Here is a 288358-nt window from a genome sequence, read left to right on the forward strand (position 1 = left end):
AGAAGTGAAGTCCTCGTCGGCACATGTGGGGACGAGCAACACCTCGGTCATTAAAGCTGCTGAGTGATGGGATCTCCAGCGTTACTGAACCCGGCTAGCCGCATACCTGCAGGGCGTGGCCTGTGATCAGCCCCCCCAAAAAAAGAAGAAGAGGCAATGGGGAAGCACGCTGCCGAGGGACGGCGAAGATGGGAGCGAGAAGCATTCATCAGAGAGGCGGCGGTGATTCCCTCGCGGCTCTTTATTACCTTCGCATTGAAAATGCGGAAGGTTATGTTTTGATCGCTGTGTATTTGTATGCGTGCGTGCGTGTTATTCGCATAAGTCAAAAAGTGTTTAACGGAATCGCATGAAATTTGGTGGGATGATCGGTTATTATCCGGGGACCATTTCATTAGATTTTGGGATCGATTGGGTCAAAGGTCAAGGTTAAGGTCATGAAAAGGTCAACATCTTATTTTTACCATATTTGTATCCAATTGGCATGCAACTAAGAACAACTGATTAGATTGTGGGACTGATCAGGTCAAAGGTCAAGGTCATGAAAAGGTCAAACTCTTCTTTTTACCATCAATTTTTATCCAATTGGCATGCAACTAATGCCAAAATGTTCATAATTAGGTATGCGCTCTACCGAGTGCCCGTTCTAGTTATTATCTATAAATGTGTCTTTTTACCTTCGCATTGAAAATGCCAGAAGGTTATGTTTTGATCGCCGTGTATTTATTTATTTATTTATTTGTATGCGTGTTATTCGCAAAACTCAAAAAGTATTGAACCGAATCGCATGAAATTTGGTGGGATGATTGTTTATTATCCGGGGACCAGTTGATTAGATTTTAGGATCGATCGGGTCAAAGGTCAAAGGTCATGAACAGGTCAAATCTTCTTGAATCACATGGAATTTGGTGGGATGATTGGTTATTATCCGGGGACCATTTGATTAGATTTTGGGATCAATCGGGTCAAAGGTCAAGGTCAAGGTCATGGAAAGGTCAAAATCTTTTTTTTACCATAGCACAATACATTTTTGTCCAATTGGCATGCAACTAATGCCAAAATGTTCATAATTCAATGCCCAATCTTGTGATATGCGAAGGTATGCGCTCTACCGAGTGCCCGTTCTAGTTGTTGTTTGTTTTTGGTGCGGTCACAAATTCACAATAAGTTATGTGCATGTGACGGGAGTATTTTTGTCCTGTTGTGATCACACAAGAAGACGGGAAGCAGAGGCTCACATAGTGCTTACTCAGCACAACCGAGGAAGCAGATGTGTGCAGGAGACTGACGGGATTTCAGCTTTGTGGTGGGCTGGTGTGTGTGTGTGTGTGTGTGTGTGTCTCACACACGCTGCAGTTATGAGAGCATGTTTAGCACGACTGCATGACTGACAACAATTTCACAGCTGCTTCTGCCTCTGATGCACAATTCCCGGAGCTCATGTACTCGCCCACGCCCGAATAAAGACGAGGGCCAACTCGCCTCGGTAGAATTAAGGCGCGTTGAGTCTCTCCGTGTATTAATAGTCCTGGAAGAGCCATCACAGATGAATGTGTGGGATCGAACGGCCTCATCTTCATCCTTCTAATCTCTGACATCACGGCTCCCCGAAGAGGCGGCGGTGACATCACGGAGGACGCCGTCTGGTTCGAGCGAGGACACCCGGGAGACGGGAACGCGGACACATCGGATCCCTTTCTAAGGCCGGTACACGGCGTCTCGGGCTTGCACTGAAACGCAGACGTTCCCTTTTAGCCCGTGGCGTCTGCGTTTAAACCGCGCCAGGAATGCCACGCGGGCATATCGCCCCGCCGTCGGATTTCCAAGAAGCCGTGAGTCACATCGAAAGCCATTTTTGCAACGCTTCCCACTTCCCCATATCGGCAAACGGAAGAGACCCGAGGCTCTCGTACGGGCTCTGGAGAGGAAGCGCGCGTTCAGAGGGCGGGAAACGACTGCGTGTCGCCATTCTGGAAACTTCGACATTCCCGCAGCTCGTTATTTATCCGCGCGATCGTATTTGGCGGTGCCGTCACCAGCGACGATTTTCAGTCACGCGACGTTAACGGGAAGCGTCTTATCGCTCTACGGACGCGCCGTCTTCACCGACGAGGCCTCACGACCCCTCGGGGCTCGCTCTAGCGGGGCTCGGATCCTTCCCGGAGAGGCGTGTCCATCTCCTCGAACTGGGGGGGGGGGGCGAGCGTGGGTTCTGGCCACGAGGATACCGGGTCGTGTGCGTAAAGCGCCGGCCCACATGGAACACTAGCGGCGGAGCGAAGTCGGCCATCTGTCGACGCCAGAGAAGTCTCTCTCGTCGTGTCGCAGCCAATCTCACCATCCGGTGATGTACGGCCCCCCCCCCCCCCCCTCCGAGTGCAAGAAGAACAAGGTGATGTTTGTTTTTTCCCCGGGGCTTTCGAAAAGCCGTGGCAAAGTGAATGAAAAGGGAGGACATTCCTCCGAGTGTTGCTAGACCCAACACAAAGTAAAGGTCATCCGTCTATCATGTGCTCCGGCTTTGGGAAGAAAAAAACTAAACGGAGGAGGAGGAGGAGGAGGCGGCGCTGGGCAACTTGTCTTGCCGTCTGGCGCGTCCAGTCACACGGGGCCATGTGTTGCTCGCAGCGCGGCGCCGAGCGAGCCAAAGATCCCGTCTGGGCCTCGACTGCATCGGTGACCCGTGTAGTGATGTCATGGTGCACTGATGGGGGGAGGGAAGGGGGGGGGGGGGTCCAAGAATCTGTCGCTCAAGACGAACATGTTACGGCTCGGGACATCTCTTATTTCTCAGCAATAAAATGCTTTAATTGGCTATAATAAATATTATAATGACACATCACTGGGTGAACGGGGTCGCGTGTTGGGACAGAACCAACGAGGATTTCAGCTCAGTACAATCTAAATACTTATTTGACCACTTTACACACCCACACACACACACACACACACACACAGACACACACATTGGTTTCAATGCACACCTTCTACTTGTGTTTTGTAGTTTCAACATTGTAGTATATTGCTACTCAGTACAATCTACATACTTCTTTGACCACTTTACACACACACACACACACACACACCACACACCACTCATGCGTTTCTACTTGTTGTGTTTTGTAGTTTCAACATTGTAGTATATTGCTACTTTTAAGTATCTAAATACTTCGTTGACCACTTTACACACACACACACACACTAGTTTCCTTTTTTAAAAAGTGATTAAAAATAGGTAAACCCTCCAGTGGTACATTAAAAGGAAACAATCGCTGTTATTCATTGGAATCAATGGATGTTCATTGTGGAATCTGAGAACCGTGCGTCTTGTCGTCTCGCCGTGGGCCGTCATGGCCGAGCGGTCCGGAGACAGAGCCTCAGTGTTCCCGGCTCCGGGAGTGGGCCGGAGCATCGTGATGCTTCTGTTGGAGTTTCATCTGCAGCCCTTCCACTCTCTCCTTGTGCCAAGTCTTCCACTTCCTCAACTAAAAACAATCTGCCATCACGCTCTCCAGAATGCATTTTTTCAGAGTGAGATTATTTTTTCCAACAAATTCACAATTTATTTTGTTGTCTTTTTATTTTTTTAAAGAAGGCATGCTCGTCATAGACAGCAGCACAAAATAATGTGTTTATCCTTAAAACGTCAATCAGAAAAGTGGATGACAGTGAATCTTGAGATTTGTGGGAGCATATTTATATATATATATGTATATATATATATATACATATATATATCCATATATACATATATATATGGATATATACAGTATACATATACATATATTTACATATATATATATACATATATATATACATACAGTATATATATACATATATACATATATATACATATACACATATATATACATATATATATATTCATTTATTTTTTACACAAGTGTGAAAGGTGAAGGAGACATTTCCAGAGATCAGGCTGTGATATCCGGCGCTGGACAACTTCCAACACCGTGTGACGTGGAGAAGCCAGAAAAACAGGAATCCTTCAGACTGATGGTACGAGCAGTCCACGCCTTGCAGACCGTGTTCGGGGTATTGCTCTCGCTCTCCCGGGGGGTTTTATTTTTGTATTTTTACGTCTATAAATCTTACTGTGCGGGCAAACAAGGTCATGAAGACATCCCACTGTTGTGGAGGGCGTGACTTACTAACACAGTTTTGGGCATAATTTCATGGCGCATCATGACTCTAATGGATTATTTTTAAATCAATAAACCAGTGTGTGTGTGTGTGTGTGTGTAGGTGGGTGTGCGCATATTTTTGTGTATGCATGCTTTATATCTTATCTGCCTGACTCACTCTCAGCCAATGGAATAACCCGTTTTACCAAGCATAAACACACACACACAGACACACACATATACAGTTAGAATAAAACTGAATGAAGCTAGTTACATAATATTGATAGCTTACTATTGCCTATGCAAAACACCTCTATCTCAGTCACTTTCAGGGGTCACAGGGTCGCGAGTGTCACACACAGAGGAAATGGGTTTCATGGAGGCTTGTGTGTGTGTTAATAACAGCAGGCATGAGTCATCAGGCCCATTTTACATAACCGCGTCACTTCCCCACCCGACTGGCTGCTGGAGGGCCACACCCCAGATCCATTCACACACACTGGGCTGCCCAGCCTCCCATTGATGGCGGGGAAAGCACCACTCAGCTCGGCCGATTAAGAACCAGGGGCAGGCTAATCTGTGCGAGAGAAAGAAACACGTCACATTTTTCACATGTTTTCACCTCATTAGTATCATTTATTATGGACTGCAGATGGCGCAGTCGACGGCGGTGTGTTATATTTGTCGGTGTGGCAGAGCAGAGCTGAGCTAGAGTAAACCAGAACATGAGGACCAGATGGAGCTAACAGGACCTTCAGGGGGGAGGCCTTTGGACGGTGTCAACAGTCATATATATATTTATTTATCTTATTTTTCTTAATTTTCTTTATTTCATTTATTCATTTTATTTCTTTATATATATATATATATATATTATTTTATTATTATTATTATTATTATTTATCTGTATTTAAATATATAAATATTTATTTATATTCATTTTGGAAATGGACACAAATGATCGCTCTGAATCATTTAATCTAGATTTTAAAGAGTGGGTTTGGATTGTTAATGGTCTATTTATGGTTATTAATACAATATTATGAGAATAAAATTGAATGAAGCCAGTTACATTATATTGTTAGCTTACCTATGCAAATCCCCTCTATCTCAGTCACTTTCAGGGGTCATGAGGTCGCGAGTGTCTCACACAAAGAGGAAACGGGTGTCATGGCGACGCGTGTGTTCCTAATATTATTCCATCAACTCCTTTTCATCCCTCTGTCCATATGTTTTTGTTAAACACTATTAATCTGTGCCATGAAACCTCCTCGTCCTCCTCCGGGTCCACCGAGCCAAACAAACGGAGAACAACTGTGTTTTCCTGCTGACACCCAGTGGCCACAGTGGTAACTGCAGCCTGTTCACCTGGGAATTCAAATTAAAGACGAATATGAATATATTTGTGCACGTTTTTTTTCTTCCGGTGAGCAATTCCTCCGAACACTCACGTCACTAAAATGCACAAATATTAATTCTGGAATATGATATTAATCCGTCTACTCTTCCAGATATTTCATATGTACCCAACACGTGTCAGAATTAAAGCTCTCGTTTTAACAATAGAACTGTTGACCCCTTTGCAGTTAAATAGCATTCTTAATATGGACAAAGGCATCTGATTGTCAACTGGTGTCGGTGGACCCAGAATCCCCTAACATGGGCACTAACACGATTAGACGTAAATAGCTCCTGTCTCAATAGACTGTGTAACCCAACACGTGCACACGCCGAACCGTGTGAATAGTTCACATGCCGCAGACGAGAGCTACTATGGAATATACGAATTACACAGACGCGTCAGCATTTTAGGGCGGACAGAGCAACAACAAAAATGTTTTTGTTTTTTTGGGATGGCACATCAGGCCTCATGTTCAGGCCTCCTCTGTGTGTTAATTTGCCGTGTGAGCAGCAGAAGGGGGGAAAGGGCAGAGAGGCGAGCGTGTGGTGATAAATATTCCAAAGAGCAGCGAGACGAATCGGGAACGCGATTGTGAACTAAGTGTTGTTTGCTTCTCGATAACAACTGATGAAAAGGACAGAGGAACATGTCTGCAACAAGCCAACTCTCTGTTCTTAAAGGGACAGTTCACAGTCAACAGGTATCTTTCCTCTCACCTGGAGTGCTTTTCATCCAATTTAGGTTGTTTTGGTGCGGGTTGCCTTGGAGATGTGTCTTCCTTCTTTCCGATGTAATGGGACTAGATGGGACTCGATGGGGCTAGATGGGAATAGATGGGACTAGATTGGACTTGATTGGACTCGATGGGGCTAGATGGGACTTGATGGGACTAGATGGGACTAGATTGGACTCAATGGGGCTAGATGGGACTAGATTGGACTAGATGGGACTCGATGGGGCTAGATGGGACTTGATGGGACTAGATTGGACTAGATTGGACTCAATGGGGCTAGATGGGACTAGATTGGACTAGATGGGATTAGATTGGACTAGATGGGACTTGATGGGACTAGGTGGGATTCAATGGGGCTAGATGGGCTAGATGTGACTCGATGGGACTAGATTGGCCTCAATGGGGCTAGATGGGACTAGATTGGACTCAATGGGGCTAGATTGGACTAGATTGGACTCAATGGGGCTAGATGGGACTAGATTGGACTAGATGGGACTAGATTGGACTCAATGGGGCTAGATGGGACTAGATTGGACTAGATGGGGCTAGATGGGACTAGATTGGACTCGATGGGGCTAGATGGGACTAGATTGGACTCAATGGGGCTAGATGGGACTAGATTGGATTTGATGGGACTAGATGGGACTAGATTGGACTTGATGGGACTAGATGGGACTTGATGGGACTAGATGGGACTAGATTGGACTTGATGGGACTAGATGGGACTAGATTGGACTCAATGGGGCTAGATGGGACTAGATGGGACTAGATTGGACTCAGTGGGGCTAGATGGGACTTGATGGGACTAGATTGGACTAGATGGGACTAGATTGGACTCAATGGGGCTAGATGGGACTAGATTGGACTCAATGGGGCTAGATTGGACTAGATGGGACTCAATGGGGCTAGATGGGACTAGATTGGACTAGATTGGACTAGATTGGACTCAATGGGGCTAGATGGGACTAGATTGGACTCAATGGGGCTAGATGGGACTAGATTGGACTAGATGGGACTCAATGGGACTAGATGGGACTCAATGGGGCTAGATGGGACTAGATTGGACTCAATGGGGCTAGATGGGACTTGATGGGACTAGATTGGACTCGATGGCATGCGGCTTGGTGGTGCTCAAAAGGGATCCCAAACTCAAGAGACCTCGGTTACTCGAGATAATCCACAGACTTTGTTGTGAAAGGATTCGTGTAAGAAGTTTAAAGAAAAATAGTTCCTCTATGATATTTTAAGGTCTGTGGATTATCTTAAGTAACCAAATTGACATTTCAGATTTGAGTATATAGTCTCAATCTAGATTGATAAATAGCGCCACAGGTTTTATTTCGGGGGTGAACTTTCCCTTTTAAAGTAAAGATTACGATATATTTTAAATTGGACGATTCAAATAAAATGGACGACATGACCGCTCTGACAAATGCATCTTGTTTATTACATGAGCGCACATTCCAAACTGACTTTCCATGTAGAAATATGCAGGCGGGGGGGGGGGGTGGAGGGGGGGGGGGTACAGCGTCCTAAACATACCGGAACGTACACAACGCGCACATCTGAACATGCACAGCGTACACACTGGATCCGGTACGTCGCTCCGAGAGTGAGATCAGTCCAGTGTAGCCGTGACAACGTGCCGAGTCGTGAACGTGTTCTGCTTTGTGCACACGGACGTATATTTCCAGCCTCTCATTTGTAAACTGTGAACACCTCAGAGATGAGATTTAGTCGGGAAACAAAATCACAAAAAGTTCATATTGTCAAGTGGCCGATTAATCGGGTTGGCCTCTCTCTCTAGAAAACATAGGTCATCTGGATACATTTACACAAATTCTGTATTCACGGGCCGCAAAAAGGAAGTTAACAACTGTATTTACAACGATGCAAGAGATGGTAAAAAAAAAAAAAAAGACATTGAACACTCCGCTCCAGTCTTGGACTGTATCTTGCAAAGTCGTTTCCATTGTTTCTGTCGGCGGCGGGTTTTTTTATTTCCGAATCGGCTTCCTAGTTTCTTCCCCACGGATTGACCGAAGGGAGTCACAGATGAAATACAAAAATAACACTCTGGCTCTTCTCCTGCTGCCGGATTACTCCACTCCTTTCATGAACTCCAAGAACTCTGTGGAGTTAAGGGGGGAAGGCTGGGTTAGCAAAACGAGATGCTTTTTTTTCAAGTCAATGTGAGTTCTGGTGGAATGAGCTCCTCCTCCTCCTCCTCCTCACCGTCGTAGTCGATCTTGCCGTCGTTGTTCTTGTCCCCGTCCTTCATCAGCTCCTCGATGTCGTCCTCGGTGATCACCTCTCCTGTAGATTCCAGCATCATCTTCAGCTCGTCCAGGTCGATGTAACCATCTGTGTTCCTGCAACAACAACAACAACAACAAAATATATTGACGGAGGTAACAAAAAGTTGAGCTTCACAGAGGGAGATGGCGTCTGTGTGACATGTGCCTGGTTGTGTCTCGCATTTAAGGGTTTGGGAACACTCCATTGTTAAAGAGAGAGAGGTCTTTGATGCTCAGACGAGGAGTCTGGATGACACAAAGTGGGTGTTTGAAGTATTCTGCTCGGTCAAAGCGGATTACGGAGCAAACAGCGAGCCGCCTGGCATTTTTCGTCAGTGCACATAATTGCACATGCGGAGCGTACTTAGCTGGAGACGCTAGACGAGGAGCTCCATCACTCGTCGCACGGTGCCTTTCCCGACAAGTTTACAGGGTGTTGAACTTTAAACCGAGCGGCAACACGCTTTAAAAAAAAAAACTCACTTGTCAAACATGCGAAACAGCTCCGCCAGTTCCTCCTCTGACTTCCCTTTGCTGTCGTCCTTCATGCATCTCACCATCATGACCAGGAACTCGTCGAAGTCCACCGTGCCGCTCTCTACAACACAAACGACGCACTTCAGTCCACACGGGAGAGACCGGCAGACGGATCCATGGGGACAGAAATCAGAACACAGTGTTGGAACCTGCAGTATTTTCTGTCTGCTACCCTCCCAGAAAAGATCAACATGGGAGAAAAACTACAGATTGAGCCTTTAAATGTCCCTTCGTGACACGATTCCACTGCGCGACTTCTACGTTGAAGCGTTATCGAGCAAATCCAGAGCATGGAAATTAAAGTTGACTCGTGCATCGTCTCCGACGCATCTCGCCGCGTTCGGGACTTTTGACCGTCGTCTGACATCCAGAGCTCAGGGGCCCTGAACCACATGATTGCGCAACAATGGATGCGAGGTCAGCGGCAATCAAGCGCAGTTTCGAGTTTCCGTGGGGGGGGTGAGGGGGCTCCGATTTACCGTCTTCGTCCACCTCGTCAATCATCTCCTGCAGCTCCTCGGCGGTAGGGTTCTGTCCTAGCATCCTCATCACCTTTCCTAGCTCCTTGGTGCTGATGCAGCCGTCCTCCGCATCCTGTACGAAGATGTCGAAGGCGGCCTTGAACTCTGCGAGCGGCACACAGGACGCGATGTGAGAAGCACTCTTTTTTTGGGGAAACCGTCGTTGGGTCGTCGACATTACGCACATTCGTTCATATTTGACGCGTACTTGCAGACATTCGCGTTTACACGCGTACACTCTGAGATATTTTGCCGTTTACGCACCGTTTTTCTGTTCGTCCGTCAGCTGCTCAACCTGCAAGAAGTACAACGTTAAAGGTAGTTAATTGTGGATTTTACCTTTACGTATACCAATGTGGGTATATTAGTGTATTCAGTCCATTTTAAGGACTGTCTCTTTAAATATGACTCCTATATCACAATGCATGTCAAGATATCTGAACTAGATTATTTGTTTTCAGGGCTTTTCAGTCCACAAAAAGGTGACATCTTTGTCCCATCCTCGACAGAACCGGCATGTCCATGTGAGAGCCAGTACGAGGAGGAGTTAAAAATAAACAGACGGGATCAGGAAGCACAGATAGAAGGACACAACTTTAAATTAGCATAGCTGTGGATCGGGCCCAACAATGGAACAGTAATCCTGGAAAAGCTTCCACGAATGAGAGAGGGAGACAGCTGCTTATGGGAGAGTTATTGTTTGTCGTCCACGATGAAATTAAACAACACACACACGCAGACACACTTATATATACACACACACACACACACACTTTTGGATGTGTGGAAAAAGAAAAAGAAAAATGCATCTAGACAAATAATTGTACATTCTCCTGTGAGTGGACGGGACAGCCGGCGGACCGTCCCGGGCCGGAGGTGGACAGACAGCCGCAGCCCGGGCGGCTTTTCGGGCTCACAGATAATGCTGGCATTCAGTCGCGGGGGGTTCATCTAAACCTGAAGCCCCTTCTCTGGCACCAGAGGGCCGCGGACGCAAAAGCATCTGAGCGACCGACCCGACCCCCCCCCCCTCCCCCCCACCAGGGCCAAATTTAGCCACGTGAAGGAGGGGGACCGTTCCATTTGAAGTCACGAACGAAGCAGGGACCGGCGACCCATCCCGCCGGTGACCTCCCCGAGTGGCCCCGATCAGCTCCGTCTGATAGGGCCGTGAAGTAGGAGAACATCGAGAGACGTGTATGGCGTCGGGGCTGGTGATGGAGGTGACGTCGGGGGGGGGCGAAGTGATGGGTGATGGGGGACTTTTTGTAAACAGCAAATATGCAAAAGCGGCGGAACATTCAGCGGCGGAACATTCAGCGCTACGGCGCCTCAAACTTACATGACGTCACTCACCGTAGGTCACAAAGATACACGTGTTAGGGATTGTGAACAACATCACCCTCATACAATATTCAGTTCACACACACACACACACACACACAGATGTGTGTGCGAGGACGTACCGCTGCCTTGTAGATGTCGTTCATGTTGGATGCTCGTCCGGCTGCCGGTCGCGACGGCGTTCCTGGCACAGAGGAAGGAGGTTCTGTCCAGCTCAGGGCAGGACACTGGCCTCATCCTGGGAGGGTTTTATAGCAGGAGCCTGGCGCTGTCTGGTGTCCCCCCCCCCTCCCCCCCCATACTCTGGGAGGGCCAGCCTCCCCTCTGCTTAGTGCCCTCGGGCGTGTGTCCACGGGCGTGTGTTTGTGTGTCATTTGGCCAATCTGTCACAATCACCCGGCTCAGATAAAAATGCGGCAGCTCTTAGGGGGGCATACTTTTGGATTGGAATGGAGCGGGTGTGGGGGGGGGGGGGCGGGGCACACGGCGAAGCCTAATCTCCTGGGAGGGGGGCTATAGAGACACTCAACATTCCTCTAGACCTGGACTAGAGACACAGAAGGCTCAGGAGGGTGTGTGTGTGTGTGTGTGTGTGTGGGTGTGCGTGTGTGTGCGTGCGTGCGTGCGTGCGTGTGTGCGTGTCTGTGTGTGTGTGTGTGTGTGTGTGGGTGGGGGTAGCAGAGAAGGTAAGAGGGTGGAGGCCAGCAGACCGTGAAAGGAGGAGAGAAATCTGTGGAGTGAAATATAGACTTTTTCTCCCCGCGGCAGACATTTTGACTCATCTCCCAGTAGGAATAGCACGAGGCGACGCAATAACATTAATGATGGTTCCATTCCATTTAAGGCTCCGGGCGAGCCGCTTGACACCGGACCGGGACCCCGGACCGGGACCCCGGAGCACCTAAATGGAACGCGGCCGTATAGTTCATGTCGTCTGTTACACCTGTGCTTTTGTGAAACTTTTAGGGTAAAGTAAAATCACCTTTATCTCGCGGCTCACGGAGCTTTCTCATGTCTGTAGAGAAAGAGACAAACAAATATAGAAGATTAAATAAAAGCATTCACAAGTCTTTCACTTGCCTCCAGAGGTTTTCAGGTTTTCCGCCTCAACCCCAATACGATGAATACGAGTTTCAGTGATGTGAGCATCAGAAACCAAATTCCATTGTATTTTAGTATTTTGTGTATGTGTTTTGTTTCCTCTGTATATTTAGGATTATATTAGTAGTATTTAGTGTTGTTATTGTGTTTTATCTTTTATTAATGCTCTAATGTGCACCCGCTGCTGTGATCCTGGAATGTCCCCAACTTTGGGACAAATAAAGAAATATATATTCTAATCTAATTATACTATTGTATTGAAGTCAAGGCAGAAATCTCATAAATAAACTGCAGGGCAAATCAAACCAAATCTATATTATGAGAGTGAAGTAAAAAGAAAAGGCCATTCCCACACGACATGATTCGGGATCTTAATTATTAGCCTTCACGTGCAACACAGATCTGTCCAGCAGGGGGTGCTGTTCGCTATGCATCGACTACATTAAATTGTTGCGCAACACTTCCTCAGGGTCTCCAATTCATCAACAGTGAACTCTGTGAGAAATCTGGGTCAAACAAACCAAACACGTTTCAATTGAATTGTACACAGTGCAAGACTTTTGCAGCCATTTTTTTTTCTTCTTCTCTCCCTCCATGTTCTTTTGAAACAAGGCCATCTCAATCACTTGACTGTGTGATTCACACACGTTCACGCACGTGCGCTCACAAAAAAAGGCTCTCACGCACACGCGCGCGCGCACACACGCTGTGGCAGGCATTCTAAATGACGAGTGATCATGCTGGTTTATAATGGGATGCTAATGGAGACTGGCACAGCTCGCGAGCATCATGCAGCCACTCAGAGAGCAGAGGGAGGGAGGGAGAGAGAGAGAGAGAGAGAGAGATGGAGCCTCTGTGGAAATAGACAGATGAGGAGGAGGAGGAGGAGGAGGAGGAGGAGGAGGAGGAGGAGGAGGAGGAGGAGGAGGAGGGGGGAGGAGGGGGGCTGTGCTGCATGGCTTTCCAAGTGCACGCTCTCTACGGTCGAACCGTCCAAAAAGAAAAACGTATGAAAAAACACCGAAAAGAAATGAAACGTCATCAGCTGAAAGCCCAAACGCACCGCGATGAGTCCACATGGTCGGCCAGACAGAGCCGCGTGCAGTCTGGGGGGCGCCGGGAGGAGTGATGAGCAGCTCTCTGCAGGGGGGCACTAGATTATAATGTAAAGCTCTACCACCAGCAGCGTGCACGCGCACACACGCGCACGCCCCCATATTCGCATGCTTGTGGTATACCGACGGGCTGGCACACGCGCCGAAGAAAGCATATGTATTTTTTTTTTCTCTCCACCAATTTCCTCTTACACTGCGCGAGGCTGACGTCATCTCCTCCACGCGGCGCAATCAGAACACACGATTCACACACCGCGCGCACCGCTCTTTGAGGGGTTGCCATAGAAACTCTGCTGGGTAGAAGCGGGCAGAAAAAACGAGAGGAAATGAACGAGTCTATTTCCCCCCGACCCCCCCCCCCACCTCCCCCTCCAACTCCACCTCCCTCTCTTCCTCCCTGACACCACATTGTGTCCTCAGAGTTACTGTGTTATTATTTTCTATTCATTGCCTCTAATGCTCATATGGAAATAGCTTGAACATATGGGGTGTGTTTGTGTGTGTGTGTGGGGGGGGGGGGGGGGGCACAATTAGGGTTAACCACGTTTGTTTGCTCTCCAGAACCATTCGTGTACATTGACTAAACCCACAAGTCATGCAACACACACACACACACTGCTTTCGCGTCTTTTAAATTCTTGCATCCAACCAGGTCATGTGACATGGTTTTGAAGTTGCACACGCATGCACATTGTACATGCACACACTTATTCCATACTTGAAATCCAGCTTTTCAAATAACAAGAAGCCAGATAAACTAATAGTAGTTTGTCTGACATCTGGCTTGTTATTTGAAAAGCTGGATTTCTACCTTCAACCAGAAATATGTTCCTGCAGAAAACGTTCTGCTGAATATCCAAAGTGTGCAAATGTGCCAAGATGCCCGAGGCGGAGCGATCTCACGCTGGCAATCCTGAATCAGCTGGACGACACTCTGAAGATACGACTCTGCACATACATCATGTCAATTTAAATACTGGTGTGATGTAATGATTGGGTTGACGTGCAGCTGCATAGAGGTCCTCCTCCCCTCCACGTCCTCACGGAGGGAAGGGGAGCTCTCTCTCTCTCTCTCTCTCTCTGGATATGTCATGTGAAATAGGAAAACTCTGTGTGAAGTATGTCTTTCTATTTTGGCTCAGTAACTAATAGAGTTACTGTAAACACGGCGACAATGTTTTCTCAAATAATCACTGCAAACGGTCGTATAAGTGATTTCTGTCCAGGGAGATCTATTCATAAACAAAGAAACACGCAGGTCTCCACAGTTAGACAGGTGTCAAATGCAGCTGCTCACAAAGAATTAGACACAACAAATACAACATACTGTATATAAAGTTCATGAGCAAAATAAAGCTCCACCTGTAAATGTTTATCATTACAAAAAAGGTTTGGGAAAAATATATTCAACATCATTTTATCACGTTGATATTCTGTATTGTTATTCAAGTGTTTGGGGATTTCCGTTATTGGCTATCTCACTAATAATCAAATTCAAAGTGACACTAAATAGAAGTTTACCTTCACGATGTAGGAAAACAAACATTCCTCTGTCACATGTCACATGAATTTGGTCAAAATAGACATTCCCCTGTTTTTGGAGGAAATAAGAATGCTTTATGGTCATTTCTGCATTTTGTCACCCGCATCAAATGTTCAAGACAGTTTCCCAAAGCGAGGAGACGCCGCTTGTGACGGGTATTGTTCTGCACATCGAGTATAAATCCCCAAACACTGAGGATGCAAAGTCAATGTCAACTAAATGAACCGTATGGAGAGCCGGTACAATATTTTAATACAGAAACTTGAATTTCTGAGCCTTGTAGCCTGTGTCAAGAGTACAAATTATCTCTGCCTCCACACACACACACACACACACATTTTGGATTTGTCACTGTCTTCTCCTTTTCCCTTCAAATAGCGGCTCTCTGAAATGGGATCCACAGGCCCTCAGGGTCTCTGACAATGTTTCAGACGTTCCTCAGTAAAAACGAACAGCGGTGAAACTTCAGCGATACATTTTGAAGAGGTTTGTAGCTTGAGAGAAAGCGGGTCACGATTCCAACGGCTATCACGAACTTCACTCTGATACCGCACCGAGATGAAGAGTACGTCGCTTCTGGAATCTTACGTAAAATGGCAATGAAAATCATCCATAGCCAGTAATAAAACACAATTCGGGAAATATCAACGTTATTATTGTAAATGGTTCTTCGTCAATGGATAAATTAAATATAAATATAAACAAATGGGAAAATATGCATCCAGATGTCTTAAGTCACCTATTGGAAGAAAAAAAGCATGGCAGTGGACCACTCACAAAGTAATTATCTCTGTAATGAGTGAATGAGTGAGTGAGTGAGTGAATAAGGTAGTGAGGGAGTGAGTGAATGAGGGAGGGAGTGAGGGAGGGAGTGAATGAGTGAGTGAGTGAGTGAGGGAGGGAGGGAGTGAATAAGGTAGTGAATGAGTGAGTGAGTGAGTGAGGGAGTGAATAAGGTATTGAGTGAGTGAGGGAGTGAGTGAGGGAGTGAATAAGGTAGTGAGGGAGTGAGTGAATGAGGGAGGGAGTGAGGGAGGGAGTGAATGAGTGAGTGAGTGAGTGAGGGAGGGAGGGAGTGAATAAGGTAGTGAATGAGTGAGTGAGTGAGTGAGTGAGGGAGTGAATAAGGTATTGAGTGAGTGAGGGAGTGAGTGAGGGAGTGAATAAGGTAGTGAATGAGTGAGTGTGTGAGGGAGGGAGGGAGGGAGTGAATAAGGTAGTGAATGAGTGAGTGTGTGAGGGAGGGAGGGAGTGAATAAGGTAGTGAATGAGTGAGTGTGTGAGGGAGGGAGGGAGTGAATAAGGTAGTGAATGAGTGAGTGAGTGTGTGAGTGAGGGAGTGAGTGAATGAGTGAGTGAGGGAGTGAATAAGGTAGTGAGGGAGTGTGTGAGGGAGGGAGGGAGTGAATAAGGTAGTGAATGAGTGAGTGAGTGTGTGAGTGAGGGAGTGAGTGAATGAGTGAGTGAGGGAGTGAATAAGGTAGTGAGGGAGTGAGTGAGTGAGGGAGGGAGTGAATAAGGTAGTGAGTGAGTGAGGGAGTGAGTGTGTGAGTGAGGGAGTGAGTGAGTGAGTGAGTGAGGGAGTGTGTGAGTGAGTGAGTGAGGGAGTGAGTGAGTGAGTGAGTGAGTGAGTGAGGGAGTGAGTGAGTGAGTGAGTGAGTGAGTGAGGAGTGAATGAGGGAGTGAGTGAGTGAGTGAGGGAGTGAATGAGGGAGTGAGTGAGGGAGTGAGGAAGGGAGTGAGTGAGTGAGGGAGTGAGTGAGTGAGGGAGTGAGGGAGTGAGGGAGTGAGTGAGTGAGTTAGGGAGTGAGTGAGGGAGTGAGTGTGTGAGTGAGTGAGGGAGTGAGTGAGTGAGGGAGTGAGGGAGTGAGTGTGTGAGTGTGTGAGGGAGTGAGTGTGTGAGTGTGTGAGTGAGGGAGTGAGTGAGTGAGGGAGTGAGTGTGTGAGTGTGTGAGTGAGTGAGTGAGTGAGGGAGTGAGTGAGGGAGTGAGTGAGTGAGGGAGTGAGTGAGGAGTGAGTGAGTGAGGGTGAGTGAGGAGTGAGGGAGTGAGGAGTGAGGGAGTGAGGGGTGAGGGAGTGAGGGAGTGAGGAGTGAGGGAGTGAGGGAGTGAGGAGTGAGGGAGTGAGGAGTGAGTGAGTGTGTGAGTGTGTGAGTGAGTGAGTGAGGGAGTGAGTGAGTGAGTGAGGGAGTGAGTGAGTGAGTGAGGGAGTGAGTGAGGGAGTGAGTGAGTGAGTTAGAGAGTGAATGTGTGAGTGAGTGAGTGAGTGAGGGAGTGAGTGAGTGAGGGAGTGAGTAAGGGAGTGAGTGAGTGAGTGAGTGAGTGAGTCTGTCCGAGGCTAATCTTTCATTCCGCTGCAGCAAACTGCTCTGCGGATCACTTTTGTTGAAGTTTTGGCTAAACAACTCAAACGGCTAACGGCTAACATCGGTACGCACGCCGCTGTACATCAACCGCTGCTAACGGGAGTTCTTGTAAAGATTGCGTGAAGTGTCTTGTTCAACGACTTCGAGCCAATTGCCTGCATACGTCGTCCGTTTGTTAAAGAGGTGGGATGAAGTGTGTTTCACCACGACAGCACATCGGGGTCCAGACGCTGGGGCAAAGCTAATTATGCGATGCAGACACACCTGGTCGAGATCTTCACTCATTAATGGACCTCCATACGAACTTCTGCTGAAATCTTTCTCCAAATGTAAACACGTACGTCACCTCGAGAAGTGTAACGCCTCTCAAATGTCATCCTGTTGTTCTGAGCCAAGCTGCCACTCTGACTTTGGCCCTCTGACTTTCCCTCTGGCGCCACCCTGACGGATGGATTGCCCTGAAGGGTCGTCCAGATATGCATGTTTTCTCGAGGATGTACTCTATTGACGCCTCACTTTCTCCTCTATTGCCACCAGAACATCAAAGTGTCCACTGAGAACTGCCTTTAGAGTTTGCCTCGCGGCCTCATTGTGCCTCTGTCCAGTACAGCCTGACAGAATTACTGTGGCATGTCTGTGTCGACCCTTGTTTTCATAAGCGGGGCTACTGTATTTCTGTCCTGGTATTTGCCGTCGGCCAGTGCTGATCTGGGCTGTGTGTCGTGTCCAAGAGGAATGTTTTGAAACGGCTCTCTCACTGGGATACCGTTTGAGCCCTGAATAGACCGTCAGCATTCAAGCTTTGAACCGGGGGCGAGATTCACGATACGCGATGTCACAGCGGTGCCGTCGTGTTTCGAAAGAAACCAAGCGGAAGTGCCCTCTTGGAAGGCCCGACAGTATCGATTATGTTCCCTCTGGGTTGGCCTTGTTAGGTTGTAATAGTTTATTTTGATAACATCTGCAGAGGTCTTATGTTTTAAATTAATACATATAGAACTAGAACGGGCACTCGGTAGAGCGCATACCTTCGCATATCACAAGATTGGGCATTGAATTATGAACATTTTGGCATTAGTTGCATGCCAATTGGACAAAAATGTATCGTGCTATGGTAAAAAAAGATGTTGACCTTTCCATGACCATGACCTTGACCTTTGACCCGATTGATCCCAAAATCTAATCAAATGGTCCCCGGATAATAACCAATCATCCCACCAAATTCCATGTGATTCAAGAAGATTTGACCTGTTCATGACCTTTGACCTTGACCTTTGACCCGATCGATCCCAAAATCTAATCAACTGGTCCCCGGGTAATAAACAATCATCCCACCAAATTTCATGCGATTCGGTTCAATAATTTTTGAGTTCTGCGAAAGATTTTGACCTGTTCATGACCTTTGACCTTGACCTTTGACCCGATCGATCCCAAAATCTAATCAACTGGTCCCCGGATAATAAACAATCATCCCACCGAATTTCATGCGATTCGGTTCAATACTTTTTGAGTTTTGCGAATAACACTCATACAAATAAATAAATAAATAAATAAATACACGGCGATCAAAACATAACCTTCCGGCATTTTCAATGCGAAGGTAAAGATATTATAATAGAAAATATTAGGGAGAATATTGATATTGTTATTAATGTATTATGAAGCATAGGGGTAATGTTTACTCTATGCAAATGTAAATGGCAGGAATTTATGTATGTTGCATGAGAGTGACTGTATGTTAGTATTATAGATTGACGAGGCCGGTTGAATTCCGTGAAGTGACTTACAATAACAAGACGGGACTTTTATTGTGAAAGTGACTTTAATGCGGACAATATAAAGACGGGACTCTTATTGTGAAAATACTTGTTTAGCGACTTGACCGGAAGTGACGTTTTGACCGGGCCGGTGACATTGAGTATAAAACTCCGTGGATTAGAGAAATCGGGTCTCTTCTACAGGTAGAGGAGGAGCCGGGAGCCGATGTTTTACACTTCCTGCCATTAAATGTTGATAACTTAGTTCACGCGCGTCCGGAAGCCTGTTTTCCATCATCTGCGAAGTGCCCAGTTTCAGAACTTCCTTACAGCCTTCAAGTGGAAGCAACAAGATGCACTGATGGGAAACCTTAGATGGAGAAAACTGGACGCGGGGCCATATCGGCTGATAGAAAATGTTCTGCATGCTGCACCTCAGAGAGCTCGAGTCCGCCACCGGCCTACATCGAGAAATGTAAACGCGAAGGAGGAAAGTGACCCATTCCAATCTCATTAGTAATTCTATTTTGGCTTTGGCAATCTGGTAAGGGGCTGCACGGTGGTGTCGTGGCTCGCAGTCGCCTCACAGCAAGAGGGCCGTGGGTTCAATACCCGGTCAAGCGGTCCTTCTGAGTTTGGATGTTCTCCCCATGGCAGCGTGGGTTCCCTCCGGGTTCTCCGGCTTCCTCCCACAGTCCAAAGACATGCAGGTTAATTGATCTCTAAATTGCCCATAGGTGTGAATGTGAGCGTGAATGGTTGTCTGTCTCTCCATGCGCCCTGGATGGACTGGCGGCCTGTCCGGGGTGAACCCTGCCTTCGCCCAATGTCAGCTGGGATTGGATAATGGAATTTGCTAAGGAAATCAATATGAAGCTACCTTGCTTAATTGTCTCCTTAATGCTGCCCTTTGGTGGCGACCTCCGGGACTGACAAGTGAAACCGCCGCGGAAGTGCCTTCAACCTGCATTCTTTCTCATGGCCACCAGGGGGTGGAGCGACTCCTCTGGTTGTATAGAAGTCTATGAGAAAGTGACTCTACTTCTCTCTTGATTTATACCCTCAGTAAACATTGTAAACATGAGTTTATGGTCTGGATCTCTAGCTCCGAGTCTTCTTCAAAACAGCACGATGCTCATAGCTTCACCCTCTCGACTCTACAGCCAAGACGGGGACGGCAAAAGTGCTCAACCTCGCCCAGCAAGAAGAGAAAATGTCCGACTGTAAGATCGGCGACAAGCTAAGATCCAAAGATTCAAAGAGTAGTGGACTCCAGCAGAACCTTGGTTGGGGTCTTTTCGTGCATCATTGCTACGCATCGCTTGTTTCATCTCACAAGTAAAACCACGATTCCACCCTCGGTGAGATGTGGGTCCAGAAGTACAGTTTTATTTGTTACACAATCCACGACGAATGCCCTCCGGGTGCTCATTCACAAGATACATTGGCCCGAAATGAATTTGTCCTCCAGACAGTCTGTGTCTCCGTTTGCATCTCTCTCTCTCTCTTTCTCTCTCTCTCTCTCTCCTTCTTGTGCAAACACACTCACACTCACTGTCATAAACACACACGCACTAATGCACTCCTGCTCTTCCACATTATTTAGGGTTGCGGTATGCTCTTCGGCCAAAGGAGGAGAGGGAAAGGAAGGAAGAAAAAAACACACCGTTGCATCCGTCTGTGTAGCTGAAGTCCAGCCCGGGGCTTGCGAGGCTTCGGTGAAGCGTGCCGTGATTTGACAGGACGCACTGTAAATATCCGGCTGTCATGTGACTCACTCATTGGCCTCAAGGAACCAGAGAAAAGGTCAGTGTTTCCCAATGCCAACGCCGACCACTAAATTAAGTGACATTTCCATGTATGTGCAAAGGCACCGACACGGTTGTGCTCTAATTGGAGATCACAAAGATATGACGCACAAGGAGACAACATAACTCACTATTTATATGTTGGGAAGCACAGAAGTTAAAAAATAGATTGAGAACAGTCAAATATTTAGTAGTTTGTTGGAAGAAAAAGCTGAGAAAGGGAACTTTAAGTAGTTTTAATGCAAAGAGAAAATAGATGTTGAAAGTCTGAAATGCCCCCAGTGGAAAAGCCCCCAATGTACCATCGGCCCATATCCTAAAAACACACATCGCACTGATTAATTAGGCAACTTTAAATACATGTTCCGGTGCTCCGCTGGTTAATGCCTGCGGTAAATCCGATGCTCTTACAATAAAATGTGGTTTACTTTATATAGTTTACTGTGCCACGGGGAGACATGGGAGTTCCTGGAGGAAATAAGTGATAAAACTATAGCAGCCACTGGTAAATCATGGGTCTCCCCTCGTGGAGGCTGAAGGGGGACAAATTCAACCAAGTTTGTTTTTTTGTTATCAAAAGAACACTTTAGTACGTTGAATTAGCAACCAAGCGGCTCTGGTGAGAAACAGGCAGCGCACCTCATAACCATAAGAACACAAAAAAGTATTTTAACCTTTTTTAATATCTTGTCAACAATTCCTAGACAGTGTAGTATCTGAATAAGTAAACCGTCTCAGCCGTCTCCCATAATGCCCCAATGATATGATAGCTTTCATATGAAATTATAATAATAATTATAAAACAATTCTTGAGAGTTATACATGTGATTAAAAACGTATTTATATGGAAGATGTATGTGGTAGTATATATAAATACTGTATATATATTTTTCTTTTTTCTTTTTCTTTATTTTATATTAATTGTCTGATTTATTTTGATTTCAATTTAGGATAGGAATTTATAAGCATTTTTTGCTTCTACCTATACCTTTTCAGTCTTTCTCTTTTGTATATTATATAGAATAATATTGTATTGTATTTGATTTGATTGACTGAATAAAATACACAAACAAACAAACAAATTAATGTTTAAATAATCATACATGAGGATCTAGTCAAAGTCTTGCAAAAGGCCGTCTTGTGCTTTCACTACGGAATTGTTTTCAATAAAATAATAATGCTAATTTACTCTCAAGAATTGAGAATTTCTCAATATTTGTGTTGGTTTGTTTTCTTCAGATTTGACTCCATCAGCTTCCAAATGCACCGACCAACAGTCCTGTCACCCTCATCGGAATAAATATTGGCACATTGCCCGTGGAGTGAGTCAACGTGATTCTGCATTTGACTTACAATGTAATTGCAGCAGCCTCGTGGTCATGGTGGATTACTGAAGGCAGAGCCCCATCTATGAAGTGACTGTTGTTAATATTTATTGTTGGAAAGTTAAAGAACTGTGAAAAGTAAGAATTTCAATATCAATTTAAAGTCTTACTTACATTATCTGAATGGGGACAGTGTGCTAATAATAACACTATATCAACATTTTCTCATATGATAAATGGAGTACCTCAGGGATCTGTTCTCGGGCTTCTGTTTTGAAACGGCTCTCTCACTGGGATACCGTTTGAGCCCTGAATAGACCGTCAGCATTCAAGCTTTGAACTGGGGCGGGGCGTAGATTCGACGATACGCGTGTCACAGCGGTGCGTGTGTGAAGAAAGAAACCAAGCTTTCTTGAAGGCCTTCTTGGTATCGATTATGTTCCCTCTGGGTTGGCCTTGTTAGGTTGTAATAGTTTATTTTGATAACATCTGCAGAGGTCTTATGTTTTAAATTAATACATATAGAACTAGAACGGGCACTTTCGAGCGCAGACAACCTCACGGGCACTGTAGAGGCCGCATACCTTATCACAAGATTGGGCATTGAATTATGAACATTTTGGCATTAGTTGCATGCCAATTGGACAAAAATGTATCGTGCTATGGTAAAAAAAAAGATGTTGACCTTTCCATGACCTTGACCTTTGACCCGATTGATCCCAAAATCTAATCAAATGGTCCCCGGATAATAACCAATCATCCCACCAAATTCCATGTGATTCAAGAAGATTTGACCTGTTCATGACCTTTGACCTTGACCTTTGACCCGATCGATCCCAAAATCTAATCAACTGGTCCCGGATAATAAACAATCATCCCACCAAATTTCATGCGATTCGGTTCAATAATTTTTGAGTTCTGCGAAAGATTTTGACCTGTTCATGACCTTTGACCTTGACCTTTGACCCGATCGATCCCAAAATCTAATCAACTGGTCCCCGGATAATAAACAATCATCCCACCGAATTTCATGCGATTCGGTTCAATACTTTTTGAGTTTTGCGAATAACACGCATACAAATAAATAAATAAATAAATAAATACACGGCGATCAAAACATAACCTTCCGGCATTTTCAATGCGAAGGTAAAGATATTATAATAGAAAATATTAGGGAGAATATTGATATTGTTATTAATGTATTATGAAGCATAGGGGTAATGTTTACTCTATGCAAATGTAAATGGCAGGAATTTATGTATGTTGCATGAGAGTGACTGTATGTTAGTATTATAGATTGACGAGGCCGGTTGAATTCCGTGAAGTGACTTACAATAACAAGACGGGACTTTTATTGTGAAAGTGACTTTAATGCGGACAATATAAAGACGGGACTCTTATTGTGAAAATACTTGTTTAGCGACTTGACCGGAAGTGTCGTTTTGACGGGGGTGACATTGAGTATAAAACTCCGTGGATTAGAAATGGATCTCTTCTACAGGTAGAGGAGGAGCCGGAGCCGATGTTTACACTTCCTGCCATTAAATGTTGATAACTTAGTTCACGCGTCCGTCCGAAGCTTTTTTCCATCATCTGCGTGCCCCAGTTTCAGAACTTCCTTACAGCTTCAAGGAGCAAAAAGAAGCACTGATGGAAAAAAACCTTAGATGAAAAAACTGCCCGGGCCATATCATGATAGAAAAATGTGTTCTGCATGCTGCACCAGAGAGCTCTCTCGCCCTCCACCGGCCTACAATGTAAACAAGTAGCGAGGGACGCGTCCGGCCTGTTTTTTTCCATCATCTCGAAAGTGCCCAGTTTCAGAACTTTTCCTTAGCCTTCAAGCAACAAAGATGCATGATGGAAACCTTAGATGGAGAAAACTGAAAACTGGGGCCTTGAGGCCATGCTGATTCATAGAAAACCTCAGAGGCCTCAGAGCTCGAGTCCAGCCATCTGCCTCAGCTATGACAAGTGACCCATTCCAATCTCATTAGTAATTCTATTTTGGCTTTGGCAATCTGGTAAGGGGGCACGGTGGTGTCGTGGCTCGCAGCGCCTCACAGCAAGAGGGCCGTGGGTTCACCGGGTCAGGGCAGCGGTCCTTCTGAGTTTGGATGTTCTCCCCATGCAGCGGTGGGTCCTCCCGGGTTCCGCTTCCTCCCACAGTCCAAAGACATGCAGGTTAATTGATCTCTAAATTGCCCATAGGTGTGAATGTGAGCGTGAATGGTTGTCTGTCTCTCCATGCGCCCTGGATGGACTGGCGGCCTGTCCGGGGTGAACCTGCCTTCGCCCAATGTCAGCTGGGATTGGATAATGGAATTTGCTAAGGAAATCAATATGAAGCTACCTTGCTTAATTGTCTCCTGCTGCCCCTTGGGGGCGACTCCCGGGACTGACAAGTGAAACCGCCATGAAGTGCCTTCAACCTGCATTCTTTCTCATGGCCACCAGGGGTGGAGCGCTCCTCTGGTTGTATAGAAGTCTATGAGAAAGTGACTCTACTTCTCTTGATTTATACCCTCAGTAAACATTGTAAACATGAGTTTATGGTCTGGATCTCTAGCTCGAGTCTTCTTCAAAACAGCACGATGCTCATAGCTTCACCCTCTCGACTCTACAGCCAAGACGGGACGGCAAAAGTGCTCAACCTCGCCCAGCAAGAAGAGAAAATGTCCGACTGTAAGATCGGCGACAAGCCTAAGATCCAAAGATTCAAAGAGTAGTGGACTCCAGCAGAACCTTGGTTGGGGTCTTTCGCGGCATCATTGCTCGCATCGCTTGTTTCATCTCACAAGTAAAACCACGATTCCACCCTCGGTGAGATGTGGGTCCAGAAGTACAGTTTTATTTGTTACACAATCCACGACGAATGCCCTCCGGGTGCTCATTCACAAGATACATTGGCCCGAAATGAATTTGTCCTCCAGACAGTCTGTGTCTCCGTTTGCATCTCTCTCTCTCTCTCTCTCTCTCTCTCCTTCTTGTGCAAACACACTCACACTCACTGTCATAAACACACACGCACTAATGCACTCCTGCTCTTCCACATTATTTAGGGTTGCGGTATGCTCTTCGGCCAAAGGAGGAGAGGAAAACACACCGTTGCATCCGTCTGTGTAGCTGAAGTCCAGCCCGGGGCTTGCGAGGCTTCGGTGAAGCGTGCCGTGATTTGACAGGACGCACTGTAAATATCCGGCTGTCATGTGACTCACTCATTGCCTCAAGGAACCAGAGAGAAAGGTCAGTGTTTCCCAATGCCAACGCCGACCACTAAATTAAGTGACATTTCCATGTGTGTGCAGGCACACCACACGGTTGTGCTCTAATTGAGATCACAAAAGATATGATGACACAGGAGACAACATAACTCACTATTTATATGTTGGGGCACAGAGTTGGGAAGCACAGAAAAAAAAATAGATTGAGAACAGTCAAATATTTAGTAGTTTGTTGGAAGAAAAGCTGAGAAAGGGAACTTTAAGTAGTTTTAATGCAAAGAGAAAATAGATGTTGAAAGTCTGAAATGCCCCAGTGGAAAAAGCCCCAATGTACCATCGGCCCATATCCTAAAAACACACATCGCACTGATTAATTAGGCAACTTTAAATACATGTTCCGGTGCTCCGCTGTTTAATGCCTAACGGTAAATCGATAACTTACAATAAAATGTGGTTTACTTTATATAGTTTACTGTGCCACGGGGAGACATGGGAGTTCCTGGAGGAAATAAGTGATAAAACTATAGCAGCCACTGGTAAATCATGGGTCTCCCCGGGAGGCTGCTGGGGACAACAAAACCAAAGTTTGTGTTTTGTTATCAAAAGAACACTTTAGTACGTTGAATTAGCAACCAAGCGGCTCTGGTGAGAAACAGGCAGCGCACCTCATAACCATAAGAACACAAAAAAGTATTTTAACCTTTTTTAATATCTTGTCAACAATTCCTAGACAGTGTAGTATCTGAATAAGTAAACCGTCTCAGCCGTCTCCCATAATGCCCCTATGATATGATAGCTTTCATATGCAATTATAATAATAATTATAAAACAATTCTTGAGAGTTATACATGTGATTAAAAACGTATTTATATGGAAGATGTATGTGATAGTATATATAAATATTTTTTTATTATTTTTTTTATTTTTATTTTTCTTTATTTTATATTAATTTTCTGATTTATTTGGATTTCAATTTAGGATAGGAATTTATAAGCATTTTTTGCTTCTACCTATACCTTTTCAGTCTTTCTCTTTTGTATATTATATAGAATAATATTGTATTGTATTTGATTTGATTGACTGAATAAAATACACAAACAAACAAACAAATTAATGTTTAAATAATCATACATGAGGATCTAGTCAAAGTCTTGCAAAAGACCATCTTGTGCTTTCACTACGGAATTGTTTTCAATAAAATAATAATGCTAATTTACTCTCAAGAATTGAGAATTTCTCAATATTTGTGTTGGTTTGTTTTCTTCAGATTTGACTCCATCAGCTTCCAAATGCACCGACCAAGTCCTCTGTCACCCTCATCGGAATAAATATTGGCACATTGCCCGTGGAGTGAGTCAACGTGATTCTGCAATTGACTTACAATGTAATTGCAGCAGCCTCGTGGTCATGGTGGATTACTGAAGGCAGAGCCCCATCTATGAAGTGACTGTTGTTAATATTTATTGTTGGAAAGTTAAAGAACTGTGAAAAGTAAGAATTTCAATATCAATTTAAAGTCTTACTTACATTATCTGAATGGGGACAGTGTGCTAATAATAACACTATATCAACATTTTCTCATATGATAAATGGAGTACCTCAGGGATCTGTTCTCGGGCTTCTGCTTTTCTCTCGATATACTTCAGCTGTTGGATAAATTGGCCTCTCTCACAGCAGGCATTTTGACTTGTAACAGGTGTTACTAATAAGACTAGCGAGCGCTCTGTTCTCATTAAATAGTCCCAAGCGAGAGTGAGCCAGTATGTACAAAACCAGGAACCTAAAATCAAATCAGCTAAATGGCATTCATAGATAGTTTGTCCGTAAATACCCCTCTTGAGACCTTGTTTTTTTTTTATCCTTGCACTCATGGGACCGTGGTGTAGTTCATTTGTAGTCCGACGTTAGCTTTTCACTCCTGGCGATTGCATTCACGCCTCAACGATCATGAAAGCGCCGTTCATTTGTGAAGATCGTCTTGACAATCATAACGCGTAAGTATCGCAAACTTGATTTTCTGCAATAATCCAAATGGAAAACTCCCGTTGGCTTTTTGTCGAGGGAACCGGCGCAATGCTAACGTCTGGGTTTGGCCTACAAAAATACATCATCCCTGCAGCACTATTGTTTCTTTATGAAAAAGGCTTTTTGAATGCAATGCTGGAATTGATTTCCACCATTACGCTGATGACACTCCGCTGTATGTGCCTGCAAGGATGGAGGGTTGTTCTAAAATTGATAAAAGTAAAGACCTGCCTCTCCCCGGTAGTGTTTATGGATTATAAAAGGCATCACCGGTTTCCTTTGAGTGTTTCCTATATGTTATTTGCCCTGTATTTTGTATTATATTTGTGGAGAGACATTTTATTGTGGCCTTGGGACATTACTTAGCATATCCACATCAAATGAGCGAAATACAAAAAAATTAGAAGAGTTTAAACGTACGTACGGATTTATCAAGAGTCCTTAAATAGTGATGTAATCTTTTATTGCCCTTGCAGACAGCAGCCTTGTGGCAGATACACCACAACTGGTTACATTGCTCATAAATACTAAATAATCCAGTGATCAGTGTGTCATTAATTTAATATGATCATCTATCTTCAAGGATGTTACCTTTGGAAATTACGTAGAAACGTTATTACACTGTCGACATATTGAAAGCTGAATAAATGCAATAGAAATGCAGATTAAAATGCGTCTCTGACCATTGAAAGCTTGATCGTGCATTTTTGATGAAGTTTCCTAAAATTGGTAATTAAAAGAAGTGTTGGCCCAACATGTCGGTCCAGATGTCATTTTCTCTCCTGAGACAGAATCAACATGAGAGTTGCCATGACACACGCTCGTAAAGGACGGAATTGATTGTTGCCGTGCGACATGAGAATGTGTAGGAAACAAATTATTAATGAATCAATAATCAAGGACATTATTTATTTATTTCATAGTTAACTATTTGCAGATGTGTTATACTAAGGGAAGTTCCTTCTGGGGAAGTCATAAACAGAAAAATATGACGTAACTTTCTTTTTCTTTGTTGTGATAAACATATTTCTCATCCAACCCTGAAAATAATATTTTACTTAATACTTTAGACAGTTTTTAGGGATATGTCTATAATATCAATTTAAAAGTATATGCAATGACTCGATTTACATCAGATCTTATTTTTGCTTTGGAAATAAGATTATTATGATCGCTACAGGGTTGAAACTTGCAATAATCTTATTGTTTCCAGTCACTTATCCAGTAAAAATCCCAAAAGCTGCACTTCAATACAAGGATGTCCTACTTTCCACATCAGTATCAAACAAAATACTTTTGTAGCATTTTTTTGGGTACATTTTTGTTTAAATTTACAACGTTAACATGTTTCAAACTGTAGAAACTGCACTCGTAATCTGGGAAAAATTCAGCGTTCAAGTCCCAAAGTGTTACTCTGAAGTTATGTTACGCAACATTTTTTCCGGAAACCTATAACTAATCGGCTACTGGTTAAGTTTGCTTTCCTGGTTTACATTACATAACATTTAGCTGACGCTTTTATCCAAAGCGACTTACCATCATATTGCATTTATATACCGTAGACACAGCTACAGGGAGCAATTCAGGGTTAAGTGTCTTGCTCAAGGAACTAGGGTGGGGATTGAACCGCCAACCCCCTGATTGAAAGACGGACCCACAGTCAATCGCTTAAACCACCTTAAGATGCACGTAGCATGCGGCTTCATACTCAGGTTGTGTTTACCTGTGAGCCCTGTCCCCCAGCTGATTCCAGCTGTTCTCAGGCTACCAGCGTTAGCACTGACCAGGCTGATGCTATCGCGACTACAACCATTTCACTCGCTGTAATTAGCGATTACTGACGCTCCCCTCCGAGATGTCGAGGGGGTTTGAAGAAGTCGTTTGGGGACGGATTAAACCCAACGTCAAATGCTGAGCTTTACGTTAAAGCTCCGCATTGGAGAGCTTAGCTGGTGAATTCTGTCCACGCGCTGTAACCCATTCTCGTCAACGCGCTGGGAGGATTGCGCGGTCTCGCCGACGAGTTTGGACGACCCGGCTCCCTCCGCTTTGAAGCCGATAAACCTTTTAAAACGTGACAAAATATTCTCCTGCGATTTTGCCAGAGGAAAGGGGGAAAATAAATGAAATAGGTAGCGGGCGCAGGAATATGAAAATGTGCCCCATCTACCTCCTCAGAGACTCCTCGCCATCCAGCTAGAAGTTTGTCCTTTTAAAAAGGCTGAAATGCTAACGCTACAGCGAGCGTCTCTTGTTAAAGCACATTAACCCAGTGGCTCTGCGTCAATAGGGCACCCGCTAACAGCCAATAATGTCCCGGCATGGCGTCGTGGAACAGCGATCAGGCGGTCGTGGCCGCAAGTTCGGCAGCGAGGGTGAGACACCCAGTCAGTTTCCATAGTGATGTGGTCGAGTGGGGAGGATTAGCAGGGGCAGCGTGGCGGCGAGAAAGGATCGCAGGCTTCCTTCTGTCAAAGCTCGCGTTTAAAGAGCTCCGTTGTCTCGGCTCCCTCCGGTTCTGGTGATGATGCTTTAGTGTCTGCTTGCCTGTGAGGGTTTCTTTCTCAGGTGTGCAGTACTCGATGAGCCAGTGTTTCCAAAGCAACACGATGCCGTCGTGCAGCCGCTGATGCCGACTCAACGCACGCTAAGGCTCTTGGTCGTCGTCCCCGATCCTCAAACTGCGACTCTCTCGGTCGCCCTCTGTGGCGGTCGGTTTGGCACGTGGCGGCGTTTTTGAGTTTGCAGAGCGACTTTTCAAAATAAACTTCTGTCGACACAGGAAGTTAAGTTTGCGCCACAAAACCACTTGGACAGGTTTAGGAAAAGAACGACGACTCACGTGACAAAATGTCAATGTTTTTTTGTTTTTTTTCACACGCGACGCGAACATCGGGTCTCCTGGATGAAAGTCCTGTGTTTGTTTGATCCCTCCTCCTCCTTCTCCTCCTCCTACCTTTCAGTTCTCAAATTGCCCTCTGGTGGGTTTACAGTCGCATTATTTAAAAGCGTCATTATTTAAAAGAGTCATTATTTGACGAGTTGGAAGTGAGACCAGGTTGGCCAAATAAAAATTACAAAAAGTTGCCCAAATAAACTTGTTTGTTGTGAATTACAATCAAGCCAGATGTTCTGACTTTTGGACCAGCTGTTGTCTCACTACCCACTTTCAAATCTGCAGAATGAGATGTTCAACATAACATGGTTGCCAGTTAATTTTAGAAATGTAATCCTTATCACTATGGCTAACTATTATGTGTGTGTGTGTGTGTCATCTCTGTCTCACTTCAAATAACACTCGGTAATATTATTCTTTTAGAGCAGCTATAGCAATTATTGATTAAGAAATACCAGATCCGAGGACAAGTTTTGAATGCATGCTCTTCATGACGAGAGCAGTTTTTTAAAACACAATTTTAGAGCAATATGTTCTACAAAGCCCTCCAGGACCGAGCCCCCTCCCACCTCCCTGACCTCCTGCACAGAGGGTCTACATTGCCGCCCCCTCCCTGTGGATCGCTCTCCCCCAACACCTTGAGAGAAAACTGAAAGCGGGAACAACATGCACATCCAAAACGCACCTTTCTCATTCCCATTTCATTATTCGTTTGAAACCGTGATTGTTTGACCCATTTTATATTGATTATACATGTACACACACATTTATAATACATATATAATATGAATTTTCCACATATTCTATTTATGTCTGATATTTATCTACATATATGTTTTTCTTATTTTTTCTTTAGTTTAAAAGCTCTTTTTAAAAATATTACTGTGAGGAAATGTGAAGTAAAAAGGTCAGCATCTGTCCAGTAATGCGTCATAATCCAACTTTACATAAAGAGATGCTACATGTGTGTGTTGTGTTTGCATAAATACACACACACACAAACACACAATGACAATGCTGTGTTTTAACACACATCATGTTCTAACAGGATATCAGAATATAAATGTATTAAAAGTGTGTTTTCCTTTTCCTTTCTCATTTTGAGAATCAAACATAACAGATTATCTCTGTAAATGAGTTTGTCAGTAATGTACCCAGTGTGTCTAATTTGCCACATAACCTTTTTTAAATATATATATATATATATATTGATTACATTGTTTATAACAGGCCTTGAAGCTGTTATTGCTAATACACCATGCACGGTTCTTGGGTAGTTCATTTTAAAAGGCCCTTTCAGTCTTTGACATGCCGGCGTATATTTCTGTAGATGTGCTTTTTAACCCTCAGAAGCCTAATCTGCTCCATTAATGGACTTTTTGTAGAAGTTAATTAACCATTTTCAATGATAGCAGCACAGCAATCCCAGTAGAGAGCCGGTACGAGGAGGGAGGGAGAGAGAGAGAGACGGAAACCGATTATGCTGTTGCCTAGCAACGCATGTACAAAATGTTTAAGCGATTTTTTTGTGCCCCCGTACTGGTTGCCACGGAGGTCAGATGTTTTCTAAATCCACGCCGTGTGCTGGCTGCCACACCGGGCCGTCACCGGATCAACGCGGGTACCGGTCCCCGTCCTGCCCGGTGCAAGACCGCGTGTACGCCGAACGTCCTCCTAAAGCACGTTCGTCTGACTCCGTGGATTTGTGCCAACGCCGTTTCATTTTGAAACAGCTGTAGTCTTTTGCAGCTCTGGAATTTAACTTCTTTGCATAGTTGATCCCTCCAGGAAGGTAAAAAAAAAAAAAACACCCAAGGAGAGAAACTGAGCATGCGCCACAAATATGGCCGATGATTCACTCTCTATTCCTCAAATATCATTGGCCGAACCACCTCACCGATTCCTGCATCCCACAATACTTCACCACGCATGTAAATAATATCTATTTGTTATCTTTTTTAAACAAAAACTGTCCTCTCAGCTTGTAAACGGTCTGTTTGTGAGTAGAGAGAGAGAGAGAGAGAAAAAGAGAGTACAAGGAGGTATACAAAGAGACCGGGAGACGTAGATGGGGGAGGAAGAGAGAGAGAGAGAGAGGCGAGACGGAGCTGCCGAGGCAACTCGCTTCACCGCAAATGTAGGTCACGCTAAACGAAACGCTACGCGGAAGAAGCACGGCCGAACCGGAGGCTCGCGGAGCGACGCCCGCGTCGTCTTCGGCGTCGCTCTCAGGTGCCTCCGGTGCGGGAAGCGGCGAGGTTGAATTTCATCAATCGAGGGCGGGGCCAAATTACATTTGCGCTTCACGTGGAGAGATATTAGGCCGACGGTTATTCGGTTACGCGTTACTTTGCCCGGGGAAACGTTGATGTGCTCTACGCTCTCGCCTCCGAGTCTCGAACAATGCACGGCGGCCATCGCGCTTAACGGGGTTATGAACACAACGAGCAGACGGCAGCAGAAGCTTCTGACGGGGGCAGCTCTAAAAAAACAAACACATATTGTGATTTCAAACCCTCGCCCTGAAAATAAGGGGTTGTAAATACGTACTGTTGTTTTGTGTGTGTTTGTGGAGTGTGTTTTGCAGCTCTCCAGGAAGCAGATTTGTCCTGAAAAGAGGGCTGAAGCCGTATTTAGCCCCAGGCGGTGGATCTACCTGGGGTGAATCTCTGAGGGAGATTATGTTACGATGCCCGACGTGTGAAACTCATCATTCCCCCTGCAGCTCGTCAGCAGTCAGCGGATCGACCTGCGTGTTTACAATGAAAATAAATCGGCGAGCGTGCACAATCATTTCAGCGGAGGGAGAAAAACAAGTCGGCGACAATGTGAATAAAATATGCGAATTGCTCACGATTAGCATGCTAATGGCTGATCGTCACGCTAATCAGTTCATTTCGTGGCCCTCAAATCGCAGACATGGCTGTTTGAGAAATACGAGTCCGTAAAAAAGGCTGGAGAGAGAGAGAGAGAGAGAGAGAGATGCACCAAAGGGGTTTATAAGCCACGATTTCGAGGGGGGAAATGGAGGGAAGGTTCTCACAAGCCGCCCGTCACACGAGCTCGAGCCACGTGAAGACGTTCGACTGCGGGTCAGTGGATAGCAGGTCAATCAGAGGGTCTGCGGTTCAATCCCCGCCCTAGTCGACGTGTCCTTGAGCAAGACACTTATTAACCCCGAGTTGCTCCCTGTAGCCGCGTCTACGGTGTATAAATGTAACACGTGGTAAGTCGCTTTGGATAAAAGCGTCTAGATTAAATGCAATAATTTTCGTGCATGAAAAAAAATTGAATCACGGTGTGATATTTTGTGGAATTAGGCATTTAATTAGTATTTCTTTTACTTTCTCAACGTATTTTGGGAACAAACCATTGTTATATTTGATCAAATGATGCACATTTGAAAATACAATAATCATAATTGGGTCCAAATAAAACCCAAAAAAATGGGGGGGAAAACGGGGACTCTTCGATGTTAAGTGCAGCACCTTGGCAGCATCCACCCCCCCCAACATTAATATGATTTCACAGCCAATGGGCCAGTAAAGAGGGGCGACGACACTCAACCTACAGTCTCTCAAAGCCATTACCAGAAAAGGACAAGGACGCCAGGCTAATGGAGCGCACAGTATTCACAAGGAGCCGAGCGCGAGCCGCCGAGGTGAAGAGACGTGGCGAGAGCCGCCGGCGAACACATGAAGCTGAATCAAAGACTGCAGGGGTCAGGAGGTCAGCTGGCTGAGCGTACACATGTCAGCAGCCCATTTGGACACGCCCGCGCGCCCCCATCAGCAGGTGTGTATAAATGTGTGTGTCGCGCTTTCACAGCCCAGCATGGCCGCGGGGACGGCAACCCAGATGGGATTTTTTTAAATGCTGCATTTCAACGTGGTATTTCATTTAGTGAGTTAGTTCACCCCTCATTGGGTTTGCCATCTGGTGCCCTCTCTCTGTGAGACGTAGAGGAACATTCACGCCGGAGGTGCCGAATGCATGCAGATCATGCCCGCCGTGAAGTGTTACGCCGCCGTCGACGTGCACTCCCTCCCTCCACCCCTCGAGAAAGGAAAAGAGAAAAAGTGCTTCTTCATCTTCTGATGGTATGCGGGGAACCGAGCGAGAGGAGCCCCGCAGTTTAAAAACAAATCAGGCATGAAAGCGAAGACAAGTGACATCACAGTTCAGGAAATAAAAGCAGCTGAGCTGAGGGGGGGGGGCTTTCGCTAAATATGAAATCAAACAAGTGGGCCTTGTTCTCTTACCTGACTCGCACTTCAGATTGACGAGCCGCTCCTTTTAAAGATGTCGTTCTTTCACTTTTCCGGATTGGTTTCTGGAGGGGATGAATACAAGAAAAAAGAAAAGAAAGGAGAAAGAAGATAACAATCCAAGGCTGGATCCAATCATCGCTGCCCATGTGTGTGTGTGTGTGTGGGGGGGGGTTAAATAAAATACTTCTTTAGGCAACGTTTTTCTTTTAGTTTCCTTGATCATTCTTCCGTCGTGAGTTGATCGTTGCGTCTCACGCCGTCCCCTCCGTCGTGTGGAAGAGGCTCCGGACGCACCAGTTGGACCACCGGCCGATGTTCCCGCCCTTTATTGACGGGCTGCCTTTATCACAATTTGCACACAGCCGCTGACTGGCCTCTCTTTAATACCCCCCCTACACACACACACACACACACACACCTTCCCTCCCCCCCATATGTTTCCATTTTGCACCTCGACCATGGATATCATGGCTTGAGGGGAGGCGGTGCTCTTTTTGTGTGTGTGTGTGTGTGTGTGTGTCATGAGGGTTGGGGAGAGGGGAGAGGAGGGGGGGGGGGTGCAGAGATAATTGCATTTTGAGCAGCCTGAATCCATAAAGTGTTGATTGAAAACAACCTAAATGAAAAATTGTTTAAAAGCCCCCCACACACTGCCCCCAAATATTCATAACTTTGAAATGGGAACTGTTCGTGTGTGTTGATTGTGAAACTTGCAACGAGGATGTCTTAAAAAAAATAAACATCGAGAACGCCTCAATGTTGATGTGTGTATTAAAATGGCGGGGAAAGAGTTAAACCATTTGAAATGTTGATTTAAAATGATTCTTTTCTTTCAATTTAAAAGACAAACATGTCATTGCAGCCTATAAGGATGAGGAAGAGGAGGATGGGGGGGGGGCGACTTTGAGATGACATTGAGGCTGTAGATGGGAGTTGAGTCTCTGGTTGTTGATGTTAGACAGTCGCACAAGGCGAAGCGGCTGCTGCCCGTGTTGATTCAGCCTCCTCTTTCTCCTCCTCCTCTTTCTCCTCCTCCTCTTCCTCCTCCTCCTCCTCTTCGTCCTCCTGGTCTTCAGCACTGTTCCCCGCTGGACAGCTCCTGCTTGGACACATCTCTAAAACGCTGCACGGTTTCCCTTTGAAGTCTTTTAATGGAAGTAACATCTATTTATGTTCCAAGACATATTGGGAGTTTACAACTTCATCCGCAGGAGGAATCTACGGATACCTCGTTTGGAGATTCGTCTCCGCGGCGGCACGGATCACAGATTCATTGTGAGTAAACTGGCTGCCGAATGATTGCGTCCGTCTGTGTGTGTGTGTGTGTGTGTGTGTGTGTGTGTGTGTGTGTGTGTGTGTGTGTGTGTGTGTGTGTGTGTGTGTGTGTGTGTGTGTGTGTGTGTGTGTGTGTGTGTGTGTGTGTGTGTGTGTGTGTGTGTGTGTGTGTGTGTGTGTGCGCGCGTGTGTTTGAAGCCACGCGCAAACGAGTCCGGCTAATGCGTGATTCTTTATTATAAGTCTTTGGTTGAATTGTGAACGAGACCGCCGGTGCGTTGTAATGACTGCTCGAGGAGCTCTGCACCGACACGGTACACAAGCCAATTAAATACCGAATTAATTGCAGTGCGCCGGTGCAAATGTGGAGGTGCATTCCATTAACGCGTTTTGGTTCCCCGCGAATCGGATGGAATGGTGTGCATGGCTTATGTGTGCAGCCTGATGCGTAAAGCTTTTACGCATTGGACATCCCTTTGTCTCCACTGTACCTTTCTGTGTTCCAGTTTATTTCGTTACCTCTCTGTATTCCTGCCGCTTGCTATATTCTGTATGTGGAGAATCAGGCTTGGAGACTCTGCAGATGGTAATTGGTGGACTCCACTTCGTTATGCATAATTATCACATAGGGTGCTATTGCCACTGTGCGTCTTGCGCTAGAAGTGCATGTTTTTTTGGAATCCTGTAATATGTCTTAAAGTTTAATTATTATTTTTTAATTGGTCAGCAAAAATCGATGCCCGCTCGGTTTCCGTGTTTTTGTTTGTGTCTATTCATTTACAGACTTTGTTTCGGCTTCCGTGTGCGTGCTGAACCGGTTTTGGCTGCTGTCCATTTACGCGCAATCTGTCGTCTTGTGTTGGAGTTATCCAGCATGACTTTACCGTCGATGGCTTTTTCTGTTTGTGTGTGTGTGTGGGGGGGGGGGGGGGGGGGCGTTGAGTCTGATGTGAATGAAATTTGTATTTTTTTTTGTCAGACAGCCAAATGTTCACGAAACGCTTTACGCGTGCGTTTAAAAAAAATGCATAATTCATTAAACGAGTGTGTGTTGAAATTCTGTGGCCGAGTAAAATGCATTAGTGGCAAATGTGTTTGCATTTCAAGTAACCCCATATTCAGCGCCTGCTGAGAGAGATAGGGAGCGAGAGAGAGAGAGAGAGAGAGAGAGAGAGAGAGAGACCGACCAAATGCTCTCTTCGCGATTCCAGGTTAACGGCGACCGTCCGCAGGCTCCATCTCCAGACATTTGGTCCAAAAGGTTCTAGGTGTTTTTAAAAACAACAATAACAACAAAAACACGCAGAGCTTCTGTCTACGTGGACCGGTGCCGAAGCCTCCCACTCCACTGCCAGGACCTGTGCCAAAGCCAGAGACATGGCGACGAACGGCACCAAGACGGAGGGCGGACAGGTCACAGAGCTGAACGACGTGGCCACCAACAACGAGCGGCCCGAGTCACTGGAGGTGCGCGGCGCCGCCGCCGCCGCCGTCACGCAGCAGCAGCAGCAGCCGCCGGCGTTACCCGAGAGAGAAACGTGGGGAGGGAGATTTGACTTCCTCCTGTCGTGTGTGGGTTACGCAATTGGACTGGGCAACGTGTGGAGGTTCCCCTATCTCTGTGGAAAGAACGGTGGAGGTAAACATGATTTTCACATGCTAATTTATGGAGAGAGGGAAAAAAAAAAACATGCGCGCGGCACCGTTCAGGTCCACGGTGCACACACACACACACACACACACACACACACACACACACACACACAGAGAGTCGCGCTATAACCTAATGGACCGTGCATGTCGATTACATGCAGAGGATGAATATCGCATATTACAAGCCTGATTAAATAATCACAATAACTAGTTTCTTTTATTGTTGTTGTTTTTTTCCAATGCAATAACTTGATTTATACTTGTGTCCACCCAGGAGCCTTCTTGATTCCCTATTTTTTGACTCTCATATTTGCTGGGATGCCCTTGTTCCTCCTGGAGACCTCCCTGGGTCAATACACCTCCATTGGAGGGCTCGGTGTGTGGAAACTGGCTCCAATGTTTAAAGGTATACTTCACTTAAACTGAACATTTATAGGCAACTGTGTCCAAAAAAGGCCTGACCAAAAACAAAAAGGTAATAAATAAATATATATATTATTCATGGTGCTTTTGTAGAAATGATATGTAGGATTCATGAAGGCCACATAACACACATTTCCAATGATTTTTATGACTACACGATCCTAATAAATGTTTCCGTGATACAGGTGTGGGCATGGCAGCAGCCGTCCTGTCCTTCTGGCTTAACATTTACTACATTGTCATCATCTCTTGGGCCATTTACTACCTGTACAACTCCTTCACCACTGTAAGTACCACGTCACAACACCAGCGTATAGGGGGACGGTTTCTTATATCATCTCATGAGGAACTCCGGCCTGTGATACTTGTATTTATTGAGAATGGGAAGAAAAAACAACAACAAAACTGTCATTTTTTGTTGTTTTCCAGGAACTTCCATGGAGCTCATGTAACAACGTGTGGAACACAGAGAAATGTTACACCAACCACTCCATTCTCGACACCACCAACCTCACCAGTTCGGTGGTGGAGTTTTGGGAGTAAGATATATATTGACTGCTTTCACCGGCTTTCACCACAGCAGAGCTTCTTTTCTTTTTTTAAGTACCCCCCCCCCCCACCCCCCGCATGCACACATACCCCGAGATACATGAAAAGCTCCTCTCCTCCGCCGCATGCCCCCGCTTCCCCCGTCTCACTGTCGCTCGCTCTCACTTTATAGGCGCAACATGCACGAAATGACCGACGGCCTGGAAAAACCAGGCACGATTCGACTGCCGCTGGCGATAACGCTGGCCGTCGCCTGGGTCCTGGTGTACTTCTGCATCTGGAAAGGGGTTGGCTGGACAGGGAAGGTAAGACAGTTTTTTCCGCCAGATTCCTGGGTATCTCAAGACCTCTCGTGCTATACCCTGGCTTCCAAAATGACCGGCAGTATGCAATATTAAATCTTACACGACCTCATCAATCTTTTAAACCGCAGTCAGCATTGTCCAGATTCCTTTGAATGTGAGAGAAGAGACATCAAACGCTCACTAATCCTCCTCGCGCCTCGTGGCGGCGGCTCCTCTAATTCCAATTCTCCCGACGCGGCGTCTGTACGAGCCGAGTGTGGAGTCGAGATAGGAGGAGCGACGCGCGCCACGCGGCCCGCAATCCGGTTTGCTCCTACTCCCTCGTGGTGCCAGATTTTCGTTAAAAAAATAATCATAATAAAAACCGAGCTCGTCACGTGACCGTGGCAAATAGAATTTGCTTTGGTCACAAACCCCTCCTCCACCCCCCACACTGCACACACTGGCTCGCACAGTGGCACAAATGCACACAGCCATTCACTGTGAAGATGCTTTTGCTGAATATGTGGTCTCTTATCTGTCGTGTGTGTGTGTGTGTGTGTGTGTGTGTGTGTGAGGCCCGAGAAAATGTATCTAAAAATAAAAAAAGAAGAAAAAAAACCTTATGAATAGTGGGTGAATTCCAAATTCTGCACGCATCGTAAACATACTCACGATTCAATGGCGTCCCCGCAGGTCGTCTACTTCTCGGCCACGTACCCCTACTTCATGCTGTTTATTCTCTTCATCCGCGGCGTGACTCTCCCCGGAGCGGTGGACGGAATCCTGTTCTACATCACCCCCAACTTCCAAAAACTCAAAGAATCGGAGGTAATGACATCATGTGACCATGTGATTCCTATCTGTGCTCTGCATGCCTGGGGGAGCAGGGGGGGTTGGGGTCGGGCATCATGCAGCTAAAAAAAATAAAATGCTTGTGTTCCTTTGTCAGGTATGGCTGGATGCAGCTACCCAGATCTTTTTTTCCTACGGATTGGGATTGGGGTCACTTATAGCTCTGGGCAGCTATAACCCGTTCAACAACAACGTGTACAAGTAAGACCGGCGGTGATTCACAATTAGAGACGAGATGGAGAACGCTGCCGTGTTTATTAATGTACCAGAGGGGCTTGTGATGGCGGCAAATTAAAGCGCAATGTGTTTTCTTCCTCTGTTTCATCCACCTCTATTAAATAAATGGCCTTATTTAATGCGAGCCGCCGGCGTAACGTATAACAAGAACCCGAGGAGACGTCGGTGTGTGTGTGCGTGCTACGGGAAGGAAAACGACGACTGTGATTGCGAAGCCCGAGTGTTTTCCTCCAGCACGAAAACAATCAGTTTCATGAAGTAGAAAAACAGTTGCGTCGTTTCTCTGCGCGGGTTTCAAATGTACGTGTTTATTTATGAACGATGCATTTCATTATCCGACACAAGTTTTTCAAAGAGATCGGATATTATATCGTTTTTGCCAAACATCTTTATGATGAAAAGAAGTTAATAGCATCGATGCATCTCTCTCTCTCTCTCTCTCTCTCTGTCTCTCTCTCTCTCTCTCTCCTTAAATCTTTGACAACAGGCCTGTTTTTTTATATTTCCTCTCCCCCAGAGACTCCATCATCGTGTGCTGCATCAACTCGTGCACCAGCATGTTCGCCGGCTTCGTGATCTTCTCCATCATCGGCTTCATGTCGCACGTGACGAAGAGACCCATCGCCGACGTCGCGGCTTCGGGTAAAATAAATACGAACGTACAGAAAAGTGCACCGTCATCGATAGCGACCGCCAAACGCTCCGCCGTCGCTTGTGTGTGAACGTGTGTTGCGTTTGCAGTCACAACAGCAGCGTTGCGTGACGATAACCCTGATGCAATATGATTTTTTTTTTTTTCTCCAGGTCCCGGCTTAGCTTTCCTGGCCTACCCGGAGGCCGTCGCCCAGTTGCCCGTGTCTCCTCTCTGGGCCATTCTGTTCTTCTCCATGCTGCTCATGCTGGGGATAGACAGCCAGGTAAGGGGGGCTCGGAGATGCTCTGCTCACGGGGCTGACCTAAATGTTTAAATGCACAGGTGCAAATCACCTTTTTTCGCTCTCTGCGTGATAAAGCATTCAGTGGATAACATTAGTGGTTCTGTCCCCGGGGGCCTTTGGCCAGTTGTCATCATCAGTCAGTCAAACTTCTAGCGTAAAAAAAAAAGACATTTTGCAAAATATATAAATCAGACCTTTAAATATTTACTGGATATTTTTAAAAAGCGTGCGAGAAATCACAGAACTGTAAATATTTACTGGATTTCTTTTTAAAGCGTACGAGTGTTACACACACACACACACACACATCACGACTCCCGCGTGTCTCTTTCAGTTCTGCACCGTGGAAGGCTTCATCACCGCCCTGATGGACGAGTTCCCCAAAGTTCTCAGGGGCCGACGAGAGATCTTCATCGCGGTCGTCTGTCTGGTGTCGTATGTGATCGGACTTTCAAACATCACGCAGGTACGGCGCCCCGAAAATGGGGGTTCGGAAAAAAAAGATGCGATTAAAAGATAGAAGTGAAATTAACGCGTCCACAAATATGGACTCGCGTTCCGTTAATGACATCGGAGATATACAAATGCATGTTTATGACGTACTGTAAAAACAACATTTCTATTCCGCAACCAGGGCGGAATCTACGTGTTCAAGCTGTTCGACTACTACTCTGCCAGTGGGATGTGTCTGCTGTTCTTGGTCTTCTTTGAATGCATCTCCATATCCTGGTTCTACGGTGTGTCTCATCAAATATTGCAAAAGATTTAAAAATTGTAAAAACAGAAAATCCGGCAAAAAAGTGATTTTTACCAAATTGTAAAAACTGAAAATCCTGCCCAAAAAAAGTGTTTTTTACAAAATTGCAAAAACTGAAAATCCTGCAAAAAAAAGTGTTTTTTACAAAATTGTAAAAACAGAAAATCCTGCAAAAAAAAGGGATTTTTACAAAATTCTTCACAATTTAACAAATGACGTCAGCGAAGTATCGCATATGTGGAAAAAGTGGTGAGGTAAAGGCAGAGATTAGAGGACGCGGCAGACCCGCCGTCAAATTGAAATGAATCGGATGTGAATATTTTTGACCCGTAGATTAATTTGTGTCTCGCAGGTGTGGACAAGTTCTACGACAACATCCAGGAGATGATTGGCTACAGGCCCTGCATCTGGTGGAAGATGTGCTGGGTGGTGTTCACCCCGCTCATCGTCGGCGTGAGTATTAACGCGACCGTACATCTAAAGTCACGACGTGACGAACGAGAAACAATAAATAAAAGTCAATATTACCCGACGCTGCCCCGTCGGTGTCCGGATGCATAACGCGTCCCGTGTCTCCCGCAGGGCGTGTTCCTGTTCAGCGCCATTCAAATGGTTCCTCTGAAAATGGGAGACTATGTGTTCCCGGGCTGGGGTCAGGGAGTGGGCTGGCTCATGGCGCTGTCCTCCATGGTTCTCATACCGGGATACATGATCTACATGTATCTGGGCCTCAAGGGCACGTACAAAGAGGTAAATACAACGCAGTCGTCTGTCGGGTTTGTTGTCGCTAGATTGCGTTGCTAACTTGAAGCTATTCTGAGCCCCAAAAAAACTTTTTCTCTCTTCTATAATGAATATGTTGCGCGTCTCTTCTTTCTCTCGTGTGATTAATATGTTGTGTTTCTCTCCCAGCGTCTTCAGATCATGCTCAGGCCTCCTGCGGTCGTCAGGCGAGCTGTGGAGAACGTACCCGAGCAGCAGGCGGAGACCGACGCGGCGAAGCTATCCAGCCCCGCGGACCCCGCCAGCCCCGCCGCCAGCCCCGCCGGCCCGGCTCCGGTCATCGCCGCCGCCGCCGCCAGCCCCGTAAACCCCGCTAACCCGGCTCCTGCGCCAGCTAATCCAGTCGCCGCCGCAGCTAGCGCCGTTAGCCCAGTGACCCAGGCTACTAGTCCCGCCCCCAACATCACCATCACCACCACCAGCAGCAGCACCGCCACCACGGCGAGTCCGGCGAACCCCGCCACGACAACTGTTAGCCCGACCGGCCCGCCGCCCAACCCGGCGAGCCCAGCGGCGCCCGCGAACCCAACCAGCCCGACCTCTAACCTGACCAACGCCGAGGCCAACGTGTAGATATCAAAAAAACCCTCGTGGAGCATGTCGACAAAAGAGAACATTACAAAAAGGACTTCCACGATTTTAATTGATTCACCTACCTCCAGGGGCAACATGTCAAAAAAAACAGATTTTCGAACCACGTGTAATTTTTCTGCATTTGTAAAAAAAAAAAACGAGCCAACGATGTCTTATCGTTGGTTTGCGTTCCGAAAACAATATCAAAGACTGTTAGCGTTCACGAATACAAGCGTAAATCTGAATTGAGAAGAGAGAAAAAAGAAAAAAAGTTTAAACATACTGTGTAATACTGTGAGAAAAGAAGAAAAAATACATAGAGATATAGGTTAGAGATGTGTTGAATATCTTCATGGATCAAGTAAATACCGCGTGAATATAGTAGATGAAGTAGTGAGCGAAATTGACGTTGTTTCAAGAGCGCGAGGGACGGCGTCGATTTTTATTGTGGATGTTTACTAAACCTCACACAGTTTGTCTCTTTTCCAAAACGTTGCACTCTGGGAGGTAAACTACCGGCCGCGAGCACAACGCCAATAACAACTTCATGTTTAGGAGCTCTGGTGCAAAAATATGTTGTGTGTGTGAGAGAGACTGTTATTTTTCCTTCCCTTTTTTTTCAGTAAAAAAAAGGGAAACAAACTTTTATGTGATCGATAAAAAAACAAACATTTTTAGAATAATTTTTAGGATGTTTTATACTATACGTGTTGTGACGGAGGACCAAAATCAATAGGCAGACAAAAGCAAAAACTACGCCGTTTAGTGTTTAAAGGTTGGCAAAAAGCACAGGGTACAAAAGACGTACTAGAAGAGTTTAAAAAAATAAAAGAAGAAGAAGAAGAAAGCACAGGGTTAGGAAGGTGGCTTACAAACATCGACTATCCCATAATGCCGACAGTCAATCCTGTTTACGTTCTTGCATGCTTTCCTCAGGAAAAGATTTCCGAAATGTCTCCTGACAAAAAAAAATAAAAAGAAGAGGAACAGAGACGGCCTTAAGCCAATTACAACCCATTCCAGCTCAGCCATAGTCTGTTTACATGACTGGCCACGGGTACAAAACACCACTTTGTACGCGAGCACCAATAAAACCTGGACCAAACTCTGCGTTTACGTCGTTATCCGTACCTTTTTTCGTTTTTTTTAAACGTGTGACGATCAATTATATCGTTGGATCAATATGTATTGAGCAATACATATGTAGACGTGTACGTTTTTATTTTTTGTTTGCGTCGTCTTTTGCTTTACTTTCGTGAAAAGCACAAAGCTTTACGTTATTTCGCCCCGCGGAACTTTGCCACTTTTTAGGACGACGCTAGTTTGCGTCTACGGCAGCTCCTGTGGGAAAAAAAGAATTAAAAAAGGCATCTGACGCGACACAATGTTTACTCCCGAAAAAGCAAAACAACCCAGTGTAAAAATGTGAAGAATGGCTACAGTTCATGTCCTGTGACAACATTTTTGTATAAAGTTACTCTGCCGCAGTTTTCTCTGGAACTTTGTTGTAAAACTGTACCGTGTGAAACATGTAAACTGTGAATGTCCGTAATACTTTGGAAGTTATTGTCTAAATGTTGAAAAAATGGAGTTGCTGTTTTCTGCAATAATATTTTGATCACAGAAGCTAAAGCACATATCTTACAGAAATATACGAAAACGACGATGACAATGAAGATACCGACGAATATATAAAAAAATAGAAAACTATGTCTCGTAGAACAATATTGATTTGTATATTTTTAACTGTCTCACTGCCTAATGTAAAACATAATATAAACATGATATGTATCTAAATGGTGTCACATGATAAAAGCACGATTGTTATGTTATACAAACACACAAAAAAGTGACAAAAATAAAGAGTTATAGAAAATATAAATACAATACAATGCCTGGCATATGTCCCTTACAGCATGCGTGTGTGTTTTAGAGTAGAAGTGCTTCTCCGCCGCTATCGGGGGAAATTAGGTCAACCCGGCCCATCAAAAGATGTACGCTGCGCCGAATCCCCCCCGCGGTGATCGTTCCCCTTCTCCTGGAGTATTTCTCTCTGTCGAGAAATATGGAGAAATGAGAGAGCGGTAAAATAACAAGCGGGGATGAATTGGAAGAAAAGAAGAGCGTCGTAGACGCGGCTTCGTTGGGCGTGTCGTTCGGATGAGGTCAGGTGAGACGTGTGAAATTAAACCACAAACAAAAGACCTCTCTTTTTTCAGTTGAAGGCGTCACCCGGCTTAACTCGGGGGGGTCGAAGCGTTACGGAGAAATGAAACGTCAAAAAAGAAAGAGAGGAAGCCCTCTCTGCTCGTGGTTTTATCGTGTGTCAGGAGACGACGAGCCGAGAGAGAGGCCTCGGCAAGACAAACACCACCACGGAGCAGCCCCCCCCCCATCTCTACAATCTCTTATGGCTCTGTGTGTATATATGTGTGTGTGTGTGTGTGTGTGTTGTGCATCTTCTCCCCCCCCCCCCCCCACCCCCACCTCCTGCAGTCGCTGCTTCCATTAGCTTCCAGTGTGATAAAAGAGACGGCACCAGCTGACACACCAACACAATGACCCGCCGCGGATGAAAGAATGAGATATCCCCTCGAGTAGCTCGTGTGTGTGTGTGTGTGTGTGTGTGTGTGTGGGAGGGAGGGAAAGAGAGAGAGAGAGAGGTTAGGGACAGAAAGCCGTGTGGTTTGAACAACGCCCCTCCCGGCAGCTCGGCTGAACGAGGCCCCCGATGGATGGCTCCTTTATTCCCGGCCGTGTGATTTAGCATCATTACCGATGAAAACCAGCCGCAGACCCGAGACGACAGCGGCTGATGTCTCCCGTCCACGAGAGCCGTGGATCATCGTTTTGGGCAGAGGGAGGACGGGAGAGGAGGACGGGAGACGAGGAACTCAATTAGTCTCGCGGTGCCAGCGGATGTGTCGGCGAGTGATGGATTGAACTTCTTCTTTTCACGTTTTTTATTGCCGGTATTTATCGAAAGCAACAAAAGGAGGAAACGCTTTCCCTTTTTTTTTCTCTCTCTCATTTTGGTGCAGACGGTCGAGCGGTTACGTCTTCATGTTACCGGACGGCGCCACCCGGTCCAACGGGTCGCGAGCATCGGGCCGTCGGCCCGGCGCATTGAAGATGGCGGCCGAGTCGGTGCCTCTTTGTTTTGGTTTTGTCATTCTGTTCTCATTTCGTCAGCCAATGTTCATCAAGCCAGTTTTATATATATATATATATATATATATGTGTATATATATATAATATATATGTGTATATATATATAAATATATATGTGTATATATATAATATATATATGTGTATATATATATTATATATATATAATATATATATATTTATTTTACAATTTTTTCCTCCACCTTCATGGGCAAATAAAAGGAAAACCCACTCCCCAAAATATTTCCCGCCTCGTGAGGAGAGAGGGGGGGGGGGGGGGGGTGATTGCACAACTGTGATTAAGGGGCGTATAAATAAACGTGACCTCGATAAACCGACACTGTAAATTAGGTGTGCGAGCATTATCTGCGTCGTGCGCACTAATTGATATAGATAGCGCTAATTAATGTGACGTGTGTGTGTGTGTGTGTTCCCCCCCCCCCCCCCCTCCTCTCTCTGGGCTCATCGGCTCCATTTTGTGTCCAGATCAGAGCGAGGAGGACGTTGTTTGGCGTTTAGCTTTTTCTTGGCGACTCTCTGTTATAAAGTTAAAAATAAAATGAGATAAAGTGCCCGCGGCGTGGCTTCGGCGTACACCGACTCACATGAACCCTCGTCGCCCACTAGAAGAAACTAATTCTGCTGCTCAGGTGATATTGTTGATTATGTTTTTACTTTAACGTTTTTTTCAACCCCGCGTACCAAAAGGATTTTCTTAATCGTGACGCCCCATCCGGTTGCCGTGGGTCACCGGACCTTTTGGGACATTTATTTTCTTCTCGTGTTTGCCGGGCTTGACCCGGACTTCCCGTCTGGGAGGTATGAATATACATATATACGCCCACCCCAGAAATCAAAAGCATATACATTAATGAATATCTAATCTTTGCAGATGCACGAATCTACATATCAATGTAATCAGAGGACGTTTCCAGCCGAGGGGCTGAGAGGATGTCGAGTATGCACAGAGCGTCGGGGTGCATTCTGGGACACGTACGTGGAAGAAAAAGAAGAAGAAAAAAACGCGGATTCCCAACGACTCGTGACGTTTGACGGCGTGACGCAGCAGGTGTCATGTAGAATGTCAGCAGACGGTGACAAAGAATGAAAATATTTGGGTTTGGGTTCACAAATCTCCCCCACACCCCGGTGACCGGAAATTATACAGACCCTTTAAAAAATGTTTTTTAAAGAGCCTTCAATGTTCCATGACATTGCCCCTCCCCCACCTCTCCTCTTCAACCTGCAGCCCCCTGAGGAGGAACCTGTACCTGTCCGTCTACGGCCAACACGTTCCCTGTTGGATTGTATAACAGAGGACTCCTGGTCTAACTTTAGTCCGTCCCAGATTGATCATCTTGTTGACAGTGCCATAGGCTCTCTGAGAATGACACTGGACTCGATAGCCCCTCTGAAGAAGAAGACAGTGAGGAAGAGGAGGTTTGCTCCCTGGTATAACCCTCAGACCCGCAAACTGAAGCAAACGTCACGAAAGCTTGAACGCATATGGCGTTCAACTAATCTCGAAGAATCCCGCTTAGTTTGGCGAGATAGTCTTAAAACATATAAGAAGGCCCTCCGTAATGCCAGAGCAGCCTATTACTCATCAATAATAGAAAAATAACACAACCCCAGGTTTCTCTTCAGCACTGTAGCCAGGCTGACAGAGAGTCACAGCTCTGTGGAGCCGAGCATTCCTATAAACCTTAGTGGTAATGACTTTATGAACTTCTTTAATGAAAAGATTTTAACTATTAGGGACAAGATTAATAATCTCTTGCCCATAACCAGTGCCAATCTGTCCTCAAGTGGAATGGCCTTGGAAACCGCTGTATGCCCTGGTGTATATTTGGAGGATTTTCTCCTATCAACCGTGACCAATTATTTTCAACGGTTTCTACTTGAACACGTCTACCTGTCTCTTGGACCCCATCCCGACGAGGCTGCTTAAAGACGTTTTGCCTTTAATTGGCGGCTCTCTATTAGATATTATCAATGTGTCTCTGCTAACAGGCCACGTACCACACTCCTTCAAGGTGGCTGTTATTAAACCTCTCCTGAAGAAGCCCACTCTGGATCCAGAGGTATTGGCTAACTACAGACCGATCTCTAACCTCACCTTCCTCTCCAAGATCCTTGAGAAAGTGGTCGCAAATCAGTTGTGCGACTTTCTACATCATAATAGTTTATTTGAGAAATTTCAATCAGGATTTAGAAAACACCACAGCACCGAGACGGCACTGGTGAAAATTACAAATGACCTCTTAATGGCAGCAGATAAAGGACTCCTCTCTGTCCTGGTCTTGTTAGACCTTAGTGCTGCATTCGACACCATTGACCATGACATCCTGTTACAGAGACTGGAGCAGTCGATTGGCATTTCAGGCACGGCACTAATTTGGTTTAAATCCTATTTATCAGATCGATCTCAGTTTGTATTTGTAAACGATGACGCTCGATAACCACCAACGTTAATCACGGAGTTCCACAAGGTTCTGTGCTTGGACCAATTTTATTTACCTTATACATGCTTCCTTTGGGCAATATTATCAGGAAACACTCCATAAACTTTCATTGTTATGCAGATGACACTCAACTATATTTATCGATAAAACCAGAGGAGAGCAACCAACTCTGTAAAATTCAAGCATGTCTTAAAGACATAAAAACATGGATGACCTGCAACTTCTTGATGTTAAACTCAGACAAAACCGAAGTAATTTTAATCGGCCCTGAGCACCTCAGAGATCAATTATCTGGTGATGTGGATTCTGTAGACGGCATTGCCCTGGCATCCAACACCACTGTAAAGAATCTTGGCGTTATCTTTGATCGGGACTTGTCCTTTAACTCCCACGTAAAGCAAATCTCAAGGACTGCATTCTTTCATCTACGTAATATTTCAAAAATCAGGCACATCTTGTCTCAAAAGATGCAGAAAAATTGGTTCACGCGTTCGTTACTTGAGACTGGATTACTGCAACTCCTTATTAGCAGGCTGCTCTAATAAATCTCTTAGGTCCCTCAGTTGATCCAGAATGCTGCAGCTCGTGTTCTCACTAAAACTAAGAAAGAGATCACATCACTCCTGCACTAGCTGCTCTGCACTGGCTCCCAGTAAAATCAAGAATCACTTTTAAAATTCTTCTCTTAACCTACAAAGCCTTGATTGGTGATGCTCCATCATATCTTAAGGAGCTTGTCGTACCATATTGCCCCACTGAGAGCTACGCTCACTAAATGCGGGACTACTTGTAGTTCCTAGAGTCTTAAAAAGTAGAATGGGAGCCAGAGCCTTTAGTTATCAAGCTCCTCTTTTATGGAACCAGCTTCCAATTTCAGTCCGGGAGGCAGACACAGTCACCTCGTTTAGAGTAGACTTAAGACCTTCCTCTTTGACAGAGCTTATAGTTAGGGCTGAATCAGGTTTGCCCTGGTCCAGCCCCTTGATATGCTGCTATAGGCTTATAGCTGCGGGGACGTTTTAGGATGCACTGAGTACCTATCTCCTCTTTTTCTCTCCTTAAGGATGAATTTTCATCTCTCAATCACACGTTACTAACTCTGCTTTCTCCCGGAAGTCCTTTTGACTTTACGTCTCATGGGGTCATCGGACCCTATGAGACGGCATAGATCCTATCTGCCTGATGGATCGTCTGGGTCGTGGAATTCCTGCTCATGACTACGCCACTGTCCTGTTGAGACTCCGCCCACTCCTCCTCCCCACCGCCATCTGCCTGATGGATCGTGGAGGTCTCCATCGTGGAATATGCCTACTATGAACTATTCATACACTCTGTCATATTCATTGAATGTATTTTAACTCTAAATCTGTCCTTCTGTACACATTACATCTATTGCATCTGTCCATCCTAGGAGAGGGATCCTCCTCTGTTGCTCTCCTGCAGGTTTCTTCCTTTTTTCCCCTGAAGGGTTATTTGGGAGTTTTTCCTGGTCCGATGTGAGGTTTTGGGGCAGGGATGTCTATGTGTACAGATTGTAAAGCACTCCGAGACAAATTTGTAATTTGTGAAATTGGGCTATACAAATAAACTGAATTGAACTGAATTGAAATTGAATTGTTTCTGTTCCCCCAAAAAAAAGAGAATTGCATTTTTCAATCCAGCCATATTGAAGAAGAAAGAAAATCCGAATACGAATTCAACGTTGCACTTCGGGCTAATCAGTGCCCTTGATACTTTGTCTTTTTATCACAGTTTATAACGTCTCTCCGGGAACTACAGGCAAAAGAAACGTCGCTATTTTTCGTACTCTGTATAAAAACAATTATTTTTAAAAAAAACACACAAAATAAAAAGGAGAATAATAAAGGATCTGAACCCCGGTGCGTGTTAATATCAAATCGACCACTTTCAGAAGGACTGAATAGTTCATGGCCCCAAAAAAAAGGGGGGGAAGGGGAGATTCCACGTGGCGAGCAAAAAGACGTGTTCCTCTGCGTGGTCGTCACGATCCGGAGCCCCGATGTGGAGTTGTGTGAGGGAGGGGGCCGGCACTCCAGCGAAGCCCCCCGAACGGCTTCCTCCTGGATCCCACCGGTGGGGGGGGGGGGGCGAGCTCCACCCCGAGCCTCTTTTAGGCGTTGGGTGGGTCCAAAAACCAGCAGTCGCCGAGTCCCCTCGGTTTAATGCAGCCGGGAACCCGAACGCGGGGTGGAAAGGTGAGCATTGGCCCCTCCCCCTCCTGAATCTCCCGAGTTGTGATCTCGACATGTAAATAATTTCACTTTCCTGTGGAAACAGATGCCGATTCGATTACTTTTGGCACTCCGTCGTATGCAAACGAGCCCACAGTGACCTCCACGCCTCATCCCTCCCGCTGCCGGACAGTCTCACTCGAGCGGTTCATGCCCTTGGCTGCACATTATGACAGAATAAGACACAGATATTTTAGACAAGCCACAACAATAAATAAATAACACCCCCCACCCCCCCCATCCAATAACCAAAAACTGAGAAGAACACACGAGACACGTAGAGACATTTTTGGAAGGCCTGCAGTTTGAAGATGGAGTCCTCCTCCTCCTCCTCCTCCAACGAGCTCAAGAAAAGAGCCAAACTGTGGCGCGAGCAGAGTATCGCACAAAGACACACGCACTTTCATATTAAAGGATTCCCGGTTTACATCATATTTACTTATTCAGTGTACTTCATTTTTGAAATAAATTACATCATCTCTTGGTTTCATGAGCTCTTCCAGAAGGAATAGCATCCGTGTCATTATTTTAATAATATTCAAATCGAAATAAATAAATACCGAAATAAATCATTCAGAAATACAAATGTTGGGGTGTCGCTGTTCATTTAGCCTCCATTTAAACTTCAACCTTATATTTTGCATCAGAGTGCGAAATAATTAAGTTGTACACGTCCTCAACGTACCGATGAGAAGTTGTTTTGGTTGAGCGAAATAGCTATACGTAGTTATTACTCTGTCAAACATACTATTTTGCTTCTTTTAATGCCTCTAAAGCTAAAGAGCAGCGTCTTGAATTTCATGAAAACAGGTTGAAAAAAAGGAATACAGTTTATTTGCGTAAATCTCATTTATCCACGAGATAGATTGAATTTAGAGACGTAAAAACTTTACTGAAATTCTTTTAACATTCATATTCAGCTTTTTTTGTGTGCATTTCCATCGCCCTCCAGAATTATGACTAACTAACGAAAACACATGAATCACACAGATATTAATGAGATAATGATACCTACTCGTCACACATTAGGAAAACATTTAAAAAATAGCCTAACACCACAAGCTGTGTAACTGTAAAGGTGCGTTGGATGAATAAAAGGCTTTAAATACCTCAAAATAACCATAAAACATATGTAGAGGCAGCCCTTCATCATGTCATCATGTCTCCGTATACGACACTGGCTAAATCCTGGAATAAATCATCTACACGGCGCCCAGATGAGAGCTTGGAGCTCTCCGACAGCAGCTGGACTGAACTTCCTGTGGCCTGTCAAATGCATCCCGCTGGGGGGCGCCTAATGTGGCGTGCGACACGTCACCCCCCATCACTCTGCCTCGCCGATGACCGGCCGCTTACGTATGCCGCTGGACCCCGAACCCGCCGCTGTCAGGTGCAATAACTCTTTGAAGCGCCAAACCCACTCTGAAGCTCGTTCCACCCTCTCTCTCTATTCCATTCTCTTCCATTCCCCCCCCCCCCCCCGCCCCCCCCAAGGTGAGGGCCACAGATAACCCGGCTCTGCTCCCCTGGACCACACACACACCGTTTGATGCTCTCTTGTACTTTCTCTCTCTCTCTGTGTGTGTCCATTTCTTCCACTCGATGGAGAGGGTCTTTTCTGTTAATTGAATTTCCATTCGAGGCCGTATGTCTGGCTGCGTGGGACATTTAGTCTCGTTGAAGGGAGAATCTGCTCAATAGAGTAGAAACCACAATAATGAATTCATCCAAATTGCATCATTTCTTCTTCTTTTTTCCCGGTTGTAAAAGAGATCAGCCCCCTTAAAAAAAAAATTTAAAAAAAAGCCAACACTACACAGTGAAGAAGAAGAAGGCCAAGAAGAAGAAGAAGAAGAATTCAGCAAGGAGCAATTTTCTTCTTCTTCTGTGGTGGATTGTTCTCTTTGATCTGGAGTGCAGTGAAAGGAGGGGGGGGGGGGGGGTCAGACTTGTGAGGAAAAAGCATCGCCGCTCCCACTGGGTGTCGGGTCACCTTCCTCATGATAAGGCCGCTCCGCCTCGCAGCTGCAACACGGGCCCCCACAACGAGACACAAGAGGGGCCCTTAGCAACGGGCCCCTGAGCGACGGGTCCGACGCGCTTCTGCTGCACGCTCGCCGTGAAGAGAGGACGTCTGAATACGAACACGGGGGCCCTGGTCTTGGAGGAGGACTCAACGAGACGCCCCCCCCCCACCCATCAGCATCATGTGTACGCCCTAATTGGAAACCATTCATCTTCTTTGGTAGGAACAACAAAATGGCAGATGGCCCCCGAACCCCACAATTTAAAATCAATCATTTACAAATAAATAAAGTGGGACACTGTAAGCCAAGTGTGGGGGGGGGGGGGATTGCTGGCTGCAGTCGAAGCGCCATACGGCCAGGCGGGCAAAGCAGGTCAGAGATGGAGTTGGAGGTGGTAGAGGGAGGGGGGGGGGGGTTCCTCAAGAGGGAGGCGTGCATTAAAAGGGACCCCTGCCAAGTCAATGTAATGATGAAGCGCCGCCGCCTCAGCTGACGGGTGGAGGGTGTCGGCTGAGAGGGAACGCTGAGGCGGCCTGACAGGGTCTGTTTCTGCTCGCCGCCCGGACCGATATCCGGAGTGACCGCGTCGTCTTCCCTTCCCTCCGCGAAAAAAGGTTACGCCATCGCCGGCGGTCCACGTGGCGCGACGAGCCGAGAGAGACGCCACGCGGGTCTCGAAGTGGGTAACCAACCCTGCACTCGATCCATACGGCATCCAAGAGTCATTTAGGGGGTCAATCTGCATCGGATCCCAATATCACACACACACACACACACACACACACACACACACACACACACACATACACACACACACACACACACACACACACACACACACACACACACACACACACACACACACACACACACACACACACACACACACACACACACACACACACACACACACGTTGTTTTTCCGACCTCCAGGGAGGCTGCGTCCTCAGAGATGACGTGCTCGGTAACCGGGTGTGTTGGGCTGTCAGCTCTGGACGTGATCTTGCCAGCATGACTCAAGTCTGCCCGTGAGCCGCTTCCTGTGCATCTACTCCAGTTGCTTGTATGATCTATTTTAGATTATTCCGCCCAAGGATGATGTGTGTGTGAGTGTGTGAGTGTGTGAGCATCCTCACAGCAGAGAGCGGCATGTAAGGAAAAGAGAGGAGGAGGAGGAGGGGAATAGATAATGTTCAAATAATCGACAGGCAATCATGCAAATTCCCCGGACGTTGTGCACTCGGGGACGCTGCAGATCGGGGGTGCAGCATTCTAGCAAAACAAATGTGAAATTATGCAAACGAAGGGGGGGGGGGGGGAAAGGACAATATCTCAACCCCCCCACCCCCCCCCCCCCCTTTGTACAGGCTAACACGCCAACATGTGTGACACGGCGAGGGCCAAAAGGGTTGAAATCCACGGTCAGAGCTTCTGGACGGGGAGGACAGTGTCAACATGTGTGCGTCTTGACCGATGCAGAGAGCATCCCGTCACCACGACGACAGGAGGGGCGAGCGGTCCATCCGTCGCCAGCGACCGGCGTCGTGCTCCTTGTGGCCTTCGCACACCGAGAGCGAATTCGGCGTGACCCCGACGCGTCGTACGGATTCCAGACGCTAGTTTCATGTGTGCGTGCATTCGTGTATCTGTGCGTGGATCTGCGATTGTTTGTTTGTTTGTACCTTTCTCTCTTGTTGCGGATCTCCTCTCCATCATCCCAGAGCAGCGCTTCCTCGGATCGTGGTCGGTGAACTATGGAGGATTCAAAATGACTTAAGTATAAATAAATAAATAAATGCATGAATAAATAAATGTTTAAATAAATGTATAAATAAATAAACCCTAACCCGCCCCAGCTCATTTGAATATACGCACACGTAAAAGAAATATGTGTGGACACAAATTGAGAAATAAATGAATGAAGACATACAGAAATATATTTATTTAATGTTGTCCTGTTGATTTATAACTTATTTTTATTCATTCCTGTATTTATTTATACATTTATTTTAGCATTTATTTATTTATTTAAGCATTTATTTATTCCTATATTTATTCATGCATTTATTTATTTATACTTAAGTCATTTTGAGTCCTCCATAGTGAACGGCTCGGTCCAATCTCGAGGAGGCTGTGGTCTTATTTGAGGGGCTTTTGAGCAGATTTGAGCCTGAGGAGGAGGAGGGGGGGGGGGGGCAACGAAGGAGAAAAGAAAAGAAAAAATCGTTCTGCTCTAGTTTAAACATTTGCGCTATGGATGGCGCTCAACTCAATTTAAAATGAGCCAAAGTGGAGGTACACTATATTTTAAAGCCTGGACTTTAATCACGGACATATGCTAATCAGACACAATGTGACCAAGACATGAATAAATCTACGACTCTTGGATCATGTTGGGTAACATCTGCGTTGCACGTTTGCTCCCAGCATGACATCAAATGTACATTTTTACAGAAGAAGAAAAAGAACAAAAATGCTGCATCCTGATCAATCTTCCAGAGTGATGACGCTCATGTCTTTTGTTTGATCTCCAGGGATCCTAGAGTTTGGGGGGGAGCCAGTAGAGCAGTTTAACACCGCCACCTGCTGGTCAGGGAGGGAAGAGACGAGCTCGTATCCGATCCAGTCTGGGTCTCACAAGAAATTTGCAGTCACGTGATCCCAATTTCCATTATCACATATTAATGCCGTCTAGGTCAACGCGACGTCTGAATCAAACAATTCATCCATTTTATCCCCTCGGAAGAAGTGGATTTTTGTTGTTGTTCTTCCCCCGCAGCAATTATCCTGTCACACACACACACAATTATTAGAATTCATATTTTCCCCCCAAGTTTAGGCGTCAGGTACTTTATGTTTGTTTGTTGACTACCTAAATAATCCATCATTAATGTCGTCGCTGTCCAATGGAAGCAGAGCTTCAGCCCCGACTCCTGATTGGAGAGCTCCAATTAGTGGAACCACTTCATTATTCACGTGAGTATCCGCACGCTGAAATGGCAACTATAAGATGTCTGATCTAAATTGACCGATAACTGCGGCGCTGATGGACGTGTTGAGATGATAAGCAAATGAAAACAACAACTAGAACGGGCACTCGGTAGAGCGCATACCTTCGCCGCAGCCACATGTTGGCATTAGTTGCATGCCAATTGGATAAAAATTGACCGCGCTATGGTAAAAAGATATTGACCTTTTCATGACCTTGACCTTTGACCCGATCGATCCCAAAATCTAATCAAATGGTCCCCGGATAATAACCAATCATCCCACCAAATTTCATGCGATTCAAGAATACGTTGACCTTTTCATGACCTTGACCTTTGACCTTTGACTCGATTACCAATTCTTTCCCCGCTGTAGCTCAGCTTGACGTGAAGATTTATATTTTGAGTTTCCTTGAAATCAGGATATCGTAGCAAAAAAATGGATTCAACTGCAGTGACGTCTCGTATTTTTGGGCGAGAAAAAAAAACAGAATTCTAAAACACGATGGTAGGCATTTGTTTGTTTATTTGGAAGAAATTAAGTACAAAACAGTGGCATGTTCTTCCAGAGGAATAAGGACAAAAGTGAACACGTGTTACTTTTTCTCTCTACGTGGATGACGCCTGAAAGCAGGACTTTTCTGTCTTTGAGATACAGGTCGTCTAAAATATAGCAATTAAATAACAATGGACTAATACCCCAAACATATGACTGACGAATCGACTTGTGTCAAACAAGCGGATTCCACGATAATCCCTAAAATAAAAATCCACTATGGTACACACTAAACAAAAGCTAAACTCTTTAAACCGTTAGCACACAAGTCTTTGATCAAAAGACTGTCGTGTTCCTGCACTTATTCATCACCGGACAGCGGTGGGAAAACAACCGACCTTTAGAAAGAGGTCTTAAAAAAGGTTCCAAGATACACGAGTAAACTATTCTGAATAGAAACAAAACATCTATGATCATTCCGCGCGGCGCAATGATAGTCGTATATGAGTAAAATATTTTTGAAAGACAGGATGGCGTATGTAACAATTTTTCAAACTGGAGATTAATACAAAACGTAGGTTCTCACGGACAGCTAAGTGACATACAAAAAAAAAAGAGAAAGAAATCTGAATTTACAATACCATATTTTAAAATCAGTGTTGACAAATAGGTCACGCTACCGTAAAGTAGAGGACGACAGAAGGGTGAGAAATTAATGCGAACAAGAAGCTTTGTAACCCACGAACACTTTGCTCCTAAAACAGTAAGGAACGCGACGCCGCCTGGATTTAAGAAAGGAAAAAGACAAACGTGCTTGTCGCGCTCGCTCAACTCGACCGGCACGCGTCAGACGAGCGCGGTGGAATGTCGTCGCCCGTGTTTTTGGGCGCGTTCAAGTTACGTTTGAAGGGAAAATAAAAAAAGCGCCCTGTCATCGAAGCAACGGAGAAATCTCTCCGTTGTTCTCGTTACGGAAAGAAGAAAAAAATGACACAAAATCCACGTTAAAAAGATTTCCGGTGTCCGTCGTGTTTTGCCAAAAGTCAAATGTGAAACCATCGACGCGTTCCGAATAAATAAAAGCCGCCGCTGATAGGCCGCTGCCGGAGGTCGGACGCATCCGCGTTCGGTCGCGTGGAGCGGCGTCCGGGTCCACAGAATGAGGAGCGACGCGGCCTTTTAAACTGCGATCAGACAACCTGTCCAGAGGCTGCGATTGGTCGACGGTTGCTACGGTTACACACACGAGTAACGAAAACCAGATACAAAAAAATATAATCGAGTACAACTGTACCAGCAGTGAGTATTTCTAAAATGTTACAGATAAAAAATAAATTCTGAGTAGATATATAGTATAGAATACGGTTTGTAATAGAAACCAGCTATTTGAAACATGCGTTCTAGTTGGACACGTCGACTATGATTGATATTAGTTTACTAAGTAATCAGCCACAGTGAGGCATAAAGACAGGAAACTAAAATTATTCTGTGAACAGTGGATAAGTCCAGTTCAGGATCAGAAAGAAAAACACGTTATTCTAGCGTCTTCAGAGAAGGGGGGGGGGGGGGCCTTAATTGCATTGTCACAATTCCCAAACACATTCTTGAACACAAATGAGACCCTGTTGTCTTTTTCAAGTAATATAGATGTTTAAAAAGAGTGTTTTTTTTCAATACAGACCAGAAATCTATGGCTTATAAGCTGCTGGTGAAAGGCAGGGGATTTCTTTGGCTCTCGAGGCGGGCCGATGAACTCCCGAACACTTTGTGAATCTCATCGTCGTCGCCAGATCAAATCGCTGATTGTACAGTTTCCACAACGAACATCGTCAACGCAGCTACGCGAAAACTTCCGTTCCTCTTCGTCAATAAAAAGATGTTTCCAAAGTCAAGCATTGCTCCTAAAATGCGCAAGATGTGTAATGTTGGCGTTTGCGACCGCTGAAATAAAGTTTAAGTTAAGCCGAGTGTTCTCGTGAAAAGGTCGACCTCGAGGTCGTCGAGGGAACAACGCCACGCGAGCGCCGCGCGATGCGTTGTTCTCGGCTCGGGGAAGTAAATGCGTGGCGAGAAATGGCCGCGGGGCAAATCTCCTCTCGTACGCAAGCTCTAAAAAGGGAAGCGATTGTGATGTTTACTCCCCTCTGCGTCACAGATCGGCCTCGGGGGTTTGGCGCCCCCCGTCCTTCGCCTTGATCTGGAGCCAGGCGTCGCCCAGCGCCTTGGCGAAGTGGTCGTCCACCGAGCCGGTGATGGACACCGAGTTGGACACGGCCTCCGCTTCTTTGTAGTTTTTTCCGAGGCTGCGGCGGAAGTGCTCCTCGATCACAGGATCGCATTCGGTGTTCGCTGGAACGACAAGATGCGCGGGGGGGGGGGGGGGGAGAAGAGCGAAACCCGGGTTAACGCCGAGCGACGTCACACATGCCGCTTTACGGGCGCTGGATTGCGGGGTGCGTGTTGTAATTACCGTTGGTCTTCGTCTGGTCAGCAGGCGGGCTGGGGGAACAGCCGCTCATGTGGCAGTGCGAGAGGTTACAGTTGCGGTTGCTCGCGGGGGCACAGGTAATAACGGAGGGACGATTCTAGAGGTGGGGACAAAATACACGCAATCAGCGAACACTCGAGTGTTGGCGCGGCCCTTATTGAACTCCTTGAGATGGACGAATAAAAAAAAAATCGGCACTGCTAGAAGACGACATCTGCAAACGTGAGGTTTAAAAATAGATTAAATGTGTGCCGACGCCCAACAAAAGCAGGACCGGGAAGAGGAAATGCTGAGAGGAGGCGGAAAATGCACAGAGGGCGAGCGTGGATAGTGCTGTAATTTAACCAAATGATTAAACATTAAAAACACACTTTTATAATCAATACCTCATTAAAAGTTTAGTGCTTTGCAGGGTTCATACTTTTTATGACTTTAAACCAAATTTCCATCACCAAACATCTTGTGAAATCTCGGCGTATACACAAGTATATACCCTAAATGACACAAATGAATGAGAAAAGAATTAAGATTTATTATTTTAATCAAACTGCGTAAATTAACATGTGAATATATCAAGTTTCCATGACTTTTCTAAAAATTTTGAATTAATTTTTATAGGTCTTTGAGGCCTGGAAATAAATGCCATGACCTTTCCAGGTTTTCCATGACCGTACGAACCCCGGCTTTCATTCTGGTCCCCATTGAACGTCAGATGTTGACGTACCTGCTGCCGCTCCACAGTCCCACCGATGACAGGCCTCTCCCTGGGCCCGACGACAATGTCGTGGCTGCTTTTGGTCAGAGCCAGAGGCTGGTCCACAGCGTAGCTGGAAATGGAAGAGTACAGGTGGTTCCCATGGAGACCGTTGGGGGAGGAAGTAATGCGCTCCACGGGAGTGTGGCCGAGGCTCCAGTGCTCATTACGATTGTCTCCAGCAGAGGGACGGGCCCTAGACAAAGAGAACAAAATGAAACGTTCATTTCTTGTCTATGAACAGATGACAGATGTTTGTCTTTTTTTTTTTGGGCATCCCATTCGTCATCGGCTGCATCTCTCAGAATTACTTAATTGTACGCATGATTTCCATCTGGCAGACTTTATTGTGCCAGTAATTCAAGTTGTCTCTTAAAATCATGACAATTTAGAGTCAACTTTATAAAGTTATGCTCAGACTTTTGTTTCATAATCTCAAACTAGGCTTTCTTTTTTCTTCTTCTTAAGGTACTTACAGCTGAGTGGCAAACAATCTGCTCATTTTGGTAATGTGGTCATCGTCACAGTTGATTCGGTCGTCCGTTTGTTCTTCGCCGTACTTCCGTTTGCTTGGGCAGTGTGGAGGAGGCCCAGTTATCTTGGGCTGGGAGGGTGTCCTGGACTCATCTGTGGGAAAGGAACCAGCAGAACTGATTATCCAAAAGTACAAAACTTCACATTAAACATAAACTACTATATATATATATAAATAAAAATAACACACAAACACACACTACCGGTCAAAAGTTTTAGAACACCCCTATTTTTCCAGCAATTTAAGCAGTTCAAGTCCAGTGAATACCCTGAAATGGTACAAACGGTAAGAGGCAGACTGCCAGAGGTTAGACAAATTAGTTTAAGTTACCAAAAACTGAAAAATAATGTACATTTCAGAGTTATACAAAAAGGCTTTTTTTCAGGGAACAAGTAATTAAGGGTTAACAACATGCAGCTGTTCTGCAAGTTGTGAAAGTAAATTAAGCCAACAGGTGTCTCAACTTGTGCTGATTACTTACAAACCCTCTGTATCAAAGCAGTGTTGGGACAATGTTACTTCACCCTCTGATGCATTATTTGGGCAGTGTTGTACTGCAGGAAGTAGTATATTGCAAGAAAAAGGCAACCCTTAAAAGTGTAGGTCTTTCCTTTAGAGAAATGTAGGTGTTTTAAAACGTTTGTCCAGTAGTGTATATCATGACCATTTGAATAAAAGTTCCCCTAAAATGTTTTATTAATGTAACCTGACCAGGGCACACATTCACACAATCATTGGTTAAACAGATGCACAGTTCCTTTTAAAAAGGCAACTAAACTGTTATCCAGAATACCCGACTGACACCCCACATATCGAAAGGTGAGCACTTTTATTTTTCAGAAATACAATCGGTTTCTGAAGAAAGCTTTGATTGGAAAGTAAAATCAATTTGCAACGTACGAGAGTCTACTTCTGTTGCCAAATAAACTCCTTAAAATTGTGAAATTTGTTGTGCAAAAACAACTAGCTTGGCATGTTATTGTATATATATATATATATACATACATATATATACACATATATATACACATACATATGGCAAAGCTGGGTTTGCAATAACAGTTTAAAATCGTTGACTGCACAGTTTACAACTATAAACAATAGGTTTTGAGGTAAAAACATAATATATAATGTATTACAGTATTTCCGGGATTAAACATGCACATTAAAAAAAACATTAAAAGTTCTAATATTCTTAACACAAAGACGTTAAACATACACAGCAGGACCCACTTAGTGACCAGTTAAATGACACCTTCCATACTTATGTTGCACGAAGAACAGAAAGTTCGCTCGTCTTCAGCCGCAGAGTTGGGGAAAAGTTAGTCACAAACAAAAGGAATTGGCGCAGGCGACGTTAATAAGTGAAACCGCAACTTGTTAGTTCCACAACTAAGTCGAGTAAACCAAATAAAAGGCACAGGAACAACGATGAACTAACCTTCGTAGTGCAGTCTCCCGATGTTGTTGTTCATCTTGTCCAGGAACTGAGAGTTCAACAGGTCCATTCTGGTGAAGCGCATTTACACGGACAGGCTCGTTGCTAACATCGGTGTTAGCAAGAGACACCAGCGGCAACGACACGTTTGTATCCTGAAGAAGAGAAGAAAAAGAACGACACGTTTATATCCTGAAGAAGAGAAGAAAAAGAACAAACGATCGTAAACGTGGCTTTTATTTGAAGCAAGTTTGATGTAAAAACCGTCCCCTTGACGTGATTTACGTTAGTTGACTGACGGCATTTACGTTAGGGGTTAACGTTAGCTGGTTCTCGTTTACGTTCGCGATTTACGTTAGCTGATTGATGTTTACGTTAGCCGTTGACGTTAGCGGTTAGCTGGCTGACGTTTACGTCAGCTGGTTCTCGTTTACGTTAGCGATTTACGTTAGCTGACTGACGTTTACGTTAGCCGTTTGTCGTTGACGTTAGCGGTTCACGTTAGCTGGCGGACGTTTACGTTAGCTGTTCACGTTAGCTGACGGACGTTTACGTTAACCGTTTGTCGTTGACGTTAGCGGTTCACGTTAGCTGGCGGACGTTTACGAGGCTAGCTAGCAGCTACACACGTAACTAAAGTGTACGCCAACCTTCCTCGAGTTAAACTACCGCCTCTTACTGCTCGCGTTATATTAGTTCAATAATTAAGTTACAATCCCAGACTTTGACGGCCTTTCGCTAAAGTTGTATCGTTACAGCGACTTCGCTAACAAACTAGCCGGCTAACTTTAGCTACGTATGCTAGCTAAGTTAAGCTAACTTACTCCCCAACTTCGTAGCTAGGTAACACTGGTTCGCTCGAACGGTCCCGAATTCAACCGCAATGGCAAAGCTTCATACACGTTGAGCCAGACGTTACAGGCGTCTGGGACCGTAACAACAAAATCAGAAGAAGCGTAAAGCTTTAAAAAAATATGTTCACTCACTTCATCAACAACACTTAGCTTTACGGCCCCAGCGTCACCATGGTTAGCGGGGCTCGCCTTCAGGCAGCGCCAGTCCTTCAAACAAAAGAGTGGAGGGCGGCCCGAGCGGGGACGGAGGCGTTTACGGTGAACTTTAAATCCGGCAACAGAAGCAGCGCAAGAGTCGATCGAACAGTTCTATATTTTAACTGAAGCGTAACACACGTTTGAGCCCCGACTCTTTATCGACTACTATACAAAGCATGATGTTTTAAAAACTTTAAACTGACATTAAACCCTTTTTCTCTGAGAAGCTGTAAGTTATGGAGGACTTAAAATGACACGTATAAATAAATGAATGCATGAATAAATAAATACAGAAATAAATAAATGCTTAAATAAATGTATAAATAAATACAATAATAAATGTATAAATACAGAAATTAATAAATATAAGTAATAACTCAACAGGACATCATTAAATACATGTATTTCTACATTTCTGTATTTCTTCATTTATTTATATCTCTATGTGTCCACATGTATGTGACTGCCCCAGCTCATTTGAATATACTGACATGTAAATGTCACACATAAATAAATGAAGAAATACGTGTGGACACATAAATAGATAAATGAAGAAATACAGAAATGTAGAAATACATTTATTTAATGATGTCCTGTTGAGTTATAACTTATATTGATTAATTTCTTTATTTATACATTTATTCTTGTATTTATTTATTTAAGCATTTATTTATTCCTAAATTTATTCATGCATTTATTTATTTATTGATACTTAAGTCATTTTAAGTCCTCCAGAGTAAATGAATAAAATAAATGCTAGTATGACAACTTAACACTTTCTCACAGTATCATGTAGTCATATGTATATTTGTGTTTCTCTATAATATTGTGAATTTGTATTCATACAGGTGGAGGCTTCAAATATGTCTGCCTTTTCCTGCACTGTGATATTATTTATTATATGTGTGTGTGTGTTTTTAAATTGTGTAAAATGAACTCTAACATGCTTAAATTAAGGGGATGTACGGTCGTATAGATTTCTGACTCTGTTCGTTTAGATGTTCACTACACCACTGCTGCCAGCTGATGTCACCCTAGTATCCACATTTAAGATTCTGCACATGATGGTGCAGCTTTTCTCAAACCACTATGCCATATAGGATATTTAAGACATTTATTTTTGTCCACAAAAAAAATCCCACATTTGCCTCAAAACAACATAAAAGATCAAAGTACACAGTATTTTAAGAAATATATGTATGAAGAGTAACCAGGCATGCAGGGTGACAGTAAAATTACAATATGAAGATACATAATGTCAATATTCTAGTGCAAACATACAAGCTATAATTAGCTGTAGTTTGTCACTGTCTTGGATTTAACAGAACTCCATTATTCACGAGAAGCTCAGCTTTGACAAATTGTATAAGTATGTTTTCTGTGTGTGGATGATTTAATATTATATTTCCAGTTCCATCTTCTGTTCCATTTGCTAGAATAATTTGCTTTTTTTTGGTATTGTGTGTGTTCTATTCAGTCAATAAGTAGATAATTCCATCCCCAAATGTGTGATGTTACACAAATAGACATTCAGATAATTTACTGGAAATATATAAATAAAGTATACATAAAATCAGATTTAGAAATAATAGCAGAGTAATGGAAACTAATTTGGACAAAACATTAACTTACATTAAAAGAAATCAAACCAATTCCTGGATTACATTTTGTGTAGAGTGCATTATATGTTCCATATATTTTCAATATCCTAGCATTGGACGACATATTGTTCATTTATTCATAAAGTTCACAAGTTCAACTGTTGAGGGTTGAGTCGTTTCTTTATGCAAGTAGCCTGATGCTATATTTACCACATTTTTCTTGATGCTGATATTTATATTAATATTAATATAATATATATATTTATATTAATATTAATTAAATATTTAATTTCCTTACTAATATGATGGATAACTCAGTGTTTCCTTGTGCTTCAAATTTACATGAACTGCATTGCCCCGTGACCAGATTTGTGGTCAGCAGGAGTAAATCGATCCGTATTGATCCGTTTTCTTTGTGTCTACCAATTAAATCAGCATTAATGCATTATAAATACCCGTGGCAGTCAGTTTTCTCTCTTTTTTTGGGTGCAAAATGAGTGATGAAGTTGCTCCTGAACACGTTTTCAAAGATATCTACTTTTCATCAATTATTCCGTGAAGTAGCAGATTATTTCGTGCAATTATTTAGATTTCATGTTCAAATGGAAACGTAACAGCAGATAGTGGTGCTGCCGAGGTAAAGCATGAGTTTTGTGTGTGTGTGTGTGGGGGGGGGGGGTTGTAATAAGTAACACAAGTAGCTAAATATGGATTGATAAATCAATAATGAGAGATGGTTTACTGCATGCATTCGTGTGCACTGCTGCTCCCACACTCAAAGAAATGACTCATTGGATGAACTCAATTAAATTGTTGGCAGGTTTTCCATCCAATAATTATATGCCACTCCAACTCAAATTTAGCACATCGGTGCAATAAAATGTAATTAAGTTAGTCCAACTCATTTGTATCAAATACATCTAAAATAAAATAACGATATTCATTAAATTAAATTAATTTGTGTTTGTCCAACTCAAAATATAAACTAACTAACAAAATATGCAAACTCCACACAGAAGGAAAGCCCCAACTGGGAATTGAACCCACAGACCTCTGGCTTTGAGGTAACAGTGCTAGCCACTACACCACCGTACAGCCCTGAAAGTGTCTTCACCTCATGCAAACAACTGATTTTCAGCTGGCGCATGCGCAAAGAGTAGTCCTCAATGAAACACATTTATATTGAGTTGATATGCACACCATCTAACCTAAATAAATCTAATAAATGAAAGTATTCATACATTTTGTGTTACACCATTAAATATAAATATCTATTTTTGTAATTGATTTATTTATATCAAACAATATTTAAATGTGTCACCTCTAAGAAGGGCTTGAATCGTTTTTTTGAGTGCATCCTCTGATTCAACATGGGCCACTATAGTCCAAACAGCCATTTTAGATTTCACACGCAGAGAAACACTGTGTGTGTGTGTGTGTGTGTGTGTGTGTGTGTGTGTGTGTGTGTGTGTGTGTGTGTGTGTGTGTGTGTGTGTGTGTGTGTGTGTGTGTGTGTGTGTGTGTGTGTGTGTGTGTGTTTGTGTGCGTGTGTGTGTGGACAAGAGGGCAGAGAACACGCCACGAACAGAGGGAGCCGGGGAGGATGGCGGCGACGACGACGACGATGATGATGATGATGATGATGATGTGCTCTGTTTCTACACGGGAGACTCCTATATTTTACATGCAGCAGTGGTTCAAACAAGCATGTGAGGCAGTGGGGAATGGGGGAAGGGTATAGGGAAGGAAGGCAGGCAGGCACACCAGTGGAGAGTGAGGAGAGAGGAGAGAGGAGAGACACAGGGAGAAGGCGATTGGTCGAGGGAGAGCGGCGCGTCATCGCCATAGTGAAGGGGGGAGCTCTGAGGATGCTCCGCTGAACTGGGTGGGAATACATTCGCTGGGGGTTTTGCATTGAGCGCTCAGCCATCACCAGCAGCACACTGGGAACGGGGGACTCCTTCTCTGCAGAATCATTTGTTGACTCCTCTCTCTCTCCCCGTGCACACGCCGAGCCCGCAGCCATGAATTATTTGCGTCGGCGTCTCTCGGACAGCACGTTCATCTCCAACCTGCCCAACGGCTACATGACCGACCTCCAGAGGCCCGACGGCGCTCAGCCCGCTCCACCTGCCGTCTCCCCTGCCAGGTCTCCCACCGCCGCCGCCGCCGCCGCCGGGCCCACTCCCCCGGCCACTTCCCCCGCTCCGGAGAGGAGACCCCCGTCGTCTCAGTCCAGCGGAGCGGGCTTCTTCAGCTCCATCACCAACGTGGTGAAGCAGACGGCCGCCTCGGCGGGGCTGGTGGAGCAGAGCCAAGTCACGACGTCGAAGAAGTTCAAGATCCTCCTGGTCATCGACGAACCCCAGCAGGAGTGGTAAGACGACGCGTCGCTCGGCCCGGTCCACCTCCGGTCGTTCATACAGTTGATTCCTCTTCCACGTGACTCCTTCCATGCAGCGGTGAGGTAACGGGTTAATGAACCACCACGGAAACAACATGCATCGTGCGCCCTGCGGATGGGAATGGGCTCTGCTGCTGCGCTTTGATGGCACGGCGTGCCGGTGTCACAACACGCTCCATTTATTCTCAGTAGTAACGACATTACGGCGAGGCGGATGGTTTTCGTCGTCTTCTCTTCCATCTGTGCTTGTCTGGTGGCATTGGAGAAATATAGAAAGTAGGGTTACAAATACACATTTGGATCCATTAACTCGAAAGAGATCGTTAGTATTTTTGATGTAATGTGGTATTTTAGAAACAATAGATGTTCCACAGGTGAGTGTGGGATGTGCATCGTCGATGTGTCGGTCCTGAATGCTGCAGTGCTTTCCCTTCATCAGTGGGGTTTCCCCCTGCTCGCGGTCACATGACATGCCCTGCACTGACATACGGGTTCATTTAGCGGATCATGCAAGTGGTGTTCAGCAGGAGATGGGTAACAAAAAAAAGAAATAGCACCATCATCCGCTTGTGTCGTTAGGAGTAGACGGGCTCACGTTAAGGCGCTCAAGACAGGTGAGGGTCTCACTCAGATGTAGCTTCAAATAAGTCTGTCAGTCAATGGGGAGCAGGATTAAAGCACACACACACACACACACACACACACACACAAACACAGATTTAGAGCAAACAATTTGTTCTGAGGCCGATATCTCGAGTTATCTAATGTAAAGAATATGATAATTCTATCCACACACAAGCAACACTTGTTTGCACAGCTGACATATTTTCCCACAGCAGTGTGTGTGTGTGTGTGTGTGTGTGTGTGTGTGTGTGTGTGTGTGTGTGTGTGTGTGTGTGTGTGTGTGTGTGTAGCTGGATATCCCTCACATTTCCCCAATCTGTCTGTGTGCCTTACATTGCCTCCCTCCTGTTGTGCAGAATTTATAGACATTATCACGCCATACTTTGTATTTTTAGTATTTTTTAATACAAGCGAGCAATATGAAAACAAAAAGTGCGATACGTGCGAGAGGCATGAAAACCAACAAATTAAACGTATCACGCCACAAGTAGACTCAAACAAACCGAAACCAAAATACAAGCAACAACAGCAGCAGCAACAACGAGAACAACAAAAGAAAAATAAGACACAGCGGTTGACTGCGTCTTGTTTACGCATGTGTTTAGTGTTTAGTGTGTGTTTTATCTTTTTGTGGCTGGATGAGTGGGTTTCCTGTGAGGGGAGAGAGCACAGTGTTTACCATGGAGGATAGGAAGGGAAATAAAAAGCTAACGGCAGAATCTCCTGTATTTATTTATTTATGATCTATAAGGTGAAGAGACTTCCTGGACGCTGTGCTGGCTTTGTGGACTCGTTGGGGCTTTCACGCGGCATGGAGAATAAAATCTGAATTTTGAATCTCCGTCCCATTACTTCTTAAGCATGGGATGACGTCATCAGAATATTTTGGCAGTTGGACCCAAAGTGAAATGAACTAATGGGCCCCGTCGGACTTGGAATCCATCCGTGTGCAGGGTCTCACATCTCGGTTGATATGGCGTCCGCATCCCGAGGCCACACTATGATGATGATAGTGTGCCAAGTGAAGAATACAACCTAAAATGCACCAATCAAATAGTTTTTCCGCCATTGACTTCCACGAATGTAGTAGCATTGTCCAACAAGAGAGTTGTTTTTAACCCTCCTGTTACCTTTCGGGTCAATTTGACCCCATTCAATGTTTAATGTCGGTGTTCTTTGGGGTCAATTTGACCCCAGGCTGTTTTTCACTGTCAAACATATAAGAAATATCAACTTTTTTATATATTTAAAGGGCTATTTAGGTAGTCAACAAACAAACAAAGTACCTCACACTTAAACTTGGGAAACAATATTAATTCTAATAATTTTCTGGAGGTTTTAATTGCTGGGGTCAAATTGACCCCACGGGTAAAATATGTTAGTAAATGTGAAGGACCAATAACTATCATCATCATTCTTCACTTATTAAGACGCATATACAGCTCAGATTGACCCTAAAACACACGGAAGGATGTCTTCAGGGGGGGGGGGGTCGAGGGGGGGGGGGGGTTTGCAGTGTCCACTTATCCTGTGTGTGTGTGCAGGGCCAGCCTTATATGAAACGGAGCCGTGGATCGATATCAATGGGATCAGATCCTCGTCGAGGAACGCGGATCGCACGGTGCGATTAAACTAAAACCGCGTCGTTTACCAAAAGGCCATCGTCGCGACTGAAAATATTGAATATGTTTTTTTTTCGCGCTCCGTTGTCCTCTCTCCGTCTCGGTATTTGACAACGTCGGGATATGAAGCAGCGTCTCCGCATTTGATCAAAAATGTCAAGTGATTTATTTTCCTGCGCTGACATTTACATCCCCGAGTGGGCGGAGTTGAACACGAGGTTTTGGTTTGTTTTGGTTGGCTTCACGTGACCTCTGACCCAGGAAAAGAGTCGCGTGTGTGTGTCTGCTTTGGGACACAGTCAGATGATTTGTTGTTTGCACTACACACATACACACACATTTCATTTCATCTGCACATATACACACACTTTGCTTTTTGCACACTGTCTATATTTAATATTTTTGTATTTGATTTGATTTGTTATTGGTGTTGTGTGTTGTGTATGCATGTGTGTTGTATATGTACATATATATTTTGTTTTGTTTTGTATTTTACTTTTATTTTACTTTGTATACTTCTATATCTTTCATCCCTGTTTCTTATATATTTTTTATTTTTTTTATTCTTGTGTGTTTGGTTTATTGGTGCTGCTACTGTCACGACAAATTTCCCCTTGGGGATTAATAAAGTATATATCTATCTATCTATCTATCTACTACCACTGTTTTGAAAAGCCATCGAGGGCTTTTAACTATAATCGAAGAAAAAAACATACCACGTGACGTATATCTGAAAAGCTACATGCTTATCTGTATTCAGGTCTCACAGAAACAGAAAGGAATCAAATGTAGCTGCTGGCAAACTGTAAGAAGATGAAATGCGTCTTTAATTTCCATGCAGCTTTTTGCTGAGTGGCTAGAATCCTCCGTCACGTTGGCACACCTCGAGTCTCCCGGCTCGTTGAAAAAGCCCTTCAGAATAATTGCATCTGGCAGATGCATCAACATCTATCGTTCAGTGCAAAATGAGTCAAATCCCACATGATACATATACATATTTATATGGATTGAGAGAGATTTCCTTCACATTTTATCAAGGTAATTACACAAATTCATAGCGATGCAGAGGAAAAATGTTGAGCATTACTTAAATACCGTCTTTGCAAATGGACACCGGCTACCAGCGACACGGGAGGATCATCCTAGTGTCTGAGATGCTTTTATTATTGCTCACAAACGTGTCACATTTTTCACAGAAGCCTCTAAATGCTAATTTTAGCGTCAGCCAGATAGAGAAAACAGAGAAGATTAATATCCGTATTTGAACTATAGTTAGCGTCCTGTTATGTAACAGGTTGTGTTCAGCCAGATGAAGAACTGTGGGATAAAACAGCGTGTTGTGCTCACGACAGGAGGAGCAGATGTCTTACCGATCAGACTAATGGCTGACATTTTAAAGAAGGGGTATAGATTTCTTTTATTCAGTGTTCGAAATAATAATAAAAAAATGTGTGTGTGTGTGGGCGGGGGGGGGGGTTGTATTTGACTGGATTCTGAGCATGATTTATTTGTACTGTGAGCTCAAACTTATTAAAATATGTGGGAGTGAATGTCAAGCGGACATTAAAATCCTGCCCGGCCTCCCGCTGGAGCCGAGCTCCCGGGGGACTCATCTGAATAGTGGAGAAGAAAAAAAATGTTCCGCTCGAATAAGTTGATTTGGGCAATTTGAGAAACCCTTTAATGAAGTCGCTTCATATCTCTCATGTCGATATTGACTTTTGAGTCTCCGGATCGTTTCGTTTTCTCCTCTCATTTAATGAAAAGTCAGGAGGACCCGTATTGATTCTTACAAACTATAATCAATTCATTGAAGTCAACATCTGGATGAGCAGTTATAGCCTCGGTGCCCACAGAGGCTCGCTCCAGTTTTAATGCCATGTACAATATCATGGTAAAGGCAGAAATATTGATAAAATCTTTATTTTTTTTGGATGAAAGCTGGATTTTCCCCGGAGGAGCTGCTTCCTGGCCAACACTGATGCATATTGATGAATTAGAACTAATGCCGCGCTCAGCTGAGCTCTGAACGTGTGAGGCTTCCATGCTCAGCTGAGCTCTAAAGAGTGATGTATCACACCGATGAGACAAAACACGACGCTCCCTCCACACAACCGGTCCCCACGCCGACTGTAGATTAACATTCAAACGGCAAAATCAAGTTGTTGTTTTTACTCTGTGTGGGTTTCTCTCGGTGGTGTTTGGGAAGCACCGTCTCAGTCGACACAACTCTGCTTTGCATTTCCTCAGATGTAGGAAACGGTGATTCATATTCTCTTAATGCTTTTTTTTTTAGATCCCCAAAAAGCCAATTAAATTGGGAATGAATTATTCAGCTATGTAGCCGGGCCCTGCATTGTTAGCAGGACACGTGGCAGCGGGGTGGTGATGGGAGCGAACACTTACTGTCCATCCCCCAAGGGGCTTATCCTGCTTCTGTTGCCAGGTCCAGCCCCAGCCCATTAGTGGAGCAAATCAAACTCTCCGTTTTCACGGATAATTATTGTGCGCGGCTTCCGCGGCAACAAAATGTCCACTTAACGGGTAATTAAAAAGGGAAAAAAATGTATTTAAGGATCCGCATGTGGCCTTTTCTATTCAAGCCAGAAAGACGAGAGACGCTCTTTTAAATAAATAAAAAAGAAGAAGAAAAAGTGCTGAATCACAAACAAGTGAAGCCAGTTTCTGAATAGGAATGTTACCTCGCTGCATCGTCCTTTAGTCACCCCACTGTGACACACAGTCATAGCATGTGTGTGTGTCTGTGTGTGTGTGTGTGTGTGTGTGGGGGATGTCAAACCTTTGTTTTTAAAGATGATGCAGCCTGGAAAAGTGTTGTCATATTTTATCGCCTTTTCCCTCGTTGCCAGATTGAAGGGGGGAAGTGTTTGAGAGGCTGAGTATGGATGTGTCCGCTCCGTCTACACACTCAACATTAATTCATATTCCAGGTTGTAGTCAATGTTATAGATTTATACTTGTATTGGTGATCAATTGGAACATCTCTATTTCAGGAATCCTCATTTCTGCTTTTGAGGTCATAATTCACTTCTGTTTTAATCAGGGCGAAATTGTTCCGGGGAAAGAAAATATACGGAGACTACGACGTCAAAGTGGAGCAGGTACGTTTGGAAGTGTTTCGAAAACCATTTTTAAATACACCCATGATGCACTCTGTTCTCACACACATCTGGAACCATTGACTCCTCAGGCCGAATTCAATGAGATCAACGTTGTGGCTCACGCCAACGGGACCTGCAACGTCAACATGCAAGTCCTCAGAAATGCCACCAAGGTTATCAGGTGAGATGCGCACACACACGCACACACACATACATACACACACACAGACACACACGCACACACACACACACACACAGTCAGAAATGAACTAGTTTATTTATGTTTCCACCAGGGTAGGAAATGTACATATCTTTTAGGGGGCAATTTTTGTTTGTGAAATAATATTTAACCTTTGTTCAAGAATGATAGATATACTCGTTTAAGCTTACAGTATATGAGAAATTGTCAGAAAAATGGCAATAATAAGACTTAAGCAGTAGTATACATATTCTAAGTGTTTTCTAAGATTTTGTTTACAAACATGAATCAGACAATGATATTCAATTTTATTCTTATTTATTTGTGGTTATTTTTTATGAAATTATTTAAAACAACTGTAGCGGCCATTTGTCGTACGAAATCAAACAAAACTATAAATCAAACCGCCACTGATGCACCGTGGGTTTCGGTGTTGACGTATGCAAAAGAAAGTAATGTCCATTTCCACCTGTTAGCATTCTGATAATTTATTTCTTAAACCAACAAAAAAGAACCAACAAATTGTTGACACTTCCTCTCTGTGCTGTGGTAAAAAACCATTGGCCACCCTGGTGCATGCTGGTCCTGTGCCTCCCCACCTCTACATACAGGACTGTCTCAGAAAATTAGAATATTGTGATAAAGTTCTTTATTTTCTGTAATGCAATTAAAAAAACAAAAATGTCATGCATTCTGGATTCATTACAAATCAACTGAAATATTGCAAGCCTTTTATTCTTTTAATATTGCTGATTATGGCTTACAGCTTAAGAAAACTCTAAAATCCTATCTCATAAAATTTGAATATTTCCTCAGACCAAGTTAAAAAAAAGATTTATAACAGCAAAACAAAATCAAACATTTGAAAATGTGTTTCCAGGTGTTTCGAGTTAATTAGACGATTCAAGTGATTTGTTTAATACCCTACTAGTATACTTTTTCATGATATTCTAATATTTAGAGATAGGATATTTGAGTTTTCTTAAGCTGTAAGCCATAATCAGCAATATTAAAAGAATAAAAGGCTTGCAATATTTCAGTTGATTTGTAATGAATCCAGAATGCATGACATTTTTGTTTTTTAAAATTGCATTACAGAAAATAAAGAACTTTATCACAATATTCTAATTTTCTGAGACAGTCCTGTATAACCACAGGTGCCCAGTGTTAACCAATCAGTGAACCTAAAACTAAATATATTAAACTAAACTACAACTATCATAAGAAACAACTATAACCTATCAAAATATAACCTAAATAAGCAATAAACAATCAATATTACTTTACAATAAAACCTAAATACAAATGTCAAATTCAATACCTCCAACAACTATTAACAATAAAAATAAAAAAAATTATGATTCCAAATTATATTTATTGATTGTTTTACCGACCTTGTACAGGCAATATAGATAGGACAGACACAACAACGAACAACAACTAAATGCTAGTAAATTATCGAAATGATGGGGGCATTTTTTGCCTCTTCTAGTGATATCAGGGGCAAAATTATATTTCTTAGGGGCAGTTTTGCCCTCCTGTATTTCTGACGCTGGTTTCCACCCACAGTGCTGACTGATTGATCCACATTGCACCATCACTTATCACGGTTTGTTAATTTTGCGATTTTTCCATTTTCCAGGTCATTCAAGCCAGACTTTGTCCTCATTCGTCAACACGCCTTCAGCATGACCCTGAATGAAGATTTCCGCAACCTGGTCATCGGTCTGCAGTACGGAGGCGTGCCGTGCATCAACTCGCTGGAGTCCATCTACAACCTGTGTGACAAGCCGTGGGCGGTAGGACACGATCTCTCTGTCTGACTTGATTTCTCTTCGTCACGTGACTGTAATCGGTTCCTTCACGTTATTCATACAACATTATTTGGGATTTATTTACATTTTTGTGTGTGTCCAGTTTGCCCAACTCATCAACACCCACAGAAAGCTGGGTTCCGAGAAGTTCCCTCTGATCGAGCAGACGTTTTACCCAAACTACAAGGAGATGGTGAGGATTCACTTTTTCTATCGCAATAACAAAGTTTGTTTTCTAATTATTTTCTGCTCATTTGCAAAACGTAAGATGAAAGTATGAAGCGGGATGTAAGGCAACGACGTTCTTCCTTCAGGTGAGCATGCCGTCCTTCCCTGTTGTCGTGAAGATCGGACACGCCCACTCCGGTATTGGAAAGGTATGTATTTGTTCTCGAATGCATCAATTTTCTTTTCCTTTAAATCCTGCTTTTCTTTTGAGAACTTTATATTAAATATTCAGCTGGTTGAAGCGGTTTGAGTGTCATCGACACGCCCCGACGCTCACTCTCACGCGTCTGTCTTTGTGGACAAGGTGAAGGTGGAAAATCACAGCAAGTTCCAGGACATAGCCAGTGTCGTGGCCCTCACCCAGACGTACACCACCACGGAGCCTCTCATCGACTCCAAGTACGACATCAGAATCCAGAAGATCGGCGCCGACTACAAAGCCTACATGTACGTATACGCTGACGCTTTCGCTGGCTCGGACGAGTACATCGAGAATCTAAAACCGCTTCCCCCCGCTGCAGGAGAACGTCTATATCCGGAAACTGGAAGAGCAACACTGGCTCAGCGATGCTGGAGCAGGTGGCCATGACTGAGAGGTGAGTGAAGAGGAATCTGACGGAGCGCTGCGATACGCAGAAGGACGATAACAAAGCGCCGGGAGATCGTGGAAAACATTAATCTAGTTTCACCTAAAACTGATATTGAGAGAAAATGCTCGGTGCACACGGAAGGTTAGAAAAACGGAGGATCTCAGGGTTTCTCATTCCTGCAGATTTCTGCCTTTTGTCCGTTTCTTTGGTCCGGCAGCTTTTTAAAATGTGGTTCTTGCTTCTTTGCCATGCAGGCAGTGCTTTGTGCAAGCAGAAGAAAGAGAAAGAGACAAAGTCAACGGAGAGCAAAGGATGGTTTTAATGGACTTCAATGCACCCGGCCTCTCAAAGAGCGGTGCAGGAATGACGCATTTCTTTGCGTGAGCCGACCCCAGAAGTTAGCATCGCCTCGGTTCCCCTCAACAAAATGGCAATTTAGTTTTTTTACATTGAGTTTTGTATTATTCCAGAAAAAGAATCTCTGTGGCAAAGAACATTATGATTTAACCCTCTTGTTACCTTTCGGGTCAATTTGACCCCATTCAATGTTTAATGTCGGTGTTCTTTGGGGTCAATTTGACCCCAGGCTGTTTTTCACTGTGTCAAACATATAAGAAATATCAACTTTTTTATATATGTAAAGGGCTATTTAGGTAGTCAACAAACAAACATAAAGTACCTCACACTTAAACTTGGGAAACAATATTAATTCTAATAATTTTCTGGAGGTTTTAATTTCTGGGGTCAAATTGACCCCGAGGGTAAAATATGTTAGTAAATGTGAAGGTAACAGGAGGGTTTAAAGAGCTTGAGTATTCACAATGATGGCGATTTGTAGTCCAATGTAGCTACTTGTCAGCAAAGACACGTTAAAAATTCAAAGTTCACGATAGGAACATCTACTGACGTATTTTATATTGTAGAATAAAACATCAGAATACCTCAAGCTGGCGTCAAACACAGACTAATTTCACGCCTCTGACCAAAAAAACTATAAAATAACCATCGATTTCCAAATAATTAACCAATTTCCGTGTTTCACGATCATCTCCTGCACCACTCTACGCCCCGACAAGACAAATGTTTCAACCTGTTGCCTGCGAATGAATCTCAGGTGCATTGATCGTGTTACCTCCGGAATATTAGCGACCCCTGGCGCGTTGATCCGTCTCGCTGCGATCGGCCGCGATGGCTCGCGATGCGGCGACTGCGGTTTTGAGAGTCGTGCGTTGTGTGTTTCAGGTACAAGCTGTGGGTCGACACCTGCTCAGAGGTTTTCGGGGGCTTGGCTATTTGCGCAGTCAAAGCTATCCACGGGAAAGACGGCAAAGATTTCATCACAGAGGTGAGAGCCTGCAACGAATGGACCTGGTTCCTGCAGGTCAAATATTTCAATACATACACTACCGTTCAAAAGTTTGGGGTCACTTAGAAATGTCTATATTTTTCAAAGAAAAGCACTGTTTTTTCAATAAAGATAACATTAATCAAAAATACACACTATACATTGTTAATGTGGTAAATGACTATTCTAGGTGGAAACGTCTGGTTTCTAATGAAATATCTCCAGAGGTGTATAGAGGCCCATTTCCATCAACGATCACTCCAGTGTTCTAATGGTACATTGTGTTTGCTAATCGCCTTAGAAGACCAATGTCTGATTAGAAAACCCTTGTGCAATTATGTTAGCACAGCTGAAAACAGTTATGCTGGTGATATAAGCTATAACTGGCCTTCCTTTGAGCTTGAAGTTTGAAGAACTAAATTAATACTTCAAATATTAATCATTATTTCTAATCATGTCAATGTCTTGACTACATTTTCTATTCAATTTTCAATTCATTTGATAAATAAAAGTGAGTTTTCATGGAAGACACGAAATTGTCTGGATGACCCCAAACTTTTGAACGGTAGTGTATGTAAAGAAATGAGTGTGAGATATGTCTCTCTCTCTCGCTCTCTCTCTCTCTCTCTGCTCTTACCATCCTCAGGTGGTGGGCTCCTCTATGCCCCTGGTCGGGGAGCACCAGGCCGAGGACAGGCAGCTCATCGCAGACATGGTGCTGGCAGAAATGAACCAGGCAGCGGAGAAGGAAGCCAACGCCCCCCCGAGACCCACCACCGTACAACCATCCCAGGTATGTGGTAGATCAGAAAACACGGGGGCTGGTGTTAGCTTAGCGTCGTTGTTGACACACCGTCGAATAATCGAGCCGCTCAAGATGTGTCTTTACCACAATCGCAGTTGTTGTTGTTGTTGTTGGGGCGAATACGATCATCTCTTTCCTCGTTTCAGGGAGCCGGCCAGAAGGGAGAGATGGGCGGCGAGCTCACTAAAAATGGCGCCGGGCACCCGCCTCAAGGTTGCCTGCAGTACATTCTCGACTGCAACGGCGTCGCAGTGGGTCCCAAACCAGTCCAGGCCAACTGAGCCAATCCGGGAGAAGAAGAAGAAGAAGAAGAAGAAGAAGAAGAAGAAGAAGAAGAAGAAGAAGAAAGCGAGGGAGTCTCAAAGTCTAGAGAACGACGACGTTAACGTTAGCTGAACGCAAGCGCAGACGCGTGTTTTAGCTAACGTAGCTAGGAATCGGATCTCGGTGGCCGTGAGCTCGGCGCTCGCCTGGACCGTGTTTTTAAACTCTATGCAGTGTCGACATGTGTTCCGTCTCCTCGTGGACCTGTTTGTGTGCTCGTATAAGTCGCCTACGTTTCGGTAGCTGTGGTTTTTCTTCTTCCTTTGGGGCCGTTGTTGATGATGTAAGAAACAGATTGTGCCTACACCCCCCCCCCCCCCCCCCCAGCGCTGCTCTGTGCTACCTGTGTGACCCAGCGATTTTCGGTGTGTGTACCCTTTTTAGATATATTGTTCAAACGTGCAGTTTGAAGTTTGTGTATTTATCAGTATGTGTCCAGTACGTGAGTGCGTATGGCTGTAGTGGTGATTATTTTTCATAATAATAATAGATATTTATTTGTTGGTTTTTGCATGATTGACACAAAGGAAGGTCGGTTATTAACGTGCGGGATGTTCATGTTCCCCGGCTGAGTTCCCTGTGATTCATGCAGTGTCAGAAGTTCCACGGGAGACACATATTTATTCCCAAACAGTGTGTGTGCACACACAGGATGCAGACATACAGTGTGTGTGGCCTTTCATAGAGTTCATTTCATCGATACGTCACCAGAAGGAAGAACATTCGATGTATTTGGAGCGAGGAAACTAATAGATGAACACATAATAAATAGTACAAATTAGATATATTAAAGATTTTATTACGTAGCGTGTTGTGCAGGTGTCTGCACGCACAACTTAAATATATTTATATTATTTCTAACCAAAGATTTTACGATTTAATTTGCACGTCAGTAACCCACAGTGTAAATATCAGTGAGGGCACTGTTGTGCTAGTCCACAGCGTTCCTAGACAGCGTCTGTTGTTAATCACGTGGCAGCGAGCGGATGCTGAATTAAAACATTATTTTGTATTATTATTTATTTGTCGTTCGTGTGTGAAGGCAGACATTACGGCTGATAATACAAATAAAAGGTGTGTAATGTATGAACCCCCCCCCCCCCCCCCCCTCCTACCCGCTGTGGCCCCATCACTCTGGATATTGGCTCCTGGTGGTGTTGCCATGACAACAAGTGCTCTCTGAGAGCGGACATGGCGCCCATTCAGAGATCCAACGCTCTTCCCCGTGAGTCGACGGACCGTGCAATACAGATCCTTGTTTTTAACTCAATGACGTGTTTATTTTAAAAAAAACAGATCTTCCATCGGATTAATTCAAAAAGCTATAGTCGTCCATTTGAATCGTGGAAAGAAAGAAAAATCGCAATCCCTCGGTTGTCGTCCGGTGGCTTTTTTGTTGTTGCAATTTCATGCATCAAATGTGCTAAATGGTGAAAACAGCTAAAAAAGCAACCAACGACTTCTCTGTTATGGTATATAATGTGTTCAGCGAGCTCTGTGTGCGATTCTTTTCCTCCACAATGTTTTCAAAGTGCCATTGTACCTGTGAGCGTGTCCTTGTGAAAGCCATGCCTGAGGCTTTATGGGTGTGTTGTTCTGTTTAATAGGAATTATGCCATGGCATTGATTTACAAGGGAGCCGCCGTGCAGAGGAACTGCGTGGTCAGACCTCGGGCCGGTTGAATATCTGATGAATTATAACTGGACGTTGTTTATTTGGCCGTTGTGTGTGTCGAGGGGGGGGGACTTACATCTTCAGACCCGCAGGACTGTAACCATGGCAACTTGCTAAAGATGTGTGCTTCTAAAACCGGTGTTGGACTGTTTTAAAATCAAGATCAGAGTACAATTATAATTGTGGAAAGAAAATTCCTTTCTGGATATTTCCTCTTTGTCACTGGCAATAAAGCTTCCTTTGCAATATGGGGTCCGTGTCCTCATGTGTGCGACGTTGGAACATTATTTTAACACTTTGCTGTGTTGTGATCAGTTCTTCCCACTGCTTGTGTCTTTATTTGAATGATAAGGGATTCCTGTTTGCGTGTCGATTAAAACCCATCAGAACATTTCAAACTGTGCGCTCGTCACTCGCTCTTCACCGTTAAGACGATCGAACAGCACGAATATCTCTTGTGTTGGAACTACGGGGCCCGGTGGAACCCCCGAGGGGGGGGTTCTTTCACAAGAGGCCGGCAGGGTGGGAACCCGAGGGCCAGCCCGGCAGCACCGTGTTCTCAGCCCGCGAACGAAGAACCTACACTAGAACCAAGAACCTAGAGTAGAACCAATAACCTAGAGTAGCATCAAGTACCTACAGTAGAACCAAGAACATACAGTAGAACCAAGAACCTAAAGTAGAACCAAGAACATACAGTAGAACCAATAACCTAGAGTAGCATCAAGTACCGACAGTAGAACCAAGAACATACAGTAGAACCTAGGACATACGGTAGAACCAAGAACATACAGTAGAACCAATAACCTAGAGTAGCATCAAGTACCTACAGTAAAACCAAGAACATACAGTAGAACCTAGAACATACAGTAGAACCAGGAACATACAGTAGAACCAAGTACCTACAGTAGAACCAAGAACATACAGTAGCACCAAGTACCTACAGTAGAACCAAGAACCTACAGTATACCTGAGAACCTACAGTAGAACCAAGAACCTACAGTAGAACCAAGTACCTTCAGTAGAACCAAGAACATACAGGAGAACTAAGAACAAACAGTAGAACCAGGAACATACAGTAGAACCAAGAACCTAAAGTAGAACCAAGAACATACAGTAGAACAAAGTACCTTCAGTAGAACCAAGAACATATGGTAGAACCAGGAACATACAGTGAAACCAAGAACATACAGTAGAACCAGGACCATACAGTAGAACCAAGAACATACAGTAGAACCAAGAACCTACAGTAGAACCAAGAACATACAGTATACTTGAGAACATGCAGTAGAACCAAGAACATACAGTAGAACCAAGAACCTACAGTAGAACCAAGAACATACAGTAGAACCAAGAACCTACAGTAGAACCAAGTACCTTCAGTAGAACCAAGAACATACAGGAGAACTAAGAACAAACAGTAGAACCAGGAACATACAGTAGAACCAAGAACCTAAAGTAGAACCAAGAACATACAGTAGAACAAAGTACCTTCAGTAGAACCAAGAACATATGGTAGAACCAGGAACATACAGTGAAACCAAGAACATACAGTAGAACCAAGAACATACAGTAGAACCAAGAACCTACAGTAGAACCAAGAACATACAGTATACTTGAGAACATGCAGTAGAACCAAGAACATACAGTAGAACCAAGAACCTACAGTAGAACCAAGAACATACAGTAGAACCAAGAACCTACAGTAGAACCAGGAACATACAGTAGAACCAAGGACATACAGTAGAATCAAGTACCTAGAGTAGAACCAAGAACATACAGTAGTATCAAGTACCTACAGTAGAACCAAGAACATACAGTAGAACCAAGAACCTACAGTAGAACCAAGTACCTACAGTAGAACCAAGAACATACAGTGGAACCAAGAACATACAGTATACTTGAGAACATGCAGTAGAACCAAGAACATACAGTAGAACCAAGTACCTACAGTAGACCCAAGAACATACAGTAGAACCAAGAACATACAGTAGAACCAAGAACATACAGTAGAACCAGGAACATACAGTAGAACCAAGAACATACAGTATACTTGAGAACATGCAGTAGAACCAAGAACCTACAGTAGAACCAAGAACATACAGTAGAACCAAGAACATACAGTAGAACCAAGAACCTACAGTAGAACCAAGAACATGCAGTAGAACCAGGAACATACAGTAGAACCAAGAACATACAGTATACTTGAGAACATGCAGTAGAACCAAGAACCTACAGTAGAACCAAGAACCTACAGTAGAACCAGGAACATACAGTAGAACCAAGAACATACAGTATACTTGAGAACATGCAGTAGAACCAAGAACCTACAGTAGAACCAAGAACATGCAGTAGAACCAGGAACATACAGTAGAACCAAGAACATACAGTATACTTGAGAACATGCAGTAGAACCAAGAACCTACAGTAGAACCAAGAACATGCAGTAGAACCAAGAACATGCAGTAGAACCAAGAACCTCCCCAGCCGAGCAGGCGGCCGGTCACTGAGTGCTTCAGTCTCAACTCATCCACTCAGGAGCCACTTTATGAGGCTCACCTGCAGCATCTGGTGCTCCAGACATGTTCTCATGTTCTACATGTTCTAATGTTCTACATGTTCTAATGATCTACATGTTCTAATGTTCTACATGTTCTAATGTTCTCCAATGAACTCTCGTCTACAACGTTACGCTGACGGAGTTAAATGAATACGTAAACATCAAATACCTGTGTTACATAAGTCGGACTTGAAGGTGGTGTTGTACTGGAGAACATTATTTATAGAGACGTGTTTTTCTAATTTGTTGTCCTCTTTTTATATCCATGAGGGGGGGGGAGGGGGGGGGCAGAATATCAGACGCTCAGGAATAAAAATAGTCTGAGAGTCTAGAGACTGCCAGAGCTCAGGAGCAGCTACGCCTACACTACACACACACCTACACACACACCTACACACACACACACACACACACACACACCTACACACACACACGCCTACACGCACACACACGCACCTACACACACACACATCTACACGCATTCACACTTCACACACGCACCTACACGCACACACACGCACACACAAGCACGCACACACAAGCACACACACACACACACAAATACACACACACACGCACGCACACACACCCACACACACACGCACACGGAGACCAGCGGAGACACGGGGGCAGAGGCCATGACATAAAGTGTTTCCTGTGATGTTTTTGTGGGCCTCAATGACGGATGTGCATAAAAATAAACTTTTACATCTCAGAGTTCAACACATTGACGTGGAATCAACACATCAAACAGTCGTTTATCTTTTCTTTTACGTTGTTATTTCTCAGTTACATAATCGACACACGACGCATTGAAGCGACACCGAGAGACGGAGCAGGAAATGAGGTGACGGGCCTTAAAGTGAATCAAATCAAATTGTATTTACTTTTTATTCAATTATTGATTTGTGAAAGAAACATGTTGTAGACTTGAAGACGGCACGTTGACAACCAAAATCTTTATTAATCACTTCTATAGCGCTTTGAAAGATATCTCTATTGGATAGTTGCCCAGCAACTCCATCATGACATGAATTCTTCAGTTGTATTGCCTTTAAATTCGTGCATTTGCATTACAATGTCCCATCAGATCTGTAATTCTTCCCAACTCGTTCTTCTACCTTCACTCACACACAGCGTATGCATTTATTATCAAAGTCTTTTTAACGCTCCTTATTCCTGCACTGTTTTGTTTGAGTGTGTACATAATGTAAAGTCATTCTGAGACCTTAAAGATCAGCTTTAAAAGGTTTTTTGCTTCGTCATTTAAAAATTCAGAATTATTTTTATTTATTTATTTAAACCTAGATTTAACCAGGTGAGTCCCATTGAGATTACGAATCTCTTTTTTCGAGGGTGACCTGGACAAAACAGGCATAACATAAGAAAACACATTTAGTTAAAAACTAAAAAGTTAAGACACAGTGACGTAACCGAGTTAATTTAAAGAAACATTGACATTTCTGGGAACCTGTCTCCATTTATTTTATTTTATATTTAAATATATAAATATATAAACTTATGAATATGCGACTGACACAAGCTGTCTCCGTATTTGAGCGGCGGCTCTATTCTTCAAACATGTTTGACCTCTGACCCGTGGACGTGTCCATGTGGTCAAAAAAATGTGTTCGGGTATTCTTCTCATGATGGGATGCCTTGGTTGACATCCGCTTGTTATTCATGACAGATGGTCCTGCATCGGCACTGAGGAGACACAATACAGTGTAATGACATGTGCATGGCTTCTATCACAGCCGGTACAAAAGGCTAACAGAGATTAAAAGAAGATGTATTTATGTTGGAGTCCAATTTATTTTGTAATGGATGTAAGAATGGTGAACTCCTTTTTGGTTTTTAAGGGAATTATTTATAAAACAATTCTTGAGAGTTATAAATGTGATTGAAACGTATTTATATGGAAGATGTGTGTGGAAGTATGACTGTATGTATGTATGCATATATATATATATATGTATGCATATATATCTATATATGTATGTATGTATATATATATATATTGGTTTTTTACATTTTCTTTGTTATTTTTTCTTTATTTTATATACATTTTCTTATTTATTTGATATTAATTTAGGAAAGGAATATTTAAAAAAAAAATCCCTTCTACCTATACCTTTTCAGTCTCTCTGTTTTGTTTACTATATAGAATAATATTGTATTTGATTTGATTTGATTGACTGAATAAAATACACAACAACAACATCATCCGTCCTTCAGGAAAGAGAAAACAAGTCATCGACGTGGCTGCAGGGCCCTCACTGTGCCGACGGGCCGCAGGAGCCGGATGAGTCACCACACTAATTATGCTCAAATTCATGATGTTTGCATCAGGACAGATTTGTGCAGACATGTCCCACAGATGACGCGTGTTCGTCATGACGTCATCGGGACGCTTCCAGATGGTGCTGACGGGGTTTTCTTCTTTTCTTTTCTTCTTCCAAATTTCTGAAATAACACATTGTATAACAAAACATGGTTTCGGTTTTAAAGTGGAACGAACAACAAACATGTCAACACTCTTGCTTTCGCTTTATAAAGGATGTCAACAGCCCAGTGGACACGCAGGGCTCCTTGCTGCCATCTGTTGGTGGAGTTGAAGCACGGAGGGCGTTGTCTGAGTATGAGAAATGTGTCACACACACACATACACCCCCACACGCGCACACGCACGCACACACACACAAACACGCATACGCACAAACAACCCCACACGCAGAGACACACACACGCACAAACACCCCCACACGCACACACACAAACACCCCCATGAAGGAGGAAGACCCCGCGAGACGGAGCCTCGCTGGGCCGCACAACGTTTTGGGCTCTGCTGGTTTCATTTCTTCTTTTTCCCCAGCCGGTCAGAAAGCAGAAATAGAACAGATAAAAACACACGCAGCAAAAACAGTTGCAAAAATAGCCGCCGAGTGGTCAGCCGATGGCCACGCTCTCATTACGTCGCACCGCTTGTGGTGACGTCGGGTCTATTCCTCCCCCAGTGATGAGGCCTTTTGAGACTTAAAGCTATTTAAATCAAAAAAGTGCCTTGAACATTAAGCGTATTCCCATATTTAGAACGCAGCAAATATTCCCATATTTACTCTGAATGTGCAGTGGAGACTGAACCGTGTTCCCAGCAGGACCGACACGTTGCATGTTTATTCTAAAACAAAATAGAAGTGTCCTCTCTTCCCACCACACGCCCCTCCCCCTCCCCCGGAGTGAGTGCCGTTCCACTGGGCCCGCCAGTGGCGGAGCAGCCGCCGCCGCCATGGGCCGGATCCCCCGGTGGCGTGGCTGGACTGGATCCCCTGGGCGGTTACACCGTGTTGCCACGGCAACTGCAAACATCTCACCCCGCCACAAACTCTTGCACATGTGTGTGACTTCACCGCGTCGGGGAACGAGAGATCATCATAATAATAATAATAATTATCCGAGGCCCTCAGATGGCATTACTAAAACAGCGTGTTGACGATCCGAGGTTTCTCATAAAGAAGCATGAAAACATCCCACGACGTCTTTGGCAAAAGAATTTAACTTAATTTTATTAAAATATTGAATGGACAACTCTCACCAAAGTACACAAAAGCATGTTTAACCTCCTGAAAGAGACATCGAATCGACGACGAATACTAATTAGTTTTCCAAATCATTTTAAACATTTAAGACCACCGGTGTAAAGTCCCAGCTCGTGACGAGGACCAATAGGAACGGAGCTACAGAGCCACGGCGTGGAGACTGTGGAAACATTACCATTGCTTTTGCTAAAAAAACAACAAATAGGCAAATTCAATTATTTGTATGCTCCCTGTCCAATATGACCCCCCCCCCCAAAAAAATACAATTAAGGAAAAAAAAGAAGAAAAAAGACAACAACTTCCCATATTTACCATCATCCTTCGAGACAATGCAAACATCAACTACTACTGTGCAACTAAATGGACTACATCCAACGGCTTTGTTTGTGAGGAGGAGGAGAGCTGTGCGGGATCTTAGACCAGGCTTTGTTTCCTCTTAAGGCATATAAGCATAAAAGAAAAGAAGAAAAAAAAGGTCCTCTTCATCAGAACCCAGGACGGCCGGATGAAAAGAGGGCGTGCTTCACGTCACAGAACCCGAACCGAGAGAGACGCGCGTCCGTCTTCCTCTCGAGCTTCCTTCAGTGTCCGTTCCCTCGCCGCCGGCGTCTTCGGGTCGGTGTGCGAGCGTCTATTTACAACTTTTTACCCGACGCGTTGCTGCCGCTGCATACTTCTTAATACGTGCAGCGTTAAGCGAGGCTCCGCCTCTGCGTGTCTTAAAGCCGGCCTCTTCCCCGTGTTCGTCCCACTTCCTTCCAAAAAAAAAAGTTACATCCTCACGTATTCTTATTGATTAGCGCGGGTTTAAGCGTGATCGGGTGTACATGGTTTACGTCTACATTTGCATCATCTTGTATGGAAAGAAATTTGAGGCGTCCTGAGCGTTTGGACTATTTGGGATATTTCAAGAGGAGGAGGGGAAACGGGGGGAGGAGGAGGAGGAGCCGACCGACTCTAGAAAACCGGCAGTCTGGAGGAGGTCAGAGTGCAGATATTGATATCCTCCGTGTGAGAGGCTCTGTGCAGCGACGGTTCGGAGGCACTGCGGTTTATCTTGGGCAGCGCGTGCTGCAGAAGCTCAATGGAGGACAAGATCTGAAACAAGAAAAACAGAACGACAACAAAAATGCATAAGAGATAGAAATTGAAGACGACTAAAAAAAATTTAAAAACGGCTTTCCGGTGGACATGTCGACGGCGCCTCACCTGAGGGAAGAGGGGCCGCTCGTCTTTGGACTTCTTGATGCAGTCGACCACCAACCGTTTCATGGCTTTGGGGCAGTTTTTATAGAGCTTGCTGAGGTCCGGGGACAAATAGCCTCTTCCCACCATGAAGATAATCTGAGGAGGGTGGGGGGGGGAGGAGCCACAAGACAGCCGATGAGACAGCGTTCACCTATTGATCCAGTGAGTCCGCGAGACAGAGAGACGCTGAAGCACATCTTAACGTCAGCAGTCCGATCTCCCGGAGATATTTTTAGAGACACGCAGCCGGCGAGCCGAAGGTGGCGAGCGTCTAAAGAGCCCGCGGGCGCGAGTGCATGACGCAGCGGGGAGAAAAGCACCGTCGGGCGGTGGATCACAACGCACACGCACACGCACACGCACACGCACACAGGGTTGTGTTACGGGGCTCTAAAATTAGGCCAGTGGCTGCAGGACACCTGCCTCTGTTCCGTATTGGGCCTTAGGCCAGCCCCACAACCCCCCCCCCCCCCCCCCCTCAAGACAGCAACCCAATGTCTTCCCCGCCACCCGGGGGCGAGGCCGAGTGCTTCGGCGCTCGTCTTCACTGTGGGCGACTTCTGTCAAACCGGACTGTTTGTTGATCACTGGGTCTACGTGGGATCCTCATGAAAGCATCTTGATGTCTCCTATAAGCACCTCTGTGGTTCCTTTTGCATTGTTAAGCACATTTCTTTAACTAATTTAAATGAGGTGGACAAACTGGGCTGTGGCGTCGCTCGGCGCTACAGGCGACGGACGGGTCGATCTGTTGACCTCGTCGGGGGCGCTACCTGATCTCTGGTCGCTATCAGGGAGTACGGCAGCTCTCCCGTCATGAGCTCGAAGAGAACGATTCCGTAGGAATAGACGTCGGACTGGAAGCTGTAGGGGTTGTTATCCTGCATCCGGATGACCTCGGGAGCCTGCGGCCGCACGGAGAGAAGGGCGCAAAAAACACACGGGATTATAAAACACACGGGATTACACGTGTCCGGGTTTTCTTTCCATTTTCCCGTCTTGAACCTACTTTATTGGCCGAGTTTACTCACCATCCAGAGGATGGATCCGGAAGGCTGCTCCACCTGATGCGAGCCGCTCCACCTGGCCTTCACCGTCGCCAGACCAAAGTCCCCGATTTTCACCGTTAGCCCTTCGTGCAAGAAGATGTCTACGCCGTCGTCAAGGAATCACAGCCAAAGCCCAGAGGAAACACAGGCCCTGAAAGAGGGGGGGAGGGGAGGGGGGGGTAACGTGCACTTTTGCCTTTCACACACACACACACACTGAAACAGCCGATAGAAAGGATACTGTTGGACTTCATGTCGCGGTGAATGATGTTCTTAGCATGCAGATAGCTGAAAAACAAAAAGAAGGGATCGTTATTATTCTTCTTCTTATTATTAAAGCGACATCTGGATTTAGTGAATCGTGGGAAAGCCTCCGCGTGTCGCCAGGACTCACTCCATGCCCTGCGCCGTCTGCCTGGCGATGTCGATGAGCTGGATGATCTTGAAGTTGGTCTCCAGGACGTGGATGTGCTGGTAGAGGCTGCTGCCCTCGCACCACTGGGTCACGATGGCCAGGTTGTCCTTCGTCATGTAGCCCATGAACAACAGGATGTTGACGTGTCGCGTCTTCCTGCGACCAGAGGGGCCAAAATGAAGATGCGGTCAAAGTTTTGCAAAGAGGCAATCAATTAATTAAAATCGATGACATTTCTTACCTCAACACTGCCACTTCATTCCTGAATGCCTTAAACTGCTCCGGTGTGGGGTCGGTCACCTTTAAAATCTTCACCGCTACGTCACCTACAACCAAAAGACTCAAGTCAGCTTTGACCCACAGAGATCCTGAGTGAGCTCAGATGAAATGCAGCGCTGCATTCAAGAGGGTCATTTCCGAATCAGGGAACTCATTTTAAAGTAGTTCGTAGTTTGAACACAGGTGGGTAGTAACGCGTTCTTACTTGTATTCAAATGACTATTTTATAACAACTTCTTAAAGTACTTTTCATGCAGCACACTTTTTTTCCTTTTTCCCCCCGTTACTTTAGAATTTTTTACTTTTATTCCATCACGTTAGGATGTATCCATCGCGCCGCTTTATTATTTTTGACAGCGCTGTGGAGTTCTGGCTTCGCGAGACTAACTGGTTCCAGATCTGCTGGCGCTCCCCGAAGCCACGCCCCCCGTTCTATATCCCAAAACACGCAGTACATCGTGCTTTCTGTGGTAATCTAAACGCCATGAAGAGAGACCCAACGGAGCGGCGCCATTACGCACAAAGAAACGACAACAGATTAACGTGCTTCGACTTGGGTCGAGTTTTGGGCTCCTTGACCCGCCTCTGGTCTGAAACGGGGAACGTGCTCGTGGTTACGCCTGAGCGTGCCCTGCCCCGCGCGACATGCATTCCTACCGTGCCATTTCCCTTTGTACACAGTCCCAAATGAGCCCGAGCCGATGCGGGAGTTCAGATACACCTCGCTGGCCTCGATCTCCCAGTAGTAGCTGGAGTCCCGCTTGTCCCGAGGCCTCTGGAGCAACAGAAACCAAGGAGGTGAGACCCAGAAAACGCTTTGTTGCTCAAGTGTGTTGCACGCATGTAGTGTGGCTTGCTGACAATAAACATTATAAAAAGACAATTTCACATTTTCTTTACGTATGCTAAAAAAACAAAAACAACATGTTGTTAAAGTGACTTGTGTGTATTTAAAGAGTAGAGTTGTGCACAAATGGAATTAACTGTCAGTGAGTGGGGGTCCCGGGCTTTTGTTAATGAGCCCAACTGCAACCCATGTGACACTAACTAAACATAACCGTATTGCACGCACACTTAAGAACTATAACATTTGACTAAAGTAACAAAAAATTACTTCTGAAATGTAGCGAATACTTTGTAAAACAGGTCAATTTCATGAATCGATGCTTTAAAATAAAATACAAATCTGTATCCAAGAAGAGGCCCAGGACGTACAATTCTATTTTTCTCGTGAGCGTTGAAGGACGGGGCCCTCTCTCGCTGGGCAGGTGGAGGCGCTTTGGACTGGGACCAGCCTGTCGGGCTCTGGCTGGGGGAACTCCCCCCTTCAGGAACACAGAGACAAGGAGGCAGCGATTTAGGATGGAGGACTTCGGTGTGTGTGTGCAAAATAGAATGTACGACTCACTGCACAGGGAATTATATGTAGATGATTACACAGGTGATTAAAACAAGACTGTTTTAAATTTTCAGGAAGCTGCTAGATGAGATGCAATAGTTCTTTCTAGGGATTCAGGCAATGCTATAAAGAGGAAAATACACGAGACGGGTGACATAATGGAGATTATTGATCAATTTGGGACACACCCTTTAACTTTGCCCCAGTTTTCCTCCTTCATATTTTATCAATAAATATACAGCGGACCCTGATAAAAAGGTCTGTGGAGCCGTTTTCTCTCAACGGTCACGTGTAGATCAGTTTCGCATCGTCACCCCGCCACCACCTCCCGTCTACTGCTCGTCTATTTTTAATGTCCATTTAATATTATGGGAGGAGCTTAATGTCCAGAATGCTGCACCGAAGGGAAGAAGTGTGAATACGACGTGACGCCGAGCCGGCACTTACCCGAGTCGTGATCACGCATTGCATCCTAGAGAGAGACAAACAAACAAACAAGAAGGGAAGAAAGCCCACCGGCGTCAGTGTGTTCAAACGGTTCGACTTCCGTCGAGATGTGAATGCAGAGAGCCCGTTTGCAACGGCGTGCCATTCAGACCAAACACGGGACGCTCCGCTCTCTAACCTTTTCGGGACTCTCGGACGAGGCCTCGACAAAAGACTGGGAGAAGTGCACAATACCTACTTTCCTCTTCAGCCAGAATCGGTGGCACCAGGAGCCGGGGGAGGAGGCATTCAGGCAGTCGAGCTACTCCCCAGCGGGGTTTCGCAACGCGACGGAAGAACAAGGGAGGCAGAAGTGAAGGGAAGGAAGGAAGGGAGGATGAGGAGAGTGATGCTCAGGTTACTACACAGAGAGAGTGTTCTACAAAGCATGCCGAAGGCGAGTGAGCCGATTATGAAAGAACCAGGCCAGTGGAAAACAGAAACTAGAAGAAGTGAACAGGGGGAGGGAGTAGATTGTTTAAAATATATTAAGCATCGCTATAAATCAGATATTATCTGGGGAACAGAACCAAACAGGCTCAACCCCATCCAGGTGGGTAAATTAAAGAGTTGGGATAGGAGGTGGAAAGGAGTGCGGCGAAGAGATGATTGGAATGCCCGAGTACGTAGGAGGGTCGAGATCCCTCTCGGGCCACGGGATATTTTAGGCCCGCGGCTCGAACCTACAAGAAAGTACCCCGAGGGGGGGGGGGGGCGGTGTGTAGTTACCTCGATCATGCTGCAGTCGACGGGCATGGTGGTGCTAACCATGTGCACGTTGGGCGTGGAGGTGGAGCGCTGCCTCTGGGAGAGCCAGCCGCCCGTGGGCGTGTACGGCGCGGCGTAGTTGAAGGCATGAGGGGTGGAGTACCGGTGGGCCGAGCTGCGGAGGGGAGGGAGGACGGAAAGCGTGACGACGGAGCGGCGACTCGTTCGTTTGTGTGTTTGTTTACGTCGGCTCGTGTCCCATCTGACCGGGTAAACAGAAACACTGACGTCTGGTCGACGCACTCTGGTTCCGTTTCCTCTCAATTTTCCACATTCGAGCATCATCCGCATTGCGTTGTGCCCTCGCATGCACAAAGAAAAACACACAAAAGTACAACAAAGCAACACTGTGAGGAAGTAGTGGTTATTTAATTATAGTGTGGCGCTTGTTTTTGGCTAACTTGACCCCGTCGAGGTATTTCGCTCTCAAGGTCTCGTATCGAGAGTACAAAGCTCACCGGCCAAATGTCAATAGGCAAACAAACCGAATGTCAGCGTGATTTTAGATGTTCCCGTTTACAAGCACACAATCTAATCTAGTCCAACGATACAACAACAACAACAAAAAGCATGTGCACAACAACAGCCATGTTCCTGGATGTAGAGCTGTGTTGCGCGTTGAAATGGGGACGGTGGGAGCCGAATGACGCACATGAACTGAGAACATATATATATATATATATATATATTAATCACATTTATGATCACAGAGGGCACTCCTTGAGAACAATCTCCCTTCTGGCAATGCAGCGCTGCGTTTCAAAAGGAGCATTTGAGATCGCTCCGTCTGGAACAACTTGATACTCTGTGAGCGCTAATTTGGCAGCTCAGAGTGCTTTTTAACCATTTTAAGTGCCCCTGAAACAACAGGCCCCCCCCCCCCCCCCCCCCCGTTACATCAGCACTTGGAACTGGTAAGCCCCCATAAAGCCGAGGACGTCATTGAAAAGCAGGGTTTTAATTCTCGTCGTAGCGTCATTTGTACCTGACAATTGCGTTTGTGATAGTAAAAAAAAAAATCACTGAGAAAAATATCAACAACAACGTTCCCTTTACCTTGGAAATCGCGTTAGGGATTCTCTCATTCGCCGGGACGACAGCGGGGGCAGCGACGGGGCGCCGATATCGCCGGGCGTGGGACACAACCTGCAGACAGAGAGCGGACGTCTCGTTTCTTACGGTGCGTGAAAGGACTTGATCAGAAGGTCAGACGTCTGCTTGAGACGACAGCGGTCGCCAGGTGAAAGGGTTTAGCTCTTCGATGCTAATGACGCCGATCTTTTCGATGATCGCTATCCGTCACGAGGCCCGCAGACGAGACATCTCTTCTTCAGCGCGAGGTTGCAAATCCGTGAACACGCGCGTAGACACCTGGAGCATCAGCAGAACTCGCTTTCCCCGAGATCGCCGCTGCAGTCATCTCAGATTTGATTAGATTTTAAATTACATTATGAACTTCCGTACAGAGAATGGGATGTTGTTTTCTGCAAGTCAAGTCTATCTTTAATAAATGATTCATGCTGCAATGTTCTTCTTTTTCAGAATGCATTTGCAAGTAACGGATGATCTTTTTGCATTACACCCTCCTCCCCCACTCCTCCCTCCTCCCTCTCTAGTGGCGAACACTTACAGGAGTTGTCGGATATTGCTCCAGTCCACACACATGGTGGGCACTTTGGTGCTGCAATGCTCGTGGAACTTGTAGCCGCACGTTTGGCAACGGAAACCGTTCAAGAGAAACTTCTGGCAAATATCGCAGAACGCCAGTTTCAGATACGTCTTCCGGACCTAAAACAAAAAAAAGAAAGAAAAATACACAAGATGTTACTTTAGAAACTACGGTTTAGTGACTCGAGTGCGGGGGATACGGCAAACTCATCAGGAACTCACAAAATTATGCGTCGTCAAGGGAACGTGATCTAAAACCTCCACCAGGAGCTCCTCTCCAATCAGGGAGGTGGAGTCAGTGTTCCAATCCAACCGCGATTTTTTACTGTACGGGACAACAAAAAAAGATGACTTCACACGAAAGGATACATCAAGAGCAAGCGCACTAACTGCGGCAGCTTGGCACGTGGTTTGTGAATTCCAGTATCCGTCAAAAAACGGTCGTGCGCTCACCTCCTCTGTCCTGGATGCAGCCGGAAGACGGCGCAGCACTGAGGCTGCAGGCCTCTCACCTTTAACGCTTTAATCAGGCAGCTGTGCAGAGTCATACCTGGTCGTACGTTGACCTGAGGGACACAAACAACACGCGTATGAATTCCGGAGCGGGAAGTATTGCTGCAGCCTGACTGGAAGTCTAGAAATCCGTGTGCCTCCTTCTTCTACCTGCAGGGAGGAAGAGAAAAAAAACACGAACTCACCACAGTGCGCTGCTGGTTCGGGAGGTAGACGCGGATAGTGCCGCTCGTCTTGGAGTCGGTTATCTTGCTGTCATCCGAGGAGCGACGCTGGCAAGAAAAGCCCTGGACCAAGGTCGGCGAGAGGCACGGGCCCTCGAACGCGGAGTCCTTCATTCCGAAGCCGTTGCTCAGGGTCTTCCACGCTCCCTGGAGGTGCTCCATTAGTAAAGCCGAGTGCACTCAATGGTCTGAGAAGATGAGGGGGGGGGGGGGGGGGAGGAAAGGAAAAACACATAAGTAGTTGTTCAAAAGCTTGAAAGCTCACAAAGAATTTAAATCGATGTAACTCTGGCTCTCTTTCTTCTTTGTAAGGATATTGGTGGCGTGCACACTCAGCGTCTAAGTCTAAAAAAAAAAATCGTCCTGGTTTGAAATAGATTTCCTTTGAAGAATCAAACACTAATACTACTGTCATGAATTTGGTGTCCCGCTGGGAGAGAAAAAAGCAAAAGGCAGCTGTGGTCAGATTCCAAAAGTGAAAGTTTTTTTGGGTGTTTTCTTTTCACAGACAGGAAAGAGCCAAAGTAACAAAAGATAGGTTTGGGTTGTGGCATCGAGAACTCGTTTGACGCAATCTCTAAACATAATCCCCCCCCCCCCCCTTTCAGAGGTGAGACGAAAAGAGGAAGAACGTGTATGTCCTCAACCGTTCAGTGGTCCTACATGCTTATTAAACTCTTGGCTCATCTCCGACACTATAATCACATGGCAGTGGCAGTTTTAAGAATACCACGTGCTTTTTTTCTTTTGGGAGGGGGGTGGGGGTGGGTCGGCATACAACTAGAAAAGGTCCTTTCCTTTAAGAGGGAGCTGCAGTTGCAATGTAGACAAACAAACCCCCCCTCAGACCAGGAGAATCTCTGACCACCACAGAGGTCAGTCGGGTTGTTTACAGTGTGTGCTTTCAACAGACTCTTTTTCCTGCGTTGTCAGAGCAATCGACAATTAAAACTCAGCAACTTTTAGATGGAATAGACCCACAAGATATAATAGATCCCACAAGAATGACTAACTATGATAATAATACTGGTAAAGTAAATACAAACCTGTGGGATTCTTGAAGAAACAGATCATTTGTCAATGTGGCTCGACAAAAATCAACAAACCAATTAGGACCTACCCATCAGAAACAAAAATATGCTCCCTACCTATATAATGAGTATATATCCTTTTAAGTGTGTATACTTTCTCTGCAACGCGCCTAATTACCTCGGTGTGTCCTCCACTAAAAGGTCTGTTGGCACTGAGGAGATGATTTACTGGGGCTTAGTGGTTAGCTGTCACATCACACACACCGGTGTGTCATTAGTATTGAGAGAAGAAAAATATACACTTTGGGGGAGGGGGAGGAGGGGTTCATGGAAAACTGAGAGTCTCTCGCCCTAAAAGCCACCACCACGCTGCAGGAATTGTGTTCACAACAAGTGGTGAGATCGAACCATACCAAAAAAAAGTGTATATAAAAAAAACCTACAAGATACGAGAAGAAGTTGAATCCAGAATAGTTTGACTTCTGCTTCGTATAACAGGTCAGTCAGCTTTGGGAGAGTTTTCTAAAAAAAGCCTTCCTCCAAACGTAGGTAGGTGAGGCAGGTTAGCATGTAGTGTTGGTGTTGTTTTTGGGAGAGGCCCGCTAAACTGGCTTTAAAAAACGCCTTCATTGAGTTCCAATTAAAATCCAACTTCTCGCTAAACGCAGGCCTGCTCTAGTAAAAGCCTAAATTACCCAACTACCTGCTGTTGAAACGCGTGAACGCGTTACACAGAAGCCATTAGTGGTTATATTGTTTTTAAATAAGTCGTGGTAACATCCAGTTATTGCTGTAAAATGTGCCTGTAGGGCCTAAAAGAGGCGAAACTCCTGTCGTGAAACTTCACAGCTCTGTTCAGCCTCCATTCAAAATCTCAACGATGTACGTCGCGGTTATTCAGCTTATGGAGAAGCCCCCAGATAGTAGTACACGTTAAATTAAATAACGTTTAGTAGCGACGGTAAGAGCAAGCTGTGCGCGCGCGAGAGAGAGTATGCGAGTATCTGTGTGCTTACCAAGAGAAGTTAGAAAAGTTGGGCTCCGCCATAACTTCAGGAAAAAGTGGCGTCGGTGACATCATATTTGCAACGCATTCAAAGAAAAAGGGGAGAAAAAAGGAAGAGAAAAAAAAGAGTCGAAGTTGTCGCGGACCGCGTGCGAATGTCTCAAATACTCTCGTATCCGGTAAATGTAGCAAATGTTAAAACATGAAGGTCATGCGCGGGTCTGCGTTCACCAGCCGCCGCATATAATAGAGGCAAAGTATTTGTGGTTTTTTTTTTTAACTCCCAGTCGTCCTGAATGCGCGAGAAGAAAAAAATCCGTCGGACCCTCAAAGTGACATGGCAAAAAAAAAAAAAGGAAAAGAAAAAAAAATGGATATTCTTAAAGCCCCGCGAGGCCCTTTCAAATTAAAACTCCAATAAATTGCTCGGTGCCGCCTCGCTTGCCCCTTCTCTCTCTCTCTCCCTCTCTCTCCCCCTCTCCAATCAATACGTTGACGTTGTTCGGGAGAAGGTGAAGCGGTTTGAGTTGGTGGCGTCCGTCTGACGCCAGTGATTGAAACAGGACCTCGCAGTCATAACAAGAGTTGCAAAGAATCACGCACACTGCGCATATAGCACATTTAATCCCTCCCACTTCTCCGAAACCTTTGTTTTTGCTTATTAAAAATGAACTCCGCGTGTTTAAAAGTGTTGGATAATTCATGTATTTAATATAATGTGCATTGTATAGTACGTTTAAAGCCGCTTCCTGTTGCCATACGTCACCGATAAGCTCATACCGGTTATTTTTCATATATATATATATTTTTTCCCCTCATATATATTTATTGTGATGCTATTCGTTATAATAAAAGTTGCAACATCATCTTTTGAAAGGGGGAACAAATAAAGATAAGTAAAAAATAAATCGGCCCACTACCGGTTTGGAGTAAATGAATCCAGTATTAACTCCTCCTGCACCACCATCTGGAGATTTGAGGACGGTGCAGCGTGGGAGCCAAGCCTTCCTGATATTCATGATAGATTTGTACATATCTGGTCAAAAAGAGAAAGAGTCAACGTGTAGGCTGCGGTAGAAAGAAAAGAAACATTTTATCTGGATTGAAGAGGAAGATATGTTGTTTCTTCTTCTTCAAATTGACAAATGCATAATTATTTAGTTTATCCAGATTTCAAATGGTTTCTAACGTGAAGTCAGATTTAAACATTCAAACACGCTTTTGTGAGCAAAGAACGCAGCTTTCTTGTCTTTCTTTCTTTTCTTTCTCATTAAACTAGCCCTGAAACAGTCAAAGGTTGAAACCTCACATGCACGCCCTGTACACTCACCATGTGTTCACCATCTCCGTGGAGCATCCACGGTCCCCTGAGATATATGTACCCCAATTACAGATGTCTCACAGGTCCTTTCAGCCAGCTGGAGTTGACACCGTCTGAGAATAAAAACAGCTTCATCAACATCCACGTCAATATGCCCTGAAGGGTTCAGCATACATTGGTTCCGTAGAGCAGCAGCAGAAAATATCAGCTAGAAAGCTAAATCAGAAAGAAAATCCTCAACTTTAGCTTTCATTCCACCCCCTCTAACTAACATATATTACATCTGACAAATAACTGAATGCCAAATACTGTTTCTGTGAAGATGAGGGCAGGGCTTTGTCACCGTGGAGCGTTTTTAAGGTACTCCATAACTCATGCAACAGCACCACTGTGTTTCAGTAAATGTGGGTGAATATTGGTGGTAGAACTGTGTATCAATTAAAAAATATGCACCACGGGTGAGGATATTTCCCCCTGTCTTGTTTTGAAGCGTTTGAGCTGCGGAATGAAGACCACGGGAAATGATAATCGCTATCTCAGAGCTTTGCCACCAAATCCACCTTAAGCCTGAGATAAATGCATCTTTCCCACTTATTGATCTGACAGAGCACTCAGGCCAGTTAGCTGAGATGCTTGCAGCTCCCATAGAATATTGCCTCCACTTGTATTCAGAATATGATGCAACCCAGGGCTCCTTCAGCAAGAAGGGTTTGCATCCGCGTTGTACAGTGTGAATCACATTTTGTTGGATTATTTTAGACCTATTTACACTCATTCCAATTCTAGTTTTGTTTTTTTATCCAGATTTGTTTCAAGTTGGTTTTTTATCACTTTAACTAGGGGACATTCACAAACAAACTAAGCCTATAAATGGTACTTTCAGGTGTTTTATGATTTAAATAAATCAATACATCCCAGTGTTTTAAATATAACCATTATTAATTCAATTAGTATTCATCAAAATACTGCACTCATCACGAGTTATATGAGCCTCGCATCTAATTAACAACCCTTAATAATTGGGATTTGGCGTGTAACTTTAGATTTACATAAACATTTTTCATCTGGCTTGCTAATTTGAACCATAATCATTAATGTAGAATCAGATTCAGACATCTATATTGAGCTAATTGAACTGTTTCTTTAAATAAAGCTACCTCTGACACTATCAGAACTATACTTATTGATTGCATTAAATACAACTGTATGTATGGGGAAAGTTTTACCAAACATTAGAGTTTAGCGCACAATATCTTATGAAACCATTTACATTTTTCTCCAAATGTGTGTATCAGTAGTCTGCATTTTATATACTATATCCATCTTCTGGCTCTTATATATCTCATTTTCTCTCATTTTCTATGGATTATTATTATAAATAATAAAAGTATTACTGGAAGACACATTGATAATACCAGTTGGAGTATAAGTATATAACATGCCTTGATGCTTTTAAAGAAGTGTGGAAAATAAGGCCAGGCGATTTAAGGAAAAAAACTGGGATGTATCCGTGATTGGCTGATTCCCAGAGGCGAAGTCCAGAAATCCTCGCGTTTGATTGGCTGCGCGCAAGCCCTGTGACCAATGAGCGTGCGGGATTGTTCTTACTGGTTACCGTGAATGACAATTCAGTTACTCCTGTTCACACCGCATGTAGCGCAAAGAAGGAGGCAGAGCTAAGGTAGCCAGCGAGGTAAGCAATATAACGGCACAAAAAAAGATGTATTTAATCTACAAATAAGATTTTGAGTGCGATAACTTCGAAACGCCGAGGTGTTGAAACGGACGAAAGCGTAATTTGTTTTCACATCCGGCCGGGTTTAACGTTGAAAAAAAACAACAACGCACTGGGTTTAGTCACATAACGGTACGGCGGGGTTCGAGTCCGGGCCTGCTTCACCACAACGACTCGGTGCGCCCTGCGCGGGAAATCGCCATTGTTTTTGCCCCATATTCACCGGCACATCCCTCCGGAAAGGCTATCGCAGCGAACCCTCGTCGCAGCGCCTGTCGAACCGGCGCTCTCTTCGCCGCGGACCGGAGCTCCGTCGTCGACCGAACCGTGCTTTCTTGGTGACGATCGTGATGCGGTTGTGTGCTAACATGTGCTAGCATGTGTTAGCTAGTCAGCATCAGCTTCTCTCCGGTCTCGCGAGAACGCAGGGACATCAACGTGACTAGGCCGACGTTAGCGTAGCTTCAACCGTCGGCGTTTGTTTCAAGCTCCGTGTTAGGAGACGTTGTCCGAGTTTACCCGGACTACATTCCCCGTAGATTCTTCCTAAATTTGAGTGGAATAACATCTATTAAACCGCTGCTATTGTAGCCGATGCCCGTCATAACAATGCGACGAGGGAGAGCGCGGCTGCGAGCTAACCGCACGCTCTCATGGCCGTTTGTGTAGGAACATTAGCAACCATGTTGGACCCAAATGAGTGAAGATTATCATAAAATAAAATGCGTTTTTCCTCCCGTGGGATCGGAGCTCCTTCCGTGGCCATTAGAGATGAATTATACCCGCTGCTTCATTTATTTGTGAGATACTCTGTTTATATGTTGATTTAAAAACCCAACATATTGAGGGGCGATAGCACATTTTGAACGACCGTTTTAATCATTTTCATATCTTAAAAAATTCAACTTCTCCATTTGTGTTTCTTGAGTCGTCTTCTGGGTGCTGATTGCGAGCAGCTTGACCCCTCATTAACGACACATTCTCCCCGACTTGATGTCTTTAGAGCCTCAGCAAACAGAAGTGTGGCCCCTTTGGCGATCACAACATGATTCCATTGAGGAAAGCGTGTAAGTTTAGCCTGCTAGTTAGTTGTAGGCTGGTGGCCCCTGATGATAGAAACTGAAATATATACCCGTCCCAATTTTACCCTGCTGTCTTAAAAAATATATATAATTACCATAGAGTAGTTCCCCTTGGTAGCAATAGTCATAATAGACTGGCTGCTTACATATTGGTGTGAGTTGTGTGTGGTATCTGTCTCAGACGTGAACAGTTGTTTAACCCTCCTGTTACCTTCAAATGTACTAACATCTTTTACCCGTGCATTTAAAACCTCCAGAAATTATTAGAATTAATATTGTTTCCCAAGTTTAAGTGTGAGGTACTTTTGGTTGTTGACTACCTAAATATCCCTTTAAATAAATTAAAAAGTTGATGTTTCTTATATGTTTTACACATTGAAAAACCGCGTGGGGTCAATTTGACCCCAAAGAACACCGATGCGTACAAGTTGTGTTCAGGACAGTGAAAACATATCATGTGAATTTTATGTTTTCCCAGTTGTCCCCAATAAATTATATTTAATATTTTTATATTTAATTTAATTTGTCTTTAGTATTGTATTGTGTATGCATATTTGTTGTATAGATACATATTTTACTTTGTATACTTCTTGTATACATCTTTATCTTTCATCCCTGTTTTTTATTTTTTATTCTTGTGTGTTTAGTTTATTGGTGCTGCTACTGTTACGACAAATTTCCCCTTGGGGATTAATAAAGTACATATCTATCTATCTAAATTAGGAAAAGTCATGAAATATGAAGCAAAAAACATGATGCCAATCATTTTTTTAGAGGTGTTAAACATCGAATGGGGTCAAATTGACCCCGAAGGTAACAGGAGGGTTAAAAATATCGTATTCTGTTTCCAAAATTGTATACGTCGAGAGATTTCATCGTTTTTTGACAACCATGTCAAATGATGTTGCTCTAATTATATCATGATCAGGTTTTTCTTGGTGACGTGTGTCCCGGGTTCAAATGTGACACTTATTGATCACCAGGCTTTCACAGCACGTGTATAAAAAAAAGTGTCTATATGTGTGTATTAGAGCTCAAGCGCCTCGTGTCAGTAAGTCTGTTTGTAAGTAGACTAAAACAGATTTAGCTATTAGTGACCGCAGTAGTAATGTGTGCGTGTGTGCGCTTTTAATACCAAGCGGCTTAATTGTTCAGCGAGAGGCCAGAATGTAGAAAGTTAACCTAATGCACCCATATTCTCCCAATAATGTTCATAAGCATGTCTGGGTTACACAACATTGGGAATTCTCCTGGTGGAAAATCAAGATGTCATTTAAACTCATGGCATACAATAATTGTCCTTTTGTGTGTTTGCTGCAAAAGCCCGGTACAATGTAAGGCTGTAAATCAGATATTCTTTCTTCTTCCAATAGGGCCCGTACAGATTTTTATGAATTTATATGCGTGTCATGTTTTTGTTTAGGTAATGGATATGAGCTGCAGCAGTGAGTGCTATCAATGTGGCCGCTCGGGGCACTGGGCAAAGCATTGCCCTAATGGTTCCAGTGGTGGTCCACGTGGACGCGGCAGCGGCAGGGGTCGGGGACGAGGCAAGTGTACGAGTTACTTTCAGGCCACACCCAGGAAAGGAGGATTTTGACAATAATCTGGATTATTTGTTCCTTCACTTTACATCTGTAGCTGTATGTACAGTGTGTATTTTGTACAGTGTTTTTTAAATATATTTTTCATATTTCTATTATTATTACTATTATTATAGTGTGTTTGTTTTGTACCTCTGTTGACTCAGAGAAGTCTGCAAAAATAATTCCGATGCGTCTGGACTGCTGGTCTAGGCACAGATGGCAAATAAAAAAACCTTGAACTACACGCGTCTCAGTGCAGCACTCCCATTGGAACACGTGAATGTGGAGAAACACCTGTGGAATCGATGAATTAAAACCATGTCTTTCATCTTTTGCATCCACATCTTCCTGTTGTCACAGAGCTCTTCTGTTATCGCTGCGGAGACCAAGGACACATGGCCAGGGACTGTGACCAAACTGAGGATGGTGTGCATTGCAGTTCTAATTCTTCCATTTCAGTTCTAGTTAGTTGATGTGAAGTGGTGTTTTCTCACACCACAGTTACTGAAGTAATTACATTTTTATTTCAATGGTACACAACAGTATGGTATCTTACGATTTTAACGTGTATTTACATTCAACTTTTCCCCTGCAACAGTAATACATTTCTGACAACCCCCCCCACCCCCACCCCATTTCAGCGTGCTACAACTGCCACCGGAGTGGCCATATTTCCCGGGACTGCAAGGAGCCCAAAAAGGAGAGGGAGCAGCTCTGCTACATCTGCAGCAAAGCTGGCCACATGGCCCGGGACTGTGATCACGCACACAACCAGAAGTGCTACTCCTGCGGAGGGTTTGGACACATCCAGAAACTTTGCGATAAGGTGAAATGTTACAGGTGAGTGCTGCCTTTTTTAATTTATTTTTAAAAACATTTCAGAAGGATTATTTTCTTGTGTATTTTTGATTCGTTCACATTCGAGTCGGTGGTTCCTGACCGTTGTCGTTCTCCTCTTGTCGTGCCTAGGTGTGGCGATATCGGCCACGTCGCTGTGCACTGCGCTAAAACCAGCGAGACGAACTGCTACAACTGCGGAAATGCGGGCCACCTGGCAAAAGATTGCACCAATGAAGGCAGCGCGTAATGAGTGCCCTCTGTTGCCCCTCCTTTTTTTCAGATTGATGGTTGGTTGTATTATTTTCTCTGAATCCTCTTCACTGGCCAAAGGTTGGCTAACGGAGGCTAGTCCCAGGCCAGTGTGCCTCTTGACACGTAATACAATGAAAGGGGTGAAAAAAAATTCTTTCTGCATTCTATACGAAAAATGTTTTAGTTTGGTAGCGGTGTTATGTATAATGCTTTGTTAAAGAACCCCCCTTTCCACGCCACTGGTGATCAGAGATGAAGAATGGGACTAAACACGGGAATAAATAGGACCTCTGAGCTTGTGGAAGTGAGCCTCAATAAAATGAGAGAAGAAGGGTGTAAATGGAAACCGAACTTCCATGTATGGTTAATTTGGTTTGTTTGAGTGAGATATGAGTTGGCCAAGAGGGTATGACATGGAAACGTTCATAACATGCATTTCAGCCCCACAAGCAGCGAAATGGGCGATAACAAACTACATGTTATATTGTTACGATATACACATTTTGGAGTTATTAAAAGAAACACGTTCTTTTATAGAAATCTGTTTACAACTTAAATATCACTTGGTAGTCCAAGGTAGAGTTTTTCCTTTCAAAATAGCTTTGGACATTTTTGTTCTTTTCTTTTGGTTTTTTTACCTTGGTAAAACAATTTAACATCAAGAGCAGTTGTCAGAAGAACAGCAGAATTAGGAGTTATTTGGGAAAGAAATGTTTTCACAGAAAATGTTATTTTTGTACAATATCACTTAGACTACTGTATAAATACCATTTGCTTGTACTCAGTTTTTAAGTCGGCAGGAAAGTGCAACTGAAGTCCTAGAAAATAGAAATGTAATTTTAAACTATCAATAAAGCTGGAGGAGCACGGGGAGGAGCTGTTGTGTGAATACGTTTATTGTCTTAAACGCTTCTTTTTTTTCCTCTTTAGATGTGTGTCCATTCTCAAATGATCTAATTCACACACAAATAAAGTGTTTTTAAAGAGGCTAACATGTCAGATGAGCTGCTGTAGACAGCCGCAATGCACCTGAAGTGTGCAAACCCTTTACACCCGCACGTGTGCACATGTAACAATCATTCCCTTCTTTTTAAAACATGTTTGGCGAGGGAGGAAAAGCAGGTGTTTCTGGTTTTTTCTATAGGGCGGGGTAAGAGTTCCCGGTCGAATTTCTTCTCTGCATAATGTATTTATTTGGGGGTGGGGGTTGCGACCCTCCCAGACTGCCGCACGTGACACCGCGCACCAGGCGCTGTATCCTTAACGTACAGTGCGCCGCGGAGCAAAATGGAGAATTAAAACGTATCCGCGTAGGACCTCCGCATCGCCAACACACACACAACCCCGGTGTCCGGTACGAAACGCGCGTGTTCGTGAATCGTGACCCGAGTCGCGGTGCTCGACGTGACTCGGTTCGCCGGGTCGTGCGTGGAAGAAACCGAAAGCTCCACCTCGGTTTGTCTTAAAATGGCAGCGGGAGGTTGCACTCCATCTCCTTCCGGCAGGAGATGCAGCGAAAGCCACGCCCACTTCCTCGTGTGACGTCATCGGTTTCTCGCCCGACATGGGGAAGAGAGGAGAAAAAAAATCAAGCCGACCAGCAACTGCCAGCTTGGCCGGACCGAGCCGGCTCTCGCCTCGTGCCGGGTCGTTTTGATTCCTGTGTATTTTGTTGTCCATTTTTCTTTTTTTTCTTTAACAAAAAACAAAACAAAAACCCGGTGACAAACAGAGGAGATGAGGGGACTCCTGCCGTTTTACCGGGGCGCGTGCACCCTAAGTAACCGTCAATCCAGACGAAAAGCTGGGATTGTCGGTTCTCGGTGCGGGTTTTGCGGAACTCAGTCTCACGGCAAGGTACGGTTCGTGCTGCCGCTGCAGCGGAAACGCAACGCGTTGTTCACGAGGCTTTGCAGCTGGTTCTTGATTTTTTTCGGGGGGTTTTGTTAATGTGCTTTTACCGAGACGTTGCATTCAACGTTGCATGCAACGTTGCATGCAACTTTCTCAGTTGCGGCAGAGATGAAGATAACAACATGGGTTTCTGACATCAGGGATGTAACTAGTATACTATGTGATCCCCCCCCCCCTCCCTCCATTAGAATAACAATGTGCGGATACATTGTGTTTGTTTTCCGCCCCCAGTAACCGCAAAAAAACTGACAAGAAATAACCTTTTACATTCTCTGTTATGGATGCATTTCAGATTATTTGTAATATGCCAAAAAATATAACCATATATATATATGACTGGCTGATATACAGCTTTACTGCTGTGTCACCGCTGGATTCCTATGGTGCTGTGTCACCATGGGAATCTCACTATGGACTCTGTGGCTGACCCAAATGCTGGCAACAACAACAAAAAAGGGCCCACATTATGTCATACTCTAGAGTCACTGAGATGTCATTAGAAACACACAAATCGATGTTGCGTGGAAGCAATATTCATAGACGTGCATTTAAGTCATTTTATTCAGACATTTTTTAATGTAGAAATGAAGCCTTTGATTCTGTGGAAGGTTAAACATTCTCACAATTGATTATATTTCACTATCGGCCAATTTCACCCTAAAAGCATTCGTATTTACCAGGCATCAGTTATCGTCCTTCCTACACCTTGTTTATTTCTACATGTAACAAAAAAATGCATTGAAAGCCTTCTCTCCAGTTTGGCTGATTAACATGTCGTCGTTGTTGTTGTTGTTGTTGTCGTCGTCCTTTCCTTCTCCAGCCGCAGCCTCGCTTCGGGCTGCTGTTCGACATCGACGGCGTGCTGGTCCGAGGAAGGCAGCCGATCCCCGCCGCCAAGAAGGCGTTCGAAAAGCTGGTCGACTCTCGGGGACGATTCGTGGTGCCGGTGGTTTTCGTCACGAATGCGGGGAACTGCCTCCGACAAACCAAAGCGGACCAGCTCGCTCACATCCTGGGAATACCTGTGAGTTATCGAATCCCCCCCCCCGCACCCCCACCCTGTCAACTTGACCTCTTCTCACCCTTGCATCTAATTTCCAGATTACACAGGATCAAGTCATCCTGTCCCACAGCCCCCTGAGGATGTTCAAGAAGTTTCATGACAAGTGTGTGCTGGTGTCCGGACAGGGACCCGTCCTGGAAATTGCAAAAAAGTATCCGTTAAAAATCTTGCTTATTATTCTGTTTTTTCTGTTTTTTTTGTTGCAAATCCATCAAATTAAGTGTGCGTGACCCGCTCGGCGTTGGCCCTTGACACCCCCTTTTGTCTCCAGCGTGGGTTTCAATAACGTGATCAGCGTGGACATGCTGAGGGAAGCGTTCCCGCTGCTGGACATGGTGGATCACAACCGGAGGCCCAAGCTGCCAGTGAGACGGCGGGGGGGAGGGGCGGGGTTTGGACGTCTGGACGTCAGTAATAACTCAAACGTCACACTTCAGTCGTACACGGCGTGTTTATTAGCTTCTCCTCTTTTCGTTGCAGTCCAATCCCGTCGGCAACCTTCCTAAGGTCGAAGGTGAGAACCTCGCGGCTCACTGGCATCGTCGTTTTTTTTTTTTTAGACCTGCAGGTTAAAGCTGACGGCAATATATATATATATATTTTTTTCATTTCGTTCCACACGCTCAGCCGTGGTCCTGTTCGGGGAGCCCATTCGATGGGAGACCCACCTGCAGCTGATCGTTGACATTTTGTTGACCAACGGTAACCTGAGCAGTGTTCACCAACCCCAGAAGGTGCCCCACCTCCCCCTGCTGGCCTGCAACATGGACCTCATGTGGATGGCCGAGACCCACTCTCCACGGTACACCCCCACCGCAGAGACACAACAACAACAACAACAACAAAAAGAGAAGGATTTCATTTATTAACGGCCGGATTATAACTGTCCCCTTTTTTGTCTTCGGTTCGAGGTTTGGCCACGGGACGTTTCTCGTGTGCCTGGAGAACATCTACAAGAAGATAACGGGTCGGAACCTGAAGTACGAGGCGCTCATGGGGAAACCCAGTGAGCTGACCTACCACTTCGCAGAGTACCTCATCAGAAGCCAGGCCACGCAGAGGCAGTGGAAGCTTCCCGTCACGTCCCTTTACGCTATCGGGTGAGGCGCCACGTTTGTTTTTAAAAACACACCGTGTTGCAAATATAGTTCATAGCATATATATGACCTATGGAAGCAATGTGACCCCCATGGTGAGAATCCATGTGCACTCTGATGACAATGCATGTAAGTAATGAAAAGAGGTACTGGATACTAAAACTGAGGTGACCTGACTTTTATTTATTAAACATTTTTTTTACTAACATTTTAACTTTATTTGTAACTTCAGCAACAACAGAAGTGCTGAGGTGTTGCGCAATCATCTGATGAGAAGAGTCGCGTGAAAAAACACAGAAGTCCTCTCTTTCAAAAAAAAAAAAGTTAAACCTTCCTCTCAGAACTCACAAGTTTTACTTCAGTTTTTTCCTCACGATGGTGTTTCATGCCTTTCGTTCCTTCCACCCGTGTGGAGATGTCGTCCTCGACCGGCGCCCCGAGTAATCTCTTCCCCCTTCTCCGCCCTCAGGGATAACCTCATGACGGACATCTATGGTGCCAATCTATACAACCGCTACCTGGAGGAGAGAGTTGCCGTAAAGAGCGCCCAGACCGTCGCTCACATGGGCGCCGCCGCCGCCGCGGTGGAAGCGAGCGTCAACCTGTGGGAGAGCGAGCTGGCGCTGCCCTCCGCCACGTCCTGCAAGTCCATCCTGGTCTGCACGGGGGTCTACAACCCCAACGCGGAGGTGCCGCCCGACGCCAGCCACTGCATCAAAGAGACGGTGTTCCACGGGCACCGGGACTTCCGGTTCGACCCGGCGCTGGTGGAGCCCGACCACGTCGTGCAGGACGTGGCGGAGGCCGTCGAGCGCATCCTGGAGCTGGAGAAGTTGGAGCCTCGGTAGAGTCGAGTGTGATTCTGTGTGTGTGTGTTGGGGGGGGGGGAGCATTAGAGTGGGGGTGCCGCCCGACCCCGTGGACATTGTTCAATCAACGTTGACACATTCTGGGTCAGTGTCTAACCGTTCAACATTGGAGGGGAAGAAAGAAAGAAAACGTGTGAACTGTTACACTCAACCGCTCTTCTATATTGTTTTTGTGATCGTCTTTAAGTACCTCTGTTTTCATTAAGGAAACTTTTAAGAAACTGCCTTATTTAGACCCGACTAAGTATTTTTTTAGTCATCTTATAGATAATTGCAACTATCCTGAAATAATTCTATATTTATTTACAAGATTTGACCAGTGTTTTTAAGAAGCGTATTCAGATCATAACTGGTGCCGTTTTATTCTCAAGGTGACTTTTTATCATTGTATTTTTAGTCATTTGTTAACGTTGTTTATCCTGTGCAATCTATGCATGACGATGAGAGTAATGCTGTAAAAACAGCTGTTCGGCGTGCAGTCGGCCTCTCGTCCTCTGAGTGATGTCCGTCTGCATTGTGTCTTCTCGTTGTGACCGCCTTGAGTATTTGCACATATCAGAGACTTTGATCTTTGTTCAATGTTACCATATCTTCCTGCCATAACTTGTTGATTATAAATGTAGAAATTCATTTTGTATGCCTTTTTAAATGATAACTCCAGTAAGACGTTTAAAAAAATACAAGCACAATGGCTTTTATCGCTATACATATTTCATAATTTGTGGTATTTTTCTCATTGTAAATACATTCTAACGTCAGAAAAATATAAGAAACCGGTTCCACGTGTTGCGCAAACTTAGTTCTTTTTAAATGAGAAATGGTGGACCGCTTATCAGAGATGGCCGCGGCGTTGATCTCTATAGATCCATTTGCTTTTCGGAAGCATAATTATGTTATTTTGCTGCATTAAAGAGTCCTAAAACCTGGAAATGAGTTCCCTCGTCTTGTTTATTTTAATATTGTTTTTTGGTTTGCTGCCTGAAAGGAGCACAAGATATTTTCTCATTATGTTCTCCAATATAAAATACGTCGTTAAATACCACCCTCTCGTGATTTTTGAAGTTTTACACATCTGACAAATTCATATACAATCTGCAGAGCAGAACGGCTGAGCTGGAACAAAGCCTGTGAAACATTGTTACCTTCGCATTGAAAATGCCGGAAGGTTATGTTTTGATCGCCGTGTATTTATTTATTTATTTATTTATTTGTATGCGTGTTATTCGCAAAACTCAAAAAGTATTGAACCGAATCACATGAAATTTGGTGGGATGATTGTTTATTATCCGGGGACCAGTTGATTAGATTTTGGGATCGATCGGGTCAAAGGTCATGAACAGGTCAAAATCTTTCGCAGAACTCAAAAAGTATTGAACCGAATCGCATGAAATTTGGTGGGATGATTGTTTATTATCCGGGGACCAGTTGATTAGATTTTGGGATCGATCGGGTCAAAGGTCATGAACAGGTCAAAATCTTTTCGCAGAACTCAAAAAGTATTGAACCGAATCGCATGAAATTTGGTGGGATGATTGTTTATTATCCGGGGACCAGTTGACTAGATTTTGGGATCGCTCGGGTCAAAGATCAAGGTCAAAGGTCATGAACAGGTCAAAATGTTCTTGAATCGCATGAAATTTGGTGGGATGATTGGTTATTATCCGGGGACCATTTGATTAGATTTTGGGGTCAAAGGTCAAGGTCATGGAAAGGTCAAACTCTTTTTTTACCATAGCACGATACATTTGTGTCCAATTGGCATGCAACTAATGCCAAAATGTTCATAATTCAATGCCCAATCTTGTGATATGCGAAGGTATGCGCTCTACCGAGTGCCCATTCTAGTTTTATCATGTTTTTGGTCATGATGGTCTTAATAGTTGATATCTTCCCTGTGCCTCAAAGTTATATACATACATATATATATATATATACACATATATATGTATACATATATATGTATATATATTATATACGTATATATATGTATACATATATATATAAATATAAAAATATGGCTTTTAAATTGCAAAGTATATATTACACACAGACACCCTTTTTAAATGAAAGTTCTCGACGTGTTGGTTTGAAAAATATGTAACACAATAGTGAACAACACCCTTTAAAAAAAAAAAGGGTACTTTTAGGCCTTGGTGAACGGTGGGGGGGGGCGTAATATTGTAAGAGGAAATAAGTACATGAAAGAATGACAAATAATGATAATCTCCACATTACACGTTGAGCTGCACATCCACCGAGCCCTCAACAACAATGGGCTCCTCCACCCTCCCACCTCTCTCTGTGACGACTGACCAGGTGAGAAGACAGCTGGAGAAACTACTCCAGCGCAGAGCTGAAGGTCCTGATGGCATCAGCCCCAGGGTCCTAAAGACCTGCGCCACCCAGCTGTCTGGTGTCCTGCAGCACCTCTTCAACCTCAGCCTGAGGCTGGGGGAAGTCCCGGTGCTGTGGAAGACGTCGTGCCTGGTCCCTGTCCCAAAGAAGTCAACACCATCTGGCCTCAACGACTACCGACCGGTCGCCCTCACCTCCCATGTGATGAAGGTGCTGGAGAGGCTGGTCTTGGCCCACCTCCGGCCGCAGGTGAAATCATCGCTGGACCCTCTGCAATCTGCTTACCAGCCTCATGTGGGAGTGGACGACGCCATCATCTACCTGCTGCAACGAGCTCAGTCGCACCTGGATGGAACCGGTGTCTCTGTGAGAGTCACTTTCTTTGACTTCTCCAGTGCATTTAACACCATCCAGCCACTGCTGCTGAGTGAGAAGCTGCGGTGGCCGTGTGGACGCGTCCACCATCTCCTGGATCACTGACTACCTCACAGGCAGACCACAGTTTGTCAGAATGGGCGTGTGCTGTCTGGAACGGTGGTCAGTGATGTTGAGCCCCACAGGAACTGTTCTGTCTCCTTCCTCTTCACCCTGTACACCAGTGACTTCCAGTACAACACGGAGTCATGCCATCTGCAGAAGTACTCTGATGACTCTGCAGTGGTCGGGTGTATTAGGGATGGACGGGAGGAGGAGTACAGGGCAGTGGTGAGTGACTTTGTAAAGTGGGCGATGAGAACCACCTGCGGCTGAACGTGGCCAAGACCAGAGAGATGGTGGTGGACTTCAGGAGGAAGGCGACAGCTCCTACACCTCTGAGTGTCCTGGGAGTGGACGTGGACATGGTGGAGGAGTACAAGTACCTGGGCGTCTCCATCGACAGCCGACTGAACTGGAAGGCCAACATCAACGCTGTGTACAAGAAGGGGATGAGTCGACTCTTTTCCTGAGAAAGCTTCGATCCTTCAACGTGTGCAGCAAGATGCTGGAGTTATTCTACCAGTCGGTTGTGGCCAGTGTGCTGCACTTTGCCATTGTCTGCTGGGGAGCAGCATCGAGCCGGTGACACCAGCCGTCTTAACAAACTGGTTAGGAAGGCTGGCTCCATCATCGGCTGCCAGCTGGAGCACCTGGAACAGGTGGTGGAGAGGAGGACGTTGAAGAAACTTGTGTCCATATTGGACAACCCGGACCACCCTCTCCACCACCTCCTACAGGGACAGAGGAGGACTTTCTCCAGACGTCTCCTCACGCTCCGCTGCCACAAGGACAGATACAGGAGAACATTCCTGCCGACGGCTATGAGGCTCTACAACAGATCACCTCTTGCCAGACCATAGTGCAATAATAACTTAATATTTATACTATGTTGATCTGCACTTCACACATTTCATTTGTTTGCACTACACACATACACACACATTTCATTTCATCTGCACATATACACACACTTTGCTTTTTGCACACTGTCTATATTTAATATTTTTGTATTTGATTTGATTTGTTATTGGTGTTGTGTGTTGTGTATGCATGTGTGTTGTATATGTACATATATATTTTGTTTTGTATTTTACTTTGTATACTTCTATATCTTTCATCCCTGTTTCTTATATTTTGTGTTTTTTTAATTATTCTTGTGTGTTTGGTTTATTGGTGCTGCTACTGTCACGACAAATTTCCCCTTGGGGATTAATAAAGTATATATCTATCTATCTATCTATTATTCATAACACCTGGATGCATTCCCATGCCGAACCACATATACCATCTGTCCAGGGTTTTCTGGATCTCTCCCTGGGCCTTCTCATTTCGGTGGCTTATACCCACGAGCTCATTCTTTTAGCCCCTATCCAAAGCTCATGGCCGTAAATAAGGGTTGGAATGTGGAAGTGCTGGTTTATTGAACTCCTTCGCTTGGTGCAGCGACCCGGAGGGGAGATTCAATCCATCATTTTACCCGGCAGAGAACCGTGGCCTCAGACTTGGAGGTGCTGGATCTCATCTCGACCACTCCTCAAACAGCAAACCGCAGGAGGTCACGACCTTCTGCAGGAACCGGCAGAACCACCACATCGCAACAGAACCACCGTCATCTGCAAAGAGCCGAAAGGCCGTTCTAAAGGTCCTCAAACCCGACGCTCTGCTCCCTTCACCGGCGCCTTGGAATCCGGGGATGGCTGAGCAGCGATGCTATTGGATGTTATTAAAATGGCATAATATATAGCACATAATAAAAATGGTATAAACATTGGCGGCGCTTTAAAATGATTTTATGATTTAAAAGATGTCAGAAGCATCCTATAAAAAAATGACATTGTATTCCCCCAAAAAAGTGTTGATATGGTGTGCAACAAGGAGCCATAAGTCACAGTCTGTCATTAAAATGTTATAGTATAGTATCTCATGAACAAAATCACAAACAAATGGCTGTGTGGTATGCCAAGAAAGTAATAACAGTTATATACCATACTATAGTATGACATTATAATTTTTACGGCATACTATACGATAACATTCTTTATTGGCTTCTCTTGAAATGTGTCTAGCATACTATATACTATGGCATGTTTATAATTACTATATCATGACGTGCTATATTACATTACATTTTAAATTGTTAGAATAAATGCATTCAACCATGAGAGTATATTATGACATTTTTCACAGCATACTATACTATGATATTTTCTATGACATTGTAAATACAATTTTAAAAAATATTTTACATGGAATTTTTCGTAATATATTCATGGTACATTTCCATGGCATGTACACATATAAATATTACATTTATTATGAAGGGAATGTATACTGGGACATTACTAGAAGACACTTTATATCATCATTCATTGAATAGAGTAATATATAAATCATTTTATGATTTATGTATTACTCTATTCACATTTTTACAGTATACTATAATATGATATTATATATTTATAATGAAAATATTTAATTATGTCGGGCACCTGAGGGGACACCATCCCTGTATTTCCAGCGCATGTCAACCGACTGTGCACACGGCTCAGTATACTGCGCATGCGCACAGGGGACACCGCTTTACAGTTTTCCTCCAGCTTTTCTCTTTTTCACACTTCCGCATTACACTCATGATTTAAACCGCCCAGACCGGAAGCGAGCGAAAAGAGGCGGTAGCGAGACTTGGCGGAGATGGTTGGAGAATAAAAGCGTGACCACTTCCGGTTTTCAAAATAAGGTTTGAACAAATCTAAAAACATGCACCTATGCAAATAACATGCATTGGTTTATGGGTCACAAGACACACGTTAACGCTGTCCGTCATCAGTTAAAGTGAAATGAGCTCTTAAGAATGAGGGAAGAACGTTATTAATTGTTTTTTGTTTTGCTGGTGAAATAAGAAAGTAATTCCTGACGACTGATTCATTTAAATTGAGGACATCTGGCACCACATAGAGCGATAATATTATGCTTTTTTTCGGGTGCATATTTTTATACAACAATATATTTACTGATCTATGTTTACATGCATTACCAAAACACTTCTATATCAAAGAAGATGTCTCCATAATTCCAGACCATGCTTGTCATCATATCGTCAATCGTGGATATGCGTAATGTGATTTTTATTTTGCCCTAATGTGTTTTAAATAGTCAAAATTACATTATGGAGATCTGGAATGTTTTTCATCTTGGCTCAAGGTATAACTATCGTAGCAATTGGATTTTCTGAAATGGGAAAAGTAATAATTATACTGCCGTTATCCAGGATGTTGATTCTAGATATTTAAAAAAGTATCTAAAAATGACAATTTTGAAAAGGATATTGATTTTTGACTTTGTATAATTAAATGACAGATTTCTGCAAGATATTCAGTCTAGCTAATAAATGGTCAAACATACACTTTTTATGGAATTCAAAACGTTTTAAATGTTGTTTTTGACTAGTGCAGTCAAAGAATATTGTCTTGGATATCTTACCAACACCTTGACATAATCATGATGGTGGCACTGAAAGGGTCCATTCTTCTGTAACCGACAGAACCGTGAAGATTACTTTCTCCAAGTTATGCACCGTCTCTTTTCTTTTGAAAAGTAGCTCATTCCTCTTGTGAGAGTCCTGCAGGACCGTATACAGCATGAATTCTATAGACTGATGAATATTTAGGCCACTACATTTAAAAGCCAAAATAGCCTTTTATATTTTCTAATATTAGTGTATGCTCTGCCTAAAATTAATGAAATGTCACAGATGAGCATCAGGTTGCTTTGTAAGAAACCCAGAAGAAGTCTCAGGACACATGGCGTTATCAGTTTAGCATTTAAAACTATTACAAAAACAACTTTATTTTCCACTTGTAGTGTTATTCCAGTGCAGCAGGCCTCTCAGATAGCCTTTATCTTCCCACAGTGCTTCTTGTGCAACGTGTCCAGTACTTGCGGCAGTAACTCCATGTCGCCGAGTGTCTTTTCTACGTCCCGTGCACAAGTGACGGACTCCCCGCCGACCTCTGACCCCGCCGACCTCCTCCTGTGCTTGGGCCTCCGCGAGCGCAGACGCTCGGCCTCGATTCCCGAATGCCTCTCGTGTATGCACAGCGTGACGGTGGACATTTTGGCCAGCCTCACGCTCCACAGAAGCAGACCGATGAGGCAGCAGAGCATCCCCGCCACCGCGGCGTCATAAGCGCCGCCGGCGCAGCCTCCACAGGAGGAGAAGTAGTCGTCGCCGAGGTCAGCGACGGCTCTCCGGGCCACGGCGCTCGGACCGGCGCAGGTGGGCTCCGCGGAGACGACGTCCCTGTTCCTTAGCAACCAGCTCCTCAGGTACTGGATCCCGCAGTCGCAGTGGAAAGGGTTCCCGGACAGCGAGACCTTCTTCAGGCCGACCAGTCCGTCAAAGAGGCCCGGAGGCACCGAGGTGAGCCGGTTGTCCTGCGCGTGCAGCTCCGTGGCGTCCGACGGCAGACCGCGAGGCAGCTCCACGAGGTTCAAGGAGCTGCAGTTGACCCGCAGGCCGGAGGGCGCGAGGGCCGAACACAGGCAGGGTTGACCCGTAGCGCGAGAGCCCAGCGTGGCCCAGACGAGGAAAACGGCGACGCTTAAATCCCGGAGCATCCTGCAGGGTGAGGAATGAAAGGTTATTCATTTTCTGCACTGCAACATCCTGTTTGCATGGATATGTCTATATGCATGTCGATATATTGCTGTGATCTAATCAAATATTTCTCTTTTTATATTATTGTCTGTCACTCTTTTATGTTGCATGTCTGAAACTTTGTTTAATTTGCTACTGCTGTCTCTCGGCCAAGAGGAAACATGTTTAACCCCAGTGAGGCTTTTCCTGGTTAAATACATTTTGTGTATAAGAACAAGACTAACTCACATTTTGTAAAACTCTAGAATCTTTAATTAATTGTTGATGCCAAATACATCTATGAGGTGAAATATATTCATTATCTCTGTGGATCCTTAAGACAAATGTATAAATAAAAAGGAATACAAACCTTTTAAAGTGAAACCAACCTGGAAGTTATTCCTTGCGGTGCCAGTCATCCCAAAAAATGGAATGACATGTTCAGGGTGTCCGACGTGTCATTAAACAGAATACTGGTCGGTGTGAGGAACACACCGGCAACTCTGCGCTGTTATGGCGCATTTGACGTGAAGGAAATGCATCTGCTGAGGAGATAAGAGTTTATCTCTTCCACACAGTGGTACCGAAGCTCTCTCTCTCTCACACCCACACACACACACACACACACACATATATATATATATATATATAAATAAATGTGTATATATATAAATATATAAAAGTATGAATAAATATACGTATATGTAAAAATAAAATAAAAATGTGTAAATAGAAATATATATATATGGTTCTCCTGCTTTTCCAAAACAGGACATACAAATATGCCACACACACACACATGTATATATATATATATATATAAATTAGTAAACGTATATATATATGAATAAATAAAAGTATGAATAAATATATGTATATGTAAAAATAAAAAATAAAATAAAAATGTGTAAATATAAATAAATATATATATGGTACTCCTGCTTTTCCAAAACAGGACATACAAATATGCCACACACATATATGTATATATATATATATATAAATAAGTAAACGTATATATATATATATATATGAATGAATAAAAGTATGAATAAATATATGTATATGTAAAAATAAAAAATAAAATAAAAATGTGTAAATATAAATAAATATATATATATATATATGGTTCTCCTGCTTTTCCAAAACAGGACATCAAAATATGCCACACACACATAAATGTATATATATATATATATATAAATAAGTAAACGTATATATATATATATATGAATAAATACAAGTATGAATAAATATATGTATATGTAAAAATAAAATAAAAATGTGTAAATATTAATAAATATATATATATATGGTTCTCCTGCTTTTCCAAAACAGGACATCAAAATATGCCACACACACACACACAGCAGTGCTGAGGGCACAGGAGGCAGATTAATCTGAATTAAAACATGTACATTGAAAGCCACATACTGAGGCTCTAAGGCTTTGTTAATATAATATTAATATAGCAGAATGGACATGTAACCAAGATAATCTACGCACTCCACTGAAGACACGTCACACTTCCACAGCTTCAGAGAAGAAATCTGAGGTCAAGAGGAGACATTTCCTCTGGCTGATGCAGCTGTGGAGCAGGAACACTTCTCACCCATAGATGGTGTCACAGCACAGATTTTCCATTTTCATTTTACGAGCACTTCTGACGCATGCCCTCTGGTGGAAACGCTAAGTCATGGAAAGAGGTACAGGTTATCATGTCAAACGCATTATACCAAAAGGAGGAAACTAAAATAAAAAATAAAAAATGTTTCTTCTGTACTATATATTTTATATGCACTAAAGAGCAAAAACAACACGTGCGTATACCATAAGTCATATATTTGTTTATTTTTTGCATTCTCAACATTGTCACAGTTGGAAGTTTTACAATAACTGGGGTCTTACGGACTCACTACTCACTGTACACACAGAATGCACATATAAATGAGGCCATTCCCGTCTTTTCCTCGCTTTAAAATGTGTCTCACGTCAGACTGAACAGCTTGCAGCAGGATGCGTGTTGGTTTGTGTGTGTGTGTGTACGGGGAGTGTGTGTGTGTGTGTGGGGGGGGGGGGGATGTATGAAGAAAAGAAGAGCTGGATGTAAATGGCAGCAAACTTTCTAACAGTCTGTTTTTGATTCCTGCAGCAGGCGTCAGGTTCATGAGAGCCGGAGGCCGATCGATATGTTCACACATCACGCCTCTGATCACAACTGCAGGTTATTGATCATATACACATTATGTACAGCTGCTTTAACCCGTTAGTCTCTCTCTCTCTCTTGGTCCCTTTGAGGCTTCATAAAAGATAAAACCCTCCTTCCCAAAGCAGTTCATCCGTTTGCACGTGGCCCCCACCCCAAAAAAAATCCCATATTTACACGATGAAAGCCCTCAGAAGTGCAACGTTCTTCATATTCGTAATTTACACGATGGCTTCGTTGACGACAATGCGGTGCCGAGCTTCAGTAACTACCAGCCATAACATAGGGCGACGACAGGAAATTCAAAATGAATCAAAAACCAAAATGTATAGGCCGATTTCTTCCTTTCCCCCTCCCCCTCCCTCCCCCAATCGGCTCACAGTGAATAGGACACATGACGATCCGAGCAGTGCATCGTTGGGTTACTTCCTCACACAGAATGACTGGAGACGTTGGAACAACACACATCAAAAACAAAACAGATTCATGGGTTTTACATCACCCCAAAGATTTCAGAATTATAGCAACACAACAACAACAAAATCAAAAAAAAGACACATTATAATCCCGTGTGTGATATGTCCGTCATCTGCTCGTTCCTTGTTAATTCCCAATGAGGATAAATGTGTGAGAATAAGCCTGACTTATGGCAAATGGTTTTCTTTGTGAATGTTAAAATACATTTACAACCTGAATATTGGGACAAACAGTTTACTGTCACTAATGTACACACTATAGAATAGACTCTTATTTGTAGAATGTAGAAAGTTATTCTTTACATATATGACCCAGTTCCTTTTGTTCAGTTTGCATTGTGTAATATTATAACTGCATTTCCTGAAAATAAATGAAAGTGTTCTTTCACGTGTGCTTATCCAGCAAAATATTTGTGTTCAGCCCAAAGAGAAGCATTTTTTTTAACCTTTTTATTAAAATATATACACACATTCCTCTTTCCCCCGTGAACTGTGTAAGTAAGTATTTATATATTCTTAAATGAAAAAGGATATATATATATATATTTTATTTTTTCACCTGAATCTCGTCCTGGACAACGAGATAAACAGACTTCCACTCATAGTACAAGTCTGCATTTATCTGAACATGATTGCACTTAAACTTGCTATGGTAACACTGATTTCGTTATACAATGTGCAGAGGATAGCCTCACATTAATAACATTACATGCAAAAAATCACTTACTAGACATTCCACTGAACTCCAAGTCTGAGCCTCTCATAAGACCAACGAGGACATCCACACGTTAATTTACTAAGAAAGACATCGACAGGGGTCAAAAACAAACAAAAACATAAATAAATAATGACGCGACACGGACGAAATTAAATGGGAGGGACACTTTGCTTCGTTGTTAATGTACAACATCAGTACAAAGATATTGCACGTATGATAGAGGGGGAAAAAAGATGGGGAAAAAAATACTTCGCTATGTAAGAACTGATTTCATTCACTCGCCTTGTTGGCGAATAAAATAAAATATATATATTCTAAAGAAGGCAAAAGAAGATTTTTCGAAAGTGTTTTCAGTTTTTTAAAGAGTTTAAAGAGAGCAGCTGTCGCATCATTGAAAGTAAAGGCAACAGACTTCACACCGTTTTGTAACATTTTGAGCCAGAGCCTCCAAAGTGTATTTCAAGTGTCTTTTCACTCTTAATCTTCATTATTATTTTTTAGAATTTCATTTTAAGCAGCCACAGTACGAGAAGAGAACCGACCGACCCGGTTTATCATTTGCGAGGGTGCCGACGGGTCTTCGAGGCTTCGACAGCTGCCGTCCGTCCTCCTTCCGATCCATTGGAAAAGGCAAAAGAAAAAAAGTATAATTCCAGAATCTAGATTATAGGCCGGACTGAATGGGCGTTCACTCCTTTTCAGATCTACATCCCGTTACCACGGAGTCAGTATAATACTGATAAAAATTAAATTTTTGCTGAGAATAATAATTGCAAGTATAATCTTACAAATTACCTTTACGCACAAATATACTGTACATGAAGTCTTGACTAAATAGATTATGCGTTAATAATTGGCACATTTATTTACGAGAGCTAGGAGACAACACGTATAGCTGTCGTCTACGGTAAACACAGCACTAGAACTACGGCGACGGAGACGGCTGGACTGTCCTTGTGGTTCTTGAAGCGACCACGTCTAGGTTCTTCACTACGCGGGGAGGCAACGACCACATTTTGCATTCTGACGATGTGAAGGAATCTGCAAAACGACCCCCAGAAGAGCTGAAAGTCGACTTTACCCCGGTAAAATAAAAAAGGCAGCGCACGAGGAATTACGCCGTCGCTCGGCCGCGTTCCCGTCTCGGGGAGGGAGGGGGCGACCCTCCGTCCCGGACTATGTGAAGGTAAGACGGGCCGTTGTAGGAACGAGGCAGGTAAGGAGAGCGGCTCGGTGAGAGAGCACGGTGTGTGTGTGTGTGTGGAAAACAGAGAGCGTCTTCCTGTACAGAGCCCCTCCCCCCCTCACAAAAAAACCCTGATGGGGCCCACGATCAGGCGAATGAGTTAAAAGGCCCCTGGTGGAACTACCGAGTCCGATTTCCATCCTGCATATTGGTTGGACCTGGCGAGGCGGCTGCGTGTGTGTGTGTGTGTGTGTGTGAGACTGGTTCCCATCACAGCAGCAGTGAAACACAGTGGTCGGGCCACAGAGCGACGCCCTCGGTCCCTTTGGTGTAAGCGATTGTCCCCCTCCGTCTTTGAGTCCCCCGCCTCTCTCTCCGCGCGTCGGAGCGTCACACGACGGTGCTGATGCCACTGTGTTTGGGTTTGGGTCCGCCCGGCGCCGAACCCCCCTGCTGCCCGTGGTGGTGCGAGTGCGATGCGTGATGGGAATGCTGGCTGCAGTGGCCGTGCTGCGAATGGGGTTGTTGTTGTTGTTGTTGTTGTTGTTGTTGGTGCGCCTGGGAGGCGTAGCCCGGGTGCTGGTGGTGCTGCGTGTGGGGGGGCGGGTGGTAGTGGTGGTGGTGGTTGTACGGCGGCGGGTTCTGCGGGACCTGGCAGTACTGGGAATGGTGGGCGTGGAGCTGCGCCGTGTGGTGCAGGTTGGTCGGGTGGGGCTTGTGGGATATGAGAGTGGGCTGGGCGGCGTCGGCGGGGGGGAAAGGGGCGTGGCTCTGAGACGGCGGTTTGCCCCGCTTGCTGCCGAAGAGCGAGCCGAGGATGGAGGTGGCGGGCGCCGCGTTGGGGACGGAGGAGGGATGGCCGCGCGGCGGGGGCGCGGCGGCGGCGGTTCTGCTAATGATGGACCCCTGCAGGCGGAGAGGGGAGGGGGGGGGGGGAGACAAACAACAACAAATAAATAAAGTAACGGCGACTTCCCTCAGTGACCGCGAGGAGGCAGCGGCGGGGGATGAATTCACGGGGTTTTCTTATCTCAAAGTGTTATCGGGCATGCGGATGAGAAACCGAAGAAAAAAAAAATGCTTTCATGGGAGGCAGCGGGAGGATTCTCAGCGTCAAGAGGAAGGGAGAGCCCGTTTTCAGAAAGGAGCTAACGAGAACATCTGCAGTGACGTGAACACAGTCAGGAGCGTGAATACCATCCGACGGGGGGCGAAAGAGAGAGACAACATTTCATCGCCGTTGCAGTCGGTGTGTGAGCCAAACCCTCCTGAGTCACACATGCAACTTGTTATCATCGTTTCCACATGCAAGAGGACGCGACAGGCAGACTCAGCATCCCACACACACACACATCAGCATTCAGCTAGAAGGCAGGATGCAGACCCTTTGACGCCCCTTTCATGGACCCCACGCTGCACACTATATATATTATATATATTTATATATATATACACACACAGGTACGACCGCTCCTAAAACGTAAAGAAATAAAAGAAGCTTTTTTTCCTTTGGCACATGCTTCATCTAAGACTAGAGAGAGACCACGTGACGTCTTGGAAAAGCAGAATGGCATTTTCAGGGTCCCGACACGTGGACTCATGGACACGCGAAATGATGGGGGGGGGGGGGTGAATGAATGAAATCCACGTCTCGAGAAGTGAAGCCGATCGGTGGACCTCTTTGACTAAATGAAAAGGCTGAAAACGTTTCTCCCTGAACTTTACAGCATTTCAGAGGAGGCGTGGATCAGGGGGGTGGGGGTGGGGGGGGAGGAGCCTGCGGGAGATGTTCGGTTTTCCCCTAGCGGTCTCGCGGAGCTACCACCCTGCCACAGAGAAGAAGAAGAACCAAAAATGAAAAACCGCTCGGATGTGATTGGATGAAAAGACAGAGACAGGCGACGAGGGGAGGGGTTAGTAGAGTCATGCTTTGTTTTGAAGATGAAGGTGTGTATCGGTCATATAAAATATGACCAAAAATCCCCCGGCTTCCCAAAAAAAAAAGGCACGATCAGAGGCAGGCAACCCCACCACGCATGCACGCTAACTGGAGGCAAGCAGGTCATAAGGCATCCCAGGAAGGAAAATAAATGATCCAAACAAATGGACGGAGGAGTTCTATGAAAAGGCAAAGAAGGTGTAAGACCGACAAAAAATAAGATCAAATGTTGTGTTTCCACAGTGCACATCATCACAGAGAGAGAAGCTTGGATACACCAGCTGCTTCCAACTTACTTCCATATTGCTGTCTAGTGATCCTGCACTGCTGCGACGCCCCCGCTTGCCTGCCCGAGACATGCAACACCACAGATTAGAGATCGACAGCACTCCTGGATCGACTACAGACGGGTTTTTTGGGGGGGAGGGGGGCATTGCAGTGGATCGTGACTGTGATTAAGGTCCAAATATGGGCAGGGGGGGGGGAGTGCGTTCAGGTCTGGGGGAGGGCGGTGGTTTGACGGGTGGTGTCCTCACGCAGGCGCAGAGCCAAAGCTGCGTGAACATGTTCCGCTGATAGACGACGCGCTGCGACGCTGCTCACACATGTTTTAATGCATTACATTTTTTATTTAATCTCGACGTACGTGGACGACCGGGAGGCCTCAGGAGTGACGGACCAAGGGAACGTCCAAAAGACCAAAAGATTGCTTTGAACTTTGTTGATGCCGCAATAAAAAATAAAAAAATTATTAAAAAAAGGGGGCCGTGGTCTCGGTGACGGGAGGAGGAGACACATCAAAAGCAATACAGTGGTTGTTGCACATGGGATGTACAGGCATATACGGGAGGGGGGAGGGGGGGTCTGAGGGGACAGACGGAGCACTGTTGCCGTTGTTAGGCACACTCAGCCAATGACACATGACCAATAATCAACACATAAACAGGAGAATACCTGATGTGTATGGGAAATAACACACAGTAAATACATACACATGAAATGGGGAGAGTATGGCAGGAAAGGTAAAAAAAAAAAATGTAAACACAAATGAAACCCCACTAACATGCCACATCGAGAAAAAGAAATAAAACGCGGGGGAGGGGGAGGGGCCTTCTGTAGACTCCTTTTCCCTGCCTGACCTATCATATCACATGGAGGTGGAGACCACAGGAACAAAGCGCCTCTCATTACCGACCTGAGGCCCAAACCGCCACTGGATTTCATTTTGTGATCGAGTTAATCGATAACTCCACGCAGCCGTTATCTGTAATGAATGAAATGTATTCCAGCTTCAGAAGCTGTGCTAAACGCCGAGATATATATAATATATATTATATATACACTCCGTTCAAAAGTTTGGGGTCACTTAGAAATGTCTTTATTTTTCAAAGAAAAGCACTGTTTTTTCAATAAAGATAACATTAATCAAAAATACACACTATACATTGTTAATGTGGTAAATGACTATTCTAGGTGGAAACGTCTGGTTTCTAATTGGTGTATAGAGGCCCATTTCCATCAACTATCACTCCAGTGTTCTAATGGTACATTGTGTTTGCTAATCGCCTTAGAAGACTAATATCTGATTAGAAAACCCTTGTGCAATTATGTTAGCACAGCTGAAAACAGTTATGCTGGTGATATAAGCTATACAACTGGCCTTCCTTTGAGCTTGAAGAACAAAATTAATACTTCAAATATTAATCATTATTTCTCACCTTGTCAATGTCTTGACTATATTTTCTATTCAATTTTCAATTCATTTGATAAATAAAAGTGAGTTTTCATGGAAGACACTAAATTGTCTGGATGACCCCAAACTTTTGAACGGTAGTGTATAAATATATAAATATATACATATAATATCCATGGGTGTGAAATGACTGAAAAGCTACAGCTGGATCTCGTTGTCGCTGAGAGGCGATGATGGTACACACATATATACGCTAGAGAGAGGTAATGGCAAATGATGTCAGAATAAAACTTAAAAGATTACCACAAAATGCCTTTGAATGAAATAAACTCGGCAAAAATAAAATAAAAAAATGTGACGCTAAAATACAAAGTTAAAATAAAAACACGAATGGGAATGTTCAGTTTGACGTGCTAAATTTTTCATTCACCTCCGAGTTCAGCTGAATCTTCTAAACCATAAACCTGCTTCACAAACTGTGTTCAGTCTTTTGCATTAAAAGATAAGTGGAGCACACCTGAAGTCCCTCAGGAAGTCAACCAATCACAAGGAGTGGAATAAAAAAAGAAAAAGGGGAGGAGTCTAAAAATCAACGTGCGATGCCGTGAAAAAAGAAATCAACATGTTGGTTTTATTTACTTCTTTTCTTTCTCTCCCTCCTCTTGACATCATCCAGAGAGCTTAAAGAAACCGGGGCCGGAGGAAAAAACAAAAGGCGTTTTTGTGTGTCCGTACCTGCGTCGGAGAGGTCTCTCAGGGAGCTGCTGAGGGCGCTGCGCTTCAGGCCCTCGCCCATGGTGTACGTGTCGTCCAGGCTGGCGCGGTTCATGTTGCCGCCGCCGCCGTCCTTCTTCAAGCCGGAGCCCTGCGACATGCTGGGCCTCACCACGCCCTTCTGCTTCTCCAGCTCGGCTGTGGGAAGAAAGGGAAAGGAAAGGAAGCGTGAGGGGAAGGAACGAGCGTGAGTGTGGAGGTGGAGGGAATGACTTCATCAGAATCAGAAACATTTATTCGCCAAGTGTGTTGGACACACGAAGAATTTGACTTGGCGGCGTACACATGAGACAGTCAACATATAAGATACAATAAATCGAAAAAATCTGTTAATGAGGGTCAGTGGGGGACCCGGGCTCTGTTAATGAGGGTCAGTGGGGGACCCGGGCTCTGTTCATGAGGGTCAGTGGGGGACCCGGGCTCTGTTCATGAGGGTCAGTGGGGGACCCGGGCTCTGTTCATGATAGTCAGTGGGGGAATCGGGCTCTGTTCATGAGGGTCAGTGGGGACCCGGCTCTGTTAATGAGGGTCAGTGGGGACCCGGCTCTGTTCATGAGGGTCAGTGGGGGACCCGGGCTCTGTTCATGAGGGTCAGTGGGGGACCCGGGCTCTGTTAATGAGGGTCAGTGGGGGACCCGGGCTCTGTTCATGAGGGTCAGTGGGGGACCCGGGCTCTGTTAGTCGCCTGTCTGTTGAAAATGTATTATGTGCACTGTCCCTAAACCAAGTAAAAAAAAAAAAGAATAATAATATTTCAAATAAAACAACCTGCTTTCTCTTCCATTAGCCATCCTACGAACTCTGTGAACCTTCTCCCTCGTAAAATGTATATTTAGTATGAGTTTAATTTATTTTTCTGTTGCTGTTCTGCAAATAAAAGGAAAATATAAGTGACACTACGAAAATCAGAATGCGCGTTGATTTTACCGACCGCTCCTACGAGGTAGATATATGTGGTCGGGGATGGGAAGTAGGGTTGGGTACCTCCTGAAAACGTGGAGACCGATGATGACGAGCAGCCTTAACTCAGATTAGTACCGTAACGTTGAATGCAAGTCTTGCATTCATAAAAGTAGCCCAAGAAATAATAAATTAGCCATTATAACCATGTTTAAGCTAACTCATAGCTAGCGCTAGCACTAGCTACTAGCTACGCGCTAGCACTGGTTCCGAAACGACCGGTGCCGTTTGTCGTCAGTGCGGCCATGAGAACGGCTTTTACAGGGAATACGGCCGTCATTGTCAATCGTCGTTTTGTGCTTCTTTTCTTTTTTTTAAAGTATCGTTTCAGGCACTGGTATCGTTTTAGAAGTACCGGTTTAGCACCGGTATCGGAAAAAAAAACCCAAACGATACCCATCCCGAATGGGAAGGGGGAAAAAAAAAAAAGGAGGAGGCAGCTCACACTCTATTCTGTTCTTCTCCATCTCCTGGACCTCGGCGATGGACTCTCGCAGGTCGTCTGTGAACTTCTTGCGGTCCTGGGGGTTGGGCGCGTTGAAGTTGATGAGGACTTTGATGTCCGCGCCCGGCAGCGCCGACATCAGTCTGATTCCGTTCGGGTAATCTGGGCGAAGAGAAAGGGAGACGCCTTGATCACAAAAGCCAGCCGGAGCAGACGGCGGGGGGAAGACGGACTCAGAAGACTCACATTGATTATCGAACAGCGTGACCTGCATCCCGAACAGAGAGAAGGACTGCCGGAAGCTGTAGGTCACGGAGTTCTTCTTCTTCTGGAAGATCTTGGTGACCTGAAGTCGGACGGAGAGAGAGAAGAGAATGTGTTCAGGGTGGGTCCGAAGAGAGAGAGAGAGAGATAAAAGAGGAGAAGAAAAAGGGAGAGGGTCTTTTTACCACGAGGAGGTCGTTGAACAGGAAGATCTCCCGCTGGTGGAGGCCCAGCTTCTGGAGCTTGTTGGAATCCGGCACTTCAAACAGACGGCAGTAACACACCAGCCGGCGGTGGGGCAACGACAGCACCTAGAGGGGGGTGGGGGGGTGAAGAGGTCGTTCGAGACGCATTAAGAAACTGATTCTAAAGAAGGTGGAGCCGAAGGATGACACGTTCAGAGTGACCTATGTGGTTTTATACTGAAAAAAGAGTTGTTAAAACAGTTTTTATATATTTTTTAAATCCTTGTATTGTGGTTATTTTCTTGTAATTACAATATTTACTATGTTTTTTGGGTTAGCACAGCTGTGGTGTGATTTGGGATACCACCGTTTAATGCAATTTTTTTAACGTTTCAAATCATGGATTTCTTTTGATTATTTAATTGATTTTTATTATTATTATTTTTTTCCATTATCCTAACCGCTTATCCTCATTAGGGTCGCGGGGCGCTGGAGCCGATCCCAGCGGACATAGGGCGAAGGCAGGGTTCACCCCGGACAGGCCGCCAGTCCATCATGGGATTTTTATTATTATCTTTTTTTAAAAGGGACCATGTACAGTTAAAACATAAATGTCACCATTGGATGCGTCAGCTAATTTGCATCTGTAGTCCTGACAGACCTTACAACATAAAACATAAAACAATAACAACATTATGAATTTCTTTTTGTCAGAAATGTCCTGTTACATTTATTATTCTTTAAAATGTGGCTTTAGATATTTCTTTACATCTATCTACCATTGTATTCATATATTTCACCGCTTTTGTGAACCCAAGACGTTGGTAAACCAATTTAAAACCCTGAAACAGTTCCTCCACATGAGTAAAGGAATGTTTTCACAAGAGATGTGAAGAATTTTTTTAAATCGAACTTCACTTTTCAGCTTTAGGGCCATATTATCTCTTTACACTTGTGCCTGAGGATAATTCTGCCTCATTATACAAAGAGCTGAGATTGCTCTGCAATGTTTGATGTAAAACACACATGGCCTTTAAAAAGGTGAATTTAAGAAATGATGTCAAATCGAGAAAATGACCCCACAGGGTTACATGTTTGTTATTATATAAAAGGTTCAGAGGGCTGGAGGTGGTGCAGCCCACTGAGTCTGTGGATTCTGTCTCCTCAGAGGAGACAGAGGGTTGTGCCTTTTTTCGGGGTAATCCGACTCTGAAACTCCCCGTTTGACGTGCATGTACCGCAGTGTCCGGGGACAGAGACGTACAGGGTAACAATGAATGAAAAACTATGAGATATAGTTGGATTAATGGATATTTAGCCTACTTACACATCCCAGGCCGTGGTGGAGTGATCCGATCTAACAGAAAAAAAGAGTACAAAGACGATAAGTTATGCTGCCGTTATGATTATTAACATTATGTAATCTCTCCTGCTTTTTAATGACCCCATATAAGGATGTGCAGTTGCAGAATGTGCACTACTCCAGACTATGAAGATGAATGCACCGCTTGGGTGTCTGCGATCTCTCGGAGCAGCACTCGTGGGCCCGGTTGTCACAGAGGAACTGAAATGTGTGTTTTTTAAAATATGTGTCAGTGTTCTCCCAAGCTTTTAATTATGCGGCTAAATGGTTGCGAGGGATCATTTTTCAAAACGCACGCAGACCAGTACAGGCCGAGCGAACGCGATTCCAGCCTCTCCCTGAAGGTTGAACACACTTTTTAACCTTCACACGTGAAGGAGACATCACTGCAGACCTGCACAGTCTGAACTACATGTAATAACAGCTCCGGTTCAGGATTCAGACACAGAAATGAACCGAGTGGTGACGAGTGAATCGAGGGGTTATTGTAATTCACGCCGCCAAATGAACCTCTGGTTTTCCCAGCACTTCAGCCTCGGACACTACGGAAGAACTCCGATGTGCCGAGGAAGTGGTCATTCGTCATCAGACTGCGGCACTGGGTGACATCTCTCAAGGGCTCCGGGTGTGTTAAAGTCACCAGCGTGAAGGTCTCGAAAAGGGTCCAGGCACAACAATACCCACACACATTATATGAAATCTTCCTGTTCCTTCGACGGGATTAAACTCCTACGTATACGGCGTCCACGAATATGGAGAAAAAGGAAAAGTCATTGCGGACCAAAGGGGGCGGCAACGTTTCTGATGTGAACTAGAGAGTGCTTTTTAATTAAAAGCGACATTAAGTTGAATTATGACACCAAATGAGACAGTAAGACAGTGTTCTCCCGTAATCAGGACATTGTAATTATACACGAGAGCCTTTTGAAAGAAGACTAGCAGCCCCTTGTTTACCGACAATACACTTCTGCAAATAAAGCAACGAGTACGAGCCAATCAGATGCAGAGTAGGGCGGGTCTTCGCAGCACGTGGGAAGAAAAACACACCAATTAAACTACTGCAAACAAGCCAAAGGCTGTGAATGAGGTGATTTGTCACGCAAGTGAGAGGGCTCTTCGACATTTCCCAGAAACCCTTGCACACATAGTGTGCCATTGGTAGCTGCACGTACAGATTGAAGCATATTCAACTAGAATGGGTACTCGGTAGAGCGCATACCTTCGCATATCACAAGATCGGGCATTGAATTTTGAACATTTTGGCATTAGTTGCATGCCAATTGGATAGAAATTGAACGTGCTATGGTAAAAAGAAGATTTTGACCTTTTCATGACCTTGACCTTTGACCCGATCGATCGCAAAATCTAATCAAATGGTCCCCGGATAATAACCAATCATCCCACCAAATTCCATGCGATTCGGTTTAATACTTTTTGAGTTATGCGAGTAACACGCATTTTCAATGCGAAGGTAATAAGGTTGATATCTTATTCGCCAAAGGTGTCACGAAGATTAATGTCATGCCTTGAAACCGTTGTCTTGAAAAACAAAATAAACTCAAATTGTCAGGACTTACTGGTTTCTTTCCCACGATGAGCTTCTCAACCTTCTGCACCTGCGAGACGTGGTCTTCGTTGGTCTTGAGCTCTCGCTTGCGGATCCTCTCGTAGATGCCGACCAGAGTCTCCCGAGGGATGTCCTCGCCATCGTCCACACCTGGCACCGCCAACGAGGAGACGTTAAAAAACATCCGTTCGGTTCATTTCGTTCACGCGCTAGCGCATCCTCAGCATATCGTGTCCGATTACCTCTCAAATTCTTGATGAAGTCCTCCATCTTCATCTTCCTCTCGGGCTTGACGTTGGGGCTGTACATGTCGGTGTTGAGGAGGATGATGGCGAACGCCAGGATGAAGATGGTGTCGGGGTTCCTGAACTGCCGCACCACCGTGGGGTTGCAGATGCAGTAGCGCTGGCTGGAGGCAAATATCAACATAAGTCCAGATAACATCGTAAGAAAGCCCGAGTTGATGTGTTTTTTTGACACGTGGATATTATATTCTGAAGGATGTGCGTACGTATGAACCCAGCTTAAGCGCTTCCTCTATTGTCCTTCCTAAAACAGTCATTGTGAGACTCGGGGGCTTCTGAGGTGCCCTTCTGGGGCCATTGTCGGTCGTGCGATCTCGATCCGGATCTCACCTGAAGGCCTCGATGAGCCGCTCCACCTTCTGGGCTTCACCCTGAACACGGATGTGGTTCTGAAACTTCCGGAGAGCCTCGTCCAGCTCCATGCTCTGGAAGTCCATTTCATCCACCACACAGCTGACAGGGGAACAGATGGCAGAAGAACATAACATTTAATTTAAATTTTTTTTAAACCACACGAACACGGCATCTGTTATTGATCGTCACCGCTTCGACTATCAGATTTTCAGTTTTTAGAAAAAGAGGATGTTCCAAATGTTATCGCCTGCAGGTTTGTCCTTAGTTGGATTTTAAGGAATCTTTCGGACTTTCTCTTTTATGAAATAAGGTACACCATTGCCCCCGCTCCCTTCCCCCCATGATTTTAGAGCATGCACATGGACCACTATCCACGTTTTCCCATTTCCCCGATCTTTTTTTCCCGATCTTCATCTCATCGTACGCAACGCGGCGGCGAGTCGCACTCACTCCAAGACGTCCCTGTTGAACTGCTTCTGCCGATTGCCGAGGAACTCTCCGATCATCTGCCTGCTCAGCCCCTTCCTCTGCAGCAGGAAGTGAGCCCCCCCGACCGGCGTGTCGGGGATGAAGCCCCTCTCGGTCAGGTACTGGACGCCCTTCTCTGGCTTCCTGATGAATCCCAACGTTTAGAGGCAGAACATTATTCACACCCTTAATACCCGGACGGGCCGAGCGTCCTCGCCTCGAGCCGAGCACCTACTTGTTGAAGAGGTTGAGGCCGATGCGGTAGTGCCTCTTGCGGATCACGTCGTTGCTGAAGATGGGCGAGTCCCAGCTGTTGCGAGTCTCCTTGTGGTACGTCTGCTTGCTGAGCGTCTGCTCCCGCAGGCTGTCCCGCGACGACGACTCGGAGCTGCAGTTGATGGTGTCGTTGGAGTTGGACGTGCTGTTGACGCTGTCGTTGTCGCCGTCCGAGAAGTCCGACTCGGATTTGCTCTGCCGGTTGGCCGAGCCGTTGGTGGCCAGGTGGCCCTCCAGTTGGCGGTGGCGCAGCGGCGCGTCGTCGCCGCCGTCGCGGGAGGACGTTCGCGGCGGCGGCGGCGGCCCGTGGGAAATGTGTTTGGGGCTCGCCTGGGACGACGTCACCACGTGGCCGTGCGGCTCGTACGGCGGCGGCCGCTTGACGGAGGAGCCGCCGCGGTCCGACCGGTCGCTGAGCTCGGCGGAGCTGTCGCTCGGAGGTTCTATGGTCAGCAGCGGGAGGTGGTCCATCCTGAGGCGCTGCTCCTGGCCCTCCAGGGAAGGAGTGCTGCGGCAGCTCGTGTCCGTGTCGCGACCCTCGTCTTTGGGGTCGATGGGCCAGTAGTCCTGGGAGAAGTCGACGGACCGCAACCGCACGTCCGATTCCGTGCTGGACGGCTGGCCCCCTGACCTGGACAGAGCGACGGAGGGCGACGCGTCCTCCTCGTCGATGAACAGGGTGACGTCGCTGTAGGACGCCGACGTTTCGTCGAGCATTCGTCCGGCCGCCCGGCGGTGGGAATTCACCCGATAGGGCGCTTTCCTCTCCGCCTTGGAGCAGCCCGAGGCCTCCGGCTCCGGACCCTCGTCCCCTTGGAGGCTGCGACAGTTCAGCGCGTCGTCGATCGACTCCGCCAGCGATTTCACCTGCCTGGAAAAGGCGTCCTCCAGCTCCGTGATGGCGTCGGTCAGGTCGCCCTGCGGGGCCGGGCGAGACGCCATGTTGGCCTGTTGGCGCGCCTCGATGTCTCCGCATTCGGACTGCACCGTGGCGCCGTCCTCCGTCATGGACACCTGCCGCCCTTCGAAGTAGGAGCTGTGCACTTTCTCGGGGCCCTCGAACGAGAGCTGCATCCTCATGTTGGAGAGGACGATGCGCCTGGACATGCGGTTCTCCGACATGGAGCTCCTGAGACGCTCAAAGTTCTTGTTCATCTGATACTGGCGGAAAGCCGTCTGGATGGTGCGGGCCGCATGCCGGGTTATGAAACGTCCGCCATATTTACGCTCCAGCATCTCCACCTGGACGGAAAGACGAGAGTCAAATGTATTATTTCAGACGTTTTCTCGGTTTGTAAAGTCCAACCCGACAACGGCTTTTCCCCGCTTTACTCGTTGCGTTAGCTCCAAAGCTAACGGCTCATCGGCGGCCACGTCGGAATACCTGTTTGTCCTGCAGGTCGGCGGAGAGCTCGTAGCTCTCGGAGAGCGAGCGCGACCGCTTGATGGCCTCCTCCTCGGCCTGCTTCCGGAGGATGGACTGCGAGTGCTGGAGCTTGGGCCGACGGGGTCTCTGAGGACCCGGCTGGACCCCGTGGCTGTAGAGCGGGCCGTCGAAGCGGTCCGGGCCGATGGCCGAGCCGTGAGTCACGGGGCCCGGGCCGAAGCCGGCTCCGCCGTCCAGGGAAGGGCCGCTCTCATTGGGCCGTCCATCACCTTCCACACTGCAACAAAAAGCGAAGGAGACGCTTTGAGATTTCATCTTCAAAAAATTAGACGATGAAAATTACATTTTTGGGGGTCAGTATTTGATAACACGTATAAACAGGTTCGTCACAGCTGTGTTCCTGGAACGACTTGTGAAATGTCAGAGCTTCAGGAGTTCAACTTCAGGGATTTATGGCCTCGGCTTGAATAAAATAGTCTAGTCTTTGTTATGGAGGATACAAACGCATATGGGATGTCGTATGTGTACAGATTTTAAAGCCCAATTAGGCAATTTGTGATTGATTTGTGATATTGGGCTATATAAAACAAACTGAATTGAATACGGCAACTGCAGCGTGCATATAAATGCTGATTCTACAAGTTTATAACGTACAGAAAAGAAAAAAACGGACATTTCAGCTGCTTGAATACTGACTCTCATCTTTGTAATAATAATTACTCTGTGAAATTATGACAACGTGCCACACAACTTGGAAAAAAAACAACCCCAAATGCCACGTAAACGCTCCACATATCAAAACACTCCCAGGTGACCCCGTTGTCCCCGTGGGATTAAACGTCACACAACACAACGTGAACAAACAACAACGGAGGCGATTACTCACTCACTCTCTCACTCTGCCGTGCCGCAAGAGGACGGCTTATGGCGAAAAGACCCTCTATTCTCTATAAATTGCCAACTCTTCCTTCACATCTCGTCCACCACGTCTTTCGGTCACGTCGGGTCCAGAGTTCACGGGGCCGCTCCAGGAAACTCCGCGTTATGGCCGCCTCAGAGGGCCAATCGGTGACCGGCGGGAGTTACCTCATGTTTGCCGCGGTGACGACACGCTGTTACAAAGTCCAGTTCAGAGGGAACGACAGAGCAAATATAAACGAGCAGGTCCTTTAGGAAATAGCCCGAGACGAGGGCGGAGACCTTTTTTCATAACTAATATCACACGAACGAGCGTCTCTTGTCCTTCGCTGTTTGCTGCACGCTGAGTGCCTTTGAACTGTGGCTCGACGCGCCCTCCTCGCTGGGTACACCATCCGCTTCCTTCATCAGGCAGCCGGAGGTCAACACTCGGCAGCAGCAGCGAAGAAGTGGAACGGGGACATGGTCAAAAGTTCACAGTTCACTCTTATTTGTTCACATTTAACGGGACAGCGTGAGCGACTTTTTTTTAAACTCTCAACTGAATAACAAAATAAATTGGTCATTCGTGGTTCACCCGATCGACTCGAAGCCGAAAAATTTCACTTCGACGATTTTAATTTTGACATTTCCCTTTTCCTTTATTCTGAAAAAAATTTGGAAAAAAGATATGTAAAAAAAATATTTAAATAAATAAATTCGTAGAACAATTATGAAAAAAATTCTAAAAACATTAAAAGAATTAGAAGAATTTAAAAAACAAATATATATTTTTAATATGTCCTGCTATTTTATTTTATTGTATATTTGTAAAACAAATGTGCTGCTGCATCAACAATTCCCCCCCTAGGGATGAATATAGTACAATCTAACATAATGCATGACATTAGATTTTACTTTATCATTTTGTACATTTCAATCTTAATTCACAACCAACAGATGTGTCTCATGTCCTGCCTGCTGATTCTTGTCTCAGATAATGTGCAATGTACTATAACAGTACACAAGTAAAAAAGCAAATGTGCTGCGAGATGCTCTTTTCACTCCCGAAACCAATAGAGACGCTCTAGAATAACCTCCTTACTTCTGCTTTTCAACCCAAAAAATGTGACTTAAATATAAAAATACATGGTGGTCCTGCTGTGGCTGCAAAAAACACCACTAAATATTGGATGGCATCCAGAAAATATTTGATTTCAACATCTGAGATGGTGAAACCAGAAGTATCATCACGTCTCCACGTGGGTGGTCAGTTCCACTACATTAAATGAACGACTTCCCTTCGGACCGGTCGGGGTCGGCCGAGGTCACCGGATCATCGCATGGTGAGTACAGGCGGACCGACTCCCTCGAGGCAATAGGTACACAGAGAGAGGGAGGGGGAGAGAGAGAGGGGGGAGGGAGAGGGAGAGAGAGAGAGAGGGAGGGAAGGAAAGGGAGGGAGGGAAAGGGAGGGGGAGAGAGGGAGGGAGAGGGATGAGGGAGAGAGAGAGGGAGAAAGAAGGAGAGAGGGAGAGGGAGAGAGAAGGAGGGAGGGAGAGGGAGGGAAAGGGAGGGGGAGAGAGAGGGAGGGGGAGAGACGGATGAGGAGAGACAGAGAGGGAGGGAGAGATGGAGAGAGGGAGAGGGGGGAGGGAGGGCGAGAGAGAGAGCACCTTTGTACTGCTGAACCAAAACAAACATTGGGTAGAAGACTTTATTGCATAATTTCCTCTGAGATGTGGAGATGTAACAAATACATATTTCAGCTTTAGATGGAAAAAAGAGAATAATTTAAAAAGTGAAATGCATAGAAACAAAAATATGAAAATATATGATCAATTAATATGTGGCAAATGTGTAAAGTATAGCTCCATGGATTGACCATGACCTCTGGTACTTAACCGTGATTCCCTCCAGATGGTAAGTATTGATAATTATATTCCCTTATTAAGTTGTAAAATAGAATTCTATTTGATTGTTATTTTAAATTCATGCCGTTTTACTACTTCTATTATTGCATTTTAATGACATTCTATTTCATTTATTGTCTTGCGTGCATTGGTCTCAAACCGTCGTCTGTGGAGCTCTACAACTCGATGAAAGGATTCTATCAATAAAGTTTGATGAGTTTATGATCTATTGATTCTTGTTATTGTGTTTATTGTTGTTGTCTTCTGCCGTTTTACTATCAACCGTCTTAAATACTGTGGGAATAAGAAGGGAGGCTGGATGACATAACCGAAGAAAGCTTTTAATAGCTCTCACTCCCTCCCCCCTCTCTCGCCCTCGCCCTCTCACTCTCCCTCTCTTTCTCTCCCCCTCTTTCTCGCCCTCTCCCTTCCTCCCTCTCTCACCCTCTCCCTCCCTCCCTCTCCCTTCCTCCCTCTCTCCCCCTCCCTCCCCCCTCTCTCTCTCTCTACCTCCCTCCCTCCCTCCATCCATCCATCCCTCTCTCTTCCTTCCACTTCTTTCTGCTCCACTTTCTCCCGCCCAGGAACCAGAGGAAGGAGAGTGGGAATAAATGCTGCAGCACTTTTTGCTCCGAGGTCGTTGAACACAGAGGTCAGCGGCTCGTGATGGCGGGAAAAAAAAGATGGGGGGTAAAAAAAGAAAGAAAAAAGAGCAGCACTTTAAACTGTAATGGAAGAAGTCAGACAGATCTCCACGTTGAATCAACGGACCCAGGTTTTTTTTAGGGGTTGACTTGAGGGGGGTGGGGGTGGGGGGGTGCTCTCTCTACTTCCCTCTCAGTAAAAGAGGCCCGAGCCCCCATCGTTCGGACCCGAGGGAGAAACATTCCTCCATCCCGGAAAAGAGGAGTCACACCTCCGGGGCTCTCCGGGAGTGGAGGAACGGCTAATGAAGAGCAGGCCGAACGGAAGAGGTGAAGGAGGACCTCGCTTTGGTGTGTTCAGACTCGAGTCCTCACCCGCCCGCCCAGAGCCCCTCCCACTCCTCGAGCGTCTGTCTTTATTTCATTGTGACGTTCTTGGGAATTTTCAAAGATGCCACGGCCCCTTTTTTTTAAATAGACTTGACGTGAACCCCCCCCCGCAATGCGTGTTAGTGTGGAATCTGACAAACTTGAAACAATCAAAAGGTCGGAGTTGCATCATATTGGCAACATTCGACGCGGTTGCTAAGGAAGTCGATCTGCTGGCTTTATTTTTGGTTCCGTGATGCACAAACGGGCAGATGGCGAGATGGAAATCTGACTCCCTCATCGGCGTGTTTAGAGAGTGTGCAACAACACCCCGTGCAACACACACACAATATGAAAGTATTATGATGATTCTGTTTTTGTTTTTTTAAATGCGTGGACGCCGAGCGCTTTGAAATGAATCCCGACAAAAGCAGATGTTCCCTCTCTCTCCACAGCAGCTCCGGGAGCTCGTAAATATGGACACACACACAAACACACACACACACACAGAGACGCACACACATACACACAGAGACACACACACACAGAGAGACAAAAACACACGGAGACACACACACACAAACAGAGACACACACACACACACCCACAAACAGAGACACACACACACACACGGAGACACAAACACACGGAGACACACACAGAGACACACACACACATGTACACACACACACACACAGAGACATACACACATGTACACACACACACACAGAGACATACACACATGTACACACACACACTCACAAACAGAGACACACACATGGAGACACACACACACACACACACACAAAGAGACGCAAACACACACAGAGACACACACAGAGAGACAAAAACACACGGAGACACACACACACACAAACAGAGACACACAGACACACACAAACAAACAGAGACACACACACACACACCCACACACAGAGACACACACACATACACATAGACACACACGCACACAGAGACACACACAGAGACACACACACACATGTACACACATACACACGGGGAGACCACACAGTGACATGCTGATGAATCCAGCGCGTCGTGAACACTCCAGCACCGATGACATCATCGTGGAGGATTGAGCGGCGTCTGGACCCGGACGGCGAGGAGCGGGTCGGGGGGGCCGACCGCCGGCGCCACTCCTGAGGCTCGGCAGCAAGCGCCTGGAAGCTGTTGAGACTTCAGTCTCACAACTTCTCATAAATCAATAACAAAAATTTGGGGGAAAAAGTAAATGTAATCTGCCAGCCCCGAAGTTTTCAGTTTCCTCCGTGTCACGATGAATACGATTTAGAATATTAAGTCGATTATTGTCGTGAAATAAAATCTTTACTCCATTATTTACACGTGCAGCAGATTGAAATCATCGCGATGCTTCGTTGATGCTCAGCCACGTACTAAACTAAACTATTAAAGCAATCGGAAGTCAATACTGTTACGCCATCTACTGCTGGGCCTCAACCCGTCTGAACCCCCCCTCCTGTCAAGACTCATACAACAACAACAACAACAACAACAACAGAGCCGCCATCATTATCTTACAGGGAATGAATAATTAAAAGTTCACTCAGCACCTGCCCTTGAACAACCGGCACTGACAAAAAAGAAGAAGAAGAAAAAGCACACAGTCACGTCCAGCTAGCAGGAGGGCCACGACACACCACAGGAATGCCCTTCAGAGGAGGAGGAGGAGGAGGAGGAGGGACGACAATCCAACTCACAGATGGGTGCTGTACAGTGAGACTAAACACACCACGACGAGTGTACAGTGACTCAGAGGGAGGGAGAGGGGGGGAGTTTGTCATTCCTCCTTTTCATCTTCCAGAGACAGAAAAGCTGAGAGTTAATTCCATTTCCACTGACACACACACACACACACACACACACACACACACACACACACACACACACACACACACACACACACACACACACACACACACACACACACACACACACACACACACACACACACACACACACACACACACACACACACACACAGTCAGTCTCGCCGCTGTTCATTTAAAAACAAAAAGCTCCGGCCGCCGGGCGTTTACCTCATCCAATGACAAAACGCAACACGAACGCACACTAAAAACAACACAACATAAGTTTAAAAAAACCCGCGTTCCACTCACACACACTCACACACACACACTCCCGTTCCTCTTACCGGCCGTTCAGCTCCAGCAGCGACTGGGTGTTCTCCGAGTTGCACTGCAGACACCACATGCTGCCCGGTCGACTCGCACGATGACAAAACAAGAAACGACTCCGATGCAACCCGAACGTGAACGGTTCCCTCAGCGCTGCCTCGAAGGTTCCTCGAAGGTTCCTTTAAGGTGCCTTTAAGGTTCCTCTGACAGACGCGTCTCAGAAGGGACGTCTGCGAGAGCTCGGAGCGGCCCGCTTCTTGCAGACGTTCCCATTTCTTTGCCTTGTGAGAAGAAGAAGAAGAAGAAGAAGAAGAAGAAGAAGAAGAAGAAGGAAGCAGCTCCCTACGGATGCTCGGCGGACATGGCCGCTGCTAAGTGGCCATCTGTAACGTGTGACAGAAAATTGGAGCTCTTTCTTTTTCTCTTTTTCTTCCTCCCCTCTGTCCTCCGTGAGCCGGGCTGGTAGGAGTAGAAGGGGGGCGGAGGCTGGGAGAGTGGGTTTCCTTTTTGTTTTTTGCCAGGCCCTGAGCAGTATGTTAGGGGGCGGGGTGCAGGGAAGTGTGTGTGTGTGTGAGCATGGAGGCTCTGTACCTATAGAAAGAGGGGGTGAAGGCGGATGAGACGAAAGGAAAGGGCCACACATATGACACCGGAGCCACAACGGGTCCACGCTCCTCAGGCGTGTTATCAGGGAATGTGAAAACATAGGAAAGAGAGGGGGGGGGGGGGGAATAAAGCGCGGTGCTGAAGCCTGATCCGGGTTAGGTGCACATGTAGGAGGTGTCGGGCGGAACGGAGAGAGAGAGAGAGACAGGTAACGAGGAGATGCAGTAAAGACTGAAGGGAGGGTGGAAGGAAACGAGGGTGCACGGAAAAGGAAGAAAGGATTTAGCCGGGGCCACGAGAGAACCTCTATGAGCAGAGGGGCGGTGATGATGGGCCGGAAAGAACCAGAGAGGAGATTCTGTGTCTTTTTCCTGCGTGGAGCAGAAGTTGTGGAGACAAGCCGGTGACTAATCACCCCCCTGAGAGGAGGGGGGGGGGGCAGTTTACCCCCCCAGTCAACAGCATTTTCTACCTAATGACAACAGGCACAGGAAACGGAAGAATGGCGCCCACATGGAGCCGGTTTACAGGGGACACCACACACACACACACACACACACGCACACACACACACACCAGTCTCCAGAGGGAGATGTTGTTGTCCTCTAATTACAGGTTTGCACCCCTAAAAACGACCCGTCTGAGACTTCAAACGGACGCTGCAGGACGAGACACAAACACACACAAAAAGAGAGGAAAGAGTGTGAGAGTGTGTGTGAGAGTGTGTGAGTGTGAGTGTGTGTGTGTGTGTGTGTGTGTGTGTGTGAGCGTTCGCCGTGGATCAATGCACTCGGACCGCACTCGCAACGTGGTGCCGAGGCCGCGGTCGAGCGCGTGCGGATCTATTTCCGTCGGGGGCCCTTGGCCCCGCAGCTGCTCCGCGTCGCAGACGCTCGCCTCGACCTACAGATCTCCCCTCGCCGCCTCGCCGCCTCGCCCAGATATCAATTTATCAATGAGTGACAGCGAGAACAAAATTATAATGGAGATGCAGATATGAGATATTGGGCCCCTGGCCGCGGCGGAGTGGCTAACTACCCTTTATTTTGGAAAGGCGTTAATAAGCCCCCCCCCCCCTCTCTCTCTCCAGAGCCCGTCGTGATCGTCCCCAGCCCGAGGCTCGAGGGCGGCGTCGTTTTTTAAGCATCACATCATCGAATCGCGATGAATTCCAGGTGAGAGGAAAGACCGAGCTGGAAAAGTTTACGAAAAAAAAAAAGGACACTTTCAAGCGAGGCCTGCCGAAGTAATTCTCTCCGTCTGCGTCGCTCCCTTTCCCTCCTCTAGTGTTACGATCCGGTCTGGTCTGGTCTAGCCCCCCCCCCCCCCCCCCCCCCCCGTCTGGTGAAGGCCAGCTCTCGTCTCCCGGGTCCCGGCTCGGCTCCAGCATGATGTCATTGAGAATTCCAAGCAGAGGCCCCACTCTGCTCATAAAACGCCATTTCCTCAACTCAATACATATGGTCTCTCTCTCCCTCTCTCTCTCTGCGTTTCAGCTCCGACTCCATCACCCCCCCCCCCCGCCTCCTTTTTCCTCTTCCTTCACGTTTTAGTGTAAGCAAAGCGAGATCCGAGGCCAAAGGGGCACCCTGGGGTCACCCGCACTCAAACCCCCTTCATCAGGTGCGTTCCCACAGACTTTAGTACCTGAATGTTATCAGAGGAGCAGATGAACTTTTTTTTTAAGAGGCTGATCAAAGGAGCAGACGGCGAAGGGAAACAAAGTGATAACTCCCAGGAAACTTGGTCGCCGCCGAGCTCCGTCTACATGACATCATGCGCCGGTTCTCGTTATCTTGCTTTTCTTTTTTTTCCTGCTGGACGCCGAGCGACCTCGAAACGGAAAATAAAATAAAAAACTCCAAACGATGTGTGTGTGTGTGTGTGTGTGTCTGGAAATAATTAAAGAGCGGGGCTGATGTCATAGTTTTGATACAACAGCATACTGAACGAGGATGAGGCGGCCCGAGAACACAGAGGACTTTGTATCGGAGGAGAAAAAAACAACCAAAAACAGAAACACACACAAAAAACATTTTCCCCATAAATTCTCAGGAACAAAGAATGTTTGTGCATGAGAGGGATCTGGCAGCAGATGTATAAATAGAACTGAAATGAGAGTAATTAAAGGATAAGCTGCCCCGCGCTCATCGCATCCTGGCGGCAAAGCCGGAGCAGATGTGTTGCCCGTGGGATCTGGTGGAAACAATCAAAGATCCTCAGCATGAACGTGACGTCTGAGAGTTCCTACATCCCGTAATGTAACTCCAATCTGGAAAGAAACAATCTGGTTCTTCAGACACATGGAAGCAGAGGGCAAACTGCAGGGAGATTAGTTTTGGAAGCAAATAAATATATATATATATATATAAAGATATATATCTTTATGTTTATATTTCTATATATATATATATCTTTATATATATATATTTATATATAGAAAGATATATATCTATATATATAGAAATATATATACATTTCTAGATATATATATATATTTATATGTATATAATTTATATATATATATATGTATATATAAATGTATATATGTATATATAAATATATAGATATAAATATATATATATATATATACACATAGTTATATATATATAGAAATTATATATATACACATTTATATATATATAGTGCAGCCCACATATGTCCTTTCATTTGCTTTCATGTTGAGAATTAGATGAGAAGACTCATCTTTCGGTCCTATAAAAGGGTACATTTATTATTTATTTTTTAACATAACACATATGTTTTTATTGAGTTTGTATACATGTAGCGAAAACTCAGGCGACGTATTCGCTCGAGTATAAAAAAAGGAGACTTGAAACGATGCTCAAAGCGAACGACAGCCGGTTTCAAAATTACATCTGGATAGCTCTAAAAAAATATTATAATAAACAAGTGGACATGTATGTCACATTTCAAGACAATCGGTCATTGGGTGCAAAAAGCGTGGGGGCGCTAGAGAGAATTTTCTATTGACCCAAATGTGAGTCCTCTAAATTCTAAAATATCACATTTTTCACCAGTCCTGATTTGCATGTCAAATTTAACACATTTTGCGATATGATAAAAGTCCCAAATAAGGGTTTCTTTGGAGAGAAAACGAAGAAGAAGAATAACTCTAGGAAATACAATCCCTTTACGACGAAGTCGCCACGACGACCCTAAAAACACAAAAAAGGCATCCAGGTTTGCTCCTCAGTCTTTTCTGGGTGAAGCTGTTTGTTTGGGTTTCCTCTCAGGTGGAGGTGGAGTCTCTAAATTGGCAAAACAATTAGGAATTTGGGCATCGAGCGACCATCCTCAAACCGACTTGGGGAACGAGGCAAAACCGTGAGACTTGTTTATTCCTTTATCTAAAAAAAGGAGAAAAGGAAAGTCATGGAACCACAGTACATGAGTCAAAGCATTGTGAAAGGCGGATGGGAGGAGAGAGGGGGGGGGGGGGTTGTTTTACCGTGGCCGTTTTTTAGAAGCAGGCCCCGCTCGTCCATTTACAATATTTTCCTTTCAGCTCATTCCATTACCAGAGATCATATTTCTCTGAAGCCCCTCCCCCTCGACAGCACTATTCTCTCCCCCGCTAAAAATAGACCCATGTGAGGTGACCCACTCTGGTAAACACTCTGCAAGGGGGAGGAGCAACGCCACGAAAGATCCAGAGAGGGAGAAGACGCATCTGAGAGAGAGAGAGACAGAAAGAAAGAATGGCCACCGAACGGCCCGGGGATTTAGACCTCGTTATCGGCTCCTGTGACATTGGGACAGTTTGAGGGTCAAGATGGAGACAAGAGGAAGGTGGATACGGGGGGCGTGATAACCGCAGCCAAGACCGCCCAAACAGGCCCGTCAGAGGCCTCCGGTCTCTCAAGAGTGACAGTGCCCCCCGCTGGTCAGACACGGTACTGTACGCACCCTCAGAAATGTACACCAGGCTGGCAGTGATGTCATTGAGCACCACTGAGGTCTGTTTGGAGGGGTGGGTGGGCGGGGTTTAGGGTGGGTGGGTGGGTGTGTGTGGGTGGGGGGGGGGGAGGTGCAATCATCTATTTGAGGGAGCGACAGACTCACACCTGTCCCACACAGAGCGAGGCTCGAGGTTTACATGCGGTACGCATTTCTTCACAGCCGATCGAGAAAATAAAAAACAATGATTCAGTTTGGTATTTAATCGTCTCAGAGCGGTACGATGATGAGAAACGACACATCGCCATATCGTTATTCGCAATTACGGCGTCTAAATTGATCACGGGCGCGTACAATCTCAAAGTCATTTGAGTGAATATCGATATCAAGGTTCACACGTTCGCCTTACCCCCATGAGTATAAACAGAAATATCTATTTATTTTGGTCCTTTACAATTTTACTTGTTAGGCTCAAGTATTGAAGTCACACGGGAGCATAGAAAACAGGCTCTGTTCTTTTCATATAGACTAAAAACATATTGAACTAGAACGGGCACTCGGTAGAGCGCATACCTTCACATATCACAAGATTGGGCATTGAATTATGAACATGTTGGCATTAGTTGCATGCCAATTGGATAGAAATTGACCATGCTATGGTAAAAAGAAGATTTTGACCTTTCCATGACCTTGCCTTTGACCTTTGACTCGATTGATCCCAAAATCGAATCAAATGGTCCCCGGATAATAACCAATCATCCCACCAAATGTCATGCGATTCGGTTTAAAATAAATATACGGCGATCAAAACATTACCTTCAGCATTTTCAATGCGAAGGTAACCATCAGGACACGTGTTTTCTTGCGATTGAAGATTTTGTAGTGTGCAATATACAGACGTCTTTATCCAGTTTCAATATGTTTTAAGCGCTACAGCCTTCCTTAAATGTCTGTCCAATAACACCACACACAATTAACACAGCGCGTGTGTGTGTGTGTGTGTGTGTGTGTGTGTGTGTGCGCCTCGCGATGGAAATCAATCCGGAGCCACGAGCTTAATGACATCACTGAACCGGCTAAATTGACTGGAGGGCTGACAATGACACATAATTGACGGTTCGATCAGATTCCATTCGCCTGCAGCAGCAGTCAGAGGAACAGCTGATGGTCTCTGAAGATGTCACGTTCCCTCCATCGCTCCGATCAGATTCCATCAGCAGTCACGCGGGAAGTATATGTATATATATATATATGGTGTTGTGCTCTGGAGCAAATAACTAAATAAATAAGTCGTCAAACAAGACGCGTTAATTGCGCGATCGAGATTAGAAGCGACGTCTCGACAAATAACGTAGAGACACAGACGGAAAAAAGACACACACACACACACACACACACACACACACACACACACACACACACACACACACACACACACACACACACACACACACACACACACACACACACACACACACACACACACACACACACACACACACACACACACACACACACACACACACACACACACACACACACACAGCTGTCTGACCACTTCAGCCCCGGACTCCGGTTGCCGCCCTGCCCAGACGCAGCCGGCCGAGCCCCCGTGGCATCGGGACACACTGAGGCCTTTGAGGAGCGGCTCCCGGCTCCTCGGGCCGGCCGCACTCGCCATTGTTTGTGTTGGCACTGCGTGCACAAAGGCGGCCTTGTATCCCCGCTGCCCGCTAAACAACAACAACAACAACAACAACAGGAGCAGCCCCGTGGCGAAAGGCCGCGGCATCGACGTCGGACTCAAATATTTTATCCTTTTTCCAGATTCTGCTCCGCTTGGAAGAGAATACGCTAAACGCATTTCGTCCTAACGGCGCCTCGTGAGGCCGACGGTGACGCAATCACAGAGGAACGCATCGTGTTCTTCTAGGAGCGCACGAGTGTTACGATTATAATCTGCTGTGCAAATGCTGTTAAAGTCCCCTGCGGACGCAGCGGTTCAACGTCATTAACGTCAACGGCCACGGAGGAGCCGTTGGCGTGACGACGAAGCTCATTTCATGCTCGAGTCGTTTAAATCAACTTAAAAGTTGCTGTGGGGAACTTTTAACTGGTTTGGAAACGGTCTTAATTAAATACCGGTGGCCTCCATTTGACTTTTAACGCGACCGCCGGCGAGAAGATCGGCTCTTTTCTCTTTTCTCTTCGACCTACAACGGACCCAGAGACGCCTTCCCGACTGGATGGGAGGAGCAGAGCATCGCCTCTGAAGCAGCTGGAGGCCCGGGTCGTATTAGAATAGATAAGTGGGGCGGGAGAACCAGAACCAGGACTGCTGTCAGACCACTGCTGCCGTAAAATTAGAGTAAAAAATAAATAAACTAGAACGGGCACTCGGTAGAGCGCATACCTTCGCATATCACAAGATTGGGCATTGAATTATGAACATTTTGGCATTCGTTTCATGCGATTCAAGAAGATTTTGACCATTTCATGACCTTAAACTTTGACCCGATCGATCCCAAAATCTAATCAGATGGTCCCCGGATAATAACCAATCATCCCACCAAATTTCATGCGATTCGGTTTAATATTTTTTGTGTTATGAGAGTAACACGCATACAAATAAATAAATAAATAAATACATGGCGATCAAAACATAACCTTCTGCATTTTCAATACGAAGGTAATGAAGGGAATCTGGGAGACGTTTTTGTCCACACGGGCCTAAATCAACACACAAGGAAAAAGTTGCTTCTCTTTAAATATTGTCAGCAATGATCTGACCACACAATAACTAGAACTGTTTTATTCTAGAGACCACTGATGAAACCGCCACGTCAGGGTCATGTGGGTCAAAAGGAAATCCTGACCCGGGTTTAACCCCCCCAAGAAAAACTCAGAGCAGAAGACGAGCTGCAGACGGACGAACGCAAAGAAACTCAGGGATTGGCTTACGGGAATTTGATCGCTTGTATTTAAATATTAATCAAATAAGCCACCGTTGAAAGCTCCTCGAGAATAAAAGCGGAATTAAAAAAAGAAATAATTCATGACTCCGGCGTCTCATGTGGCGACATCGGAGGAAGGTGGAGAACGAGCAAAAAGCTACGACACGTCTTCAAAAAGGAACACGAGCGAGGGGGAAGCAATCAATCACAGAGCAACAGCCCAGAGATGATGATGAGGAGTCTTCGTCTTCTTCTTCTTCTCACCACATTTCCACAAGACACTGGAGTCAGTACGGAGGATACTCAGACGCCTTTCGATGCGTCACTCTTTGTTTCATTGCAACCATTTAATAAAAACAAAAAAGTTCATTTAATTTCTCATTAATGGTCACTCAGCACCCCATCTTGACAGAAAAAACAAGAAATGTAGAAATCTTTTCAAATTGATAAAAATAAAAAAACTGAAATGCCACATGGTCAGAAGTATTCAGACCCTTTAATGTGATAGTTCAGTTTTTCTTTATTAATAAATTGGCAACAATGTCTACATTTCTGTTTTTTACACCCACTATACACATATATATATATATATAAAATAATATATATACATATATATGGATATATGTATATATAAATACACACTTATATGTATAGATATATATATATATACAAACACACATATATATGTATATTTATGTACATATACACACATATATATACATATATATGTATCATTATTTTGTTCTACATTCGGGCTGGTTATAGGTCGTGAAGTTCGGCTTTTCGGTGACGTTCTGAGAATAACAAACAGACTCAACTCCATGACAACAAGTCCTTTGAGGAGGAGCAACGCGGCGGCCCGTGTTTATCGTTTCATTTCTCTGGAGGCCGCCGCGTGACCCGCCACTCCAGACGTGGATTAACTCGACGAGTCCGAGATACGGATTTGTCTCGGAATCTAAAAATGTGCACGCCGTTACATTTCAAACTGGGAGGAGATCTGTTTCTGTTGAAGCTTGCTGGTTTATCGACATTGCGGGTCTCCGCGGCTCACATCGATCTGTGGCGCCTCGATCACTCGTTAGAGGCCCCATCCCCTCCTCCTCCCTCCCGGCTCTCTGAGCCCCCAGGATTACAAACTGCTCCATTATGCATCGGCAACAGCATCGTGCGGAGATAAGTCAGATTTAACAAGATGTTGCCAAGCGGGAGAAAAATACACGACCTCCTGGTTTCTCTCTCTCTCCTCTCCTCTCTCCTCTCCTCTCCTCCCTCCAATATCAACATTTGGTCCATTTCCCTCGAGCTGCACAGCTACAGTTTAAATCCCGGGAGTTCGCTTGACCTTCGAGTTTTCTCCCTTTCCACACGTTTCCTCGGGCAGAACAGAAACGGTAACATTTCCTCTGACATTTGCTAAATGTCCAGCATCTAGTCTCCACTATGTTCTCCCGGCTCGTCGGCCACGGTGTCCGCTGTCTGCCGCAGCTGGAGACGGTGCTGATGAGAGCGGGCCATAAAAAAAAAGCCTGAGCTGAAAGATCTGCATCGGTGTCCCGATCATCACGTTGAGCCATTGTGAATACAAGAATATTTATTACAGCAACTTAGAGTTGCTTCCAGAATATAAAGCCATGGCGTTATCCCGACGAGTTAGCGTCAAGGTCTTCATCACTGGCTCTGAAGACTATGAGGGCCGGCGAGTCAGCAACGCCCCCCCCCCGATAACAGGATGAGATCCTTTTCCTCGTGTAATCGGTCACATGCACTGAGAGCTCCACGAGAGGGCCAGAGCGAGTGTGACGGGTTTACTTTAGTGTCCGCCGGTTTCGCCGTGTTCTTTTCTGGCTATTACTTTGCGTTCGATGATGAAACACGGGAGGAACTCTGTGTAATAAAAAGACAATTGAGATTCAAAGCTGCTGCTGCTGCGTCGTGCCTAATGACCCCCAGAGGGGAATTCGGCTTTTTATTTTGTGTGAACCGCAAAATGTAACTCGGCAACGTGGAGACGACAACACGCACGCGACCCGATGGACGAGAGGAGAGGGCGGAGCATCGAGTACAGAGCATCTCTGTATCCTCTCCGCATCACGCTCTGTGCATCCAATATGCTTTAATGACGGCCTCTCTGAGCATCCTAATGAAGGGGGGGGGCTATAGGTTCCCGTTGAAGACAATCGGCAATTGGCTGCCGAGTGAGAAATGGGTTGGGATTAGAAATGGGGGGGGGGGGAGAAATGGGACTAAAAAGTGTTTTGTGGTTCACACAGCAGCTGGAGAATCACACGCATGGAGCACATTATAACAGACAACTCTTTACCCCCCCCCCCCATCAGTGAGTGTGACATCAGACTACAGAGCGGCGGCGGCACCCCGGCGTACGAGCATCGGCTCAGCGGCTCCGTGCCACTTTCCTCTCGACTGATCTGTCAGAGACGTCGTGACGTCGGGTGACGTCTTCACGCAGCTCGTTACACACACACGAGTCGATATGTTCAATTAAAAAAACGCACAAAATACTCTCTAATAAGCTGCACAATAATAAAGGTGGTATTTATTTCTTTGCTCGATGAATAACAAACAATTGATCCACATCGTTTGTTATGTTTTCTGCTCGGTAATGTCAGACACAGCAGCTCGCCACACACCTGCAGAGGCTGACATCGTAAACAGCTGCTGTCTCCTCGACACACACACACACACACACACACACACACACACACACACACACACACACACACACACACACACACACACACACACACACACACACACACACACACACACACACACACACACACACACACACACACACACACACACACACGCACACGCACACACACACACACACACACACACCTGAGCCCACCCACCTCCACACATCTGTCTCCGGGGCTGCGCCGTGCGGTCTGAAGGTCTGAGGCCAGGTGCGGGGCTCTGGGGACAGAGCCACCCTGGACAGGTGAGTTGACCGCGGACGGCGAGAGGAAAAAAAAGAAACAAGCTAGACTGGAAGTCTCGGGCGCAGGAGAACCTCCATGTGACGGCCGCACGCTCCACTCATCAGCACATTGCCCTACACAGCCATGAGGAGGAGGAGGAGGAGGAGGAGCACCCTCCCCCCTGACTCACTCACTGCTAAACTCTTCCTTTGAATCTCTCGCTTTTTTTCTACTTCTTTCTAGGCAGCTGTCCCCCCCCCCCCCCCCACACACACACACATTTCCCTCTGTGACCATTTATTCAGCTGCTGTGTTGATGTCTCTGGTTCAGTGGGTGCATGTACGGAGCCCTGCAAGGTCACCGATTGTTGCTTTTTTCATTTTTTCATTTGTCTTTTTCTGTTGCCGAGGGCGGAAATCTGAGCTCTCGACCGGAAAACACAACCTCGGACCGACCGCTCGAGAAAAATGACCCGTTGAATAACGGGTCGTCTGACAGTCTCTTCATATCCAAGGAGAAATCAGAATATGATGAATTAAATGTTACATATAGCCAAATATAAACAGGTGCAACAAAGCAACCCCTTGTGTGTGACGCAGCACTTTGCCGCCCCGCAGACTTCCACCTCTCCCATGTTTACTCTGCTTGGGCTGGTTTATGAAAACATGTCAATACTCAGGATTCTCAGAAATGAGCACACACTTGGCAGAGATGCTTCCTATGATTTAAAGGGAAGTTCACCCCAAATTAAAAAAAAGTCGACATTGTTTTGGTGTCAGTTGCCTATAGTCTGGGAGATGTCGGCCTTCTCTCCGATATAATGGGACTATGTGGCACTCAGACCCCCAAAAATCAACAGCAATATCTGTGTCCAGAAATAATGACAATAATCCACAGAGCGGTTTTAGGTAAAGGAACTGTTTTCTTTCAACCATAGTTCCATGTTATTTTGGGTGTGAACTGTCCCCCTTTGAATACAAACTGAAACTGTGGTGCCAGACTTTTTCCTCTTTTGTTGCGCCACGTTTTTTTTTCCCCCAACAATAATTCGGAACAGAAATTAAAAAAACATGATTTGTGAGTCGTTCTGTTTAAAAGTAATATACTTTTTTTCCCTCTCCATCAAAAAACAACAGTGATTACATCAGAACTGTTTTTTAAAGTAAACCTAAAAAAGCTTCTATCTGGGAGAAAAGCTAGCAAAAACAGAGCTGCAGCTGCCTCAGCGGGACAGCAGGCGAGGCAGCGGCCTTAACAAGCTCAGTGGAGTTTAGGAATGCTCATTTATTAGACTTAAAATATATATCTCACATTATCTAATGACTTAGATCCATGCCCTCGCTCTCTCACCGTCAGAAATCCAGAAATCAAATGACTTCTTGACGCAAAAACAAATGCATGGAGTCACACCAGGAGGCTGTTCCGTGTCTCTACCACCAGGGGGCGCTAGTGGACAGTCAACACTGGGACTGATCTGAGGCTGTAGGGATTGATCAAAAGACTTGATGCAGGTTAATGCAAAGTGGAGCAGCCGTGTTACTGTTTTAAAAAAAGGGGAAGAGATGGGGGGACTCGCAGGAAGAAAAGAGTGAGAGCAAGAGGCTCTACGGAGAGAAGGAGGGAGAGGATGGAGCTCATGGAAGCTGGGACGGGATTCATCTCTAGCTGTCAGTGGCCTTTAGTTAAAGAGTACACGATACAGGAAGTCACAAACACATCATTCCTCTGCTATCGTAGCGATGATGACACGGATCGTGATTAATAATTCAACTCCTGTCCACCGGTGATTCATTTTTGGCGGTCTGAAGAAATAGAAAATCGATACGGGCAGACGATATCTGCGCGTTTGTGAATGAACCTTTTGGTGAATGATGCCGGCGGGAAGAGAAGTCACGTGACTTTTTGAGCGATCCCCTGCGCTTGATGCTGCCTGGATTCATCACAATTGCATGCACGTGCACTGATATCTGGAAGGCCACGTTGTCAAGGCAACAGCGAGGGCTGAGAGGAGGAGAAGAAGAAGGCCAAGAAGAAGGCCAAGAAGAAGAAGAAGAAGAAGAAAAAGAAGAAAAAGAAGAATAAGGCCAAGAAGAAGAAAAAGAAAAATAAGGCCAAGAAGAAGAAGAAGAAAAAGAAATAGAAGAATAAGGCCAAGAAGAAGAAAAAGAAAAATAAGGCCAAGAAGAAGAAGAAGAAGAAAAAGAAGAATAAGGCCAAGAAGAAGAAGAAGAAGAAGGCCAAGAAGAAGAAAAAGAAAAAGAAGAAGAAAAAGAAGGCCAAGAAGAAGACAAATCAAAAGAAGAATAAGGCCAAGAAGAAGAAGGCCAAGAAGAAAAAGAAGAAGAAGAAAAAGAAGAATAAAGCTAAGAAGAAGAAGAAGAAGACATGCACTGTCCGTCAAGTGAGAAGATATATTAAAGAGAACAACACAAGCCTGCATACACACACACACACACCTCAGAGAAATTAGTCCAATCAGGATCAATATTCAACTTTAATGACTGTTTACCCGCCACAGTCCCAGCCCCCCTGACAGCGCGGCACTTTCACTATCATGCGTGCAAAAAATAAATAAACCAGCTTTTAATGAGCCTTAAATAATAGAGAAAGAGGTTCTATACCAACATCGCTCAGTTTGGACTTCAGCCACAAACACACACTCCGGATAACCACCAGCAATTAGCGACCTGGGGAGGGGGAGGAGGAGGGGGGGGAGGACAGCGTGCAAAATCCTGCAAATCCATCAATGAAGTGAGCATGGCATGGCATGGCATGCACACACACACACACACACACACACACACACACACACACACACACACACACACACACACACACACACACACACACACACACACACACACACACACACACACACACACACACACACACACACACACACACACACACACACACACACACACACACACACACACACGGTGCAGAGTTTGTGTAGAAGAGCTGCAGTGCTGCAGCAGCATGAGCTCATCACTCTTCTCTGCATCCCCTCCTCCTTCACTGTCCCCACACACACACACACACACATATATTTATATATATATGAATATATATATAAATATATATGTATATAAATATATATATAAATATAGATGTGTATATATATATATATTCATCCTGCCGCCACGCTACAACCCTGCAGCTCAGGGGAGGGTGAAGAGACAGCGAGGCTGTAGCCCATTGATCACATGGCCATCGCAGACCACTCCGACTCTTAAAAGGGTGATGTAACCGTAAGAGAGAGGAAGGGATCTGACACGCCAGCGTAAAGTATGCAGCGGCGTGGACATCGAAGTGTTTTAGATGCTAAAAAACAGACAAACAAACAAACAAAGCATCCACCATGATGCCCCCCCCCCACCCCGACTGTGGAGGCCAGCCAATGGCAGCAGCCGGAAGATACAGGCTGTTGCAGTGTAAATACATATTTTCCACTGGATAGGCATTTTTTTGTGGACAAGCACGAGTGCAGAATAACATTCCCCGAGCACGCCGGCGGACGCGTGACCGCGGTCGCCGTCTTTTAGACAAGTGCCATCGTTCCAGGAGGGGAACATTACTGTGAACGTGATCCATCCGGCAGCATCGAGAACCCCGGTCCGCCCTTCTGTTGAGGCCAACTGCACCTCAAGCTCTTCATCATCATCATCATCATCCTGACACATCTGACCAGAAAACGGCTCCCATCCGAGACACGTCTAAGCTTTTCCACCCCGGAGGATATTCCCTCAACTCGCCACACAGTGGAACTGCAAGCTCGCTTTGGCAGGTCGCTGCTTTTCCATTACGAGCAGCCCCCCCCCCCCTAAAGAGGACTCCACATGCATATAGCCAGCGAGCCAGAGCCAGCCACGAGCGTGATTCACACTAAGCGGCCGGCTTACTCTGCCACAACAGAACCGAGAGTCGTATCAGATGCACCCTGGGGTGTCTCGGGTGTCTCGGGTTTCTCGGGTGTAGGGTTAATAAAGAACAATTTATAATAGTTAGTAATTAAATCAAATAACAGCCCAGATAATGTTGCATTGCACTGTTAAACATTGGAAAGTAAAACAATTACAATTGTAATAAACTTTTAGCGAAACGTTTAGCTTCTTTTTAGTTTCTTCTTTTGGAAATAGTGGAATTGTTGGTAATGCTATCTATAAAAATAAGATATTAATTAAATATTAAGATAAATAATAACCAAATAATTACATTACTAACATATATATATTATTTTTGGAAATATATTATCATCAGATTTTGTGAATATCTATAAAGACGTTGCCCTTAAGAACTAGAACGGGCACTCGGTAGAGCGCATACCTTCGCCGCAGCCACATGTTGGCATTAGTTGCATGCCAATTGGATAAACATTTACCGCACTATGGTAAAAAGAAGATTTTGACCTTTTCATGACCTTGACCTTTGACCCGATCAATCCCAAAATCTAATCAAATGGTCCCCGGATAATAACCAATAATACCACTAAATTTCATGCGATTTGGTTTTATACTTTTTGAGTTATGCAAATAACACACAAACACACACACACACATACAAATAAATACACAGCGATCAAAACATAACCTTCCGCATTTTTTATGCGAAGGTAATAAATGACAATCTTTAGAGGTATGTGTACAGACACAATGTTTGGCTGGATGACATAATGAAGACATCATGATGACATAACGATGACATCATGATCGAGAACCTGGCTGAATATGTCACATAAGTTACATAACCGTCTGTCATACAGAGTGGATGATCATCTTTGTTCTGGTTTCTATCTAGAAACACAGATTTGAATCCCGGACAGTCTGAAGACGAAGAGACGAAGTCAAGAGACGAGAGAAAAGAACGGACAGACACGTCCTCCTGATGGAAGACACGACCTTCAACAATGTCTTCACCGTTCAACGTCTGCCCTTTTTTTTGCCTGCCACGAGCCAGCGATAATATATATATATATATATATATATATCTGTCCGTGGTTCTGGACAGGAATGTCGTCCGATCGGTACGAAAACATCAGAAATATCTGCGGCGGCTGCAGCCGGTCGGCAACGACAACCGGCACTTAAAAAAAAAAGCCGCCACCCGCTCGCCAATCCACAACCGGCCTCTTCCTACCTTATCGTGCGGCTGGTGATGCAGTACTTCCACATCGCGTTCCACATGGCGGTGACATCACCGGCGGCCTCAGACATGCCCAGAAAAAAGAGTGAGCACGGCACGGGAAGGGGAAGTTCAAAAAACAAAAAAGTTTGTTTTAAACAAACTAAACAGCAACCCCACCCCCTCCCTCCTCCTCCTCCTCCTCTTCCTCCTCCACTCCCTAAAAAGAGCCACCAAAAACACAGTACAGGCTGTGCTCACTCCCCTTCTCCACCACAAATTACACCCCACATCCTCCACTTTCCATGGAGAAACCCGCAGAGGAGTTCATTCTTTTCTCTTCTTTGCTGAAGTTACTTCGTCTGCCCCAGTTTCTTTGGAACGCCGGGCTCCCGAGTCGCTGCTCCGGCGAGCCGCCCGATGACCAAGTAAGGTAAAGGCCCCGGGACGTATGGCGGAAGGAAAAAGCCATCCCTCTTCTTCATAACAAAAGGCTCTCCACCCACAACCCAGACACACCAGGCCTCTCTCTGCAGACACCCCCTTTCCTCTTTCTTTTTTTTGTTTTTGTTCCGTCCAATGCAATGTTTCACTCATCTGCTGCTGCTCCCCGATGGTGATGGGCAGGGCGACTGGAAGAGAGAGAGAGAGAGAGAGAGAGATAGAGAGGTGGGACGAGCATGAGAGGGCTCTCGGGGTGTGTGTGTGTGTGTGTGTGTACGGTAATACTCGGCGGCACGTGTCCAACAATCACACCGCTCTCGATGGGAAGGCCACGTGGGGAGGGGGGGATGGAGGGAGGGGGAGGAAGAGTCCCAGTTCAGCAGCTGGTGAGAGAGAGAGGCTGTTTTGAGTTACTGCGCTGCTGGCCTCGCTTTTTTAAAATTTATTTATTTTTTATTATTTATTTTTTAACAGCACGCTCTCAAAGTCCCGGGGACGCACTTGGAGCCCAGAGCGATGTGACGACCGGTCACACGCCCAAGAATGACCGGGATGTTCCGGGAACTCTGCGGGATGAGACACTTTTATGAGTTGCGTGTGGAAATAGAAGAAAAGAGAAGAAGAAGAAGAAGAAGAAGAACCGCCAGTCGCCTTAAATCCTCCCAGAAGACCACTGAGTCACAGACCAGCCGTTAGCAAATAAAGATGTTGTGCATTATTGTTAAACAATGCAATGCTGCACTTCAAACATTGCACAATGAAACAGAAATGACTGAAAAGATGACAATTATATCGCAGCGTGTGGTATCGCACCAACAGCTGGAGGAGGAGGAGGGGGGGGGGTTCCCTGAAGCCTACGTTCAAAAGAACATCAGTTGCCGGCCGAATCGGCGCGATGCATCATTAATGAGCCGCTCATTGTGTGTTTGTGTTTCACGTGTGTGTGAAGGCATCTGCATGCGTTTCACAGGTACAGCATCAGCGTCTTCACACACTCTCGCTTTCGGATTGAAGGAAAGTGAGAACCCCCCAAAAAAAGCAAGCGTCTCGTCTGTTCGCCGACATCAGAGGTGTGCGTGTTGCAGAGGGGAGACGACACCGGGGGTCATTTGAAGCTCGGATTGCCGCTTGGAATCCACCCGGAGGCCGATTGAAACTCCCAAATGTCAGAGATAACCCGTTAACATCCCTCTTTTTCTTTCCATCTTCGACAGATTGAGGCGGTTTGGTGACAAACGGCACCGCGTGTATTGCCGTTTCAGTGCACGTGTATATTTTAAGAGAGAGGGGCGTGCACGTCGTTATCACCGCCTACCTGGAAGCTGCAAAAAAAAAGAAAAAAAAGAACATGCCTCATTGGTTAAAAACCTGTCATGCATTCAAAAGGTCGTCGTGATGCTCCGGCCGCTGCATATCGTGCGTCTGATTCACTGCTGGGTGAAGTGTCACCAAAGGACATTAAATCAAACCAGATGACATGATTGGCGTGGTGTAGCGAGAGCGAGAGAGAGAGAGGGAGAGGGAGAGAGAGCGAGAGAGAGAGAGAGCGAGAGGGAGAGCGAGAGAGAGAGGGAGAGGGAGAGAGGCGAGGGAGAGGAGGGAGAGAGGAGGAGAGGGAGAGAGAGCGAGAGGAGAGAGGAGGAGAGAGAGAGGGAGAGGAGGGAGAGGAGAGGGAGAGGGAGGAGGAGAGAGAGAGGAGGCGAGAGAGAGAGAGGAGGGAGAGGCGAGAGGGAGAGAGAGGCGAGAGGAGAGAGAGAGGGAGGAGGAGGAGGAGAGCGAGAGGAGAGGCGAGAGGAGGAGGGAGAGGAGGCGAGGAGAGAGGCGAGAGGAGAGAGAGAGGAGAGGAGAGAGCAGAGAGGAGAGGAGAGGCGAGAGGAGAGGAGAGGGGGAGCGAGCGGAGAGGAGAGGAGAGGCGAGAGGAGAGAGGAGAGGAGAGAGAGGGAGAGGGAGAGGAGAGGAGAGCGAGAGGAGGGAGGAGAGAGGGAGGAGAGGGAGAGGAGCGAGAGGAGAGAGGAGAGAGGAGGGAGAGAGAGAGAGGAGAGGAGAGAGGAGGGAGAGAGGAGAGGGAGGCGAGAGGAGAGGAGAGAGGAGAGAGGAGAGAGGGAGGGAGGAGAGAGGAGAGGGAGAGAGAGGAGGGAGGGAGAGGAGGAGAGAGAGGGGGAGGAGGAGAGAGAGAGGGAGAGGAGAGGGAGAGGGAGAGAGAGAGAGAGGGAGGGAGAGGAGAGGGAGAAAGAGGGAGGGAGAGGGGGGGGAGAGAGGAAAGAGGAGGAGAGGAGAGGAGAGGAGGAGAGAGGAGAGAAGAGAGAGAGGAGAGAGAGGGAGATGAGAGAGAGGAGGAGAGAGAGAGAGGAGAGAGAGGGAGAGAGAGAGAGAGAGAGAGGGAGAGAGGGAGAGAGAGAGGAGAGAGGGAGAGAGCGAGAGGGAGAGAGAGAGAGGGAGAGAGAGAGCGAGAGGGAGAGGGAATAAATCCCAAAACACATTATGGATTCATGAAAAAACTGATCGGCTCCCTTGAAGCTGCAGTAATCGGGTATAGATGATGTAGCGGGTGGGGGGGGGGGGGGGGTCGGGGATGAAGGGGTTCAGTCGCAGCTCAACAGACGCAAACGAGATCTTTGTGAGCGGCGAGCGACTTTCACAACATCGCTGTGACGGACCGGCGGCGGCTCGGAGCGTTTCCCCGTGAGCGAGCTTTGGGTAAAGTGGACCTGGAGTCGGCCGGTCGGACGAGCCGCCGACAGGAACCCGGAGAGAATCACGAGGCTGAAACGACTTCAGGCATTCAGAAAAAGAAAAGACAAGAAGGTGAAAGAAAGCCGTACCTCTTGTAAAAGTTGCTGTGTGGGTGCAAACACAGCACGTGCCAGTAATCCAGGCAAAACGCCTTGAACTTCCACATCCTCCTCCTCCTCCTCTTCCTCGCGGCGCCGGCGATCAACGGGGCGGGAGAGCGGCGGCCTCGCCGAGGTCAAAGAGCACCATGGCACGGCGTAAAGGGGGCGGGACCACTCCTGCAGCCGGTGGGACGCCCGAGTGTTTCTCTTTTTTTAACTGGACCCGTCTCAGTCACCAGAACCAGGGAGCCTTCAGGGAGCCGGTGTCGGACCGGTTTGACCCCCCCCCCCCCCCCCCCCGGTGTTAAAGCTCGGGATCCAAATCTCTTTTTCGAGCTCTATTTCAGCCGCTTCGTCGCTCTCTTTTTTTTTAGCTCCGATCCAGGTCAGCGAGCCGGTCCCTGAACGCAGCGCGTCAGCCCGCGATCCTCCGAGGCGTCGTGGCCGCCCCCGGAAAGCTCCGCACAGGTAGTGGAATGACAGGGATCACCGATGGCCGCCTCCTCCTCCTCCTCCTCTTCCTCTGCTGCAGGAACAAACTTTCCAGCGGAGACGAGAGGCCGGCTCTCTTTCTCTCACTCCTTCCTCTGGCGAACGACGTCCTCTCTCTCCTCCTCCTCCTCCTCTCCTCCCCAGTCAAACTCCCGAACCTCCTCCTCCTATCCCGGTCCCCTTCTGCCTCTCTCTCTCTCTCTCTCTCTCCCAGCTGCTGCCATCCGCGCAGGACCTCCCAGAAATGTGGCGATTCTGGTTGCCGGGCAACACTAGCGTACTTCCCCCCGAAGCTTCAAACGGAATCCCGGCCTCGCGATTGGCTCGGGCTTTCGCAGCGTGGGAGGGGCCCCGCTGCGCTGTTGTACGACCACATGAGTTTAGGCCCCGTGCTTTCCGTTCAAATAAATATGAGCTCGGAGAGCCCTCGTGTTTCCGTAAAGAGAAAAGAGAGAGGGGAGATGCTGCTTCTCCTCCGCTCGTAAATTCCTCGGTTAGGGTTAATAGAGTGATTCACGAACCGGAGGGCTGAGACATGAACGCTGCAGGATATCGACTTTTCCCCGTGTGCGAGAGGGCCGGCGTCGTCAAACCCGCGTTGCAGAGACACGAGCACAGCGCCGCTCTTTCACGCCGCAGTGCCACCCGGTACCCAGCAGCCATGGGAAAAGGGGGTGTGGCACGGTGGGGAGGGGGGAGGCCTCTCATCAATATTCAGCCACTGTCAAGAGCCCAAACACACAAACACCGACAATAACTGCACACACACACACACACACACATACAAACTTCCATATGCAAACACAAGCACCCAAAACACATGTGTGTGTGTGTTTACACTTCAACACACTGATTGGTATAGTTAGATCGGTTTCTTCTCACACACCTCCTGGCACCATCGAGAGATCTAGATAGAGAAGGGTGGTGGCGGTGTGTGTGTGTGTGTGGGGGGGGGGGGGGGGGGTGCAGCACAAAAGGCCATACTGAGAGTCTCTGAGCAGCCCAGGAATTCATTACAACGACACAACATCCAGCCTTTTGTCACAACTCCAGGCCTCCGGATTTAAGAAAACACAAGTGAGCGCTGGTGGAATGTTCTTTCTTTTCATCTCCATCATCGTCGATGTAGAAAAGCATTCTGTCTACGCAACAAGTGAGATTATCTGCGTTTAAACGCCTGTTTTTCATCGGCCACGCAAGTGAGTGAGTGAGTAAAGACGCATTTAGAGCAGATTATCGGATAGAATATTTATCGAGGCCGCGGTGTCGAGGCGCGCGACAGTTCTTGTTCTCAGCACATCATCTCTGAATTTGACTCCCGGTGGAGAGAAGTCTCCTTTCTGTCGGCGGTGATCGTGGCTGGAAACCCGACCGACCGTTTCAGAGAGCAGAACATTTTTCGAGAGGCTGCCAGGAGCAAATGAAACAAAACGGGCAAGAAAAACAAAACAAATGGTGGCTCCCGCCGAAGCGCACGTGATATTTGCCGAGTCGGCGCGTATGCAAACACGACCGGAGCGGACCGAGCGGGTCGACACGTCGTCCGCATTACACGGGATTATTTACCACTTTTTAGACTTTTTTTGTTTATTTTATATTTAAAGTGCCGTTGTGCGAGAAAATCGATTTTACAGACTTGTGCATTTAAACGACTATTTGCTCCATAAAAAGTGTTGTTCGAGGACGGCGCTCGGGTAAGAACATTCTTTCCATATAAGTTTTGCCGGTTGCCAGTTAACATGTCTGCATTTCTGCTTTTAAAAAAAACTTTTTTTTCCACCCCTTTTCAAATAAGAGAGGAACAATGACCATTTGGAGGGAGTGGAACGTCCCCGCCCTGCATGGTGACCATGGTGCTTCACGCCGCTCGGCCTCCACGACGCTTCGTTTTCCCGTGTGATGACAATAAAAATTGAAAAAAACGAAAAACCAACGTCACCGCATTTCTATTCAATTCAATTCAGTTTATTTTGTTTAGCCCATTCTCACACATTACAAATTTACCTCAGAGGGCTTTATAATCTGTACACATAGACATCCCTGACCTTTGACCTCACATCGGATCAGGAAAAACTCCCAAACAACCCTTCACGGGGGAAAAAAAAGGGAAGAAACCTTCAGGGGCGCAACAGAGGAGGATCCCTCTCCAGGATGGACAGAACAATAGATGTCATGTGACCAGAAGGAATCATGACGCACAAATTAAAACACAGTAACAACACAATCAATGAATTCTGCAGAGGACTCAAGGTCATTTATGAAACGGGGTCAACGTAACGCTTCCCAAAGCGGCGTCGGTTTGGAGAGGCGTGTCCGCTGTCGGCCTCGCGCGCTGCAGGTGGATCGATGGGAGGAATCTGCATCCTATAAGAGACGCTGCTCACGACTGACCTCGTTTGGCGAGCTCTGAGCGTCTCCGCATTGTTGCATCACACTGCGCTGCACTGACGCGGACACACACACACATTCACACACTCCTCCTCCTCCCCCCGCCTTCCCTGAAAATCGGAAGCACATGATGTAATAACCCGTATAATAAATCTCGGAGCGGGGAAAAGTTGTACTGGAAAAAAAAAATCCATGAAGAGGAACTCGGGTCTGGAGTTCAGAGACATGATGTCTGTGTGTGAAGGACTCGCCTGACAAGGATGCGTTTGAAAAGCTCACCCCCTGGTGGCAGATTGGAGCAACTTCCGTCACTTTCAACGCTCACAGGGAGAGGGAGAGAGAGGGGGGAGTGAGGGAGAGAGAGAGAGAGGGGAGGAGGGGGAGAGAGAGAGAGGGGAGGAGGAGGCGGAGAGAGAGCGAGGGGGGGGAGATGGAGATGGAGAGGGAGAGAGAGAGAGAAAGAAGGGGAGAGAGAGGAGAGGGAGAGAGGGAGGGAGATGGAGAGAGCGAGAGGGGGGGAGGGAGCGAGAGAAAGAAAGGGAGAGAGAGGGAGAAAGAAAGGGAGAGAGAGGGAGAGAAAGAAAGGGGGAGAGATGGAGAGAGAGAGGGAGATGGAGAGGGAGAGAGAGGGGGAGAGGAGAGGAGAGTGGAGAGGGGAGTGAGGAGAGAGAGAGAGGGAGGAGGAGGGGGAGAGAGAGCGAGGGGGGGGGAGATGGAGATGGAGAGAGAGAGAAAGAAGGGGAGAGAGAGGAGAGGGAGAGAGCGAGGGAGATGGAGAGAGAGAGAGAGAGAGAGAGAGAGGGGGGGGGGGAGCGAGAGAAAGAAAGGGAGAGAGAGGGAGATGGAGAGGGCGAGAGAGAGAGGGAGAGGGAGAGAGAGAGGGAGATAGAGAGAGAGAGAGGGGGGGGGAGGGAGCGAGAGAAAGAAAGGGGGAGAGATGGAGAGAGAGAGGGAGATGGAGAGGGAGAGAGAGGGGGGAGGGAGCGAGAGAAAGAAAGGGAGAGAAAGAAAGGGGCGGTGAGAGAGCGTTCCTCCTCCTCCTCCTCCTCCGTCCCACGAATAACGACGGCGACCGTTTCACAAAGTCATCGATTTGCTCGCCGCGTGACCTTCTGAGGGTTTTAAGCTCCCGCTGGACCAAACGGGAGGAGGGGCGTCTCAGGACCGCCGGACGGGACACGATGTTCACTTCACTAAAACACGATAAAGGGAAAGCATCCGAGGAGCGGATTCATGTCGCACGAGATCCAGCGGGCGGGAGGCGCCCGGCGCCCGTGAAGGTCTCGTGGTCGTCAGGGCGATTGATCCCCGCGTCTGGCGTTGGATCGCGACACGGCGGGCTCATTCAGCTCGCCGTTATGCTGTTCAGTGCGTGGACACACGTACACACGACCAGAGGGCGAAGAGCCACGCGACGCGCGGAAGGAAACTAACTTAAAACGAGCCTCTGCGGAGGAAGAGGAGGAACGCCGATTCAGCAAAAAGACTCGGAGGGGGGAGATTGCGTGCAGAAAATGCTTCTCCACACGAGCAGTAAACACACATGTGATCCGACACGCAAGCTTTCCACACGGGCTGGAGGACTCGTCGCCTCAGACCCAGCCGCATTTTACACACACACACACACACATTGTACCAATCACACAAGAGGACGCAGCAGATGCAGCGAGGAACTCGTGTGCCCAGTGAGAGCCGTCACAGCATCATCCACAAATGAGTCATTCCTCATCTAGAAACACACACACACACACACACACACACACACACACACACACACACACACACACACACACACACACACACACACACACACACACACACACACAGGTTTTCACTCCGTCTGAAAGACACATGGTGTTAATTCATCCTCGGTGAAGTCTTTGCGTGTCATTCACACAAATTTTAATAAAAAATAAAAAAACGGCATGTTCCTGTTCCCCTCCCCCCTCCTCCTCCCCTGGCGAGAGATGTTGTTTACCAGGAAGGGAGCACGAGCGAGAGGACGGCGCGAGGTCTGGATGCAATCAGTGACTCAGCAGCGCCAGTGGGAAAGGTGGATGCCGTTGTTTTCCTCCTCCACCTCCACCTTCACCTCCACCCACTCGACCGACGCCGTCTCCATGAATGGGACCGGTGCTCGCTCGCCCCGTCCCACACACACACACACACACGTGCACCGACCATGCCACTCACATGTCGTAGAGGCGGAAGCCCATGGCGGAGCCCGGTCTGCTCGGTTGGGACCCGGGGTCTCGGGGGTCTCGGACTCTCCGGGGGTCCGTGCTGCTGACCACGGCGCGCCACACGCTGGGCTTGTCCATCCTGTGTGCTGCTCAATGGGACTGCGCGACTGAGACGGCGTGCGCGCACACGGGCTCACTCTCGCCTCTCCCTCCCAGTCACAAAAAAAAAAACACAGGCAGCCAGAGAGCAGTGTGTGTGTGTGTGTGTGTGTGTGTGTGTGTGTGATGCAACGAGGAGCATCCAAGGCTGGCGGCTTGTGGAAGAGTTGGCTGGTGATGGAGGAGGGGGGGAGGGGGCAAGAAACTAAAAAGGAGCAATCTGTTCAGTACTGATGTTTCAAAGTGTGGTGGCTGATGGGTATTTATTTACTGGTGCCAGCGCCCGAGGAGGCTGCAGCTCCTACAAAATAAAAGCGCGAGAGGACGCGACCTGCAGGACAGCGACCGGGAGATTACTCGTAAACACGGCGAGGCGTCTCCTGCGTACCCTCCTCTCTATCTCTCTCACTCACTCTCTCTCTTTCCACCCTCTCGTATGCGCTCAGTAGTACGGTCCTCAGCGGGGCCATGCGATTGGCTCCTCGGTCTCCATGGAAACAGGAGGATGTGTCAGAGGTAGGGCTCATTATCGTGCCTTTCTCTCCCACTCCCTCCCATTTTGTTTTCTCTCTCCTCTCCGTCTCTCCCTCCCTTTTCCAATGTCTCTTCTTCTCGTATACTCGCTCACCCCCCCCCCCCTCCTCCTCCTCCTCCTCCTCTCCTTTCTTCCCCCTCCATCCTTCTCTCCTCTCAAATCAATGCTCTTCTCTCCGTAGCGTCTTTTGAAAACAGATAAAGCTCTCCTGTCCAGTGAGGAATGGCGCACTCTAGGTGAAGATGCTGCAACGGCATCGCGGCCGATTGGCTCTTCAGAATAAAAGAAACGGAGAGACGACGGAGGCCGAAGAATTAAATCACCAGACGGGGAAAACGAGTCATGTGATCCAGAAAGGTGTTTTGCCAGAAGTGAGCGAAAGAGTGGCTTGCACGGACGTTGCATCACGATGGCCGAACCAGAGGGGAAGTGTGAAAGATTAAGCGGAAATACATATTGATGAAGACTGAAGAGCTCTTTTTTTACTTCTTTTCTACAATTTTTGAAATAATGAAAGTTTTGGCTGCAAAACATGTCAAAGTGCAGACGCAGCGCCGGGCCTCCACGTCGACGCCATCGCCTGGTAACGGGGACGGGAGGCAGGCAGGAGAGTGTCTATGGGGACGAGCTCTCATCACAACTTTATAAAACACACACACACACACACACACATAATGCCCCCCCCCCCCTCCCCCTTGGCTTGATGGCTTACAGTCTCCAGGGGGAGGCTGTGTTTCACCCCGGGCGAACGCTCTGGCGGTCGATGCATCGAGTGTCGACACTCTCGCCCGTCAGCCTCTTCTCTTCTTTTTTTTTTCCGTGATTAACAGCCGTCTCATCGTGTGCGTGTGCGTCATGTCGCTGCGATTACACCGGCCGCGTGCCTCTCTTACTCATCAGGCGCGGAGTGAGGACCCCCCCCACTTCACACCGAGTCGCTCGTGTAGAATTGTTGTTTCCTCCAACATCGTCACGTCTGGAGTGAAACACTCGGACCGCGATTTACATTTTTACAAGCAATGAAATGAAAACAAGGAGATTGCCACTTTATCTCCTCCAGCTGGTCAAACACCAACATCTCTCTTCTTCTGAGCTCGTTCCGCTCCCGGGTTAACGCAAGTGACGTCACGCTTTATTTGTGGGATAAAGACGGCCGTCGCCTCCTCGTCACGCCACCGATAGAGCTCAGAGACCGTTAACCAGGGAGCGTAATACAACCTGCAGGCTGTGTCTGTGTGTGTGTGCACCGTTGACAAGAGGTTGTGTGGGGGAGGGGCTCTGACAGGTGAGTCTGTTCACCATCCAGTGTGTGTGTGTGTATTCGCTAAAGCCCAGAGCAAAGTGTTAGTAGTCTAGGCACACAGGCACACACAGGCACACAGGCACACAGGCACACACACACACACACACACACACACACACACACACACACACACACACACACACACACACACACACACACACACACACACACACAGGCACACACACGCACAGTTTCTACAAGAGATCATGACGGACGTCCTCCTCCACGCTCGGGTACACGACATGAGTTTGCGTTTGACAATCTCCCGGTGATGAAACAAACTTTAACATATACGGTTAGATAATGAACACAGATCACATCCCCGATGGGACGTCGTTAAAAACAATCTGGAATAAAAGGTCATCATAAATCCTAAAGGTCGCCCGGCATGAATAAAGAATACATTAAAAAACAACGTCTGTTCTTGATTACACCATATTTTCTCTATTCTTAAACAAAGCTCTATTTTTCACCAAAAGATTTACCATGATCGACTTATGTTTTTTTTTTTGCGGTGGTAAAAAAAAAAGAAGCAATACACACATGTGTGCAGGCAGCAGCAGAGACGCCTATACAAGTTCAAGTGTGCGTAGACATGTCGTTGTGGCCCCGCACGCATCCAGACATGTTTGTTTGTGGCCTTTTAAGATAAATACAAATACTGCATACGTTGGCCTTCTTGAGCCAAACCATACGGCCACTTTCACTGCAGCTGCCCTGCGCATGTGTGTGTGTGTATGTGTGCATGTGTGTGCGTGTGTTTTAAAAGCCGCCGAGGGGGAAGAAGATAAACACGAACATGACTGAGCGCCGGGCTGGAGACGAACTCGCGTTCTCGTAATAGAAGCAAGTCGTCGATCAGGAACAGATTCAATCAGCACCGATTCATCGTTGAAGTCTTTTTCTAGGCAAAAAATAACAAAAATGTGTGAGTCACAGTTTGTTAAATGTGAATAAACTCCGTTTAGTGGATGATGGTGAATTGATTATCTTCCGGTTTTGGATTGTTGGTCTGACGAACAACACATCTGAGGACTGGCACTCTTCCACTCGGGGTAACTGTGATGGATATTTAGTTTGACAACTAATCTGTCGGTAGAACAACGAGGAGGTGGCGATGGATGAACGTGTTCTTCAGACGCAGCACTAGATAAACATCGTTTTGCTTATTATAAATGTGTGGTTGTAAAAATAAGCAAATAAGAGACAGGAAAAAAAATAAAAAAATGTTCCCATCAAAGTTCATTCAGTCTCGACTCTTTTTGGGTTGCCGAGCTTGCTCGGATTAAAATGAAAAATAAAATAAAACAATAAAAAGAAATGTTCTGCTATATATATATAATAATAAATTAAATAAATATGTATATATATATAGCAGAACATTTCTTTTTATTATAATATATATATATATTATAATAAAAATAAATATCTATATTTGTCGTGTTGAGAGCATAATCACGTTCTCAGCTAAGCTGCTCTGCGGGGGTCCCGTCTCCTCACATGAGACTTCAGCCCACTTCAAAAGACACAGAGAGAAAAGACAGAGAGAGTGAGTGAGTGAGTGAGAGAGAGAGAGAGAGAGAGACCGACCACAACAGTGCATTTGGAGATGACCGACGTTCACCTGCAGCACCGAGAGCTGCACGCCACTAGATGGCAGCGCAGCGCTTTCCTCCGCTGAGCGCCTGAAGTGATGGGAGCCATCACCGGGGAAACGTCTCTCTCAGGAGGCGGCGGGGGAAGTGCTTCGTGAAATCAAACCCAACCGGGAGACTCACTGGAGGGTGACGGTGCACACACAAAACACCGTCACATTGACGGTGCACACAAAACACCGTCACATCTCACGCTACCTTCAGTTATTTCAGCGTTGTTATGGAACAAAAAAACATTTTCCCAACCCAGTCCCATCCGTGTGAACCGCTGGAAAAAACTGAAGTCCCCGGAGACGGTGACCCTCCCGCCACCAGACGGCGGGCGTGAGACACGGGGAGCGGAGTCCTCTCCCTGGCAGAGGCCACGGCGCCGCGCCACCGGCTCCTTCTGGCGCCGACGGGGCCTCCAGCCCGAGAACATCGGAGGCCGGAGACGGACGAGCCTTTCACAGCGGGCCGAACAACGAGGCGAGAGGCGCCTCTGTTCCCAGCAGAACTCTTTCCTGACCCCTGCGACCTCTTTGCTGCAAGAGCTCCTGCTTCTAGATACGCTGGTATCAGTAATACTGATGACACACACACACACACACACACACACAATGGAGCCTGAGCTGAAGGACTTTGTGGTGAACCGGCACCATTTCATCCGACTTGGTGGCGATGATGATGAGCGCGAAGAAACAACTGTGCAAAGATCTTCTTGACGATGCACGTCAACACGTGTCGATCCCATAGATGCGACAGTTTCATAACCAGTTAGGAATTACTCTCAGGAACTTTAGAGCACAAATACAGAAGTGTCATCAGCAAAATACACAAAAAGAAGAAATACAAATTTGGCAAATGGCCCCCTGTGACTGTTGAACAATGCGTGGAGGTGAACACTGATACCCAATCTGTTTCCTCTTTATGCTCTCGGTGGTGTCACTTCCAGTACATTGCGTGTACACAGGCTCCTCCCCCTTTCTGAATGTTCAACATTGGTGTTGTAATCGAGCTGCTCGTTCATGCATTCAGATGAGAGATGGCTTATTGTCCCAATCGATGCTGCGGCTTAAAAGTACCAATAGATATTGGAAATGAGGGTTACGCGTTATTCTCTGTTATAGAACCAACGTGGACTCAGTTGTGTTTTGTTTTTTTCTTCCTCCATTTTTATGAAATCAAGCTAGCCTTGAAAATCATAGAAGCGAAAACTATTTTTTGAATCTTGTTTTGTTACCCACACTAAAATATGTTCTCGATATATTACAATAAGAGCAGTACACGGCGACATTTGAGAAGATTAAATGTTGTGAATGTTGCTTTATAAACTACCTAGTGCTAATTCGAGCCCTTTAGAACAAAAAAGGGCTCAATATATAGGAACTTTAAAAAAAATGAATGTGCATAAAGTTTTACCGGAAAAAACTTGAGCGTTTTATTATTTGTAAACTGTGGAAAGTTGTGGACTGAACGTCAGATCATCTCCAACGCTTTCTTTGCAGAATCTGCCGTTCTGCTCACCCTCGCAGGGTTTGTGTCTCAATAATTAACCCCGTCACGACCCTTTCACAACATTCGTGCATTTTCCCGCCAAAAAAACAAACAGAACTGAAGCCGCATGGAGTTTCCCGTGAGGCGGCTCCTCCACATCGAGCCTGTAATTAAATCCCCGGGAACGTGACGCTGAAACAGAAGCCGGGGGAACTTCAAAAAGAGTTCAGAGTGGTTTCATCGGCCCGTTAGAATCACATCTGGCCAAACCCGACAGAACAAAAACAAACAGCAGTTAATACAAATGTTAAAAAAGGAGGGCCAATAAGGAAAGAATTCATACAATTGGCAGAATTTTCTGTAAGGAGGAAGAAACTTTCATCGTCCTTTTACCCAAATGACCTCGGACATCGCCGAGGCCTTTTCCGGAGAGAGCAGGGATGCAGCGGCGCTCACAATCACAGACACGGTGCGCGGTTCGTGAACACACCACCACTGATATCGACACTCCTCCAGTTCTGCTCACACACGTCACTTATTCCATATATTCCACCTTATTCTTCCCGTGGCGGCGCCATCTCGGCCTCGCGAGCCTCCTTCCTGCCACAAACACAACGGCTGTTTTGATCCCACGGGGAAAATAAAAGAAAGGCAGTTACCGGGAATCACTTGGCTCTGAAAGAAGTATTATTAAGAGGGCCTGGAGTTAATCACAGGTTCTGCGCCTCGATGCCCCGGTCGCCATAATGAATATCATAAAGCATCTGAATTATTTAAGACGTATAAATGGGAGCCCCTGGTTCCAGATCCGGAAGATTTGAAAATCCGGAAGCCCAGACGGCGAAGCGGAGCGGGAGCTTTGGGAGAGAGGGACGTACGCAATAGAAAAAAGAAAGATGTACACTACCGTTCAAAAGTTTGGGGTCATCCAGACAATTTCGTGTCTTCCATGAAAACTCACTTTTATTTATCAAATGAATTGAAAATTGAATAGAAAATATAGTCAAGACATTGACAAGGTTAGAAATAATGATTAATATTTGAAGTATTAATGTTGTTCTTCAAACTTCAAGCTCAAAGGAAGGCCAGTTGTATAGCTTATATCACCAGCATAACTGTTTTCAGCTGTGCTAACATAATTGCACAAGGGTTTTCTAATCAGACATTAGTCTTCTAAGGCGATTAGCAAACACAATGTACCATTAGAACACTGGAGTGATAGTTGATGGAAATGGGCCTCTATACACCTATGGAGATATTTCATTTGAAACCAGACGTTTCCACCTAGAATAGTCATTTACCACATTAACAATGTATAGTGTGTATTTTTGATTAATTTAATGTTATCTTTATTGAAAAAACAGTGCTTTTCTTTGAAAAATAAAGACATTTCTAAGTGACCCCAAACTTTTGAACGGTATTGTACACCTCGCCGTGACCCGGCCAGCCTTTTCGTTATTCTATATTCATCGAGTCAAATGCACGGCTATGATTGAGGAGGCAGGCGGAGTCAGAGAGAGGGGGAAAGAAGCCAGAATAGAGAATATCTAGGGAGAGAGAGAGAGAGAACATCAAATCAAGAGAGAGGCATGCATCTTTGGTATTTAAAAGCCTTCATTCAGCCCGGAGCTGGGCGTGATGGGTGCAGAGAGGCCTTCGCCGGGGACAGGACTCAACTCGATGGCAGCTGCCGGCGGTGGATACAGAAGCCTTTTTTATAATGAACCCCCTTCGCAGGAGTATTATAGAGAACACATAAGTGGGAGAGACCATTACAGGAGAGGACGTGGGGGGGGATGGACGATGACTGACTGGGGGGGGGAAACAAGACGTAATGGAGACGCTTGTTCTTTCGCTTCCTGGATGCAAAAAAAATAGGTAAAAGATTATATTGATATGCAGCCGAGTTATTACGAGCTAAACAAGCTCCGCCTCTAGACAGGGTTCACACATCTTGACCAATGGATTTCCAGGACTTTAAACCAAATTTCCATGACCAAACATTTCGTGAAATCTCGGTTGTATACATGATAGTGGATTAACCCTGAGCTACTGTTGCTATGGACAACGAATTTTTCAGTCACTCGCAGCACAAAACCCCTCAAAAAACTGCCTGCTTATAATTTAAGCTTCTTTCTTTTTAAAAACATATACATTTTTTCAAACTCAGCGTGAATGAACCCGTGTAGATAACAAATCTCCATTACTTTCCAGAAAACGTTTGTGATTTAATTTTTTTCAAGGAATTTTCCAGGCCTGGAAATAACCATATTAAAATTCCATGACTTTTCCAGGTTTTCCATGACCGTAAGAACCCGTCTATAGTCAATTATAATGTTGACATGATGTTCAGTATTTGTCCTAAACTAAACAAAGAGGGTTAATATGAAGCTCACATCTGACTCACTGTAACCTCCTGCAGGTTATAGTTTAGTATTTTGTGGTAATATTTCAAACTTTATTAAAAGGATTCCTAAATATGATACTCGAGTGTTGGAAGAGCGAAAAGGTTTACATGATGAACTGCAAGGATTTATGGCTCGGACGAAAATGTACTCGAAACTATTGAAGTGAAAGTAAACGTTTTTGTCTGACTTGCATTTTTAAAAATATTCATTATAATAGACGATGCCAGCTGTACTCCAGTGGCAAGATTCCAATTAAGTTTGATTAAGCGTAGCACATCAAGAAGTCATTTACGTCGCTTTTACCTATATTGGCCGTTATAGGCTTGTTTTTTGGGGGGGGGGGCTAATGAGAACTAGAACGTTTATAATTTATAATTCATCTTTTTTCATTTTATTAATTCAGATTTCTCCGTTTTTGACGTTCAGCTCTTCAGGTTCCTCCTCCTCAAGTCTAGAAAGACATTTAACACCTTGAGGAACGTGCCGGGTTACTGGTGGAGGTCAGGTGATATAGTATGTGGGGTAATTCTAAAATTACGTTTAATAAATGCCAGAATAAAGACAAAAGGTGTTTCTACAACTTCAAAAAGTAAATTAAACGTTGATGAATGAATCGGTGTAATATAATCTCTCCGTTACTCTGATTATATGTGTGTTTAAAAATCTTTAATCCTTCATGCTTTTTGGAGTAAATGTCATGTGTCGGGCTGAAAGTGTTTACCGCCCCGTTGCTATGAATTGTGGGTAATTCTCTGCATGACAGAGGTTTCACGAAGGGCTCCGAATGTCTGAGAGACTTGACGATGTGACAGAATCAACCTTAGCGCCTCCAAGAAACACGTCACCGCAAACACGTCAACAGATACACGTCAATAGAAACACGTCAACGGAAACACGTCACAGAAACACGTCAACGGAAACACGTCACCGGAAACACGTCAACGGAAACACGTCACAGAAACACGTCACAGAAACACGTCAACGGAAACACGTCAACGGAAACACGTCAACGGAAACACGTCAACAGAAAGACGTCACAGAAACACGTCAACGGAAACACGTCCACAGAAACGTATGTGTGTGTGTGCGATACATTTCATAAATCGTGATACTTCCCCGTGGGGAAGAACAGTGATGACGCAACAATCTCAAATAAATGTCAAAAAGTACAACAAAATAATCTCTTTGACCGTGAGCATGTGATGATGAGGGTATAATTACAATGTGTGTGTGTGTGTGTTGCCTCCTTCTGTTTACGGTACGCGTGCAGACGTCTGCCGGCCAGATTCCTCATTTCTGCAGCGTTGCCGGAGTCTAAAAACAACTCACAGATGTTTCCTACTCATCACAAACGTCTGAACGCTGCTCTTTGAAAATAGAACGAGTTCCCACGATGCACTGGGGTTTATTTTAAGGCTGCGCATGAGCTAAAAAAGAAAACTGGGTTACGGATTAGGCGCACATTGCTTTTTATTTGATGATGAAGCACGCAGCGCTGGCGTCTCTGAAAACTCCCTCCAGCCTTTTGAAGCCACCCCCCCCCCCCTTCCTGAGTCTGTGCCACCGACCGGCCAATGGGTGCGCAGCGATGGAGGCTCAAAGAGGCGCGGATGAAAGGCAAAGCCGGACGACCTCCATCCCGCGGTGGCCGAAGTTCATTTTGCACGTCGGGAAAGGCGACGGTGCGGCACTGAAACTTCTGCGTCATAATTTTTTTAATAATAAATAATAAATAAATCAATCAATAAAATAAATAAATAAAATTAACTAAAATAATTAAAATGAATGAAAAATAAATGAAATTAATGAAAAATAAATATAATATAAAAATGAAATATAAATGAAATAAGTAAAATAAGTAAAATAAATAAATAAAATTAAAATAAATGAATTAATAAAATGAATAAAATGAATAAAATAAATAAAATAAATAAAATAAATTAAATAAAATAAAAACCCTGATAACTGGAGCTGTAAACACAAAACATTAAGACGCAGCAAAGTGTTCAACCATCAGGAGCGATATACCTGCCACCGAGAGGCTAATTACGACGCGATTTTAGACATTAGGCCGGAGAGAGAGTGAGAGGAAAGAAAGGAGATAGCACAGTCATAAAAAAACTGAACATCTTACTGTACCAAAATGAAGCCGACTTCCACTTGCGACAGGGTCTTCTGCAGTCGGCGGCCCCTGACCTCCCTGGGGCCTCTGGGGCATCGACGGGTAGGGGGGCATGTTTCCTGTTGGGGGGGGGGGGGGGCAAACACAGAAACACAGTGACTTCCGGTTGGGCGGTTTTCACTCAGAGGGTTCCACCTCGTGAGGTTTGTGACTTGTTTTTCTTGTTACCTCCGTGTGTGTGTGTGTGTGTGTGTGTTCTGCTTCTGTATTTCTGTCACGCAGCAAATGAGATCAGATGGAACTCTCTATCGAAGCTTCCTCTTTGTAGCAGAAGAGGACACAATGGCATTTTTTTTTTAAAGAGTCTGAAACATGACACTGAATTACCAGATTACACACACACAACAACACTAACGGCCCATGTGAAGCAAAGCCGAGAGGAGCTTGTGAACTATTTAAATATTCCACTTTAAATGAGTCTTCTGGCCCATTACCTGAAGCTGATGTGCCGTACGGTTTTTATTATTGACTGATTTGTTGACTTTTCTTTTATTAAATCCTTATTGTGCATTTTTTGCAGGTTTGTGTAACCCTTCTCACAAATTCCTCGTACAAAAAGTACACCAACGTGAACTCAAATAAGGCAATCGAAGCATACGTCCAATGTTCTCCTTATTATTAATGTACCTAAAGTTACTTTTTTACGTAATGTAATACATTTTATTTTGTACTTTTGACACTTCAGTGTTGAGTTGTACAATAAAAAATTAAAAAATTGTACAAATGGCGTGCATCGAACTTTGTTAATCAGATTACTGAATATCTTTTGGACCACACCAACTATTAATATTAAATCTAGTGCGTACCCTTCAGCGTTTGCTCCCAAAAATACCCGTTTATCTATTTTTTGACAAATGTTTTTATTGGTTTTTTTCCACGCACACACACACACTAAAGTCAACGCTCTCACACACACACACACAATAAAGTCAACGCTTACACACACACATAATAAAGTCCACACACACAGGATTATTTATTTATAGAGCCAGTGCCAAGTTTATTGGCTCCTAAATGATGAATGATAATGAAAGCTGGCCGTGTAACACACACACACACACACACACACACACAACAGCGTGTCATGGTGGGACTCATCATCATCGGGAGACGTGAGCGACGTCCGTCTTCTGTGCGATTTTAAAACAGCTCGGCTGCAACAACAAAAAAAGGCTAAACCCCGAAGCCGAGATAAAGTCACGTGACACTTGGATACTTCTACCGCCTCCAGCGGGAGAGCGGCAGCATACGCGGAGAGCAGTGGAGCGCCGTGAATATGGAGGCTGAAGAATAATCACGTTCAAACTCGGTGACAGTCAGTGCGTTTACATGCAATCGAATTATTGGCTTAGTCGGACTGAAATCGAATTATCCGTTTCATGTAAACACCTTTGTCGGACTATGTGCGGTCCGACTTCGGTCCGATTAACACCCCTGGATAGCTCGGTCCGATCCAGTTGATAATTCGACTATCGCGGCATGTAACGGTGAATTCGATTAGGAACTGGACTTTGCGTCTTTGCGCATGCTCGAGATCCCGCCGCCCTCCTCCTCCCTCCCTCCCATGTCGTGACCCGGAAGTCGAAAGAGACGATAAATTAAATTCTCCGTGTACCTTCGGCGACGGCGTCTTCTCTCCGTTATCAACTCAGCCAATAGCGCCATTTGCATTCGCTGTACTCCTATTAACACCATGGAAGAATAGTAGAGGGATGTAGCTTCGCCTTGCTCTCTGTTCGCCATCTTTCTCGAAATGTTGATGTTGTTGTTGTTGGTTGTTGTTGGTGGTGGTGAAGAGGTCAAGCGGAAATGGCTGTATCACCACGAGTTGTAATGAAAACAGCGCCACCTATCGTATCGGATATGACATGCTTTCAAAGGCCAATGATTCGAATTACTCACTGCCATGTATATTGGGATAATAGCAGATACCCCAAAAGATAGCATTGTCCGACTAAAGCAAGATTCGAATTATACCATCATGTAAACGCACTGAGTGAAAGAAAAAAAAGTCAAATATCTTAATGCTATAAATTCTGCTGTCGTTTCATCTTCAGCAGCTTCAAGAATCCGTACGACATTTCTCTGCTTCTTAAATTAACTACAAAGCACGGCGTTGGAGTAGAAGCTTAATGTATTTACTTATCTGGTTATTGATTACTCATTACCGATGAGCCCGTTTGCTATCGGGTGTTTTTTAATGAATGAATTTGTAGTGGAACCACTTTGCTGATCTGCATTTAGACAACAGCTCTAGATGACTTGAAGAAATCCGCCTTTAAAGAGGTCGACTCAAGGTCACGCAGATCGCACTGAAGTCATTAACCCCCTGCTGGCGGGATGGAGAAGCGTGTTTTCATTACGCAAATCGACAAAAAACTCCGTCCATCACAGTCAGAAGCTGTAAGAGCCGTCATCATCTTCAGATTGTCCTCTTTCCGACGGTCCTTGAACACACCACGTGTGACGAAGGCTTCCGTCAGACACACAAACGTTGCTTAACTTTAAGATATTTCATCAAATACATTTTACTCTACGCGTCTCATTTAGAATCTTCCCCCCAAATAAAACCGGTTCAAAGTAACCGGGGCCTGTAAACGAGCTTTAAATACTACGAGGAAGCCGCGGTTGACCAACAGTCACGTGACAACAACAAATCGGTGAAACCTAAACTTCTTTTTTGGACACATACAGTAGATGCCATTGTTTGACCATTTCTGGAAAAGAAATGAAATGCATTTTATTTGTATTTCATGATGTATGGCCTGGTACCGGTGTCACACACAGAGGAGTTACGTCTACTTCTAGCCACGATGGTGCCGTTTCCATGGAGGTGCATGACTGGTATATTGCAGTGAAAATCAAAGCCACTTTGAGAACTGATTGGTTATTACCTTCGCATTGAAAATGCTGAAGGTTATGTTTTGATCGCCGTGTATTTATTTATTTATTTGTATGCGTGTTACTCGCAGAACTCAAAAATTATTAAACCGAATCGCATGACATTTGGTGGGATGATTGGTTATTATCCGGGGACCATTTGATTAGATTTTGGGATCGATCGGGTCAAAGGTCAAGGTCATGAAAAGGTCAAAATCTTCTTGAATCGCATGAAATTTGGTGGGATGATTGGTTATTATCTGAGGACCATTTGATTAGATTTTGGAATCGATCAGGTCAAAGTCATGAAAAGGTCAACATCTTCTTTTTACCATAGTAACAGTACATTTGTATCCAATTGGCATGCAACTAATGCCAAAATGTTCATAATTCTATGCCCAATCTTGTGATATGCGAAGGTATGCGCTCTACCGAGTGCCCGTTCAAATTTACATATAGTTTAATAAACCGTCAGTCCTGCATAAAAACACCTGTTCATCTTGTCCAACTCAGGTGTCTGGCGTCGCTAACATGACGGAGACGGCTCACAACATCCCCCGGCATCCCCGGCGGGAGATAAACTGCTTGTTGGAGCTATTTAATTACCTTTGCATTGAAATTGCGGAAGGTTATGTTTTGATCGCCGTGTATTTATTTATTTATTTATATACGTGTTACTCGCATAACACAAAAAGTATTAAACCGAATCGCATGAAATTTGGTGGGATGATTGGTTATTATCCGGGGACCATTTGATTAGATTTTGGGATCGATCGGGTCAAAGTTCAAGGTCACGAAAAGGTCAAAATCTTCTTTTTACCATAGCGCGGTAAATTTTTATCCAATTGGCATGCAACTAATGCCAACATGTTCATAATTCTATGCCCAAGCTTGTGATATGCGAAGGTATGCGCTCTACCGAGTGCCCGGTCTAGTTTGACATTTGTATTTAGGTTTTATTGTCAAGAAATATTGATTATTTAGGTTATATTTTGATATGTTAGTTGTTTCTTATGATAGTTGTAGTTTAGTTTAATACATTTAGTTTTAGGTTCACTGATTGGGTAACACTGGGCACCTGTGGTTATATGTAGAGGTGGGTAGGCACAGGACCAGCATGCACCAGGGTGGCCAATGGTTTTTTACCACAGCACAGAGAGGAAGTGTCAACATTGTTTGTTCTTTTTCGTTGGTTTAAGAATTAAATTATCAGAATAATACCAAGCGGAGATGGACATTACTTTCTTTTGCATGCGTCAACACCGAAACCCACGGTGCATCAATTCAATTCAATTTATTTGTATAGCCCAATTTCACAAATTACAAATTTGTCTTGGAGTGCTTTACAATCTGTATACATAGACATCCCTGCCCCAAAACCTCACATCGACCAGAAAAAAAAACCCAAATAACCCTCAAAAAAAAAAGAAAAAAACCTGAGAGAGAGAGGAGAGGAGGATCTCCCCAGAGATGGGATGCATGAGATGTAATGTATACAGAGACAGATTTTTATTTAAATAATAATGATAATATATATGACAGATGTATAGAGTGTATCAGTAGTAGGCATATTCACGATGGAGACCTCCACGATCCATCAGTGGCGGTTTGATTTATAGTTTTGTTTGATTTCGTACGACAAATGGCTGCTACACTGCTCCTGAAGCTCCTCACTCGTTAGCGGGAGCAGCGCCATCGCGCCCGTTCCTTCGAAACCATCACCGTAACTCTGAAATTTCAATCACGTGACCCCCAAAATCCTCTGGGTTTTTTTCCACTAATATGCTTTTAGATTTCACCAGAAAACAGCAGCAGCACCAGCGAGATGTGGAGATATGGAAAATAATAAATTTCATAATAACAAGGGGAGCAATCAATATACTGGATGTAGAGTATTATATCTGTCCAGGAAAGGAAAACCATTTCCCCCCCCAATTAATGCTCAATTAATGGGATTATTATCAAGTGCATCACGACCGCTGCACGTAGCCGCCCAGTTTTAAAAAGGTGGAAAGAAAAAAAAAATAGAGCTAACTTTTGCGTTTTAGTACGTCAAAGGGCCGAATGCTGGTGGAGGCAGTGCAACGGGTGGCTCGCTGGTTCCAGAGATGTGTGTGCGTGTGTGTTTTTAGAGAACAAAATCATCCATTGTGGAACAACATGAGTCATGACTTACATAACCGAACATGGACTCGTTTATTATTTCAGGAAATCCCCCCCCCCCTCCGCCCCCCTAGGCTAAAGTGTTGCAACACTAAAATCTTTTGACTGACATTTATTCCAGGCATATAGAAGGTTTGAGTCTCCATAAAACACAACAACAAAACGTATTAGACACTGATGATTGATTATAATTGGAGTTTTTCATCCCGTCCTTTGGAACGCCGACGAGCGTCAGGCTCTCGCGTGCTTAGAGATCACGTCGTCCGTGAGGCCGTTGCAAGAGACCGAAGACTGGCACGCTTCTCCGAGGCCGCGACCCACTGGCTTCGCTTCGCATTTGCAGGGAAGGGAGCATTTGAAGCGGAGAAAGAGAAGAAGAAGAAAAGAAAAAAAGGCGTTCTGGAAAGCATCAACGTTAAAGGAAAGATCCCTAGTACCACACAAAGAGCTGCGATTGTGAACCACGATGGCGCTGCCCGACTTCACGAGGAACCCTCGGTGGGACATACCTGACCAACCAGCTGGACATGCCTGACCAACCAGTTGGACATACCTGACCAGGTGGAGGTACCTGACCAGTCTGAAGTCAACTTCAGACCTTGGAGGCGGAACAAAAACACTGGTTGGCTGCCTCGTGTTGAGCAGATAGAAAGGGGAATGCTGCAGGAGGCGAGTCCTGCAGCCAAGAGAGACGCGCGGTAACAAAACACCCCGGCGACCACCACCACTCGATTCAGCAACTTCATTACAGCAGCCGAGCGTAACTACCTGGCAGCGGGGGAATCAATCTAATCAATCTATACGGCATCCTAAGAAATGGTCGCACATTAAATTCCCCGCTGGAACTTGGTGACATTCTCAAAATGACATATTCCCCCGGGTGTGTAATAAATGAATGCTCTGTCAATGCAGCACTTTTTATAAAAGGCAGCAGCTTGCCGTTGCAGATGTGTTGTTGGTTCTTTTTCGAAGCTCATATATTACTAACAAATTGGTCTCTTTCATGCAAGACTCTCACGGTAAGGACGTTATAACAGGTGTTCTTCATAAAATCAATAATGGCTGAATTCCTTGTAGCTGCTTACATTGACATGTTTAGGTAAAGTGTTACGGTAAGAGGGGAGGCAAACTTAAGAATGACTTTTAGGTGATTCATAGTTGCACAGGAGCACTAACACAGAAACTCCCAGATTGTATTGCTACAACAGACAATATCTAGTTATTTGAAGATAGTTAAAGCTAAGAAGTCTCTGAATATGAAGTCAACTTTGACTCCCATGGTACATTTCAACGGCGGTTGGAACTACAGATTTCAATGTTGGGAAAACTGATGACAACAATCTTCAACGTATCAACGCAACTCTTTTTTTTCGGGGGTACATTTTTGTAAGCGTGCATCCAACTACGGCTCTGGCTTTTTCTCCACGGCAATGGTCGCAGAGGCTCATGGGTATCGTAGTATTTAGAGCCGTTAGCCGTCGCCTGTGGCAGAAAAGAAGTTTAAATAATCCAAACTTGCAGTCATAACAAACGTATACGAGACTCCCGTGTTTGAGGACAACTAAAACGAGACATGTTTCCTGTGATAAAGGCCTGTTATGTTACGCAGGCGTAATGAAGCGGTGACATAATACACCAAAGTTCCAAGCACGACCGAGTAAAACCCATTAGTTCAACACAAAACCCCACGTGTCATCGTGTCATACGCTCCGTGCTCCCTCTCCATTTCTGTCGGGAGATTTCGTGGGGGCACTTTTTTTGGAGATGAGGCACTCCGACGGCAGGAAAGTGCTCTTTACACCAGAGAAATAAAACCGTAGCCGGCACTTTGAACCATAGCACTAAAGGAGCACTAAACAGATGCATCAGGGCAAATTTATGAGCCCCGATGTCACCTTACTTCACGTGGAGAAAACAACGAGGTAGTCGCCGTGAAAAGACAGTTCAGAGACCGACTATCGTCAGGTGGCGTAGCAGCAGAGTGTCCTTCCGATCCTAAAAAGGGGGGTGTACGATTCATCTTGAAGGAGTAATGATCCCTGCCGTATATAATGCTGCGTCTAATTCTCCGTCGGGCTGAGTGATTTCTTTTCTCCCCTCTCATCACTCTTGTTTGTTTTTTCGTTTGCCGTGTACTTCTCTCTTCGCTCCGGGATCTCTCTTGCGTTACCCCCCAAACTTCTGCGTTCCTTTTGTCCCGTGCATCGGCAGAGACTTCCGAGCATTCTTTAATTATTCCATAAAGCACGGAAGGTGCTCGCTACGGCCGGTGTTTTCATTAGAGCGAAACCCATTAGAGAATACGAGCGAGGTGAAAACTAGAGAGACGGGTCAATACAACGCAGCGGTGGGATGAGATTCATTGACACTCGCACGCTGCAGTCCAGATCCAAATGGCAATTACGGACGCTATTGATTACTGTGTATACAATGCATCAAGGGGGAAAAAATGGTCACACCAAAACAATATTTCATAAATGTTTAGCTGAATGATATGTCTGTTATGCGGCACGCAGCCACGGAGTCTTGCAGACCCAACTTCCCCAGAGGGGACCGGAGCAAGGAAGCAGTGCTCAGAACCCCGGGCAGCTCCTGTGTCCTAAAGAAAGGCCACAACTCACTACTGCCACCTGCACCACTACTACTACTACGACTAGCACTCCTACTACCCCTACCAGCTTCACCACCACCTCTACTACTACCACTACCACCTCTACCACTACTACCACTACCAGCTTCACCACCACCTTAACTACTACCACCACCTCTACTACTACTACCATCACCACCTCTACCACTACTACCACTACCAGCTTCACCACCACCTTAACTACTACCACCACCTCTACTACTACCACCTTCACCACCACCTTAACTACTACTACCACCTCTACTACTACTACCATCACCACCTCTACGACCATCACTGCTACTACCCCTACCAGCTTCACCACCACCTCTACTACTACCACCTCTACTACTACTACCACTACTACTACTACCATCACCACCTCTACGACCATCACTGCTACTACCCCTACCACCTTCACCACCACCTCTACTACTACTGCCACCTCTACTACCACCTTCACCACTACGACTATCACTCCTACTACCCCACCAACTTCACCACTACGACTATCACTCCTACTACCCCTACCAACTTCACCACTACCAACACCACCTCTTCTACTACCACTACTACGACCTTCACCACTACTACCACCACCACCACTACTACCCCTACCACCTTCACCACTACCAACACCACCACCTCTACTACTACTATTATTACTACCACCACCACCACCACGACTACTACTACAATACTACTACCACCACTACTATTACCACACTACCACTACTAACGTACACAAATCCTGATCTGTGCCTAGACTGTTAGGCATATTCTTTAAGACACTGTAGAGGAAACAGAGGTGACAGACTTTGAGTCTTCATCATTCATTGGTATTCAAGCGGAACTTCATCACTTCATGCATGTTAAGGCTTCAGGTGGAAAAAAAGAGGGCGTACTTAACTTTAAGCAACTCAACTTTTCATTTATCTTACCCCTTTTCAGTAATACCTGCAGTACTGCAGTTTGCACGAGTCGCCTCCTTGAGTGAAACAGAATCAATAGAGCTCAGTCTGAACTACGAGGAGTAGCGCTGATTGGATTTGAGGTAAATTGAGATACTTTTGGAGTAACCTTGAGACGCAGGAGGTTAAGACAAAGTGAAACAACTCTTTCATAATGGAATGGTTACAAGGGGACGGGCACATTGATCGAGTTTAAATTCATTCTGCTTTCAGACTAGACAAAAGCTCATTTCCATGTTACACATGTTACGGCCTGAAGTAAGCAGGATCCATCAGTCTGGCGATGGTGATGGTAAAATAAAAACAAGTTTTTGTGTGTGTTTCTTCTGCACTGCGAAGAAACACCGGCTACCGAGGTTCTTGCAGGTGCGTTCCCGAAGCCTCTTGAATAATGCACGAAATGCCAAATCCCATTGGAGGTATCATTCCAAGGGAAGGCCTCCAAAAAGCTGTGAGATTAGTTTCTCCCAAGAGAAAGACTTCAACACCGGCTGCTCCCTTAAAAAAAAACTAAATGTTACGCCGCCGTCTCCCCGACCCGCTGCTCTCTAACTCGCCGCGTTTTAACTCCCCTTGTACAAGTTTGAGCTTCACCCCGCGGCTCTGTTGCAATGAGTACGGCCCGTTTCCTGTTGTGAAGGAGGAAACGGACAGAGGGCACACCCCGGCGCAAAAAGAACAGACAAACGCTGACTCGGGGGTTTATCAATCTGCCTTTCTGCAAGAGTAAGTGCAACTGGACACGGCTGCAGAAGTGCACCAGTCTGCTCATTTAATCATAGCCGCCTGTCCAATGAACGACATACGCTGGCGGCCGCACAGCTGCAGCGACTCACGCGTCGCCCCAATGCGTCCCCCGTTTTTTACATGTCCTATCTTTCCTATATTCTTTTGTTAGAATAGGCATTTCTGTAGTTTGAAAAAAAACACACAATAAAGCGTCTCATGACGGCTCGGATACCTTTTGCCCTGAAGCCGAAAAAAGCAGCTCTAATGTAGTTATGAAACACTACTATTGTTTGTTTTTTGAACTGTAAAATATAGAAAATGTAAGCCTTGAAGAAATGTGCTTCCCGCACTTCATCACGTTTATTATAGCAATGAGAAAAGCAAGTGCAGAGGCAATAAAGGAAATGCATGTGGGGCTATTTCCTTTTGCTGTATTCAGAAGAGAAATCGTGGGTAATTTCAGCGTGTCCAAGGTGTGTGATTGAGTGTGTACTGGCGATCATATTGCATGCCAGACATCGCTATACTACACACTTCTCTGCGTTACCTGTTGCCTACACTTATGCATCCTAAAAACCCTCGACCCAAACTTCCATCTTTGACTACGCCGACGCTCAGGAATTACATCACGAACGTTACGGTGTCCTTAACCCTCCTGTTGCCTTCGGGTCAATTTGACCCCATTCAATGTGTAACCCTCCTGTTACCTTTATATTTACTAACATATTTTACCCTCGGGGTCAATTTGACCCCAGCAATTAAAACCTCCAGAAAATTATTAGAATTAATATTGTTTTCCAAGTTTAAGTGTGAGGTACTTTATGTTTGTTTGTTGACTACCTAAATAGCCCTTTAAACATATAAAAAAGTTGATATTTCTTATATGTTTGAAACAGAGAAAAACAGCCTGGGGTCAAATTGACCCGAAAGAACACCGACATTAAACATTGAATGGGGTCAAATTGACCCTAAGGTAACAGGAGGGTTAACTGAACTCCTTAGACCGGAGCGATCTCCTAACATCGGGGTTCACGCCGCCGCCGCCTTTGGCCGACGCTGTGATGAAAATGAATAAATCGCGACCGTTTACAAGACTTTTATACCGAGAACAGAAGAACACATCTCGTGAAATCGAGCGGCTCCCGCCTCAATTTACGACGACGTCAATGCGAGCGAGGACCCGACCCCGAGGTCCGCCGCGACGGCTCATTCAAGCGAACGCCGCGAGGCTTGGACGTTCGCCTTTCATGGTTATTGTGACGGTATTTTACTGGATCCGTTGTGCGCGTGTGACACGGCGGTCGAGATCGGGCCCTTCGATGTAGATCTGGGTTTGACTCTGTCCGATGAGGCGTGTCTTTATGAGGCTTTTCCCTCGCTTGAGGACTCGTGAGTGAAGGGCGCTCACATCGTCACGCGTTAGGCTCCGCGTTCATATGACTGAAGGACCTGTTTTAATCAGCTCACTAAGTACAGGCAGAAATATGTCTGGCAAAACAGATCTCATGAGTCGGTCCAGTCTGGTGCTGTCAAGTTATGGATCTCTAAAGGAGTTAGTGGTGCGTGACCCCCACTGGCTGTCTGGTCCGGCAGAGAGAGAGAGAGAGAGAGGAGGACGAGAGAGAGAGAGGCAGAGGAGAGAAAGAGAGAATGAGAAAGAGGCAGAGAGAGAGAGAGAGATGGAGGAGAGAGAGAGAGGCAGACGAGAGAGAGAGAGGCAGAGGAGAGAAAGAGAGAGTATGAGAAAGAGGCAGAGAGAGAGAGAGAGAGATGGAGGAGAGAGCGAGAGAGAGAGAGGCAGAGGAGAGAGAGAATGAGAAAGAGGCAGAGAGAGAGATGGAGGAGAGAGAGGCAGACGAGAGAGGCAGATGAGAGAAAGAGGCAGAGAGAGAGAGAGGCAGAGGAGAGAGAGAGAGCGGGGCAGAGAGAGAGGCAGAGAAAGAGTGAGACACACACGCAGTCATTTCTCATCTGACGTTTCCCTAATAGTCAATTTATTATTTAGACAAACTGGACCTTTAAGAATTCACATACCGTCGGTCACTCATCAGTGTTGTTGTTATTGACGAGCGGATGGAAGACATTTCCTTTCAGGATGCTCGCGTCATGATAAACGTCAACAGGTAACATGAACAATACGCTCTGCTCTGTCTCAGAAATCATAATATAGAACATAACTCAGTCATTTCTATATTGTGATTTCATTCAGGTCCTTGTTCATGCTGACCGGCTGGACTTCCCTCAAACCTCAAGCACAAAGAAAACATCCTCCTCCGCCTTCAACATGATTCTTTCTAATCAGGGAGCGATGATGAGGAAGTCTGGTTGTATAGAAGTCTGCTTCATGTGTTAAAGCTGCATTCTCTCTACTGACCACCAGGGGGCGACTCCTCTGGTTGTATAGAAGTCTATATCATGACTCGACTTCTCTCTTGATGTGTTCTCTCAGTAAACATTGTAAACATGAGTTTATGTCTCAGTCTCTAGTTTCCAGTCTTCTTCTATACAGCATGATGTCATCATTTATACTTTATGGTCATTTAGAGTCAAACAGACCATAAAGCAGGGGACGCTTTAGGGGCGGGGCTTCAAGGTGATTGACAGGTCTCTACCGTGGTGCTTCTGTCCGGTTGTCTGTGTTTCTGTCTTAAAACCTTAATTAACCCTTTCAAAGTTTATTTTTCAGTCCATTAAAAGTTAATTGTAACCATTTGAAAATGTTATCAGCTTCGCTTGGCTCCGCCCTCAAGATGGCGCCGGCCAAAATATCCGCAGCGCGGGGCTTCGAAACGGCGGCCCGGAAAAAACTATTTAGAAGAAATATTAGTTGTCACACACACACACACACACACACAAACACACACACACAGTGCGGCAGCCTTTCAAACGTCTCTCCACAGGTACGATGCTACAAATTGCTTCGGTGCTGCGTCAGCAGTTTCTGACAGCTCCGAGGACGACAATTGGTTCGACTGTGAAGAAGTAAAGAATGAAGACGAGGCGTCCGGCGCTTTCGGCCTCAAAGAGAACCGCTGGAGTGTCGATCACAGCCTGTGATGACAAAGAGAGATTTATTTGTTGGGGGGGGGGGAGGAAAAGAAAAACTCGGGAGGCGCCTTCTGCTTTTTGACTTTGAAGGTCGATGTGATCAATAGAGCCGTCGTCGTGGCGCTTTACGACCACGGTCTGTGCAGCAGGGAGGAGAATCAGAGGCACACACACACACACAGACACACATTGAGGCACACACAGAGACACACATTGAGGCACACACACACACAGAGAAACACACACACACACACGGAGACGCACACACAGAGAGACGCGCACACACACACACACAGAGAGAGACACACACACACGGCTCCGCTTTCACAACATGCCGGTTGGTTTTCCAGGATGATAATCAGGAGCGAGAGATCTCAATCTTAAAAAAGTTCAATGTTTTCGGAAACCGGCGCCTGGAATGAAGCCACGTTATTCTGAACATCGCAAAGAGGAATTTAAATCAATGTTGACCAGAAACGCCATCAGAGAGCGGCTCGTTAAAGTCATCGCCATCCTCTCTCACGGGGACAACCGGCGACATCAAAAAGAAACAGAAACCAACCGGAACTCCGTTTTAATGACCCTGATGTGAGGCGGGGGGGGGGGTCAAAGGTCACGAGGTGGCCTGCTTTTTCCTCCGGCTTTGCTGCAAGGAAAGGTGTGTGTGTGTGTGTGGGGGCGGGGGGTCCAATGACAGACGAATGCGGCCTGCATTTGATTATGAGTGCAAAGTTGCAAATTACCTTCGGCCGTTGCTTGAGATTTATCGGCGGGCCTGAATGCAAATCCTCCCCGGGGCGAACATTAATCTAGCTGGGGGTATTTCAATAGAGGGGGCTTTGCGTGGACAGAGGGGAGTCCATGAGCTCGTAAATGCGTTGTTTTTTTTGGCACACTGATTGTTCAGCAGGTCGCCGGCTAAACGAGGGGGACGCCGCCGCGAGAACCGGCTTCTGCCGAGAGGTCCCCGAACACATGCTGGGCCGTAAGTATTTATGAACTTGCAAAAACTCCAGTCTTCAGGGGACTTTAAGGGCCGACGAGGAGGTTAGAGTAAAAGGAGCCAAGAATGAGGCCAACGTGAAGGCCATTTAAAACCACCGGGGACTTCAGAGAGATCTTTCCGACATCGACAACCTGAAAAAGCCTTTGTCAAATACTTCCATCGACTCACTCCTCTGACCACCAACTCCTCCGAGCTCATCGAAGGCGCACTGTGCAATCAATGATGTCATGAAATAAACGGAAATACCTGTCAGACACACGCGGGCACAGGAGCTTTAGGATCAGGGTCATATTGCAAAACGCCTAATAAATATATGTATAAATACTTGTGTGTGTCTGCAATTTACAGTACACAGTGTATGACAAAGGAAATTAACAAATCACATTTGAGATGCTGGAAACAAACAAAAAAAGTTCAAATAATGAAATCTAACATGCGTTTATTAATATATTAACCCCCAACTTTAAAACTAAATGAGTGTCCCTCCGACACAAAGTAGTCCAATGTTGACGGAAGAGAAACCAAAACCAGCCGAGAAACGAGCATAAATAACACAAACACACTTTATCAGATCACTGCTTAGAAATAAAACCAAAACAGATGTTGACCCCCCCCTAACACTAATCTTCCATCAACATCTCTTATTTGCTCGTGGATTATCCTCATGATCGTTTGTTTGTTCTCGTTTGTTTGCGTCGCCTTCTGGCTCGCATCCCGCCCGAGGTCTGGCCCAGAACCAACAACTCAAACAACAAATCAACAACAACAGCTTTGAAACGTTGCCATCGGCTCCATGACGGCATTAACATGGAGCGAGTTGGAATTACCATCGATTTGTCTCGTTCATCAATATCCGATCACTCAAGTTTACGTGCGCTTGTTCCCCGACTGAGACATTCAGACCGAGATGACACGCAAACAAATCCTACACACGCAAATCTAATAAACACCAGGGCTCATTTAAACCCTCCTCTGAATACAAGATCCTAAAACACGTTGACTTTGAAGATCGATGTCTGGATGCCGTATTAATGCATTTAGAAAAGTCCAAACAAAGCTGTGCGGAAAAATAAATAATCACGTCGGCGTCACCGAATATTGTTTAATAACATCGAGGGGTAAACACGGGAAAAAGTTTAAATGCTGAATGTGAGCTGGCAGATGCATCAGCCAGCCCCGAGATGAGGAGAGAAAAGCACTCGCAGTCCCCCAGAGGACGCGATCAGGTCCCCACGAGGCCCCAGAGGACGCGTTCAGGTACCCACGAGGCCCCAGAGGACGCGTTCAGGTACCCACGAGGCCCCAGAGGACGATCAGGTCCCCACGAGGCCCCAGAGGACGCGTTCAGGTACCCCCGAGGCCCCAGAGGACGCATCTAAACGACTACGCCGAGGTCTGAAGCTAGATAAACACCAGCTGCTGTTTGCAGAAGGTGTTGATGTTCTAGCTGTTGATCTCCCGGCCTGCATTTTGTGAAACGTTCGAGTCCCGTAGCCGAAGGTAACGGAGACAGGAAGTGGCCAACGGTTTTCAGGTGACTCGCGCGACTGAAGCTACCGTTTTCATTCCCATCTGCATTACAAATTCCTGTTTTTTTGTTTTGTCATGCAAAGTTGAGTTTGTATGAGATCCCCTGAAGCCACAGAGGCTCCAGTCAGAGGCCGCGGAGCTTTGGGGCGAAGCGCTGACGTCAAACCGGCTAACGCGTCCTTTAAAAAAAGCGAGGCGGGCGTTGCTTAGCCGGTCCTCGTGTTCACCGCGTGGAGCGTCGTAGTTCAGCGTGTTAACATTTGATAACTAACAAAACAGAGCACACGTGAGGCCGAGGTCCAGATGAACTCCCGGGAAGTGAAGCCAGTAAACAGACGTCTCTCTCTGGCCGTTGACACCGTGTCCCTGACCTCAATAAGAGAGGGAAAACAAATAAAAAAATGGAAAGCTATACGGCTTCATTACCAAGCGCAGACTATTTATACCTCCCGTTTCCTCCATTCTGAAACGACCCGAGCGGATCTTCCAATCGGCCTCGATTCAAAACCGCTCGGCTCTTTAAAAATGTGCACGCCGCGCTCAGATTACAGTCTTCTTCTCATGATCCCGAATCCTCCACAAAGCCCAGCGTAGATTTATTAACAGCTGTCATATTTCATCATCATCTCGCGACCCTGGGACTCGCCTCACCGTAAAAAAAACCTCTGATCCGGTCGACCAGAGAGCTGGACTGAACCGCTGTGACCCGTGTCCGCGATGAGAGACGGCCTGACGGTTCAGGGGAATTACACAGAATACTCGGCAGTGCCCAGGAGAGATTTACGAGGGCGGAAAACCGAGGTAAAAAAAAAAAGGTCGACGTTACAGCATGTCCTAATCCCCGCCAGTCTGGTTTGAGCAGCCGGCGAAGACGCACAGCCCCATGACTCATCAGTATTGATTGATCTCCATGACACCAGCACGCCCTTCGGCACGAAAAAGGTCAAGCGGGAGCACGTGGATCTGCAGACTGTCGTCTTACGGCCGACTTCACCACACGGCCACGCGGGGGAGGGTAATCCTCCCTCTCTCGGGGTCTTTAGTCCTCCTGATGTAATGCTCCACTACATCTGCTTTGCACTGCTCAGAGGGCTGAACCCTGCTGCCTGCACACAGGGCATAAAAAACACACTTGCATAATGGATCCATCTCGATATGCCAGGGTTTTTTTATTCCCTCCCCCAGGAGTTGCAGCCTATTGCATTCCATAGATCTGGGATTAATGGGCCCGTCCACCACGCATATGAAATCCTCTTTTATGACCCACACAACAGCACGGGCGTATTTCAGACTTCAATCTTCTGAGGTCATTAGAAGCTGAGAACAAACCACGGTGACATGGCAGAATGAGCAGAAACTATGTAAAAGTCGAGTAAGTCTGCAGACAAATGAAATAAAGAGATGTCTGCACTGGTGTGTGGAAACAAGAGGACATGTCGGTGTCAGTGGGCACTCTCAGAAGGCCACATTTAACTTCAATGGAGATTGGAAAGCAACTGATGTGGCACAATGCTGCTGCATGACTTCTTCTTTTAATTATTTACGATGGACATGTACCCAAACAGAGATTATTCCACTTTCGATGCGCACGTGACATGTCTTACTTGTCCTGTGCCAGGTGCTCCTTGATGGCTCCCAGCGTGGCCAGGCTGCTGCAGGTCGCCAGGTGCCGCTGGTGCTGCTCCCGCAGCCGGCCGTTCTCCGCGCACAGCTCGGCCACTTGCTGCTCCAGCTCCTCGATCCTGCCCCGCTGCGTCTCCAGCAGCTTCTGCTGGGTCTCGATGATCCTGTTGAGCTCCTTCAGGTACTCCACAGCCCTGTTCGGGTTCCTGGCGTGGCTTTCCATGTCGCTCCCGGGGAGGAGGCGGTGGTAGGAGGTGGTGGGTAGGGGCGCGCACCGCGGTTTCCCACCACCGTCGTGTCACGCGGAAGGCTGGTTCCGTGGGTCGGGGGGGGGGGGGGGGGGGTTCACGCGCAACAACTCGGTGGGTTGCGCCTCTTACGCCTCGCCATTGTTTTTTTGGGGGGTTTTTAAGTCTGCGTGCGGGCAGAAATTCTCCCCGCACGCGCGTTTAGAAGTCCCACGATCGCGCAAAACAAAATAAAATAATAAATAAATAATACATCACGTATCAAAGCTGCAGATGTCTGCGTGCGTCAAAAAAAACACTCAGAATGTGACAGACTCGGCTCCATGGCGAGGGGCCGTCGCGCGCGCGGACTCTCTGTCGGTGAAGTCCGGTCCGCTGGCGGCGCGACACTCGGCTCCCGGCGGCTCACCTTCGGCTCCCGGCGGCTCCACGCTGCTCGCGTGACTTTTTCGTAAACAGTCTCTGGCTGTCAAAGTGGGCGTGGTCTACAAGTTGCATGAATCCGCAGGTCGCGGCTCATGCGTCGCGCGCGTGCGCACAGGGAGCCGGATTTAGAGTTCGTGAGTGCAAAGCTGTTGTCCATCTTTTTGTCGGGTCTTCTTTTGTGTGCATTGCACTCTATGTGTGTGTGTGTGTGTGTTTGGTCGCACGTGTGTGTGAGAGCAAACTGCAGCACCGCCCTGTGATGGAAAGAGGGTGATGCTAGCTAGATCGTCACGAGTTTAACTTTCTTTTATTTCTTTTTTTTGAAAGTTTGAAAGCAAACACTGTGTGCGCGTACGTGTGCGCGTGCCTGTGCGGCAGGAAGAAACCCTGTTTTCCAAATCATAGCCCCTGCAGGAGTGCGATGATGGCCTTCTTTGTTATCCGAGCAGCAAATAACACTCACGACATTTCTTTTACATCCCACTCCAGACTTTTCCTTTTCATCATTTCCTCTTTGGTGTTCCTGAGTGCAGACGCAGAGGCTGAATGCTTTGTGCAGTGAGGGCTTCACCTCTCCGGGAGGCTGTGGGACACCTGAAGGCACCACTGGAGACGACTCGTTTGAGTGTGGAGCAGTGGCGTCCCTAGGCGTCCCCCCCTCCCCCCCCCCGTCGACAACGATCGCCGTGGGCTAAGCCCCAGATGTATCCAAATCCTAGAGACGCGCCTGGTGTGGAGGCCGAGCTGCAGTGGAGTACAGAACAGGGGCGGCTTGTCCATAAGGGCGATTGGGGCGACGCACTGCCTCGGGGGAAAAGAAAAAAAAAGAAAAGAAAAAAGTCGCATTCTACCACTAGATCATTGTCCAATCAGGTAACAGTCATTCAGTCAGCCTAAAGTCGTGCTTCAAATGGCCCCGCCCCTTCTGGGGCGATTTTGGGCGACCTCTCCCATTGACTCCAATGTTAATTTTTCACAAAACAGAGCTCTCAATGCATTCTCTATGGCTTCCGGAGGAGTCGCCTCCAGGTCTTGTCATCAGTAATCGACGTAAAAGCGTCTCAGTACGTCATACAGCTTCGACAGAGGCGTATTCAGTCGGCCAGTGCTCAGGGCAACAGCAGCGATTCAATTCTTTCTTTAAAAGAGACTCTTCGGTCGGCGTAACATTGAAGACACATCGGCAACAATAGAAGTAGGACCTCCTAGACCAGCGGTCGCCAACACGTCGATCGGTCGACCGGAGACGAAATAAAATGAAAATAAAATCAGAAACACATTGTTCCTCATTCTCGAACATTTTCTGAGGTGTCTTCTGAAACGTTTTCTTCCTGACTGGAAGATGGACGTCAGAAAAGATCTCCGCCTGATGTTAAAGAACGCCTGTAAACGGGTTCTCTGACAGCCGTGTTGTCAGCTGTGCTCCTGAAAGAGGAACGTAGGACTACAGGTGAGGCGCAGGGGAAATGCAGACAACTCCACATATTACACACGGTCAAAGTACACCGACATAAAACTAAGTCATGAATAAATAAATGTTGAAATGCCCTGTACTTTAATGTAAATGTTTACGTATTATTTACAATGTTGCTGTGCATGCGCGACAGCTGAGATTCTTTCTTCTTGCCAGGTCTTACCTCCGTGAGTTTGGCTTTTCTGTTGTTGCCTTCAAAACAAAAGCTCAACATTTAGCTTTTTCTTGTCTGGTGGAGCAATCTGGTTTACTTGAAAGTGATGCAATTGTATTTTCTCTTATTTTAAAAAAACACAGATGCAGGAATCACAAATGGGGATCTCATATTTATTATTATTATAATTATTAAATCTTGAAAAAATCACCAAATGAAAGACCAGGAGCTGGATTACTGACAGACAGCTCACAGACTGTCTGTCTGCTTATGAACTAACTACAAGCTCACAGACAGAGTTCAGTCACAGCCGTCACACTGACTGGAGTCACATGACTTGATGGCATTGTGAGAAAGCTACACATAGACAGCTGTCTGAAGGTCTGTGGTTTTGGGAGGGTTAATCATTATCAAAAAAATTGCCCCCCCTGAGAATTTTTTCAGGAGCCGCCACTGGTACAGAAGGTTCTCTCTGCGGCTCTCATCCACCTGGCAGGAGGCCAAGAGCGGCTGCAAGAGCCTCGACATGCCACGTCGGGAGCGAAGCCAATGCGCAAGTGTCCGAAAACCTGCTTTCTCTCTACTGACCAGCAGGGGGCGACTCATCTGGTTGCAAAAAAAGAAGTCTGATTCTATAGAGGTCTATAAGAAAATGACTTTACTTCTCTCTTGATTTATTACCTCAGTAAACATTGTAAACATGACATTTGTGATCTCAATCTCTAGTTTGAATCCAGCAGTAGACGGGTGGGTAGGTAGACAGGTAAGTAGACGGGTAGAACGAAGTGGAGGTAGACTGGTATAGACAAGGAGGTAGTCAGAGGGGGAGAGCATCCATCAACCGTAAGCCCCGCCTCCATCCACGCATCGCAGCACCTGATAGGCCGTTTGAAGTGCCCTTCAGGGAGAATATTACTTCCAACTCTGAAGCTGCTGTTTCTCATCTGACTTTGGAGGACAATAAAAACAGTGGAGCGAAAATAAAAACATTCTTTACACCTCTGCAGCCTCCATCGTGTTCCAGTCCACACAGCGTCCAGCCGGGCAGTCTTACAAAGCGTCGAGTCACGGTGGTCGGGGGGGGGGGTTCAGGGACTGCCGGCGTCTCCAGGATATCAACCACTTCAGAGACAAAGCAGTTTGTCGTTATGAGACTCTCAGGGCTTCTTCCCCCTTTTCTTCCTTTGGCTGACCGGCCGCTCGCCGGTGCCAAGGCACAGAGATTTATTTGGAGGAAGCCCTCATATATTTTGCAAACCCACTCGGAAGCTGCTCTTACAAACACAGAGAGAGAGAGAACTTCAGAGTGGAGCTCCTAACTTCTTCTCTGTTCAGGGGAGGCCAACCCTCTCTCAGACGTGTGATCCGTGTGCCGGATCTTAATTGGAACACGTAGAGGGGGAACATCGTGGGACAATTAAGTATTTGACGTTTTTTCCTACGATGCATAATTAAAGTACGAAATATATTTTTGAAACCCAATAGGTTCGTTGACACATCTGGAGTACAGATCGGAGCTTCATTACGTTTGCATTGGCTTCACCTCGCTGGAGCCGGCTCCCAGCTCGCCAGGCTGACAGGTGGGGCTGGGAGGGGGAGGGGGGGGAGTTATGTGGCCTAATGGAGAGAATAAATTGAGTGTCATTTGAGCTCAACACAGTCGACTGCCTTGACGAGCTACAGATGTAAACGGTCACATTTTAACCAAACCGGGCCGTACATCTAAACGTGTGTGTGTGTGTAGGTGTGTGTGTCCGTCCTCACACACACACATAAACAGGCATGAAAACGGGTCAGGGGTGAAAAAGGTGAGAAGGATAGGCGCGCGCGCGGGGGGTGCTGGTGACTTCCACTAACATCGATGTTGGACGTTGTATGATAATCTATAGTTCCTCCATTCTGACACCAAGTCAGTGGGCCCTATAATAATAGTAATATTGTATATAATATAGTCATTCATGAACCAACTTCCTCTTTTTTTTGGCGTGAACAAGTCTTCAAGTCTTGTGCTCTGCTGAGCCTCGAGTCTGTTCCTTGAGTCTGTTCTGCCTCTACCTGGTTGTCACGATCTTCTAATCCAGGGGTGTCAAACTCATTTTCACCGAGGGCCACATCCGCCTCATGGCTGCCCTCAAAGGGCCGGTTGTCATAACACGGTATAATTCTAACTACTCCAGAACATATTGTAAAATAACTGTCTTTGCATTTGTTTGTTTATTTAGGTGTACTTATATAAATGTATAACTATATATGCAAATGTATTTAATATTATACAATACATCTATTTAATTTAATTATATTTATTTTAACCCACATTACTTTATCAAAGATCAAACAAACATTATTACATTATCTTTGTTAAAAGCTTTTTCACAGTTGAGACAGGTGGTTCTCCACTGGTCTGGGTAGTGGTTCTCCACTGGTCTGGGCAGTGGTTCTCCACTGGTCTGGGGCAGTAGTTCTCCACTGGTTTGGGCAGTGGTTCTCCACTGGTCTGGCTTTGGGACGCACTATCACCCCTGAATGACAAGCTGAGACCTAAATTGAGGGATATTTTTAACTTCTCAAATGTATTTAATGAAAAGATGTTGCAGTTTGAACCTGAGTGTTCAGAATATCACAGTATGCACAACACAACTATTTAGTAATATTCCCTTTTACAGTCAATTATGAACCAACAAGTGAATCTTAAGGACACAAGAATGCCGTCACATAAAATGACACGTATGTTCTAATCTATGCCATACCTGCCATAAATATCATGATACTGATACAATACCATAAAACAGTACCATAAATACGATCCTGGTATATTTATCTATAATAGTAATAAATAAAATATCTGTATGGTTCACTTTTTACCAACTTTTTCAACACTTAACAAATGGCAGTATTATTAGTATTAGCCTACAAGATATTAATGAAACTACATGGAGCCATCATAGCATTGATTATCACTATGAGACTGTTAGTCTGTATCTGACCAGATGATACAGAGTTCATCAGGATGAGCAGCTGGAGAGTTACAGAAACAGAACTTTACAGACTGAACTTAAACATTTCACTTCTGGCATCTTTTTTATTTTTTATTTTTAAAGCCGAACATTCCGCCACTTAACGGCACTCGCTGCGTAGTGTGCGCAGACAGCTCGACACGGAGCAGCGCGTGCGCTCTGATCGCTCTTTTAATGAAGTATCGATACTAAAAATATGCTAAATCACATCGCTCTTAACGTACGGGTACTTTGTTAGGATCGCTCCACCGTGCAGCGCGACAGCAGCAGATAGCGGGCTAACATTCAAGCTAACCTAAACCACCAAACGCTGAAGACATCTTGACGCTGATTGGCCGAGACGCGACACGTGCCCATCAAAGATGTTCTATTGCGAAAAGCACCACTCCACATTTTCTCCGTGTCCCACTCCAATCTCATAAACGCCGGCCGGCCAATTGACCCCCCCCCCTTCCCCAAAACAAAAACTCTTCGGATCTACACGATTCACGTCAGTCACCTATTTTGGTTTCAAAACGGCGAATTTCGCCGAAAGGTGAGGGATTCTCATGCCTGCATAAACCAGCGGTTAACACGGCCATCTCCTCGTGGAACCATGCCGACATCTCGAGGGTACCATGAATCTGTAGTAGTAGAACAACAACGAGGAGGAAGAGGAGGAGGAGGAGGAGGAGGAGAAGAAGAATCCTGTTTGGGGAAGATGCTCGTTGTTTGTCAAGATACATTTTTATAAAATGTGCCCGATGAAAAATCACAAAGACCGTCTCTGAACGTGAAAAGTCCAAACTTTAATTGGCAAAAAGGCAAAATCACATTCTCACTCACATGTGGAGTGTGCGCTGAAAGCTGCTCAGATATGATTGTTAAGACGATCAAAAACAATGCACTGAAATCATGGGGTTCACATTCTCATCCTGCAGTAAAACTGAATTTCACGAGCGAACATAAATACGATTCTTTGTCGAATAACAAACACTTCAGGAGTCGGACGGCGTTTGAAATCAAAACAAACGTTTCCCTTCGGGAAGGTCGCCGCGTCACGTGTTGAACGCCGGGATAAAAGCTGAGCGACGGGTTCACGTCGAGTTAGACGTGCGGTGCGTTATGGCTCAAAATGAAAGAAGAAAAAACACAGTGTTCTGTAATCAAATGCCCGTAAAACAACAACAACAATGAACCAACCTTTGTTCTCGGTTAGCTTCGTGCACATCTGAAGGCGCTCCATCTGTGAGGAGGGCGGAGTTAATCGGCTCCACCCAATCGGCTACAACTAAACAAAGTGTGTTTTTCTGCTCTTAAAAAACTAAACACTTTCAAGTGAATGTTTTGAGTCGTAGGCGGACGAGGTTCCCCTGAGGTGCCACACGCCATCCACACAAATAAACAACAACAACTCAATCAAACTAGTGGGTCTCCTTCTTCTTTCTCCAAAATATGTCAGTTAATAAATGGAGCAGTTTTGTAAATATAAAACCACAAACAAAGACATACACAACGATATAAATCTGTTTCCACACGCAAAAATATACACACAGGCACACAGAGGGAAAAAAGCCCCGATCTGATATTCTGAGTTCCTTCGCTGCGTCCGCACCAACGTGCGAGTGGTTCTGCAGTCACGTCCCACAGAGGCATATTCAGTATGCACTGGTGGTCTGTGGTGGTCTGTGGTGGGTCTGTGGTGAGTCTGCTTTTGAAGAATAGAGACCAGACAGGGAGCGTCATCAGGACTTGTAGTCTGGAGAATAGAGACGCGACCTGGGGCTGCTACCGGGGGGCGTCCTCGGTATCGAGTGGTTGAAGGAATTCATTCCCGGAGAGCCCAGACCTGAAAAAAGAGCCACATATATATATATAATTATATTTATATATAATTATATATATACATATATACATATATATATATAATAACAACACAGTAAATAGAGCGTCCGTAGCAGAAAATAATATAAAAACAAGAAATAAGTGTTGCGGTTGAAGCTCTTCAAGAACGGCGGAATTTTTAATATAAATACCACTTCACGAAACCCTTTCACAAACGCACATCCTATTGTGAGGCGCCACATTCACGATTTACCCACGAGACGCGGGCACTGAGACGACGCCTTGTTGAGCTTTAAATAACGGCGCCGTCAGAAATTGTTCTGGATTTTGTCAGATTCCTTTATCATCTTTTATAATTAACTCTCCTCGGAGCATTGCAGGTTTAAGGGTTGATTAAACTTCTCTTTAAAACCTCTTTTTGAGAACTAAGCGAGATGGAGATCAAGTATATATATATATATATTTTTTAAATTGAACTCCCATTTCGATGTGTATCCTTTTGAATGTATAATTCAAGGTTTTCCACGGCGTGGGAAATTATATGTCATTCATTTTGTCACGAGTACGTAAAAAAAAAATTATATATATTACAAAGAAAGTGTTTTTTCTTTGTGAGGTTGATTTGTCAGAGCTTTCTCACCGCTAATAAAAGATATATTCAAAACGTGCACGATAGCGTCAAATTTTTTTCCTAACTTTCACAATAAAAGCCCGAAACAAAAAGTTCAGTCGGCGCACTTCCCTCAAAGGAAAGCCAAAAAGAGCTCACCGTGGTTTGACCTGCCAGACGCCGCTCTGGCTCAATCATATGAATCTACTAGTTGCTTCTCTCCCAAAGTCACATCGATGACAGGATGGAACGTTTGAGTGCAAAAACACATTTGCAGGCGAGTATTTCACATCTTCGTGTTGTGTCCTACCTGGCATGAGTGGCACAGGGGTCCTCTGCATGAAGCCAGGTTGGAACCCGTGGTCCCTTGGGCTGAACACCGTGTGGAGGACTGCAGGGGATAAAGGCAATAAATAAAAAACCCTTGTTAAAAACAAATCATTCAAACAGTCTTTAAAAAACACAAACTCCTCAGAACGTCTGGCTGCTTCAAATTGTGACACACATTTGTCCCGTTAGGACGACACTTCATTCCTCGTCATAAAAAGAAAAGCTGACCATGCAGTGACATTCATTTTGGAATATACATCAAATAAATTACAGCATTGATTTAAAAACAATAAAAAAACATACATAAAGTAAAAACCCAGCAGCCTTACACACTCTCGTCACACACACAGCTAATGTGTTAGTATTCCTATAACGTCCCGCAGTCGTGAGGCGACCCACCGATGATGACGATGGCTGTCGCGGCCAGCAGAGCAAACAGGGTGAAGAACATCATCTGGTAGCAGTTTATAAAACTGTGCAGGGAGTGGCCCCCCTCAGTGTGAACAACTGGAGGGGGAGAGCGAGAAAGAGAGAGACATTAATAACTATTAGCTAATACAGAGTTTTATCTGTTGTTAAAACTTACACCCAAACTTTTTTTTTCAAGACTACTTTTAGGGCCGTCACTTTTTATTCTAAATGAAAACTTTTGTAACAGGCAATAATAATATAATAATAATATATGATCTGCAATCCTCTATTCGAAGTCTAAAATGCAGAGTGGATGTTAAACAACTGCTAATGTCGATTTATATTTGCCACGGTGAAATAAAAGTAAAATAGAGAGCGATGATGAACGATTAATCCGGACAACAAACCCCCCTGAGATGTAATATGACAGAGAATTTAGGATTCGATACCTGAGATGTAAAGGTTGTGGGTAAAGCTCCAGGGCTGGTGGTGTAACCGCCGAACAGCAACGAAGGAATGCTTTTAGGATTAAACTACTTGACCTTATTAGAATGGTGACCGCCCCGCTACCTTTCCTTTGCCCTAACTCACACATTAAGGTATCTTAATTAAAGCCGCACGACCTGGAGGCTCGAGGTCCAGCGCCTCGTCTCTCACCCGGCTTGGCGGCGCTGGGATCGGCCACTTGGATCAACGTGACCGGGATGACGATGCTCTGGCCGCAGGAGCCGCCGCCGATGGAAATGGAGGCGGAGACGGCGGCCTGAGGGTCCACGGCGCTGATCGTGTACTTTGAGAAACTGGGGAAGCTTTGCTGTACTTCCTTCTCTTGGACGGCGATGTTGGGAGAAGCAGACACCACCTTAAAAAAAGAAAAGAAAAAAAAACGTGGATAATTGAAGTCTATTCTAACGAGGATCGGACCAAGCGGATAAAAGTAAACGGGCATCAGGTGTTCTGCTAGAAGCGGTTGGCCTGACCTCCATGTTGGACAGGGCGGCGGCGGGGCCGTAGACGATGAGCTCGGCCGACGGGTGGAGGTTTGAGAGCACCAGCTCCGTCTGGTCGGAGTAGAGGCCCGGCTCGATGGGCAAACTGGCGCCGACCTGTTCCCCGGAGAAGGCGCCGCCCTCCGGGCCGCCCCTCACCAGCAGGCTGGACCGGGACATGCTGAGCGCACGGGTCCGCGCGTCCGTCATCGGCTGCAGGGTGATGGAGCAGGTGTAGGAGCCTGGGGCAAGAAGACACAGAGCCACGAGTAATTCATTATCGATGTGCGCATTTGGGATATTTACAGTCACGGAATGTGTAAGAAGGGATCTCGTAAGGGATTCCTCTCATTGTGCACCGCGATGAACGGAACAGATAAAATAAGTCACCGTCACGAGCTCCCATTAGGACCTCAGTGGGATCCAGCTCAGTGGTTACAGCCTTGTACACACACACACACACACACGGTGAATCCCATCGTAGATAAGCCAACACCTGGAGGTTAAGTCCCAAACACAATTAGAGGAGTGCTCTCAGGCAACAGGGAGTCTCCTCCGTTCAATACATCACCTGGACACCTTTTACAGTCCCATCTACACTCATTCCAGAGGGCAAAGCAGATATTGATTTAGCCGTTGTAAAAAGTGTTTTTCCTGCCAGTAATGCAGAGCGGACATAAACTGTGCGCCTAGGTTAGATTTCAAACTGATTCGTTTTTGGAACACTTCTAAAAATATATATATTTTTAAAAAAGGTAGAAAATGATTTGAATGTCCAAAAATAAAAAAAAGTACAGTTTGGGATGTAAATGTAAAAAAGGAAAGATGACGGCAAAATGAAAAACTACAGGAATGAGTCAACAGAATATAAAGCCCATCAGTAATGCAGTAATAAACTAGAATGGCACTGCTCGGCGCACCATACCATATATCACAAGATTGGGCATTAAATTATGAACATTGTGGCATTAGTTGCATGCCAATTGGATACAAATTCGTAAAAAGAAGATTTTGACCTTTTCATGACCTTGACCTTTGACCCGATTGATCCCAAAATCTAATCAAATGGTCCCCGGATAATAACCAATCATCCCACCAAATTTCATGCGATTTGGTTTAATACTTTTTGTGTTATGCGAGTAACACGCATTGAAATAAATAAATAAATACACGCCGATCAAAACATAACCTTCAGCATTTTCAATGCGAAGGTAATAAAGCCTAACGGCATCGCATGTGAATACAATGATGTGATTCAATGCCACCAAATCATGTGTAAATGCTCACAGACTTCCTACAAAGAGAGAAGACTCCCTGCTTCTTTGACTCTCACCAACGCCGGAGTCAAAGCTGGTGTGTGTTTTGAAGACGTCGTTGGCGGGGAAGTCGATCGCATCGCTGCTGAAGCCGAGGTGGCAGCCGACGGAGGTCTCAGGCTGCAGCTGTGAGATGGCTTCGGTCTGGGCCGGGGAACAGGTTCCTGCATGGTGGAGCACGCAAACCGTCTGATTTATTACAAACTGCGTCATGAAAATCAAAAACAAGAGTTAGATGAAAAGATGGGATACCGCTCTCGCATCCGTCGGTCAAAACATGAAGCTAGCCAGCCCGGTTAGCTTAGCACAAAGACTGGAGACGGGTGGAAACTGCTAGCCTGTCCCAGCGGTAACTAAATGCTCCTGCGATACGACGCAATCCCACTTATTAACACTTTCTATCTTGCTTGTTTTAATCTAATGTGCCAGACTGTTTATTGGGTCTGAGCAGTTGCCCAGCAACCAGAGGACATGATCCAGAGCATAACCATCCATAAAATTGTCAATTATCCACTTGTCCAGATCAAACAAACAAGATATAAGAGGTTAAATACAGAGCTCTGGAGGGGCTGGGAGGTGGAGACAGGCTAGTATGAGCAAGAAAGGAAATGAGAGTTTCCCAAAATGCTCAACTGTTCTCTTCAGTAACTTCCCACTAAGTCAGTGCCGTACCGATGAGGTTGGTTCCCGTCCCCCTGGTGGCGAGGAGGACTTTCGTTTCCTTGCCGATCCTGACGGGCGCAGCCTGCGCCGCCGCAGCCGTCCACGTCGTCGCTTCCACTACGACCTGCAGCGCCACACGGAGGAGGAACAGCAGCCGAGGAATCACGAGGAGATTCACTTTAATTAATCACAACGTAATGTCGCCGTTTACATCCATCAGAAACCAAACCAATTAAAAACAGCCGGTTGTTTAATGCGATGTTACTGCTCCCTCTATCAACGTCTCCTCTGGCGCGGATTACAAAAAACACACAGCTTCATTCGGTTCATTTCATTAGAACGCTCGTCTAAGATAAAATACCTCTCATCAAATCTCGTTCTGCGAATACACACACACACGCACGCACGCACGCACGTTGTATTTCTTATGATATATTGATGCACGAATGGATAAGATGGGGGCAAAAAGAAAGTAGTCGGATGTCGAAAGTAGAAATAAAGAACAGAGATGTTTACCGTTTGCATAATTATGACGTGATCGTAGATTATTTATCACGGTCATCGTGACAAAAAGGGAATCGGTCATTTAGTTTAGCATGGCGGCTAAGATAGTCTTGCCTACACAGGTATAACATACCAAAACACCAGGTATAACATACCTCTCTGTATGTTTTCATAACACCAGGTATAACATACCTCTCTGTATGTTTTCATAACACCAGGTATAACACACCTCTCTGTATGTTTTCATAACACCAGGTATAACACACCTCTCTGTATGTTTTCATAACACCAGGTATAACACACCTCTCTGTATGTTTTCATAACACCAGGTATAACACACCTCTCTGTATGTTTTCATAACACCAGGTATAACACACCTCTCTGTATGTTTTCATAACACCAGGTATAACACACCTCTCTGTATGTTTTCATAACACCAGGTATAACATACCTCTCTGTATGTTTTCATAACACCAGGTATAACATACCTCTCTGTATGTTTTCATAACACCAGGTATAACATACCTCTCTGTATGTTTTCATAACACCAGGTATAACACACCTCTCTGTATGTTTTCATAACGCCAGGTATAACACACCTCTCTGTATGTTTTCATAACACCAGGTATAACACACCTCTCTGTATGTTTTCATAACACCAGGTATAACACACCTCTCTGTATGTTTTCATAACACCAGGTATAACATACCTCTCTGTATGTTTTCATAACACCAGGTATAACATACCTCTCTGTATGTTTTCATAACACCAGGTATAACATACCTCTCTGTATGTTTTCATAACACCAGGTATAACACACCTCTCTGTATGTTTTCATAACGCCAGGTATCTCGTAGTACACAGAAACGGTCCCCGAGTCTCTGGCTACTGCCGCACCACTTTGAGGGTCCACCTGAAGAACGCCGTTAGCCGAGGAGCTCCAAGTCCCTTGACCCCCTGCAGAGAAGGGAAGATATGTCCGTCTTTTAATGGAAAGAATATTGTATTTATATTATATAATTATATATATAATAATACAATATGGAAGCTAAAATAAATGTCAACATTTCTACTAAAATGAAAATGGTCACCAGAAATACTGTGATTCCACTTCATCACAGCAAACAAATAAAATAACATTTAACTGCATTAAGACTGTGAAGGAAAACTAAAATATTGTTTTTGTTGTTCTTTCTGGTCAAAAGTGTCAGTTTCTCATCCATCAACCTTTACAGTCCTGTACATCTGCCTCTTAAAAGACCACGTCGCCGTCTCACCCTCCGGGCTGGTTAACTGGGCGCTGAAGCAGACCACGTCCCCCACCACCAGCCTGTGGGCCTCATCCGGGTGAATGGCGTGCCCGACAGGAAGTGGAACGTAGTCCGCCACACCCACGTTGTCACTGTCCCACACGGCCAGAAGAGTGAGGCCCACATTGATCGTCCTCACGGTCAGAGTGTGGTTACCGGGCCCAACCCCCACCTGCAGCAAGTCATCTCTGCAGGACAGAACAGAGGGTTGCAGGTTGACTTCCTAGTTATCAACCTCGCCTTTAATTCTCATTAACAGAAGTCAAAATCAGGCTAATGGGAAGTTATTGTTGTTCCAGGAACAAAGACAACACCTACATTTCTCTCCGACACCCTGTGGCTCGTCATTTATCTCCATTCGACCTTCCGGTCATCCCCCTCTTTATTTATTACCCCACACCTTGTCTGTCCATTAATTATTTGAAAACATAGATGACACTGTCCTCGTTGGTAAACTGGATCAAACTCGGCAAATACCATTTGATAAGCTTTAAGAAACCCAGAGAAAAGCTTTGTAATACAATAAATCACACACTTAGTACTGAGAGTGCAACATCCAATATATTTATATTTTTTCCCTTGAAAGAATGTTTTGCTTTTTGCCTCCGTCTCCAAATAATCTGTTCTGAACAAATGGGGCCAAACTGCTTCCACCTCGGCCGTAAAATCCAAGAGGCTCCTTGAAGACTGGGATCTAATCACAGAGCCTCATCTTTAGTCCCAGGACAACCGGCTCTTTACCACACCGACTTTCAGACTTTTACCCCCAAAATGGTCTGTCAGCACCTGGAGAGCTAGATAATAAAATCAATTTAGTGTGCAGACAGATGAGGGAGTTTCTCATCAGGGGGGCAGCAGTGCTGTACAACACCCCCTCCCTTTAATTTAGCACCCACTGAAGTGGAAACAACTCCATCTGAAATGAGGCTGAAGGAACAGCCCAGGAAGTTAATGTGGTGAACTCCTAGTGCAGCCTCACCCTCTACAGATATTAATGCACCGCCGGAACAAAAGGCAGACGGTATGGTGCATCATATAATGAGTTAGTTAGTGTTATATATATATATATACACACACATGCGCAAATATGTAAAAAAGATCTCTCTATATATAAATATATAGATTTTTTTGTTACATAATATATAATTATATATATATATATATAATATTTTATGTATAAAAATAAAATAAATAAAATATATATAGATATATATGTGTTTTTTAACATGTTTTTGCATTGTAACAATTACAAGATAAACAATGTAGAGGTCTCAAATTAAAAAAATATATAAATGAGAGTGTGGCCAAAAGGATTTCACCTTTGCAAACTGCTAACCATATCCTCTCTTCATCCCAACTCATTCGGGTCTCACCAAGTATGAATGGATGACTTCTGAAGGTTGATGACAGAAACAGTGAGAAGTGTTAACAGACCTGTTTGTGGAGAACGTGAGGTGGGAGTTGGAGCTGTGCAGGGCGTCTCCCGTGCTGGCGTGAAAGTGGACAGTGAAGGTGAGCACTATGCCCAGGGGCAAGGCTTTCAGGCTCTCCCGGGTGTGCGTGTAGAGCACGGGACTGGTACTGAAGCGCACGTAGGACACGGGGACCACCTGAGGAACGAAGGGAAGAACCACAGTCTCGCTCAGGAACAACGTCAATGGTCTTTTCAAGAGTCAACAAAGCAATTCAACCTTCCTTTGATGCTTTTCATGTCATAATGTTCTCACAAAGCATAAACAAGATAACTATTGACCAGCGTCTATATGGATGAAGCTCGATTTGATTTGCCGTCTGCCATCATGTGTCTTTACAATGTGGTAAGTACAGTACAAAGATGATCCAATTAACTGTTTCACAGGTCACAAATCAGACAACAAGTAACGCTAGCTAGATAGAGCACCCCTTATCCCTCAGCCGCTCTCCTTCTATAGAGCTACTATGTCTTTGCTCCAGCAGAACTTATTGGAAAAATGGTCCTTTCACATTTAACCATTACGTAATAAAATAATTGTACCGTAGATGAAATTGAAAAAACGTAAACAGAAAATGGAAGACATCGATATAAAACTGGAAAACTAAATAAATCATAGACCTACGCTGGATGCGAATGCCTCCTATATTACATATATTACAGGTTTCTCGAACCCATATTCTCAAAAACATCTATTGATGGGATTTCACTTCGAATACCCAGAAGACACCGCTTTCAAAACCTAGTCGGAAACGAGCTCTCAAACCGACCTTCAAAGCGAGGATGAGAGTTTGATTGAAACCAAAGGTCTCCTGCGAGGTGATCAGGAGGGAGGAGATGCCAGTAAGAGAGCCAGAGGAGAGGAAGCCCTTATCGTCCACTTGAGCGATCACAGCCTGGTCGGGGAAATCCAGCATCCGGTAAGAGAGTGCACCGGCGCCGTCCCTGTTAGACACAACGGCATCACGTTCATCTCTCTCATGCGTGGCTTTCTGCTCTTTTTTTGCGATGAAAGTTGTTGAATCCACGTGATTTGAGGGTAGACACAAAATATACTTTGCAGCGGTTTGTTACTCACCTGCTGGTTTGGAGTTTGAGGGCCGAGTTTGGAGCCATCAGCAACTCCCCGGCCTCTACTTCGGGATTCAGCATGTGAAGGTTGTCATAGACCTTAATCAAAACAAAATGTTGGAACTTCAATGAAATAAAAAGAGGGCGTTTAATCATGCTATGGTGTTTAGGGACACGAGGCGTGTCACAGTGTAATGCAGTTTGAAGCCGGGTGCATTCAGCTCCAACTAATCTGCAGTCTCGCTTCACAGATAACGACTTCGGATACGCCAACACTCAGCAGCTTGACTGCCTTAAATGCCAACGTTCCTCTATTGGGAAAAGCAGCAGGGGGACATGGTCATGTTCAGCAACGCAGTCTGTAAGAGCCAAATATGATTAATAAATGTATGTCCTCTATATATACACTGGGTGGTGTCCTAAGCACACCAATACCAATGAGGTGAATAATTAGTGAGGGCAGGTGTTGGACCCCGGAAAGGGAAAGGGTTTTGACCGCTTTCGCGGGAGAGCTTGTTGCTCATTTAACCCGGATTGCAAAAGAATAAACATATATTCATACTTAAGAACGTCTCTGAGGGTCATGTCGGCGATTAAAAGGGGAAAAGAAAAACAGCTGTTGACACAAGAGCGCGTCCAAAAGATCTAAAAGTGGTCTTTATAAAATATCTGAAAATACTGCATTTACACTACCGTTCAAAAGTTTGGGATCACCCAGACAATTTCGTGTCTTCCATGAAAAATCACACTTTTATTTATCAAATGAATATAAAATATAGTCAAGACATTGACAAGGTTAGAAATAATGATTAATATTTGAAGTATTAATTTTGTTCTTCAAACTTCAAGCTCAAAGGAAGGCCAGTTGTATAGCTTATATCACCAGCATAACTGTTTTCAGCTGTGCTAACATAATTGCACAAGGGTTTTCTAATCAGACATTAGTCTTCTAAGGCGATTAGCAAACACAATGTACCATTAGAGCACTGGAGTGATCGTTGATGGAAATGGGCCTCTATACACCTATGGAGATATTTCATTAGAAACCAGACGTTTCCACCGAGAATAGTCATTTACCACATTAACAATGTATAGTGTGTATTTTTGATTATTGTTATCTTTATTGAAAAAACAGTGCTTTTCTTTGAAAAATAAAGACATTTCTAAGTGACCCCAAACTTTTGAATGGTAGTGTATACTTCTGTAAACAACGTTGACAGCGATGCCTTTGTCTTTTCTTTTCCCAGGCGTGTGCCCACATAGAGCGCTGTAGGCCACAGGGCTGTACCTGGATCTGGATCTCATCCATGAGCTCCAGTAGATGCCCAACCAGCTGCCCGGCATGGGGGTCAGTCACTCTGAGCACCACCTTCAGCCCCGTGCGCCCTCTCGTTCTCCCGGTCACCGTCATGCCGAAGTTGTGCTCCGCCTGCAGCTCCACGTTGGCCTGATAGGAGACGGGGGAACATCAAGACGACGGCAAAAAGGAGCAGCAGCAAATAAAAAAAATACATTTAAAAAAAGAAAAGGGCAACAAGTGATGCGGAAGCAAGGACAAGGCACATGCTGACAAGGAAGCAAAGAGAGACTGTGAGATTGTGTTTATTTTTAAAATCAGAATGCAATGCTGGAACAGCACATCTTAAATTAAATCTGAGACACAAATAGAAACGGCTCGGTGGCAGAAACTGTGTGCGGTATCAAATGAAACAATGCGGCGCGGGCGTACCTCAATGTGTCTTGGCTGGACATCCAAAATGTCTCTCTTGGTGGTGGACCAGGTGAAGGTGAGGCCAGGCACGGCGTTGCCAAAGGAGAAGGGCGTTTGACTATTAGTCAGACCCATCACATACACAGGCATCTAGGAAAGGAGAGCAGAGGAAGCCAACCAGGAAGAGGGCTTTGCGGTTACTCGTTTCCCGATGAAATGCGGTGCTGCCGTCTGCAGTAATGTTAGAGTCGGGGGTCATCTTTATATTGTTCTCCGATTAAACATCACACCTGTGTCTTTGTCTTCATTCTTGTGATCGGTGCTCTGATTCGAATGGCTGTCAATCGCACGACCTCAACTTCCACTTGATCCTGTGAAGACACGCGATGCGCTTTTTAAAAAATTGTAATAAATCCAAAACGAGTGATATATGACTGCACATCACTATTTATTGAAATATTCACCTGAGACACGACGACCAGTTTGCCGGTTTCTGCATCGACAGCTTGGACCAGTCCGGTCACGGTGACGTTCCCAATGGTAACGCCCCTGACGTGGCCGATGCCATTGACGGAAGCTATTTCCTCGTTGAACATAGAGAACAGGATGTTGGACTGAGGCTGAGGGCCGCCTTCAGATGTGATCTATAAAAAAGGACGGCAGAAAAGAAAGGGGGAGAGTTTGTGAGAAAGAAACAGGAGAAAGAATGAGCGTGACTCTTACACACCGACTGTTAAGACAACAGCTTTCATCAATGCAAGGTCAGAGAACATATTTCCTGGAAGACGGTATCCTTTATGTATTAAAGTACTGGAGATTAGACAATGGACATCCGACACGAGGAATGTGCAGAGCATGTGGACTGCCGAGTTTATAATGTTCAGCAATTAGGAGGCCTCTTGGACGGGCGCTAAATGCTCGAGTTGAGGAAAATGAAAGGCGAGCTGGATGTTCAAACCAAGAGCTATTAGGCTTAAATAGATCTTCCAGAAGATTCTTGGCAGAGGGCTCTTTTTGGAAGATAAACCGAGGACCAGATGAACTCATCTGGCAAGACGAACCGAGGCCAGCTGCTTCCAGATAAAGCTCAAAGCATCGATATTATACATACTTGCATCATTGCTCCAATCAGCAGGGTGATCTTCCTCGGGATGAGTTTGAAAGGTGGAAATACCTACGAGTAGAAAGTGTATTATTATTATATTATTAGTTATATGCACATATGCAAGAGTCAAGCCTTGAACTGAGATTTTTAGTAGTTCACACTGTATTATTATACCTCAATGGGCTGAGGTGCAGATGCAATTTTTCTGCCATTTGTATCCACTACCACAGCCGATAGAGTGGTCTGACTGATGGAAACACCTTTCACCACGAAAACAGCAGAATCGATTTCCGTGGGCTCCACTAAATGTCTGCAACAACACACAAAAAGGTTTAGGATTATACACAAAGGCCTACGAGTTCCTACATCCTAAACAACACGCTTCTAAGTACTTACTTTAGAGAGACGATGGCAGAACCCGCCTTGAGTTTGAGGTTCATGAAACGGAAATAGCTGGCTGGGAAGGGCTTCTTATTGTCGTCCAAGACTCTGACATAAGCTTTCACAGATTTGCCGATCTCCACCTGTAACTCAGATGAATGGCATCGTCCATTTGGGAAATAGTCATTTTGGTTCACAGGCCGGGCGAAGCTAATGACGCCAATTAAAAGACAGACTTTTATGAAAACTGGGAAGGGCTGTGCTCGAAGCAGACGACCACGGTGTCGAGACATTTTTCGTAAAGTGCGATGCTGATAATAGGGAACGTCTAGTCAAGCTGTGGAAACTCACCTTGTCAACGACTCTCACGTAAACCTCCAGGATGTCAGAAACGTGCACCGTGGCTTTGGCAGGCGCTGGAAATGCCAGACAAAGGTCATGAACCACCACCGTCACCTCCCCCGGGTGGACGGGAGAGACCTGGAGACGCATCGCAAATCAAAAGTGATGATGTAACTCAGAATCTCAATTATCTGCAATCCATGGAGAATGTTTAGCTCGTTAACTACTGGGTTAACTCCTGGGGTAGAGGTGCTTTGGAAATGTCAGGGCTACAGTGTGGGCTGCGTGCAAACCACCGGTTTATGAAAAAACTAATTACAAATGTTTAATGTTTTACAATAAAAAAATGTATGGAAATAATTACGTTCCATCTGCTAAACTAGCATCCGGCCACGTCCCACATGACAGCAGCGAGGTAGCAAAAACTAACCCTCGCAATATTATCCACCTCAATAAGTTGTAATAAATCGACCAGAGATCTCACAACCCTTCAGTCCAGATGTTCCCTCTTACCTGCGCCATTCCTTGGGCCTCCTGGAACGCCACGTTGGCGATCCCTTTCACGCTGGTGTTGACAAAGAAGTGCCCCGAGCCTTCTCGCAGGGCCAAGTTCACCTGCAAAAACAAAAAATACAATAAATGCCTCGTGACAAAGCAGAGCATCATTTTAAGCGTAAAAATGATTACACACTGGTTTAGATTCAGAAAACCCACACCAGTTCACCATCATGCATTTGTTCTGACTAGCTGGACTTGTATGAGACATCAAAGGGTATTTGACCCCTGACTACATTCAACCTTTAAAATCCTCTCACACGGGTCACTAGCTGTTCTTTAACCCGCACACCTCCCGAACAGCTCCTCTATCACAGGATTAGGAGAGGGAGGAGGGAGACATGACTCCGGCGCGCCCACAGCAATGATTACTATTAATGATGATGATTAAATAAAATGTGCATTTCAGATCGGCCTGATTAAAAGAAATAATATAGGTTAAAACTAAATTCCCTCCGTCCTCATTGGGTCCTACTCTTGGAGGGTAGATGTATAAGTCTAAACATGTGGGAGGGGATGGGTTGGAATGTTGGGCGGGTGTGTATGGGGATATGGATGGATTTGGATGTGTGCTGATTTTATTTTGTTGTAGATATATATATATATATTTATATATATTTTTTTCTCGATGTCAAGGACTAATCTGTTTGTGGAAAATGCAAATCAAAAAGTTTAAAAAAAAAAAAAATGAAATACCGGCAGTTTTACATTTGGTAAAACAAGCCGGGAAAAGCCTGTTTCTGTCACTTTATAACGCTTTCTGGGTGAAAGAGATGATGCGTACGAGATGTTTAATCTGTCCCTTACCCACACATCTGGATGGTTATATATGGTAACTACGCCGGGAGAAACCTTCACATCTTCAACCAATAGCAGGTCCAGAGTGGCCGACACAGGGGTCAAGGTGCCGTACTGTACGGAGGGAGGAAACAGATTGGTTTGTTATGGTTACACATCTCCCATCAAACAATACAGTGTGCTGGTGTTGGGAAAAGGGAAGTAAGCTAATTATCACTCTATGAGAAAACAAAAAAGCGGAATAGAGAATAACTGACTCCAAACCTCACATATACAGGACTGTCTCAGAAAATTAGAATATTGTGATGAAGTTCTTTATTTTCTGTAATGCAATTAAAAAAACAAAAATGTCATGCATTCTGGATTCATTACAAATCAACTGAAATATTGCAAGCCTTTTATTCTTTTAATATTGCTGATTATGGCTTACAGCTTAAGAAAACTAAAATATCCTATCTCTAAATATTAGAATATCATGAAAAAGTATACTAGTAGGGTATTAAACAAATCACTTGAATTGTCTAATTAACTCGAAACACCTGCAAGGGTTTCCTGAGCCTTGACAAACACTCAGCTGTTATAAATCTTTTTTTTAACTTGGTCTGAGGAAATATTAAAATTTTATGAGATAGGATTTTAGAGTTTTCTTAAGCTGTAAGCCATAATCAGCAATATTAAAAGAATAAAAGGCTTGCAATATTTCAGTTGATTTGTAATGAATCCAGAATGCATGACATTTTTGTTTTTTTAATTGCATTACAGAAAATAAAGAACTTTATCACAATATTCTAATTTTCTGAGACAGTCCTGTATATATAAAATTAAAACTCACCTGACGTGCATCTGACTGAAAGCAAAAGGTTCACAGAACACCATCATACAGATATTTAAAAATAAAGTTCAGCGACGTCTGCTTTCGAGAGGAAATGAAAGCATAGTCGTGGAGCCACTCACTGGACTGGGTACTTTGGCTGCTGCGAGGTGTAAGGCCTGGTAACCCAGAGCCGTCACCGCGATGGTGGCTCTGCCCGTTTGATGGTGGACAAGAACCGTCTGTCGCCCTGCCACAGAGAACAGAAACAAAAGGCCAATTAAAAACAAACAATCCAAACTGTTTGTCTTTATTACCTTCGCATTGAAAATGCGGAAGGTAATGTTTTGATCGCCGTGTATTTGTATGCGTGCGTGCGTGTTATAAGTAAAAAAGTATTAAACCGAATCGCATGAAATTTGGTGGGATGATTGGTTATTATCCGGGGACCATTTGATTAGATTTTGGGATTAATCGGGTCAAAGGTCAAAATCGTATTTTTACCATAGCGCGGTAAATTTATATCCAATTGGCATGCAACTAATGCCAACATGTTCATAATTCAATGCCCAATCTTGTGATATGCGAAGGTATGCGCTCTACCGAGTGCCCGTTCTAGTTAATCTATAGAAACAGACTGCAAAAAAAGAAAGCAAGAAATTCCCGTCTGCTTCCGCTGTCTTACAACTAAAGCAGAGACCTCATCACTTCCCAAATGTCGCCGACACTCTTTCTAAAAGCCAACCAGGTGTAGGGCGAGGCGCGGCGCCTCACCGTGAAGTTTCATCTGCTTGTGGTCATCCTCGACCGGCTGCAGCTCCATGGGCAGCGTGGGTTCGATGCTGGCCAGCGACGCCACGCTCGATTCCCACAGAACGCTCAGAGAGCTGAAGTTGTCGAACTTCCTTCCTTGTTGATCAAAAGCAGCCAAGTCCAAAATGGGATTACGGTAATTTGAAACGGGCACCTAGAAAAAAAGATATCGCGATCAATTCATTTTCAAAACATTATGCTTGCATTATTTTATTTTTTAAACTCATTAATAATCATTATCATCGAGTTGGGGATTCCTAATTAAGTGTATTTGTGAACTTCTTTTTGTAAGATCGTGGATCTATTCTTGGAACTAAACTGACAAAACAAAATTATATCAAAAACATTTTACAAACAACAAAATTAAAATTCTTCAGTAATTTCAGTGCGAGTAGCCAAAAATGACATTATTAAAAAAAAGTAAGTGCATCATAAAAAGGCCTTTATGTTTATTAAATCTTTTTTTGTGGGCTTCCGAGCGCCACTCTATTTCTTTTCATAGTCCGAACCGACAGAGCAAGTTGTGTGACTCATTTCAACATCGACAAATGCAGCATCCACTCATTCCGTAATTACCTTTCACAATAAAAGCCCTGGACATCTACGCTGCGTAACTGTTTATCAGAGGGAACTGAAATGCACTCACTAAAAGGAAACTAAAAATAGCAGACAGTATGGATCCTGGTAGTTGAGCCTCCTCTGTGCTACTCAATTTATTATATATTAAAATGTTTTTGTTGTGCGTTTGCTGACGGTATGAATAGTTTTGATGCAAAATATTGGCAGACGAGTAGTTTGAATTATCGTGTTCTTTAGGCAGCGAGGTGAAACACACACACACACACATACACACACACACACGCATACACACACACACACACGCATACACACATACCACTTGTTTGTTCTGCTGCAGCAGCGGGCAGGTCAGGTCCAGCTGTGGGTTGGAATAAACTGGGACCAGGGTGAGGCGAGACGGGATTGCGCACACAAACTTAACCACCGCCAGCTCCACGGCAGGATAAGGATTGGTCACGCTGGCCTTGTTTCCCAACGTCACCTCCAGCACCTGAACAACAACAACAACGACAACTGAAGCGGACAATAAAATACGAGTCGGCACTATTGGGAGCCATCACAGTAATACAGCAAGGACACCAACATGATTAACTATTGATAATAGTTACAATTCAAAAACATGCAAGTTTCCCTCCACACAGTAGTTAACGTACCGACTATGAAAGAACAATACAGTAAACGGTACTTAGCGAGTACCGTTTACTGTATTGTATTTTTATCCAGTTTGATGTAATATTGCAACGGTTTAGACTTTCGTTTTTAAATAATGTATGTGTGGTATCAAGTATCATGGCCAGAAAATAATTTCCGTGCACTTTTTCAACATAATTTATCAGAATTTTATTGATTATTATTTTGCCAATAACCAAACAATACAAACTTTGGTCCGGTGACCCACCCTCTTTAGACTTTTGGCAAATCTTGACTGAATTCTCTTAACTTTTCTTCTTCATTTCTTTGTGTGCACATGCGATGGGGATTAACTCTGCTCATTAGGATCAATAGGCACACTTGCAGGCTATGCCGGTTATTCAATTTCCAAGAACGATGGCGGTCATCCTCATAACACACTTTTGAAGGACTCCGCGGTTGAAGATCACGTCGTCAGGACAATTGTCATGAACACATTTCGGAAGGTTTTGGTGAACGAGGCCCAAAAGGGTTTCTGAAGGTCTCACCTGCTCCCCCAGAGCCCGGCAGGTCGCTCTGACCCAGTGCTGGTTGTAGTTGTGCGATGAAGGGGTGGTCAGAGCGAGGCTCACGCTGGCCTCGTCCTCGGCGCTCAAGTTGCAGAAGAACTTGGAGGGCTCTAAGACCCAGGGCCGGGGCCCGCCCTCAAGCAGCATGTCTTTAGAGGAGCCCAGAGTCACCACGGCCACGGACACGGGGTCGATCGCCTGCCGAGCAGCGTGGTTGGATTATTAATGTTACAGCAGGACACTATCAGGAAGAAACACTTTTAGAAAAGCCAAACAATTTAGGCGACCAAAATGTAAAAGACGCAGAACATTTTCGGGCAAAATACATGCAGAAAAACAAAGAGGACGATATCTTAATCAAAAATAAAACAATTAAGTATATCAGCTTGGCCCAGGGTTCATACACATGTTGTCCAAAGGATTTCCAGGACTTTAAACCACTTTTTATTTTATTTATCTCCATCCAAACATGAAAAAGATTAACAATGAGAATTCCAAAGCATACAGTACGGAGTATGAAAGAGCGTATGCCGGCTTATATTTTGATCGGCATTCTTTTAAAAATATATTCATTATTTAAAGCTCAGCGTAAATGAAGCTGTCCATGACTTCTCCAAAACTTTCGGGATTTTTCAGGCCTGGAAATAACCATTTTAAAATTCCATAACTTTTCCAGGTTTTCCATGACCTTCCGAACTCTGTTGGCCATTCTAGTGTTAGGAGGAACGTAACTGGGGAAGCTAAAATCCTCAGTATTTGACAGAAAAGAAACTAAATTGGGTCAACCTTGACTTGCCATAAGAAAAACAAGTGAAGAAACTAAAACATCTGAAATATTTTAAAGAATACTACATAATCCGATGATGAAAACATGACCTCAAAGTGGTGCATTAAACAGCTTGTTACTGTACCGATAACCTGAATACAATATGCACGCTTATTGAGTGACAGAATGCTTTAGATACCTCATCAGCACATTTTCATTACTGCGCAATACTGGAGCGAAGGTGTATAAAAAAATTAAGATGTAAAAAAGAAAAATGTACACGTGTACAATGCTTGATTAAAATGCAAAGCGGAAACCCAGGTGGAGAAGACAAAGACGAAAAGATAATTGGTGCTTTGAGGCGAGTTGAAAGAATGAAATAAAAATCACAACAAAGACTTCAGGTAAAGTTTTTAGATAATTACACCCTGGAGATTGAGATAGAACAACGTGTATGAAGTATTATATTGAATAAACGACTGAAAACTATCCACGAGGACAATTCAGTCCGGAGGGCTCGAAGAACAATACGCATTAAGCAGGAAAAAAAGCATCGGGAACCTTCAAGATGAGGAAGGAAGGAATAAACTGTGGGAACTCACTCTGAGGGGGAGATAGGCAGCGATGGTGATCTTGACGCTGAGGTGAACGTTGCCGTGGGTGTAGCTCACAGTGAGGATGGTGTAGCCGGGGGCCAGGGCCTTGGCCCTCACCCCACTGCAGTCCTCCTGGCCCGGAGCCAGCCTCCCTGGATCACAACGAGGGACGGAGGAAGCCGAAGAGTAAGCGCGGACGCTTTACGACAACGTACAAATAGTTCCAATTGTTCACCCGGGTGTAGTCGTTTATCTTCCCTTCCTAAACCACACTGGGGGGCCCTGCAGGTCCCAGCACACTCTTCTGATAAATAATAGAAGACTCCCAAATTAAAAACGGTACGACAAAATAACGTTTGAAAGAGATGGACGTGGCGGTGACCGTCTGAAAAGCCAAAGCCAATATTAAAACTCAGAGGGAGTTGAAGAGGATTGTGCACACACACGTTCTTTATTATGGGTAACCGATGAATACAGGTTTGTCTACAGGAGAAAATATGTGTGGATTCAGTATTTCTGCAATCCCTCCGTCCGTAGTGTGACACTGCAGTTGAAGGTTTGCACCGATTCTTTTCCCACACGCGTGCTTTCATGGGAAATTATAGACTTTTGGAAAACTTAAGAGTAATTTATTAGTTATTGCTGCAACAACCATAACAAACAGAAATGGGTATCCTCCCTAAATGACAACATCAATTCAAGGAGGGCAGTAAACATGTTCAGGAGAAGGAAACCAGCGACATAGCGACCTTCCTCATATACGCCCACAGCACACGCATGTTCAATTAGCCGTCTACGCGCCAAGAGTCGTGGCGACTCATAACTCGCATCGATTAGCGCTAAACAGAGGGATCGATGACCGAGTCCCTGGAACGAGCGTCCGTGGTTAGCGACCGTAAATGAATGCAAATCCCCGATTAGACTCCGTGAGTGAATTCACCTTCGATATGATTTTGGGGTTTCGTGATTAAAAGGTGTCGCATCGCCCGGAACTCACCGTCGAGCAGCTGGAAGACGCCGTGGTTCTCCTCCTCCACCTGCAGGTCAAAGTGGGAGCAGTCGCTCAACATGACGCGCTCATTCCCCGCCTCCTCCAGGAGGCCGAAGATCCTGAGGGGCAGATCCAGAACCAGGCCCACCCGGGCCTCTACTGGGCAAGGAGCGAAGTCCATGGCCACGGGCTCGACAACGTAGACCTGAGGGGCCGAGAAGGGATGAAAGAGGTTTAGGTTGAGGGCTGGGAACCATCGTAACAAGTGGAGATTCAAGCCGCAAGTTTGGTTATAGCAGCACAATTTGGTTAGATAATTACGAATCACATTTTATATGTTTAAATGATTAATAATAATGCACTCCAGAGATAATGAATTGTACATTGTGATTTCAATTTGCTTGAATGACTTACATTAGATATGACAAATCAAAGCCTTTAATAAAAAATGAGCGATGGAAGAAGTAAGCAATCGGCTGTGGGAGAGAAAAGAAAATCTAACGGACCAAAAGGTGGAGAGTTGTTAAAGTTTTCCTGAATTTTAACATTAAATTTGTTGAGTTTTGGAAACCAATGTTGCTTTGACATGCATGTAAAGATCAATGATGCCAAACAAGTAGGTGCATGCTGGGTACGGTGTGCATCTAGAGTGGAGGATTAGTCTGAAGCAGGAGCTACTTTGGCATGAGGAGCAACGTGTCCACATCTCCCAAGTGCTCTTTGGGGGCGTTTTATAAATCACTTAGCAACACTCAAAAATAAAATGTGATTAATAACAAATTTACAACATGACGCTAACATTGCTGGTTGGTGAGAGTATGCAACACCATCTTTGACTTCTCGTCGCCATTAAACCAGCTAGAAGAGCACATGTACAACACCACACACACATATAGTGTGTGAGTGAAAAATAGCCCAAACTCTGTTGGCAGACGATATAGTGAGAACATTGATTAAGGAAATTGATTTTGGCTTTTGAAATTAAAAAACAAGGTCCACAACATCCGATAGGAGCTTAAGTTGCCCCAATATGCAAGTCAATAGTATACAGCTTCAGCAAAAAAATAACCTTGACTTAATCTCCTTAAATCCTGTGAAAATCCCGTGAAAATATGACGTAAACACTTTACTCAAAGAAAGTTAAAATGCTGCACGTTAAGGTGCTGAAGTGCAAGTTTAGTTTCCTGAAAGTTAGATATTAAACTCCATTAAATCAGGATGATTATAAATGTGCCATAACTGCTATATTGTCATTTCAGAACGTGTTTTTTTGTTGTATCCAGGTCAACTCACCTTCATCTGGCCGAAGTGCAGCGAGTTGCGTAGATCGCGAGCATAAACCACGGCGACGCCCACGTCGCTCACTGTGGTCATCACGCCTTTCACGGTCACCGTGGCTACAGCCGCGTTGGAGGAGGACCAGCTGAAGTTTCCGCTGCCTCCAGTGGCCTGCCACGAGCAACAGGGGATAGACGTCATCACGAGCACCAGAATTACAGCTCTCGGTGGGACAATAACAACAACAAAAATTCATGAATTTAGAGCTTTATGGAAAAGTATAAATAAGAACAGATAAAAAAAACATTTTTTTTAAAAAAGGTGTCATTTGTTATTACTGCATGTTGCTCGGCCCTCTGGTTGAACTGCTCTTGTTAACTCTCTCTGTGCACACACACACACATCATACAAAAAAACTCTGAAAAGCATATATAACACATACAACACTACACTCAGGATTGGACAATTATTATTTAAATTATGTATTTTATTTGTATTTAATTATTTTGTATACAATTTATTCATTATTATCCTTTCCCCCCCCTCTTTTTTGCTTTCTTTTTTCTTGGAGTGAGCACCATTTGATGTTTGTTGTTCTTTGTGTGTTATACACTTTACCTGAATATCATGTGTACCAAGAAAGTGACTGTATGAAAATATATATTGTTATATTGTTAAAAACTAAATTAAAAAAGGAAGTAAAAAAATAAGAAGGTGTCATACCATGAACACGTATTCCAAACGGCACATTTAGAGAGAAAGTGTTCCATTCTGAAAAGGAATAATTACCTGTATTGTGTACTGATACGCTCCAACCTTGGGTTGCCATGGAAATGTCAGAATACTGGGACTAAGAATGATGGGGTTGTAGATTTCGACATCCTGTTCATTGTGGACCGGGTTGGCGAGTTCATGGATCCCTCCAGTCTGAAACAGAACGGAGGCCACAGGAAATGATCGAGCTCGTCTACCGACGTCGAATAAAAGGAGATAAAGGCAAATATGGCGCTCTGGCTAATTCAGACGGGTAAACTCACTTCATCCACGACAGCTTGGAGGGTTGCGTCAATCAGAGTCAGGCCTTCTTTGAGCGCTTTGACGCGATGGTACGATCCATTCACAGAGGACTGCAGGAGCTCCAGGTACTCGGAGGGGAAACCAGTGTCGATGCGGACATTCTGCAAAATAAAAAATATTTAACCACACGCTGGATTTTTTTAAAACTGCCGTTGTACGACTCCACATTGGAAGCAGAGTTTAAAAAATGTTTACACTTTTTTTTTTTTAATGGCGTCAAGATTTTTTGATTGGCTGATACTTCCATGGTGACCGTTCTTCATCACTGGTTTTTAAATGTTAGCTCCTAGAACTCATACGTTGGAGGAAGGATCAAAGGGGCACTAAATATCTCTTTTGCTAATGTCTAATCAGATGCATTTGGTTTTCAAAGATGACTTTTTTAAATAAAAAAAGACTCAGGTCCGTTACCGAGCTGTAACAAAAGCAAAAGAAACAGTTGAGTTTATAAATCTGGAACAGAGATTAAGTACCTGCAAATAGATAATGTCAAATTTGGGATTTTATCGACAGCATAACACAATGCTGGTCACAGGTCCTTTGACTTTTACAATCAGTCATATACAGAATGCATACAGATATATACATTGTTTAAAATATAAGCAGTGACTTAACTGAAGCACACTTACATCAGAGAGGTACATTTTGTTGCCGGATTTATCAAAGACTTCGACGAGGACGTCATAAACTCTGCCCGTCTCGAGAACCCAGCTGTCGCCTGGATGAATTTTAAAACCTAAAACAAATATCAATCAAATGGTGAGCCTTACAATATTTGTTTATATATATATATATGCTCAAAAAACACTTATCTCAATAGTGAGAGAAAGGAACAGACCTAGGTAGCCCGGTTCAACCACATGCAGCGTGGTGTTGGGTAGGCGAGACACTCCTTGCATTCGAAGGCCTAAGTAGACGCTGCTAAGGAAAGGTGACGTAGGAACATCGACGGCTCTAAACTTCTTGATGTTTGCCAAATGCAGAATACGAAAGATTCAATATCATCAGCTGAAGTTGTGAAGGCAAAGTACAGGACATTATTCACATAAAACTACCACACACACACACACACACACAGCAAAACTAATCAAATATTTCTCACCTGAACAAAATATATTTGCTATTTTTATCACAAAAGATATTACATTAAATGGCATTTAACTGACATGTAATGTCATATAATATGTTTTATATAAGCTGTTTTTAATCATAAAAAGATATGTATCATAAACCTGGCGACGTAAAGCAAAGTAATTGCACTTATGCTCTCAAACTGAAGTAAATAACAAAATGTCGCAACGTTCAGAGCAAGAAGATGATGAACACCACGACAATAACAACAGCCACACATAACGACGTGTCGGAAGGATACTCTTGTGATCCAGCACCACGTTGATGTGTCCCAGTTGAATGGCTGTAATGGTGGAGCTGCTTTGATCCAGACTGGCCACGGCAACGTCCGGGTTTCCGTGAGCGCCGATCGCACTGTTCTGAACGTGCAGTTCATACTGATCACAAGGCATCGAGAGCTCTGGACACACAACGACACGGGAATTACACCGATGCTCGAATGTGACATGCTGGGAGTTCGCTCGACACAGCTTCAGAAACGGTGCGGGAGCTATTGTAAAAGTAAAAAAATAAAGAGGCTTTAACTCCTCACTAAAGTCAGACCTGTCATCGTGCCCTGTCGTATCTTCATGACTTTGTATCGGATGGACGTTCCCGCCAGCAAGTAGACGTCGTACGCGGGACTCAGCAGGATGTTCTCTAAAATCAAGAGTCGGACTTCCGCAGCACCCACATCCTGTGGCACAGTTACCGTGGTTACAGAACAACACGGCTTCAGCTTCCCCCCAAAAACAAACCAGATCACACTGTGTATACACATAAAACTTAGTGGCTCTTAGTTATGTTTTTGATATTCTATATAGTATTACAGAAAATATATTTTTCCTTGGTTGGACAATATCTCGTTGAGATCATAAATTGGGTAAAAGTTTAGCTTGATGACAACTAATAACTTGAATCTCCGTACTGCCGTGACGTCATACATAGGGCAGGAAGGACTCATTACAAGCGTGCAATCTTTTGATATTTTAGACGTCCGCATCTCAGTACATAAGCCGTCGGCACAAGCTAACCTCTTCTTGTCTTCTGAGATCGTCTATGACTGAAAGTAAAGTGGATTACTTTCACCTTGCATTGGCATAAACAGTCAAGAAATGTATATTGTGCTTACCTTATACAATGGCTCTTCTATTTTGGCCTTCAATTTAGCGTGTCCCGTTTTCTGTCCCGACACCAAAATAATATCGCCTTGTTTCCCAACACGCTCCATCTCAGATATGTATCCAGGGGGTTTGTAGGTGGACTCGGAGAATTTAAGTACCCTGGAGTAGAGACATATAAAAAAATATGTTTGAGAATCAACTTCGTGCATCACCGTGCATTCGGCCTAAAAAAATTGTTTCATTTGTGTATCATCGCAGTTTGGCTGACTAGAGTTTGAATGCAGCGTGACCAAAGGGGCGCCTACCGTAGTGATTTGTAAGAGTCCGAGAATCCATTCACATCGACATCCTTCACTAAGGTCCAGTCGAACACCAGACCAGCCAGAGAGCTGAAGGTGTTTCCTGCAACATAAAAAAAAAAGACAAGAGTCAGACGCGCTATTTCTTTAACTCACAACATTTAATCCAAAACAAATGACTATGTGAGTTTTGGTGAGGACCAGAAGATATTCGCCTTTCCACTTGTGTTATACGACCGAGGTCGCCATACTTGAATGTATTATGGATCGGGAGCACAATACTCTGAGCGCTCCCGGCTGTCGAATTAGCTGCAACAAAAGCAAGAGGGATTTCATTACAGGATACGAGCCGTCCTTCTGCAATCTACTTCGTCTGAAGAATCCCAAATGCACTTTTGGACCAAAGCAAACAAAAACAAAAACACACGCCCTGGAGCCATCATCAGGAAGAATCAGGGTGTAGCTGCAGCTCATTAAACTAAGTGCGTCTGGCTGAAATGGAACCAGTGGAACAGAACCAACGCAGCCACCTCGCAGCAGCAGCCTGAGGAACAACGCAGCCTGGAGCCCAATCAGTGCCGTCTCTGAGAAGACTTTAACGCAGAAATTAAACAATAAAGCATTGGACTCGTTACAACAGGAACATTTAGTAATATAGCAGGTATTGATGTAGGGTGATATTTATCAGTAATAACAGCAGCAAATGATGACAATCGCTTTGTTTTGTGATGAGTCGGTATGCGTTACCTTCAGAATCCAGTGCATGAATTTTGAGTGCCAGCGGTGAGTCCTCAAGATGTAGCTCTCTGGTGGTCGACACGATCTGGATTTCACTGATGATGTCGACAATGGCGTCACACCGCAGTACATGTCCTGTAACTGCAAATTAATACAGGGGGAGGACAGGGGGGAGACACAAAGCATCAAATACAGAGTACATACTGGACTACAATATTGCACTTTAATTTAACCAAGAAAACATGAAGAAAAAAAAAAGCAAGAAAAAAATAAACGTCTTGGTGGTTAAAAGAAACAATCATTTAAAATATATATATAAATAAATACAAAAAAGTATTGTTGAGGCACGAAGCATACAAATGTACCTCCTAACTAAAACACATACTCAGAGGAGAGATTTAAAGCATCCTGAGCTGCGAGCGCAGTCAAAATGACTTTGTTTAGTTTTTTTTGTTCACACAGAGACATTTAACATATCTATGGACGGACCAATGTGTCTGATTTTCATATTTCCAAAGCAAATGCTCACAACTGACATACAGCATTACACAATAGACAGGAAGTAAACATGGAGAAGAAAAAAGTGATGTAATAATAATAATAATCATTTATTTTATATTGTGCAACACAATGACCATGAGACATGCTACTCTGAAGGGAATAGCACACAGAATACTTAAATGTTATACCCGGCATACTCATCTACTCAGGGTTCTTACACATTTTGACCAATGGATGTCCAGGACTTTTCCAGGACTTTTAACCAAATTTCCATGATCAAACTCGGTATAAACATGAAAAATTTAGAAAATGTTGCATATTGAGAGCTATCGCCGGCTTATATTTTGAGTGTCTTTCTTTAAAAAACATATTGATTATTTCAAACTCGGCGTAAATGAACATGTGATTATAACACATTTCCATGACTTTTCCAAAACTTTTATGATTTAAGTTTGTTCCATGACTTTTCCAGGCCTGGAAATGACCATTTTAAAACTCCCTGACTTTTCCAGGTTTTCCATGATCGTACGAACCCTGTCTACTAGTACTATGTTTTCTTGTAAAAACTGCATTCTTCCCTCAAGGCCTTCGCTTTCATCCCGACTACACACCTGCAAAGTTTTGTGTCTGCACTACATTGTATTGCGTTGACATAATATGTCTTCAGATAGACGGAAGCACCTGGTAAAGTACAGGTAGTTCCTGGTAGTTGTGTTTAATAATAATTTAAGCAACCATGTATTTACCAACATCTTCGGCCAGAATGATGCTGGTCAGTCTGGAGGAATGGGTGGAGAGAGCCTGGAGAACAGCTCTCCGGGAGCAGCTTCCGGTGCCCTCTTCATCAAGAGCCTGGATGCTTGATACTTCCGGTCTGGTGGAAGACCTGGAAGAATACGAGCAGAGAAAAAGGTAATGTTCATAAGTGAAGAAGCCATTTATAAGTCCCAAAAAACTACATTGACCTTATGTTGAATAACATGTTCATACTTTGTGTGGGGTTGCAGCTTTACCTTAAACTAAACAAACTTAAACGGGTTAAGAGGGGACTATTTAGAAAGAATCACGCTGCTTTAGCACGCGCACACACACTAACCACTGTAGTGTACTTTTTAAGTCGGCCATGTGCTTCACTGCAACCCGACTCTCCCGGGTCACCTCCTTCCACTCACCATCGGTAGCAGCCTTCAGTAGCTTCCAACGTGAAGTTGATTCTCGTGTTTTTGGTGAGCGGTAGCAACACTTTGGGAATATTTAGTTTCGGGGAGCCGTTGACTTGAATGGCGGCGACTATAAATAACAGCAAAGCCGACGCGGAGAATTTTGGAGAAATCATTTCCGTTACCGGGGAGACCGCTTAAGAGTTTCTGTCCAAACTAGCTAAACTTCTTCTCTCCTCCCGTCCCATTGAGCGGTGTGTGCTGTGTGTGTAGAGGCGGTGGGGTCGTGGCTCCCAGACAGACGTTAAGAGTGAGCCGACATCGCCCCCCACGCGCCTTCCTTCTCAGTTTCAGTCTGTTGATACCGGGCACATGTCGGTAACGGTTAAGCTAACGTTACAATGACACTCGGGGGTCCTCTGGTTCGGCTCCGCCGCTTTGTTTAATCCTCGAGGTGACTTTGAAACCACGTCCCCGGTTTTATTTTACCGTAAATAGTTCGCTAACACTAACTTAATACACTGATACATACAAATACCTGCCATTAACAATAATTGGACTTTCCAGCGTGCACGCCGGGGGAGTAAACGTCATAGACATGAGCGGGCAACGCGGAGGATGACGCTCTTTCTTAAAGGTACAGTGTGTTTTTTATTTTCAACAATTGAATTGAATAGAAATTAAATCAAATTAATGGAAGCACACCAATTCAATTCATTTGGTATAGCCCAATATCACAAATTACAAATTTGCCTCAAAGGGCTTTACGATCTGTACACATACGACATCCATTACATTACATCACATGTCATTTAGCAGACGCTTTTATCCAAAGCGATTTACAATAAGTGCATTTCAACCTAGATTATAAACTAAGAACAACAAGAATACAGGAAGTAACATTTCCTCAACATAGTCGAACTACAAAAGTACCATAAGTAAGTGCTATTTAAGTGCCACTGAAGTGCAAATCTGTGTTTTAATCCAGATATAGTCGGAAAAGGTGTGTTTTCAGTCTCCGGCGGAAGATGTAGAGACTTTCTGCTGTCCTGATGTCAGTGGGGAGCTCGTTCCACCAATCAGGAGCCAGGACAGCAAACAGTCTGGATGTAGAGTGATTAGCTCGAGGTGCAGGAGTCACAAGTCGATTGGCTGTTGCCGAGCGGAGCGAACGTGCCGGGGTGTACGGTGTGACCATATCCCGGATGTAGACGGGGCCCGATCCGTTCAGAGCACGGTACGCCAGAACCAGTGTTTTGAAGCGGATGCGAGCAGCCACCGGTAACCAGTGGAGGACCACACAATGCAAATCCTACATTGTGTTTGGTTTGTGGGGATTTAATTACTTGTACATGTGTTGGTTTTTTGTAAACATGCACAAATAAACTACAAGATTTACAACATTTAATTGATGTTTTTCATTATTTAAATCATTGTTGGGATTTCGTTTACATGACGGTCACAAGATATGCAGCCTACACAATGTGATTATGGTTAGCATACTGTCGAGCAGCATCTGTTGGCACACCAAGATCATCCATTTATCCATCTATTCGTTTTTCTGTGGTTTAACAGGATATTCCAGACTTTTTCTGGGAAACCCCGAGGCCACCACTTAGATGAACCAATTGAAATGTCATTACAGCCTTGTCGAAGCAATGCCAGGTTGTAGACATATACAATACAACCAAAAATCATTTTTAAATGCATCCAATCAGCTTAATGTGAAGTTTCTATTGACTCTATGTCAAAGAGATGTACCTTAATTTCTAATGTAGATTAAATTCTTATTTTCCTGTTGTACATTAAGAGTTATTGCTTATATTTCGTTCCTTCTATATATTCTCTGGAGTGGTGGATACACTTTTTAACACTATAATTCAATCAAATATGAAACCGGCATCAATGATTGACAAATGACCATATTGGAGTAACTCTTCACTGACACAGTGTAAGACAAACGTTTTAAAAGTTATAACTTTAACTATTTGGCCAATCTCAGCCGATTGATCCACCTGTCCATCGACCGCACAAAAGATAAATGAAAGCCATTAGGAAATCAAACATTAGCCTTCCCTTCTAGCAGTGGTGGGCCATGCATTTTCTACCTAGGCCTTCAATGCCGTCTTATATATATATATACGTATATATTAGTGCTGTGAAAAATAACGCGTTAACGCGTTATGATTAAATTACAGGATTAATTAGTTTTAAAAAATAACGCATTTAACGCATGCGCAGAATGAGCTTCCAATCCGTCTGTTGTTGGTCGTCTCTAACCAGCAGCATGTCATTCTGTCTCTACGTGTCGCGTTAACACGTCTCCGATCTCTGTCTCGCGCGCCGCAGGCTCGCGCGCAGCAAAGCTCCGATGCTGGCGCGCGCACTGGTGAGCAAGTTATGTGCACCCCTGTGTATAAATGTATATATGTGATGAATCATGATTAATCCACAGAAACCTGTGATTAACCTGATTACAATTTTTAATCGTTTCACAGCCCTAGTATATATATATATACGTATATATATATATACATGTATATATATATATATATGTATGTGTGTATTTATATTGATGTATGTATTCTATCTACCCCCCACCCCCAGCCCCACCCCCAGCCCCAGTAACGGCGATAAGCCACGCCCCCTCAACGACGCGTATTACACGGTTAAACCACAAACAGTCGGGCTCGTAAACTCAGGCGAGTCAGCGCTGTCAGTCTGTTTGTGACAGGGTTCACACACGTGCTGACCAGTGCATCTCCAGGACCTTTCCAGGACTTTAAACCACATTTACATGATTAAACATTTTGTTAAAACTCTGTGTATACATGAAAAAGTGAGAAGATGTAGTATTTAAACTAATAATGAGAATTTGAAAGCATACCGTATATATACCGTGTAAATTCACATTTGAATATAACACATTTGAATTACTTTTCAAAAAAGGTTGGCATTTTTTATTTTTATTAACTGATTAATTGAAAAAATAATCAACACATTAATCAATTATCAAAATAATCGTTAGTTGCAGATGTATTTATGTACTTATGTGTGTGCATATATATGTTTGCATGAATATGTACGTATGAATGTATATATTTCTACACAATAGATGGCTGCTCTGCAAGGTGAATGAATAATACGCACGTCATTTGGAAGTGTCGTGAAAGTATTTGAATATTGTTTGTACCGTTCAATTGATTTTTGTGTCGCATTTTATAAAAACACGTGTCAATCTGAATAAGCAGACAAAGCAGGCTGCCAGTCATTCTTTCATTGCATTCTTTGGCTGTCTTCAGCATATAGTCAAGAACATGCAATGTCCACCTTTTCACCTCTAGGTGTCACTAACAGCTATTCTAGTGTATTTCTTTCTACCAGTCATGGATGACACCAATGACAAGTGGACAAGTTTATTACATGATGGCTGAAAAAGGGAAATACCATTTGTGTCCTTAAAATAAGATTTAGTTGTGCAACAGTGAGATCAAGAGCCAAAAAACATCTAAAAACCAAAATCCCCCTTCGTCCGTTTGTGCGTGAGATCATTTTCTGGCGTTGAAGTTTGGTTTTCGACATGAATGGTGAACAGAATGTTAATTATGAGTTCAATTGGCTGCATTATTTCTGAAGTATCCTCTCATCGGCTTTGAAGCTGCGGTGCCCCTCCTGGTTTGTGCCTCTCGTTTTTCTAGAGAGTAATGCTGCGTTGTGCCAAAGATGACATATTGTTTGAGTCAGAGTGCGTTAGCCATGAAAGCCCGTTGCTAACCGGTGATTTGTTCCCAATTGTCTTTTAATGGCAACCGCAGCAACCTAAACACATGAAACCACGAACTGTGCGTTCACATTGTAAGACGGCGTGGTCGCAAAGAGACGGCTGCGACCAACTTGGTTCGACTTTCTCCGTCTATTTTGGTTTGAAGTAATACAAAAATAAAAATAAATGACGTCTCTTTTCCTCAGGACAATGATGGCAGCTGAGAATGAAACCTGAGAAGACTGAGCGACTTTCATTAGTTTTGGCAGAGCCGCTTTCGTGCGGAGGGTTCGGTCCTCCATTCAGTTTCATCTTTGCACTCTTGCACAATTGATGTCAGAAGTGAATGATGTAATGTCTGAGGACATGGAAAACAATACCTGAACGTCACGCTCTGTGTGTGTGTGTGTGTGTGTGTGTGTGTGTGTGTGTGTGTGTGTGTGTGTGTGTGTGTGTGTGTGTGTGTGTGTGTGTGTGTGTGTGTGTGTGTGTGTGTCCAGTGCTGGAGGCTGCACATTGAGGCTGCACATGGAGGCTGCACATGGAGGCTGCACATGGAGGCTGCACATTGAGGCTGCACATGGAGGCTGCACATGGAGGCTGCACATTGAGGCTGCACATTGAGGCTGCACATGGAGGCTGCACATGGAGGCTGAACATGGAGGCTGCACATTGAGGCTGCACATTGAGGCTGCACATGGAGGCTGCACATGGAGGCTGCACATTGAGGCTGCACATGGAGGCTGCACATTGAGGCTGCACATGGAGGCTGCACATGGAGGCTGCACATTGGGGCTGCACATGGAGGCTGCACATTGAGGCTGCACATGGAGGCTGCACATTGGGGCTGCACATGGAGGCTGCACATTGAGGCTGCACATGGAGGCTGCACATGGAGGCTGCACATGGAGGCTGCACATGGAGGCTGCACATGGAGGCTGCACATGGAGGCTGCACATGGAGGCTGCACATGGAGGCTGCACATTGGGGCTGAACATGGAGGCTGCACATTGAGGCTGCACATTGGGGCTGCACATGGAGGCTGCACATGGAGGCTGCACATGGAGGCTGCAGATGGAGACCCATGTCTAGACGACTCAGAGTGCAGCAGCAGACTGAGCTCATTCAAAAGAAAAGAGTCTTTGTTATGCAGAGAGGTTTCTGTGCCTCGGATGGAAATTCTAAATCTGATAGTCTTATATAGTCTTTTTTTTAAAGGGTTAAGTTCTCAAAATAGTTGGAAATAATTATCTTTAAATTGTCCGAATGTGTTTTGGCGAGTTCAAGTCAAAAGGCTTTAAAGCCCACTGATAGTTTCCGATGTTTGGCCACCCACTTGTGTTATTGGGCAAGGCTGCTGCACAGTACATCACACCTGAAGCCATCAAAGCCTTTTCCATCTCTAGAAAGCATGCAGCAAATACGCCCATATGTTGCACATGAAACACTTTTTTTCCTCCTCTGTCACAAATGGCTGCAGCTGCTGTCAAAATTTCGCTCGGGTGCCTCATCATCTGGCACGCATCAGTGGTCACATCCGTCCTGGTGGGAAGTCGGGGGACTCTCCTCGGCCGCCACGCTCCGCTTGGTCCAAACAAAGTGGGTGCAGAGAGGCAATGGCACTTTTTTAAAAAGTCGTACTCAATGGCAGTGTTCTCGGCATGGTGCACCCTGACATGCACTTGGCTGAGGGTAGGAGGTTGGGGGTTTGGTGGGGGGTGTCACTGCATCAAATTGTTTTGGAAGTTCACAGCTTCTCCAACTGGAGGTCTGAAGTGCAGTAAAAAAAAACAGCCTGCGGGGAGGAGTAATGTACAGTGAAATCAGCTTTTGCCTCTGGGGAGCAATTTTGTGCATTTCCAATAAATGTCAACAACAAAAAAGTGTCAAGGAGGCGGGACTATAGCTCAAATGATAACCACTGTACACGTCTGTGTGTCATAAGAAGGCGGATGTCCGGAGGGTCTTGTCTTGGCTTTTCTCAGCTGTCTAAGAAGATAACAAAAACATAATTACAGATGATACCAGAATCACAATTTCTCTTTGATTCCTTGACTCTCAAAAAAACAACTGACACCATTCTTTAAGGGTTCACAGTTGACTTAAACAAGGCTGTTACTGAAACACAGGACATGTACAAATGAAGCTGGAATAGGAATATCAACCAAAAAAGATTCATTTTCAGTATTATTATATGTTATTTATTTCAATTATAAGGAAATAATATACAGTATATTAACATCTGACACCTTTTCCCATTCAGATCCTCCTGGTGTCGGCCACTTTCTACAGAGCTGTGCTTTGAGTGTCAACATCCCTTTGCACCGTCTTTACTGCGTGCTGTAAATTCCCTCTCCGTGTCCGTGGTGCAGAGGCTGTAGGGGGTGAGCTGTGTAGCCACGGCCGAGTGGGTTTGCATTTGCAGCTCTGCGTGCATTCGTGATCAGGGACAACGGTCCAAGCGCTTCCACGTGCCCCACATTGAATGCACGAGCTACTTTTTATCCTGCAACCTAGACGGATTTATTTCTCGTTGAAATCGACATCAAGCCAAATTATATTAGCAAATACCCCACGTGAGACTAGTTTATGACGCGATGCACGGCATTGATATCACAGCACGTTATAAATGTGTTTAATGTTCAACGAAGAAGTAAAAAGCCGAGCCGCATGCTGCTGTATGACATGCCGTTTAACTGCAGCCTGCGAAGTCTTTACGAGACACAGGTGGGGGAGTCACTCTCGACCACATTACATTTAGCTCCTAATCCCCCCCCCCCCTCCCCCCCAGCCCTGCAGAGCCACCACATTGCCCACGACTTTTGCTCGTTCCCTTTTCAAGACTTCCTCTCTTCCCGCCACCTGAGAACCTGCGTGAAGCACGTCGACGGAGGACATATTTAAATACGCAGGTAGAAAGAATGTCAGCGGAAGCTGCAACGCTTGTTGTCCATCGACCACATGGGACGGTACTGGCAAAACGCAAGAAGAATAATCTGACTGTGTGTGTGTGTGTGTGTGTGTGTGTTGCCGGGATTTTTGCATAACTCCTATACCTGATTCTGCAACGCTATGATCTATCAATTCGGCTCACCACACACACACACACACACACACACACACTGAAGCTGTCTGGCCTAACAAAGGTGACCACAAACACTACGAGGCTCTACCCACCTGTTTAAACAAAAGCAGAAGATCAGGACAATGTGTCACACAATGGACAGATAACATGCTTCATTAGGGGGGGGGGGGGGGGCGAGTGAAGACAATGATGTCACCGTCACTGGCATCGGTTTCAATGAAAACCCCGAAGAATATTAAAGCCATCGTCAGAAGAACCGAGGCGAACGGTGACTTCACTCTCCTCGGAGAACAAATAATAAACGCGGTGTGTCTCGAACGTTCGACTTTAATTCAAAATGAGTGTGAAACGGACAAAGTGCCCATTAGGCTACATCATTACGAGGCAGGGTTGCGAGTCAGTGGGCCTTTGGCGATTAGTAGTGGCATAAGTCACCATTCAAACACGCATGAATGGGAGATTACAACGGTGCGGGGTGCAATTACCTCACCCCAGACCGGTGGGTGTCAGATGACATTATCTGGCAGGCCTGAGAGACGTTACTGGACCGAGGCTTTCTTGGCCCCAGAAGAGCGAGCGGAGGTCAACTACTGTGGGAGGAACAGGTCATTCGGTCCCTGACTGCGACATGAGGACATCTCTCTGGAGTCCAGTGGGGCCTCGGACGTGTTCAAAGGACACGAAACGTTCAGGGAGTCGTTCCAGTCCGACCGCGGATCCCCGGAGAGGATTTTATTTCCATGCCGTTACTGTTGAAAGTGTATAACTCCGATCGTGTGTTGAAATGGCATGCGGGAAGCCGGTATTCGGACTGCATGGTATATTGGCGACGCGTCACCGCCGGTGGCCGCGGGCAATGTTTTTATGTGACCTCGTATGACGACATCCGTGGAATAAAGTAAAATGAGGGTTTTTTTCCTTTTTTTGAATGCCGTGTTTAGCCTTTACTATTCTGAGGGCCAGGTTGGTTTGGGTTTTAGGCTCCGCAGCAGGGCAGGGCTTGCACAGAAGAGTGACAGCAGCTCTTCCTGGGGGGGGGGAGATTAGCCAGCTCCAGGACACTGAGCTCATGTGTGCAGGTTATGAATGAGTATATGAGCGGGTGCGATGGCCAGTTGAACTTGTGCCAACTTTTAAAAATGGAGCGGGAAAAAATCTGTACAGCTGTTGCTGAATCTGTATGTATGAATATATGTCAGAGACTTGGAGTTGTTTTATACTTCCTGTTAATCCAGAGGTGTCAAACTCATTTTCGCCGTGGGCCACATCAGCATCATGGCTGCCACTTAAAGGGCCGCTACTGAAACACTGTATAAACTACTCCTGAACATATTGTTAAATAACTCTCTTTGCATTTGATTATTGTTTATTTGAATGTAGAACTAGTGTACATCAGAACATTTCTCTAATATTATAACATAAATCCATTTAATTTGAAACCTTCAAAATAAAAGCACAGGATATTTTTCTTAAATTTCTTGAAGAAAAGGTGATCACATGTCTTTCAAGCCATCAGGGGCCACATAAAATGATGTGGAGGGCTGGATTCGACCCGCAGGCCTTGTGTTTGACACCTGTGGGTTAATCCATACGCTTATCACAAGTTACAACAGTACAAAAAGGAGATTCAAGATTCAAGATTCATGTTTTTATTTGCCATTTCTGCCGAGACCAACATTCCAGACGCATTGGACATTTAGTGCAGGGCTCTCTGAGTCAACAGTTTAGAAATAACACGATAATAAGAAAGAAAAAATACAAAAGAAAACACAGAAGATGGTGATAATATGTACAAGAACTAGAAATATGCTGGTATGTACAGTTTTGAATACAGTTTTAAATTACAGATAGTAATAATATGTCACATATTGCACATGATACGTGTAATGAGTTAGTGTTGGGTTATTAAGAAAAAAAGAAAAATAAAGTGGGTGATTCTTGTGAATTAGACGAGAAATAAACATGTTATTCAATTCGGGCTTAGACGTTCATCATCTCGGGGGTCTTCATAGTGTGTGACTGGTGCAGCTGGGCATGGCATTTGATTCTAATGAACAGAGAAAACTAATAATAGGCCCACTGGCTCATCTGTCACTGATTAGTCAAGGGAGACCCCCGAAACAAAGTGATCAATGGCCCGGTGCCCCCAATACCTCGTGTGCCTGATCGGTCAATTCCCCAGGCAGCTTTTTGTCTGTATTTATTCTCACTGGTGATCCTGGAGATCAAACTGAGAACTGGATGAGGAAATCACAAAATCAAGTTTAGGACAGAACACTGTGCCGTGAGCCGTGCAGGATATTACATTCCAGTAATTACAGCTAATAAAATGTGCACACACATCATGTGATGTCTGGCTTCCCCTGGCTTCTCCTGCAGTAAACTTCATATAATATAATATATATTATACTAATATGGCTCTTGATTGGAAGCTCTGCAGCTGTAAATATGTTCAGGTTAAACAACAATAATTGTGATTTACAAATGTACATGAAAGGGACAATTCTGTGATTGTAATGCCGACGTAACATCCTAAAATGATTATGTCACCAGAGAGGCTCCATTAATTCTTCTGATCATGCTATTTCTTCTGCACGCGTATCAACTTTTTTGGGGATCGTGAAGATCACAATGACGACACGACATGTTTCCACTGAAGTCCCTCCATGTTAAGTCATTTATCGTATTTCGGGTGATTGTTGCAGTCAAAAAAAAAAGTTGGAAATAATTATATGGAGGTTTGTCCCGCCCCCTCCCCCCCTCCCCCCTCCCGAGTGGGAGTCAAGGCATAAACTTTAGGCACAAGTTTCCTTTAGGAGCACAGAAGAGCTGCAAGGTCAGAGACGCAAGGTAGGCAACGGGATTATTATGGATAAAAACAATCGATATTAATGCACGATTTGATATATTGAGCATTTCCACTGGAAAACACGTGCACAAGGAGAATAATATTTAGATGTGTGATCAATACGGTGCTATATGTTTTGGCGTTTGATATTGACTTAAGAGGCACTTTCTTGTGGATCAACGGTTCCTGGTTATATATATATATTTATATATTTATCCGACAGATTTAACACGCACTTTAATTGTCCGACACGCTTTTATTTCGAATGCCTTGCGACTGTTGAACGGCTTCTGTGACACGATGAGAAACAGATGGTTTGATCACCTCAAATGGTGCTGCAGAGGATTCTAGCGCGAGCGCGTGCATGTCAAACACGTATTTAAAATTAAAATAAAATAAAAAAAGTTGTTATTGATTATCCTTCACGAGAATATTTCGGGGCTACAGCGTGATGTCCTCTCGTTGTTGAATGACTCCGTAAAAACAGTGTGTACACGTGCGTGTGCGCGCGCGATTGTTACAGTGAGCAAAAAAAAAAAAGAGGATAAAGGTCATTTTTTGTGGGCTGTACCGTCTTTGTGGGACATTACCTGAGCTGATAGCTGAACAAACAACCCCACAAACTACTTCTCACTCACACAGCAGCCCCACCGAGGTGTTTAGAAAAGGATGACTTTCATTCTTTTGACTTTTAAATATCTTAAATGTCCCCTTTCAGTGTCTATGCATGTTGTAGATGTAGACAAACACAGCTCCACTCAGTGGAGTTCCAGTGGCAGTGGGCCATGTGCCGGTTAAAGACCGCAAGATCTGGTGAAATGATTCGATACCTGCAGAACACAAAGGCATCATTGATACTCCAACACCGAGCTGCGGTGCACTTGGTGTTGTTAGGGGGGGAAGAGAAGCTATCCAGATGTTGGATCCCTCAGTATCGGTGCAGTGTGTCAGGTGAATGAAAAGAACCACCATGTTCCCACATGTCTTATATTCTGAAAAGATCAGGAGTTGTAAGTCGTGTATTTGCATCTGAAGCTCAGTGCTTCAAAGAGTGCGAATGTGTATAGGCCGCTTCAGTTGGATAAAAAAACAGTAAACACCTCTTATCCTTTCTTTTTATTTCTGTTGCTGTTCCTCTTTTGGTGGGAATCTATTCCAAGGACACGCAGTTTGGGGGAATGAGCTCGGCAGAAGTTTTTCACGCAAGAACGATTTAGAGTTAATCCTTAATTTTCAAACAGACCTTTTTCTCTTTTTTTTATAGCAGTAAATGTCACATATAAGCCTCTTTCGACTGGCACAAAAAAAGCAAGCAGCGAGGAACAACACGTGAAATGAAATAGAAAACACCGGGTTCTCAATATTCTCCCTGATTTTGATGTTGCCTCACTTTCTCAAATGTGTGCTGCCGCTCCGTCCCTGTGCACAAAAAGCTCCAGAGGACTCATATTATCCATTAATTTCTATACTTCACAGGACTTTATTAAATTACAATATTTCTTACGATAGTTCTCTAGTCGTGTTATCCTCGCTAAAGCTCCTCAGCTATGATAGGCAGGAATGAACAATGGACTCAATTGACTCCAGAGTCCCAACGTCCCAACCATATTCCTGGGAAGCAAAACATTTTAAGAGAATACACTAAACATTATGCTGCAAATAGATAACTCAGATAAGCATTCCTGTAGCACATTGTTTTTGTACATGGCAAACTATAACATTGTCACGGAAGGGAAGTTTTGTCGTTTCAGCCTCATTTTCCTTTTGGAGGAGGGGGATGGGGGGGGGGGGGTCACATATTTCCCTCAGTCAGTCTTACCTTTGGCCAAATTTCCTCGTGCAATCAAATATAAACCACAGCTTTTCATCCACTGCTGTGGTGCCAAAAGAGTGGGCATGGAAACAAATAGTTAACATTTAGCAGGAGTCCAAATGAAAGCAGACGGATTATTTAGTTTAAAAAATGTGTTTTTGATAGCGACTTTGAAAAAAGCACATCAATAATAAGATTGTTATGAAGGAGAATGCCAGACAACGTTTGTACTGTAAATATATTAACCACTGTTTACTTTCACAGGCTAAAAGACACCAAATTCCTTCTCATCCGGAATAGAATCTAGCCTAAAGAGACGCCTACTTTTCTTTCTTTAAAAAGAAAACGACTACTTTTTTAAGGCAAAATGAACTTTCAGTGGGCAAAATTGTTTTTAAGTTGTCTGATTCTGAGCTGGGACACCTGCCGAAGCCAGAAAGACTGCACAGGTGTGGACTGTCCCAGTCTGCAGAGCTGCATCGAAACGGTGTTGGAGAAGGCCGCCTGCTGTCCCACCTGCACTCAAAGGGGCTGCACCTGCGAGGGCTACCAGTACTATGACTGCGTCCAAGCGGGCTTTCGGAAAGGGAAAGTCCCAGAGGGGCAAGCTTACTTTGTGGATTTTGGAAGCACCGAATGCACCTGTCCTCTGGGCGGCGGCAAGATAAGCTGTCATTTCATCCCGTGCCCTGAAATTTCCCCCAACTGCGTTGATATTCTGCAGCCTGAAGACGGATGTCCGCAATGCGGGAAAATTGGCTGTACCCAAGGAAACAGGAAGTACGACGCGGGACACTCCTTTCAAAAGGACCGCTGTCAGGTTTGCCACTGTCCAAATGACGGTGGGCGGTTAATGTGTTCACCTATCCCCGGCTGTGACCTCCGTAGTTCTAACAACCCCGCGTGGGTTGCGACCACTGAGTACAACAGCCCTTTGAGAGACGTTAGCAGTCGTCGCAACGGCCAAGAAACGAGACCCGGGGAACCGTTTTCCAAGCTGGCACTGGGAAACACTTTACCGCTGTATAAGCAGGACCCGCCCGGCTTTGGCACGGGACATTATGACTCCGCACTGGAGGGGCCGATGTCTTCCACTGTCAAAAATCTGGCCCCGCCACTGGAATCTACTGCAACGCCACCAACCTACCCAGAGGCAAGCTCCCTCGATGACAGGAGACAAGAGCTCAGGGAGACGCAAAGGAGTTCCGATCCGGAGACGAGCAGTGAGGCCGAGGTCACGCAGACCGCGGATCCGACGACGACGGCGGCGGGGGATCAGAGCGAAGCGTCGGCGCTGACGACGACCACGCAACAGGAACTCGGGGAAAGGACTGTTAGACCCGAAAGCGGCGGAAACAGAGCGGCACAGGACGCTTTAAGAGACGCGGCAGCACGAGCCGCCGATGCAAACGAGGGGAACGGGCCCTCCGGACATCATGAACACAGTGCGGGCAGTCGCAGCGGGAGCCATGGCGGCTCCCATTACGGCAGCCATAAAGAAGAAGAAAGGGTGTCAGCGGAGCACAGGCAGACCTTAAACCCCACCATACAGTTCAGTCCCACCAGCAGAGCTCCAGTCAGGATGAGGGAGGACAGAGAGCAGCCTCAAAGACAACCCCAAACCCTCCACCACTACCACTCCCAAGACGCGCTGGGAGAAACCAAAGGTACGTTATTGCACGACGCTATATTTTATATGGTTTTAACCCTCCTGTCGCCTTAGGGTCATTTTGACCCGAATCAATGTTTCACCCTCCTGTTACCTTTATATTTACTGACATATTTTACCCTTTGGGTTCAATTTGACGCCAGCAATTAAAACCTCCAGAAAATTATTTGAATTAATATTGTTTTCCAAGTTTAAGTGTGAGGCACTTTATGTTTGTTTGTTGACTACCGAAAGAACACCGACATTAAACATTGAATGGGGTCAAATTGACCCGAAGGCGACACGAGGGTGTAATATTGATTCGGGTCAAATTGACCCTAAGGCAACACAAGGGTTAAAAGAACAGTGAGTATTATTTATGGGTATCCGGTGGCAGAAATGGAATGTAATGTGAATATTTTTTATCAGCGTATAATCACTTGAAAATAAGATGAGTTGTGTTTTTGTTTCTTTCGAGTGAGTTGATATCTAGACACGCGGAGCAGGTCCTCCTCCCCGAGCCAGCCGCCATGTTAGCACAGTAGGACGGACAAACCAAACACTGGCTCCAGATCGGGCCGTTCACGTTTTTACGAGTTTGCGTCGGCCTCCGTATTTGTCTTACGGGCTTGGCACACAGGAGAAGTTTCAGTTGGTTGCAACCTCATCCACCACATATAGGCTAAGTATCGTTTATGATTCAAATCAACTTAGCAGTGGCGGGCTTACGAAAGCTCTTGCACTCCCCGAGGTGAGGGTTTAGTGACGCTACAAAGCACAGAGAGCCGGAGTAAATGAATAACATCGACCAACTGAATGCTTCTTCCACCGCGGAGGAAAGCACATTGCTAACGGCAGAAGAGTGGCGGACTAAGCAAGCTGGCAAGCGAACAGCTGGCTAGTTAGCGTGCTAATTACCTTCGCATTGAAAATGCCGGAAGGTTATGTTTTGATCGCCGTGTATTTATTTATTTATTTATTTGTATGCGTGTTATTCGCAAAACTCAAAAAGTATTGAACCGAATCGCATGAAATTTGGTGGGATGATTGTTTATTATCCGGGGACCAGTTGATTAGATTTTGGGATCGATCGGGTCAAAGGTCAAGGTCAAGGTCATGGAAAGGTCAACATCTTTTTTTTTACCATAGCACGATACATTTTTGTCCAATTGGCATGCAACTAATGCCAAAATGTTCATAATTCAATGCCCAATCTTGTGATATGCGAAGGTATGCGCTCTACCGAGTGCCCGTTCTAGTTCCACCGTGTCTTCATGCTACAATGGTTACAGGTGCAGGTCCAACACGCTACCTAGCTTAGCCTAGCCAACTAGCCAGTCTCCAGAGTCCGCTCTCTTCCTGGCGAGCTGCAGCAACACTTTACATCCCAACCGACGTGGAACAACTAACAGTAATCTCCATTTTCTTTTTCACTCGTCAAACGATCACTAAAAACAGTTTGATGTCCGTTCCACTCCTGTTTGAGCTCTAGGGTGGTCTAGGACTCCCACTTCTCTTCTTGAATAAAGGGGAGAAAGGAAATCTGAAACGCGACATGTTTTGATTCGTTCAACGCCGACATCTAGATGCATCCCGGCGTGAGGATTTACAGCCTCGTAACAACGAGGTTAGGCCGTTACTATTTCAGAAGACATCTTCCCTTTCTTTCTCTCGCATCCTGTCCTTTGAAGAGGAATTCATAATCACTATCTTCAAGCTGGCTGAGGTCCAGGAAAAACAATTGTTCATGTTTTTTCCCCGCATAGCATTTATCTACCTTACTCGGAAGAGAAAAGAACAACACTAAGTACATGCTCACTTTCACGCATTCAACTTGAGAGGATATTATATTTCTCTAGAGGTTTGTAAGAAGCAAATAATACTAAGCCCATGTGCTATATTTACATTAGTGTGCTTCTAATGTATCTGACAAATCCTTTAACCCTTGTGTTGCCTTAGGGTCATTTTGACCCAAATCAATATTACACCCTCCCCCCGCCTTAGGATTAATTTGACCCCATTCAATGTTTAATGTCGGTGTTCTTTCGGTAGTCAACAAACAAACATAAAGTGCCTCACACTTAAACTTGGAAAACAATATTAATTCTAATAATTTCCTGGAGGTTTTAATTGCTGGCGTCAAATTGAACCCAAAGGGTAAAATATGTTAGTAAATATAAAGGTAACAGGAGGGTGAAACATTGAATCGGGTCAAAATGACCCAAAGGCGGGGGGAGGGTGTAATATTGATTCGGGTCAAAATGACCCTAAGGCAACACAAGGGTTAAGAGCTGAAATTGCTCACTTTGCTCTGGCGAGAGCTCCATCCTGTATCCTTCATTCTCAAACGGATCCGGACCCTTTTGGGACAACCTTCTGCAGGCACCTGGAGGGTAAGGAGGCGATGAAGTGGTTACTTAGGATGAGTTACACTGCACTGTATAGTAGAAAACATGTTTGATACCAACGTGTGAAGTTACACTACCGTTCAAAAGTTTGGGATCACTTAGAAATGACTTTATTTTTCAAAGAAAAGCACTGTTTTTTCAATAAAGATAACATTAAATTAATCAGAAATACACTCTCTACATTGTTAATGTGGTAAATGACTATTCTAGGTGGAAACGTCTGGTTTCTAATGAAATATCTCCATCGGTGTATAGAGGCCCATTTCCATCAACTATCACTCCAGTGTTCTAATGGTACATTGTGTTTGCTAATCGCCTTAGAAGACTAATATCTGATTAGAAAACCCCAGTGCAATTATGTTAGCACAGCTGAAAACAGTTATGCTGGTGATATAAGCTATACAACTGGCCTTCCTTTGAGCTTGAAGTTTGAAGAACAAAATTAATATTTCAAATATTAATCATTATTTCTAACCTTGTCAATGTCTTGACTATATTTTATATTCATTTGATAAATAAAAGTGTGATTTTTCATGGAAGACACGAAATTGTCTGGGTGATCCCAAACTTTTGAACGGTAGTGTACATGTATACAATAGATCTAAAGAGTGTATTACTATGGGTGTTTTGTCCAGCGAACCAAAATCTGGAGGTGTGTCGTTAACCCTTCTTTACAACACTGTGATTTCTGTTGGGACCTGTCGGGACGTTTCTTTCCTTTCAGCACCGGGCCTCCGTAGGTATGCCTCGTATATGCTGAATGCATGGGGTGAGGTGTGTCTGTGTGAACTCCAGAGGTGCCTGTCAAGTTCGTTTACCACAGCGCGACGTTGGAGAACACACGGTTACAAACTGGCCGTTTGTTGCAGTTTGCCGTGACTCAAGGTCAAGTCTGGGGTCAAATGTGAAGCTGCGTGTGAGCCGATAGAGAAACTCATTCATTCATTCGGGGACACGTTTGACAGATTTTTACACGACATCCATAACAGCTATTCCCTTGGGAATTATCGCTTTCTCAGAGTAGAGTTTAGAGCTGAGAGTCAAAGTGTGGGATGTTGTGTTGTTCGACCCGGGATAAGGAGTTTGAACTTGTCGGGCTACTCGGGTTTGTCGGATGGAATGACACGGTGCCGGTTCACTGGGGGAAGGTCATTGGACAATTGGAGATTTCCAGAGCGGCGACGTGTTAAAACAGAGACGGGAAAAACACAGCCCGATAATAGCCCCGACTAATTCCCGTTATCATCGTCATTATCAGAACATGCCAAAGTAATTTAGGAGAGGAACAGAGAAAGCATTAATAACAAGAATGCAACCTCTTTTTTTCTGTGAACATAAATGGTCCGCCTTTGTCGTGGCCCCAGTATCTACCTCTCGCTCTTTTCAAAGGGGGGGGGGGGGTCAGGCTCTCTGATGCTGGACCTGGTATAGGGTTTCTTTTGGGGGTTGTACCTGTGAGCGGCATAATGCCCGTGTGATGAATGAGACCACTGTTGTGGCTTGATTGCCAGACACTCCTCACCGCTCCCTCAAGAGCCGGTGTGATTACCCCGTCTCTCTCGCGAGGCTGCTGCTGGTTTCCCAATCTTTTCCCAGGAATCATCTTATCTGAAGCACACCTCCACACATACTCCCCCCCCCGGTGACGTGCCCACTCTATCGTGTACCATAACATTAAACTAAACCAGGAAGTGGATAAATTGGTGAAACTGAAGCATATAAATCTTCAGCCTTGAGTGCTGGTTTTCATTGGCAGTGTGGGACTAGAGCTGTAATTTTCTTTATAGGGTTAAAAGGAGGGTGGACTCCAGAGTTCATTCCGGATAAACCACTACCGTGTAGATCAGTTTGAAGAAGATAGCGAGCTCCGGTTAATCTGGCATGACCTTTCAGGTCATTTTGCCGCATCTCCCATTCACAAAACGCCAAATCCACATGTCACCCTTGTAAATAAAAAAAAACATCTGCGCCAGATGCAGAAAACCACATGTAAAAAAAAGACCAAATGTATAAGTAGAGAGCGATTGGGGGATGAATTAGCACAATACCAGAGCTGTCATTAACACACAGGCAAAGTGCAGCTGTGTACAGATGTTTTTTAAATCTCACAATGAAGTCACTTCTGTTTTCTCCTCCATCTAACATTCATACCGTTGCTTTTTGGTTGATAATATCATTTCCAATGCAGGAAACAGTTACTTATAAATTGGGCTTGTGAAACCAACCAGTTGTAAATTATATTATTCCTCTGTGTTATTTTCATCCATCAGCTCCCAAAATCAGGATTTGGACGGATTTCCTTCAGGCAAGAAATAAGTAGATTTCCTGTGTTCTGGTTTGTGAACACGCCTTTTAAAATATATAAGGCGCAACGAGGCAAAGGGAGGCCGATTCAAATTACAGGATTACTGCGGGGGGATATTTGTCCAGAGGCGTGCAGCGGAATACACTTAACCAATTTAACATGCAAAAAAAGAATCGACGCTGATGTTGCCGTGCAGGAACTTTTTAAAAAACACCACGGGGTGCGTGGGTGCGTGCCCGGATGAGTCCAAGACATGTGTGGCATCCTAAGGAAATGCTACAAATCACAGTAATTCAATGCACCGTTAGTGATAAGTCCTCCTGGCAGTGTGTGTGTGTGTGTGTGTGTGTGTGTGTTTGTGTTTCATCCAGGGTGTTACGTCCCGTGACTTAGACAGCCCTCTTTCAGGAAGAGGGTGGAGCTATCTCTTTCATGTCTGGTACGCCTGGAGCAACGCCACCTGAGAGAGATCAGCTAATCAGTGGGCGGGACATATGTACACCCAGAGTAAGTGGTTCTCGCTCTCTCGACCTCTGATTTCTTTGGTATGGTGCCGAAGTGTAGGCCACCATTTGTTTCTCTGCGGGTGAAGCTGGGTCGGGGTTCTCTGCCGTTTTTGTTGTGTCCATTTTCTCCTGTTTTGTGGTCAGACAGAGAGGTCAGGATTGTTATTTCTTTCTCCCATGGTAGGTCAGTGGGATGTTTTGTTTTCTAGTTAGCATGGGGGTTTTGTTTGTTGTTTTGGCCTAGGAGACCCTGACGCCTTTTTCCTTTTGCTTCTGTACCCTTTGTTAAGCCCTAACTCTGTCAAATAAATACCCCTTATTGGCTTATGTATTTAACTTTATTGTTTGCCTCCTTTGTCTTCCCTCGTAGCTGTATCCCTTCTTTGTATGTTGCGGCCGGTGCACCCTTAGACAACCAAGAGGCCGTAACACAGGGTTTCTTACCACAAGGAGGTGTAATTGGATCGGAGGATACTGGATGAAACCTTCAAAGGCGTCGACTGACCTTAAGAGCGATTACGACTACAAAGAGACGGATCGCACACAAACGTTGGCTCTCACTCTCGGGGAGCTTAAGGCCTAAACTGTCAATAATTGAAACCTGAATTGGCCTTTTTTTTTTTTCCAGAGATGAAGTCATGATGGTAGCCCCCCCCCTCCCTGTTAGGTCATATCCAGCTGTTCTTCGACAGTGATTATGTGTTTCAAAAGACACGATATCTCCGCAAGCGCTCGCGTCGAAGGTGAGGAGGATATCGGGGAACTCCCACCGGGACTGCAGACGCACACACACACACACACACACACACAAATGCTTTAAAGCTTTCGGCATCAATCATCTGGCGTGTTCAACCACGTGGGTTCGCATGTCAGGGACCTGTTCTTCACGTGGTGGGTCGTGTGCTCTTCAGGCCCACCTGTATTATGCATCGCCGCCAAGGCCACAAAAGAAGGAAAAAGACTCACACGAGCGCTGATTAGTGGCCACGCGTTGCTTTTACGACACCTCCAGACATGTCCAGATTTGCCCCTTTTTTTAGGGGTTGTTATTCCGGCTTCATATTTTCAAAGAATGTGATGTCAGGGTTCTGGATTCAGACGAGAGCGAAGCATCTGGTGTTGATGCGAGTCAAAATGTGGAAATGTATAATGACAGAGAGATGCTCTTCAGCGTGTGTTTCAGATGCTCGTTGTGCCGAGCACGATAAATCAACGTAGCGAGTTATTGAGCTGCCGAGTGGAACATGTTGCGATAAAGTCTTAATTAGAAGGTCCGTCAAAGAGACGGGAAGAGACCCGGCGAGACTTCGGTTCTGAAAAGTGAAAACAATGAGAAGGTGGCTTGAACTCCTCTCATTGTAAAAAAAAAAAAAGGAGGCGGATTGTCTATGAGAAGCTTGATGTTTAATTATGGTCCCATTTAGAGAATAGACCATAACTCGGGGGATGCTTTAGGGCGGGGCTACAAGGTGATTGACAGGTCTGTACCACGGTGTTGTCCAGTCTGGGAGTTGTCCTCTTTTTTGTGGGGGTCTCACAACTTTAAATCTTTCACAATATGTTTTTTTAGTTCGTTCCAAATTCTTTGTTATTCATTTCTTTAGCTCCACCCTCTCGCGTCACTTCTGATTGCAAAAAGTCAAGACGCAGACGGACGAAAAACAAAGATGTCAAACTCAAGGCTTCAAAACCACAATCCACAAAAAACAGGGTGACGTCACAGTGATTATGTTCTCGTTTCCCTCCAAAGTCTTTTCATCCACGAACTCCACAAACTGTATTTTATACATCCCACATTCTGAATGGACACATGGAGGCAAATCTGAGCCACGTTCATGACGGGGGAACTGATTCCACCTGGAGAAAATGAATAGGAGGCGAAAGGAGGAGAATGAGTAATTAACGCTCTCTGTCTTTTAATATACATTCACTCGGGTTCAAAGGGACTTGTTTTAACTGCACGGCTGTGGCACGGATACCGTAGTTATGTTTCAAAGAGTCGCTGTGCCTTTCAAGGTTTACAATTCCTCCCGTCTAAACCTTTAAATTACGCGCACTCGCTCGACTCTTGAGTAATTGCCTCGGTCTTGTTTACGCATAGGTGAATCCAAGAGAGTTATTTCAACACAAATAAAGTGGACGCGGAAGGTGAAATGTTAGGATGACCTCAGGCACTCGCAATTTTCAGGAATTAATTGCAATAAGAGGACTTGGCTGTCCTCTGAGTGACCCCCCCTCCTTCCAGACCATGCTGAGACCAATTACAGCTTCGGTCCACAACTGTCGTCCAGACTGAAATATTTCCCAGCAAGTAATATGATGGATGACATGTCTTCATGGTCCCCGTAGGATGAACCCTATACTGACTTGTGTGATTCCATGACCTTAACTAAACATATTGGATTCTGTGATGTGTCTCGAAAACATACAGGATGCATTGACGTCCAATCGGTCGACAGGTTTATGTTCTCCACAGGATGACACGTGATCGCATTACCCAGACTTCCCCCCGGCTTTGGTGTACGACCGAATACCTGCTGAGACTAAATGGCATTCCCATTAGCCCGAGCGGTTCTCTGTTACTGTTTTCACATTTTATCAACAGCATACATGATAAAGAATAACCATGAATCCAGTGGGGTGGAAGTGGCATCACATAAAACATCAAATCCATTCATTTAAGAGGGTTTAAGTCTACTTCTAAATGGATTTTGAAAGTTAAAAGGAACCGTGTGACGTGTCTTTCAGCAGAAATTTAATACAATATCCATTATATTCTTTTCGATCACGTGAAAATAAGAACTGCTGTGTTTTTCTGTCCCGTGTGGTGTGATTGTTAAGACATGCATGTCCACGGTAGCGCAGGAGCCACAAATCAAAGCTGGAATGCGCTGCCCTGTTCTTGAAGGGACGCGCATACATTTCTCCTGTAACCTGGATAATGTGTTTCTTTTAGCTCTCGTCTGTTCCCCAGATGCAGTTTGACGTGAAGTGCTAATGTGTCACTCTTTCACTCTTTTGCTCCAGCTCTACTTCAGCCAGGTTGTAAAAAGAAAAAGAAAAAAGAGGAACATTTGACTTTCAACATGGATTTATAGAGTTTTGGGTTCCACACTTTCCCCCTGCCAATGTAAGCGAGAGCCGAGTCGGGGAGTCTGAAAAGAAAAACACACATTGTGCGCGCTGTTCTCAACCGAAACCAGCTCCAAGTCTATGTCTGAAGCAAGAGTGTTGCACCAAAGATGAAATACAGTCACACATTTTACAGCATCTCAATGATGTGAATCCACGATGGGAAATGTTAAACCCTCCTCTTCCAGCTGAACTCACATTGTTACCATTATTTTTGTGCCATTCCTCTGAAACACATGGCCGCACTAAGTGGGATAAAGCTGTTTGCGTTTCATTTTAGTTCCTGCCAAGGAGCTGTTGAAGACCTGCTGCGAGACAGGGGAGAAGTGGGCTTCGGCGAATGGTCACTGCAACGACATGGAGCCACCCACAAGAGATAGGCACTCCATCTGCTGGTAAGGACATTAATAAAAATGTCCATTCAGATCATTTCTTCTTCATTCTTATAATTAAATAGAACACATCGTAAATCATCTTAAATAGTCCTCTGTGGAAAGACTTTTTAAAGTAAAGTGACATATTTAAAACGTGCAATACAATGTTTTCTTTTATTATTATTATTATCACAAGATGAGTCACATTTAATTACATTTTTCTTCGGTTCTCGGAGCTTTGACTGGTAAATTATTCAGATTCTGATTTTAAATGCACATACATTTAAAAACGCGGTTCAGTCATCTCTGTAGCAGCTAACCGAGTCGTTGTTTCTGCCGTGGCTGCAAGTTGCAGTCCAAACACTCAGGCGGTCCTTTCTCCTTTTTGTGCTTTTTTTTCTGCCAGGACTGGCCAACAACAGTGCTGCCGCGGTTCCCTCAGAGAAGGCCGGTGTTTGGCTGGAATGAACGCAGCCAGAGCTGGAACTATGTGTCGAGAGGATGCCAGCGACAAATGTGGGATTGATTCCTACAAGGCAAGCATCAGTGATCAGATACGCCCGCGGACGGAAAACACAGTTCACTGGGTTCACTGTCAAACATAATGACATTGTCATTTTAAATTGAAGCCCAATAGAGCTTGAATTAGCGATTGGTGAATGCATTCGTCGCTGGAGAATTGAAAACACATGTAGATGGTAGTCAGACAGTGAGAGTCTCTCTGTTTGAGCAACTTTTTTTCTAGTTACCTTCCCTGAGCATTGCTGCTGTTGCGCCAATTCCCTGTTATTCGATTACCTTATTTAATTTAGGTAAGATGATTTCGGTCCAATTACAATTGAAGATTCCCACAGTCCCGAAGCTTCACTAGCTTCAAAGCAGACCTCAGCATTTGGAAATGTCAGATGTCAATAGTTTGGCCTTTCTGAAATTGTGGAAACGTGGACTGATAATTTAATCAGGTCGAACAGCAGCTGCAGTAGACACAACGCTATTATGGCGGACAATGTGCATGAAGTTACACTGACTAGGCCTATATAGCTTTATTGTGGTCGCCCAGACTCCCAGAGCCACTTATTTACCATGTGATCTGTTTGTTGAAGGGTACTTACTCACCTGCTCGAAGGCCCTCATCGACTCTATTCTGCAGTGCAGCTGTTAAATATTGGTTTCCGTCGCCTTTTTGTGGGACCCCTGTAGATTAGGTAATATCAGGCCATCTACAACCTCCTACATCACAGCGGCCATTACCAACATTGTATGCCCCCCCATGCACTTTTATGGGGAAATCTTGCAGAGAGCTACAGGAAAACAGAGCGAGAGACTGTGAGCGAAAAGGGAGTCACTCCAAAGTCTTGCTTGTAACCATCAAAGTTCATTTTAACAGGATTAGGAGTCTGAAACCACACCGGCTGCTCCGTGAGGCCATTTAGACACGGTGAGCTAAATGCTAACGTTAGCATGCTAACAGGCCCACAATGCGAATGCTAACATGCCGATTTAAGCGACGCTGAGCACGTTAACTGTCTGAGTTCAGCGTGTTAGCACACTACCCTTTGCTAATATAGTGATGTGTTTGTCGGCCAACCCTCGGCTGCTCCGTAAGCCATTCATACACGGTGAGCTAAATGCTAACGTTAGCATGCTAACAGGCCGCACAAACAACAATGAACTAGTGGAGGCGGCAAGGTGCTCCGTGTTGCCAGATTGGAGATGGTGAAGTATCGTACCAAAGGCTCAAAATGGTCGTATTTGGAGGATAATTATCGTGTATCTGGCAACCCTGAGATCGGTCGACCAATGACTGTTCTCTCTACCGTCAGAGCTCGCGCAAGAAGGTGGAACGTAAGGGAGATACCATTTCCAAAACTTGTAAGTGTAAGGGTTATAGGTACTGGAACCCAAAAGCACGACAAACACCGGAATGCAGGAGGAAGCAGTTTACTGTGTGTTTCAGGCAGGGTCAAAACCAGGTAGTCAGTCCAACAGGGCAACAAATCCAAAAAGGGGCAGGCAAAATCTTGAGTCGGGTAAACAGGCAAACAGGGTCGTAACAGGCAGGTCAAGAAGAAACTCTAGTAACGCTGGAAGGTTTGGCGGTGACACACAAGACAATCTAGCAGAGGACAAGTGGAAGTGAGGCAGCTAAATAGTGAGGGACTAATGAGGTGATGGGCTGCAGGTGAGAAGGGCGTGAGGACCAGGTGAAGGGAATGAGGGACTAATGAGGGGATGGGCTGCAGGTGAGAAGGAGAGAGACCAGGTGAGAGAATGAGGGACAGGTGAGAAGGGCGTGAGGACCAGGTGAAGGGAATGAGGGACAATCAGGTGAGGATGACAGGATCTGGAATGACAGGAGAGTTAATGAAACATGTAAGCAGGATGAATTTAACTAGGAAGGTGGGGAATTCGTGACAGTAAGGGCGTAATAACTAGTTTGTGAAAGACCCAGAGAAACACAAATATCCGACGAAGCAAAATCCCAGACGATTTTGGAATCCCTGCCAGACACATTGTTTAGGTCTCAAAAAGAGGACACGTCCGGGGAAAAGAGGACGTCTGGTCAGCCTATCTATATATTTGCAAACGGTAGGCTATACGTGATGCACGAGCACGTGTGAAAAAGAGTGACCGTGTGACCCCGCAGGAGTGCTGCGACTGCTGCTCTCTGGGGCTGCAGTTCCTCCGCGAGGGGCATCGCTGTGAAGCCCACCGGCACCTGGGCGTCCACTGCAGACACGTCTTCCTCACATGCTGCGGGACGACGGAGGAGGAGGAGGAGGAGGAGGAGGAGGAGGAGGGCGCCAATCGAGACGGCGGCTGGCACTCCGTCAGAGAGAGGCCCGCTCTCGACTCCACTCCGCTACCAAAGAAAAGTACAGTCCTCAGCACAAACACACACACACACACACACACACACACACACACACACACACACCAGAATGTGAATGCATTGCACGCTCCGTGCCAAGGGGGGGGGATGTTGTTGAGTGAGGGGAATGCGATACACGCCGGTGCACGGCCAGGAAAAAAAGCACCGATTTTAATGGAGACAATCCATTTTTTGTTGAAAGGAAGCTTTGTAGTGGGACCCTGCAGAAAAAGGGTTGCGCCTCATTGGCCTCCCTGAACAAAGTGTAGTAGCCCGGTTCACCCCCGGTGCTTTAATCCTCAGATCTAATGCCTGCCTGCCTGGCGTTGCTTTTAAACCCCTCAGTCAGCCACCATGTTGGTGTTAGTCGTGTTAGTGCTGATTTGGTTTGGCGACTTCGAGGTGGAGCAACTCTTCCTCCGTGTGGTGATCTGCCGTGTGGCCGCGGGTGCTTCTCATTAGGATGTTTTCTTTTGTGGTTCTTTTTCCACCTCACGACAAACATTTTGGGATTGGAAGCAGCTGGCCGATGGAACATGACAAATACAGCAAGACATCCACCGTTCTGGGTTGTTAATCAGAACATCGTGCGTCGCATTGTTACTTGTTTCGTGCACATTGCCGTCGCTGCATGTTTACTTTTTTGGAAGCCCGTCCAAAGGAGGGCGTCGCAAACTCATTTGAGATATGAGTAATGCGGTAATGTGGCTGTGTGTCGATGCTGTGTGTTTGCAAAATACAAGAAAATAAATCACCTCATTGTTGTTGCCATCGTGTTCTTTTTACTGCGTTATTACACATGAAAGGTGTTATAAAGTTATAAAACTATGTTAAACCGAATTATGCATTGATTCATATCGTAAAGTTTCATTGCCTCTCCATCTTCTCTCTCCGTCTCTCCCCCCCTCTCTCTCCCTCTCCATCTCCCTGTCTCTCTCTCTCTCTCTCTTCCTTGTCTCTCTTCCTCTCTCTCCCCTCTCTCTCTCCATCTCTCTGCCTCTTCCTTTCTCTCACTCCCTCTCCCTGTCTCTCTCTTCATCTCCCTGTCTCTCCCTCTCTCTCTCTTTCTCTCTCCATCTCCCTGTATCTCTCTCCTCCCTTCTCTCTCTCTCTCCTCTCTCCTTTCTCTCTCCTCTTTCCCTCTCCTTGTCTCCTCTCTCTCTCCCCCCCTTCTCTCTCTCTCCATCTCTCTGTCTCTCCCTTTCTCTCCATCCTTCTCTCTCCGTCTCTGCCTCTCTCTCCCGCCCTCCTCTCTCTTTCCCTCTCCATCTCCCTGTATATCTCTCCCTCTCTCCATCCCTCTCTCTCTCCCTCCCTCTCTCTCCCTCCCTATCTCTCTCTCCATCTCTCTGTTTCTCCCTTTCTCTCCCTCTTTCTTGCTCCCTCTCCTTGTCTCTCTTTCCCTCTCCATCTCCTTGTCGCTCTCTTCCTCTCTCTCCCCATTCTCTCTCTCCATCTCTCTGTCTCTCCCTTTCTCTCCATCCTTCTCTCTCCGTCTCTGCCTCTCTCTCCCGCCCTCCTCTCTCTTTCCCTCTCCATCTCCCTGTATATCTCTCCCTCTCTCCATCCCTCTCTCTCTCCCTCCCTATCTCTCTCTCCATCTCTCTGTTTCTCCCTTTCTCTCCCTCTTTCTTGCTCCCTCTCCTTGTCTCTCTCTCTCTCTGTCTCTCCCTCTCTCTCCCTCCCCCTCTCTCTTTCCCTCTCCATCTCCTTGTCGCTCTCTTCCTCTCTCTCCCCATTCTCTCTCTCTCCATCTCTCTGTCTCTCCCTTTCTCTCCATCCTTCTCTCTCCGTCTCCCTGTCTCTCCCTCTCTCTCCCGCCCTCCTCTCTTTCTCTCTCCATCTCCCTGTATCTCTCTCTCTCCCCCCCTTCTCTCTCTCTCTTCTCTCCCTCTTTCTTGCTCCCTCTCATTGTCTCTCTTTCTATGTCTCTCCCTCCCCCTCTCTTTCCCTCTCCATCTCCCTGTATCTCTCCCTCTCTCTCCCCCTTCCCTCTCTCCCTCCCTCCCTATCTCTCTCTCTCCCCCTCTCTCTTTCCCTCTCCATCTCCTTGTCGCTCTCTTCCTCTCTCTCTCTCCATCTCTCTGTCTCTCCCTTTCTCTCCATCCTTCTCTCTCCGTCTCCCTGTCTCTCCCTCTCTCTCCCGCCCTCCTCTCTCTTTCCCTCTCCATCTCCCTGTATCTCTCTCCCTCTCTCTCTTCCTCTCTCCCTCTCTCTCTCTCTGTGTGCCGTAGTATCCGACAGCCCGTACCCGAAAGAGGCCTTCTCCATGGGTGAGGAGCGTGAGGGGGAGAATGAGGCGGTGGACGTGGACGAGTGCCGTGTGTACGAGGGCTCGCTCTGCCACCACCGCTGCGTCAACGTGCCGGGCTCCTACCGGTGCGAGTGCCTCCCCGGATACGCGCTGCAAGAGGACGCGTTCACCTGCGCGCGAGGTAAAGCGGACTCTCCGATCCGTTGGCTTCCTCCCGACGTGGTTTACGGCCCCGCGTTCCCGCCGGGAAGCCCCATTTGTCGTGATTTGTCTGCCGCATTCTCAGTGTATTATTTTCCCGGGTCTCTCTCTTGAGTTCCTTCCTGTCTGCCAGCCCTGATACTGCCTAATAGTAGTTTGTTTTAATCGCTCACTAACATCCCTTTCCTGGACCGATCACATCTCTGCCGTTGTCGACGAAAATAAGCTTTTTATCAGCTAAAAGGGGGTGTGGGAGGAAAAAAAAGCGTGTGTAGTATACGCTTTTAAGACGTGTTCTCAGGTAATGCTGTCTGCTGTGGACCAGACTTTAATCAACACACCAAGGCAAGCCTGTCTCAACAGGACGTAATGCCACAGCTCTCAGCAAATTACAGCGAGGGATGAGGCTCACTAATAAAAAAAGAAGAATGTTTTCCTGTTCCTCACCTTCTCTGATGTCACGTCTCTCGTCTGTAGCCGCCGGGCCGCAGACGACCGAGGTGTCGATTCGCGGTTCTTCGATTTGCAGGCGTAAATGACGGGATTAATTTGTGTTTTTTTCTTATTTTTTACTCTCCGGCAGAGACGGTGGACGAGGAGAACAGACTGAGGGAGGACGACAGCGCGGCGGCGGAGCCCACCTCGCCGCCCCCGCCTCCCACCCAGCCCGCCGTCGTCCCACCCGACCCCTGCGAAGGTTAGAGGCGGCCCGCGACCGGCACTTCTTCCGCCTTACGAGCATTTCGAATTATGTTTTTCTCTTCAGCATCGGGGCGTTCATTCTGACCACTTCTCCCTGTCATAGAGCTGTGCGGACCAAAAGTTAGGAAATACAACCTGCAACACAGTATATGATGTTTGTGTCTCCCACCCGGCTCTCTCGCTCTCCCCTGTGTGGACAGAATATCCCGCTGACCCTCACCACGCTGTCTTGTTTTCAGGAAACGGCCCGTGTGACCAACACTGCACCTCGGTGGGCGGAAGGCCGCGATGCTCCTGCTCCCCAGGATTCTCTCTGTCGGCGGCTGACGGACGCTCCTGTGCGGGTAAAGGAACGCGCATTTTAAACCGGAACGATGATTATCGCGCACACACACACACACACACACACACACACACACACACACACACACACACACACACACACACACACACACACACATGGCCTGTGGAAATTCCAGTGCAATCATAGAAGTGAAGAAGAAGAAATTAAGTAGTTCGCTCACAGTTTCTTGGCACACCTGTCTGCCTCTAATTCGTCTTTTCCTCTAATCATCGCCTCCAGATGTGCTGAGGAGATATCGATCTCCTTTCACTCTCAGAGAAAAACCCACTGTGATGCAGACCAACATATATATATATATATATATATGGTACACCGCCTCCTTGGTAGAAGGATAGATAGATAGCTGGGTAGGTAGGTAGATGGATATATATATATATATATATATATATATATATTGCACAGAGGGTTGGGATGATACCTCAGGAACAAGATGATATATATATCCATCTACCTTCCTACCCAGCTATCTATCTATCCTTCTACCAAGGAGGCGGTGTACCATATATATATATTTTATATATTTATATATACAGGACTGTCTCAGAAAATTAGAATATTGTGATGAAGTTCTTTATTTTCTGGAATGCAATTAAAAAAACAAAAATGTCATGCATTCTGGATTCATTACAAATCAACTGAAATATTGCAAGCCTTTTATTCTGATTTATTGCTGATTATGGCTTACAGCTTAAGAAAACTCAAATATCCTATCTCTAAATATTAGAATATCATGAAAAAGTATACTAGTAGGGTATTAAACAAATCACTTGAATTGTCTAATTAACTCGAAACACCTGCAAGGGTTTCTTGAGCCTTGACAAACACTCAGCTGTTATAAATCTTTTTTTTTACTTGGTCTGAGGAAATATTAAAATTTTATGAGATAGGATTTTAGAGTTTTCTTAAGCTGTAAGCCATAATCAGCAATATTAAAAGAATAAAAGGCTTGCAATATTTCAGTTGATTTGTAATGAATCCAGAATGCATGACATTTTTGTTTTTTACAGAAAATAAAGAACTTTATCACAATATTCTAATTTTCTGAGACAGTCCTGTATATATGTATCTATCATCTTGTTCCTGAGTCTCTACCGGAGGCATCATCCCAACCCCCTGTGCATTATATATATATATATATATATATATATATATATATATATATATATATATATATATATATATATATATATATATATATATATAAGAGGCGGTGTACCATATATATATATTTTAGATATTTATATATATTTATATATATATATAAATATATATCCTCTTTATCCTGAGTCTCTACCAGAGGCATCATTCCAACCATCCGAGTATTATCCCGATAACACGGCCAACTGAATCCCGTATTGACCCTTTATTTCCTCTCGGATTGGCGGGCGGGCCCGATAAGCTTCCCCTCCGTGTCTAAGCTGTCTCCCCGGGGATGTATCTTTTAAGTCAAGCCACATCCACCGGTCCGTCTCCTGGCAGCGCCCCCGGAGAGTCGCTCCGCACGGTGACGCGTTTGTCATTGTGTGGACGTGAACGCCCGGCGAGTCCTCGCCCCCTAATCTCCGAGGGTCCGACCTTTCCCTTCAATGCCACGCGCGGACCGCGGCTCCTCGTCCCATTCATCGTCTTCCGCTGTGTCACGTCATATCATCTGTTTTTCTCTCCCCAACACATTTCTTCTGTTTTTATTCACAATCACATCCAGACGTGAACGAGTGTTTGTCCGGGAGCGTGTGCCAGTCGGGCGAGCGCTGCCGGAACACTGCGGGGAGTTACGTCTGTCAGAGGCCCGTCGCCTGTCCCCCGGGGTACCGGATCAACGGCGACGTTTGCGAAGGTACACCGCCTCTCATCGGAAGTATTCACAATGTACGGGAAAAAACACACGAAAACAATCGCTTTGATTATTTTTATTTTTAGTATTACTCCAGAGAGCTTTTATTTTTTACATAGTATTCGCTGCTGTTTACCTCTCAGTGTGAAGAGCTGCCTGGCTTGTCTTTGTGGGTGGCGCCCCCTAGATTTGAGACGCAAGGGTAAACCTCCCCAATACGTCTCATTATTTCCATGCCTCATAAATTGTGCCCGAGCCGAGGGCTCATCCATCGAGCGGCAGCGGCGTCCCCCGAGAGGAGTTCTCGTGCGGTTTCCAGGCGAGGAGAACTACAGCGAATCTGCGGCTCCTTGTCGAGGTAAACAGTGCTCCATCGGGCCAAATGAGCATTTAACAAAAAGTTTTTACGTGTGAGCAGGGATGGATTAACCAACGGGCCTACCGGGCCCAGGCCCAGGGGCCCAAGAGCTCAGGGGGCCCCTGGGCCTGAGCCTCCTCGCGTGACGTCGCTGTGATTAACATTGTATTGATATGAATATGATGATATGACACGATGCGCCGTAGCCGGTATATGCTGGGCATAAGTCATTCATGTCAGTAACAGGGCCCCAATAGTCCTACTGAGGGATGGATTACCGAACGAGCCTACCGGCACCAGGGGCCCGTGAGCTCAGGGGGCTCCTAAGCCAGAGCCTCTGCGTGAAGTAGCTGTTATTAACTTTGTATTGATATGATGATATGACACGATGCGCCATAGCCGGTATATGCTAGGCTTAAGTCATTCATGTCATGGTCATATAATTCGCGTTATGTTGTCTGCTCAGCTCCGGTATCGTTGTTCCATACGGACTGTTTTGTTAGCGATGTTTAATTTTTTTTTTAGATTTACATGTTTTTTTGTTTTTTTACTTCACTTTTTTTTTTTTACTTCTTCTTTTTTTTTTTTTTGCGGGTGGGGGGGGGGGGGCCTTGACACGTCCAGGCCCAGGGGCCCGTGGTTTCTTAATCCGTCCATGCGTGTGAGCTCCCAAACAGCTGCCGCTTTCAGGTCGTCGTCATAATGCGGAGAAGAAAACAAGCAAACACCCTTTTCATGGCGGGGGTGGTGTAATGAAACGCTCCTGTTGCCTCCTGTCACACATGAAGCAACATTACACGGGGAAAAACTAAGCAGTGTCTCCTTCCTCTCAACAGAACGACTCAGTCAAGACCCTGAACGCATCACTGTCTTACTAACTCGGTGTGCTCCATCTTTTACTCCATATTGACATATAGCAGTGGGGTATTAAAAGACTTCTTTTTTTTCACCACCATATATGAATTACTAGTATGCAGCGTGGAGTTTTACTGTGCACATTTGTCAAAATTCTCTTTGATTTTTTAAAATGTTGTAATTTTTATTTAATAGCCAGAAAAAGGAAACATTTAAGAAAACAATATAAATTAACAGCAGAATATGCCAGGATTAAATAAAAATAAAAAGGCTCCTTTTTCACCACCATATATGAATTACTAGTAGCTAATGCAGCGTGGAGTTCTATTCTGCAAATTTGTCAAAACTATCTTTTTTTTATTTAATAACCAGAAAAAGGACAAATTTAAGAAAACAATATAAATAACATTAGAATATGCCAGGATTAAATAAAAAGGCTTATGAAGGATATTCACAATCATCATTAAAGATAAACTTCATCAAGTACAATTTTGATTTAAAAAATCGATTAGTTTCAAAGTGAAAAGACATTACCCCGTGAAACGAAAATAATCACAAAAGAAAATAACAACAAATGACCAAATAACTAAGATCTAAATCTAATGCACTCAATGGGTGAAAAAGGGGCTCAGCTCTAAATCCACAGTAACGTTATTCATGAAACTATGAAAATATGCATTTTAATATTTTACCCGCGTATTTAAAAAAGCGGTCGTTGAGATGGATGACCATGACGGACATCTCTAAACCTCGCAGTGCTGCTGCAGGACAAGGAGAAGTCATTAGGACCCTTGAAATGTAACAGAAACCCATCCAGCAGCTGTTGAGACATTTTAATCTGCACCGAAGTGGAGACGGCATCACGGCTGAAGAGAAACACTTGAATAAAACGCTGTTTCTATCCATAAAGAAGTGTTCTTGTACAATGAATCTTGATGGCGTTTCAGACTAATCTACTCTGGAAACTAGAATGGGCACTCGGTAGAGCGCATACCTTCGCATATCACAAGATTGGGCATTGAATGATGAACATTTTGGCATGAGTTGCATGCCAATTGGATAAAAATTGACCGTGCTATGGTAAAAAGAAGATTTTGACCTTTTCATGACCTTGACCTTGACCCGATCGATCCCAAAATCGAATCAAATGCTCCCCGGATAATAACCAATCATCCCACCAAATTTCATGCGATTCGGTTTAATATTTTTTGACTTATGCGAATAACACGCACTTTTCAATGCGAAGGTAATAACGAATATAAAACACGTAGTCACTGTTTCACAATCCTGGAAATGATTGAAGTATAAAGAGAGAACGAATGAAACAGAGTCAACGTCTCACACGTTAATCCTGCGTCTCCAGCAGGAGTCTTTTCTCCCTCGGTGTCTGTCTGTCGGAGCTGAGTGAGCTCCTGCTGACTCTGTGACGGGGAAAAATAAATGCTCTCTCCCTCTCTGCAGTTTAGAGACCGACCCGATATCAGCAGGGCTGTGTTAGGCCTCCAAAACGACTATTACAGCGGTAGAATCCATAAGCTGCTTCGAAAGTACACAAACACACACACACACGCACCATAAAAACACACACACGCACACAAACGCACCACATGTAGTGTTCCTTTTGAGATTGTTCATTCACACACCGCAGAGGACTCCTGACCGCTGCTGCTGCTCATTTGATGAATTCGCCTAGCTGGAATAATTCGGGCCATTCCGGTTGAAGAGTACAGATTCCTGAGTGGAGATACCATTCTTCTACTCTTGAGTAACCTCTTGAGTAATGTCAGGCAGAGCTCCATGACAGATGAGCAGCAGGAAAGGACCTGTACAATCTGCCGTTTAACCACAGCGCCACTCAGTGGCGAAACGTGGCATTACACGTATAGTGTAGCTCGTAATGTAGTTAAACGTGTGTAGTGGATTATTAAATAATGAATAATGATAATACAAAATATATATTTTTATATATATATATATTTTAATGCTGTATTTACATGTATTGATTCCCATTAGTAATGTAAAAGTTAAATGTATAGTGTGGTGCATGAGAAAACGGTGCCATTTTGGAGACCTCACCTAAACTGTCTTCACTAACGAGGCTCCAATTTAGTTCTGCTTCACTTTTTCAAAGTCAAACTTTGCAGAGATACTCTTCAGATATTGTGCTAAGATGCTGAGGAAGTTTAAACCTTTCAGCTGCATCATTCCAAAGAGATAATCCTGATAATAAGTGCTTTTTACCAGGCAAACCAGTAACTTTCTCTAATTTGTGCTGTGTGCCATCTTCATTTCATCTTAACCAATAACATAAAGGCTGATATTTACACATCAGGAGTATTCTCACAAGTGTTTACTTTTATTCTAACATATTCAAATAGCCCTTGTGTTTTTTTTTTTAGAATGTTTTTTTTCGAGCAGAGGCCTAAAAAGAAGCTGGGGTTAAAAAGGTTAAAGGGAAACTGCTCACATTTGATTTGGGTTTTCAAGGCAGTCGGTCGTCTACTCGGTCCTCGGTAACTCGTGTCTTCGTCTTCTTCTTCCTCAGATATCGACGAGTGTGCGCAGCGGAGCCACAACTGCGGCCTCGACTTCGAGTGTGTGAACGTCGAGGGCTCGTTCAGGTGCAGCCCCAAACCCCGATGCCCCGCCGGCTTCAACCGGGACGGACAGGGCAACTGTAAAGGTGAGGGGGGGTGACGCCGAGGAAGGGATACGTGTTTTATAGCGCGTAAACGAGGGGCTTCAGCCTGTTTTGGTTTTACAGAACAATTGGAACTGTTTTCTGTTAATTGAGCGAATGATTTGAGTGAGTCACGCACACACACACACACACACACACACACACACACACGCGCGCGCGCGCAGGTGAATCGCGGCGCGCGCAGGCGGTAGCTCACGGTCCTCGGCGACCGAGGGGTTAAATGCCACACAGGCAGGAGATCAGACGGGTGGTGCTGCAGCACCGGGTGGATGAAAGCCAAGTCTCTGTCCTCCTCCAGTACAAACTGATGCCGTGGAATGAGCCCCGGGGGCAGGAGCACGGGGCAAGTCGAGGCAGCCGACGCCCTGGAAGGAGCCGGAGGAGAGAAGAGGCTCTGAGAAACGAGCAAATTGAGAAAATTACACATACACACACACTCATGCTCACACACACACACGCTCATGCTCACACACACACACACACACACACACACACACACACACACACACACACACACACACACACACACACGGCGAAGTTAATGTGAAGAGTCTGCCCTCTGCTCTCTCACTCTGCTCCTTTGGGTCTTCGGTCCGTCTTCATCTCTCTCTCTCTCTCTCTCTCTCTCTCCCTCTCTCTCACTCCCCCCTCTCTAATTCCCTCTTCATCTCCCCCTCTCTCCCTCTCCCCTCTCTCTTTCCCTCTCCATCTCCTTGTCTCTCCCTCCCTCTCTCCCTCCATCTCCCTCCCCCCCTCTCTTCTCCCTCCCTCTCCCCTCTCTCTTTCCCTCTCCATCTCCTCGTCTTTCCCTCCCTCTCTCTCTCTCTCTCTCTCCCTCTCTCGCTCTCTCTCTCTCCCTCCATCTCCCTCCCCCCCTCTCTTCTCCCTCCCTCTCTCTCTCCCTCCCCCCTCTCTCTCCCCTCCTCTCTCCCTCCATCTCCTTCCCCCCTCTCTCTTTCCCTCTCCATCTCCTCGTCTCTCTCACTCCCTCTCTCTCACTCCCCCCTCTCTAATTCCCTCTTCATCTCCCCCTCTTTCCCTCTCCATCTCCTTGTCCCTTCCTCTCTCCCTCTCTCTCTGCTCCAGATATCGATGAGTGTGACGCCTCGGCCCCGCCGTGCGGCCCTGGGTTCCTCTGCGTCAACACCGCGGGATCCCACCTGTGCCGGAGGAAGATGACGTGCAGCCGCGGCTACCGCTCCGACGCCGAGGGCTCCCGATGCGTCGGTATGACGACCAGCGTGTCCGACACCCGACGACGCAGTTTAGAGAGCAGCTCTTTGTTTCTCTCTCTCTCTCCAGTGCACAGCATGAAAGAATAAATCAGAATACTTCACACCCTGAGAATAAAACCGACGTTCGTTCATGAAGCGATGACAAGCTGAATGTCATCATTGTTGTGTTTTCTTTACCCCCTCCCCCCCCTCTCCCTCCCTCCCTCCCTCTCCCTCCCTCCCCACCATCATCTCGTCTCTCCGTCGCCGTGTGTCTTCCAGATGTGGACGAGTGCCAGAGCAGTGTGCACCGATGCGGGGAGGGCCAGCTGTGCCACAATCTGCCCGGCTCCTATCGCTGTGAATGCCAGAGCGGCTATCAGTTCGACTCGTTCAGGAGGATGTGTGTCGGTAGGCCGGGCGTTAAAACACATATGTGGTCCTTGCTCCTCATCGCCCCATCGTTCTGTTCCCTCCATCACTTGCTCACGCCGTACGGCCTCCCCTCCTCTCTACTATCTCCCTGCTCCCGTTTATTATTCTGCAGCCGGCTGCTGCTGCCCTGCTGGCCCCTGCGTCAGCCACCGGGGGGCCGATTCGCCGCGTTGTGACTCTCATAACAATGGAATCCGCTCAAGTGTTTAGACTAGCAGCAGGCAGCTGTCCCCCCCCCCACACACACACACACGCACACACACACACACTCGCTCACAACATGCACGACACGCTTGCGGAGGAAGGACGACACGCTCACACGATGATGACGCTTCTTCTTCCTCTCTCAGATGTGAATGAGTGCTGGCGCTACCCGGGCCGCCTGTGTGCCCAGACCTGCGAGAACACCCCGGGCTCCTTTGAGTGCTCGTGTACCTCTGGCTTCCGCTTATCCGCCGATGGCAAGAACTGTGAAGGTGTGTGCGTGTGTGTGTGTGTGTGTGTGTGTGTGTGTGTGTGTGCGTGTGTGTGTGTGTGTGTGTGTGTCCGTGCATGAACAGTCTAGATTCCTAGACGCATGTTGCTGAGGAGGGATGGCAGTGAGGGGTGTCAGGGAGAGACAGAGAGATGGAGAGAGAGAAGGGGGAGAGAGAGAGACAGGGATATGGAGAGAGAGAGAAACAGAGGGAGGGAGCAAGCGAGAAAGAGAGAGGGTGAGAGAGAAGGAGAAAGAGAGAGAGGGAGAGAAGGGGGAGAGAGAGACAGGGACATGGAGAGGGAGAGAGAGGGGGGAAGGGAGAGACAGAGAGAGAGAGACAGGGAGAGGGGGGGAGAGGGAGGGAGCGAGCGAGAAAGAGAGAGGGTGAGAGAGGGAGAGAGAGAAGGAGGGAGAGGGAGAAAGAGAGAGAGAGGGGGAGAAAGAGAGAGAGGGGGAGGGAGAGACAGAGAGAGAGACATGGAGAGGGAGAGAGGGAGCGAGAAAGAGAGAGAGGGAGAGAGAAGGAGAAAGAGAGAGGGAGAGAGAGATGAAGAGAGAGCGAAGACCCAATGGAGCAAAGTGAGAGAGCAGAGTGTGTGTGTGTGTGTGTGTGTGTGTGTGTGTGTGTGTGTGTGTGTGTGTGTGTGTGTGTGTGTGTGTGTGTGTGTGTGTGTGTCGGTGCATGAACAGTCTAGATTCCTTGACGCATGTTGCTGAGGAGGGATGTGTGGGGTGTCAGCGATGCCAAACCAATACAAATAAAACCCGACTGGCTTCATAACAAGGTGGTGTTCACGTGTTCGGGCGGAGACACTGAAGATCCTTCTGACCGGCGACGGTAACGAGCTCCGACCTCTCACCCCCAGATGTGAACGAGTGTTTGGCCAGCCCGTGCGGTCAGGAGTGTGCCAACATCTACGGCTCCTACCAGTGCTACTGCAGGCAGGGCTACCACCTCAGGGAGGACGGCCACACCTGTGAAGGTGGAGCAAGCTTGCAAATGTACACCCGTCCGCCCGCGGGTCGGCCTCGCGTCACTTACTTCCTCCTTTGTCGTCCGTCCAGACATGGACGAGTGCTCCCAGAACGTCGGCCACCTGTGCACCTACAAGTGCGTGAACGTTCCCGGCAGTTACCGGTGTGCCTGTCCCGAATACGGATACGACATGTCTCCCAACGGACGCTCCTGCACAGGTGAACATCACATCGCACCACATCGAAGATCAGCTCCAGCACCGAGTTGTCAGAGCCCAATGGTACTGTTTAGATTGATAGGTAGGTTGGAAGGTAGATATGTAGGTAGATAGATAGGTAGATGGATAGGTAGGTAGGTAGATAGATAGGTAGGTAGGTAGATAGATAGATGGATCGGTAGGTAGGTAGATAGGTAGGTAGATGGATAGGTAGGTAGGTAGATAGATAGATAGATAGATAGATAGATAGGTAGGTAGGTAGGTAGGTAGATAGATAGGTAGGTAGGTAGATAGATAGATGGATAGGTAGATAGGTAGGTAGATGGATAGGTAGGTAGATAGATAGATAGATGGATAGGTAGATAGGTAGGTAGCTAGGTAGATAGATGGATAGGTAGGTAGATAGATAGATGGATAGATGGGTCGGTAGATAGGTAGGTAGGTAGGTATGATAGGTAGTAGGTAGGTATGTAGGTAGGTAGATAGATAGATAGATGGATAGGTAGCTAGGTAGATAGATAGATAGATGGGTCGGTCGATAGGTAGGTAGGTAGGTATGATAGGTAGTAGGTAGGTATGTAGGCAGGTAGGTAGGTAGATAGATAGGTAGGTAGGAAGGTAGATAGATAGATAGATGGGTAGGTAGATAGGTAGGTATGATAGGTAGGTAGGTAGGTAAGTAGATAGATAGATAGGTAGGTATGTATGTAGATAGATAGCTGGGTAGGTAGGTAGATGGATATATATATATATACAGTATATACACTATCGTTCAAAAGTTTGGGATCACCCAGACAATTTCGTGTTTTCCATGAAAACTCACACTTTTATTTATCAAATGAGTTGCAAAATGTATAGAAAATATAGTCAAGACATTGACAAGGTTAGAAATAATGATTTGTATTTGAAGTATTAATTTTTTTCTTCAAACTTTGCTTTCGTCAAAGAATGCTCCTTTTGCAGCAATTACAGCATTGCAGACCTTTGGCATTCTAGCTGTTAATTTGTTGAGGTAATCTGTTGAAATGTCACCCACGCTTCCTGAAGCACCTGCCACAAGTTGGATTGGCTTGATGGGCACTTCTTGCGGACCATACGGTCAAGCTGCTCCCACAACAGCTCAATGGGGTTGAGATCTGGTGACTGTGCTGGCCACTCCATTACAGACAGCAGACCAGCTGCCTGCTTCTTCCCTCAATAGTTCTTGCACAATGTGGAGGTGTGCTTTGGGTCATTGTCCTGTTGGAGGAGGAAATTGGCTCCAATCAAGCGCTTCCCACAGGGTATGGCATGGCGTTGCAAAATGGAGTGATAGCCTTCCTTATTTAAAATCCCTTTTACCTGGTACAAATCTCCCACTTTCCCAGCACCAAAGCAGCCCCAGACCATCACATGACCTCCATCATGCTTGACAGATGGTGTCAGGCACTCTTCCAGCATCTTTTCATCTGTTCTGCATCTCACAAATGTTCTTCTGTGTGATCCAAACACCTCAAACTTGGATTCATCTGTCCATAACACCTTTTTCCAATCTTCCTCTGTCCAATGCCTGTGTTCTTTTGCCCATACCAATCTTTTCTTTTTATTGGCCAGTCTCAGATATGGCTTTTTCTTTGCCACTCTGCCTAGAAGGCCAGCATCCCGGAGTCGCCTCTTCACTGTCGACGTTTTGCGGGTACCATTTAAAGAAGCTGCCAGTTGAGGACCTGTGAGGCGTCTATTTCTCAAACTAGAGACTCTAATGTACTTGTCTTCTTGCTGAGTTGTGCACCGGGGCCTCCCACTTCTCTTTCTGCTCTGGTTAGAGCCTGTTTGTGCTGTTCTCTGAAGGGAGTAGTACACACCAGGCGCGTCTCTAGGATTTGGATATATCCGGGGCTTAGCCAGTGCGAGCGTTGTCGACGGGGGGGGTGCTAGTGAGTTTTTCGAGTGAGAGTGTGCTCACCTGTGTGCGCGGATGTGTCGGCGCGTATCACGGCAGAGCGATGTACGTTATGGGAGCGGCGGCGCTGGGCTTAGCCCAGAGGAGTGAAGCAGCGAAATTTGTAGACATAGAAACACTCTCAGACAGCAGCTTGCTGTTACGTGCGCCTGCTGCCAGTCTGACTCCGCTGTTTTGGGTGAATGACGTCACGTGCGACCTGGAGGTGTTAACCACTTGTGTACCAAATTTTTTTTTTTTTGGTTGAAAACATTCGGGGCTAATGAAAAAACATCCGGGGCTTTAGCCCCGGGTTTTTTAGCCTAGGGACGCCACTGGTACACACCGCTGTAGGAAATGTTCAGTTTCTTTACAATTTCTCGCATGGAATAGCCTTCATTTCTAAGAACAAGAATAGACTGGCGAGTTTCACATGAAACTTCTTTTTTTCTGGCCATTTTGAGAGTCTTATCGAACCCACAAATGTGATGCTCCAGATAATCAACTAGCTCAAAGGAAGGCCAGTTGTATAGCTTATATCTCCAGCATAACTGTTTTCAGCTGTCCTAACATAATTGCACAAGGGTTTTCAAGGGTTTTCTAATCATCCATTAGTCTTCTAAGGCGATTAGCAAACACAATGTACCATTAGAACACTGGAGTGATAGTTGATGGAAATGGGCCTCTATACACCTATGGAGATATTTCAACCAGACGTTTCCACCTAGAATAGTCATTTACCACATTAACAATGTATAGAGTGTATTTCTGATTGATTTAATGTTATCTTCATTGAAAAAAACAATGCTTTTCTTTGAAAAATAAGGACATTTCTAAGTGATCCCAAACTTTTGAACGGTAGTGTATATATATATTTATATATAGATATATAGATAGATATATAGATTGGTAGCAATACATGTAGGCTGCTGTAGGCTATGTTTAGACTTCTTAAACTCAACCAAACTGCGACTCGAAAAATAGAAAAGTATATTAATTAAACGGTCAAATAATAAGTCAACTGACTTTAAAAACTAGGCTTCTCACAGGACTCCAATTCCAATATCCTGGGTTGAGCCTGATCCACCACAACATGTGTCACACATTTATACGACAATAACTATGACGACTACGACTGAATCTTAAAGCCCACGATTGCTGAAATGAGTAGCATGTTCCTGGCCGGGCGTGAACAGCTGCTGTGTGACTTTTCTCACCCCTCTGGATTCGTAAAAGCACTCCTCATCTCACTCTTCACAGAGTGTGTGGTTCGGCTCAGATACATAGAAGTGTTTTACAGTGGCTCAGTAATCACACAGACGGTAAAGACGTAATCGGCCTCGAAATATTGTCTTGCTAATTTAATTGTTTTATCCCTGGAGCAGCCCCCCCCCCCCCCCCCCCCACATACATGTTTCTGCAGCGAGGCTCTTCCTCACAGTTCAATGGTGCCGTGACTAACGAGCCTTTCCTCGCCTCCATGCAGTAACACAGACCCTCTGCATTAACCGTGTGCTTTAGATATCGACGAGTGCGCGGCGGGGGCCCATAACTGCTCTCTGGCCGAGAGCTGCTACAACATCCAGGGAGGATACCGCTGCCTCTCCCTCGACTGCCCGCCCAACTACCGCAAAGTGTCCGACACGTAAGCCTCTGAAATCACCTCTCCGGGCTCACGCATCGTATGATGCTAGTGGGGATATGTCTTCCCCATGTATTAAGGAAATAAAATAAATTCAATCTATTTAAAGTAGATTAGGACAACTTGTAAATCAGCATGATGGTATCAACTGATATCATGCACAATATCATGTGCAATTTTACTTTTTACTACTTTAATTACTACTTTTATTATTATTATTAATAATCAATATCAATATGATTCCTTATGCACAATATATATTTTTTATTATATCATGCACTTTAATTACTACTTTTATTATTATTATTATTAATAATAATCAATATCAATATGATTCCATATGGAAAATATAACTTTTTTTAGTATATCATGCACAATATCTTGTGCAATTGTACTATTGATTACTTTAATTATTACTTTTATATTACTCTTGGTTTACCAGGCACTATTTATTACTCTTTAGTTTTACATTTTCTTTTGAAATATTTGGTGCAAGTATTTCTTTCAAGATAAATAAAGTTATATCTCACACAATGTTTTGCAGAATCTGTGACAGTCATGTGCATCCTTTGTTTATATGACTCTTGCTTTACAGATAAAAGATAAAAAATACTCTCCAGATAAAATACTCTCCAGATAAAGTACAGATAAAGTAGTCTCTTTAAAGTACTCTCCAGATAAAGTACTCTCCAGATAAAATACCCTCTAGATAAAATACTCTCCAGATAAAATACTCTCCAGATAAAGTAGTCTCCAGATAAAGTGCTCTCCATATAAAGTACTCTCCAGGTAAAATACTCTCCAGATAAAATACTCTCCAGATAAAATACTCTCCAGATAAAGTAGTCTTCAGATAAAGTACTCTCCAAATAAAATACTCTCCATATAAAGTGCTCTCCAGGTAAAATACTCTCCAGATAAAATACTCTCCAGATAAAATACTCTCCAGATAAAGTAGTCTTCAGATAAAGTACTCTCCAAATAAAATACTCTCCATATAAAGTGCTCTCCATATAAAGTAGTCTCCAGGTAAAATACTCTCCATATAAAGTACTCTCCAGGTAAAATACTCTCCATATAAAGTGCTCTCCAGGCAAAATACTCTCCATATAAAGTACTCTCCAAATAAAATACTCTCCATATAAAGTGCTCTCCAGGTAAAATACTCTCCATATAAAATACTCTCCATATAAAATACTCTCCATATAAAGTGCTCTCCAGGTAAAATACTCTCCATATAAAATACTCTCCAGGTAAAATACTCTCCATATAAAGTGCTCTCCAGGCAAAATACTCTCCATATAAAGTACTCTCCAGGTAAAATACTCTCCATATAAAATACTCTCCAGATAAAATACTCTCCATATAAAGTACTCTCCAGGTAAAATACTCTCCATATAAAGTGCTCTCCAGGCAAAATACTCTCCATATAAAGTACTCTCCAAATAAAATACTCTCCATATAAAGTGCTCTCCATATAAAATACTCTCCATATAAAGTACTCTCCAGGTAAAATACTCTCCATATAAAGTGCTCTCCAGGTAAAATACTCTCCAGATAAAATACTCTCCATATAAAATACTCTCCATATAAAGTGCTCTCCAGGTAAAATACTCTCCATATAAAATACTCTCCATATAAAATACTCTCCATATAAAATACTCTCCAGATAAAATACTCTCCAGCTAAAGCCCTGCGCTGTGCCTTGCAGGCGCTGCGAGCGGATCAGCTGCCCCAACTACCTGGAGTGTCAGACGTCCCCCCTGAGGATCACCTCCTACTACCTCAGCTTCCAGTCCAACATCGTCATCCCCGCTCAGATCTTCCGCATCGGACCCTCCCCGGCCTACTCGGGAGACAACGTCATCGTGGGCATCGCGCAGGGCAACGAGGAGAACTACTTCGGCACCCGGAAGCTGAACGCCTACACGGGCGCCGTGTACCTGAACCGCCAGGTGGAGGGCCCGCGGGACTTCTGCATCCACGTGGACATGAAGCTCTGGAGACGGGGCACGTTTACCACCTTCCAGGCCAAGATCTTCGTCTTCATCACGGGCAACTCCCTCTAGCGGGCTCGGAGATGTGCCCACGAAGGACCCTTAGGCGTGGCACGAAGGACCCTTAGGCATGGCACGAAGGACCCTTAGACGTGCCACGAAGGACCCTTAGGCGTGGCACGAAGGACTCCTTTTGTTCCTGTCCGCTAGTTAACGATGTCACAAAGTGCACCACTCGTCCGCCATGATTGGGTCGAGTGGTTATACTCGTCCAGTTGAAGTTAACGTCCACTAGTGGAATATTCATTCTGTTTTTACCACAATTGCATAAAAACATCTGTAATAATAGTTCTTTTGGTCTCCCATATTTCTCATTAACCTCCCTGCTCTCACAAAGCCATTTCAATCAGATTTTTTTTTTTAAAGAATGAGGTTGGAGCTACAAAAATATTTATTATGCCACCCGAATGAAACAATTTGCCATTGTTTTGGGATTATTTTAACCAGATGGAAAGCATACAAGTGACATTTGTCTCCCAGATTTCTGCTCTGAGGTGAAAGCAGAAGAAATAGTTTTGTACGAGTTTCATGCCTTTCTGTTTTTGTTTTTGTCTTTGAAGTATTCCACATTATATATCATTTGATATTATACTCTACACAGTGTATTTGTTGTATCCCTGTAATCAGACACATTATAAATGGATGTATTATAGTTCTTACGCTAGATTTCTAAGTATTTTAGAAAAACGTTTTTTTTTAAACACCAACGTGGTTTGGTGAGAATTGGCTGATTTGATTTATGAGGAATATTTTTTGTAATTCTCACTGGATAAACTTTGATCATGTGCATATATATATATATATACACATATATATACATATATATATATACATATTTATAAATACATATACATATATATAGAAACATATATAAATATACATATATATAAATATGTTTATATATATAAATATGTATATATCAATATGTATATATATATATATACATATATATACGCTGTATTGCAAAAAGTTGAAATGTGAAAAACCCCTCTTGTCAGGGCATGTCACAGTCAATATTCATGTCTATTTACATACCTGTTCACACCTTGAGCGTCATCCATCAACGCACGGCTGCTTGACGCGCGCGCACACTTTATGACGGCCAATAAAAGCAATGATCGTGTTTGAGAGATGAAACTGAAACGATTACAGTCCTCTCGTGTGTTTGCGTGACATCTTGTTGGCTCCAGCAACACACACACACACACACACACACACAGACACACGCACAAACACACACACACTGCAGATTGTAACATGGACAGAGTTACACTCCCACCTACAGGACGAAAGTAGAACTACACCCTCACGTTTTGGCTTTCTCCCAAAATAACTTAATTTGTTTTAAACATCGAAGTGTGCTTACTTTATTATTATTTTTGAACACATTTGAGCCAATTGAAGTAGAAAGAAGTAAAATAAAGACAAAATAGCCGAAATGATTTTCTTTGTTATATGCTCTACTTTAAGCTATAAGGGGATCTTCTGCATGCACCTTCTCAGAGTTCAGTGAACCTCCCAGACCTGCTGTAATCACAGGAAAGGGTGTGTGTGTGTGTGTGTGTGTGTGTGTGTGTGTGTGTGTGTGCGTGTGTGTCTCCGTGACAGCCGTATTAATGCAAACGGAGCCGCTCGCCAGTTTTCTGGCCTCCCGAGATGAGTTATGCTGTCAAAGGTCATTTCAACACAAAACCAGACTGACTTCTGGGATGTTCTGCACTCGTTTTCAGTCCCTCGCTCTCCTCCGTCGGTGAAAACGATAATAGCCGGTTTACTCCCCACAAGAGTGGAGGAAACATTCAATAGAGCTCTCGTTACTCTTGGAGTCCGAGACGTTCCTCCCGACATAACTCAGAATAATAGCTGTACGTGTGTGTGTGTGTGTGTGTGTGTGTGTGTGTGTGTGTGTGAGTGTGTTAAACACACCCAGTGAGTGAGATGCCACTCTTGGTATGTACAGGCACATTACGAGCCCCGGAGCTGAGATTGATGTCTCTTTCCCCTAATTAGCTCTATCTGCTCTTCAAGATTAGGTGGTGCTGTGTTTCAGGGACAGTGAATCACGCATCCCAGACAAGCGGAAGACACACACACATCCATTACGGGGTCCGAGGGACACTGACGGGAAGTTTTTTTGGAAAATGTATCCAGACAAAAGAAAGAGAGCTAGAGGACCGGGTAGTTAGAGAAGCTCATTTGGGCCACGATAACACCATCTTGAGTGGACGTATGAATTAGATTGGAGTGCCTTTGATGATGTGATGAGGCGTTGGTCTTCGGCGGCGGGGGACGTGGCGGGCGCTCTGGGGGGAATGAACGGGGAATGCTTTCCCTTCATCGGAAGTAAATGATGACATGCCCTCAAGCAAAATGCACTCCATCCACATTGCTCCTGAAACCCAGTGCCCACTGGGGCTGGTTGGACCTGGGGTTATATACTCTCATTTTTCATATGACTGCTGAGGCATTAACCCAAACATGTATAGTCTACCACAGCTCTTTATATCTACATGTCGCTACTCGTTACTGATTGTATATGTTCATCCTTTGCACTGGTTGGGACAGTTGTTCGACAACCTGTCCAACTTGTTCAACAGTTTTTTTTTACGACTTGAACTCGTTCAATCGATCGAAAATACTCACGTTTTGGTTAGACAACGCGTGTAATACGAAAAGGAACTTGGTGTAAACAGCACGTCGGTGCTGGAGGGCGTTAACCCATCGCGTCGGACCCAAACAAGGGTCGATTTTTACCCAGAAATGCTTGCGATCGTGTCCTGGTATCCGACTTGAGTCAGACGTAAGAGCACATTCATTCACAAACACACGTAGAACCGTGTGACTGTCTATCTGAGCGACTATTCAAGGAAAACAACACAATCTACTGTGCAAGCGACTGTACAGTGGAGGTCGGGAAGGAGTGTGCGTGGGGCGGAGGCACTTGTCTTTGATAGCTCAGGTGGTCATCACCTGAGGGGGAAGACGAGCGTGAATGGGCATTCTGAGCAGCAGACAAGCACAGGCTAGCGCTCCCCCTCCCCATGGCTGCCGCGAACAGGGGGAAGTCTGCATCAGTAGATCGGGGCCGAGGCCGAGGCCACTCCGTACGGTACACTCAAAAAAACGATTCAAGCCCTTCTTAGAGGTGACACATTTAAATATTGTTTGATACATTTAAATAAATCAATTACAAAACGAAGATATTTATATTGAATGGGTGTAACACAAAATGTATGAATACTTTCATTTATTAGATTTATTTAGATTACACTCACAAAAACGATTCACGCCCTTCTTCGAGGTGACACATTTAAATATTGTTTGACACATTTAAATAAATCAATTACAAAAATAGATATTTATATTTAATGGGTGTAACACAAAATGTATGAATACTTTCATTTATTAGATTTATTTAGGTTAGATGGTGTGCATATCAACTCAAAATAAATGTGTTTCATTGAAGACTACCCTTTGCGCATGCACCAGCTGAAAATCAGTTGTTTACATGAGGTGAAGACACTTTCTTGGCTGTATGGTGGTGTAGTGGCTAGCACTGTCGCCTCACAGCCAGAGGTCCGTGGGTTCAATTCCCAGTCCGGGTGTTCCTTCTGTGTGGAGTTTGCATATTTTGTTAGTTAGTTAGTTTATATTTTGAGTTGGACAAACACAAATTAATTAAATGTAATGAATATAGTTATTTTATTTGAGATGTATTTGATACAAATGAGTTGGACTAACTTAATTACATTTTATTGCACTGATGTGCTAAATTTGAGTTGGAGTTGCATATAATTATTGGATGGAAAACCTGCCAACAATTTAATTGAGTTCATCCAATGAGTCATTTCTTTGAGTGTAGCGGAGGGCACGGGCTCGACCTTCCCGAACTCCCGCCGTGATTGGCCGGGTCAGACGCGAGGGGGTCTCGAAGCGCGATGCGATTGGTCGATCCGACAGTGTTATCACTGCAGATGATGTCGCGTGTCAACATTTCTATTACGAGCAATTATATTGACAGGAGGGGTGCGATGATTGATTACCTTAGGGTCAATTTGACCCCATTCAATGTTTAACCCTCCTGTTACCTTTATATTTACTGACATATTTTACCCTCGGGGTCAATTTGACCCCAGCAACTAAAACCTCCAGAAAATTATTAGAATTAATATTGTTTTCCAAGTTTAAGTGTGAGGTACTTTATGTTTGTTTGTTGACTACCTAAATAGCCCTTTAAATATATAAAAAAGTTGATATTTCTGATATGTTTGACACAGTGAAAAATAGCCTGGGGTCAAATTGACCCCAAAGAACACCGACATTAAACATTGAATGGGGTCAAATTGACCCTAAGGTAACAGGAGGGTTAAAGGTTACGGGCGGGCCAAAAGGGTCACGCCCATGTCGCCCGTGAACAGACGCTTCAGAGAGCCCATGAGACAATATAGAGTTAAAGATAGAAAATTACAGACGTCAAGTTTTGTCTTTACAGGAAAGAAAAAGCCAGAGCTGAGAAATGCAGAAGGAAAGCCAGCGAGAGGAATTTGCCTGAGAGTTGAATGAAGGAAGGTATGCGAGGCTTCCTGTCATGTCGAGGCGCCTGATAGCTCCGACGAGGTGTCATGCTATCACACCTTTTTGGCAGATATTGCACCACATCCCTGATTTCCCACCTTTTGGAACGGAATCGATGGAGACGCGTGTTCAGAACCATCTCGCCGATCATCTGGGCCTCCGGTCCGACCTGCGAGGCGGGTTACATGTAAGAGATACAGGTTTAGAGATTTACCCCCCCCCTCCCCTCCCCCTCCCCCGAGGGCAGATACAAAGGAAAGCAGAGCTCATCCCCGGAGGATCGCGTTGACCTGAGGGGATGAGCCCTTCTCCAGGTTCTCCCTGGGTGGGAAAAGATTGACTGGAGTCCTAATCACAGGTCGACACCTTGGAGACGGTTCCTCTGACCAATGGGAGACGAGCTGCAGACGATGCCTTCGCCTTGTCAACCGCCGCTCTGACAGATCGCAATGCCAGACATCCTCGGCATGTGTGACTTTTGACACCACAAACCGTGTTATTTACTTTCTGGATGTACTGTATGGACTCAGAGTATGGGTGCAATTGTATATATATACAAAGGTATCCAGTGCGTATCCACTGTATCCTAATTGGTCATCTGGTGATATATTGACTTTGCCTCAAAGTGCCACCATTTTGAGTAAAACATCTCCGTTACACTCGGGGTGGATTCACGATGACGCTTATTATCCGTGAGTTTATTCCGTGTTCAGCGCTAATTAGCGAATGCTAACACGTCAACCCACTAGACCAGGGGTGGCCAACACGCGGCTCGCGAGCCTCATGCGGCTCTTTGCCTGGTGTCATGCGGCTCTTACGTTCATATCTAAGTTTATGTTTTTTTGTATGTGCGTGTTCGCTATGCTTGAGTTCAATACGGTATTTTTCGTCAAACGCGCATGCGTGAGATGAAAAAACCGCAAAGTTTCCCAGTAGGGCACGGGTCTCAAACTCGTGGGCCAAACGCGGAAAGACCACATCCGAATGTCGAGCGGGCCGTTCTACGGTGGGTTACGCGAATGAAAGTGTCCGAAAATCAAACACTGCACTTACGCCATGAACGCCGCATTATGGGCAGCTGGATGTCCCGCACTATGGCTAAAGTAGTTTACGGTGACGCTTTCGCCAGCCGCCCTCAATTCAGCGGACACGGTGTAAGAGCAGCGTTGGAGAACCGCATCCGAATGTCGAACACTCTCTTCGGCTAAAGTGGTTTATTGGTGGGCGTTTGATTACTCCAGCCCCCCCCCCCAAGTGCACCGTTCGATTTTCGGACACCTGTTCTGATTGACACCATGTGAAGGAATTGCATTGAGTGGCAACAACGGAATTAAGCCAGATTTGAAGAGGATTGTTCAAGGCAAGGAATCCCATAAGTCCCACTATGCAACATGCATAGTAAAAGAAAAACGCTATTGTAAATTATTCTATTTTTGTTTGTGGACTTGGTTGAACTGAGATAATGTGTGTTTGTGTGTGTGTGCGTGAGACAGTGTACACAATGTTCATTGTTGAACATGACAGACCTGTTGTCTTAGTACTGTAGGAGTCCATTTCTGTCATTATCATGTTGGTGTGTGACATTTACAACAAATCTGGCTGATCAGAGGTGTGTGTGTGCGCGCGCACACATATGTGTATGATGTGGCTCTTTGCGGTGACACAGTAAAAAATGTGGCTCTTAGTCTCTGACTGGTTGGCCACCCCTGCACTAGACTGAGATTTTCACAGGCACAACTATTCCCTCCTAAACGTCTCAGCGTTATCATTGTGAGCCTGTTAGCATGCTGTTGTTAGCATTTAGCTCAGAGCACCACTAATGAGAAGCTAGCTAGCAGAACTCTTTACACATAAGCAACCAGTTGTTAATGGACCAGGTATAAGTTCACATATTTAAACTAATACAATCCAGTGTAATAAACAAACAATACTGTTTTGATGAAGACAGAACTCGACAATAAGCTTTGTGGAGTTCATACGGTTGTAAACTTTAGTTGAAACTGATATTTACCAGATTTTACTAAATTATTGGTGCCGTGTTCCAGTCCTCAGCATCTAGACGTCGCAATTAAATACCGCCTCTTTGATGACGATGAAGACGACGAAGACGACGACGCATCGGCAGACAAGAGTATATCGGTAGCTCATCTGTAATCCGAAGCGTTTGTGTTTATCTAACTCTCCCACCAATCTCTTGGAGTTGTGATTAAAAAAAAAGAAAAGAAAAGAGAAGAAGGGCCTCCCCAATTTAAGCGGTATGAAATTTCACAATATTCAGCAAATGAATTTGCAAGATGCAACAGGCAGCGCGCTGCTTTCATGGCTGTCTGCATACCGATGTGACCGCAGTCTAACTATTACTCTCTTTATCTCTGCCCCCTCCGGCACTAGGGGAGAAAGAAGGAAGAAAAAAACCTGTGTTCTCTATCCAAGAGAAAACTTAAAACTTCTGTGGGATGTGTACATTTGTTTATCTTCACCCTGAAGTCTTTAAAAAATAAAAAAATAAAAAATCTGTATTCCTATTTTTTTATGATAAAGCTCTTTCATTTATAGGAAGAGAGCAGGAATCTGCTTATTCTTGAATGATCAGATATGAAACGGTACAATGTTTATCTAACAGAGATTGATGTGTGGACTGGTGTGTGTTCATTCTGACTGACAGCTGCTCAATAGCGGCAATCGGCATGAATCGGTATTATTTACTTTTAATGATTTTATTACTTACTTTTAATGTGCTGTACTGTAGCTTTGCATTGTGTGTATTTTGTGTTCTTCTTACCACATATACTGTTGTTGTGTCTTATCCTGTGCTGTTTGTTATGGTTTTATATTAATTATAGTCTGCCAAGGGACTACAGATGCTAATTAGCTGTATAGCTACAATCTGGTCCAGCGCATCATATGGTGACTCATATGTTTTAACTGGACGTGGTAACTTTTAAATACAAATAATAACTAGAACGGGCACTCGGTAGAGCGCATACCTTCGCATATCACACGATTGGGCATTAAATTATGAACATGTTGGCATTAGTTGCATGCCAATTGGATTAAAATTGACCACGCTATGCTAAAAAGAAGATTTTGACCTTTTCACAACTTTGACCTTGACCTTTGACCCGATCGATCCCAAAATCGAATCAAATGGTTCCCGGATAATAACCAATCATCCCACCAAATCACATGTGATTTGGTTTAATACTTTTTGAGTTCTGCGAATAACACGCATACAAATAAATAAATAAATAAATAAATACACGGCGATCAAAACATAATCTTCCGCATTTTCAATGCGAAGGTAATCATGTAATTCGTTGCACTTTATACGCTTCAAAAACACATATATTTAAATTAATTATTTTAACGGCAGGTGGATTTTGTTGTTATTTCTGTCTTAATTGTCTAACTTGTCACCGATGTGCGTATGACTCACGAGCGACACGCCCAGGTAATGGTCTCGTTGCAGCGGGGGGAAAGTTCCCCGACTCTTCGAGAGAACTTTGCGAGTATAGCCTGTGGGAACGCTGAGGAACACCCGCTTGTGTTCCCAAATATTTACAGACCCCAGTTGTGGAAAACAACTTCACCGGACACACATGTATAAATGTTTTCTGTCTGACAGCAACAGGAACTAAAGTCTCATCATGATGAAACAATGCCACTGCAAAGACAGAGAACCTCTGAGACCTGACCACATAAATATCACTTTAGCGTTGGTTTTGTTTGGCCAGGTTTTGAGATATCTCTCTGATGCCTCTACATAGTGCAAATACAGGTGTGTGTGTGTGTGTGTGTGTGTGTGTATGTGTGTGTAGGTTGTCTTGCCTCTTGTGGATTAATCTGTTATTACACACGTTTCTCTCCGTCCGTCAGGGTTCTTCGTGCGGAGGCCTTAAAAAATAGAGAGCTGAAGGGATGAGTCCTAAAACCTGAATATGAGTTTGAATTATAGTTTATTTTCTGCAATAATCCAAAAACCAATGGGATTATTTTTCCATTGGCTCTTTGTAAAGGGAACCCTCTGCATTTTGGACAGACGTGGATGTAAACTACAACATGACCGGTCTGAATATACGGACTGATATCTCAAAACCTCGGCAGATTATTAAATACTTTGGATTATTGTGTCGAGGTCATTGCTGACGCAGCGGAACAGCGATAACTCAAGAGTTATAACATTTAATAATATGATAACTCAACACTAACTCACTACACGTATCATGTGCAATTTGTCACATAATATTACTATCTGTAATTTAAAACTCTATCCAACACTGAACATACTAGCACCTTTCTTGTTCTTGTACACATTACCACCTTCTGTAGTGTTTTCTTTATTATTTTGTATCATTACCTTCGCATTGAAAATGCGGAAGGTTATGCTTTGATCCCCGTGTATTTATTTATTTATTTGTATGCGTGTTACTCGCATAAGTCAAAAAGTATTAAACCGAATCGCATGAAATTTGGTGGGATGATTGTTTATTATCCGGGGACCATTTAATTTGATTTTGGGATCGATCGGGTCAAAGGTCAAGGTCATGAAAAGGTCAAAATCCTCTTTTTACCATAGCACGGTCAATTTCTATCCAATTGGCATGCAACTAATGCCAAAATGTTCATAATTCAATGCCCAATCTTGTGATATGCGAAGGTATGCGCTCTACCGAGTGCCCGTTCTAGTTTCTCTCTTATTATAATGTTATTTCTAAACTGTTGACTCAGAGAGTCCAGAGATGACTGAATAACGATCAATTTATGGAAACATGTGACTGGCTGTGAGTCTCTGCCACTGCTCCCTCTGTGTCCTCGCCTGCTCCCTTTTATCTCCCCACCCGCCTGACACATCTGACCTCGAACGCACTCATAAATACAGCCGACAGACGAGCAAACGGCCAAACGATGAAGATGAAGACTTCCCCGGTGTTGCTTCTGGTACTGATGTCCTGCGGTCTTCGCGGCGCTCAGACACGGAGCGCCGACGATGCCGCGGCTCAGACTCGGCGGCCCGGGACCGACGCCGACGGAGGTGCACAAGAGCTGGCGTCGTCCACCGACATCTGGGTTGAACTGAGGAGTCTCAGAGACGTGGTGGTGGAGCAGCAGGTGGAGCTGAGGCACCTGACGGCCAGAGCGACGGCAGCCGAGAGCGACGCGGAGGCCTTGGAGATAGCGAACGCGGGTACGCCGTATTGAAGGACTCGCTTTACGACAGAATAGACGGAGCTGAGCTGACGTGAGCGTCTCGTTGCAGGAGGCCAGGATGACGGCGGCCGAGAGCTCGGCGGAGGAGCTGCGGGTGGAGAACGACGGTAAACACACGTAAAACCCGAGGTGTTCCGTTTCCACTTTTCTGTTCCGTCTTTTCTCTGTCGCTTCAGCTCAAGCCGCCGACCTCGCGGTCGCCGAGCAGAAGCTCGACGACGTGCAGCGAAGACGGGCGGCCGGTGAGCGCCGCGTGGAGGAGCTTCAGGAACAGCAGGAAGGTAACGGGCAAAGCCCTGAGGAACGTTTTTGTGCGCTGTTTTTGTGTGTTGTTTTTGCACACTGTTTTTCTGTGCTGTTTTTGCATGTTGTTTTTGCACACTGTTTTTGCACACTGATTTTGCACATTGTTTTTGTGTGCTGTTTTTGCACAGTGTTTTTGCATGTTGTTTTTGCACAGTGTTTTTGCACGTTGTTTTTGCACACTGTTTTTGCACACTGTTTTTGCACATTGTTTTTGCACACTGTTTTTGCACACTATTTTTGCACACTGTTTTTGCACGTTGTTTTTGCACACTGTTTTTGCACACTGTTTTTGTGTGCTGTTTTTGCACAGTGTTTTTGCACGTTGTTTTTGCACAGTGTTTTTGCACACTGTTTTTGCACACTGATTTTGCACTGTGTTTTTGCACATTGTTTTTGCACACTGTTTTTGCACACTGATTTTGCACGGTGTTTTTGCACGTTGTTCTTGCGAATCTTTTTCACGTGTTCTTTTTGCACGTTGTTTTTGCGCTATAGCGTTTTCGCCGACCGTACGACTTTAAAGGCGCGCCCTCTCGAGCAGAAAACCACATGCCATCTTTGTATTTTCCTTTCTCCATTAATACCTGCAGCTCTACGACTTTAACATCCGTAGTCACCGCGTCCGGAGCACAAAAACAGTTCAAATGAATGCGCTTCTTGAGAGGTTGGGTAAGTTGTGTTCTATTAACCTTTAGGTGGCGTGCAGTTTGATGGATTGTGTTAAGTCGGTTGCCACGCAACAATAAAAGAAGAGGCAGCAGACTAATAAAGACGAGGAGCCTTTCCGTTGCCTGTACCAAACAGAGGACAAGGTTCTGACCGACGTAGCGGCGTTCGCCTGAGGGCGGCTGCTACGCTACAACGCCGCCGGTCGGGACGGGCTAACCAGTCGGGCACGCTCACACGCACACACAGGAGATTACTTAACACAGCACACATTTATTTTTTGGCCATATCAAAGCTTTCGATATCATCTCTGAGGGTTAATGATGTGCGTGATGATTTTGCGTGCACGCGGTTTACGAATATTTGTTACGATTTCAGGACACGAGGCCGCGCTGCAGGAACTTCACAACTCCAATGAAGTTATACGTTTCCCTCTCTTCTGTGCGGCGGGTTGTGCACGCGCGAGCGTGTGTGTGTGTGCGGGTGCGGGTGCACGTGTGTGTGTGTACGGGAAGAAGGCGACGTGAAGTAATTCAGAATCCATCGTGTGTTCTTCAACCACTCAGTGGGGAAAGTGGCTTTTTCTGGTTCCCTTCTGGCGGCCGGCGAAGGCAACACAGGCAGCGAGGAGTACGTGACGCTCGTCTACAAACATATCTTCACCAACGTCGGAAACCACTACAACCCGAACACAGGTCGTGCGATTGTGCTCCTCCAGGCCGGTTTCATTCTTCACCGCTATCGGTCGTGACCGTTCTTTCCCGTGCGTGTCGTAGGTTACTCCACCGCACCAGTGAGAGGAGCGTATTACTTCAGATTTACCGGCCATCAGGTGCACTATGGTGTCATGATAATGAGACTTCAAAAGAACGGCGATTCCATCGTCGCGGCCGCCGACCGTTCCGCCACGAGCCAAGATATCGAGGACGGAGCGACCAACGGCGCAGTGTTGCAGTTGGAAGGAGGAGACGTTGTTTCGGTACAACTCTACGGAGAGGTTTGGGACGACCACTACCACAGGACAACATTTAGTGGCTTTCCGCTCTTTCCTTTGTAAGATATTACAATAGAGTTCTCCAAAAATGGAGTCAGAAAATCCCGGAAATGAGTCAGCGGTTTTGCCCTTTTTTCAATTCAATTCAATTCAGTTTATTTGTTTAGCCCATTCTCACAGATTACAATTTTGCCTCAGAGGGCTTTACAATCTGTACACAGAGACATCCCTGACCTTTGACCTCACATCGAATCAGGAGAAACTCCCAAACAACCCTTTCACAGGGAAAAAAGGGAAGAAACCTTGCTTGGTTCCTTGCTTTTTTTCGAGGTGTCAGCGTAAGAGACATTCACGTTTTGTCGTACGATATATAATTTGCCGGTATCCCACTCGTGAAGTGTGAGATTAAACATCGTCACGCTGTCTTGTCCACCTTTATGTCAGCATCGCGAACATTTGTTTTGATGCAGAGCTTATTTTTCTGCAATAATCTAAAATCCTAATGGATTTAACATCCCAAACCATTTTGATTCTAACTTCCAGGTTGATGTATTTAATTCCTGGAGCTCGACTTGCAGAGCCCAATTTGTGTCATTTCACCAATGGCCGCAAACATATTTCGAACATAAAAAAGTGAATTTTTATTTTTGTGACACAAAACAAATCGACATGTTTTAAAAATACACCGATGGCTCCAAATAAATAATTTAAAATATGATGAATCTGTCGTTTGAAAATGTTTTAAGCCAAAGTAAAATACTTCAATTGCAATGATATGTTGTGTCTGATGTGGTTTTTTTTCCAAAGCTCTAATTCATTTGTTAAAAATAAGAAAAAAATCATTGAAAAATCCGTAATCTAGGAATAAAGCAGATTTAGTTGATTTCTCAAATTTGACTGCTGCACAGAAGATGTGTCCTATTCAAGTTCCCACATCTCACTCACTCACGTCCAAAGACCCGAACCCTACCTCCAAAAATACACTTCAGTGGATGAACGTGCAGAGAAATTCGACACGTTCATCTTCCGGCAAACATCCGAGTGGAGTAACAACATCAAGAAAAGACAAAAATAAGCTCTCACACTGAAATCTGTGCACATGAAACACGTTAAGCTTATGGACATAACTTTATAATATAAATATATACGTCCTTATATACAAGTACGGATGCTACTGCAGAGGTAACGCACTCACTTAGGGAGAATGAGGTCAAGCTTTTCCAAAACAACGCCTTCTAACAAAGGCCCACTTTGGATAAGGTGGACGCATTACGTTATGAAAATTTAAAAAAAAAGTGTGTGGGGGGAGGGAGGGGGGGGACTTCAACAAATTCCTCAGATAAAAGTGGAAGAAAATGACAACCCATGAATGTGATCATTGTTTCCTTCCCTTTGGTGTTTCACATCATAAACCCCCCGGAATGCAGCTGCATCAGAGTTTGAGCTTTGACTAAATCCATTCAGACTCTTTGTTGTGCAGTCATTCAGATCGCACAGGTACACACACACACACACACACACACACACACACTTACACGCCACCACACCTCAGTTATCAGTCATCTACTATGGCACTGATAACCGTGATCATGCAGCAGCTACACCTCCATTCACCATCAGCGTGAATTCTTTCTCTCTTTCTTTTGCTGCCCTCCACTTTCCCCTGTTATTTCCCACAATGCACGGCAGCGAAGACTATCAGCCGCAATCGATCTAGCGGCTATCAGATGCCCTCGGGGTAACACTTCACACCCTCACTGGCAGATACAAAAGTGACACGATGCGGGTGAGATCAGTTCATAAATTCACAGGCAGAAAGAGAAAGAAGTTTCTGTTTGTCGTGTTGACCAATCAGGTTCGAGCAGGCTGTGGCTGGATGCGGGGCGACAGTCTCTGTGGAGAGCAACCGAGGCGGAACCAGGCGGCAACCGCCGGTTCCGCCGAGTGAAGCGGATTCAGAAGCGTCTCAGAACCTGCGTTCTCTCTACTGGCCAGCAGGGGGCGACGCCTCCTGTTGCACAAAAAAAAGTCTATATAAAATGACTCTACTTCTCACTTTAAAGATGCGTTTGTGTCTCAATCTCTGGTTTCAAGTCTCCCTCAACACAGCGTGATGCTCCTTGAGTAAACGATGGTCCATTTAGAGTCAAGTAGACCATAAAGAAGGAGGTGCTTCAGGGCGGGTTTACTGTGATTGACAGGTCGCTGTATCCGGCTTCCCGACGTCACGCCTCCACATTCCAAATATGGGAGCTCCCATTTATCGCTTGCGGGAAAGAAAGAAAAAACATGGCAAAATCCGCAAACTCGAGGCTTCATAACGGCAAAATGACGTCATGATGACTAGACGTCCACGCGGTCTACGGTCAGAACACATGAGCCAATAAATTCAGTCCGGGAACCCAAAGGCCCGTCGTTTTAACGGCGATTCAGCTTCATATTAGTTTAAATCAGCTTGTAATCCGGCTACTTATCTCGGTGTCGCGTCTCAAGTTACCGATCGGACCGTAAACAACGAGCGGCGCGCAGGAAGAGGAAAGTCTCGTGGCCCGATGAGGATAGTCCCCTCGTCCTCAGAATCCATTCTCAGGTTGGTGGATGTCGAATTCGGACCGGGTGCGGCGTTGGAGGCTCCCCCATTGTGACGGACGTAGCTCGATGAGGAATCACGCAAAAGAAACGTGCGTCTACCGCGTGTGAAAGGGGGCGACTGTGGGTCAGTGGTTACAGGTCCGTCTCTCAATCAGGGGGTTGGAGGTTCAATCCCCGCCCTAGTCCATGTGTCCTTGAGCAAGACACTTAACCCTGAGTTGCTCCCTATAGCTGCGTCTACAGTGAATGAATGTAACAGGATTGTAAGTCGCTTTGGATCAAAGCGTCAGCCAAATGACATGTAATGTAATAATGTAATGTAAAAAAACTCGTACAAATGTACCGTAAATGGACACAAGGAAGGAACATAACTGTAAGTCCATGGGGGGGAAGGAGGGGGGAGGAGTCTCTCTTTTGTGACGTGACAGAGAGATGGAAATTGTAAAAAATCTTGCGGTCCGCGTCAAAGGTCAAAGTCGCTTCAAAGCCCGGATCCTTTTCCTCGGGGGGGGATTCAGACTTCTTCTGTTTAACTGACACACAAATGGAGGCCGCTAACAAGCGAGCGGCGCTTTAAAAAGAATCATCCCGCTTTGTGGAAGGAGCCCGGAGTGCATTGGAGACGCGGCGTCTTCCTTTGAATCCGACGTCGGGATCCCGACCTGCAGCTATACGGTTCAGCGGAGCAGCGCCGATCAAACGGCCGCCAATATGAAAAGGACTGCCACATCCTCCCCGCCGCCGGGGGGGCTGAGTGAAATGAATACAGCTCCCCCCCCCCCCCCCTGGCTTCCCTCTCACAGGCACCTCTTCTTGGGGTTGGAAACATTTTTTCATAATTACATTTAATTCTATGTTGTGTCCCCACAGTGCCACTATTAAGGTTAAGGCTATAAGCCGAGGAAGCTTTCCCACCTTTGTCATCGGGGCTTTTGCTCATTTAGAGCTCGGAGCATTGATCTGAAAAGAGCAAGCGACGTATCCCTGTTATTTTCAATATTCCTGTTGTTTTTCTTCTTTCCCATGAACACGCCGCGTTTTAATTGATACGTGTCTGTGATATTGCGAAATCCGCCTTGATTCCGCCGCAGTTCAGCGTCGCTGATGAATCAGACGGCTTGGTCGATGGATCTTAGTTATGAGTCTGAAATGAGAGAGGGTAATCCTGAGTCGTTGTTTCATTAAGGTAGTCTTTCATTATTTCTGTCTCCCCCCCGTGTGAAGGCTCATTCAAGCCGTGACACAGTGCCACGGAGGCTGCGTGCCTCTGTCTCACTTACGGCTTTCACGAGAGGATCTGGTGACGTGAATGTTTTGGTTGGAGCTGAGTTCACCACAAGGGGGGGGGGGGTGTCTCTGATGTCGTCCGTGGGCATCTTCTTGTTGGGTCAGGACTTTATTGTTGCTGTTGTTGCAGTTGGAGAAGTTGGTGAGAGTGCCTCCACTTGCATTCATGTGTGTGTGTGTGTGTGTGTCCCCACACACACAACAGGGGGCCGACGGTGCTTTTCGACTCTCTAAAATGAAAGGACGGATTCGCTGTGGGATTATAAAGTCGGCGTGGAAAAAAGGGAATCTGCATTTCGTGAGATTAGCGTCAAATCTGCACAGATAATAACTAATTATGGGGTAATTTATAACGATAACACGACAGCAAGTGAAAAAACAACTATGCTTATGCCGTCCTCTAATTTCAGACATATGTACAAGTGTGAGACAAAAGTAATCGAGGACCCTTCATACGCACGTTTCAGGCACATCTCAGTCCGCAATCTGTACATCATTTGTTTATTCGACCACAAAAACATGAATCCATTCTTACGGTCGTCTGCATGTGGGAGCCCCATGCAGTCGGTGCCATTCGTCTTCTTTTTCTGTACTCCGAAAAACATGTTTGGTGCAGGTTAAGGCCCCGAGGCGAGCCCACAGCCAGTGTGCATTCCTTTCTGCCCGATTTAAAAGAGAAGTCTCATCTTCTTTTTTCGTTTCATGCACTCAGTTGATCAGAGATGAACGCGAGGCATTCCTTGATCAAAATCGTGACTGTAAAATAAAAAGGTATAACTCACGTGGATGTGCCTTTAATGCTGATTTCCTTGAAGTTTCAAATGCTCAAAGAATAAAAGTATAGTGTTGAGGGATGGAAGATAAGAGACGATTTCAGATGCAGTTTAAGAGGCGGAACATTCCTCCTGCACACACATAAAGTCGTGTTTTACATCTTGTGCATGACGTGTTTGCATGTACAGATTATCGTGCCTGTGTATAGATCCTCATGTTTTCTATTTTTGAAGCGTGTGCAAAGGCAAGGTGCAAGCCACACACACACACACACACACACGCATGCCGAGACTCATGCACAAGCACAGGTATGCACACAGAGGGCAGCTCTGAGCAACAATTCAGTGGAAATGAAGCCCCCTGTGCACCGTGGCCAGAGTCTGCAGATTCATATCTGCGAAGAAACCCTTAAAAAAACGCTGATTGTACTCAAAACGCTGAACGTTGGAATTGACCGGACAACAGACAGGAATGTCTTTGTTTTTTTTCTTGCTTACGGCATGAAATAAGCTGCATCATCAGAAAAAGAATCAGCTTTATTGGCCATGTATGTGTGGGAAATACATGACATTTGAATGAATATAAAAAGAGACATTAAAGACAACCGAATAGCGACACGTATGGACAATTTATGACCGTGACAATGAATTTGGGGATATTAGTGCAGAAAGAAAGTGGTGATAGTGCAAGTAGTGCAGCTGGGTGTGTCTGAGTGTTCATCAGAAGCTGTACTGGTGGTTTTGGCATACAGCTTTTATATATTATTGAGTTTTCTAATGATTCTGATGCGCCCATGGAGTACATCATGAGAACAGCTACTTTTTATGTGTTTATTTTGCAGGAGCCCAATGCACACCAATCAACAGTCCTGTGAGGGAGCCAGAGAGGCTCATTGCCATCTGCTTGCACATGAAAGGTTGTTGACTAAAACCACAAGTCTGCTTTAGTCTGGAGGTCCAAGCTCCTCGACCATCACAGGTCTTGAAAGTGGGAGTTCGAGCAGTTGTTTTTGCTTATTGTAGAGCTTTAAAACACAATGATGCAAGACAATAAACATATATATCCTGGGTCCCTCGCTGAAGATAAGGAGGATAAAAGCAGCATTTCACACCTGCAGGCGTGTCATTCTGCAGGGGACTTACGCTCTACAACTGGAAAACCGTCCTTCGTCTTCAGTTGATAAAATGTTTTGACATAGTCATAATTACACTTGTGTCCGTCTAATGTAGTCACTTCTACACGGTGAGCTGGAGGCTTTCGCTTCAATCAAATTACAACAGCAATTAACAACACTCGTTTTTGTGAATGTGTCGCAGTCACTGTGACGTTGACCCGAGGAGGCCGGGAGGGGACTCCGGGTCAAGATGAGGCCGCTGCGTCGCCCCCCTCTGGAAAAACCCCAAAAAATTCTTTCTACGTGTTTTTCTACGAATTAAGCAAACAAGATGTAACGCGTTGATTAATGAGCTTTGAAATGGGGATGATTGCTGATTCTGTTGCCGTTGGACAGAGCCAGGCTGGCTGTCTTTGGGACAGTTTGTGAGGCACTTAACCTCAGGAACAAAAAGACTTGGAAAAAAAGGAATTAAAAAGATGACGCAGTCTTATTCACTTTTGGCTTGCTGCTCTATTCAATTCAATTCAGTTTATTTTGTATAATCCATTCTCACAAATTACAAATCTGTACACATAGACATCCCTGACCTTTGACCTCACATCAAATCAGGAACAACTCCCAAAAAAAACTTTCACAGGGAAAAGAAAGGGAAGAAACCTTCAGGAGAGCAACAGAGGAGGATCCCTCTCCGGGATGGACAGAACAATAGATGTCATGTGACCAGAAGGAATCATGACACACAAATTAAAACACAGTAACAACACAATCAATGAATATGACAGAGTGAATGAATAGTTGGTAGTAGGCATGGACCACGATCCAGACCTTCACGATCCATCAGGCAGATGGAGGTAGAGAGGAGGAGTGGGCGGAGCATCAACAGTGGGCGGAGTCTCAATAGAGCAGTGGCATAGTTGGTAGTAGACATATTCCACGATCCTGACCTCGATGATCCATCAGGCAGATGGAGGTATATATATGGAGATATATAGCTACTGTAAATGTCAATTCCGCTGAGAAGAACACGCGTGTGCATTTTCTTCCCGTGCTGTTCGCGTTTCATAACGTGACCTTTTCCCGTAATGCAGCGACAGTCTGCTGGAGCTTCCTTCTTACGTGAATATTCGTACCTGCAGGGCTGTGTTTTCGGTGTTTTCGCTCTTCCCTGCCTCATTGACTCTAATATGGGCTTCCTGAATGGGTTATCTCCAGACTTGTTCTCACAGGACCCGATGACTAAAAGAAAAGATTATTTCAAACATGCACGATGGGAATGCATAATCTCTGTGGTCTGAATCGACTGCACGTGTTTGTGATTCATCCAAAAGAAGAAGAATCAACACTTCAAAGACAGTTGAATGGAGCGATGAACACATGAAATGTCAGGACAGCTGGGTTCTCCTCTTCTGTGCTCCAGTAGATGCCCCGGGGGTCCTGAGGCAAGGCCTCAGACCACACCCAGTCCTGTTCCTTCCACATCAGATCCACACACGCACCAAGCGTTCATATATATAAATATATATAGTTAAATAACCCTCTGGCTGCGTGTCCAGACGTTTAAGATGTGAGATCTCGCTTCATAATATTATTATTTAGTGGTCTTTGCTTAGGTTGTCATCAGTTATGTTGAGGGTCTTGTTTTATCTTGTTTTGTGTGTTCTGTTGTTGTTCCTTGTCTCATGTTATATATATATATTTATATATATATATGTATATATATATATATATCTATGTATATATATATATTATATATTTATATATATATATATATTTATACATATATATATATGTATATATATCTATCTATGTATATATATATTATATATTTATATATATATATATATATATATATATATATATATATATATATATATATATATGTATATACATATATATATTTATACATATTTATATATATAAATATATAAATATTATTATATGTGTGCTGTTGTTGTTCCTTGTCTCATGTTATATATATATATATATATTATATATTTATATATATTTATACATTTTTATATTTATAAATAAATATATATATATATGTGTTCTGTTGTTGTTCCTTGTCTCATGTTATATATATGTGTATATATATTTATATATATATATATGTATATATATATATATATATATTTATGTTTCATTGGTTTCCTGTTTTATTTTGTAGGTTTACGCCTCATGTGCCATGTTTCGTTTTACTTCCTGTCTCTGTGAGTTCCCCCTCCTCTTAGATTACACCTGACCTCAATCACTCACGATCGTAAACATCACTCATACTCAAAAATAAGTCCATAGCACTTTGGAACTGGTTTCAACCACCTGGGTGAAGGTCCTGTGTTTGTTTGACCCAACAACCTGCCGGGTTATGGTTTTATTAGACTACGTCATCATCACACTCCCGGAGCTTTTAGATCTGAGCACGGAAAACTTGACGTGGATTGGTTCAGATCGTAGTTTCTACAGACGGAGACTAAAGGTTGCCTTGCTTTGTGTCGAGTGTTAATTAGAAAATGAATGCACGCTGAATTAAGAATGAAGGTGTTAGCATGGGGAAGTTAGCATTCGCATGTCTGTAGACGCTTCATCTCGTTCACCGCATCCTTCCCATGAATATCGTTTTTTTGGCGTCCTTGAAAGACTGAACCGATTCATCTGCACTAAAGCATCGATGGGCGTGGCTTCACTCCTGACATCTCATTGGCCCGACCAGCGATGGAATGCGTGCCGTCTGCCCCGGGGGGGGCATTTGAGAGAGGGTGAATACATTTTCCGTGCAATGGGAAAAGTTGTATAATGACGAAGAGTCGAGGCTCGCCTCGAAAATAAACGATGTCGCCCGAGTAATGAGCTGCATGGCTTCAGGTGTTTTTGTTATTTCCAAAGGTATTTTTCCCCTTCGAGGTGCAATCGTCATGCAGCGGCGGACTGTGCTGTGGCATGTTGATGCTTAACGGAAACCGTGCAGAGGGATTTGTTATTGGCATCCTCCAAAAGAAATACACACCCAGAAACCAAAAATAGTTTCAACTGGATATGGCAATGGAACATAATGTGAGGTTAGCTTCTGATTGGTCACACTGATTGCATTCAAATCTCACCTGGCCACGGATGGAATTGACAGTTCCAGTAGCTATATATCAAATTCTTCTAAAAATAAGTGTGAATAACTAGAAAGAGTGCAAAGAAGTTCTTTATTGAGAAATATTTGAACTTGTTTAGTTTAGCTTTTCACAGGTTGCATTTATTGTTATTATCTTGTAAATACATTGAGTGCATAACATGTTAACTGCAGCCACAATAAGTTATTTGCCAAATATTAGTTAATTTTTCACAACTTTATTATAGGTGTGTCGAGTGGTCCAGTTATGTTAGTTTTCTAGACATGACTTAACCCTCCTGTTACCTTAGGGTCAATTTGACTCCATTCAATGTTTAACCCTCCTGTTACCTTTATATTTCTGACATATTTGACCCTCTGGGTCAATTTGACCCCAGCAATTAAAACCTCCAGAAAATTATTAGAATTAATATTGTTTTCCAAATGTAAGTGTGAGGTACTTTATGTTTGTTTGTTGACTACCTAAATAGCCCTTTAAATATATAAAAAAGTTGATATTTCTGATATGTTTGACACAGTGAAAAACAGCCTGGGGTCAAATTGACCCGAAAGAACACCGACGTTAAACATTAAATGGGGTCAAATTGACCCTAAAGGTAACAGGAGGGTTAAAGGGATAATGAACTGCTCTAAATACCTCTGGAGATTTTAAATGCTTTAATCTTTTTGATGATCTCACCTCTACTTTCATTTACTGAAAATATACCTGTGCTTTTTATGATCTTTAATTAACCTTTTTAAAATAAAGAAGAACCAGATTGATGGCAAAGTGAAGCTAAAACCTGAAGTACCTTAAACTTGCATTATTTCTAATGGCCACCAGGGGGCGACTCATCTGGTTACAAAAAGAAGTCTGGATGTATAGAAGTCTATGAGAAAACTACTCTACTTCCCACTTGATTTAGTCCTTGAGTAAACATTGTGAACATGAGTTTATGTCTCAATCTCTAGTTTCAAGTCTTCAGTACAGCATGATGTCATCATTTAGTAAATTATGATATATTAAGGATGGGGCTACAAGGTGATTGACGGGTTGCGACCCCAGTGTTGTCCGTGTTTTTGTCAGTGAGTTTTCAGGTCCTGAAACTTAATTCTAACATTTTATTTGCCTAAAAATATCTTTATTATTATTATTATTATTATTTAGCTCCACCCTCTTGTGTAAAATAAAACTTCTAAATATCGGCGCACAAACCGACGGGTGACATCACGGTGACCGTGAACACTTCCTTAAACAAGCCAGACTCCCCACATGCGGAGTGTTCCTCAAACACACCTGCGTGTCACGAGTGAGAAGAGCATCGGCTTCGGAAAAAACAAACAACAACTAAATTAGCCAAAATCCACCTTCTACCCTTCCCTTAAAGAACAAGAGCACCAGTGGACCGGCCTTCAACACCTGGTGCCTTTTAAACGCCTGTCGACTGCTGCCACCTGATTGGTTGATTATAGACACTGTTTTGTATGAGTGTAAAAAAACATGGCTTCTTCTTCTGGCCAGAAAGCCATCCGGTCGCCGTGACCGCCGTCTTCTTCTTCTGTGGTCTTGATGTTTAAATCGTAGTGTTCTTGGGTGTTGATGCAGGAGGATTAGCCTGTCCACCACGGCACATGACATGAGGCTTGCAGTACGGCTATCGGCACGGGACTCTGGAGGAGTGCGCCGCTCTTCTTTTTTATTTTGTCGAATGCATAAATTCTGGGAGTCCAAACATTGTTGTCATCCTCAGAAAGCTCGTTGTCGAAGGGTAATTAAAAAAACGCGAGCACTCCGTCAATCCCACTCATCCGTGCCGGGATGATACCTCTGTCAGTGTGGCCCTCTCGAATGGAATTACTGTCATAGTTGGCATGACGACTCTCTTCAGGTGATAAAAGAGGTGTTGATACGGAAGCATCTGGCGGGTCCTCTGAGCTCCAGACACATTCTGCTCTCGCACAAATCTATCAAACCTCGCGCAACATCTGTTCGTGGTCATTTTTCGCTGATATTGTGATTCGCAATTAGCCTCGTTTCTTGTGCGGGGGGCAGAAATATTGAATTTTGGCGACACATTTGTGGATTAATCATGAATTCACCCTCGGGGGGGAGGAGGAGGGGGGTTCGCACACATGTCCTCCGCGGCTCCTGAAACTGCAGGGGGTTTTCCTGAATGTGTTGCCCAAGGCTTTCTTGATTGATCGCTAGGATTTAGGGAGGAATCTCGCACAATTTCACACAAATCACAAAAGACGTTGAGAATAGACCGCGGGGATGCTCGTTGCCAGTGGCGTTTAGAGTTTTTACACGGGTAGAAACTGCAACAGTACGGCCGGTCATTTTCGTCATGTTGACAGATATGTTAATAGGAATTTGACTGATATATATTCTTTTTATTTATTAATCTATTTTCTTTGATTGATATATAGATAAATAAATATACAGTATATATATATAAAATATATATAAATGTATATATTTTATATATATATAATTAGATATTGTATCTATATATATATATTGTATCTATATATTTATATTATAAATGTTATATATATATATTATTTATATATATATATTTATACATATATATATACATATTATTTTTGATTATTTATTTTATATATATATATATTCATATATATATACTATAAACAAATACATAAAATGAATATATATATAGTATATGGATATATATATAATATATATAGATATATATATATATCCATATAATATATATACATTCATATATATATATCTATATACTATATATAGACATATAAATATACATTCTTTTTTAAATACATTTTCTGACTAATATATTTAAAAAAATGTTTTAATATATTTATAAATAGATATTTTATACATATATATCTATATAATATATATCTATATAATATATGAATATTTTGAAAACAATTTTTTAAAGCATGCAAAGACACTACTTCTGTCTCTGATGTGACCAAAACCCCGGAGGGACCAGAGCCATTTTTCATGTAATTACAGAAAACCTGCCCGACTGGCTTTGAGGCAGCTCGTGAAAGGAGGGGCCGCGTCTCTCTTACAGTGAACATCTAACCAGTTACTATTAGCAAATGGTAATTTCACTCATTTCACTTTCAGTCGTCGGTGTAATCCCGTCGGGGTCATCTCAGAGTTCTTGCACGGTAGGCGTGTCGCAGTAAACGAGTACTCGACATCACCTCCTGACACTTCTCTTTAATATAAAGCGGGATTCATCCTCTAAAATGTGTTCGAACTGTTGATCCTGGACTTTTCGGCGCAGTCCTTTTGGTGACGACGCCACCGACTAGATTTCTCCCGAGCTCAGCGTTCCTCTCGCCGTGGTCCTCCATCTTTTATCCCACACGTGGTCCTCAGTTACAGGCTTTTCGGCCTCGCATGTGTCCCACGATGCAGGAATGTTTTCCATCGCCCGAAACACACAAATATATCATCATACGACCCGACGCTGACAACTACAGTCTGCTGCAGAGAGGGACAGCGGTAGAAAGGAATTTCCCCCAGGACAGATCCGCACAGACTCGGTGAACTGATGCTGTCTTCGGGGGGTGAGCGCGGCAAGTCTGCAGGAGGAGGAGGAGGAGGAGGCCGCTCTGAGGTAATGTTTGTCTGTCTCCCCTTCGAGATAAACCTGTCATTAGGGCACCGACGGACCTGTCACATTCCTTTTTTCTTTCTCTTTTTTTTCCTCTCAGAAAAAATAGCGCAGACGTTACTGCCGAACGTTGCGATCCAATGTCGTATTTTTGGATACCCCGTCCCTCCACTGTTATTTATTTAATTTATTTATCCAGGAAAAGCCTCAATGACATTTAAAATCTCCTTCTACAAGAATCAAATCAAACAAAGTTTCAGACATCAGTGACAAAAGAAAACAGAAAAATTATATCTTAGATCACGGCATGAGTAAAAAAAACTAAGACTCAAGTCATCATTACCCAGTTCACACAGGTGCACATACCTCAGTCGAAAAACATCGATACAACCACAGATGAACCTTCCTCCAACTCTCTCAATCTATTTTTAAAAACA

The 288358-nt window shown here is 45.1% G+C and overlaps 11 protein-coding genes across 24 annotated transcripts; 5 read left to right on the top strand and 6 right to left on the bottom strand.

Annotated features, from left to right (window-relative positions):
• Nucleotides 1-7705: 7705 nt before the first annotated feature.
• On the bottom strand, nucleotides 7706-11204 carry tnnc1a (troponin C type 1a (slow)). Its single transcript, XM_056422243.1, has 6 exons — nucleotides 11099-11204; nucleotides 9897-9927; nucleotides 9591-9737; nucleotides 9058-9172; nucleotides 8513-8649; nucleotides 7706-8408 (listed from the first exon to the last, which is right to left on the bottom strand). The coding sequence occupies exons 1-6, from the start codon at nucleotides 11120-11122 to the stop codon at nucleotides 8377-8379; spliced, it is 486 nt and encodes a 161-aa protein (XP_056278218.1). The 5' UTR covers nucleotides 11123-11204; the 3' UTR covers nucleotides 7706-8376.
• A 25791-nt stretch (nucleotides 11205-36995) lies between these two features.
• Nucleotides 36996-44323, top strand: slc6a1a (solute carrier family 6 member 1a). Its single transcript, XM_056422225.1, has 14 exons — nucleotides 36996-37320; nucleotides 37609-37740; nucleotides 37943-38043; nucleotides 38187-38296; nucleotides 38479-38611; nucleotides 39287-39421; nucleotides 39543-39646; nucleotides 40200-40324; nucleotides 40487-40599; nucleotides 40955-41086; nucleotides 41255-41357; nucleotides 41730-41830; nucleotides 41960-42127; nucleotides 42290-44323. The coding sequence occupies exons 1-14, from the start codon at nucleotides 37059-37061 to the stop codon at nucleotides 42731-42733; spliced, it is 2163 nt and encodes a 720-aa protein (XP_056278200.1). The 5' UTR covers nucleotides 36996-37058; the 3' UTR covers nucleotides 42734-44323.
• An 11815-nt stretch (nucleotides 44324-56138) lies between these two features.
• vgll4a (vestigial-like family member 4a) lies at nucleotides 56139-62397 on the bottom strand. Of its 2 annotated transcripts, XM_056422237.1 has the most exons (6): nucleotides 62330-62397; nucleotides 61347-61498; nucleotides 59847-59997; nucleotides 59341-59566; nucleotides 58599-58713; nucleotides 56139-58477 (listed from the first exon to the last, which is right to left on the bottom strand). In XM_056422237.1, the coding sequence occupies exons 2-6, from the start codon at nucleotides 61426-61428 to the stop codon at nucleotides 58278-58280; spliced, it is 774 nt and encodes a 257-aa protein (XP_056278212.1). In that variant the 5' UTR covers nucleotides 61429-61498; nucleotides 62330-62397; the 3' UTR covers nucleotides 56139-58277. The 2 variants fall into 2 exon arrangements, with proteins under 2 accessions (XP_056278212.1, XP_056278211.1); XM_056422236.1 differs by lacking the exon at nucleotides 62330-62397 and having other exon boundaries at nucleotides 61347-61642.
• Nucleotides 62398-65995: 3598 nt separating this feature from the next.
• On the top strand, nucleotides 65996-78996 carry syn2a (synapsin IIa). Its single transcript, XM_056422231.1, has 11 exons — nucleotides 65996-66373; nucleotides 71711-71768; nucleotides 71858-71949; nucleotides 73610-73766; nucleotides 73885-73974; nucleotides 74096-74158; nucleotides 74314-74456; nucleotides 74531-74605; nucleotides 75842-75944; nucleotides 76591-76737; nucleotides 76896-78996. The coding sequence occupies exons 1-11, from the start codon at nucleotides 66021-66023 to the stop codon at nucleotides 77028-77030; spliced, it is 1416 nt and encodes a 471-aa protein (XP_056278206.1). The 5' UTR covers nucleotides 65996-66020; the 3' UTR covers nucleotides 77031-78996.
• A 5861-nt stretch (nucleotides 78997-84857) lies between these two features.
• Nucleotides 84858-96538, bottom strand: raf1a (Raf-1 proto-oncogene, serine/threonine kinase a). Of its 3 annotated transcripts, none has more exons than XM_056422227.1 (18): nucleotides 96324-96538; nucleotides 92918-93144; nucleotides 92673-92785; nucleotides 92442-92544; nucleotides 92182-92339; nucleotides 91608-91697; nucleotides 90513-90666; nucleotides 89983-90045; nucleotides 89745-89769; nucleotides 89114-89223; nucleotides 88556-88673; nucleotides 87861-87945; nucleotides 87599-87775; nucleotides 87446-87492; nucleotides 87187-87305; nucleotides 86929-87060; nucleotides 86117-86251; nucleotides 84858-86005 (listed from the first exon to the last, which is right to left on the bottom strand). In XM_056422227.1, exons 2-18 carry the CDS (start codon nucleotides 93116-93118, stop codon nucleotides 85865-85867), a joined length of 1971 nt encoding a protein of 656 aa, XP_056278202.1. In that variant the 5' UTR covers nucleotides 93119-93144; nucleotides 96324-96538; the 3' UTR covers nucleotides 84858-85864. The 3 variants fall into 3 exon arrangements, with proteins under 3 accessions (XP_056278202.1, XP_056278201.1, XP_056278203.1); XM_056422226.1 differs by lacking the exon at nucleotides 96324-96538 and adding an exon at nucleotides 95004-95551; XM_056422228.1 differs by lacking the exons at nucleotides 89983-90045; nucleotides 96324-96538 and adding an exon at nucleotides 95004-95549.
• A 1385-nt stretch (nucleotides 96539-97923) lies between these two features.
• On the top strand, nucleotides 97924-102682 carry cnbpa (CCHC-type zinc finger, nucleic acid binding protein a). 3 transcript variants are annotated; one of them, XM_056422240.1, is made up of 6 exons: nucleotides 99038-99116; nucleotides 100455-100465; nucleotides 100555-100681; nucleotides 101078-101143; nucleotides 101359-101557; nucleotides 101687-102682. In XM_056422240.1, the coding sequence occupies exons 1-6, from the start codon at nucleotides 99095-99097 to the stop codon at nucleotides 101802-101804; spliced, it is 543 nt and encodes a 180-aa protein (XP_056278215.1). In that variant the 5' UTR covers nucleotides 99038-99094; the 3' UTR covers nucleotides 101805-102682. The 3 variants fall into 3 exon arrangements, with proteins under 3 accessions (XP_056278217.1, XP_056278216.1, XP_056278215.1); XM_056422242.1 differs by lacking the exons at nucleotides 99038-99116; nucleotides 100455-100465 and adding an exon at nucleotides 97924-98007; XM_056422241.1 differs by lacking the exon at nucleotides 100455-100465 and having other exon boundaries at nucleotides 99036-99116.
• A 492-nt stretch (nucleotides 102683-103174) lies between these two features.
• On the top strand, nucleotides 103175-107682 carry LOC130199048 (haloacid dehalogenase-like hydrolase domain-containing 5). Its single transcript, XM_056422232.1, has 8 exons — nucleotides 103175-103666; nucleotides 104544-104747; nucleotides 104825-104937; nucleotides 105058-105151; nucleotides 105267-105300; nucleotides 105414-105588; nucleotides 105698-105886; nucleotides 106353-107682. The coding sequence occupies exons 1-8, from the start codon at nucleotides 103547-103549 to the stop codon at nucleotides 106729-106731; spliced, it is 1308 nt and encodes a 435-aa protein (XP_056278207.1). The 5' UTR covers nucleotides 103175-103546; the 3' UTR covers nucleotides 106732-107682.
• A 3585-nt stretch (nucleotides 107683-111267) lies between these two features.
• gp9 (glycoprotein IX (platelet)) lies at nucleotides 111268-114712 on the bottom strand. Of its 2 annotated transcripts, none has more exons than XM_056422239.1 (2): nucleotides 114610-114712; nucleotides 111268-114202 (listed from the first exon to the last, which is right to left on the bottom strand). In XM_056422239.1, the coding sequence occupies exon 2, from the start codon at nucleotides 114199-114201 to the stop codon at nucleotides 113470-113472; it is 732 nt and encodes a 243-aa protein (XP_056278214.1). In that variant the 5' UTR covers nucleotide 114202; nucleotides 114610-114712; the 3' UTR covers nucleotides 111268-113469. The 2 variants fall into 2 exon arrangements, with proteins under 2 accessions (XP_056278214.1, XP_056278213.1); XM_056422238.1 differs by having other exon boundaries at nucleotides 114591-114712.
• Nucleotides 114713-116047: 1335 nt separating this feature from the next.
• On the bottom strand, nucleotides 116048-187618 carry LOC130199040 (IQ motif and SEC7 domain-containing protein 1-like). Of its 7 annotated transcripts, XM_056422216.1 has the most exons (15): nucleotides 186954-187618; nucleotides 170351-170452; nucleotides 130784-131063; nucleotides 129359-130641; nucleotides 129106-129267; nucleotides 128632-128754; nucleotides 128239-128405; nucleotides 128007-128146; nucleotides 126394-126423; nucleotides 125067-125192; nucleotides 124864-124963; nucleotides 124618-124779; nucleotides 123174-123350; nucleotides 121042-121091; nucleotides 116048-119712 (listed from the first exon to the last, which is right to left on the bottom strand). In XM_056422216.1, exons 1-15 carry the CDS (start codon nucleotides 187193-187195, stop codon nucleotides 119197-119199), a joined length of 3660 nt encoding a protein of 1219 aa, XP_056278191.1. In that variant the 5' UTR covers nucleotides 187196-187618; the 3' UTR covers nucleotides 116048-119196. The 7 variants fall into 7 exon arrangements, with proteins under 7 accessions (XP_056278191.1, XP_056278192.1, XP_056278194.1 ...); XM_056422217.1 differs by lacking the exons at nucleotides 170351-170452; nucleotides 186954-187618 and adding an exon at nucleotides 160686-160878; XM_056422219.1 differs by lacking the exons at nucleotides 170351-170452; nucleotides 186954-187618 and adding an exon at nucleotides 155601-155849.
• A 5437-nt stretch (nucleotides 187619-193055) lies between these two features.
• nup210 (nucleoporin 210) lies at nucleotides 193056-221290 on the bottom strand. The gene is made up of 40 exons (XM_056422215.1): nucleotides 220735-221290; nucleotides 220309-220448; nucleotides 219071-219202; nucleotides 218330-218426; nucleotides 218033-218183; nucleotides 217465-217597; nucleotides 217163-217321; nucleotides 216629-216697; nucleotides 216420-216526; nucleotides 215751-215891; nucleotides 215503-215640; nucleotides 214729-214884; nucleotides 213442-213640; nucleotides 212451-212596; nucleotides 211062-211280; nucleotides 210200-210373; nucleotides 209266-209458; nucleotides 208635-208741; nucleotides 207690-207794; nucleotides 206841-206942; nucleotides 206337-206465; nucleotides 206001-206128; nucleotides 205779-205914; nucleotides 205611-205673; nucleotides 204964-205143; nucleotides 204790-204870; nucleotides 204518-204649; nucleotides 204077-204235; nucleotides 202796-202887; nucleotides 202488-202662; nucleotides 201681-201856; nucleotides 200214-200434; nucleotides 199757-199893; nucleotides 198441-198555; nucleotides 197786-197932; nucleotides 196444-196694; nucleotides 196121-196325; nucleotides 195452-195559; nucleotides 195033-195113; nucleotides 193056-194116 (listed from the first exon to the last, which is right to left on the bottom strand). Exons 1-40 carry the CDS (start codon nucleotides 220896-220898, stop codon nucleotides 194013-194015), a joined length of 5652 nt encoding a protein of 1883 aa, XP_056278190.1. The 5' UTR covers nucleotides 220899-221290; the 3' UTR covers nucleotides 193056-194012.
• A 9099-nt stretch (nucleotides 221291-230389) lies between these two features.
• On the top strand, nucleotides 230390-264839 carry LOC130199042 (fibulin-2-like). Of its 2 annotated transcripts, XM_056422223.1 has the most exons (17): nucleotides 230391-230420; nucleotides 232496-233898; nucleotides 242511-242625; nucleotides 243011-243140; nucleotides 245252-245480; nucleotides 247711-247911; nucleotides 248515-248628; nucleotides 248873-248977; nucleotides 250703-250834; nucleotides 254590-254727; nucleotides 255832-255972; nucleotides 256242-256370; nucleotides 256745-256870; nucleotides 257739-257855; nucleotides 257938-258066; nucleotides 261508-261631; nucleotides 263340-264839. In XM_056422223.1, exons 2-17 carry the CDS (start codon nucleotides 232599-232601, stop codon nucleotides 263695-263697), a joined length of 3588 nt encoding a protein of 1195 aa, XP_056278198.1. In that variant the 5' UTR covers nucleotides 230391-230420; nucleotides 232496-232598; the 3' UTR covers nucleotides 263698-264839. The 2 variants fall into 2 exon arrangements, with proteins under 2 accessions (XP_056278199.1, XP_056278198.1); XM_056422224.1 differs by lacking the exon at nucleotides 250703-250834 and having other exon boundaries at nucleotides 230390-230420.
• Nucleotides 264840-288358: the final 23519 nt, after the last annotated feature.

Source organism: Pseudoliparis swirei, chromosome 9 (assembly GCF_029220125.1).
Source record: "Pseudoliparis swirei isolate HS2019 ecotype Mariana Trench chromosome 9, NWPU_hadal_v1, whole genome shotgun sequence".
NCBI classification, from domain to species: domain Eukaryota; kingdom Metazoa; phylum Chordata; class Actinopteri; order Perciformes; family Liparidae; genus Pseudoliparis; species Pseudoliparis swirei.

What these genes read in the sequence shown, in the direction of transcription:
- tnnc1a (XM_056422243.1), bottom strand. Translation starts at nt 11,122, where the DNA reads ATGAACGACATCTACAAGGCAGCG. An exon ending in ACGACATCTACAAGGCAGCG is followed by an intron (nt 9,928 to 11,098) that starts GTACGTCCTCGC and finishes TACTTCTTGCAG; the next exon opens with GTTGAGCAGCTGACGGACGA. An exon ending in CTGTTTCGCATGTTTGACAA is followed by an intron (nt 8,650 to 9,057) that starts GTGAGTTTTTTT and finishes TTGTTGTTGCAG; the next exon opens with GAACACAGATGGTTACATCG.
- slc6a1a (XM_056422225.1), top strand. Translation starts at nt 37,059, where the DNA reads ATGGCGACGAACGGCACCAAGACGGAGGGCGGACAGGTCACAGAGCTG. An exon ending in TCGGTGGTGGAGTTTTGGGA is followed by an intron (nt 38,297 to 38,478) that starts GTAAGATATATA and finishes CTCACTTTATAG; the next exon opens with GCGCAACATGCACGAAATGA. An exon ending in AAAAACTCAAAGAATCGGAG is followed by an intron (nt 39,422 to 39,542) that starts GTAATGACATCA and finishes TTCCTTTGTCAG; the next exon opens with GTATGGCTGGATGCAGCTAC.
- vgll4a (XM_056422237.1), bottom strand. Translation starts at nt 61,428, where the DNA reads ATGCGCTTCACCAGAATGGACCTGTTGAACTCTCAGTTCCTGGACAAG. An exon ending in AGATTGTTTGCCACTCAGCT is followed by an intron (nt 59,567 to 59,846) that starts GTAAGTACCTTA and finishes CTCTTTGTCTAG; the next exon opens with GGCCCGTCCCTCTGCTGGAG. An exon ending in GGACTGTGGAGCGGCAGCAG is followed by an intron (nt 58,714 to 59,340) that starts GTACGTCAACAT and finishes CCCCACCTCTAG; the next exon opens with AATCGTCCCTCCGTTATTAC.
- syn2a (XM_056422231.1), top strand. Translation starts at nt 66,021, where the DNA reads ATGAATTATTTGCGTCGGCGTCTCTCGGACAGCACGTTCATCTCCAAC. An exon ending in ACGACGTCAAAGTGGAGCAG is followed by an intron (nt 71,769 to 71,857) that starts GTACGTTTGGAA and finishes TTGACTCCTCAG; the next exon opens with GCCGAATTCAATGAGATCAA. An exon ending in AATGCCACCAAGGTTATCAG is followed by an intron (nt 71,950 to 73,609) that starts GTGAGATGCGCA and finishes TCCATTTTCCAG; the next exon opens with GTCATTCAAGCCAGACTTTG.
- raf1a (XM_056422227.1), bottom strand. Translation starts at nt 93,118, where the DNA reads ATGGAGCACCTCCAGGGAGCGTGGAAGACCCTGAGCAACGGCTTCGGA. An exon ending in AATGCGTGATCACGACTCGG is followed by an intron (nt 89,224 to 89,744) that starts GTAAGTGCCGGC and finishes GTGTTCCTGAAG; the next exon opens with GGGGGAGTTCCCCCAGCCAG. An exon ending in CCGCGACATGAAGTCCAACA is followed by an intron (nt 87,306 to 87,445) that starts GTATCCTTTCTA and finishes ACGACGGCGTAG; the next exon opens with ACATCTTCTTGCACGAAGGG.
- cnbpa (XM_056422240.1), top strand. Translation starts at nt 99,095, where the DNA reads ATGATTCCATTGAGGAAAGCGT. An exon ending in CTGTGACCAAACTGAGGATG is followed by an intron (nt 101,144 to 101,358) that starts GTGTGCATTGCA and finishes ACCCCATTTCAG; the next exon opens with CGTGCTACAACTGCCACCGG. An exon ending in GATAAGGTGAAATGTTACAG is followed by an intron (nt 101,558 to 101,686) that starts GTGAGTGCTGCC and finishes TGTCGTGCCTAG; the next exon opens with GTGTGGCGATATCGGCCACG.
- LOC130199048 (XM_056422232.1), top strand. Translation starts at nt 103,547, where the DNA reads ATGAGGGGACTCCTGCCGTTTTACCGGGGCGCGTGCACCCTAAGTAAC. An exon ending in CTCACATCCTGGGAATACCT is followed by an intron (nt 104,748 to 104,824) that starts GTGAGTTATCGA and finishes TCTAATTTCCAG; the next exon opens with ATTACACAGGATCAAGTCAT. An exon ending in GCCGAGACCCACTCTCCACG is followed by an intron (nt 105,589 to 105,697) that starts GTACACCCCCAC and finishes CTTCGGTTCGAG; the next exon opens with GTTTGGCCACGGGACGTTTC.
- gp9 (XM_056422239.1), bottom strand. Translation starts at nt 114,201, where the DNA reads ATGCTCCGGGATTTAAGCGTCGCCGTTTTCCTCGTCTGGGCCACGCTG.
- LOC130199040 (XM_056422216.1), bottom strand. Translation starts at nt 187,195, where the DNA reads ATGGAAAGCCACGCCAGGAACCCGAACAGGGCTGTGGAGTACCTGAAG. An exon ending in CTTCATCAAGAATTTGAGAG is followed by an intron (nt 128,147 to 128,238) that starts GTAATCGGACAC and finishes TGGCGGTGCCAG; the next exon opens with GTGTGGACGATGGCGAGGAC. An exon ending in GAGAGACCTCTCCGACGCAG is followed by an intron (nt 121,092 to 123,173) that starts GTACGGACACAC and finishes TGTCTCGGGCAG; the next exon opens with GCAAGCGGGGGCGTCGCAGC.
- nup210 (XM_056422215.1), bottom strand. Translation starts at nt 220,898, where the DNA reads ATGATTTCTCCAAAATTCTCCGCGTCGGCTTTGCTGTTATTTATAGTC. An exon ending in TCATGCACTGGATTCTGAAG is followed by an intron (nt 218,427 to 219,070) that starts GTAACGCATACC and finishes TTTATGTTGCAG; the next exon opens with GAAACACCTTCAGCTCTCTG. An exon ending in TGGATGAGATCCAGATCCAG is followed by an intron (nt 202,888 to 204,076) that starts GTACAGCCCTGT and finishes GTTTTGATTAAG; the next exon opens with GTCTATGACAACCTTCACAT.
- LOC130199042 (XM_056422223.1), top strand. Translation starts at nt 232,599, where the DNA reads ATGAACTTTCAGTGGGCAAAATTGTTTTTAAGTTGTCTGATTCTGAGC. An exon ending in GTGGGATTGATTCCTACAAG is followed by an intron (nt 243,141 to 245,251) that starts GCAAGCATCAGT and finishes GTGACCCCGCAG; the next exon opens with GAGTGCTGCGACTGCTGCTC. An exon ending in TGACGGACGCTCCTGTGCGG is followed by an intron (nt 248,978 to 250,702) that starts GTAAAGGAACGC and finishes AATCACATCCAG; the next exon opens with ACGTGAACGAGTGTTTGTCC.